Below are 288,358 nucleotides of genomic sequence, written 5' to 3' on the forward strand. Positions count from 1 at the left end.
GGGCTCCCCCATGGCCCCGCACCCCGCTGAGCTTCCCCCGGCGCCTCTTTACCCCGCCCCGCCCTCGGCGCCCCCTCGCCCCGGGCCTCCCCTCGGCGCCCCCGCAGCCGGCCGCGCCCGGCCCCTCCCCGCGGCGCCCCGCTGCCCCTGCCCCCCCCCGCGGCCAGGCCGGGGCCGGGGCCGGGGCCGGGAGGGGGAGGCGCGGCCGGGCGTTCCCGTCCCCACCCCCCGGGCGGGGCGGGCGGCGCACCGGGGCGGCCGCGGGGGGGGGGCGCGGCCCCTCCCTCCCCCCTCCCTCCGCCCGGCTGCCGGTGGGGGCGGGGACGCGCCGCATGCCAGCGACGCCACCGGCGCCCGCCGTGGCCGGAGCAGGGGCCGGTAGTTGGGGAGGGGGACACCGGTCCGGAGCCTTTGTCTGAGCGGCCGGCGGGGTGCCGCGGCGGCCCAAGGCGAGGCGCGGCCAGGCGGCGCCGGGAGCCTCCACCCCCGGCCCACCCTGCCCGGGCTCATCATGTGACGCGGGTAAGTCGGCGGCGAGCGAGCGCCGCGGCTCCCCGGGCTGCCCCCATTCATTTCCCGGGGACGGCCGCCGGCTGCCTCCGCCGGTGCGGGGTGCGAGTGCGCGGGGCACTGCCCGGGGAGCGCGGGGCGGGCGGACAGACAGACATAGAGCGGGGACCCTGTGTCAGGGAAGGAAACAGTTTCTTCTCCTGCTCTGCCGCTTCTGCTCAGGTCTGTGCCGATTCCCTTTCTTAGCAGGATAAACGGCTAATGTGTGTGGGTTTTGCTGCCGCTGTCCCAGCCAGCCTCTATTTAAAAAAACAAACAAACAAAATACCGCTCCTATACTGAAGTTAAATAATTTTGAAGAACGGGAGGGGGGGGCAGGGCGGCCCCCCCGCTTCCCCCGGCGCCGCCGGGGCGAGCCGGGGGTTAACGGCGGTGCCCTCCCTCCCCCGCTCCCTCCCCCGCTCCATCCATCCCCTCCTCCCGCCTGCCTCCATCCCTGCCGGTGCCCCGGCGGCAGCGATACCGGGGTAGGGTGCTAGGCGCCGGCCCGAACTTTTCCCTCAACTTTCCCGCTGAGGCTCTAGGAGGGGGAAAAAAGGGGTGGGGGTGGCGGTGGAAAAGGCGAGGGGGGGGAAATAAAAAGCGATAAGCGGGGAGTGATGAGCAGCGAGCTGGGAGCGCCCAGCCCTTTGTGCTGCCGTCCCCGGGGGGGTGTGGGTGGGGGCGGGCAGCCCCCGTGCGCATTCGGGGCTGGGCAATTAATATATAAAAACAAATATCAAAAAAGTATAAAGTGTAGCGCTCTGTGGAGGGAAAATCGGAGCGTAACGCTGAATGGGGAGAAAAATGGGACTATAACACGCTATGGGGTGAAAAAATAAAAAAGCAAGAGTGTCGTGCTGTACTACCTTCTACAGAAATAATTGTCTTCTGTGGAACAAATGCTCGCTCTTGCAGAAGTCGGGAGCCTGGGAAGCAAGCCGCTGGTATTTACGTTTAACGCTGAGCCCAGAGCCGCTGCGGGAGATGGGTTACCTACCCCATGGCATCAGCGTCACCCTGTGAAGCTCTCCGAAAGCTTTCCGCTGCTGGGATGAAATTTCCTCTGGGATGAGATGTGGCTCCTATCCGCCTCCCCCAAAATCCTGCACCACCGCTGGTGGTTGGATGCTGGGGGAGGCGGACAGGAGCTACCAGACGGGTTATTTTATATTCTCCTCCCCGCGGTTTGCAGGGATGCGATGCTCCGGTCCAGACAGCGGTTTTTTGGGCTTTTTTTTTTTTTCGGATCTTGGCGTGGCATTCAGTCCCGCAGACGGGCTTGCTTGAGAAATAAGATGTTTTGTGCGCTTAGGGAGGAGGTAGGAGCCGTTTCGGTAGGAAGCACTGAAGAGAAGTTCACTTGATCGGGGTCTGTGTAGAGCTTATAAAATCCTGCTAGCTCTTGGCAGCCCCCCTTCCCTTAAGTAAGACAGTAAACTAGTTTATTTTTTAAATTACCCATCGTGAAGTAAACGGTACTCTTCTTCCACCCTCCACCACCCTTTTTTGGTTTTTCTTTTTTTTTGCTTTTCACTTTTCATCTTGCCACGGCAGGTAGATTATTCGCGGCAACTTTGCGAGGCTGCTTTATATAGCGCTGGCATATGGGCTCCATTTTCTGCTCTCTGGTTGGTCTACAACTCTGAAATGCACAGGAACAGCAAAGTGGTCGCAGCGTGGGATTAGTAGCTGTGCTGAATAGGTCACAGATGGGGCGATAGGAGCATTTTATTAGTGACGTAAGGCTGCATAAACCGAGGCAGCTTTTTTTTTTTTTTTAATTTATTATTCGTGCTGGGAGAGGGGGAGTGTCTTGAATGTCTTTCTAATGGGACGTAATCAAGTTGAAACCGCTCTCCGCAAGCTGGCATGTCACCTATCGTCACAAACCAACCGCGCATAGCGAAGGGAAACATTGCGGATTTTTTTTTTTTCGCTGTCTTTTTATTTTTTTCCCCTGGCCGTGCTGCCGGAGGCTCTGGCAGCCGCTGCTAGGCTGCTGCTGCTGGCAGGTGCCCGGGCTGGAGGCTGGTGGATGACATCACCCCCTCGGTGGTGACACCCATGCGCGCCCCTCCCCGGGCCAGCACCCCCGCCCGTTCCCCCCACTGCCGCCAGAACAACACTGCTGGCATTTTCCTCTTCTTAATTCTTTTTCTTTCCCCTTTTAGTATTTTTTTCTTTTTTTTTTTCCTAACTGTGCGTGGAACTGGGAGGAGGGCGGCAGTCTGAGGAGCACCTTTTTTATGGGGGAGAAACATCTTTGTCAAAAAGCTGATGTCGTAGGTCATTTGATGAGTGAGTGCACCTATTCTGGATGGGCTGGGAAGGAGTTTAGGATATGGGAGATAGTGTTTGTTTTCTATTTCTGATAGTGAGGCAATATCAGACGTGTAAATAGAGGGGATGGGAACTCATGTATTTTTAATTCTCTCTTTTCCCCCCCAGCAGTAGTTCATGATAATATTTCCAGGCCTTTCTTTGCTTTCTTGTAGAAAAACCTTTTCTGGAAAGGCCCCTGACAGCCCAAGAAGACTCTGTGTAATAACTTTTAAAAATAAACTTTAAGATTCCAGGACAGGCTAATCGTGGAGTCCTCTGCCAGCTGTTTCTGTCAGGATCAGCCAGACCTGAACATGCATGAGCAGAATTTTAGTCCAGATGAGAGGAGGCAGAAATGTGGGGCTGAAATTGCTCTTCCCCTGGGAGATGTCAGAATGGGGTCAGCGAAGGGCTTGTGCTGCAGAACCCAGTGGCAGTGACTGTTTTCCTCTTTGCCTAGACCAAGGTGGTGTGTGGTGGTAACCACCACAGTTCAATAGAAATACAGACCCTGTATTTGAGGAAAGTGGGCAGTGCCTTTCCTGAGTGCTTGTTGAGGTCTCTGCTGCACAGGGGCTTGCAGAACATCTGTGTAATTTGGTGGAGTTTTCAGTGCTGCTAGGGTATGCCATTGTTTAGATTTTGGATGGTCTGTAAAATAAGGGAAAGCTGAGTGCGCTTTTATCATGGCTGGGTGCATGATGTCCACTTATGCAAGCATTCCCAGAGATGGAGTGCTGTAGCCTCCTTGCTTCAGGCTGCTGGATGACCTACGAGAACCTTGCTCGGCTGCTGGCACCACTTCTCTGCGTGGCCAGCCTCCTTGCTCTTTCCTTCAGTAAGTGTTGTTTGCTTTGTGGAACAGGTCTCATCAGCACAAAGTTGGTTTTGACCAAGTCTTAGTTTGAATCAAGTAAAATAGGAGAGTGTGAATGATGTGTTTGTTCATTAATAAAGATGGGAGATCTGAAAACACTTATTTTTACTGAAGTGCCTTGCTTGTGGCTTTTGAAATATTGTATCTTGGTTTCTTTTGTTAGAGAATGATTGTGGTTTGCCTTTCCTTGACTTAAGTACAAAATGAGTAAAAAAATGAATTTCCTGAAATGAAAATTTTGTTTTTAGAAAAGCTGAAATGGATGCAGCACACAGACTTTGACCTTCTCAGCTCCTGACTAGTGGTTGTTTACTACAGCTGCAGCTGTGTGTCTTTGAAAGAGGAGGAGCTGCAAACACAAGCATGCTCACTTTTCCTGCTAAGAAGAAAACATGTAATAGACGTGCTGTTTCAAAGTGGGTTGTTAAGTAAAGTATTGAGCAGCCAGGTTGAGGGTTTTCCTTTCCTTTGTGCCAGTTGCACTGTGCTGTGTCTGTAAGACAAGTTTTGAGTCTTGCAGGTGCAAAATGTGGAAGCATGAAATGACTATGTTTCCTATGCAGTAAAATTATTTTTTTAAATTAAATTCATGTTTACATGAGAAAGGAGAAATGCTTTTGCACTGAAGTACGGATGACACTGTCAACATTGTTTGTCATTGGAAAAAGTTCCATGTAACGTTACCCTGTGTTCAACCACTGAACTTTAGACAGACCTCTTGCTTCAACCGAATGATTTTTTTAAAGTTGCTGCTAAACACAAAACCCCCCAAACAACAGCAGAAATTATGTTTGATGATTCAGTGTCAAAATGATTGCATTAGTTTATAGCTAGACAGACATATGTTGACAAACCTTGAAGTGTTGATCAGACCTTGTTGCACTGTTGCAAAAGTGGGTAAAATTGGACCAATCTGAAGAAAGTTGTGAAGTCAGTTTTGGTTTTTTTATATATATATATATAAATTCCAGCCCTAATCATGCTGTGTTTGCATTTTGAATCTATCTTCTGTGCAGCAAGTTCGCTTAGATTTTGTGCCCTGAATATGTGAACTTTTTCATACTTCTGTAGAGTTTGGTGTGACTGATAGGGTTGAAGTTCATATGAAGTCTGTGCTCTTGTTTGCTCCCAAGCAGTGATTATAGGAGATGAGCTCAGTTGCTCAGAGCATGGTGCTAAAAATGCCAAGGCTGTGGGTTCTGTCCCTGTATGGGCCATTCATTTAAGAGTTGGACTCAATGATCTTGCCAGTCCCTTCCAAGTCAGAACATTCTGTGATTCTACAATGTGAAAAAGCTAGACTGTTCTTTAATTAGTTCTATTTACCTTTTGACTGCAGAATGCTCTTAAAGTAATGCTGAGAGATAGGAAGAAGAGGGAAAATGAGCATGACCTTGCCAGAAAGTGTATCTATGCTGTATGTAACACTGAGCTTTTGTGAACTTTCTTGACTTCAGTGTAATAGCTCTTCATATGAATTAGAAAGCCTTATCTAAACTTGGGACTAAACCAAAATTGAGTTATTACATACTTTTTTTTTTTGCATCTATGTCTGCTGAAGAATGATGTGTTTTGATCTGGAGAAGACAAATACAAATTATGGTGTGTCTTGGTTCTGTAGCTATTTCTGTAATCACTTGGATTTTTGGGATGGCATGGTAGCATGCTAGTGTTTCTCAAATACATGGTAAAACTTGGGAGTGAATATGTAAAGTCATGTGATATATATTCAGGGACTGTAGGCTTTATACTGTCTGTTTCTTCATGCACTCAGCATCTGTACACATCAAGTCTTGTGCCAGAAGAGTTCCTTCAGCCTCAGCTACAAGGGTAGGACTTACCTCAGTGTTGGCTTGCTGATTTTTATTTTTTTTTTAAAGTTCAGTAAAATCACAAGGATGCAAAAGCTTAAGGTTTATTGGAACTAAAACTGTTTGTCAGGATCAAGGGAGATGCTATGATTGAAGACTATTAAAAGTATATATTCAGTGATACTAAATAAAGTTGGCCAAGACTGTCACATGCTGACATTTCTGACCCTCTGAATGCAATCCTAGTAATGTCTGTGTTTTTTTTTTAAATCTGGTTTGTTTATTTTTACATAGAAATGTTTTAAATATTTTTTGTTTGTTTCTTGTAACAAACGCCCTCACGTGCAATGGTGTTTATCCTTTTGTGGGTGGCATTAACAGCGTTGGGCGTTGCAGCGCAGACCAGCACCACTTGAGTTAAGGAATGTCTGGTTAGCAGTAGCAAGCTTTTGTCCTCTCTGTGAACCAGCCTTCAGGACGGGAATGAGGCGTGCTCTTTGCTAATGGCTGGCACGGTATTTGCTACATAGCAGAGTAATGATGGGACTCAGAAATCCCGAGCTTTGTTCCTGGCCTGGCTGTAGGGCGAGTGTGTTCTCGTTGTTTAAACATGGAACAATCAAATGCATGACCTTGGACATCGGCGCTGCTAAGGGGATAATTAATCAGATGATGTATCATGTCGGGAGACCCGAGTTCTAGTCTCATTTTGTCATGTGTCACCTGGGACAGGCACTTTGTTACCCTCTCTGTAAGGTGGCAAGCGGTGACCCTAATTCCCTATTAATGCGGGGTGTTGTCCAGTGGTCAGAGCAGCACAGAGCACAAGGTTTTGCGTGCTAATGCTGATCCTCCTGCCGACTGCCTAAATAATTTCTTTTTCTCTGCCTTGTCCAAGAAGAGCTTTTCTGCTGGTGGTGTTGCATCTCTGTTCTGGAGCCTTACAGGTCCGTGGCAGCAGCATGGGCAGCACAGTGATGCTGGCAGGCTGCGTGGGTGCAGGGGGTGTGTGCAGAGCTCAGGCCAGCTGGAAATAAGGTCAGGTCCGTTTGCAGAGCTGGAGATGCTATCAGTGAGCTCTGGAAGCCTTCCTGAGCGTGAGTGATCGGTAATTGTCATATACTTGGTTCAAGTCTTGACAGGCTGCCATTGACAGGGGTAAAGGCAAGTATCTGTAACCCAGCAATTTCACTCTGTGGATACCTCAGGGAAAAATTTTCAAAAAGACTACTCTTTACAGAAAAAGTACTAATTGTTTTTTTTTGCATTTTTTTTACTACCAGAGTTGTCAGAAGTGGCTGGTTCAGATACTCAGTGTTCTCAGATACTTTCAAATCAGACTTTGAAGAACCAGAAACTGAGTATTTCTATTGAAATGATTGAAGTTTGCTAACTGGAATATGTAGTATTAGAAATTTGTTACATCAGTTTCAAAGAATACATGTGACTTGTTATTTACCATGGATATTATTCCTTTGTTTTTTTTCCCCATGGTATCAGCATTTCAAGATGGTCTGCAAAGAATTGAAGGGACCTTTTATACCAGGCATAATAATATGTTGTCATCTGAGGTAGCCACTGAGATATTTAAGATTAATGATATAAATTGCCAATTCCTCCTAGACAAAAGGGAAGATAATGACTATTAGTATTATGTAGTAACATTTGATGGGAATCTGAGCAGGACTTAACTTAAAATCAGATAATACAGAAATTTTTTTTGTTGTTTTGTATCTGTCTTTATTTTGAGTGTTTAATGCTGGCATGAAACACTTTTGAGTTAGTCTTCAAATACAAGTTGGCAGTGCTCTAGAAGAGCATGTAAAGAGCTGTGATTGATGACACTTTAAAATCTTTTAAAGTGTTGGACAGTAGTTGGAGCTCTTCCAGTTTCTTTTTCAGAGAATCTTTCAGTTGCAAGAAAATTCCAAGTGGGAAATGAAAAGATTTTTCTTAAGACAAAAAAAAAGTAGAGAAAAACATTCCTTTCCACTTTCTATAAATTGGTAGCAGTTACAAGGCGACTTAATTTTTCACTTGTTCCATCTAGCCAAGGAAATCTTTTGCATAGACAGTGCTCTACACAATTTTGAAAGGAAAAAATGAGGTTTTGAAAGTGAGAGCATGCAGAATTGGTCTAGTTAGGAGGCAGATTTGGAGGCTGCTATTTCTGATAGCATTGCCATTTTCACTTTTACTTTTGAGATATATATTCAGCTAAATCAACATTTGGATAAAATGTCTATCTTGAAAGAGTGTATCTTAATACTTGGAGACCTCCTATTTTGAGAAGATGATAGATTTGTAATTTTTTATTGTGGCTTTAGTGGGAGAAAGTTTTCAACATTCACATCAAACAATTAAACATCATAAACTTTAAAAAAAAAAAAGAGATTTAGTGCACTTTCTTTTCTTTGCATCCCAGCCAGTATCTGAGAAGATTTATTTTGTGCTCGCTGGAAATGTGCTGTCCTTTAGGTTTCACATGTTGCTGCACTTAGGAACACAGCATTTCTTCTGCATTGCAATGCTAAAGAAGTATGTGGGATAGGCAGGGATGGAAGACTGAACTCTATGGATAGCAATCACAGACACCTGCCTAAGTCAGTTCTGGTGGAGAGTTTGAATAAAATACTTTCCTTTTCCAAAAAAGAAGGGCTTAGCTCATCCTCGCCTCAGCAGTGTGTACTAAAATCACAACACCAGAATAATTCTTATGGTCAAAAGGCCTTCAGAAAACCTCTCTGTTCACTGACAATACAGGAAGTCTCAGATGTTTAGTTCACACGTAAATGAGTACATTGTACTTGTTAAAAAATAAGTGAGAGAGCACTTGCAGTGCTCAGATCCTGGCAGAAGCACTGGAGGCCCTGAAGGGTTTGGTGGTGGTGAAGAAGGAGTAGCAGTTTCTGTGGGCTCTTCTTGTGGCTTTAGTTATTTGGTGTTTAACTTAGCCCTTATATTGTGAGAGCCCGTAGACCCAGCCAGGCTGGGATTTTCTATAGTAGGGACAGCATCAGGTGCAGAGTGGTTTGATACCCAAGTTCTCTTGAGGTGATAGCCTGAAGTCCATCAACAGAAATAAAAGATAATTGTACTTTCAGATCCCGCATCTCCCCCCAGTACTACTGAAGTTCCACTTGTGTGGCTTTCATGGATACATCTTTGTTTCTTGTCTTAAACAAAAAAGGAAATAAAAAAGAGGAATTAAAGTAAAAGAAGGAAGTTTCTCCTTGTGATGGATTCTGAGTGCAGTTGAATGCTGCATGTTCCCATCCATCAGTTCTCATCCTTGTATGTTTAATTATTGTGCTGCTTTCTGCCTCTTGCCAGCAGCGCTGCTCAACCTCTCTTTGGATGAGGGATGCTACTCTCTTCCTCTTGCTGTAACCTTCTGTTGATGACTTTCTCATTAAAAAGCCGCTGAATTCTTATAAGCAGCCACATTTTCTAGATGCTGGGTTATTTGAAAGTGGCTTCCCTTCAACAAAAACCTTAGCCACTTTAACTACTCCCTGCCCCTGTTTTTTCTTAACGTTTCTACTTGTACAGTTGTGTTTTCAAGACATTTGACCAAAGAAACCTTTATAGATTACATTTATATTTTTATATATATATGTGTGTGTGTGTGTGTGTATTTGCTAAAATTGCTACTTGCTTTGCATAAGGATTATATTCTCAGTAGTTCAGTGCCTACGTGGCAAGCCCTTGGAGCAGGCCTGCCCTCCTGAAAGCATGGCTCTCCATGGCAGAGAGAGGGAAAGGTGGGGTGAAGGTGTTCCCTGCGTTTGATTGCGGGTGCCGTAGTGTCTTTTAGGAGATCAGAGCGGGCTAGGGTTACTCCCATACCCAATCTGACTCCTTGCATATTACTGTGATATCAAAAATAGAAACATGAGGTTAGTGTGAAAAGTCTTTTCGTATTGCTAATGTATTAGAAATACGAAAATAATCAGTGGAAATATTCTCCTTGTATTAGAAAATGCTAGAACTAGTTCAGAAAACCCAGAAATTCTAATCTCTCAAAGATTCTGTAACAGTAATTTTTGAAGGAAAGAACAGAAATGAGACACATGCTATGGCAATCACTTGGTATGATCTAAAACAGTAATTCCAGTCAGTATTTTACAGACATTATAGAGTTTTCAGTTTAAAATTTGAATGACTAGACTGCAGCTCTTTTGAAGCTTGAGGTTTGGCAGCAGTGTCAAGTACAGAAATTATGTCCTAAAAGTGTCTTGACAGTGCTGAAATGCCATAGAAGAAGTGAACCCACAAAGCCACATTTAACCAACATACAAGTTGCAAAGACGTTTAAGGATTTCTGCCTGGATGAACAAATTGGAATTTAGCCACATATGTTCAGAGTCTTAGTTGGTGGTGGACAGGTTGGCATTTAAGCAGATAGCACAGGAGGTGTAAAAGTCAAATTCAGTATACTCACTGGAGGCAGGACTTGGTGAAGTAAGAAGAAATATATATTATAGTATCTCTCATGGGATCAAATTGTAGTTTCATTGATTTGTGTATCAGAGGAGACTGCTGTGATCATCTAATTCAGTTTCAATAATGCCATCAGTAGAGTATCACCTTGTCCTGCACAAACTGTGCGTGGTCTCTTGGTGCTGGAGCATTCTGTGAGTAGATGTTTGTAATGTAAAAAACTTTACGCAGTGGGCAATCAACTGTCGTCTTTGGTGAGCTGTTCCAGTGGTTATAATTACTCTAATCTCTATGCATTATTTCTTCCCTGAATTTAGCCACATATTTGGCTTCCAGCCACTTAACCTTGTTGTGCTTCTGTCTCTTAAATGAGTGGTCAGCCAGTCTCCTGTCAATTCCTTCTCTGTCTTCATTTTCAGAATATGCATAATTGAACAGTGTTTTACTTTGTGGCTGTTAAAGACAGTGAGTTGATTTAAATAATTTTGACTTCAAAGTAGTGGACAGGAAAACTTGATTTAAACAATCAGTTTAAATCTTGTTTGGTTTCTGCAGTTCTTACTCATTTTCCATTCCTACTGCTGTCTTTTGGGTAAGTGATGCTTAGTGTGCTGATACACAGCAGACAAAATAGTCTTTACACAGAGTATACTCAAATTGCTGTTTGAGAGAATGCATTGTATGCATACCTGTACATTTTAAAAGTTCATGGAATTAATGTTGATTTGCTGTGTTTGAATTTTCAGATGTTTAATATTATGGTACAGCTGACATGTTTCTGATTTACTAGGTAGTTCAGTTTTATGATTGACTTTGTCAACTGTACTTAAAACTCATAAAACGTGGAAAACATAATTAAAATAACTTTTAATAATATCTTGATTTCTTTTTGATATGCCAGGTTTCTTTAAATATCTTAATAAAATGTATTAGTGTTATAAATAACTTCTATGGTGAATAAAGGAAAAATAGTATTTTGTTATTAAGAAAAATTCTAAATTTCTGTTAAAAATATCCTGGGAAGTTTTAGAACTAGTAACTATCACCTTCAGCATATTGTTTATATTTAAATACTGTAAGAGAAATGTCTTTACCCAGTTTAATTTGCTCATGATAGATTTTTTTCAACTTCTGAATGATCCAGTAATTTGTGGTGGTTGAATAAGCTGTGAGAAGTAAGATATTCTGTTCTGCACTTGCTTATTGATTAGTTTGTGTTTCAGTTTTGTTTAGTCTGTGTTTTTTATAGGGTAAGTAGTTTCTTTGAAACTTCAACAGCGAATGGATGCTGCTTGGGTATTGATGGAAGAAGGGATGTAAATTGGTTTCATAAATTCAAATGTAATTTTGGTGAAAAATTTAAATAAGAGTCAGAATTTTTTTATTGAAACATATAATAGTGTTACAGGAAAAAGCCATTTCTTTACCAGACAAGTTTTGGAGCAGCCTTGGTTAACCTGCTCCTTCTAAACATTGTCAAAAGGAAGGATTGGCCAGCTGCTCTTGCTTTGTGAAGCGGCATATGAAGATAATTTTTTCAAATACTTGATTTATTCTCAGCTGATAACACTGACACCCCAGTTCTCAGGTGCCTTTTTGGGCATTTATTTTCAGTGTATTATCTAAAGTATGAAATAGGATGCTCATTGGCCAAAGGTACCAGCTGAGCAGGAGCACCCAGGCTCCTCCAGTGTTTGGTGTGCTTACCTGGTGCTGCCTTTCTCAGACCTTTAAGTCTCTTACTCTGTTTTGGTTTGGGTTTTTTCTTTCTTCCTTTTAGAGATCGTTTCAAATTTAATGATGGGATAGTCCACTCCCTCTCCCCTGCAACTGCTCTTCATTAATCATACCGGTTTGAAAAGAGTTACTAAGAGGACTTGGTGATTTTGCTGAGCTCAACTTGGGGAAGTTTTGCTCTTTAACAGTAATCTTATCTGTGAAGCCCTGCTGGTGCTCAAACAAACCAGACCTTTTCACTTTAATTATATTGTCTTTTTTTTGGAGACATTTCTCAATGCTTAAGTATACACTGCTCTACTTCCTCAGTCTTCAAAGAGATACAGTTATCTAAATGAAACTTAATTTCTGCATATTCTGACTTTAAAACTGTGATCATAAGTAACCTTATTTTACAAGGAAACTAAAGGTGCACCTTTCTCCTTTTTTTTTCCCTGCCTTCTCCCGATCTTCTTGAAATAGCAACTGAAGACCAAAGCAAGATTGTTTTGCTTGCCAGTTTTTTCATTGTGTAGTTTCATTCAGTGTGATAACTTCCTTTCTACTTGTATTTGTCATGGAGCCAGGCAAAATGATGTAGGACACAGAGCTATCAAAGAGCAGTACAACTGGAAAGGTAATTTGCTTCTTCCTCAAAGAGGGAGAAGGAGGCTTGTTGGCTGTTTGCTTTCTTTTTGCAAATTGACGTAACTAGTGCAGATCCTGTGAAAAGGATCAGGGCTGGAAACAAGGACCATTGTGCAGTCTAGCCTTGTGCAGCAAGTTAGGAAGCTGGAAAGTGGTGGTCAGAGGAAAGGTTTTATTAATGCTTCAAGCTGCCTGAGAGCAAAATGAACCAGGTAAAGAGCACTGGAAATACATCTCAGCACGATGAAGACTCTCTGATGAAGGACTGTCTCTTTCTGCTCATGAGAGAAGTCCAAATGGGTGTTTACTTATCTGGGTTTTTAAAAAGGAAAACAAAATACATTACAAAGCTAATTTTACAGTCACCTCATGCACTACTACTGTGAAACAAATTGGCCTGTGAGGAAAGATACCACCTCTGTAAGATCCAGGTGACTTTTGGTGATTTGTTAGTCCCAGCATTTGCTCCAGTTCCTCCTCCTTGACAGACTGTTCTTCAGTGCAGCGTCTCTTGAGGTTTCCAGTGGGATGCTTTCAGTTTCCTCTGTTGAGCTTGCTACTGTTTATGATCTTTATGTTCTTTAGGAACCACCAGTTTATTAAGAAATAGCCCTGTGCTATCTGGCAGTGATGTACAAGGCTCCTGAATGAAGCTCATGAATGTCTCGACACAGAACTTTGGAACTTTGTCATCTGAGTACAGTGCTTTGCGTGGCAAAGAAGAAATGTGAGCCTAAAGCATTTGTGGTCATTAGCTTAAAATCTTTTCCCTGCAAAGGCTAATACTGATTCCATTTTTTTGTTCAAGTAGAATGTTTAGGTGTTTCTATTTCTTCACCAGTAATGTTGTTCTTGCTTTCTCCATGCAACGACTGTTAGCCCTTTTAAGGTTTTTTAATGCAAAATTAGTTTCTATTGCACAATTCTAAATGTAAAAACCTTAATTTACATTTTTGTGTTATAGATGACATAGCGTATTATAGGTCCCTGGAGCCCTGAATTTCTGCTGAGGGTTTATTGCAGCAGTTCCTGAAAACAGTGTAGTGAAGCAGTAACCCCTTGGTTTCTGGGTTGTTGCCATAGGCAGCTGGAGCTGCACGTGGTGGCTCCAGTGCTGGTGTCTTGTACCTTTGGAAAAGCTTGTAGTACCTCACAAGTTGCTACATGGAAAGCAACTCCATTTCTTTCATTTAGGTCAGGCTGTCAGATGCTTTACATGTCCTGCTCTTCTGTAACTGGGACAGCTGAGGTTTGAGGTGACCATGACTTTACTTGCAATCCAGCAGGAGGGTCCTGGGGGTCCTTTCCTCTCCTTGCAGTCTAGGTGTGGTCTGCCTTTTCTATGTGTCCTTGTGTTTGTTCTGCCTCCGGGATTTTGGGAAGATATTTCTGTTCTTTCCCATCTCTTTCCCGGTGGTGCTCTTGGACTCTGTGCATTGCCCCTCTCTGGGATGAAGGCAGGATGCAGGGGAGAGAAGCTACTAAATTTAGGGCTGTGGAGAGGACATAGATGGTCCCAGAAAAGTGAAGGTGTGTATTTCATGAGTAAATGGTGGCGAAAGAAAGCCCTTTGTTGCTCAGTGTTGACTTAGGTGTTTTGAAAACTACTTGCTGCTGAGTATACTTACCATGCTACATGGATTTCTCTTATTGCAGCACTGGTTATTGTCCCCTGAACATCTTGTCCATTACTATCATCTCAGTCCTGAGCTGTGAAATGATGTTTTTTATTCTGCAGACAACTTTGAGACTTGCTGCAAGGCAGACACTGGTTTTCATTGCTTACCAAAGAAGTTGATGCACCTAGTGTGATGTCTGGTGTGTTGTGTTAAGTGATTCTGGTGCAATGGATTCATTTTTGTTGTTAGAACAATCCTCTGTTGTAGTGTCATAAATGTTCTGGCTTCTCCTTCGAGGTTTTAGGTTTTATTTTGTGTGCTGTTCTTGAATATGTGTCTATCTAAGCTGCAGATTCGTGCTGGATGCAGTGAATTGCTACAGCCAAAGCCCATGAGTTTGATTCTGTGCATATTACTTCCAGAGGAGATTCTTGAAGACCTGCTGTTTCTTTGATTACCCTGACCCACCAGAAAGCATCCATGTCTTAACCAGGGTTGAGTTTCTCTGAGTAAGCAAAATGCAGCATATTGAGCTCTGGGTATGTTTTGTGTAGTAAAACAGTTGCTGAAGGTGTATTGTAGATAGATGTGAGCAGATGAGAGGGTGTGATATGTATTTTCCAGTCTGTATTCTTTTGGTGAAGCTTCAGAATCTTTGTTTTTCAACAGGAATGTTTGGACACAAAATGCTCTTTAAATATATCGTGTAAAAGCACATTACCTGGCTGTTTGGAAACAGAAGTCTTACAGAACTTCTAACAGACAGGAAAATGAATTTCTGTGTTGCTTTGATCTGCCTTCAGTGTGCAAGAGCACAAAAATACTGTTGCAGGCATTTTGTTTTAAAGCTTTAAGTCTTCACAGTTATCAAAGTGGAATTCATAAATTTGTTATTTCTATTTAAGACTTTACTTTTTCCTCCTTTCTTCTTCAGGTAACAATATTATGTTATTGCTGCTTAGCTCATGGTCTTGCATTTTCCAAAGATCCCATCAACAAAATTACTTTGACTAATTTTTGCTCCTCACCATTTATTATTTTATGTCTGCAGGCTGCAGTGAGCAGTCATGCTTTAAATTGTTGTAAATATCTGTCAAGTAAGAAAAATAGTAGAAAAAAGATCAAGTAAGCAGCATAGTTACAATATGCTGCTCTGTTCCTAGATTTGATTTCTATCTTCATTAATATTTGAACTTTACTATGAGATGCATAATAATGTTTTTAGAGAGGGTGGTGAGATACACACTGTAAGTGATACACTGACTGATGATTTGGAAGTCATTTAATAAGTGCCTCATTTTTACACGTGCAAAATGAATGTAATGCTATTTACTCAGGACACTTTTAGGTCTACCATTGGGAAAAATACATACAAAAGCTGAGTAATACAATGGTTATAAGATGTGTGCTTCTGATGGCAGGGTCCAGAGAGATTTGTGTAAATGCTTGCTGTGTACATTACTTCAGTTGCCTATGCATGATGATATGTTTTTTTGGAAGATATAAGGAAAAGCGTAACTTTTTTGTCAGACTCAGAATAACTTCTGTGAGCCTTGTAGCCATGAAAAGTGTATTGAAGGAGGCTGTTTGCAAGAGGTATTACCCACTTGGTTTCCTTGGAAACATGAAACATGATTTACAAATATTGACTTCAGAAAGCTGCAGCTTAGAGGAAATCCTAAACTGTTGGTTCAGGCTTTTAAATTAATATCTCTAAAGAGTTCTGGCCATGTTGAAAGTCACTGCATGTCCAAGGAATGACATTTATAATAATTCTGTATTTCTTGGTGTAATAGCCAATTCTGAATGCTGGAGAACTGGGAAAAAAAAATCTGAGTTTCAATGGAAAAGGGATTCTGAAAAGGGATACTGGGAGCCCTGGCTCCAGTTTCACCTTTGTTAAACAGGTCAACTCCAGACAAAATGAAAAAATGGTTTCTCTTAAAAGTCAGATAGTGCCTTACCACTGATGGAGTGCAATGTAGAGTACTTTCTTCATGGTGAAGTCTAGATGCTGTAAATTGTCATTCATGTCTTGTAAATGTTTTAAAACTGTGGAGGGAGTTGAATGCTCCTTGTTGTGTTCATGCAAGAGATTGTGTGATAAGCTTAAGTAAATTCCATTTAACTGGATATCTTTTATTGTATAGGAATTTTCATATACACTTGCTTTTAAAGACTTCTGGTCATAATTTGGTCTTGCTGGCCATGTTAATTTTTTTTTTAATGGAAGGCTGCTTTATCCCTGGAGCACAGTGTTAGGTTATCTTGAAATTGGTGTTAGATTTATGCTAGTGGGGTGGAAAGGGGCACCAATATGGGAGAAGAAGCATACGGCAGTGTTGCATACATGTTGTGAGTGCTGACTGCTGGGTGAAGATTGCCTCTGTGTACTCTTCAGTGAGGAGCAGGTCTTGGTTCAGTCAGTCTAATTGAGGTCCTGCTGGCCATGGTTTAATTTGTTCTTCTGATGTCAGCACTGGCTTATATGGTTCCAGTTACCACCCATCTCCTATGGTGCGTGTCCCTCTGTCACTCAGACAGCTTCTGCTGTCAGCAGGATTGGGTCAAGAAATTGCCCAAACTTCTTCTGTTTCACTGAGTTATTCTTAACATGTGTTACTTTCCTAGTTCATCTCCCAAAACAGCTATGGCTGTGCAGGAGCAATCAGGTGGTTGGAGGCATGAGAACACCTCTGACCATTCCCAAATTAAGAGTGGGAAAGCCTTGTATTCCATGTGCTCTTAATCTGGAGGAGAACATCTCCAGAGCAGAGATGAGGTGAGATCTTGGGTTTTCCTGCAGAAAAGCTACGTGTTTGTCTGCTGGTTGTAGTGCTAGTAGTTTCATGGCCATGAGGAGGTGGCAAGGCAGAGTTTTAAAGAAGGTGTGGTATATTAGGATGAAAAGATAAAGTAATTTGAAAGAATATGAACATGCAAGTCTGTGCCTCTCTTTTAGACTGGGGTAAGATTTTGTGTCTCAAGCTGTTGGATTCTTTTCCCCCAAGATGTCTTCCACGTTTTATACAAGACATCCTTACTCCTTATGAGCTGTGCTTTGCTTGGAGATTATAAAGGTGATTATGGTAGGTGGCCTTATGTAGCTATATTAATTAAGGCAGGATGAGCTTAGGTCTGCCTTCATCTGGGGTTGCAGGAGGATTTTATCCTGGAAGTGGGAGGTGGGATGCAGGCAGGTGTCTGCACAGGTGCTTGGAAGGATCCGGTCCTCAATATTCAGAGGCCTTGGTGGTGTGGGCAAGCAAGGACTGCTGAAACCTGTGGGTGAATGTGTCAGATAAGATGGCTGTGTCTGTGAGCTCTGTGTCTTGTGAGACCAGGGACTGAGAGCTGGTAGGGTACCACAGAAACCTTCCTTCATGGGCCAAGCTGTCTTTTCTCATCAGCCAGTTGAACTAAGCAGAAATGCTTTGCCCAGTGGTTCTGTAAATAGTGTCTAACATCCTGAAGGCTATCTGTTTGTCTGTCTGGATGCTAAGGAAGGATTAATCTGTATTGTTTTTCAGGCTGGTTCTAGCTGGTCAGGGCAGCTTGCTCTTGACTTACCCCATGTAATGGCTATGGATTACAGTGGAAGAGGCTGTGAGGAGGCAGAAAGATTAATGAACAGGAGGAGGGAATTAGGAACCTGTGGAAAAGAAAACGTGGAAAATGGCAATGTTGCAAAATCCCAGAAAACAATGGAGACTTGTTGGTAACTTGTGTGCTGAAGCTTTACGCTGAAAGGGAGGACAGTAAACTGCAAAAAAGTTTTCTTGGTGTTTGCAGAGGGAAGACTGAGAAATGGCAGCACTTAAGTTTTAGGGTGGGGTGTTTTTTTGTTTGGTTAAAGTCTGCAGATAATCGAAGCAGAAGGTAGGGTTGTGTATGGCTGAAGTCAGAACAGGTATACAGAATTGTTCATTGAGGATCATAACCATGCCTCAAAAATTGAATGTGAAGGCTTAGGATGGCAAACACAGGAAGATAATGATATCAAATTAACTCTAGTTCTTTGTGTAACCAAATAAACAACATGGATTGCTGCAAAGTCAGTCAAGGTGGGAACAAGGGTTTACAGCATAAGAATCCTGCTAAAATTAGGATTGTTTTCATGTGAAGCCATTGTGCCAATACAAAATGAGTTTCATATTGCAGGATTGATTGTAAGATAAATGCCTCCAGAGGAGTCTGGAGAGAAGACACTAACTTAAACTTAGAAGGACGAAGGAATAACTGCAGTGAAGATGTATAGAGAATTCTTAGAATACAAAAGTAGAAGATAAAAATGTATGAGATGGCAGTGTGATATTGCTTCCATTATTCTGGGTTTTTTCATTTCATAATATGGTGAATGTCTTCTGAGTATCACTCACTTTAAGTGATTAAATCATAGCCATAGAAGGTATGCAACCTCTGAGGGAGAAGCTGGGAAAAAAACCACCCTTAGACCTGTTGTTTTTTCCTGATTTTTCTAGGGTGTCCACCATTAAATTGGTAGTTGCAAAAACTCACTCCTGTAGAATCATCAAGGGAACTTCATATATTCACTGTTTTTGTGGCAGAATATTGATATTATTTTTAGTTTTTGAATCCTTGTTGTTTTTATCATGTCTAGGTAGATTTAGAAACAGTTATGTGATATTTATTTAGCTGTTGCGTGTATAATACTGGAGGTGCAGAGCACCTCTTGTCTTTGTGGTGGCTCTAAAGCAGCTCCAGCCGAGCATCAGTGTCAGTCCTCAGATACACCAGCTCTTACTCTAGGTTGTATTGACTTTTATGAATAAGGTGATGAAAGAAGTGAGAGATGACATTAGGCACAGATAAAGAGAAATATCAATTCAAGTGGAAAGTAAGTATCTCTCTCGGTTACCTTCAGCCTGTGACGTGTGTGAATCTCTGACTGTCCGCCAGTTGTCTTACCAGGCATGAGAGCTACACGGTGTTAAAGCTTTCTGGACAGAGCACTTGTGTTACCTGTCACCCAATTATGAAAGAAAGGAGAGCTATTTCTGCTAGAGGAAGATGAAGACTTCTGTTTTCAGCTCCATGATAAGATGTTTTTCATGATGAAGCTGAAATAGCCATTTGAAGTGTTCAAGGCCAGGTTGAATGGGGCTTTGAGCAACTTGGTTTAGTCAAGTGTCCCTGCCCATGGCAGGGGTGTTTGGAACCTGGGAAGTTGATCTTCAAAGACCCTTCCAATCTGAGCCATTCTGTGATTCTACATGGGAGGAGCTAGTGTGGAGGTAAGTTGGAGACGCCAAGTCCTTCAAATCAGAAAGGGCTGTTTCATGTCTTCAGTACTGTGTCTGTCACCAGGCTGTCATTGCTGAGTGTGAGGTTTGAGCCAGTGGCAGATGGCTTCCTCTGAGAAGAGGAAAGGATGAGGAAGAGAAGTTGTGGTAGAATTGGCAAAGCCCAAAGAGTCATTCTCACTGACTGTAAGGAACTAATTATTCTGGACTTGTGTTTCAGATGTACTTGATCTGGGCTCAGATCTGTATGACTTGAAAATACATTCACCAAACAGCAATATACTGGACTGGGCACAGGTAAATAATAAAGTTACTGGGAGAATGAAAATTACTAGGTTTAAGGGAGAATGATTCAATTGTCAAATGGCAAGTTAAAACAGCCCATTTTTCATTTACTCTTAAAAAAACCAACCCCAAATCTGAGATACTGCCAGACACCCTCTTTAGTTAGCAAACTGCAGAATTATGTCTCTGCAAAATGGGAAATGTTTTTACTTGGCTAGCTTTTTTGAAATGAAACATTATATGTATTGTGAAATACTGTAGAATGTACAAATGAGCATGTTGTTCAGAAAATCACATTGCAACACAGGGGACAGTTCATACACTGTAGTGTTCATGCCTTACTTAGTCATGGTGGTGGTCTCAGACTAATAAATGTTGAGATTTTGTGGACAGGACTTAAGAATGTACTCTTAATTGGAGCATTATGAGTATTTTTCTATGTGTGGGGGGTGAGATAGAGGTGGGAATGGAGAGGAGGGAGGAGGAGCATCTGCTTCTTACTGAGTTAAAGGTGTTTTGTTTTTCTGAAATTAATCAGTAATTGAATTAAAACAGGGGAGAGTTGGGGATCAAGGTGGGCAATTGAGAGGGGAGCTGCTGGAGGACTAAAGTGACTTTCGGTAAGGGGGCAGTGGGAGGTAGGTGGACCACATCATCTTGTATCTTCCTAGTGAATCTGAGAACTGGTTGGGTTCCCACTTGCCAACAGGCTGTTTAGGAGAATAAGAGATAACAGAGCAAGGGCAGCAAGACCCAGATTCACTCCCCAAATAGCAGGGAATGAGGGAATAAAGTTGTGCTGCTCAGAAGCGATAAACTACTGGAAGCACTGTCCTGAAAGTGCTAGGGTGCCACCTGCTTTGGTGAGCAGGGAATATTGAAAATATACATTGGTGGACTTTGTTATTCCCAGCTGAAGAGCCTGTGTTTCTGCAGGGGTACATCCAGGTTGTTTGGCTGTAAGAGCAGCTCTTTGCCCAGAGTTGTGCACCTGCATAGCATCTGGCTCTTTTCTGACTATGTCACTTCCCACTCATTAGCAGAAGCTTCATCCTTGCAGGGGACTGGAGAGCATGCCTCTCTGAACCAGAGGTTCATCTCAGCTGGAGCTGAGATGCTGTACAAATATACAGAAACTGTGGCATAGGGGAAAAAAAGTGTGTTAACATTGGATTTACTGAAAGTTTAAAGAGTGAAGTTTTCACTGTTTACACAGTAGATAGAAGAGTATCTATTCAGGGAAATAAACCACTTCATGTCAAAATCTAAAATGGCCCACTGAGGGATTTTTTTTAAACAACTGTGCTTTTCAAAAGTCAAGGGTTTTTTAATTTGCAAGCAGCAGGGACATTGCACAGTGGAGTTTCACTTTCAGTTCTGTCACTAGCAGCTTTTTGCTTGGGTTGTTACTTTGGTGTGTCCTGAATGTCACTATAGCTAAACTGAAGTATCTGTATAGTTTCATTGTAGTGTTTGGATTTCCGATAGTGAAAAATCTTGTCATTTGTAGATACTCTGGGGCCTTCTTTGCTTCTTTTCATAGATACTTAAGCTAATTTTCCTTCATGCAGATTTTTGTATTTTATGATTTTGTTTGGGCTTAAAAAAAAAAGGTTATTTTTTTTTCTTTTTAATACTTGACAATTTGAGCTTCTGTTTGCTTCCTTTTCATAATAAAAGCACAGCAGATAAATAGAGGCCTCCATTCACATGCAGGTGATAGCAAAGGAATTAAATACAGACTGCTGCATTGTCTACTTTCATTTCCCTGTCTAAGAAAATAGCTAACTTCATTAGGAAAATACAGGAACTCAGCATTGTTCATCTTGTTCAAGCATAATACATAGAAGAAACTATTAATTCAAGCTTGCACTTATATTCTTCATAGCACTTAAAAGTCCCTCCAGTCTTGTTGCCAGCTGTTCCCTCTTAATTAAGCTCTGTGTGTATGATTTCCTTTTCTTTTTTTTTTTTTTTTTGTAGTGTTGTTATGCTGTCCTTTATTTTTTGGGCTTTGAAATCTAACCAGGTAATTGGGCAACAGCCTTCTCCAAATTCACTTCTCAGTGACTAACTTCTCTAGCTGATGCAGTAGTGTACAGAGAAAGATAAAGACTGGGGAATGTGGTAATGTAGGCAAGGGCTTTCCCTTTCAATCCCTGGTACAGGTTGTCTGTGTGAATCTGGAGATGGTATCAGTGTTCATTTTTCTCTTGTTTAAATATTGATGATAATACTTGAGGGAGGTGAGTGTTGTTGTAAAGCTACTAAAACTGGGGATTGTATTAGACTGGATTGAGACAGACTAGAGGTGCAGAGTTTCAGCACATTTACTGAAGGAGTAAAATTAGCCTGAAAATTTACCCATTGGTACTGAAAAAAGTGCATCTGCTTTTGAAACAGAGCAGATTCTGGTGTTAGTCTTCATATTGAGGTTTTGAAAAATGGGAGGGTTGTATGTATTTATAAATAAGCATAGGATGTTAATGAGAAGCATTCTTGATAGAGGGCTCTCCTTAAAAGTTCTTGCCTGAGTAAGTAACTGGAGACAGTTATTACCCTTCCACATTTGGGAGGTATTGAGAGGCAACCAAAGAAATTATTACCTTTGCATCATTTGCCTTTGTATTCACAAGTGTAAAACTTGGTTTAATATCAACACAAAGGAGATATTAACTACCCTTTTCTCAAGAAGTGTTGCCATCATTTTCAGATCAGTACAGATTTTGAATGGTATGAGATGTTCTTCATTGTGTCGCTTTAAAGGTTTACGTATTTTACCAGGATAATGGTTTCAGACAGATGAAAATGTGATTCAGGTTTTAACTCATGCAAATTGTAGCATAGCAGTGACAAGGAGATGAAATCTTGGAGAGGCTGGATTTGGATAGTATGGGATTTCTGTCAGTGTTTCTACTAGAATGAAGGCAGGAAGAAAAATTGTGATCTTTCTCTTCAGGTACCAACCATATGAACACAAAACCCTGTCTGTGTTTAGTACATCAGAATTCTGTTAAACTGAAATCAGAAAAGTAAAGTTTTAAAACTAATTTTTCTGTCTTCATACTGAATTATATCAGAGTTACAGTGCATCCAAATGGATTATTCTTCAGTAAGTATTTCAGAAAGTGTATGAATACTATTATCAACCTGTTTGCCAAGATCTTTCGTACAAGATTTTTTGTAATTAAATCAGTACTCAAAGCACACTTCAGTTTTGCTAACAGTAGCGCCTGATCAGAAGGCCATGAAGAATAACAAAGAGTACATGGGTGGTCCCTTTGAAGAGAAGCTGATCTCCTCATTTGGGTCTGTCCACAGACTCAGCGACTGTAAATTGTGTAATTTGCTTTGGTAGCACAAAAGCTATTCAGTTAGTTAATCAGCAGTTCTGCATCGTCACAGAGTTGAACTGTGCTTTTCTTGTTCTGTTGGAGAATTTTATCCATAAATGTGTTTTAAATGTTCCATTTTCAAATATTTAATTTGTTTTATTTGTACAAGACAGGTAATAGGTTAAGATCCTCTTATTATAAGCTTTCCACAAAGGAATTTTTAAGAGTCTTTAGAGTAAGATACTGGGGAGTAGATGGATGCAAGCAGACACGCAGGAGAGCCATGAGGTGATACTTATCACAAAAAAAAAAAAAGCCACAAACAAGTCAAGACAAATGGAAAAACAACCCAGGCCTTAGCACATCAGCATTATGCTGAAAGTTTGAATGTGGGCAAACCCTTCTTATGACTACAAAATGCACTAAGTAGTGTTTGTAGATACATATATGTGTGTTCTATAGGTACTGCACTTATGTAGATAAAGATGGTCTTTTCTGTGTGTTTCAGCCATTCTTCATTTGATTGTTGCTGTGTTGTACATGAACTACTTTACTCAGTTTTCTAAGTGTCATTTCAGTACAACTGGCGCTTGCGCAGCAAAGGAGCTTGTTCGTGGCAGTGATGGTTCACTGCTCTCACTGGCTCTTTGCTCTTCTTGACCTCCTCTTGTTCTTCCTCTCTACTTAGAAGGCAGCTCCTTGCATCAAATCTATCTGAGATGCCACAAAATCACTTTTCCCTTAGCTTTTAAAACCATTTGCAACCCTTTATGGTTGGGGTTGGTTGGTTGGATGGTTAACCCCCCCCCAATCGCGTCTTGTCCTTGTTGTTGCCATTTCATTGTTGTTCCTCCTGTTTTCCTTATTGCTTGACATTCAGGCCATTTCAGAGCAAAGGATACATGTGTTCTCTTCTGTCATATTTGCTCAGAATTTTTATTTGTCAAGGAGACAACTTTGTCGCTTACTGTGTGTTGAATATCTTCTGGTCTGTGTCTTTACTGTGACTTTTAAAGATTTTAAGTCCTTCTGGATATAGACATAATCTGAAATTGGGCTTCAGGATGGGTGCTCAAAACTGCTCCCTCGCTCCAGCAACCTGTTAACCTACACCCATCTGTAAAAGTTGAAAGACAGACTTCAGACTGCCAGAGCCTGGTGAGGGCAGACAGGACACACAGAGTTAAGGGCTTTGCTGCCACTGAAAGTGGAGTGCACCTCTTCCTGTGGCAGCTGCTTTGCTCTTGGCACACCTTTCATTTTGGTGCTCTAACCTGCTGTGTGCATGGGAAGGGTGCTTGCAGGCAGGACTGGACCTGCTGGGTTTGCAGCCCTGTGCACAGAAAAAGAGGGTTTTGGGTGGAAAAGAGGGTTACCAGCACAGCACTGCTGTGTGAGCTGTGAGAGTAAGAAAGGTGAAACGTGATGCTGTGTGGTCAGCAACTTTGATGAAGAAAAGAAAGTGGAAGGCAAAAGACAATGCTAACAGTTTAATGGCAGCTGGGAGGTTTTTGCAGGAGTCTGGGAAGTTTATGACAGTTGTTGATAATATCATGGAAATCCTTATGCTTTACAGAGCTTTAGTCAGCTATCAAGTGACACTAGCTACTGACATGGTGCTTAACTCTTATGCCATAACATGTATAGCTGAACAAGAAATGTAAAAATGAGGTTGCTTCATGTCATTTCAGGCTGAAAATGCCATCAGAGGAGGAGTGCTTGTGTTTTTTGGGTTTTTTTGTTTGTTTGTTTGGTTTTGGGTTTTTTTTTTGTTGTTTTGTTTGGTTTTGTTTGGTTTTTTTTTTTTGATGCATTACTGCAGGTAGAGAGAGAGCTTCAGGGAAGAGTGACTTGCCCAGGACTGGTTCCTCAGCTGAGGCGTTTTCTGTGCTGTGCTGGAATGGTTTGGTCCCTGTAATTCTGTGGTGTTGGGTGTTGGTGCTTTGCATGCGGGAGCTTCCGGCATCCTGTGGGATGGCCTTTGCACAGCCAGGCTTCAAAGCTCACTTCTTTACCTCTGATTCACACAGCAGCTGGGGCACTGACATGGAATCCTGCTGTGCTGGAAGTGGAAAAGAAAGTTGGTTGTGGACTGTTTTTAGAGAAAACTTTACAAAATTTCCTTAAGGAGCCCAGAATAGGGCTTTCATGCATCTTTGTGGGAGGGAGTGGCTGGAGAGAGGAGGCAGCATGGGGCATACCAGGGCCAGCATGTATTTTTCAGGGATCACTTATATTTTCACCAATGGTAACTGTTTTTCAAATATATGACTTAAAAATGGAGCAAATAAATTCCTAATATTTCATGTATGGTTTCAGAAGTAAAAAAGATTTTAGAGTAGGTGAGGCTCTGCTGCATTTCTGATTCTCATCTCCATGTTTCTTTGCCATTCAGTTGTCTTAGACGTGTGTAACTTCAGTTGAAGTTAGAAACTCAGGTAAGTTGAAGATCAGACTTTTCCAGATCATGACCTCCACTGTCTGGAGCATGAGCAGGCCAGATAGATTCTTACTTGGCAATTATGTCTGCTCAGCAGTTACAAATGTAGCAAGGTACTAAAGAGCTTTTAATGCTCACTTTGAACAAGTTGATAAAACATGATGGAAATAAACCAGAGATGAATTGAGTGCAGTTTCTTAATAGTACTGCAGCAATTCATGGTAGTTTGAGTGTTGCCCATCAGCCTAGTTCCTCCCTTTACATGCCTCTTTATAGCTTCTGCCATCACCACGCTTCATTGTCCTTACTGTCCTTAAGTTTTTGGCAGCATTCTGCTTTGATCAGTCAGAGCCAAATTCCCCAGTTACTCCTCTGCAGACTGCAGGAAGGTGTGCTGCTGGTGGTGGGTCTCCCTCACTGTACTTTGTGCTATTAAACATTGGAAGAGATGTTAAGTGCTGTGCACCAGGAAAGTCTCTAACCTCTTAGGTGTTTACTTAATTTTGACTTGAAGAATGAACCTTAGATGTAAGTAATAAATATGCTTCCACTGGTGGTTCTTGAGCTGTGTGTTCATACTTCTATTTGTCCCCCAAGAAATTAAAGTTCTTTGTGTTTTGTATGTTTTCTCTAGGTTATTTTCTCCCAAGTGCCCCGTAATTCTGTCACCTTGCAGACTGAGAGGGTGAAAGTTGAGGAGGCTGATTCAGAAAATATTGAGTAACAAAACCCAAAGAGGGTGCAATAGTTTTGGTATTTGAGATATCCCCACAACAAGGCCTGAGTAAAAGGTAAAGTTTCTTGGAAACTTGATTTACATAATGTGCAGGGTATGGTTATCAGATCAGTCAGGCATTGAGGTGAACATGCATGTCTAAATTTTCTCATTAGTCACTCTTTCCTTTCCTTTTACTCTGAATTCCTGTCCTTCTGTTCCATGATTTAATGGAACTATTAAAAAATCAAAACAAATTACTTGCTTTTTTCTTCATTTTTCCTCTGAATTTCTTCCCCACTTCTGATCTACCTCTTTGCAAATCAGGTTTATTCCCTCACTCCCTTCACTCACCTGTAAGTATATTCAGTCTTGGCTGGGGAAGAGGCATGAAATTGTCATCTTCCTCTCTTCCCTCTGAAAAGTTTATTTGGCAAGTTAATGAATTTCCTTTATTCCCAAGAGCAGCTTATAAAGGGGAGACTTCTCCCAAGGGCAGTGAATGTGAGGTGATTGGCTGAACATTGTTCTTCTTAATAGCTTATTTTCTCTGTGGCTGGACCCTCCCCCCACCCCAGTTATTTTTAGACTACTGATTAAGTGATAATTTGTGTTGAGGCTTCCTTGAAGTACCCAGAAGGTTAATGCCGATTCGCATGTGAGTTTGGTATTCTGGACATAGTAGTATCAGCAAACTCATTCATTGAAGCTCAGATGAAAAATGTAACTCAAGTTTTCCCAGGAGAGTTCAGGGATCCTTCAGCCCATCTATTCCACTGTGCAATGTCACCTGTATTCAGCTGGGCTGTTTGAGGTGGCAGGGAGAAGATGGATCACCATGGTGCAGTGGCTGGATCAGTACTCACAGTTCACATATAAGCAGAAGTGTCCAACAGCAGAGCTTTGGGATGGTTGGAATGCGCAGCTGGAGAAGGAGGTGAGCCAACAGCCTCTCCCGAGGCTGAAGTTTCTGGACTTTGTCACACAGAGCACCATGGCCTGTGCTTGAGAAGGAGACCCCCTGAGATCCATCTTCACTTCCCCCCAGCTCCTTCAAGGCTGATGTACATGGTTTGTGTTCCTCAGAGCCCAGGGTGAGTTTGGTATGTGGGCTTGACCATTCTGGCCTGCCTGCCTTGCTGCCTCTCTGAGGAACTTCCTCCCCTCTCCTGCGCTCTCACTCCGTGCAGCTGGATTGTGTCCTGGCTGCTGCTCTGCCTCTCTTCCCTGCTGTGAAAGGCTTGTGAACCTTGCTGTTGACCTCTCTCCTTTGCTAGGAGGTTGATGCATTTCCAGCACAGTCTCTGTATCCTGGGAAGAAGTATTGCTTACTTTCCTGGCCCGTAGCTCAAGTAGTCACTGGCCCAGTTGCAGTGTTGTGCAGGGATTGAATAATTTGTGCCAGTGAGCCCTTTCAGAGGCCTATGGGCCTGACAGGTGTGAAATGACTCCTTAGTGGAACATTCCCCAGCAACTTTCCAGTGATTTTTTAGTAGTGTTTCCTAGGTTTTGTAAAAAGTTTTCACCTTGGGCTTGCAGTGGTTCTGTGCTATTGGGCTGAAGACAACTGAGCAGTTCTGTTGTGTTCTGGGCTCTGGTCATCCTGACTCTGAGGAACTCTCACCTGCAATAACCTGCCAAATAATTGCTGTTGAAAATTCCACTGATGCTCTTGGGCTGTCAGCTGGGATTAATTTCTTTTGAAGTACAAAACTCTCAGAAGTATTTACAGCAGTGATACAATCTATGAGAGTGTTCACAGAAGACAGCTAACAGTTGTGCAGAAGATTGCTCTCACAAGCTAGCCCTGAAGCATTAGGGTAAACAATGGTTGTTTTATTAAAAGTAGAAATGTCTCCTTAGGAGTGCCTTCTTGCAAAGGGTCCTTTTTCGTAGGGAGGAAGTGAAGGCCTGTGCAGCCAGGAGACAGGTGACCAGGGCACTCTGCCTTGCTGCCATCATGATGACTTTCTGGCGTGAATGTCGCAGCTGCTCTTAAAACTAGTGCCTTGTCCAGTTCCTTCCTATTTCATGGTTTCTCATAGCCAATTTTTCTATTCAAACCACTCATATTTTAGTTTATTTCTGGACATAAATCGTGAGTTAAAATTTCAAAAAGCTTCTCAGTGATCTTGACTATGAATGAGAATAAACTCCAAGACGTAGCCGCTTTAGCAATGTTTCTGAAGCATCTGAAGTGGAGAGATGAGTGGGAAAATGACCTGGGTGGTAGTGAAATAGTTAGCATAGATTTTTCATATCTACTCAGTTCAAACATTTTTGCCTTACAAAACCTCCTGTAAGATTGACACCCATGGCTGCTGCCAGTGCATCATGACTACCCACACCGGGGCTCGGGTTAATATCTTATGTGGATGACTTACATCTTTGGTAATCTGATCCTTAAAAGATGTGGAGTGGTTATAGGCCAAAAAAACCCAAATGCGTTGACCATGCCACCTCTCCTGTAAACACAATATGAGGTTGCTCCTCTGCATCTTGAGGTGCACAAGGGAGATGCTGAAGTCTGACACACAGCTCTGCAAGCTTAAGTGGTTGGGGTAGATGGAACTATGGCAGCGTTACTCTTCAGGCTCTGCCTGGAGGCAGGGCTGTGAAGCTGTGATGCATTACAGGCACTTGCACTCTGCATTAGTTTGTGCATTGAAATGTAAAGCATTGGTTGTAAAATATTGCCCACTCGCTTACAGTCTTGTTGGGGCAAAGCTTACCACAAATGCCCTTATGGTGAACTTGCTGATATGCGTTTAAGAAAGTGTATACTGGATTTAGATCATCTTCTGGATTATCTTGTACTGTTTAGCAGGCTGAACATCCATCTCCTACTGCTTCTGGTTCCATTGGAGGTATTTTGGGTACGTTCACTCTTGCATGCTTTTCTTAACTGTTCTGTTTTTGTGTCTCCCTGTAGCTTTTTACATGTCTTTCTAGTCAGTTTCTCCAGAGTACCCTAAAGTTAGGGCAGAATAGCAGAAGTGTGAAAGTTGGGCTTGCTTGTCAGTTTTGGGGTTGTCCCCAGGTTTTCTGGACAGGAACGCTTTTGCTCTAAAGTGGTGCACAGAATTAGTGGGAGCATTTCTGTAGCTCATTGCTTTGCTTTAAACTTCCTCGTGTTTGAGAGGTTATCTCTGCAGTCATGTCTTTTAGGTTGTCTTAGGTTTCAAACAGAAGATTAATTTTTGCAGAACCAGATTACACTGGTGAAGTTTTCTTACTCGCCAGGAGTAGGTGGATGTGTGAATTTTTCAGATTATGTGTTCAAAAGAGAAACATTTTTTTTTTCCCATGTAGTCAAAATGAAAGTGTACATTCAGACTTGGGGAACAGGAAATAATAAACTATCCTTTTCTACCCGGAGCAGGACTGCTGCCTCTGCCAACTGGTCTCTCTGAGAGAGCCAGTGAAGTTGTCAAGCCCATCTGTTTTCATCCACTGACACAGTGCACCCAGGCAGCTGGAGGTGCAGACACACAGCAAGCTAGAGAGGGAGGGTGGGGTTTGTTTTTCCTCCCTTTGCTCCCTGAGCAGCAGAAATTTTTTCTTGCTCACTGACAGCATCACTGTTTCAACCCTGTCAAGATTTTGGTAGATGGAGTGATCTGAAGGGGATGGAAACTTCTCAGCTAGAAGTGTTGAAGGGGCACCTCAGCATATGTCATCTAAAGAAGCTGGTCTCAGCCTCACATGCATTTGTTTCAGTGTCAAGCTGCTGTTACTGAGCGGCTTGCTGGGGGTGGCTGAAACAGTGACCGTTAGGGGCTGCAGGCAGAATCCTTAATTTAAACAGCAGAATGTTAATTTTTTTTTGATGAAGTAAAAGGTCAGAAATGCTAAGGTTTCTATTAACTGACTCAATCCTGGAAGAGATAAGAAAAGTGGTACTACTAGAAGTAGGACGCACGTAATTTATAATTTATCAGTGTATAGGAAAACACATTTAATGCCCTGCTGTGCGATAAATGTATCTGCTACAGGATCACCAAAGAGTGATAAGATGCTCTGCTTGTTCCTTTAATTCACCTTTTTTTCACCTAGTTAAAAAGAAGTTGCTTTTGTTCTTTATTGTCCACTTAATCTAAGAGCTTTATTTCCTGTGCTTGTATCTGCAGTGTTAGAAGAGTGAATGATGAATAGGAGCCTGCCTTGAGGATTACCTATTTGCCACTACGGAATATTTAAAGGTGTACCATGAAGTTCATATTGCAGGCAATTAGTGAGAACCGTTATTTCTGAAACATGAAAATGCGATTAACTGAAGGCAGCCTGAAGGAGTGTGCTGGCTGTCTCTCGACCGGCTTAGGGAAGGGGCAGGCTGTTCTGGAGGTAGGCACAGAAGTGCTCTCTCACTGCAGTGTAGTTAATGGAACTAGACAGAGTTGTGGCATGACTGCGTTCGGGGGTCACGGCGGTGAGGGATGCCATGATTCAACCTGATGTAGCAAGGGAGCCTTGGCAGGGAGCCGCTGTGTTTGTAAGGAGCCGAGTAACCACAACTGCCAGCGGCCTTGAAAGATTCCGCTGTGGCTTTCGCTATGAATAGCAGCCACGGCTGCTGAAAGCTCGGGGTAAAAAAAAAAGTAGATACCAGCAGGAGACACCGTGTGAAGGAGACATGAGTTCTGTCTCCCAATAACAATAAAAATTTGTGGTTCTGCACCTGGCATGGTTGTTGTAAGACAGAAAATGATTGAAGATCTAATAATTCCAAAACACGAATTACGCTGATGTGTGGGAGGAGTGGGGAAAAAGAAGAGCCACCATAGTTCTGGTTTGTTTCAGTAGATGTGGAAAAGATGAACTCCTTACAGTCTGCTGCTCACTATTGGTTTAAAAGACCTCTCCTGTCAGAGGTTTTGTTCTGTTGCAGAAATCAGATGGGTTTGTTTTTATTTTAAAATGCTTTCTGAGAATGATAGGCTGCGTTAGCCCAACTGTAGATACAATGTCTTAATCATTTGACTGCCACACAAATATATCTCACTTGCAGCCTGACTTGGAATTTAGATAGAAAAACTGTTAAACAATTTCTCAAGTTCTGCAGTAGTTATTATTTTGTACAAGGGATGTGCTCTTCTGTCTTAAGGGAAGGGGGAAATCCGTGGAAGTTACATACCTCAGTTAAGGCTGACTCTATCCCAATGTGTTTTGCAGTGTAGGTGGATTATATTTATGCATAAAGCATCAGATGTGAATTTCCTAGTCTGTGGCTGTGATAACAAATGAAGCACAAGAGCCAGGATTTTTGGCTGATGTGTTGTGAAACAAAGTGTCAGTCAGTTTTGCCTTCTCAACGTCATTTATGTGAAAATGGTTTAAATTGCCAAAGATAAATGGAGAATTTTTGGCCAAGCTTTTCCACTGCAAATCTGTTTCTCTACCATGAAGGAGGCATGGATTTTGCTTTTAACCTGCTATATTATTCCACATAAGAGGCGGTATAAATCAACTTTCAAAAGAAGTTTTGTTTTCTTTGTTGGCTTTTCATTCTGCAGCCTATTAATCTCTTTACTCTTTCAAGTCTTGGGTATCTTTCTCTGGTGTGTTACTGTGAATGCTTAAAAGAATGCTGAGTCTTTGTGGTACCAGGTTCAGTCCTGACTGTTGTTTCTTCTGCGTCAGTATCAACTTCTGTGAGATTTCTCGTATTTTGTAGCTTGATCCTTGTAGGACTGGGTACCTGGTTGCCAAAACTCAGTGCCTTGTGCTGCTTCTGCTGTGCCTGGGGCATCTCTGCTGGCTTTGCTTGCCCTCCCAGGGAGTCAGGACTAGGGCAGCCTGCCCCTGCCACCCTTAGCTAACCTGCCACAAGGTTATTTGTGATGAATTGCATAAGCACAGTGCATGAAATCAGTGCAGAAGGGAACAGGTGGGGGGTGTTCAGAGAAAGTTGCTGCATATTTATAGTTTTGTTCTTCATTGGTGCTTCTTGGTGTTCTGCATCAGAGAGGAATTTGACAAAATGTGATTAGTTTTGAACTTCAGTGGTGTTACCTGCTTCAGGAGTCAGGAAAAAGAAAACTTGAGCTTGGTTTGGTCACTGCTGGGTTTGAATTACTGTTGTGGCATGTGGGTTGGGCATATGAGGTGGGCCCTCCAGCTGGGAAGGGAGGAACAAAGAGGTGGAATCTGGCTGGTCTACACCTCATTTTGTAACTGAATAACTAGATCAAGACTCTTTTTACCGGGTACTTTGCTCTTGCCCTGCATTCACAAGTAACATGCAGTTATGGGTGGTCTAGATTCCTAATAACTTCGTTAAACGTAGTGGTAATGTCATAAAATGTCTTGAGCGTTGCAGAAGTGTTTATGCCAGTCCCCTGTCTTGTGATGTCTTTGTAGGGAATGTGAAATTTCCTTACACAGGTTGTTTATGTGGCTTTTTGTTTGACTTACTGTGTAGTAAATCTCTGGGGAGCAGCATATGTAAGAACCCCTTTCTCTTCCTCTCTGATACCTCTGCTCTTGTGATGAGAAGAATTACTCAAACCAGAGTCCTTACCACATTGAGACTGTTATTAACAAGATATTTTCCGTGTGGGAGCTTTGGACTTGATGAATTTTCCCAGATCACTGTTTACTGTAGAGCACAGTGCAAACCACACATGCCTGGATGTCCTCTGAAGAGCAAGGATCATTGTAATTTGTGTGCTAAGAAATGAATTTTGCAGCTGGCTTGGGTTTTGCCTTTGGATTTCAGTGAACAGTTCCTGGCTGCTTTCTTGTGTTTGTAAATTCACCAGACTCGGGAAGTGCCTAAAACTATGTAGAGGGGTTTTTGTTTGTTTGTTTGTTTGTTTTTTGCCTTTTGCTCCCCTGTGATACAGATCTGAAGCTGCTGGGTTGGAAAACTTCAATATTAAAGAGCAGTGTAAATACATAGGAGACTGTGATGCCATTAAATCTATTACAACAAATTAGTCTTGTAATGTCTGCATGGAGGAGCTAAAGTTCAGAGTGCTGCTTTGCATTGACTCCCAAACTTTCTGAAAGGCACAAGAGTCTTAGATTTTATTTTACAATTTGCTTCCAGCCTTAAAGACTAGCTTTGAAAGGAATAGCAAATATAAAATCTAACCACTTTAGGACATCTCCAGTTGGATACATAAGCTCTGAGAAGACCAGCCTCTTCTGAAGATTCTGGCTGACAATGCAGGTTTTGTTTCATTTTTTTAATGTTCTTGGGGTTTGGACTTTTGTCTTTGGACTCCAGAGTTGGCAAAGTTGAGACCATAGAGTTTGCAGCAGCCTGAAAGAGCCCTGTGAGGGAGTCAGGGATGCATGGGAGATTGGACACCCTTGCTCTTCCATTCCCGTGTCTGCCCCCAGCACCAGGGTTTTGGTGGAGCACTTCATCTGGTGAAAGAAGCCTGGGTTTACTTTCTTGTTGCTGTGGTGCAAGTCAAGGGATGTGTAACTGAATGCAAAGACCTGAGGGTGTTTGGATCAGGGCAGATGAGAAACCAGCAGCCCAGAGGACTCATCTGTCTGAGAGATGGGGGAGTGCAAGTGGGTGTGGGGAATGGTGGTGGGGAGCGACAGGCACAACGCATGCTGTGGGGGTCTTGCACCCTGTCGCATTTCTAGACATGGTCCTCCAGTGGGAAGGAAGGGATTTACAGTCCCTGTGTGCTGCTGGCCTGGCTGGAACACATGATTGCTGCCTGTGAGAGCATGAGCCCATAGTCTTTAGTAGCAGACACCCACAAGAGGGGGTTTTTTCCCTCCTAGGGGAAATTTGTCAGGTTCTATGATAAACTTCTGGTTTTGGCTGCTCCCACCTAACTGTCCAGTGCTTTCCATTTAGATATTTAGCTTCAAGAGACATTGAAGAAATATTTGGATTGGGCCTCAGAGATCTAAGATTTAAAAATGGGCTGGTAGGACAAGATTTGATTTTTGGAATTTCAGAGTGACTTCCCTTACTTTCCCTGAAGTCTAAGAGCAGAAATGGGCTATATCTTAAGAGCCTGTGCATGGATGAGAAAGGTACAATCCATTTGCCAAATCAAAGAGCAGGTGATCTGATGACAGTAAGGGAAACCCTGGGAAGTAAGCATAGTGCTTCAAGAGAGTTTCCCAGCACAGACGTTTAAGTGAAATCTGAGTTTCTTTTTTTAGGGAGGAGGAGAGGAAGAAGGGAAGATCTTTGAAGATGTTTTGGTGATGATGGTGCAAGTCATGATTGAGTAGAATTAATTCAGTTGTGGACATGGTTACATTTTTGCCTCTTCTGTGCTTCAGAATTGGGCAGAAAGCTGTAATCTTTGTCTTTTCCAAACCAAATTCTGCTTTCCAGGCACAATGTAAGTGTGGGAACTCTAATGCTGAATGGTAGGAGCTTCCTGCTGAAGTGGCTGCAAGAGAATTAAGGCGGCAAAGCTTGTGTGACTCCAGGGTTCTCCAGGGTTAGACTGTCCAATTTAACACCCTGTCATTAATCATATTACCCACTTTCCTTTTTGAGTATCTTCTCTTCTAAAGAGAGAGACATTAAACTTCATATTACTTGGTGACTGTAAATATCTCCTTGTGTTTGGGTGTGTGATGTGGTAACCAGTTAACAGTTGTGTTATTTTAAAATTACCTACAGTGCCTGAAAGATTAAATAAAGCCTGGGTGACCTTCTCAGGTGGTTGTTACCAAATAGTTTGCAGCTTTGTCTTCCTCTTTGGTGCTGTTTCCTGTTTGAATGTGGTGGGGTTACAGTAAGAGACTTCGGTACTTTTTTGTCCATTTATAGATCTCGAAGAGTGGGAACTTTGGGTTCTTTTGGGAACTGCAAGAGCACAGGAGGGAGGCAGAGCATTCCTTGTGCAGTATATGGAAAGCAGTTATGCAGCTTGGAGCTGCATTTCCAGATACTCAAGTTGTAATTGCCTTAAAGTATTAAGGAAAAAAAAGGAAAACTGCTTTTATGGTGAGAGGTGATTGAAATGAAACGAGCATGTTTGAGGTCTGTACCTTATGACAGAAAACCTTGAGAAATTTGATCTTCCCCAATATAATCATTTTTTGTAGTTATTTAGAAAATTGAAGATGCGCATAGTGTGTGTTAATTTTTACATGGCAAGACATGTTGGATAAAGTGAGTTGTAGCTTATGTTTTCTTCTTTTTGACTTTTCTCAATTTCTCGCTACAGACCATCTATTTCCTTAATGATGCTTAGACTCATCTAGATCTTGCTGCTCTGTCTTCCCTGAGGCCATTATCAAATCATCCATGTTCTCATGACTAAGGATAAACAAATGTGCAGATGCATGTGAGGCACAAAAAGAATGAAAAAACTCCAAATCCCTCAAACACTGCAGTGCATATGTGATTTTTCCCAGGAGAGATTTGATAGACTGAGCCTAAGATGACATCTATTAATTATGTTTCTTTGCATCCTTTTAGAAGATGCTCAGACACTGTAGAGCAAAGGACCTGAATTCATTCTATTTGTTTAAATATACTTGTACCTTTTACATTTTGCTTTCTTTATGGTCAGCGGACTTGAGATTGTTCTATAACTGCTTGATCTTCTTTTTTCCTGCCTGAGGCAAACATTTAAAATGTACTAACAATGCATGAAACCCTTTTGGAAATTCTCACATTTTTTTCTTATTTAGAACAAGTCATACACCAAAAAATACGAGTATGTTGTAAGAGAGGCTTTCCTTTTAGTACATTGATCTCTGCAGTTGTGAAACCCCTTACAGGATAATAATCTAAAATTTCTGTGACAAAGATTTGGCTTCTTAATGCCAAAGTATTTCCTGGATTTGGTTTTTACCTAGTATTTCTCAAGACAGTGGCATTTTTGATTTCAAAGCAGCTCAGTTTTCAGCTGGCAGAAGTCTGAAACTGTGTTTTTGATTCCAGACAAGAAGCTGGAAGGCTAGCAATGCATTCTTCCTTCTGTGACAGGCTTCCTATAGAAAGCTGCTGAACTGCTCAGCGCTTCTACACTTCACTGTGTGCTTTAGTAATTTGAAATGTTAATGCACTGGATATTATTACTTTCGTAATTTAACTAAATTTGGAGATCATTGCATGAAGGTGATCTCATGCAGGGTTGATATCTTTCTTATATAAATATATGATTTATATAAATTACATATATTTAATGCTTTATATTTAAAGATAATTATCTTAGCAAAAAATGACACTATATAGAAGGGTTTTCAGTCTTTAAAATTCAAAATTAGTCTTTTGAGAGCAGCTTACCTTTTGCTCTTGATATATTTTATGTTTTGGCTTTCAGAATTCAACATAGGTTAGTTGTGATTCTTTTTCTCAGCCATTTTTGGGGGATGTGATAAATATTTCAGAGCTGGGAGGTGATGAGTAAGAACTGGAAAATAAGGAAGGGTGATTCAAAGAAGCAGCAGGAGCCAAGCAGAGTAAGGGGAACCATCAAACATCCAACAAATACTGATCTAGTAATACTGAAGAACTATATGTCTTATGTCAGCAGCATGTCTTCTTTTTAAAAGGGATTTAAAGTGGTTGCAGGACCTTGAAATTACCAGATTTAGACTTGTTTTTCCTAACTATGTGCTGGAGGCCATGTCTACATGAGCAGGTAGAGCTCCTGAGCTGTGCAGCAGCAGATGTAAAAGAGGGGAGCAGTTGTTATTGCAGGCCCTTATTACCTTGTTGGGGTTTGGAGTACATTTTTTGTGCTGCTGAAGAGGGGCTTCTGCTTTAGCTTCTTCCAGAAGCAGCCTGGTTTACATGCACTGTGGTTCTCCTGGGAGCCAGGGTGAACTGATAGTCCAGGCCAACCTGCTGGTGCAGAGGTGGTCTCTGTTGGAAGCTATCTCCTGAGATGGACACATCTGCAGGGGAAGTTCAGCTCTTCTGTCTCTCTTGAATGTATTTGAAACTTAGGGTTGCTAAACTGATTAGGATGGTTTGGCATTTAGAGCTTACGTGCAGTGAAGCTCAACTGCTTAAAGATTGGTAAAAAGTTGTTTCTTTTGCTGTAGAGTCCTGTGATATGACTCTTGTTCTCACTTGTTTTGATGAAAGATTTCTTGCACACTAAATTTTCTGAAGTTTAGAGCAGACCCAAATTTACTTAAGAAAGCTTCTTGGAACCCTTCTCAGAAAGGTGAGAAGTCTCACTTCATTTATTTACGCTGAACTTGGTTTGTGGAGGGATTGTCTCTTTTCTGGCATCTTTATTTGGCCTGGATATTCCTCAGGGCACACGGATGAATCATTTATCTCTGCACAGGGTGAAACACTTCAGTTTTTTAATGAACAGTACTGTGGCAGAACTTGTGCTGTGTTTTTTTCCTTGGGAATTGCTGCTGCATAGAAGATCAACCAAATAGGATGTAGCTATACAAAAGCAATTCACCCCTTACCTTGCTGTGTACTGGAGGATGTCTCTGGGGGTCACAGTGCAATGTGCCATGTGCATGCTGTTAATTTAGGATGTAACCTTATAGAGGACCATTCCCCCATGTCCCCTCACTTGGGGTCTCTGTCCCTTTTGGCACCTGGAGTCAGTTAATTTCATTCTTTACTATTCCCCTATCTCCTGCAAGCAGGATGTGTTTTATAGTAAATAGATACTTGGAGCTTTAGATGTATTTTATAATTTGTGTATCTTGCTTAATGTGTCATAATCATTTGGACTTTCTTGCCCATCTGATAAATGAGCTGTAGAACTGTATAATTGTTGGCTTACACCATAATTTGTGTTCTGTTTGTGCCTTGGACCAAAGGGCAAGGCAAAAGCAGAAAGTGTCATGAATGGTTTAAAATAATTTGACTTAAGTCAACCCCCCCAAAAGTTAATGCTCAGAATATTGGAATAGGAGTGTGTTTGAGGATTTCAAATGCATAGGCTTGCAGCATCGCTAATTACCTTAAATTTCCTTTAAAATACCTTAAAATTCAGTTAACTATTACATGCAAATTACTGGGTTTTTTTGTGCTACGTGCAGGTTTTTGTAGCACGAAAGAGATTGATTGCCCAAGTGGATTAATGCCTCTCACATCTGCAAGTCTTAGTTCAGGTCAAAAGTGAAATAAGCCATACATGTTCAGAGCAGACATGTGCATACGTCACAAATGCTGCACGGACTGGCCTGGTCTGAGAGTTAAGAGCTCCTTTTTTCTGTAGGAAGGATTCATGCTAAAATCCAAGTGTTTCATAAGCAGTACAGATTTAGCCTCAATTGTTACAGTTTTTTAATTATTATTTGGATTAATCCCCAAATCACTTTTACTAGAAAATTTCAGTTAAACTTTCTTCCCTTTAGAAAAAGAAAAATAAAAATGTATGTTACAATTTTGAAGTCGTATAGCCACAGGATTTGAAGGACTTGCATTGTCTGGCATTTTTCCAGCTAGTCCAGCTGTCTGCAGAGGAACTGAGTAGGTTGGCAAACTGTGGTATGAGCTCCTTTGTTAAATGCATCGGAGAGAGAGAGAAACAGGCAGTAGCTGTGGTGCGGGCTTTATTGTATGAGTACTTTCTGTCTTTTCATCTGGATCTCCTAAAATTCTCTGTTCTTCCAAGGCTTCCCTTTTTTTGTGCCAGATTTCCTGAGGATGTTCAGACATGGCAAGTCTGGAGTTACTGCTCTGCTGTCTTTCTCAGGAGCTGCTGGGAGAGCAGCATGGGATTCTGTTGCATTTTTCTCTGGTGTCTGTGCTGCCTGAGATGTCCTGCAAAAATACGCGATACAGCTTTTTCCTGAGGGTCTCCAGCTACAGGAATGGCCTCTGAGCATCCTTCTGGAAGGCAGGAGCAGCTTTCTCATCTTTCAATCATAATGTGTGAGGGATAGGATTTCTGAGACTTGTTAAGACCACTGGTGAGTGTGGAACTGGGGCTCTCAGGTGCTTATTTGACATGGCTTACTTGGAAGTAGGGATGAACAAATACAAAGATTAAAGCAAGCAGTGAGCTGCAGGTGTGGACACTTCAGCAAACACAGCCTAGAAAAATCAATTTTTCACAAATGAAAGAGGAGGGAAAAAATCAATAGGGAAAGGACTGTTATTTTCAATTTAAAGCCAGAGGACTTAGGGTTTGATCTCGGTGTTTATGCATTCCTGTTCTCATTCACATGTTGCATGGCTCTTTTATAGGGAGAACTGTAGACTATGTTGTATAGAGATCATTAAATATAAATGGTTGAAAGAATGTGAAATGCTCCCCATCCTTATTTATTTATTTACTTGTCTGCCTGCAGACACATCTCCCAGTGTAGTTAACTCTTGTGGATGCTACGTCCCTCTATGGAGTATCGGAGTGCATTGAGATTTCTGTCCTGTGAAGTCCACCAGCCTTTTCCTCCTGCATGTTTTGACAATATTTAAAGCACACAAATCAGACTGTAGTTATTGATCTGTGTTTGTTTCTTTTCAACAGACTGTGGTTCCATCTGTCTACCTGATGGTGTGTGAGTGCCCCACAAAAACATGACCAATATTTTAAGTAGAAATACAGAACTCAACTTTGCAGTACAATCTGCATGAGGTCTGGTAAATACAGCGTGAGTGGACAGAACAGGGTGGAATGCAGAGGACCCTCTTGTCTCGTCTTGGTGCAGCCTGCTGTAATGGCAGGGCAGAGTGCCAGTTTTTGATGTTAAAAACAGAAGCAAACCAGTATTTTTGGCCGATTCCTAATTGCTAGATTCCACATTGCCAAAAGCATATCTGTGATTGGTAACTGTGTGAGAGCCATGCTACCTTGTAAATCCCCTTGTCTGGGAAGTAGTAGGCAAAAGCATGAAATCATTCTTCTGACTCCTTCTTTACTAAAGCTCTCCCTGCTTGGAAGCAGGTGCTTGTTAGGTTTTGGCTGCGCTGGCAGCTCAGGAAAGCAAGCAGAAGCAATCATTAGGAAGGTGCTGCCAAATTCATGAGTGATTGGCAAAGCTACAGATCTGTCACTCTCTTTAATCTATGGTAGCTACTTTTTCTAGAAAATATTTTTTAACCTAATTGGGATTATTCCTCTGCTTTGTGTCACCCTAGCTATGCCAGTGTAAAAGTCTTCTGGGAGAAGCGCCCTCACTCACTCTAAAGGCTTAGAGGTTCTGTAAAGGTGGGTGGAAGAAATGTCTGTCTTGGCTTGTATCAGCTAATTTCTTTGCTAAAGCAGTTTACTGCTTGAGTGCAAGATTATCAAGAACAGTTTTGCTGAGGAATGTGTAAGTGCATGTGTATGTATGTATTCGTATGTGCTCATTCATGAAGGTGTGTAGGTGGATATGAAATACATCAGTAAGGGAAGGTGACCTAGGCTTATTTCATTTAACACCTGGTGGGGGTACTGTGCTCAGGTAAATGTGTAGCCAGCACAGTGCTGTGGGCAAGGGAGATCTAAAAAGCCCTTCTAGATCTTGTGTGGTCTGTGACAACCTCCAGAGATGCCTGTTCCAGTGTAAATTGCCTGTAGTGAGAGTCTGGGACACCTTGGGTTCCCACCTGATTTGTGGATTAGATGCCTGACATTGGGGGTAAAGAGACTTAGACTATGATCACAAAAATAATGTAAAAGGTAGGAATTTTCAAATGGAATGAGGCAACTAAATGTGTCTCTAGCTTGCAGTGGGATGTGTCTGAATGGCTGGATGCTCTTGAAAATGCCCTTTAAGCTAATATGGAAGGACTTTCAAACTAAACTATAAGAAGCATACAAATGGCAAACTAACTGCCATGTGAGACTAAGTTCCCATATTCTAGGAGCTCCATGGAAACCTGATACCCCAGCCTCACCTGCTCAGAAGTTGCTACATACTCAAGTGTTTAGAGTATTTGAGTGTGTTAGTGTTCCTTAACAGGAAATACTGGGTCTGAAGAGAGAGTATCCTCTGGCTGGGGCAGATGTGCCCGAGCCCTCTGGCACGTTGTGTCACTGTGTGGAGAGTGGTGGGAAATGACAGCTCAGTCCTGTGTTACTCTCCCTCCTTCCTTGGCAGTTTCTTGAGGCTGTGCAGCTTTTTGTCCCTGCAACTTCTGATGTGAAGTGAACCTGGTGCATCTAATGAGGGAGAGTTGTTGAAGGAAGAATCCTTGCCAAGTGTTTAGGAAAGGTAGTGTTACCGTTCTGAATCTTTTTTTGGCTGGAACTGAATGAAGACATGAGAGACAAACAGGGATGAAAAAAAAAGAGAATAATTTATGTTGGAAAAGATCTTTAAGATCATTGTGTCCAACTGTTACTCCTCATGAATACTCAGACTAACATTTTTAGGGAATTCTTATGATTATTATATGTGTATGCATCTGGTGGGAAAACAGCCAAAGAAGCTGGAAGAAAACAAGATGCTTACTAACCGGAGAGCAGAAAATACAAAAGTGTGCTGGACCCAGAGTGCTGCTCCACTTCTAGGTGAGGGTAATGGCGGAGGGAGTAAAACCAGCTTAAGGCTTTAAAAGCAATCATCAGCTTTAATTTGCTACTGTCCAGTAGGGGTTGGAAAAAGCAGGAACTTCTCAAGGATAGTACAAATCTCTCTTGCTGTGGGGTTTTATCCCTTCCACTGAGGTTGCTGTAGTAACCAGCAATGGGAAGTACTTTAAAGAAACTGTTCTTCAAGTAAAGCAGCAACCTCTATGGAGAGAGGACTTCCATGCTCCTGCAGAGCTGGAGCATGAGTATAGTAGATGTTATTTTCTCTTTGTGTCTTGCTACTGGTTTGCTAAAACTCAGAATAGCCAGAAATACTGGTATAATGAAAGTATTCCTGCCATTCCCATCACCATTTTGTTATGCTTGTAAATACAGGACATTGTCAGATATGTGTATTGTAGAAGCACAAACATTACAGCTTGTGTAACTTGATATTCTGCATTTTTCTGAATTTTTTGTTTTCTAATTTCTTTGAATATATTTGTTATCTCTGTGTCTGGCTCATCGTCATACTAGTGTCTTATATTTGTCTGACAGTTCCTTTTTATGGTTCACTCGCTCACCTTTTTGTGTCTCATTTCATTCTAGTCTCTTGCTCATGAGTATGCATATGCAAGATGCTCTTGCTATTTAAAAACTTGTAAAATCAATAGATACCGCTTGTCTCAATGATTTAATTTTACTTCCTGATAGTGGCTAACTCACTCAATTTTCTGATCTAACAATTTCTATATAAGCAGAAGCAGGAAAAAAAACTGCGCTACACTTAATAAAACAACAGCAACTGAAAGGACTTTTTTTTCATGAGAGGAGTATTCTGAAGATTCTTAATGTGCTTTATAATTTTCTGTACTGAAAGAGTAATTGAAGTGTACACCATTTCTTTTATATTTTATCTCTCCATCTCGTAGCCTGTTTTTCTTTCTTTTGCCCATCATGTTTTACATTGTATATTCTGTTCTTGTCCTCATGTTTATCCATCTAGTGCTCTTTTCCCTTCCTTTGTCCATCATTTTTCTTTTTAGAGAGGAGGTTATACTGCGCTGCTGTTCTTCCTGTCCCTAAAGGTAACTGCTCCTGCTTGCCATCTCCCTTTCTTTGTTTTCCTCTGTTAGTGAAAGACTTGGAGGACACTCCTCTGCTCTTGTGCAGCTGCGTTCCTTGTTGCATGGCTGATGTGCTTGGTCTGTTCATCTTGTTCCTTCAGGGTAAAAGTTTGTGAGTGCCTAAATTCTATTAAAAATCAGCATGTGCTTATGTACTGATGAAACTACTGCACCAGTGGCTATTGTAGGAGCTTCAGAGAAGAATCTGTTCTAATTACAGAGCAAGGCAACTTGATGTCCAACAGGGAGGGTCATCCAAGGTATGCATGAGGCTGGACCTCAGTGGAGGATTTAGCAACTTTCTCCACCAAATATCCAAATGAATGAAACAGCATTGGGAAGGTGGTTCTCCTTTGCTGCACGACAGGTTGTGCTGTCCCATGCTTCTCAGTGACTTCTGGAAGAGTGAATCTCTTGTTCCTGGCTGGGAGAAGCTGGGTGTGGATTTTGACCCTCTGACCCAGGAGGAGCAGCTTAGCCTGCTCTGCAGCTTCTGATGGGTGTGTAGAGTGGTGCTGACCCCCTGTTAATGCTGCTCTGTCTTAGCCTAGAAGAATGGAACATTGTCAGCTCTTCTCAAGTAAATAATATTTGTTGTTTGGTTGTGGGAACCACGGAACTGGTACCTTGTGCAGAGGATTTGGGTTTAAGATCAGCCTCTTTTTGGTGCATTAGAAGTTTGCTAATTCTGGTCAGCTCTTAAAAGTGTGGGTGAAGACTTTGATCCTGCTGTGAAGTGCCTTTCTCTTCCCATGCACAAAATCCCCATCACGGGCTTTGGGTGCCAGAGCCTGAGGACTGGCTTCCTGTGAGCTTGGACCTGCAGTGGGGGATGTGTGGACACTGCTGTGTACTTGGTCTGATCTTCAGGTCTGTTTGTGGGTGCCAAATAATTGCACAAAATGAGGAAGTTCCTTTAGCCTTGCCTTCTAAGCATCATAGTTTATGGAATCTTTTTGTTTGTGGTTCTGATACTAGAAGGTAGTTGGGATTATGAATAGGTAGCTGGTGGTGAAAAATCATTGGAACAAAGTCAAAATGAAGCAGTTTGATCTGTAGTTTGAAGAATACTTCATTGGAAGAAATAATATAAAAGAAAGAAAAAAGCTTTTAAAGTGAAGGCTGAGATAAGCACTATCAGTGAAAGTACTTTAAAAATGTTGCAGCTTGCAGTCATAAAGATAGGACATATATGGAAGCAATTGTAGATAATGGTTTACCTTGAACTGTCCATTTCTTTTTATATTGTTACCATAAAAGTTTTTGATAATTTTAAGTAGCTGAAACCCCCTGTTTCTTTTACCATCTCAAGTTAAATATGTCTACTGGAATTCCTGTCTTCAGGGACTGATAAGTCTCAGCTGTACAAATGTGTTCTGAGCAGAAACTTAGCATAGGATAACTCAACAGAAATATTCATGTCAGGTATAAATTACTGTCTGCCTGTAGAAAACAAATTAGCAGGACTGGAGAAGATCCATTGTACTGTACTGCAAGGGAGTCCTCTATGTAATGGAAATGATGTATTGTCCAGAAAAGGAAACTAATGGCCTGGATGTAAGTGGAGTTAAGGTGTTGCTCAGTAATACTGGTAGCTTTTAATTACTTTGAAGAGATCAGCTTCCTTAAAGAAAAAGAAAATGTTGTCTGTAGAGACTATGCCGAGCTATTCCTAGATGTATGTAGGAGTATGTGCTCTCCATTGGCTTAGCAGAGGGGTCCAGAATACTGCTTCTCTTTTGCTGGCCCTGCAGGCAAATCTTGGAGGTTTAATTCTAATTTTATTTTGTTTTCCTCAGGAAATAAAAATGTAACTGAAACATAACTTCTGTGCTGCCTGCTGTCAGAGGCCATGCATGTACAGATTGGAATGTTCATTTGTATGGAAGCCAGGTCCTGAAAGTCATCACAGCATATTCTACCTGGTCTCTGATTGTCTGGTCTTTGTTAAAGTGCCTGTTGGCATTGTATCTGACAGATAAATAGCACTCGTGGGTTAATTCAGCTTGCTTCGAGTATATCTGTAAAGTAAAGGAGTGTTTTAAGAAATAAAAATCCTCCTGTGGCCCCTTCATATCCTTTTTTTTGAAGAGTTCTTTTTATGTTTCACTTACTGTTTTGGGAGTACAGCTACATTAAAGATTGAACCTAGTAAAGTTTAATGAGAAAATGTATAGATATCTCTGTCAACAGTAGACGAGTCCTGAGACAATTTCAGAATTACAGGAAAAATGAAATGGTTACAGAGCCAGAGAACATCATTCTGCCAGCTCTTGCTGATGAATTCTTGACGTCTCTATCTTGACACACCAATCTAAAGTGTTGTCTTACATAATTTTAAAAATTCATGCCACTAATGAAGAATGGGAAACGTTCTGGGAAGTTTTTCAGTTCTGGAGTGGCAGCAGCTTGCATGTTCTCCAATTTGTCCACCAGTTATGGTTTTGATGAGACTCTAAGCAAACCCTGCACCTTGCTGTGCTGGAAGCAGCGGTCTCCATCTGTGCTTCTCCTGCTATTCATCTTCCCTTCTGTGTGTTGGTTCCAGCAGTGATTTGGCCTCTGGGCAAGCAGAGTTCACTAATCTGGCTGAAAACCAATTATTTTTAAAAGTCAATTGTAGATTTGCCCGTTTGGTGACCTTAGTTCTCCAAAGCATTCAGTTCAACATCAGAGTCTTGTGAACCAAGAGTCATGTCAGCTGAGAGTGGGGGCGAAGGTGGGAAAGAAGGAGCTAGTGGCAGCATTGCTTTTAGATGTGTCCCTCTGTTTTGATGAATTGTGCCCTCACCAAGAACATGACTGTCTTCTGGTAGAGTTGCTGCTCTGTTTTACAACTGAGGAAGCTGTGGCTGGGCTGGACAAAGGTGTTACAGCATGAAAAATGTTGCTGGAGTTGGGGGCTACCTTGTGCTCTGTCTGGCACCTTACACAATCAAGGCAGTGCTTTTATGTGTGATGAAGAAAGCACTAGGCCTGTAGCATTACTGATACATTATCTTGAAGGATTAGTTACAAATTTCTGATACTAAAAATTAGAACTGACCAATGTGGGGTTTTTCCCCTGCCTTGATTTATGTTTATGCAGTTGTAATAATTGTCATAAATGGTTTTTTTCCTCTCATTTTCAGTGAGAACTAATATGTACAACTGTGTTTGCCATTACTTCCCTTAATACTTTTATTACTCAGCAATATAATAATTAACTTAAATCACCTGTGTTTTCCTCTTCAAAATCCATGAGGGTGAAACTGGCTTTATGTTTCATGAATAGTAGTATGACAGTAAATGTGTCAATAACAGATTTTTAAAATGTCTTGGGCAACATGTATTTATCCTCCTGCTTTTCATCCATCCCCTGGAGAATATGGGTTAAAAGTTAAGACAGCTTAGACTTGTGACTATATTTTGAGAAAGAGGATTCTTTGCTTTTGTGGTTGGGTTGTGTTTTTTTCTTTCTTGGTGGTATAGGGTTTTTGGGTTGTTTTTCCTCTTTTGTCTCCAGAGCTGTATATTTTTGTTAGTATATGATTTGATCATGTAAAAAGTGTGGCGTTTTTCTTTGAAATTACTGTTGCAATGCACAGATGGTTATGGGACAGAGAGTTGGATATTTAGTGTCAGCTCTGGGGTTTGTTGGTTTTTTTTCGTTTTTTTTTTGTGGTGGGGTTGTTTTTTTTTTATTTTTTTGCACTGAGTACTACTGCCACTTTCTTGGTTGCTGCTTGCTTATGCATAAATGCTGAATGCTGATTACCCCTGGTGTGATGCTGCACAGAGAGGAAGGTATGGTTGCTTACCCTTGGGCACCTGATGGTGTAGTCTGTGGAGAGCCGTGCTGGTGAGCATTCATTGCTGGGGGCGATGGCTGCTCTGGAGAGACGCCCAAAGGCGATGTGCCTGTAGTGAGCTGGACCAAGGCAGAGCTACTTTGCTCTCTTTGAGATATTTCCCAAGGATAGGTTTGTCCCATGACCCGAAACCAAGCATGACCTTCATGATTTACGGTTGAAATGCAAGCAGAATTTTCCACAGTCTGCTTTGTGTTCCTTCTTGCTATTTCTATATGGAATCAGTTATACCACTGAAAAAAAAATTAAAAATTACTGATGTTGCTGAAAATCACACTTTTAATGTGGAGTTTGGAATTGACATACAATCTGGACACAGTTATCTTTCTAGAAGGGAGAAAGAGTACCATCTGAGGCTGTACCACTTTTGAAGTGAAAAGGGAACTGAACTTGTCCTCTCAGTGCTGTGTGGAGTCTAACTTTAGCATCAAAGTATAATAATAGTTGTGGATTCCATATGTAATTCTGCTGATGCAATCTGTGGAGTCCTGGGTGATTAATATCATGTATGTGTCCTGGTGCTCTGTTCACAGATGATGGGAAACTACAGAAATCTGTTGTTCCTTCTGTTTTGTCCTGTGATCTGTATTCTTTGTACATAAAAATCTGAAACTTTAAATTTCCTTTTGGTATATATTTTATGTCTCAGATGGATTATACGTGCTTACATAAATGTATCCTGTGTGCATAGAAGAAAACAATCCAAACTGGTGGAATTATTATTACTTTGTTTTTTACATCTTGAAAGTTTACAAAGTCTTTGACAGAGCAGTTGATTTGAGCTACTGAAGTCCCTTAGATGTAGTCTAATAGTATGTACTGTGGTGGCATGTGATTTAGCAATGAAGTAATGCAGGTCTTTATTTTCAGCTGAAAATATTCTGTCACTTTTCTGCTGTCTGTATGAGCTGTGGCTGTAGCTCTTGTCACACTAGTCGGCATCACGAGTATAGGAAACCCGTGGCACAGGAACTGATTTAAAATACAGTTTGTATTATGAGAAAGCTGAAATGTCAGTGAGATAAATAAATAATAAACACTGAGAATTAACTATGTGATTTGTATTTCTGTGGTATAGTACTTAAATATGAAGCTGCTGTGTTCTCTTACCTCTTCAGAACCACGAGTATTTGGAGGCTTCAAGATATGTTAGCAAATACATATAAATGGACAATAAATATTTTTACATACACACTTATCTGCATATTTATGATTAGGTGTTCTGAAGAAAAATTGCATTTTTAGCAGTTTAGAAGGCAAACATGTAGGGGGATAGAATATAAGTAAATAAAGGAAGTATAGAATGTAATCTTATCCCCTTACAGAGTTGCAGCTGAGCTAATTATTAGAGATTAGGAGCAGGCCTGATGTTAACAGGCCACACCTGTAGCCAATCATAAGAGGGTTATAAAAGAGTGGATTGGTTGGCTGAGGGGAGCTGGAGTCAGTTGGCTGCTGTGAGGACAAGGAAGAGTCAGTGCCTGGAGGAGCTGCCTACGAGAAACGTCAGGGAGGTACGAAACTCTAGCAATATGGAACCCTTGCAATGTAATGACAATAGAACTCTTGCACTGTAATGACAACAAAAACAGAAATTGGAGGGTTTTTTTCATTCCAAATGTACGAATGCTAAAACTTGTGTGAAGCTGCCCTGAACTTTGGGTCTTAAAAATTTGTGTCACTGGGATGGAATTTTTTATACTCTCAAGAACTGTATTGTCAAAGTCTTAATGCTTAGAGAAACCTAATATACACAGGAGGAAAAAAAGCCCCTCTGAATTACAGACTGACATAGGTTGCAGGATGTGTCTGTAGACCATTCATTTGGTCCAGTCCCTGCACAAAGCAGGGCCAAGTTCATTGAGGTTGCTCCAATCCTTGGGTAGTCAAGTGTTGAGTATCTGCAAGGATGAAGACTCAGTGACCTTTTAGTCAATCTGTTGCAGTTTTTGATAACCTTTATAATAAAAAATTCATTTTCTAATTTCCTTAATTGAAATTCCACTTGCTGCAGTTGTGGCCTTTACCTTGGGTTGTGTTCCTGCCTGCTTCAGAGTTGGACTCCTCTGTTGCCTTTGCAGTGTATTAAGTAGTTGCAGAGACCGCTGAGTTCCCCACCAGTTCTTCTCCTTCCTGAGGCTCAACAGCTCCAAGTCTTACAGCTCTCTTGTTGGCCCATAAGTACCACCCTGTGTTTCAGGTTGGTCCCTGTCCTGGATGCTGTTGTGTTCATGTCTGTCTTCTACTGGGAAGCTCAGCACTGGACCCAGGACTCCAACTGTCTCACCAGAACAGAGAGGAAGGATCATCTCCCTCAATTTGCTTATGATGCTCTTCCTAATGTATTCCATAAGGCTGTTTGCCTTCTTTTCCAAGAAAGCCCATTTCTGGCTCATGGTGAAGTTTTTGTCCTCTGGGATCCCAGCTCCTTTTCTGCCAAGTTGCTTGTCAGCCCCCAGCCTGTATTGGTGCTTGGAGTTATTCTTCCCTAGGTGCGGGACCTGCCATTTATTTGCCTTTGCTGAATTTCACAATATTCCCAACAAAACATTCCTCTAACTTGCTGAGATCACTTTGAATGGCATTGCTGCCCTTGAGTGTGTTCTGACTCCCCAAATTTTGTCACCTACAAACCTGCTGAAACTTTGTCCTGTCATACGAGTTTTAATGAAGGTGTTGTACAGTGTTGGCACCTAGAAATTGGCTGCTAGTGGAACTTGGAGTAGCTGGTGAATACATCATGAGGCCAAGTGATCTAGCTGTGCTGGGTAGTCCAGTAATTGGAGGCGAAAGACAATTTATCTGGTGTACGTGATAAATCATAGTGGGTTTTTTGCTTTGCTCTAGATAGCAATTTTAACCCTTCCTCTTCTAGACTGCTTATCTATTATCTCATTTTTCTGGTTTTACATGAAAATTTCTGTCTTGGCCACGCTTCTCCCTTGCACCTCTCCCTGCACCCTGTTTGCAGCTTTGGAGGCAGGGTTTCCTGTTGACGTGTGAAACAAAACACTTAGGCTCAGGCTTGTTCACACAGGAAGGAATCGCTAAAAATGACAAAACTGGGGCACTGGAGTGTGAGCAAGAAAACAAAAAGTTACAGATACACCTGTTTTAAAGGCAGTAGGAGGGCAGTCACAAAAGAGCAGTCAGTTGCTGGACTCATCTGCTACTTCCCTGAAAAAAACTCATAAAAATACTAGACTTCCACAGAGAAATTAACAAAGCAAAATAAATTTAAATTGTATTTTTTTCCATTAGTTATATTTTGCATATCTCTTTAATATTTTTAAAGAAATTTTGTTTAGAACTCTAGTTTTACACTCCAGGGTTTGAAGGTTTCTTCTGTGGTGGCAGTACGCTTGGTGGTCTTCCCTATGATTAATATGCCTATGTTTCCATTTCTGAGGAGGGGAGAAAATGCAGAGGAAGTAGACTAAGTTCCAGCAAACGTATTTGTTTTCCTTCTCTACTTCTCATCTGCTTTTGAGTAATTTTTTCCCCCCCCTTCTTGCTATTTCCTTTCCATTCCTGTTAGTCTGGCCTTGTCTTTCACAAGTGTGTATTGATGCTTGTTACTGCTGTTAACAGCATTGTCGTCTCATGTGACTGTAACATATAAGAGAAGATAATTAAAAGTTACATAATTGGTCTGTACCAGTGTAAGCTTACAATAATGGATTTACTAATACCCTTTTCAGTCAGTGCATCCCTATGCTACAGTACAGTAGTAACTCATTCTGTCTGACCATTACTTACCTACATATCTGTATAGCCAAAACCATATTAACATTGTATGATCAAATTATAGTAATAGGAAATAAATTAGCTTGCCAGGTCTTGTTATGCAATATGAAAAAAATCCTGGTATTATTTATGGTGACTCTTGGGGTGTGGCTTATTAGATATAACCAAATCCCAAGAGATCAGAGGTATTTAGAAGTGTCTGTAGTATAACTTCTGCATGTGGTTACCTTGAGAGTGTCTAAATTTTCTTGTGTCTTTTTACAGTACTAAAAAGATGTTCATTGTAGTTGTGAAAACAGTATTTGAGCACATTTACTACTTTTCATTGCTAACATGCAGACTTGCGTGTAGATTTATGGTCACAAATTTATGTTTGTCTTTTTGTACCTTGAGATGCATTGAAATTAAAAACCAAAACATGGACCAAGTACTGACTCATATCTCACTAGGGATCACAACCAATTAGATCATCAGCTCCACAGACTTTGTAATGACCTAGATGTGCCAGTATTAGAGTTCAGTGGTATCTTGAAACTTCATCTGACTAGGGTTAGCAATAGCCTTGCCTCTCTGGGAAAATAAATTTAGCCAGGGGAACATGGACTTCTGCATGAAGGAACTGCCTTTTGTCACTCCTGTTGTTTTTGGGGGGACAAAGCTTGTGTATGAAGTCAGTTTTAAAGAAGCTGGAGGAGTGATTTTTATTGTGTATGCATTTTTTTTTTATTTTCAATTTAAAAGTGTACTCTATTGTCTCATACTGAGGAATGAAAACATATTGTTCTTACATTCCCTCTTGTTCAGGACGGCTAAAACTTTATCACAGAAGTTCATATTGCTTTCTGTTTTCAAATAATTTTGCAGACATAATCTATGATAGTTGATCTGGAAAACATCCTTAAAAGACATATAATTAGTCATATTTTGTGGGTGGGTTTAACCCTAATTTTATGTTGAAAAATGTTTACTTCACAGACGTCTTTAGGAGCAATTGAAGTAAATATCAGAGCTCTGGCAAGCTGTCAGCTCCATATCCTGAGTATTGTTCAATTTATGGTCCTAGTGGTATGCTAAAGCAGAAGTTCTGTCTTTAGAATGAATCAGGATGAAATCCTGGTGCTACAGGCAGTTTTTCTTCACAGGTCCAGTCATTCTTTTCCTGAAGCTTGTCTATAATAGATATAATAAAGATGGAATGATTTTTTGAGGTAATCACAGTGGTGTGAATTGCTAGGGAGAGACTAGATGATTTTTTGAGGTTTCCTCTATCCTAGTTTTTACAATTTGTGTGAATTTTCTATTGATGGCTCTTTAGGTGGCAATAGAGAGAATGAAATTGTGAAAGCAACAGAGGGCCAGGTGATGAGGATCCTGATCTGGCATACTGCTGGCAGGAATGGAGGAAAAAGTCAGATACTGTTCTAGCTATGCAACCTGTTCCTGCTCAGTTCTTTCAGTTTGGGAACAGCTTGGAAAATGCCATGGTCTTGTGGGGCCTTGCCTTCTGTGTGGTGACAGCTTCAGCTCAAGCTAATATAGACCAGCTGCTTGAAATTTAATGTTTGCTTAATATGGTGTAAATGCCCCTCACTTCTGTGGAAGGGGTGTTTTTGTCTTGGTCTAGCCTGGGAGATGGAAGGGGAGGAGATGACTTGGGCAGGAAGCTGAGTCCTGAAGCAGTAGAACTCGACGCAGCTACGTCTTGTCCTTGTTGCCCTCCTCAAGAGAAGGCATGTTACCACTATCTACTATCTGTCTTGAGAATTTATTCTCCTTCTCTTTACAGAGTCCAGAAACAGTGACAGTCTGAGCACACTGGGTGCAGGGTATGGAAAAGATCATAAGAGAGAGCAGGTGCTGCGGTTGCCCTTTCTGGAATGCTGGTCCTTAGGAAGCTTCTCAAGAAACTTCTGCATCCCTGATACAATGTAGAAAGTTGTACAGTTGTTTTGAGGGCATTTACAGGATAGTAGGAAGACATTTGTGGATGTCATCCCTGGGTATTAATATAAATGTGCATATTTAGATAATATGCTTCTCCTGAATTCATTCAATAGAGTGTTTCCTTGTGGGCTCTTTTCAAATGCAGATAAGAAAAACGGCAATAAAGAAAATATGGCATTATTTCTTTCAATACGTGTTTGAAAGAGCTTACTTGTATTTGCTGACATACTGCAGGTTAAGATGTTTCCAGTTAAGCTTGTGGCTTTTTGGTGAATTTGCTTATTAGGAAGCCAGACCTCTCTGCTTTTCATTTTGAAATGGTGCTGGCTTGTTCTAATCCTTCTCCGCTTGTCAAAGTCCTTTAAACTGCTGGCTCCAGTCCATGAGATTTTTTTCCATGAAAGAGGATGACTTAACCATATTTGATGCACTTGAGATTGGGGGCTTGTTGAGATTTGTTGACTGCTTGACACTTGTATTTTACCGTGCCTGCTGTGCACAGCAGGACATGGAAGCAGACGGGAAGATGGGTCACCGGATTGATCTCATGTTCTTGTCACTTGGTCAGTTGATAAAGGAAAGAGAGATGAGAAAAGTGGGCTTTCTCTGTGTATCAGGTTGGAAAAGCAAAATAATCTGACTAATGCATGAATGGGATTAAGACTAAAAGTGATGGAGCTGGTGAATATGTCCCTTAAATGTAAGAAGCCCTGTTAGCCCTCCCCAGCTGTAAGCCTTTGGTTTGGTACTGTAGCCTGATGGGCCAAGGAGGAATAGTAAATCTGTGTGTGCTGAATATGGTCCTGTTGGGAGCAGTTTGGGTTTTAACCCTTATGTGAATTCCCTGTGTGGGTTTGTAGAAATATCTGCATGCATTTTAAATTTTTTTTTCTTTTTTTTTTTTTTTTTAAGCTAAGCTGTGAAGGGTCTAGTAGAGCATAGAGCAGACATTGTTTTCACCTCCGTATTTTCTCCCATATCAACTTCAGGGCTATAACACTGATTTTTGTTCTGTTCTTTTTAAACTGTAAATGCACACTTAGGGGACTCTTATTTTCAGTGGTTTACTTTTTTATTATCTATAAAACTTGGTCTGTGTAACAAAAACATATAATTTTTATTTTTATTGACTTATATTACTTTTTCCCATATATATTGAAATTGGTTTGATTTCCTTTCCCCCCCCCAAGAGACTAATCATTATTTTGTTTTTCTAATCTTTAAATCATTGTCTTATGAAAATCATCAAAGTCATCAAGTAACAGCCTGCTTCATATTATAAGTTTGAATTACAGTTAATTAAAAATAGATATTTGTAATGGGTATTTTAACAGAATCTTAATTGTGATAACGCTACAGGATGCAACTCGGTAGGGGTTCTCATTAGGATGATGACACTTGCCACTTGTGGGAGCGTAAGTCGTTTGCAGTATTCCTTATGTTTATTACAAAGACTGTTGCAGCTACCTCTGCTTTTAATAAAACTGTTTTCAGAATGTCTTAATATCCCAACATGCAGCAAAATCTGCAGTTTGCTTCTGGACCACTGTCAGTATTTTGAATGTGTCTGGTGGTGTTATTAACTGAAGTTTGCTCCTGTGGTGATGCTCTCATAATTGCTTTGTGTTTGGTAACAGAACCTTTCCAGTAGGGGAGCATTGTGTGAGACAGGTTGTATTTCATGGTGTCTTGGAGTAGGTAGTACTGCCTTCTCTACTGCTAGCAGTGAATTCAGGATATTGAAAACTCAGAAGGTGGAGAACAGGGAATATTTGTACCTAATGGATAATCAGGAGCACAACTTAGTATAAAAGAAATAATTAGCTTTTGTATTAAAAAAGAAACCCAACCTTGAAATCGTTCATAGTAATGGATTAAAAAGCAGGATGGAGTCAGGATTTCACTTTCTAGTGGGAATAAAGCCACTTTCAGTGATACTGAGAGGGTTGTTGTTGGATTAGTACCACTGGATGAGTGGCCTACCCAAGACTGAAGCTCAGGGAAGAGGATGTAGGAAGAGCTATGGTAAGAGTAGTGATGAGGGTAGGTGGGACCAGTCACAGAGGAGTGTTTGGCTCACAAATTCTACGTCACCTTGTTTTAGACTATAATTTTAAACTCTTTTGAAGCCACTGAATGTCAGGCAGTGGAACATGAGACTGCTCACTCCATGGGATGAGAGCAGGGTGGTTTGATTAGCAGGCTTACATGGCTGAAGTGTGGGCTGTGAAGGTGCCAGTTATCACCCTGATGGTTGGGTGTGCACAGAGGCAGCTGTATTTGAGCTTCAGAAGCTGCCGACTCACCTACCAGAAGCCTATCCTGGAAGCAAGGGGGGAAGGTGGAAAGGGATGTCCACTAGTTGAGAGGGGAACATTTCCCTCCTGGGCAAGGACCCTGTGTCTCGAGGGTGGCTGAAAGGTTCTTGAACCTGAGAAAGGTGGGAGCATCGTTAAGGCTTGAGATGGACAACTGCGATGTTTCTGTGTTAGGGTAACATGGAAAGAAGAAACTGTGTCACCAAAGGGGGTAGTTGGTAGAAAAGGCATGGCGAACTCCACCATACTGACAGCAGATGATGGGCAACTGTTTGAAATTGGTAAAATAGCAGAAGTTGTGTTAGCTGTCTGTTACATAATCAAATTACAGAAATACTTTTCAATATTTAGGAGCTTCCTCATAATTGCAAAATATCAGATAGGTGTGTTCCTGGCAATAAGCTGAGCATGGGTTTTGCCCCAATGCATCTTCAGCTAACATGACTCCTATTGCCAGTTGAACTGCTTTAAGCATTTGAAGTCATGTATCGTGTCAGGTGTTACCTGCAAGTCAAAAAAGTAATCAAAGGGAACCGGTAGAAAAACAAAAGCTTTGATTGTCAAGGAGTTGTTGAATTTAATCCTTGGGGAGGTAGTGAGTCAATTTGTTCATGTAATCCATGGTGTTCTGAGTCGGAATAGTTTGTGGGGGTTATGGATCATGTAGGTTAGGAAAGGACAGTTTTTTGGGTGTCTCAGATAGAAGGCATGTTTAATTCTAAACAGCATCTGTATCATCACATTGTTTTTGTTACACCTGGAGTATTGAGGGGGAAGAAAAAATGTTTCTCCTCAGTGGCATTGCCTCTGGTTTTCATGTCTCTTGTGATTAATTATGTTTATTAATTTATTTGTGGCATTCTCTTTCCTGAAAGATAATTAAATACAGTGAGTCCACTTTCTACTATGGGAGTGAGAATATTTGGAGCATAAATTTGGAGGTGATTTGTTTCACTGACATGGAATACAGGATCAGCAGTCTGCCAAGTTTGTGAAAAACTTTGGTCTTTACAATTGTATGTTTCCCCATAAAATACAGGATTTTTTTTCATTGCAGTGTTTTTGTCTCTCATTTACTAAATCAGGCAATGTGACTTTCTTACCATTCTCATTTTCTAATTTTTGTAATAATTTTTTTATGGTGATGTCTGTACAACTGATGAGCTTTGGTATACAGGAAACTTAGCATGGCTGGTGTCACCAGTTCCTGCTTGACAGTAGTATTTAACCAGATTAAGTTACTTTTCTGTTTTTCCTTTTTTCCCTCTAAGCTCATGTAAAAATGGGATCCTTTTCCAAGTCCTCGTGGCTCCATTGAAATGGTCTCTTCTTAAGTATTAGAATTTAGAGTGTTTGATCAGGAAAACAAAGGAACCTAAGACTAGTTTAAAAAACCAAAGCTATTAAAACTTACAGTACCCTTCACTTTGCAGACAACATTTATTTACAATGATTTTTGGTCAAAAGCAGTTGCTGGACTGTATGCAGTGCCAGTGACTCAGGCCCTTACACCGCCCCTTTCTGTCCTTTAGCTGCAGAGCCATGAAGGGCAGCTAGCACAGGTGTAGGTGTCCGTCAGTAGGTGAGATGAACCTGCCACTTGCCAAGAACTTTATCTGCTAAAGTTGCTCTTTAGGTTATGGTTTCTGGGCTGTGAATGTGAACAATTGCCAAGCCCTGATTAAGGGGGTTGTTTGCCTGTGCTGGTCTGCAGAATGAAATGTCACTGGCTTGCTGCATGCAGATGGTGAGTCCTGCAGGCTGCTGCAGTCATCTCAGTAGGAGACTGGAAAGTACAAATTACCTTTGGAAATCAGGCTACTACTGGATTTTGGATTTAAGTATGTAGTCAGATTTTCAGATTAATGTCCCCTTGGAATACTGCATGAAATTATTTCCCAACCATCCCCTTCTCCAAAGGGGAGAAGCAAATATATTTCTGTCTAAGCAAGGACAGGAAAATAATCAGAGCATCTATGTGTGTCCTGTCAAAATGTGAGGGCTGTTGGAACAAGGAGGAAAATGATGAGGCCTAGGGAGGCTGATGGAGTATGACCAGCTATATATTGCATGTATCTCCAGACATGTGTACCATTTCCTAAGGTTAATGGTGGCTTTTGCTGAGCTTTACCATGTATTGGGAAGCTTGAAAAGCTGGGGAGAGTTTACAGTGGAAATTCTCTAGGAACAGTACAAAGATGAATTTTATTCTCCTCATTCCTTCTGAAGGCATCAAGAGCATGAGTATGCTTCAGTGATTTTCTCTGGATTTCAAATTGCTACTAAAAGATTTGTAGCTGCTGAATCTGGTGGTGAAGCTGTTTCAAGCTGGTCAGTGCCTGATGGGAATGTTGTATTGACAGATTTTAGGATTTCTCCCTTTCTGAACCTCTTGCCTCCAATAGGTTGAGAGATGCTTATCAGTAATAATACCAGTCTGCACTTTTAAGGAAGGCCAGGCTAGGAGAAAAGACATTAAAAATTATTAATTGAAACACTTGTGGTCAATTGATCAATTTTAGAGAGTGTACTTTCCTATTAAAATAGACACTCATCACCCACATTTGTAGGATGCCAGCCAAATAGGCTCCTTAAATTGATTAACAGCATCACTGGTGTCATGTAGTGCCCCTCGTTTAGAGCCTGATTATGTAACTACGCAGGCACATAGATAGATGCTGTAGATACCATGCTGTTTTCTTGAAAAAGCATGTTATTGATATATTTCTAATGGAAAGCAAAAGAAGGGGCTCAAGTTGTCAAAAATGTACTGTTGGAATTTGTTGTGCAAAGGCAGGAATAGGACGTGAATATTATTATCTACTATGTAGAGCAGGATGCATTCAGCTTATAACTTTATTTCTTAGAAGCATAACTGAACCTGGAAGTTGGGTTTCTTCAGTGTGTATCGCAACTTGGAATAGCATTTGCTTGGTTTTCTTTGCTCTTTTTTCCCAACTTTAGGGTAAGTTGTGGAATCCTGTCCTTAGATGCTGTGGCTGTAGTTAGAGAGGTCAAGGCCACCTCATACCTCTTGCCATCTCTGCTTTGGAGGATCAAAATATATTTGTTTAGGCAGTTTGGGTTTTTGCTAACTTATCTTTCATTTATTGACGCAGTGAGGTAGAAGTTGAATATGTGGGCACTTCTGGAGTGGTGACCATCTCCAGGCTGGATCTTGGTGGGACAAGGTATTGACTCTTGCTGCCTGTGCAGGCCTCAGCAATATCAACACTGATTTTACAACCACCTTCTGGGGATGTATAAACTTGAAGCTTGTTCACATTTTTTCTGTTGCTTGTGGGAACAATTTTGTTCCCTCATTTAAAGGAATTTTAATGGGCACAACTTCTCTGTTTTTGCTTATTCTTTAAGTGTCTTTGCTGTGAAAATTGGCTCAGAGTACTTGACACTGTGGTGGAGAGCTGCACAGTATTTTGTCTGCAGTGGGATGGTGGTTACTGCCATTTTCTAACTTCTTTTACAACATCTTGCACAGTGTAAAAGGGAAGACATGCCAGGGTTTATATAAGCTACTACATAGTGTTGCATTTTTTATTCCTGCTCTGATGTTTCAATTGTCCTGGTGTTCCCTCTGAAGTCAATTGTGAGGATACACTTTAAAAAATTTTGAGTTGTGTAAGGGTAGTATTTGCCATCTGAGGCAGTATTGATCTGTTTCAGACTTTCTTTCAGGCTAAACCACTGGTAGCTCCGCTCACTACAGCTGGCTCGACCAAAGAGCAGATTTTGACACAGGTGTGCAGTGAAGTTATCCTCATTCCTTTGGACTTGTAGCATGAGACCTTAAGGGTTCATCCACCCTCTCTCACATCAGGTAATCAGGAGGTTGCCATCACACTGAGAAACATCAGAGACACAGAAATTGTATTCCTAAGTAAACTGGTTCCTAAGATCTGCTCATTTCATTTTTAAGTGCATACAAGTGTGAGGCTTATTTATTCCTCTCGTGGTGTCTGGGATTCAGCAGCACCCTAACAGAAGGTAAAGAAAATCCTTGTTTTGTTTTTGGAATGAGTTAGAATATAGAAGATTATATTGCAACTTTGAAAAGAGAGATTAAGTACTGCTGCCTGTACCTCAGGTAAAGCTGGCTTGATTCTGGACTGTGCGTAAACCTAGTTTGAGTAAAAGCATTAAACCAGAAGTGGGACAATGGGTGATAGTATCTGGTAATGCTAGTCTGTGTTATCAGGGCAAAATAAGAGTAAGGAACATATAAAGTTAGGATCTTTCCTGTGCAGCATCTGTTGTGTCAATCTAGTCTTGATGGAACTCTCCTGCTGGAGAGGTTGATCTTTATCCCTTCCCCCATTGTGGAGATAGGGAAAAATCACTAGCAGGTCTCTTCCCTCTTACCCTGCTTGTGGCACAAGCAGTTTTCCTGTGGTTTACCTTCCTTTTCATTTAAAGTTTGACTTTATTTTTAGTACACCTAATCACATTTGTTTCATCTGAAGTCCAAACAAAATGTACAAACAGAACATACATAATCCCAATCTGAATTAGGAATAACCACTTTTAAATATTTAAATATTATTTTAAACACCTCTTTCAGATGCTCATAAGCCCTTATGAGTTCAAATCTCGAATAATCCTTATATGGATAGTAACATATACTGTTTGCTGAAGAAAGGGGAAAGACAAAGTCTGAAGGGGAAAAGATGACTCGTTTTTTATTAATTGCAGTTCTTTGTGAATTCAGAAATGGAGTTAGGCTTTTCATCCAAGCTTTAAAATATGTGTTGTTTTGACTGATATATTAGAAAGTATTCTTTCTGCACATTCCTTCAGAAAATTACTAAAAAAAATCAAATTTGTGACCGAACATGTACATATTTTCATATTAATATATACATACAAGCGTGTGTGTATGTATATATTAAAAAAAAAGCTGTAATTTTTGTAACAAGAAAAGGCTCATCAAGTCCTTTGACATAGTGCACAGGCTGCTAAATAAAATTTTCACTCTAAGAGAGTTTGAACTGTGTGTTGAGGATAAGGTGACAGACCTTGTCCTACACAGTAACATGAGCATTTCCGTATGTCAGAGAAGCTACCCAAAGTGATAGGTGATTGTGTTTATCACTATTTGTTTCATTTGGATCTGATGAAAAACAATGTCATTCTGTTTAAGCTAGAATTGTGAAGGGAGTATCAAGGTTTCAGAGCTATCCTTTCAAACGACTGGGTGTCAAAGTTCACTACTTTTAGAATAAGAAGTCAAGGAGTAGTATTTGGCTGTATTTTTCTCTGCTCCCTGCAATTTATTGCACTCTTCTAGATTGGCTGCTGATTGTTACCTAAATCCAGTTATTTGAGGACTCCACTACTTCTCCAGAGTTTAACCAAGTCCCATTTTACACTTAAGATGTTATCAGTGTGCACATACACTTTGTAATTTCATTTATGTACATTGATCCAGTAGCAAGGCTTTTTGAGTATTACTGAAAGACATAGTCTTTCTCTGAAACTTTAATAGTTGTCAAACCAGACATTTAAGTTCTAGGGAGAACAAATTGTTTTTGGAATTAATCTTGAAGACCCAAAAGGTCTGGGATTGACCCTTGAGGCTATTCAGTTCAGAATAATTCATTAATGTCAAATAAAAGACCCTGTAAAGAATAATGTTTATTCCTCTAAGTCTCTGCTGAAGGACTGTGTAAGCACTTGTTGAACGATTAGTATAAACCTTTTAAAGTGAGGAGCAGGAGGAACACGGCACGAAGGTTGTGTGTTCAGTTGATTTATTGTTCATCCACGTTTGGCCAACTGCATGCCTTTTTTTAAATGGAAGCCTGTTGTCAGAGTATAGTGCTTTGGGGAAAAGTACCCCAAGCATCAGGAAAAGAACACTGCTTTATGGTCAGGTAGCCAAGGATGTATTTACTTGCACTGCATTGATTGCAATGGCATTGAGACCCTTCTGATTTGGCATGAATGTGTTGGAGGCATCGCTCCTTAAAGGCTCAGCAAAACTGGGGTAGATATTTAAGAGGAGCTGTACCATCCCCATCCCAGACTCCAGTCTTCTTGGGTGCCCTAGGGACCAAGCAGGTGGCAGGGTTGCTGCTTCTTGCTTTGAATCCTGATGTGCTTTAGTACATGCGTGCGTCTCTTCTCTCTGCTAGATGTCGTTTTTTGTGGGAGTCTGGATAAATATTTCAGTCTTTAGGAGTTCAAGAGAGCTAGGTATCACCTAGCAACAAGCATCCCACTCTCTACCTCCTGTTTCTCTTTACTTTTATTAAAGTACCTGAAAACCAGAAGTTGAAACATTAAGGTAATTTTCAGAAATATTTTGAGCAACTTTAGATATTTTTGTTATGACGTTACAGAGGAGCAACAAAGATGTTGGTGTGGGGGCTGGCATATTAAAGTCCTAAAGCAGTTGCAATCAAAAATTAGCAAAAACTGCAGCTGGAGACAGAATAACCCTTTATTATCACAGTTGTTAGGATGTATAGCAAGTGATCCTTTGGTCTTGTGAGGTCTGCAGTTACACTTAACCTGAACTGGATGACCTTTAGGCTGTACTACATGGTTTGCCTTGCAGCTTGTAGTGACTGCTGGTGGGACAGTGCCTTATATTGGAATTTCAATTTTTTTTTTTTTTTTTTTGCTGACAGCTTTGTAGCAAAGTGTATTGGCTAGTTTCAGTTACAGTGGTACAGCACTCAGTTTACAAATACCCTGGGGACCAGACCCAGGTGAGAAAAGAGAGACTCTTGAAATGCAGGAGGAAGACTGGGATTTGCTCAGGACAGTGCTGGACTGTATGCCAGCATCTCCTATCCTGTATCAGTTTTAAGTGTCTAAAACTGTTGTGGATCTGTAGCTTGTGGTTAATATATATTTTATCTGTAGCTTGTGCAAAATGTCACTTTATGGAGTTTATGAATGTCCCTGCAAGAGTCAGAAACGTAGGGAAAAAGGACAAGTGTGTGACTACTGTTACTGCAAGGGTAGCTATCCTTAACACTAGGTTGAGGATAACCTGTGTTCCTCTCTGAATAGTGCTGAAACTGAGCTTTCAGTGATCCTGCCTTACCTGATGGTCAGGGTGGTCTTGATGAGTTTGGGAGAAGTCATGCTGGTTTTGGGGAGGTTTAGTGTGACTCAGGGCCTTTGAAAGGGGTTGCAGAAGTCAAAATACAGGTCTGAGGGCTTTCAAGAAGAAAAATGCATACTTTAAAAATAAAATAGATAATGTAAAGAGGTAACTAGCCCCCTTATGTCCACATAAGGAGTTTGTTTTGTAGAGGGAAAAGTTAGTAAATCCTGATTCAGCAAATGACTTAACTTTGCAAATGAGTTGGTATTTACCAAATGTATGTTCTCATACCTATCTGAATTATAAAAGAGTAAAAATAGCACAAGGAGTAATTTGTTAATGTATTAATGTGAGTTTCCTTTAAAATTATCAGTATGTAAAAGATAAGTAAAAGTGATACCAGTGTGGACTTGTGAACTAGTGAGCTAATGGGGGTCTATATGTTCAAAAGTGTTCTATTTGTAGAGGTATGGCTACCTCTGCATCCGTAGGGACTTCTGTTTTTCCTGAAATGTGCTCGGCAGATTGTCCTGAAACTCTTCTCATGCTCCTTAATGTGGTCCAGGAGTCTTGCTCAGCTCTACCAGGGGGTGGCTCTGCTGGTTGGGGTGGCACTACCGGGGCATCTAATCTGATCAAGACAGGTTTTCAAAATGGACTAGGTGTAACCAAATTTAACCAAACCAAATTTATTTGGTTTCTTCTTGCTGTAGAGAAAGGAATCTAATGTTTCGTGGCATTCATAAACTCCTGGGGTCCTAAAACACTGTTTTAAGGTGCAAGTTAGGCTTGGGTAGAAGAGGACGTAATTCTGTGTTTGCGACTTAAATTTTATTCTTTTGGTTGAAAATGAGTTGTACTTTGCTCTATGATTACTTAAAGAGCCTTTTTAACTTAAAGGTTTCAAATCAGAAATATTGTGCAGCTGTCTCATTGGGTAGATTTTCTTCCTGCTTGATGCAAATGGAAGGTGTTTCTACTTGGACTTCAATGTCTGATTTCATATTCCTGATAGTAGAAAGTAACATTTCACTGCAAGGGACTGAAAACCAAAGTCCAAAGCGGGTTTCATGGTGGTGACACGTGGCAGAATGGATGGGCCATTTTATCATAGGCATTTCAAAGTCCTTTCATATGAAGTCAAAGCAAACATTTGCAAAGTTACTAGTTAAATGCCATTTTCAGAGGAAAAGAGTTTGCTCTTCTCAAAAGCAGCCTACAATAGAAGCCCTTCCATAAAGGAGAACACCCAGTGGTGCAAGGATGTGGGCAATTTAGCATTTGTTAATTGTGCAGACCTGAAGAGCATTAATAAGGAAACCCAGTTACTTGTCATTGCTAAAGAAGTAGCTTTTCCATGAGGAGGACCCTTGGACATGATTTAATAATGCAGAACCACAGCTGCAGCTCTGGCTGGTTGGGTAGTGGTTTGTTAGTTCTGAAACACAGACCCGTGTTTGCTGTGTCACCATAGCCACCGTAACATAATAGGACTCCAGTGTTGGTGTGTAACTTGAAGCTAAGTTGTGCTGTAGGAGCATGAGTGTCTGTGTGCATGTAGAGAGGAGTAATGATGAGAAAACCTGGAGAACTGGAAACAATTACAAGTCAGACTCTCTCTTCTCTCATAGAGACTCTATGAAGCTTTTGGATACATTGCATTTAATTTAAAAAAGGGAAATGACTGAGTAATTTCCTGTACAGGTTAGGTGACCACATCATGTAAGTCCAGGATATGGAAAATGTGGTCCAGTTGTCCTGTTTTTGGACAAGAGCACAAAGGAAAGAGCAGCTATAAACTCAAAGGTGGTTCTTCAAGTGTACAATTTTAAAAGAAAAAAAAAAGGAATCAAAAAAGGAAATTTTGAAGTAATCCAAATTTTGAAGTAATCCAAATGCCAAGGGAGATTAAATAACAAAAGGAAAGGAGAGTCTACAAGATGCACAAGAGAAGACAAATGGTCTACAACAGTTAGCATGCTTACAGTCTATGGTATTCAGTTAGGTCAGTGTTTGTGCTAACTTTGCAGCTTTTTATAATTCATACAAATATTTGAAACTTACTTTCTTCTACTAAACTTAATATTTTCTTAGAGATAAAATACAAAGGCATGATGTTTAGTCAGTGTGATAATAACGCACTGTATGAATGGACTATTTTTATTTTCTTAAGGGGCCTTCTTGTCTTTTCTCTCTAAAAGTTTGTGTAGTATTTGGAAACCTGTCATGTTGTTGTATATACAGCAGTAATGAAATACTGGAATGTGGTTTAAAATCAGGCAGGTGATGCTCTACTGGTATTTGAAGGATGACCTTATTTTGAATGACAGAAAAATAACAGCAGATTGTTTATAGTAAATCTGACAGCAGATTTAGATTCTTGACTTCACACCATTTCCATTATTAAGAGAGACATATGTAAGTAGCATTTGCTTCCAGATACATGCACATATTCTGTCAAGGGGTTTAAGACATCCTGTCTATTATTTAAATTTTGAACATCTGAAGATTTTTTTCTCCCCCAAGGCTTTTTAAAAAAGTTGGACTACTGGGTTTGTTTATTTTCTTAAACCTGAAGGAGCCTCACAAAACATAATATAATATTTGAATCTCTATATGTTTTTTTCTTTTATAGATTAACATAGAATCATAGGATGTCTTGAGTTGGAGGAGACTTAATGTTCATCTAGTTCCAACCTCCCTGCCATGGACAGAGCTGCCACCCCCTAGGTCAGGTTGCTCAAAACCTCGTCCAACCTGACCTTGAACCATCCACTTTTAGGGATAGAGCATCTACAACTTCTCTGGGAAACCTGTGCCAATGCCTTCCCACCTTCACACTAAAGAATTTATTTCTAACATCTAATCTACATCTCTCATTTCGTTTGGAACATCATCTTATGCTATGTGCCCATGTAAAAAGTCCGTCTCCAGCTCTCTTGTAGTCCCTTTAGGTACTGGAAAGTGCTGTAAGGTCTCCCCAGAGTCTTCTCTTCTCCCGGCTGAGCAACCCCAACTCTTTCAGCCCCTCTTGACAGGCGGGATGCTACAGCCCTCTGTTCTTTGTGGCCCTCATAACTGAACTGATCATGTGTCTATAGGAAACTCTGGAAGAAATACATATTCAGATTTTGTGGTGGTCTTGGACACTTTTTTAATGTGTCACTGTTGGGATCATGCATAGTATTTCCGGGAAATACAGTTTGAAATATTGGTAAAGAATGCTTGCCCTCTGTAGCTGCTGGAAAGTTTACCTGTACAAACGCAGGGTACTGGCACATAGTGGGCTCAGAAGACTTATTAAAGCAGCTGGGATTTGGTGAGCTGAAATAGCAGCTCAGAAGTTAAAAACACAGAGCTTTGACTAAAATCCTTAGTTAACAGGAAACATAAGGCTTTCTCCAATATACTTTTTTGTTGTATTTATCGATTTTTGTTTCAAGTGCTTATAAAATTACTGTTGTTCTGAGCTGTGTTTTACTATGGAATAGATGTCTGTGGTTAGATTTTTTTGTATTTACATACACAACATACTTGAGAAATTATTGAACTTCTCAGAAAATACATGGATTAAATGATTTAATATTTTCTTTTTCAGGATTGAAGTGGATCTAGGGACAAATGGATGACTGAATATTCATATGAAGAGGAAAGCCATAAAAGTTGGTTGACATTTTTACAGCCATATGCATTACATGTATTAATGCTAGTATCAAAAATTTACACTGTGTTATAAAACAGAATAGCCTAAATAACTGGCCTGAGCTTTGTATGCTGTATTGTCTTTGAGGCAGGGGAATACTGTAGCTGAACAGCCGTGGCTGAATGCCATGTTTGCTGACAATACCTGAATGTACAGCAGAAAAACCAGTAGTATGTTAAGGAAATAGGCAATTCCTTTGAAGCCAGGTGTTTGAGTGGGCTCACACATAGAGGTGTTCATCATTCTTCCATGCGAGGATGAAGGGAGAATTAGAGGGGTGTTGTTTTCCATTATAGCTACTCATAGTGATGCTTAATATGTTGTGGAGTGGCACTCAGATGCCATATTGACAGGTGCTGTTTAAGGAGTCAAACAGGAGATGATCTCTTTGGAAGTTATCTTGGTACTTTGTTTTCTTGTGATAGAGAGAAGGTTGTTTTGCAGTGTGAGTTTTCTGTGATGATTAAAAAGGAAGAAGCTATTGGTGGAGCTCCATGACTGGCTACTGTTTTAATACACCAACCTTTGATCTCTGCCAATCTGAGTTATTGGTGACTATGAGGGATAATCTTTTTCTGGGATGCTATGATAACCAATTCCCACCAAGGCTGTTTAAGCACAGCTGATGCTGCCTGTGGATTTACACCAGAGCAAATGAATTGTGTTGACAAATGCAGGATGTGGTACAGTTGGGATGCAGGGCACAGTCCAGGGGGACACTGTGCAGCAGCTTGGCTAAATAAAGCATTCTGAAAACTCTAATAGTCAAGTAGGGGTGTTATTGTGGGAAGCCTGTTTCCTTGAGAGCTTCTGTCAACCTCTGAATCCCAGTCAGGGATGGAAACAATCAAAAAACCAGCAAACCCCCAGGTTTTGTTTTTCAAAAGCACAGTATTAGTTCAGTACAAGAAATGTAAGTCTGCAGTTGTGTTAACCTCTTGAAGGTAGTTCAAGAGGACAGGGTCTTATTTTTCTCACTGATAATTCAGTTTTATCAAGCTCTTAGTGGTTCAGAAGTTTTACAGTATATGAACTACTGACCTGGATACAGAAGAGTGTAATTCCTTTTTAGGTTAACTTCTTGAGTGTTCGCAACAGAGAGTGGACATGCTGATTCCAGCTACCTCCAAATTCACAAGCAGCATGAGATTTCAGGGAATCATTTGTGTCTTTGAATTTTGTTTCCTGAAATAACAGCCAGCAAAACAATCTTCAGAAGCATCCATAGAACATCTGCTTTGTATGCTGCAGGTCCCAGAAAACACCTCCAGCCTCCCAGAGCCAAATTTAAATCCTGAGAGAGACAAAGTGGTATTAGTAGCTGTGCAGAAATGTACACAATTTTTTCCATGGGGTCAGGGGCCCATGTGCCCACATGAGGCAGCAGTTGTTGCCTGCTAAAACCAGAGCACAGAATGCTGAGGAATTTCCCTTTGGTTTGATTGCTGACAGGTCAGCGGCTGCTGCCCATACCGATGTCTGATAGCTTGGGATGGGCCAGCGTTGTGGCAGAGCAAACACTTCCCTGCTCAGGTCTCTTGGCTATGAATAGCAGAGTGAAAAACTGATACTTTCCAAACCTTACTTGCATCATTCAGAAGTGCAGTGATAAAATCCTGTATTTACTAGCTCAGGGAGGCATTTCACTGACAGAAAGTGTGAGAGGGTAAAAAACCAAACTAATTATCTGTAAGCCGTCTTTGGATATAATTTTTTTACAGTGGACTACTCTTGCTGTCCAGGAGACAGCACAGACCAGTACTACCATAGTGTGGTAATGTTCTGTGTTGGATTGAGAAGTAACTAGGACAGGCTATGTCTTAGGCATTTGGTTTGGGAAGTGACACCAAGGCAGAAAAAGTTAAGGATTTATTTCTTGAGAGGCGCTGTTATACCCAGAGTCTGTGCAGAGGAGGGATGGCTTCCAGATCAAGCAAAAGACTCTTGGAAGAATTTGACCTTTTTGCAGGTTTCTGTAATTGCATGAGAGCTGTATCTCTGTTAGCTCTGTATTGCTGTTCCTCTCTCTGCTTTTGCTTTTCTGATTTAACACAGAGTGATGGAATGAGGAAGGAAGAACTGGAGAACAGGGTGACCTCTTTCTTGTCAAGCCATAGTTCCACTCTCTCATGCCCTTCTGATAACATCCCACAGTGATTGTGGGGAAACTGCTCTAAATATGTGCAGATTAGGAAGGGGGTTCTGAGTTATTTCTTTACATGTATTCTGTTTGGCAGCCTTTGCAAATGTAGGACTCTGAATCCTAATGATAGTCTTTTATATAAGGAAAGTACCATGATTAAATCATATCACTGAATAAGAAAAGAAATGTGGTTACATGGAGGAATTCAAAGTTCGAGGCTAAAAATTCCTTTTCTGGGAAGAAATGATTCCAGAAAGCTTAAGCAATAGAGGTGGAGAAGGCTTCTCTGTGGTCACTGTGAAGATCAGTTGATAAAGTTCTGGCTCCAATAGGGAAGAGATTGGATTTCAGCCAGCACCCTGCCTTAGCTTTTTGTTTTATTGCTCCTCTACTAATCTAGTTTTGAAAGATTTTCGCTGCTGACATGAAAATGTTGGTGTATTGTTGGGAGCGTAAACAGTCTGTATTGCATTGACTGTATGTTATATTGGTATATTTAAGGTCTTCCTTAGTCTGCCTCAAAATATATGTAAATGTGGTGTTGTATAAATAAGTGATATCTAAGCATATATGCAACTGATGAAGGAAAAATGAGCATAATTCTTTGTCTCATAAAATGAGGTTAGATGAATATCTAGCAGAAAAAAGAAATATGCAAAAGTAAACCTGACAGCAAATGTGTATATTGAATGCATGCAGCTTATGATGCTTCTGCATTTTCCATAATACTGACAGCTACATCCAGAGGTTCATTTGTCTGTTGGATCAGATATTTGAAGTTTGTTTTTCAGTGTACAGTGGCTGAATGGGGGTGTAGGGGGCTGAGACTTGGGTAGGAGCTGGCAAGGAAATGGGTAACTGATGGAAAAGCTATAGCTCAAAGGTTCTGGGCAAAATAAAGATCAAGACTTCAAAGCCAGGTAAACAGGACTGAAAGAAGGTCAGAGAGCAAAACTAAAGGGGAAAAAGAGGTTGTTCAGATTGGAAAAGCACAGATCTGGGTTGTACTGAATGAGTGGCCATGGGTGCAATCACACCACTCGCACTGGTTTCATGAAAGCTTCTAGAAATAACACTGGGCAGTTCAGTTGATCAGTTTTAATGATGTTCTAAGTTATTTAATGGTGGAAAAGTGATGAACAACACTGAGTTTAATGGTGTAAAGATGACTCCTAATTTTCTGTGTGTCATGTCTTCAAAAATAAAAAACTAAAACCAAACCAACCAACAGCAAACTTTAGCTCAGCTGTTTAGAGGAAGGGACTCAAGGAGATGTTTCTTGAACTGTTGAAAGCCCACCCCATTTCAGCAATCTCCCAACCTCTTATGTGCCCTTGCCTCACCTCCTCTGGCTCCTGCATGTAGCAGGGCATGGGAGGGTGCAGAACCTGATAGCTGCGGGTTGCAGGCCTTGGGCTCTACCCCATGCTCCACTGCAGGCTGGGCAAGCCCCTGGGTCATCTCATCTGATTCAGGGTCTGCCCTGCTTTTGTGTGGAGTTTGGGTTCATTGGACTTCATCTTTTTGCTTTTTCATGCTTTTTGAAGTCTAGTCGTGATAATAAAATGGCTTTGTAAAATGTATTTGAGAATGTTTCAAGGAAGTTTTATGGTTTTATTTGCATAGTCAGTATAGTGGTAACAGTGTGGTGGTATGTTTGGTTTTGCTTGTCAGCTGTCCCCTCTGTATTGCAAACAAATGCAGTTTTTCTGGAAAGAAAGCGGCAGTTCTCAAGGAGTCTTTCTCATCTAGCATAATTCAGTGGATTCTTGGAATATAATTATGACTAGAAAAATCAACTTGGTAAAATATATTAATCTCGAGGGAATTACTTTGCACTGACCATCAATCTATCTTTTTGTCATGTGCTTTTCAGTTTAGATTACTCTCAGGCAAAGACGCTGTAGTTTGATGTTTTGTCTTAATTCATTGTGATTATAAATTAGTTGGATAAAACAATGTAACAAATGACTACTTAAAAATGACTGATGGCCCCATTCAGCAAGGCAGGGGGATGTGAAGTTCTGTTGGTTTCAGCTGTTGTCTAGCATTTATCAAGATGGGTCCCTTAACAGTTGATTTTTAATGAATATTTCACAATGTAAATAGATAGCAGGCAGTTGTCTGGAGCTCAGTCATATTCATAGGACAGATCTGCTTTTACTTGCTGTCACTGAGAAATGTAAAAGTTAATGCTGAAACTGTAGAGTGGGAGGAAAGCTTTTCCCCAAATCTTATGTTGCGGAAAGGGAGGAGCAGCAGTGATTTTCTTTTTTTTCCTGTTCTTTACATCAGCAGCCACATACTGGGCTGTCTCTTGCTCCTGTCTTTTCCCACTGGGTGCTGGAGGGCTGTGCATGGTGTGTGCTGTAGCTCCAGGTTTGCTCACTGTAGGCTCAGGCCTACTGCAGGTGGGGTGAGGTGAATTTGGAGCTAATGACCATGACTGAAAAATTGCTGGGGTCATTTACAACACTGAAATTTTCCAGGGAGAAAAAGGCATTTAAGCTGGCTTGCAACAAACCACTTCAGCTTTGTGAGTTTGCCTATGAACTCTTTCCTGTTTCCCTTGCATTTACAAAGTTACCAGATGACTTCTGGAAAAACCCTGATGTTCTTATTAGGCTTTCCTTATGATCAGCCGTATAAAATTTTTTCTACATAGCTCATTTTCTTCATTTCTGCCAGACAGATGCTTTCATAATCTGTTTCTTGTTTATGGATCCTGGATCTTGGCTACATTCCTTTCATTTCCTAACTCTTTTGGTGACACACATACATGTAGATTATGGACAAATCATATTTAGCAGTTGCATTGTGATCTGACCTTGTTTAAATAAAATTGGGCTATGATTTTGAGGGTTTTGTTTTTATATTTAGTTTCTGCCAGTGTGGATTGGGGGTAAAACATCCATGGGGTATCCTAACTATTGTTTTAAAGTTTTATATATAAAAAATGCAGTATATTTGGGAAGTGTTATTTTACTGATTGAAGATAGCTTTGGTCTTTTTACACTCTGACTCTTCAGAAAGGCTTAGAAAGTACTCATGGGGCACGTTACATTTGCCCTCTCAAAGCCTGGTCTTCTGCAACATCTCAGGCTTTGCTCTAAAATCAATACCGATATCTTCACATGTTATAAATAAGGTTCTATTCTCAAATAGTCAGAGCAAAGTTGTCCCAAAGGCTTTGTTCATAACTGGGAGAAAGGTCTTTGGCTCAGTCATGGTGTGGAGGGTTTCCATCCAGTGTCTGCACAGACTTCTGCTCTGCTTGGAACTGCTGTGGAATATTTCAGGTGTATTGGTTTTTTAATTAAAATTTTTTTATTAAACTTTTTTTGAGATAGGAAGAATGGAGAATTGCATAAAAGAGGATGGCAGCAATTTTCATGTGAGGTGGTGTGTGGGGGAGTAAGGCAGCTCATATTATACTGCACTTTACAGGAAAGTAGTTTGTCTAGAATTGAAAAAATGTGATAAGAATGTGGAATATTTAAAATGTTCTTCTCACAGTTCAAGTCATGAAAATTACTAAATGTCATTTTCAAGCAAAGGTAGATTTTGCTGGTGTTGCCTGGATCACTTCTCCATAAAGAGACAGGCGGTGAGGATGGTCTGTGCGTAGTAAATTGTGGATGTAGGTAAAAGCTGTTTAAGAGCTTGCTTCAGCACCTGCTGACATAACTCAGTTCTGTAGAGTGCTGTTTAAACTACTTCTGAAAGTTGATAGATAACCCTTTATGATCTTGCTTAGTAAATGTGTTAGCATCTGTATTACTTACTGCAGTTGATGATAAGGCTTGGGGTATGGTAACCCTAAGGGTATGATAACTTCATCTGATTATTTAAGGTCATAGGGAGCTTTTAAATGCATCCTGTGATCACAATCCTTCTGTAAATGTTGCTTTGTTTGTTGAAGTTCAACGAGTTTTTTGTCAGGTTGAGGGTTTTCTTTGGTTTTTAATTCATTTTGGGAGTGAAAAACCAAAAAACTTCATCTTGGAAAGATCATTACATGAAAAGATCAGAAAGAGCTGAGAACAGAGTTAACAAAAACTAGCCTGTGAGCATAAAATAACAAATAACTTTGTAGTGTGGGCAAAGATACCCTTGGCTCCTGTTTCTGGTATTGAAAATGTGTGGTGTGTGGTGTGTTGGTGTTCCCCTGCTGGGAGGGAGAGATGTGTTAAAAACAGAGTTCCTGCATCTCAGGTGGAGCAGAAACCGATACTGTGGCCTCTTGTCTCGAAAATTCATCTCGTAAGCTATATATGAAGTAAAACGGTGGAAACAGCCTAAAGATCTAGGTGAGAAGTTTTCAGGTGGGCATTTCTTCAGTTCAGGCTGTAGTGGGAAGCGAGCCAAGGGTGTTACTGATTTAGCTTAGATCAGGAAATGCTTCCATGCGTGTCCTGGCCCAGCAGGCTGTTTCACCTCATGGCATGGCCCAGGGCTGCACAAATGAGGTGACTTGGAAGAAACCTGGTTTGGTGTTTCCAAACCACTCTGTTTCAAACCACTTTTTTTCAGTTCCTTTTTCAGCCTTGACATCTCTTCTGGGGACTGGTTCTAAATGATGGGACATAATCTGCAGAGAACTAGATTGTGGATGCCTGGATTCTTTCTTTTCAATTTCAGTCATTTTGCTGAAGGCTCCTGTCTTCTACTAGTTAGCAGAGAGCAATAAGCATCTCCAGAGGGCAGTTCTTCCCATGGGATTTCTCTGTCCTCCCTGGAAGGACAACTGTTCTGCCTGTGAGATGTGATGGTACAGACACTATGAGTACATGAGGCTCCACTCTGCTGGGCTCATTCTCCAGCCCTTGAGTTTCCAAAACACCCCTGAGCATCCTTTGCAGCCCGACTTCTTTGTTGCCACGCGGTCTCTTGGGAACGAAAGAGCAGTCACCATGATCATTTCACCTTTTAATCCTAGTGCACTTAGTGAACAATTACACTAATTCTAGTAATGACTAAATTTATACTGCTCCAGAGAGGGAAGCATCAGGCATTTAATTTCAAAGCTGTTTGACAAGACCATTTTAATGTGTGTATTTTCCGAAGTATGACACCCATTTCCAAAGTGCCTAATGGGGACAAAAATGTTTAAATTCATACTCTCAGGCTTACAGTTTCCAAGAAAGAGAATAATCATCATTTCTGTTGAGCATGGTCCATCAAATAAAACAATTTAAAAACAGATATGCAGGACTTGCTACTTCAGCTTATTTAATAATGACCTCTTTCTGGTCATTAGTTATAAGCATGTAAGTTTGCATGGAAAAAAAAAAAAGATACTTCTCTTGTGTGGAGATATTAATTCTCGGTGTTATGAAGCATCACAACTAATTGCATTTAGGCGTTAATCTTTTCTTTGTGATGAAGAGGAGAAGAATCTTCTCCATCTGATCAGTAGTGCTAACTAAAATACATCAGACCAGATACTGAAATACTGTGTATTCTTGTTTTCCTTTTCCTACATATCTGACAATAAGAATTTAGTGGTAGAAATAAATGCATTTGGATTTTAGTATTTTTGACATCCTGTGGAGAGCATGATGTCGAACAATGGCGATTTGTCACTTCTCATATGATGGTGTAGAAGAATGTGTTAGAATTCAGTAGCTATCACATAAGGAGAGGACAGTTTAAAACTGATATCCACTGCTAACAGACCTGAATAATGATTCCACTGGATATGGTATTTCCTATACCCAAGGGCATGTGTCTAAAAGAGAAAACAAGCTCCCAGTATTAATTTAAATCTCACTGTTGTGCTTCCCACGTGGTGATTCATTAAGTCTTTCTTATGCAGAGGTCTGGTGATGAGTCAGGAAAGGGCGAGTTCTCTGCTTTGAGGCTGTCACCTTCTTTTGAACTTTGCTATTTACTGAAGATTTTGGTGTTCAGTTTGATAGCAGTCAGCTGCAGCTGTGATTGCAGTCAGCTGCGATGGACATGTGGGTATAGCTCCAGTGAAAACAAAAACCTAGGCTTTCAAACATTATAGGTAAATGTGCTGAGTTTCCACCTTAATTTTTAAGTAATATAGAAGTATTTCAGTATTTGTATTATGGAAAAAAATATCAAAAAACCCCCAACCACTAATGGCTAAACATATGAAAAAGGTGTCTTAGAAATAGCAAGATACAAAACATTATTTTTTCCTTGGCTTTGTTTTTCCTTTTTTTTTAAAGAGTACAGTCTTGAATTTCATTCAAAATATATGGACTTGGGATTAGGTGTTTCTGAAGTGAGATGACAGTGACAATCTCCCTTGCAAATTAAGGAGTTGGTCCTAAGGCCTGTTGGTCTTAGGAAGACGAAAATTAACTTGGACGTGTAGGTTGTCTTAAGTGCAGTGGAACTGAGATTGTTTGCTGAACTACTCTTTGGAGATTTACATAATGGATGAGGTACAGGAGCTCCAGGCAGCATGACAGTGGAGTGTATTTTATCATAGGATGTAAAACAAGTGAATCGCCTTAATAATCTCTGCAGAAAGCAAGGGTAATCTTTCCTTTTTTTTTTTTTATATAAAGAGAGCCAGAGAGTTCACAATATCCTGGCTCTTCATATACAAGGAACCAAACCTTTCTTTAGAATGACCTGAATCCATTCAGCCATCATGCTTTCTTATTGAGGACTTTGAAAGTTCTTCAGGGAAGACAAGCAACACACATCTCTGAAAATATGTCTTGTATGTAGTGAAATGAGATGGTAATTCATGGCTTGATATAAGATGCTCGTAACAGGTTGGGTAATTATTCTAACTGTTATATATTTAAACATATGGAAAGCATTTATAAACCAAGCATACCTGCTGTTAGTTCTGTAGTGGTAATGATAATTTCAAAAGTTTTAGAGCCTTTTTCATTTCAAAGTGGGTGCATTTTGGAAAGATGCTTTAATGTTAAAAGGTTGCAGGATTTAATTTTTATCAAACCAATTTAGCCACTTTGGTTGGTGTGGAAGTTTCTGGTTTTCTACTTCAGCTGATAATATCTCTTCAGCATGGAAAATGGACAAGGAAACACTGGAAAAGTAAAATATTGAGTGTAGGTGGTGATAAGAACACCCAACTCCTGTTGTATCCTTTTCAGCTGTGTATTTGGCTTCAAGCAAGAGTCGGACTCTTATGATAGTCTGAATATAAATGTGCCATTGCTCTTTGATCTTTAGCAAAACTTCCTAATGATCAAGGCTACTTTAGCAGTTTTGCTTGAAGGATAAGATTTACTTCTGGACATACCAAGTTTCCAGAAGAGTTAATGATGTCCTTAGGTTCTGGTTTTTGTGAGCTGTATGCAGTTTAAGAATTCTTTTGTATTAATCTTATGTCAATTGCTAGTTCTTCTAGAAGAGCCCAGGCAAGTATATAATTATAAAATGTTGCACAGAAAAAAGGCATTTATTTACCTAATGTGAAACCAGGTTATCAGAAAAAAAGTCAGCATTTATTGAATGTAGTATTATGTGGGTTTCTGCTTTTGTTAATGAAAAAACATATTTCCAGTGATTTCAGCAGTGATGGACAATAGCTAGTCAATCTACTAGGTATGCTGTGCTCCACTCTTAATTCCCAGATGCAGGCTGGGATTAGTTCGGCCAGATTTCCTCTGGATACTGGATAGCATTTATTGTTTATCAGTTGATGTACAAAGTTAGATTTTTCTTTTTGCCGGTTGGGTTTTTTTTCCCTGTGTTTCTAGTAAATGTGTTATTTCTGTCAAGTCACAAGTGTGTATCAGTAACAGTTACTGCAGTGTGGAAGGAAGGGCACCAACGTGATAACCCATCTGCTTATATTTGCTGGTGTCTCTCCACAGTGCCAGCCGGATGGGATCAGAGACCGAGGAATCTTTTATAAGAACAGAATTGTTTTCATCAGAAAGTGTTTTAAAACACTGAAATTCTTCCACCCCGTTGGCTCTGAAATCTCCCACGTGGGGATCTTTAGAGTAAATAAATAAAAGATCACACCAGGCAAATGTGATTTAAAGTGTTTGTAACTGTTCCCTAAACAGCAGTAAAATCCTAAATATGATATGAGCAAGGCAAACAAGGGGAAAAGTTCACTTCAGCCTCCAGACTTGGTATTTGCACTGTGTAGCTATGCAGCGCCAGACCCTATGTACACAGGAGAGGATTCTGAAGAGTCCTGGTGTCTGAAGAACATCCCCCTTGGGTTAGGACAGCTTCCTCATGCCCTTCTTAGGGCTGTGTGTTTGTACATTTGTATCAGAGAAGGCTCTTACTTGTAATCCAAGCCTGAGTGAACTACCAGTGTTTGCCTGCGCAGAGACAGAAATACTGAATCATTTGAGCTGGACATGACCTTAAGGATGCATCCCCACTGCTGTGTGCATGGACACCTTTCACTAGACCAGGTTCCTCAGAGCACCATTCCAACAGGCCGTGAACATTTCAGGGATGGGGCATCCTCAGCTTCTCTGGGAAACCTTTTTCATTGCCTCACCAGCCTCACCACCACCAAGTAAAGAATTTTTTTCCTAGTATCTAATCTAACCCTCCCCTCTTTGTTTGAAACCATTCCCCCTTGTCCTATCACTGCATACACACAAAAAGTATCTCTCCATCTTTCTTGTAGGCTCACTACAGATACTGGAAGGCTGCTGTAAGTTCTTCCAGAAACCTTCTCTTGTCCAGGCTGAACAATCTCAATTCTCCTAGCCTTTCTTCACACAAGAGCTGTTCCATCCCTCTAAACATCCTGGTGTCCCTGCTCTGGACATGCTCCAGTAGGTCCATGTCCTCCCTGTGCTGGGACCCCAGAGCTGATGCAGCGCTGCAGGTGGGGTCAGAGCAGAGGGGCAGAGTCCCCTCCCTGTCCCTGCTGGCCACGCTGCTTTGGATGCAGCCCAGGACACGTTTGGCTCTCTGGGCTGTGAGTGCCCATGGCTGGGTCATGTCCAGCCTCTCACCCACCAGCACCCCCAAACCCTTCCCAGCAGGGCTGGACTTGATCTGCTCTAGCATGATTGTGGTGGTTTTCTTAAATTGTTGTTCATTTAGTTAAATATCCTGAAGGTTTCAGTTGCAAAAGTTTGCAAGTTGTACAGATCTTAAAAAGTAAGCATTTACTGCTTGTTGTGTTGTTGTACCTTGAAGTGTCTGCTGCCTTCAGCTCTTTCTGAGATAGCAACTCAGAAATGCTTATCACGTTTTGATGAACCTATATTCCTTGCTAATGAGGAATGAAACTGGGCATTTCCTATGTTGGCCTATACTGCTTTGAACTCTGGGGAACATTCCATATAGTCAGCCAGGATTCTGCCCTGCATGGGTGCATGTTACTACTAATCTCTTAGTTGGCATTTCAGAGTGATGAGTATGTGAAGTACTTACTGGTATCCACTTGCAAAATTTCAACAAAAACTATCCAATCCAAGTATAAACCTTTATATCTGACCCTGAAGCAGTTGTATGGCACAATGGGAAGGATTTTTTTCTATTTCTAAAAGGCTTGCTTTGCCCTTTTGTGTAGGGTTCTGTGGGACTTGATAATCAGATATAGTCATAACAGTATTAACAGTGATGTCTTTGATTAATCTAGTAGTTCCTCACAGTTGAATGGTTGATATGACTTCTTTTTTTTTTTTCCCTTCACAGTTGTGGTATGTTCTGGTTAGTACTTAAATTTGTGCTTTGAATTAAGAGATGAATCCATGGATTTTCCAAGTATTCTTTCATGTTGCAAATAAATTTAGAGTTCTGTTTTTCTTCAGGCATGTGACCAACTGTGAGTTATCATTACTTAAAAAAACCCAACCAAAACAATAACAAGAACAAAACCACCATAAACTCCCAAACAAGTGTCAAAATACAAACAGAAACCACCACCCCTGAATGTTTCGGACACCTTTTTAAACTTCAAAATAAATAATGGTAGAATTTCACATTTTTCACTTAAGAGTGGATAATTTATTCTCCCTGGCACCAAACAGGTAATAAAATTACCAAGACTTTTTTCTAAAATTCCTGAAATGATGAATTCATTAATATCTTCAGACAGTACGGAGTATACCTCAAAATACTAAAAGCATGGACATGCTCACAGACACTGGATGGAAGTCTTGATGGTACTGAGCCAGGAGATGAACCTTTTAGGAAACAGCCCTAACAGTGATGTAACTTTGGTGCTTTTCATCACAAAGTCCAGATTCTTTTAGCTGAAGTCCCATGAGGAGTGATTTTTAAGAAGAGGTATGTTTTCATTAAAAAAGTTCTTCAAATTATTTTTACTTTACATGTGAAGTGGTGACTTGGCATGAGCTTTCAGCACAGAAAGCATTCTTGTGAATCAGCTACATTGATTGAGGGAATCACTCACCAGATTTGTGTCCAGCATCATTCAGTGTCTGATAAACACTGTTCTTGAAACAACTGTGGCTGTGATTTTAGTGCTGAGAATATTTTAGTAATGTTTATTGAATTTCAGCAACCAGAATAATGATGGAGGTAATTTGTCATGTTACTAATGTTTGAGGTCTGGATATCTTCAGAAAGATGCAGTACACATAACACTCTATCTCTGTACAGAGATCATTGTTTAAAAATATGAGCAACTTAACCCATCCAGTTCTTGTGGTGCAAAGTAAATCTAATAAAAGCATTTTAGTGAGACATAGCTAATGTGGACAGGAAATCGTTTTCATCATTTTACACAGTGTAACTAAGCCACGTGTTGGGAATAAATATGTGATTTATACAGGCACAATTTCTTTTATGTCCTAATGAGAAATGTTAAATATATTAGTATGACTTGGGGCTTGACACCTGCTCTGAAGGCTATGTATGATGCCAAGCAACCAATTATCTCAGTGCATTATTTCTTGAAAGCCTTGACATGGGTAAGGTCACTATACATTTTTAAAGAGAGCGTGATGCTAGGTTGATGCAGGATGAAAGGATGATACAAATAACAACAATTTGTTAGATCTTCCTGCTGTGCAATGTATAATCAGGTGCTCTGACTTCAAGAACACTAATGAGGATTTAAAGACCCAGCGGTGCACATTGAGCAGTCACACCTGATTCTGTCAAAAGCTTTTGCAAAGGGCACCTCTGATGCAAGGTACAGTTGAAAAGCAGATAGGAATGAATAGTTTTGTCGTATAGCTTGGTGTAAATCTTCTCAGGGTTTCAGTGAGCACAGCAATAGGTTGCTTTACCAGGTGCTGTTGTTTGGCTGTGATTTTTACCAGTTGTGAAGTTGGCCAGCAGCAGCAGTATGCATGGGCAGGCTGTATTGCTGCATGTTCAGCAATCGAATAGTCACTGAGAGGAACAAAGGGAAAAGGCTCTGCAGTTGTTGTTTGAAGTCCATACTAAGCTGTATATGCCGTGTGCTGGCCATCTCATTTACCTCTGCAGTAAATGTCAGGTAGAGAAATCCTGCAGAAGAACAGACAGTGGCCTAGCTAGCTTTTGGTACCTTTTGGCAGTGATCCGTACCAGGTACTCGGCAGAAGAATGTCAATTCATTCTGGAGTGCAGCTCTTGAGACCAGAATGCCATGGTTTAGAGCTGATTTAACTTTGATGTTTTTGGTGTGTATTATACATAAAGGAAAGACATAAAAATAGAAATGTGCTTTCTGTTAGAATGACCATCTACCTTACCTGCTTCTGCTTTCAATAGTCAATAATGGATGCTTGGGGAAAAGCTGTAGCAAGGCTGTTGTGTGAGTGATGGTATTGCTCCAGTGACTGTTCCAAGTTTGCATAGCCAGAGATTGTATCTGTATTTTTGTGCTTGATGATAGCTCCTGGTAAAAAAATCTGTAGAAAAGTCCACTTATTTTTCAGCCAATATCCAGCCCATCAGACAGGCAGACTTGTCACGAGACCAGCTTCTCTCTGTGTGTAAGTTACAGCTTCCAGTGCAAATCCCATGGTTTCCAGTTAGCACCTGCTTTGGGTAGGAGGTTGGACTGGAGATCTCCTGAAATGCTTTCCTGGTATAAATTATCCTGCAATCCTAACAAAAAACCAGCTTGGCTATAGCATTCATTGTTCCCCTGGTTTGTCCATGACATTTCATGCTGTAAAATGACTTGGTATAAATGAATTATGCATTAGCTTGTCTTTTGCCTAGGCACACACTCATATATTTTGTTTATAACCTCTAATTTAATATAACTGCCAAGTTTGATTGGCTTTATATAGCAAATTTGGTATCTCTGCCTTTTAAAGAAGTTTTAATGAAAGTTCAGAGTGTCTGTTAATGTACTACTATGTGTGCTACTTGTATATCTCTTTCTGATGTTTTCCAGATTTTTATGGCTCTGTCTAGAGTTGCTTAAACTATTCTTTAATCTTGAAGTTTGCCATTATTTTGATAATTTGCAGTAATTTTGTGCAGAGCGCTTGTTTTTTAAACGTGTTTGAGGAATCACGGTTTTTTGAGAATCTGTGGAAAATGCGTGTTGGCAACATTTGAAACTTGTTAATTAGAAATTCTTAGCACTTAACTAGAATTGCCTTTAAAATTGGCCCTAATTCTACTATAGTTTATTGCTTGTGGAATCTAATTTGGCAGTTTTGTACATAAGCATTTTGATCATTCTGTCTTGAGTAAGAAGAAAACTTGTGAGTAGTTAGGTATTGGCTTGATCTAGCAGTTGATGCAGCCAGTCAGATCAAAATATTATTTTATACAATTTTTAAAAATATTTGGTGGATTCTTAAAAATTCTTATTAATTAATTGAGTTGCTTTGTATTTTATTCACTAAATGAACAGAAGTCAAGAGTTTCCCCTTTTTTTGAACTGTGTTTTCCCCTTTTTTGAGCTTTGTACTACTCACCAACTTTAATATTATTATTTTCTCAGGAGTTTCCACTGAAGTGTGTGGGGAGCAGGAAACCTCAAAATGTTGTTAAATAAAACAGAGATTGGGTTGGGACAGGGTGTTAAACATTTGCAGTTTGGGAGTTTCATCACAGCATACACCCTTTCTTTAAACATGTCAGAATAAGCAGTGAGTTTGCTCCGTGTTGAGAAGCAGATACAGCAGTTGCTGCTCCTCCACATGTGTGTAAGGTGTGGGGAAAGGTCATGGAGTAATTCTTAGTTTCTGGCATGTAGTCTGACTTTTTCATCTGAGTCTGCAATCATTCAGTTTTGTTTAATTAATCCTGTGTTATTTTGGCCTGTCCTTGAATAAATGAGCTTTATATGCTTTTGCTAACTGACTATGCTTCTGAGGCTGAGGCTGTGGTCACAGCTCTAACTGGCAGCTGGAACAGGGCCATTGAAAGAGCACTTGGTTTCACCACTTACTGCCTGTGGTATCTGTGACTTTGTACATGAACTGTGACAGATGGTTTCTGAGGCTCTGTGTGAGCCTTCCTACGATACCTGGTGTTGGAAGGTGCAACGCACACAAGGTGTCCTCCTCCTCCTCAAGGCTGCTGTTCCTGTCATGGGCAGCATGACAGGCTGAGCTGGAAATGAGCCATTGACTGCTGGGAACAAGTTGTTCTCTTATGGGTGTCATATACTGCTCTATTTTTAATAGTAAGAAACCCCAAAAGTTTTTAAAAATTGCATGTGAACAAAGTAAATCTGAAATAAAAAATAAGTCGTAGCTGAAATTCCTGAATTTTGGTTGTTAAAAAGGCTGGCTTTTCCTTGTTTCCCTTTTCGTTCTGCCTCTGTGTTGGAGCTCCCAGATCAGTGAGAAACAAGGAATTACCCTTACTTACCTGCTGCACAGAAGCAGTGCCAGTTGCCTCAGCTGCTAGAAGGCACTAGGCAGATTTAACGTCGGCATAAGCTTATATTGCTCTCGTTCAGAGGATACAGTTTGTAAAGTCTGTGGTTTATAAGAAGCCACATTTTGGCCCTGACCGTCAATTTATTGCCATGTTTTATTTTAGGGGAGTGAACATGGCAGCTGGAGGAGGACAAAAACCTCAGTTTTGTTGCTGAGCTGAAGGGTTGGGTATGATCCCATGCAGCAGTGGGACAGACAGCATTATTGGTAGTGTGTTTACTTTGAAACACAAATGACCAGGGCTGGCTTATTTTCTGAAGCAAGTGACGATGCCCAGGCCTATGTAAAGGGCTTACTTGGATTGTTTCACTGCTTCCTCTGGAGCTTTGCAGTTGTAGAGCTGCAGGTGCTGTTGCTTTGAGGCGATGGTCCCTTTGGACTGCATGGAGTGATGGTACCGAGCAGATCCTGTAGAAAGCATCTTCTCGGCAAAAAGCAACAATGTCTGGCCTGCCACATAACATCTCATGCACAAATTTTGGACTACATGGTTGACTACTGCTGCATGCTAAATGTTCCTTCTGTTCTCCAGCACACAGAATCCATGTTGTATCTGTCTTTACGGAAGCAGACTTTGCACAGTGGAAGGTGGGGGAGCTGTGCCAGCCAGCTCCCTGTGCTTTCAGCAGCTAATTTTCTGACCAGAGCAGGTCCAGTCAGAATTCAGAGTAAAATTGTAGTCACTGTGTATCTGCTGGCAAGCTTCTGGGCAATGCCATTTAATATTCATTTGCTCGGCAAGTACAAAATAGTCACAATTTAGACAACAGTGAAGCTAACCTTTAAGTAATATGTGCAAATTTGGTCAATGTAATCCTAGAAAAATTACTCTGTTTCCTGTTCCAATTTTTTTTTTTGCCAGGTGGTGGTGAGGTTTGTTTTTAATTTTAAGTCTTATTCATCTTCAAACTCTTCTTTAAGCTTCTCCAGTCTTGAGGGCAGTTGACATACAATATTAGAGCACTGCTTTGGAAATTGAGCAAGTATTTTTTAAAAACACTTGTCTTATAATAGTGGTCAAGGAGAAGTGGCAATTTAAATCAATTACTAGGGGCTTTTTTGTTGTTGTATTTGTTGGGTTTTTGGGAAAAAGTAATGAGTTTTGGCTTGATAGTAGTCTTTACTACTTGTCTGTACTTCAAAAAACCCAAAGGAGAAACTATACATATCAAGTGTTCTGAAAAGATGTCTTTTAAAATAATTCTAGGGTAAAGATAAATGTAGTACACGCTTTCTGTGCATGTACCCTTTCTTAAATATGTGCCACTCCTAAATGATGGCTCTTTTCCTGCTCTCTTTTTGATGGAGAGGTTGGGCTTTTTTAATTTTGTGAGACTTTTTCATTATGTGGGACTTTGATTATGTGGGACTTTTACGTGTAAGGTTAAGAAAATCCACAGATACTTAATGAATCCATTGATATTCACAAAAATCAAATATTCTGTGCATGTTGTATTAGAAGGAAAACAATGAAGCCAATAATGTTGATAAAGGTTAAATGTGAGACTTCGGTGTAAGTGCTATTGGTTGTCGCCTATTGTGTCTGAATTCCACAGGAAGAATCCATGATTCTTTTAAGAAGCACTAAAACTGGCAGGACAGCAGAGCTGATGTGAAGGGATTTTAAGCCATCAAAGCTGAAGGGTTGCATGCTGAGTTTGAGAAATAGCAGATTGGCCTCTAGTTGCCAATGCACTTGATGGTCCTCTGTCACCTGGAAGCTGCTCATGTCTCTTCAGTTCTATTTATATTCCCTAAAACTAACCTAAACCCAAGCTAATAAAAAAGATTTTAGCGGCAAAATTTGAGATCTCTGTTATCTTCACTGAATATTGTCTCGACATGAAGCCTTTTCCTGGAGACAGATCTGTAAAAATATGTTGCAAATTACAACATAGCTACATCCTTAGGGATTTGAGTACTTCATAGTTTTGGAAGTCTGCTGTTTTCAAAATTAGTATTTTCTTCAAGAGATCTAGGCAATGCACTAGGAATTTGAGAAGCTTGTTTTGCACGTGCACATCTTTGTACTGGTATGAGTGGGATACAGCTGCACAGGTCTGGTATTTCTAGCAAGGATCTGTGCTTGGGAGCATGTGCTGGAGGCCAACCCTTGCATGTGCCTCAGGCACTGACAGTATCAAGTGACAGCCACTGTTGAGGTCTGGGCTCTACCTGGCAGGTACAATTGTAATAGGAGACCACACTCAGAAGCCTTCCTAAAAAGCTTACAGCTGTGATGCCTCCCTATTCACTGGATGCCTTGCAGTCTGTGTCCCTTCTCACCAAAGAAAATTAATTTTGAATTGAAATGAACTAGAACCAACCCCACCCAGTTTCATATGAAAACAGTAAGAAGTCTAAGGCTTTGCTTCACTTTTTTTGCACAAATTGTTTTGGCTTTCCTTGAAGCAATAGTAAAGGCAAACTGTAGTTTTCTGGTGAATTTGACTGAAAATTCAAGTTTGGGGTAAAATACAGAACTAGCAGAATCTCTACTTTCATTATGAACATTTCACACACCTATGGATATAATTACATATGATGAAGATCTTATGGCAAGACATGGGCTGTTACCCCCAGTTCCCTGGCAGAACTCCCAGTTAAGTGATTCTCTTCTAGCCGCATGAATATACTTTCTTAAACTGCTATGTTTCATCTTAGAGAGGACTGCATTAAAGTGAGTAACAGATCTCATTGTATGGTGTATAAAGGTCTTCAGAAAACTAAGGTCTTCCTTGGCTTCCTCTCCCTATGAAGATTGTTGTATTTGATAAGAGATGCTAATCCTTCATTTTTCTATTATCCCTTGAAACTAAGAGAAACTAATAATTTCACATTTTGAAAAACTTATCTGGTCATACCATTAAAAGGTTCTACTTTACCTCAAGTGGATCACTTCACATTTTTTGTCTTTATGTGTTATGCTGACTCTTGCTTTGATGAATAACTTTAGTGTAGTGATGTAAGCCAAGAGAATAATATAAATTTGGGTATATTTGTTGGGAAAAATTAACAAGGTAATCTTATTCATAGGGCATATAACTGACATAGGTTACTTCATGGTTAGTTCAGTGATATTTCTAAGATGTCTGTATAAAAAAGCAAGACTTAAAGCCCTGTGTTTATCAACTGTCAAGAACCTTGTTATAACAAAAATTGCACCAAGAATATAATGATGAATTAGGAAGTTATTGCAGGTACAGAAAACTTGCGTAAAAAAACCTGAAGGTGAGGCAGGGGAAGTTTTGTGTCATAGCTTTGGGTCAGAAGGACTGCCTGAAAACTGTTCACAGCTCTTAGCTGTTCAAATGTACTCCCCTTAAACTTGAAACTTTGTACTGTAGCTTGAATAATGAATTTGAGACTGCTCTTCCCTCAACTGATATTTCATTTCTCAAAATCAAAGACTGTAATGTTAAAAGTTAAGCTTGTACAGAAAAGTAAAGGAATATTTGGAATGAAGCTGGGCCTGGGCAGAAGGAAGCTGGGGGTGGAGGTGCTTAGTTTTAATCTTTGTTTCTCTTTCTTTTCATCCAACTCTATTTACAATAAATTAATTTTCCCCAAATGAAGTCCATTTTGCCTGTGTCAGTACCCCATAAGTGATTTTCTTGTCATTATCTCATCTCCTGAGCTTTTCTATATTCTGTTCTTCCCTTGTGCTGTTGAGGGAGAGGAGGAATGCAGCAGTGGCTTGGATGGGTATAGCCATGTGGTAGATGGCTAAGGTCAAGCCCACAAGAGTTTTGAAAACTGAATTGTCAGCTGAACCTTTCAGGTCACCATGGAAAAAAGCAGAACCATCAGTGTCTCTGTCTTAACCAGTGTGCAACTCTGTTCACACTTCAGTAAGAACTAAGTTCTCTTCAGTGAGAAGAGTGAGACTAGTGGCAGCAGTATCAAGCGTCATCTGCCTTGCCTCTGTATTGCTTGTGTGTTCAGGAGTGGAACAAGACAAGGAGATTCTCTTTCATAGGAATGTAAATGTTTGTCAGTCCATGTGATTGGATTGGCAGGAAATGTGAGGTCTGAGTTCTGGGTGCTCTGAAGCCTGAGTTCAGTGCTTGCTTTCTGGGTTGCCAGGAGTAGGACTTTAGTACTGAGTAGCTAGATGTGAAAATCTTGGAGAGTGGGAGAAGAAACTATGATGTGGGGTGAGGATATCTGGTTTCTGTCATCTTATGCTTAGAAGAAATTATAAAGGGGGTTTAGGGGTGTCTTTGGTGGTGTCTTAGAACAGGAGATCAGTTGTGGCATCAGATCCTCTCTGGTTGTTAAAAGTTTGCAGTGTGTCCCAAAATGTATGGCTTGGCCAAATGAAAAACTTGCCTACAAAACCTTAGCACTTCTTGTGAACGGCAAATGTCATGGTAGTGTAATTTATCATTAAAGAAATGGTACAGGGTGCTGAGGGAGTTTGTATCAGGATGAAATAACAAGATTTGGTACTGAAAGTAGTAAAGTACTAGAAGTCCTGAAGTACTTTTCTAAAGTACTGAAAGATAATTTGATTAAAAGTTGCAATGGAAAGCTGTCCTCATGAAGAAAATGCCAGCGATGGCTGTAGAGGTGCTGTGCTGAAAATGTAGGCTTTTTAGGGGTGGGAGAGTCTGGTTATTAACTGACTGCCACAGCTTCTCAGAAGAGCTTGTAAGCTTGAAAGCTTATCTGTCTTGTGTAACAACTGCTCTAGTAGCAGTTGCCCATACAGACCTGGGCATAATTTGTGTTTTTAATTAATATTTCAAGGGAATAAATGTCCAAAAGTGATTAGTGGCAGGTTCCAGCGGATGGCACTGAGAAAGAGAGCATTATCTCTTTTAGGATGAGTTACTCATCTGAGAGAACAGATGTTTTGGTAAGGTTATGCAGTGTTTGGCTTGATTGTCTGCCTGGTTGAGGACCTACATCTGCTGTGCATTTTACAAATGTAGTAAAGGAGTCCACCAGGAGGGTTGAGGTGGGAGACTAGAAAAGGAAGGACTGTCACACAAATTAAGGTACCCTTCACCTGAGCAATTTTGGGGGTTGGAAGTTAGCTACCACAGTTAATGAAGAAAATGGGGTTGCCTGAATAATGCATTGGCTCAATACATCACATCACTTGTCTCTGCCAGTGGGTCTCATGAGTGTCATCAGTTAATGTGGGCACTGGAGCAGCCTGGCCTCACTCTGGTGTGGATGCTCCATCTGCTTGCCTGACCTTGAAGGCTTCTGGAAGAGCTCAATTCATATCTCCAGCCCCAGTGGGAGTAACTCAAGCCCCTTTGCCTTAGGTGACAGCCCACTCTGTGCAAACCTCAGCAAATATACCTGGTTTGCTGCATGGCTTTGAACATACTGTGATGCAAGCACTGGTCATGGCAGGAGAGCGCTGTTCGGAGGGATCAGCTCTCTGGGTGACTTTGGGCTGAATGTGTCGTCCCTGTGATCACACACAGGCTGGATGTACTCGGCGGTGGCCTCTCAGAATGTGTCGCACAACGTACTTCAATTTATAAGTGCAGAAGAGATCAGATAGTTTGGAAATAATTTACTCCTGTGATTATTGCTCCTGTGAATTATAAATTACCCGAAAGGCAGAGCAGTTCGCAGCCAGAGTATTTGCTCTTCAGACCAGCACTCAAAAAACTGCTTTTAAGAAACAAGATTTTTGGAGAACAAAAGGAGAAGAGAACACGATGAAAATTTAGTTAAATGTAAATGTGTTAAATGGTACATGAACTAGTCAGGTTTTCATGATTTATCAGTTTTAAACTTCAAAGGCTCTGTTTAGCTTGCATTTTTGAAACTAATGAGTTTATCACAGCCAGTGGGGAAAAAATGGTTCAAGTATATCAGCTGTAAATTGGTACAAAGCACTAAAAGGGACATTAGCCTCTAATCAGATTCTAACAGTTCATTAAACCTGCCTTTCCTCCGTGGCACTTTGTCTTCCCCCCCTCCTTCTGCCTGTGCCTCCTGTGTAAGCCAGCCTTGTCCCTTTGCTCAGGTGGGTAAAACTTCCTCAGGGACACGGTGCAGCATCAGCTCATCCTTCTTTGTCTATGAGCTAAACAGCCCTAAGGGATGTTTGATGATGGTGTATTCCTGATCTTGCTGTAAAATTCAGCTGTGCTGCCTATAAATCAAGAAAGCAGAGGGACCTCTCAACTTGCAAAATAGACACTGGGGGAGCCAGGAATGCCACACTGGTGTCTGCTCTTCATCCACCTCAAACCACATCCAAACTGATGGGGCTCAGTGGCACCTGAGATCTGCTACTAATAAGTAAACAATGCAGGGCCCTTGCTGGGGAGAAAGATGTAAAGCCAGGGAAAATTTCATCCAACTTCTTTGTGGCATCAGAGACCCTTCCTGTGTTTTTTCCACCTTGTGCTTCAAACACTGAATAAAGATGAAGGTGCACAAAATAATTTGCTCAGCAAACATAGGAAGAACTTGTTTTTCTTCTCCTCCTTGTTGCGTCAACCTTTAAAAGTACAGTAGATGCACAGCAGTAGCATAGCATGGAGTGAGACATCTCAATGGCTTGACTGGTTTCCATTCTCACCTGTTTGAATGCAGAGGTGTCTGTTGAAAATTAGTTGTTTAATCTGAAATTTTATAACTCTAAGCATTTAGAGCTTTTGTGAATGATCTTAATCTACTTTTAAAGGAAAGAAATAGAGATTGCACTTGCTTACCTGCTTCACCATCAAACTTCTTCCAGTCCTGTAGTAAGAAACCACAGCTCTGGGTGCCAAAATACACAAGATTTAAAGTGAAGGTGACAGGGATTTTAAGCAGGTAATTTCCTCTGCTTTTAGCAGCATGTTGGGCATATCAGTTTCCTTTTTCAACGTGTTCTTTAAATTACAATAAAGGAGTATGCAAAAAATAAATACTTTCTGCAGTATATCCAGGAAAGTGGAGGCCCTGGGATGAGATGTATCATTGGAAAAAAGAAACTGTTTAAAGTAGTTTAAGGTTTTAAAATGTACTTTGGGAAGCTCCACTCTGATAGACCATTTTCCTTAAACTTCCAGTGAAGCAAGCATGCTAAGAAACAGGGCTATGAACACATTCCTTATGAATAATGGCACCACACAGTGCTCAATGGATCTGCTGCCAGTGAAACACAGGGAAAATGTTTGTTTTTTTTTTCTATTCTCATGCAGTTAGAGGACTATGAGGTACCAGAGCAGAGGTGAGTTTCCAGTCTAGAGTCTTCCAGACAGGGCTGCAGATTAATAACTGACTGTAAATGAGTCACTTGTAGGTGAAGTGTGCTCCAGTTACATTATTTGAAAAATGGGTGTGATGTCTCCACATTTCTGTAGCACTGACCAAGGTGTCTGGATTTGTAAACTCACATTCTAGCTTGAAGTATAAAATGTTTTTTATTCTCTCCGTGTTATCCAGACTAAATGATAGCTGAAGACACTTTCAAACACCAGCCTTGAGCCTTGTCTGGAGTAGAAAATTGATTCAGGTTGAGGTCCTGTTTGAATTGAAGGCACAAGAGGATTGTTTTGTACGTCCTCATAAACTGCTCCAGTAACAGCAGGAATGTTGATTGAGGGAACCACAGTTCTGCAAATCCTTTTTCAGCTTGAAGCTCTCAGCATACAGTGCCCGTAACTACATGGACAGTGCATGTTTTTAACTTGCTTTTTTTATCTCTCTCAGAGATAATTTCTTTTGTGTCAGAGGTGTGTGGAGATTTTCATTAGCAAATGCTGATAACGTTATAAGACAATGGCAGGAAATTTGAGCAATTGTGCATTAATTTGTAATGTGTGTGCGTACAGGCCTTCACTGTAACTTTTCTCCATGAAAGTTTTCTCTACCAGAAGTACAAGTGTTTTGACTGAAATCAACTATACTTAAGCATACTGCCAAAACCTTCAAACTGTTTGACACCACTGCTTTCCTTTTCAGTTCTAAAGCAAGGAATTAATATACGTGTACCTGTGTAATTAATTTCAAATTACGAAATAGTAATTGGAGATGATTTTTCCTTGTTGCTTACAAAGATTAAGTTCTCTTTTAAGGATAACTGAAAGAGTGATTTACTGTTTTAGCAGAAGTAGTATCTTGGCAGCTACTCCTTGAAATTACTATTACATCCTCCTTGTTCACTTCTGCTGAAAGAAACATACTTCTACAGTACTGTAGAACTTAAACCAGTGAATTGAAACAAGTGGTTTTTCCATAATTTTTTGATTAACCTTGTCCTTTTTTTGCCTTAGGACATCAGCGCCTTTGAGAACAGAATGTTAATGCTTGATGGGATGCCGGCAGTCAGAGTCAAAACAGAGCTGCTGGAATCTGAGCAAGGGGTAAGCAGAGGTTTGTGTGACCTCACTCTGGTAACCCTTCCCCAGCTTCTCTGTGGTTAGCTGTCCCTCCCATTTTCTTTTCTATGTTTTTCTTTATTTCTGCTGTTCTGGAACATATTTTCTTGGGACTTGTACTGGTGAGCATCTAGTCTGATCTGCTGGGAGCACAGAACAAAACTCTGCAGAAGGTTTACTGAAATCATCTGCGATAGCTGGGATGCTGTTGGTGTAATTTTACACCTATTAAAAAGGCTCAGTTTAATTTAAAAAAAAGGAAAAAAGAATAGATTTCAGTAAAGGAAACCATATGTCTGGGAAGTCCGTGTATGTATGTATGTATCTTTGCTGTTCTGCCTTCTTGGGATATTTGCCTTACTGCAATCGTTTCATCCTTTATATGCTCGTCCTGCTCCATTTTCTGTTTGTGGAAACCTGCTCTCTCTCTGGTGAAATGCACTTGTTTATCATTAAGATAAGAGAACTGAAGCTGGTATCACATCAGCTGCTGGATGTGGTACAGATCATGAACTGGATTTTGATTTTTTATGCAGAACTTGGTGTTGGAGTGATAACTTTTAGGAACATGGGAGGGTATTTTCTTGGAAATGTGGTATCAGTGATTGTAGATTACAGCAAGGGTATCTGTTCTAGTGGATTTTTTTTTAATCATGAAACTTTGTTTCCTTGTGTACATGGTATGTTATTCCAAAGAGTCCAAGCCACTTTACTAATCTGAAGACAGATGCCTTCAACAAGCAGCCTAATATAAGCAGCAACACTATTGCCTTGTAGGGATGGGCTTTTGCCTAATTCTGTTACTTGGCTTTTTCCCTTTCTGCTATTTTTTCAGTTATTTAATTGAGAATTTGAATGATATAGAAACGAGTGAATTAACTTTCAGGATTACTTAATTTGAAGTACTTGCAAGGAAATACCAGTTTTTCAGGGTATTTTTGAGGCTTTAAGTTTGGGAGGAAGAAAAAGGTTGGCATTTAATCAAGTTCTTGCTCACCTCTGTCTTCTTGAGAGCAAGTACCCTCAGAAATTACTCCAATACAATGTAGGTTGTGGAAATGTAAAAATTGAACTATTGTGTGAGCTGCGATGATGAAAAGACAGATCCATTCATTTTTAATACCTTCTGGATGCTTTGCATTATGTCTTTTTATGTAACAGAGACGTTTCTGTATAACGTTCAGAAGACAAAGGTTCTATTGCCATTTGCCTCTGTTCAGTATAAAATAGATTCTGTGCATGATACATAGTGCTGGGTCCTTTATGGAAGAGTACTTCCTTTAGCAAACCGTGAGTTGTTTCTGGAAGACCTGTTTGGTGTCTTAGGAACTGGAAGGAAATGAATAATCTATATAATTTTTTAATTTCCTTAGCGTTTTTTAATAAAATTTTATGGACTTCTGTATAAGCAGAAAATGATGTCACTTTTTCCCCCAGTGACTGAACATTGGACAAAGAGCTTGTTTGATTTTGAATTTTATGCACTTTAGTACTAATTAAGTAGTGTCTGGTCAAGAGTCTCTGGCACCTTTATGATTCTTCATTAGGGAACAATCAATAAATACAAAATTAATTCTCCAGTTCACTAGCAGAGGAGCTGGCCATTAGGATGGCAATTTTCCAGCAAACAGCTTAAACTCTAAAGAGAGCTGGTTGAAACAGATGTTTGGCATGTACTTCGGAGACCGCTTTGAATGTAGATGTTGGTATACATAACAGGGACAAGTGTTTGAAGGATGCGATTACCAAAATCAGCACGTGGAGCTATTTGGGAAGATGAATATCATAACTGGGAAGCATGGAGTGGGAACTAAAGTGTGATCCAAGTAGTAGGAGTTTGAAATTGTGGTGTATGTGTTGTTATAGCGCCCAAAATCCCTAGAGTTGCACCTCCAGCACAGCATATGTGTGTACAGGGAGATGCAACTTCTTCTTGAAACTTTGGGAACTAGGATGGCATTTTGAGTCTTCTGAGCATAATGGCCAAAGCTTCATCACTTAAGAGCTGAACACCAGACAAACTCTTTCAAAACTCAGAGGAAGACATTTGGGTTTTTTGCTGTTCTGACTTGCTATCAGCTGCTGGCTCTAGGTTTGCAAGGGCAAAAGTGCGACATGGGTTAAGGGTTATGTAAAAAAGGTTTCATCTGTGATTGGAGAATCATGAAGGCAATATCAGTTGTGGAGGAGGGAAACCAACAGGGTCTGGAGCACCAGTGGCCCTTGAGCAGGATGGTGAGCATTGCTCTATCAGACCAGAGAACACCAAGTTGTCATGCTTTGCCCATGAGGCTTTAAGGTACTATTGTCTTAGAAGTGCTACAGGACCGCTTTGAGGTGTCTCCTGTTTAAGTCTGATCCCATATTTCAAATAAACATCTTCTTAATTTTAAAGAATTTTTTAAGGATATGTGCCTGTTCCTTGTAGGAATGTTGAATGCTTTTCTGCAGGACGCATGAATGAGTATGTCATCCAGAAAAGATATTTTCTCTATAGTTGTGCCTTGGATAACTCCACCTTGTGATTCATGGCCTCCAAGGTGGGCTTCACACGCAGGACCTTGCTGGGGGAGTTTGGGTGTTATCTGGCCATTTATGAATGCAGGACTGTGTCGCACACCCAGCTGCTCCTCCCTTGACCTATTTACTAAAGAAATAGAAAATACCCAGCTTAGAATTCTTGGTAAAGTGAAAAAGGATCATTCCAATAACTGGACAACATGGAAGTAAAAAAAAAACCTCGGAATATTCCCACCTGCAGCACCAAAACAAAAGTTTTTATAGAAACAATACCAGCTTTTAACCTTGAGATACTTTTTCATTTACTTTTTGTGACATACAGTTGTGAAAAATGGGGCATGTGGCCATGCACATTTCATTCATAAGAAATTCATCTTCCCTGTACTGCTCTGGGCAATTTGGTCTTCACCAGGTTGTCTCTTGACTGTGTATGCTGGTAGTAGAAGTCATGCATGATGCAGATGAGAATCAGGACAGAGCAGATACTAGCACTTCTTGCTGTGTTTGGATACCAAGCTAGGCAATCAATCAATTATATTCCCTTGTTTTCTGTTTTAATTTGGAGACTTCAGTCTTTTTGCAAAAGAGGTTAAGTATAATGTAAGATTCTTCTCTGCCATTTGTGCATGAGCTCCAAAATCTTTCAACTTTTGTGTTACGTGTTTTGTTTCATGATTGCTCTTTCGCTGTATTTGGGTGCTTCGTCCAAACTTGGTCTGATACCACTGAAAAGTTTTTTCAGTAATTTTCTTAAAAAGTAGTCTCAGCCATTACACTGCGCAAGAGTTACTTATCTAGAGCAAGTGAAGGTGAATTTAAAATGCAATACTGCAAGAGGAATGCACAAAAAAAGTGTAATCCAGCTGAGATTTTTGGGTAGCCCTGGGAGAATGAAATTGTGTGAAGTACTCCTAGCTGCAAAGCAGCCCAACCTCTAGCTGAGTCTGAAGGGAAATTGGAGCTGACATTTCAGCTATGCCCCATGCACTGGGTCCTTTGGAGCCTGTGACTGGAGAAGAGCAGAGCAGGACTCTTGAACTGCAGCCTGTGTTGTTGTGAAGTGAAGACAAACCTTTACCAACCCAGATTTAAGACACTGAGTTGAAGTTAGATCATTGTGGGAGACTAGGGTTTAGGCAGTCTATAAGGAAGACATGCCTTATGAGATAGAGGTTGCTAGTCAGATTTGGAGCAAAGAGGTATTTACAAGGGAAATGGATTTTCTCTTTGCTTTGGAAAAACTTAAACCAGTTCTGCATTTTTTATTGTCGCCAATTTAGCGTAGTTTAATGCTTTTTGGAAGGCCATCAGCATTAGCAAGAACACATGCTTATTTTTCCAGTGAGCTACTGTCCTTAATTTTGCACAGGAGATTTAATGCAGTCTATTGTTTGAGGCTTCAAGAAGACACAGTTCTGCTTTCATGACTTTATCACAAATGAAAAAAAGACATTACATAAAAGATATTGCATCGCCCTTTAACAAGGCTTCGTTATTATCTCCCCTACTGTGGAACAGGAGCTAGCATTGCTAATAAATTGGGAGAATTACTTTAGAAATATGAATTTGCTTATCATTTAATATCCTCCAGTGACCTACAACTTTAGATCTTTTGGGCTGCAGTAAAATCTTTCTCAGTTACCAGTTTCAAAAAAGGACATGAAGAAGGTAGTCCCTCCCCATGAGGCTGAAGGTGGGGTACTTCAGGAAAAAAAAAGTCTTCATTCTTTGTGCCAAAAACTATTCTGGGAGTAATACTTCTTATTGCAAAAATGTGTGGAAGCTGGATTAATGTATTGGTAATGAAGACTGGGTGGAGAATTTATTAGGTGGTAGCTACTATTAAGAAGTTAAGATGAATAGTGTTGACTGGCTTTAGTGTGAAGTCTGCTAGTCATTGCAGAATGTGGCCCAGTTTCTAAAAATTGGTAAATGTGTGCAGCTTATTGTTCAGTTGCACTTTTTCAAGTATTTGCTGAGTTGGCCTGTAAGCCGTTGTTAAAAGGAGATATAAATGTGAGGCTTAGATGAGGCTTAGATCCCACAATCAATCTTCAAATACAGAGAATGATGAACTGCTAATTTTCATCAGTCTTTTTGTTTCCAGATCTGCAGTCTCATCTGTTCCTTTGCCTACATTTTGTTCTCTCAAATCATCACTGGAGGATTATATATCTTACTCTGAAGTCTCCTCCTAATTCTTCTTGATCTGTCTACATTCAAATCATTTATCATGACTGAATTATGAAAAGAAATTATTAAAATGACAAAACCCTTTAATAAGCCAATATTGTTTTGTGTCTGTCATAGCCAGGCAAATTATCTTCTTGTCTCATATCTGAAAAACGCCATCCATCCTTACGTTGTTATGTGCATAAACATGTTTTACCTCAGCCTGGGTAATACTGACATAAATCTCCTATTTTTAAAGATTTCCAAAAATACCAATACCTATTCACATTCAGTTGAGAATAATCTTAGTAAGAAAGCTTACTCCATGGCTATATGGGGAGCTGTTTTGCAGTGATTCATTCAGCTTGGGTACATTCTTTGTATTGGTAGAAGAAAGAGCACTTCTGATATTTGCTACTGTCATTTGTGAGACTTCTGCTTCATTCAATTACTTGTTTTCTGAATTACTTAATGTTTAGCATGACTGATTTGGGGAAACAAGTTGCATGTGGACAGTGCACGCATATCGATCTCTTCTGCAAAGGAAGCCCCTCTTGATTTCTGTTGGTTTTCTTCATCTTGCAGTTGGCATGACTCAAGGAGTTAAGGGGTGTTAGAACCACAGCTGGTACAATTCATTGGTTGCTTTGCAGTGCCATAAATGTAGAACAGTCTTCAGAAAGATGTCAAGATCTGACTCCAGATCTAGTAAGGACCTAACCGACAGGGCAGGATGCAAAGCCCTGTGAGAAGTTCCTAAGGAGATATACTGTATTTCCCGAGCACAGCTGAAGGTTGTGCTCGCAACTCAGAAGGATGCAAGTCACATCCCAGAAGGGTTATGTCAGTTGGATTTATTAGGTCAAATCAAGCATCACAAGCTCATGAGTGCTGCAGGTGCTATTTCATGTTGAGTGGAAGCTTGCACGAAGTAAAAAGGTAGCCAACTCCTACATCTTTGCTGTCATCCTGGCATTCTTGCTCAGTCCATTGCCAGTGACTCAATGACATTGGGGAGTGTAGGGTCAACTGCTCACTGGTCCCAGAAAAACCTACCCAAAGGGAGAAAGGGAATGGTGTTGTATGTCCTGCAAGTCATACTTGCATGTGAAGTCATGGATATCCTCTATTATATGGAGATGGGGAGAGTGGGAAAAAGATCCTGGGTGGTGCTTTTGATTACAACTGGTGACCTGTATCTGGAACTGCATCCTGAGACATTTTTACTACTTCTGGGACCCCAGATGCCCACTTCTGGCATGTTTCTGCAGTGCTGCATTATCAAACACTGAATCTTTTCAGTGTTTCATGTTTCTTATTCCTTTTGAAGTCAGCTCATGTGTAGGGAGCCAAGGGGTTTTGTCTTGGATGTATGTGTGGTTTCCTTATTTGTTTTTTAATTTGTTTTTTCTCTCCAGTGATCAGACCCAAAAATGCAATAGAAAGATAATAGATTTAAGACTAACAGGAAATGATAGCTTAACCAGCTCAGCACACTTGCCAGGCAGTCTTTTTGCCAAGTTAACCAAGACTGCAGACTGAAAATGCAGGTGGGGTTGTAAGATGTATGGTGCTGTCTGAAATTCACACTAAGTGAAGTATCCCAGATCCTCTGAGACTTAATTTACTGACCACTGTCTGCCATTGCTTTCCTTTCCTAGGCAGCTAAGTTGGCTGTTACAGAGCACAGCAGGGAATGTGCTTCTTATTCTGTCTGGTATTGTTTGTTGTGTGTATGGTAGGAACAGGGGGATTTTCACTTGTGGGTGAAGGCTTAATTGTGTGAGGCATTGTACTGATAAAGGGTGGTCCCAGGGTATCTAGGTTTAATTAATCAGAAGTTTAGACAGTCTTTTAATGGTGTTCTTCAGATATTAGTGGCTGTGCTTATTAGGAATTCATCAGCAAGTGTAAAGGAGTGAAGCAGAGGAAGATCTCTGCTCCAAACAATGTGTGTTTAGCCAACAGTGCCATGCCCAAGAGATTTCCTATGTCTATAGTAATAGAAGGGCAGCAATAAGATGGTTTCAATGCAAGATTTAGATTTTTATGAAGAACCATTTGGTAGAGGAGAAGGACAGTACTTTGTCTGCCAAGACTGGAGAAAGTTTCATAGAGAATGTGGGATGTTACCCAGAAACTAACATAGCTTAATATTGTTGCAGTTCCATAGCAAAAACACAGTTACAGAATATATCATGCTAGATACATAAATTGATGTTTTATGTGCTTATATGGATTAGAAAAGTAAGGTTGCCTTTGAGAGAAGAAAAGTTGACCCTTTGATTGGAGTGTAGTGCTGAAGTGCATTGCAGTATTATAGTTTGGTTGCCTTCTATCCCCACTCAACTATTTTGTGAGCTCACCTTCAAGCCAGTCTGCTTTTTTTTGATGTATGACCTCTCAGCTTGCACTGCTCCTGGAGCTTATGATGGGAATCTCCTGAAAGATTCATTCAGCTGAGAAACTGGGCATAAAGAAAAACAAGCATTATATATACAAGCTGTGTATCTGTGGTTACTGTGAATTCCTAAATCTACATGTTGGGTTGAAAATAGATTCTTTTTTCAAGGTGTGAAAGGTCAACATTTCCATTACTATGCTAAAGAAGTCATTGAAAATGGTTTAAAAAAATCACAAGAAAGACTTTAACCATTAAAATATCTACAATTAATGTAACTCCCCCGATATACCCCAAGTTCCCATGACACTTGTGTGTGCTCCACTTCTTTCTCTTTGGGGAATCCAATATTGACAGTTTAGGTGTAATTGTGATTGAGCTTGCAATCCTAATTGAGGAACCTGTGAGGTACAGATTTTTTTCTTCTATGCATTGTGCCAGAAGGGTATTAACACTGTAGTCCTGGGTGCTCAGAGCATGCCATATATCAGCTGGCATGCAGCACTGTATTCTAAAATCCTGTTGCACCTCTGCCTTGAAACTCATCACAGGTCTCTGTTGTTTCATGTCATAGTGCTGTGGAATTCTAAGATACAGCAATGAGTATTTTAGACTTCATGTGTGAAACTATTACTGGCATATGAAAAGCAGTTACTCTTCTTGTCTGGTAACTTGCCTGGTTGGGCATCTGAAGTTTAATTCAGTCTGCAATGGCAGTGAAGTTCAATAGGTTATAAGTGTACGTAACCCCTCTGCTCATGTTAAGAAACTGAGGAAGGTGAGTTAGGTAATCCCACTTTTCTCAAAAGAAAGCTACCTTGAATTACCTCTTGTTTGCCTCTGTCTATGATGATATATATGCATGGGCAGTGCAGGCCTGCTGATGCATGTTAATTTTTGTGGTCCAGAGCTCTTGATTAAAAATGTTTTCCATTGAAATATCTCTGTGAAATAATTGTTACTCATAAAATCTTTAAGTTGTTTAGCAAGGAGAAAAGTTAGTCATTAGGTTTCATTTTGTTCTACTCACAGATTGAGTGAGTAATGGAATTTTTTTGTTTGTTTTAATGCTTATTAGAGTAGCCAGTTCATTATGACAGTCTATATTTTGCTCACCACGGCGCGTTGGTTTGTTCAAAGTAGAAATGAGATGGAAGTGAGTGGGCTCTTGTCCTTTCCCTTTGACTTCAGTAAAGTGAAATCGTCTCTTCATGGCTCTCAGTTTGGTAATTGCTATACTCTATTTCTTCAAGGACTCTTGAAGCGAGAAGTATTGTGTAAACGTGCATTGTTACTGTATTATGTAGTGGCTAGCCTGAGAAAAATAATCATAAGCCAATATTACTCAATAATTTACTATATCACGAACACTTCAGCATCATGAGACAAATGCCATTATGTTATGAAAGTACCAGAATTATTTTAATCCTTACTGTTCATTATGAGAAAGGATTACTTCTACTTTTCTCTTGTTCATTGATGTTCTGATAGCTTTTCTTTTCTGTTGGAGGTTGTACTCTTTTTGATGTATATTTTACTCTTGTTCTGTATCCTGCTGGGGAAGTACTGAAAGAGCTGTATATATTTTTAGCATCATTGGCTTTTTTCCTTATTTCTCCCTGTGGAGATGAGTCCTTACATAAATTACTGTAAGGTTTCTGTTTTCTTTAATTTTTTGTTGGTTTGCTTGGGTTTTTTTTTTTTGGTTTTTTTTTTGGTTTTGTTTAGTTTTGTTTTTAAATTCCTTTCACAATCTCCTCACTCTTTCCTCTCACCATCCCCACCCTGTTTCATATTGTGAGGATGAGTATTTAATAAACTGTTATTTAGGAGGGCATCTGCTTTCAGACATCCTTTTACAGATGTTGCTATTGCTTGGTTTCATCACTTAAACATACCAGGAAACCATAGGAATTGCAGACAGAAAAATCGAGCAGCAACCAAAGGTGGTGTTTGTCCTCCCCTGCCAGCACAAGCCACTGCTCATGCTTCCCACTGCCCAAGGGTGGAGTCCAAGCAGACAAGTGTGATAACACCTGGCTCATTGGGGCGGGCAGGGAGCAAGGAAGAGGAGGAGAGGTGCTGAGGATGAAGTGAAGGGAGGACAGGTGATCTTCCCAGGCAAGGCTTGTTCATGGAAAGGATTGTGTTAGATTAGCTCACTCAGCCCTGTCTCTTCCAAATTGCTTCCATTCCCCTGGTGCCTGGGGGGAACACCAATCACACAGATTTCACGTGCACTCTGCCTCCTTTGCCTCTGTTGATGTTTGTAGCTTGTTTCCTACTTTCATGATACACACTAGAGATTGATACTGATGCTGAGACACTGACTTTGATCTTCCTCTGTGATGCTCTGTGTGGAGCTTATGTTGTTGCAGTGAGGGAGTTACTGGAAATTCTGTAGCAGTCATATCAGTTTGTCCTTGGAGGACAGCAGTATCACCCTCTCCTGTCTGGGTTACGCATATGTTTGATTATGTTTTCAGTATCATAGGTACCCTTCCATGACATTTTCCACTTTCTTTGATAGCTTTTTGCCAATTTCTAGCACCTTTCACATGTGGTAGAGGAAGGTGCTGCAAGGATATCAGCGAGCTGTCCGCTGTTTCAGCCACGAACCCATATTTTCCTGTATTGCTGATGTAGTGATAGAAGTTCTTGTTGCCTTTGATATTCCCTGCAAGTCTGAACTCCAGCTGGGCTGTGGCTTTTACAACATTACCCATGTGTTACTGTGTGATATTTGTATGTTCATCCTTTTTTTGCTCCTCCTGCTATACTGCCTTCTTGTACTGGAGCTCCTTCATGTGTTTCATGTCTCCCAAACTGGTGTCCTAATGCTTCTTGCTTTTCTGAGTGGTTACATATACTAGGGTTCTACTTTGATCTCCTTAAAGACCTTCCAGTACTCCTGTGCTGTTTAATCCTTTTAGAGGTATCTCCCACGAGATCCCACTTAATTCCCTGAGAACTTCTATTCTCCTCTAGTTGAGAGTCTAGATTGACCTGGACTGGGTGTTTGTTAGTACCATTCTTTCTTCACTCTCATCTAAAACTCCATTGCTTAGAGCTCATCACACCCACTGATTACCACAGCTTCACTTGTTCTTTTTTCCACAGTGGTCATTTTGGTTTTGTCCATATGGGATGTTACGAGGCTGGAGGAGTGATCACAGTGAACCTGATGAGAGGTTTTTTTTACACATACAATGGCAGCTTTTATATCATGTACCTCCAGAAAACCCAGGCAAAAAGCAAGCATACAGCAACAGTGCCCTGGTACACCCTCCTGTACCTGTCAGTGTGCAGCTGGGGACCACATGAGCAGAAGGTGATGTTTAGTATTGCAAGTTTTCACTGCTGTTTGAGCTCCATGGAGATTCTCCTGCTAACCAGAGGCTGTGCTGTAGGTTTTGACCTGTAAACCTTGTCTTGCACTTGCCTACTGGCATCCTTAGACTGCAGTAGGAACTTAAGATGTAGTGGTATAAACAGTGGTGGCAGTAAGAGCATTTCCTGTGACACTCTTGATTTATTTTCCCATTACTTATAGTAGAACAGAATTGTGGATTTCTGGGAAGTCCATATGATGAGGTGTCTGGGGAGGGCAGAAGCTATGCTTTTGAGAACAACAGACTTTAGTTTTTCTTCCTTCAGCTGCTGGATATTGTGGAACAATGCTCTGTGATAACTTCATGGTACTATAAACCTTATGTTTAATAGAATACTTAGGGTTTTATACTAATATATTGTTCTGTTGTTGAGTAACAAGCCGTAAAAAGTAGTAATGTGTTTGACAGCTGTCAACAAAAAGAAAAGGTCCCCTGTGGAAGTAGAAGTGGTCTGGTCCATGATTTATATGGCAGAACAGCAGTTTGGAAGCTCCTGTCCACTGTCCCTCTCTAAATTCGGGTTATTTTACAAATCCAAGTTAAGGTGTAGATATAGACTGATTAAGTGTTAGATTTGCAACATCCACAGTTCTGTGTGATCTGCAGGTTAAAACATGCTGTGCAAATGTGGTGCAGAAAACATTATTGATTTTCATTATAGAAAACTTGTGAAATAGAAGAGAGAAATAGAATAGAAGCCAAAACAGTCTCATTGTCTTCTGAATAATATTAATTTTACAGAACAAGCTAAAAATATAGAGTGAAAAGGTAAAATAATATTTATGTCTGGTCTTGGAACACAGTTTATAGTTTGGTTTATTGAAGCTTGAGTTTCTTTCCTTTGTTGCTGTACTTGTTAATTTTCATGAATGGATTTAGACTGAATTACTTGAAATATGTTTTTTGCTGAATAACCATTCTTGGTATTGATAAGATAAAGAGTCAGTTTAAGACAACATAAAGTAAGTATGTAAGTTAGTATTGAATACTCAAATATTAATTGATTCTTATGTTAAAATTCCATAAATGCTTCTAGTCTACAAAGAGGTTGCCTTGAGTTTCATAACAGTTCTGCTGTGTAGATTGTGACCTTACTGTTTTCAGAAAGAAGAACAAGTATTTCTTAAAGGCTAAACAATAAAATTACTGCTTGCTCTAGAAATTTGGTAGCTTTAAATGGATTGTGGAGAGACACTTGGAGCTTCTGTTGAATTGGTATTTGCAAGTTTGTCTGCAAACCCCAAGCTGAAAAGAAACAAAATGGTGTTCAAAGTATCATAGAGTCATTAAGGTTGGAAAAGATCTCCATGGTAAAATCCAGTCTTTGACCTAATACCACCAAGTGCACTAAACCATTTCTCAAGGTCCCATGTTTACTTGTTTTTTGAACAGTTCCAGGGATGGTGACTCCACCACTTCCCTGGGGATCCTGTCCCAATGCTTAACCAGTTTCAGTGAATAATTTTGTCCTAATATTCAACCTGATAAAGGAAATCCAGATCACACATGCAGAATATGAAACATCTGGTCTGTATGCTGTGGGCTTGTTTTTGAAAGATACTGAATATTAAGCATTCAGCAGAGAATATAAGTATCTGCTTGGCTTTTAAGAACTGGAGGAGATCTGTTACGTACTCGTGGCACTGACTCACAGCCAGGGTGTACCATGCAGGAACCTTGAATCTATTAAAACTGCTACCATAATCTCTAGAAGTCTTTAACAGTCTTTAAAATAATTGGAAGAAATCAATTGGATTAAATGTCCTTGCATTTCAGGCAGGGTAATACATTAGATGTTAGGTAATACATTACTAACTTGATGCTTGTTCTTAGATCTGTTTAAACCCTGTTGTTAAGCTAACACACAGTACATCTACAACAAGGAAAGTTTTTGTGAAGTAGTGAACTTTAAATATTCTTCATGGACTAATTTTATTCATATCAAATGCTCGGATGAAGTGTATATGGGAGGGTTTATTGTTGATTATGTACCCTGATTTTTTAATATGTTTGTTGCCTTCACTCAAATGATTTCTAAAACCATATAATCTCTAAAAAGATAAATGATAAATGTTTTTATTGTTATCCATCAGTTAGTGGTGAGTACAAATTACATCAGCAAATGTAGTTGGAGTGCATCCTCTGTTAAGCTAGCTTTGTGTTTAAAAATTCCATAATAACATTAGATGAATTTGCCTTACTCATTTTAAAGTAAGGGAAAATATCTTTACCATCTAAAAGATGAATGACGTAGGTCAGTAACTTAGCCTTTACCATGTCTCTGGTGTGTTTAGGAGTTGCTGTTTACATTGAGTGTGTTCCTGAACTGCAGCTCCTCAGCATAATGTCATTGCCAGAGAACACAATGGCTGTGCGCACCCATGGGTGCCAGATGCAATTTAAATAAAAGCCCACATGAAGGAGTGTGGTATGGGCAATAATGGCATGAAAGGGTGAAGAGGGATCAGTGAAGCTCTCAGTCCTTGGGAACTGGAAGTAGGCAGAGGGATAGAAATTTGTGGTGGGAATATGTTGCCATGCCAACCGAGTAATTTCTCTAACAGGAGGAAACTGGTAATGAATAACTGCTGAGTGGGAACTTTAAGAGAAAAACATGCTCTGTGGAAAACCAAAAGGTTACATTTTTGATAATCGACCTTCACCATTCCCCCTATGAAATTCTACACTGGCAATCTGTCTGTCGGAGCTTCCTGCTGTCCTGTACCAGACCCTGCTGTGCCCATCTGCTAATCTGGGAAGTCTCTGCCTGCGGTGTGGTGATGGGTACCAGTCCTGAGCCCGTGCTGCAGGCTGACCTGAGCCCTTTGTGAATCGTTTTTCAAGCAGCTGTGAAAGCCAGATGTGGGTTTCACCAGTCTGTCTCCCTTAGCAGCTGTTTTGGGTGTTCCCTTAAATCATTGACTAGCATATTTACTTTTCGTCTTCCCTATTTCTTCTAACACAATGTGAAAACTCTGCAGAGAACTGGCATCTTTAAAAAATACTTCTTTCTAAACCCTGATAAGCTGTGTGTTCTGGAACTTGGACGTGTAACACATGTTCATGTTTTGTCTGTAGCTTTTTATAGCCTTCTGATTTTATAAAAGGAGGAACAAAAAAAGACATTGAAACTTTATCTAAAATGTTGGTTTTTCCTTTTGTTTGTCTTGAGTTGTTGCAGGAGGATTTAGTAGTGCAAGGCACTTGCATTGCTTTACCTCCAGTGCCCTTAAAGCAGAGTTCAGCTTGTGCTGTGATCTGTGTTTAGATGAGTACTCCCACTGTGACGGTTTGTGCACTTAGGGTGGTGTGAGCCACTTCTGGGATCAGGAGAAGCAAGATGTGTTAGTAGGGACTGTCTGGATAAATTTGTTCTGCTGAGATCTGAGCTGCTGCAGCTAGGCTGCTGCTGGTCCCTGGCATGGCCAGGTATCATGGAATCATAACATGGTTTGGGTTGGAAGGGACCTTAAAGACCCTGAAAAAGCCTCAAAGGTTCAAAAGCCTCCAGGGCTTGTGCATCATGGCCTGGAACAGATAGCTGTGCTGTCCACCTTGTGTGGGTGGCTTGTGCTTCTCTGCTGCCTTCTCTCAATTCTCTTCTCCTTCTGTTCATACGCACAAATCTCAACTTTCTGTGCTTTTTTATTTTAAATTATGACCTCTGCTTTTTTGGGCAGAATGCAAGGACTGCTTACCAGCCTTAACAAGATTTAATACTCCTTGTAGTGTAGTAGTAAAGGCTAGGTCAGGCATTTGTAGAAGTTGTCCCATTCCTTTGTTCTTCCCACCTCTTTCCTTCCCCAACTCCTCAGATGCCATCCTTGAACTGATGCTGGTAACTGTGGGATTGCTTAGTGAGCCAGCTTAGCCTGACAATCTGACATAAAAGTAGCTTGGAAAGAGGGGGTGAAAAACCCAACAAAATTTTGGCTTTCTTAGGAGTCAGGTAAATGCTAAAGTAGTCTCAAAGCAGAAGGAATGTGCAGGGAAGGGGAAGAGTGACAACATGTGCTTGGATATGTGCTACCCTAACTCGTAGCTCGTGCTCTTAGTCATGCCATGTGGATGAAATGCTGTTGGGGGTTTGCTTTTGCACTTTGCAGGTGCTAAGTGGCTGAACAAGGAAGGCATTTTGACTCCAGCAAAAGACAGCTAAATGACACTGCATGAAAGAATGGAGCTGCCTGACAGCACAGCCTGTGCTTATTAGGGTGATAGGGAGATTTCCTTACAACTCTGTTTTTTCTCATGGAATCTTCTGCTGTTTTTTTTTTTGTTTTGTTTTTGAATCTGTTTTTCTGAGCATGAGAGATTGCACGTGTAAAAGAGCAGCAGTTCTCAGACACCATGGAGAGCTGTGTCTGAGGCTCATCCTTCATAGCACTCTGTGTAACCTGTGCTATTGCTGGTAGTGGAGTATATCAACATTTGCAGCCACACAAGGATCAAGGCCTTTATGAGGGTGATGTATCTGTATGCTACAAGTCTTGGGAGCATGTCATTAAAAAAAAAATTAAAATGCAGTGCCAGAGATCTCTTAAGATTTATTGCATCATTATCTCCCATGAAACAGTAAGACTGTCCTGGTATGACTGAACAAAAACAATAATGTGAGAGTATCATTATTTATTTTGTCGACCTGCTGATTATCCCTCGACATTTCCAGAAGCAGAGGCATCCTCAGCAGTGAGGTCTTTTGTTTCACATAGTTTCAAATACAGTCATTTCAAGGAGGGAAGCTGGATCTACATCACGTTTTCTTCTTCAGTGTGTTCCATAGATGGGATGTGTTCATCTCTGAGTTACTGAGACTCTGTAAGTGGGTATGGTTTCTCCTCCTGGCTTCTGTTTGCTTCTATAAAACCTGGCAGATAAGCCCTTGAGCAGTTGACTTGGAAGTTTACACTGAAGAAATATAAAGACTGGTCCCTTTCCTTATTGACCTGGAGGAGGAATGAGCTCCATACAAAATATACCCTCTCTTCTCAGTGTAATGAATCAGCAATTAGAGCTGTCCATAGAACCTGGAGACTGCCCAGCTCAAGATCCAGCCCATGACATAATGCTGTTCCATCTACAGTCATAGGTTTATTTTTTGGGGGTCATTACTAAGGAGTAATAATAAAGTGCTAATGTAATTCAAGAACTGTCTGGACACTGCTTGAGTAGGGAGATTGGACCAGATGACCCACTATGGTCCTTCCAACCTGACCCATCATGTGATTTTGTAATCTTAATATGTATCCCAGGAAATAAACTTGAAATTAATAAATTGCCCATTTTTGTGAGATGAGCTTCGTAACCTGTAAGTGGTGCACCAAACATGAAATTTCAATGTTTTGGCATGGGTAGAGCCTATTGCTAGTGGAATGTCTTAAGATGAAGGTCACTGGCAAATAGTAGAAGGTGCTTGTTCAGAACGACATTCAACATTCAGTGATCAGCACGGATAATACTGTTGCTGCTTGGACATCATTACTGTAACAGCATTAAGGTTTTGAAGCCGTTGCAACACCAGAGTTTTCAGTATGTGCCCAAGACTGTTCTCATTATGGATTTCCTGTTCTCAGTATTTTGTTTATCTATAGCACTTTGTGTATTTCTAGAGATGTTTCTTAAAATTCACTTATCAGTTTGCTCTAGGCAAAAAGTGGCTAAATTGAAGCTTTCAAAATAGCCCTCTTCGTATGAGATACAGATAAATGTATTCATTTTGGTCGAGCTTCAGTTAAAGGCTTGGTCTAATTTTAAATTCAGAGTGCATCTCCTCCCAAGTAAATCATCTACTTTACAGCTACCCACCACTTCAAGTCTGACCTTGAGGAAGTCAAAGAACTTCTCGTCATTCTCATAAAGCTTGGGGAGGGGAAGAAAAAAGAAGGTTGGACTCTGCTAGGCCAAGGGAAGTGCTCTTGTCACAAATGCCCAGAACATATTAATCTGGTCAGATGTTAGGTGGAGAACCTTATCTGAGTTCAGTTGTCAGGGAAGAATGTATGGAGGAGAGTTTATCTGGGCTAACCAGCCTCTGAGTCAGAAAGGAATTAATAGATGAAAAACAACTGCTTCCATTGCTCCCTGATAAGAACAGTAAGTCTGTACCTTTTACAAAACCCAGGTATTGGTTTTGTTGTTGTTTGGGAAGTGAGGTGAATGCTGCTCTAGATGATGTCCAAATGGACTTCGTGTCCCTAATAGGAAAAAACAGCTTTTCATCCAATATGTCTGATTTCCTCTTTACTATGTTACACTAACCCCTGTGTCATGTTTCCTCAGTCTAAAAATCCTGGCTAAAATATGGTCATCAGCCTGTGCATTTCACTACTCTTCTTAAATCTAAGTGCAGCTCTTTTTTAAAATACTTGGCAACCTGTTCCTTATACTGGTATCCAAATGGCATCTGACTGAGTACACGGCATGACATCATGTGGTAATATCCACAGAGGAGTTAGCTGACACTTAACCTTTGTTACGTGGGCATGTGGTGAAACATACTGAGCATTAAGGCAGTTTATGGTTGCAGTCTGGTTGTGTGGAGTGAGGTGGTAGCAGTCGCAGGCTGATTTATTTAGAATCCTCATAAGCACCACGATGAGTCAAGCCAAAGGTCCATTTGACCACACTGCAGCAGGATCCCCAACAGGTGAGGAAAACAGGCAAGATGGAAAAGATCCATGTTGTGTGATTCTTCCTTGGACATTTACTTTGATCAGCATTTTTTAGGTGATTTTAAGCCCATTGCTATATTTGAGTCATTGTGTTTAATAGCAGCTGATGAACTCTTCCCAGTAAAACTGTTTAATCCATTTTTTAACTTGTTATCCTTCTGAGTTCTGGGATACTGGTGGCAATGTGGTGGCAAATGTAGGCTACTTCTTTTCAGTTATTTTGAGCTATTGTCTGCCAGTTGCATTAGGTTTTATGTTGTGAAGAACAGTTTCCATATCAATCGTTATTTGGATGTTTATCATAGGACTTCAGTCATCATTTTCCAAAACCTAAGTGTATTACCTGCTTTATATATCCTTGAAAGTTCATGTCTCACATCAGCCTTGTAAATGTATGCTGACATACATTTTTAAATATCAGGTTCAGGGTTCTTCTTCAGTAAGTTAAGTATTTAAATGTTAAATAGCAGTGTCTGAGCTAATCATCCTTAATCTCTAGAACTGGCAAGACAAAAATCCTCTGGCCCCTTGATTTTTCTCCGCTGATAGAATGGGTACAGTAACCAGGGCAGGTTAAGGTGTCAAACACATCAATGACATCAATAGCTCCAGCATGGATATGCCACTGGCCCTAGCTGGGGCCAGTTGGAAATGATGGTAATGCCTCTGTTGAGATTTAAGAAGGGAAAAAAAAAATCATTGCACAGATATATTAGTTGCCAGAGAAGAATAGGGTGAGATTATTTGAGAGGAACAGCCCTGCAGACACCAAGGTCAGTGGAGAAGGAGCAGGGAGGAGGTGCTCCAGGTGCCAGAGCTGGCATTTCCCTGCAGCCCATGGTGCAGACCATGGTGAAGCAGCTGTGCCCCTGCAGCCTGTGGAGGTCCATGGGGATGTAGAGATCTGCCTGCAGCCCATGGAGGAGACCAACACCAGAGCAGGTGGATGCCTTGAAGGCAGCTATGACCGTATGGGAGGCTCATGCTGGAGCGGGATCCTAGCAGGGACCTGTGGATCTGTAGAGAGAGGAGCCCATGCTGGAGCAGGTTTCCTGGTAAGACTTGTGACCCTCTGGGGGACCTGTGTTGGAGCAGACTGTGCCTGAAGGACGGCAGCTTGTGGAAGAGTGACTCATATTGGAACAATTTGTGGAGAACTGTTGCCTGTAGGATGGACCCAGTGAAGAAGTTTGTGGAGGACTGTGTCCTTTGGAAGGGACCCACACTGAGGCAGGGGAAGGACTCTTGTCCCTGAGCAGCAGCAGGAAAAATGCGTGATGAACTGATTGTAACCCACATCCTCAGTCTCCCTGTGCCACTGCAGGGGAGGAAATAGAGCTGAGGAACGGGTGGAGGAAAGGTGTGTTTTAGATTTATTTTACGTCTTGTTATCCTACTCTGATTTTTTTTAGTAAGAAATTCAGTTAATATCCACAGTTTGAGTCTGTTTTGCCCATGATGGTATTTGGTGAGTGTCCTTATCTCAGCGTGAACCCTTCCTTGTATTTATTTTCTCTGTCCTGTCCAGTTGTAGAGGGGTGTGATAGAGTGACTTTGGTAGGTGCCTGGCATCCAGCCAGGCTCAACCCACTACAGATTTCCAGTGAGTGTTCATGCTTTAGGTTTTGGTTGGCCTAAAACAAAAATGTTACCAAAAATACCCCTGTCAAAACCAGGAAAGTCCTAAATGGAGTTCATTCTTGAAAGATATGCGTTTATTAACATTTTGCCCAGGTCTGTCTTCCATGCAGTATTTAAAAGAATTGGTTACACTTTGTATACTATAACATGGCGTTGTTTTGATGGAAATATTTTGTTTCCCAAGAGAGTTGCTGTAGTATAACCTATTGCCACCAAGACAGTTAGATTTACATGTCTAGTTTATGGATCATCCGTGTAGAGGCACAGTAAGGGTTAGTTCTCCTCATGCATTTTGTGTCACTACCTTGTCACTCAGTTTTGCAAGTTCATTCTGCAAGTCTTTGTAGATGGATATTGCATATGAATATAAGAAAAGTCTCTGAAAAGTGACTTGAAAGCCAGAAATGCCATATATTAAGTGTTCTTTAAAGGGCCAGGAATTCTGCATATTAAGTAATATGACCTTTAGTGCCAATCTCTTGATGTAATTAGCATTGGTCTTCTCACTTAAGCAACTTCTGTATGTCAAGTGGCAAGTTCTTTCCTGGCACGGTGCTGCTGAGTGTGAAGCCCTCTTCCTAGGCAGTGTAACTGCATGTTGTGCTTTGGCCATTACTTGCTTCACTTTTTCATACGTTCTAGGCTTGATTGAATGGAAAGTATATTTTTTTAAAAAATCCTTTCTGTGTTTACTTTGAAATGTAAAAAATATCCCTCAGAAGTCACAGGATTATGTGTCTTATATCTGGAAAGTGCTAATGGGTTTATTGGTTATTTCTTTAAGTAGATGCACCGTTCTTTGCAAATACATTGTTTGCAAGTCAGTGACATGACCAAAGACCATTTTCTGTGCAGCTAAATGCTGCTTGATTGTTTGTCACTATCTTGTTGTTCTTAATTGGAAATATATTGAACTTAGGTTCTGCAGAGATCTTAGTCTGTCTTTTAAATTTAAAAATTATACTACCTTTTTTGATCTGCTTACCTGTGCCTGCTGTTCATAAGGGATCATTTGGATGTAGTACAGCTTAAATTAAACCTAGTGAGTTTCCACTCATTCACCTGTTTGTCTTTAACTTCTTCAGCTTCTGAAGTGTAATCCTCCTTTTCTTCCAGATAAAGTTTGTCCTTGGCTTTACTGCCCCATCTTTGGGTCCATTTAGTTCGGTGGGTGTGTTTGTCTCGTCCATGGAGCCTCATCCCTGTGGCACTTCCATGTGAAGGAGGATTCATAGAGAGGTAGGGTGACAGGACAAGCAACACATTTCCTGCACCCTGCTGAGAACAGAAATGGAGCTTCTGGAGGCAGTGATTCCTATACACTCCAGGGTCTTGGCTTCCCGTGGTGTTGAGGCCCAGCTGGTAGGTGTATATGGCGGGGGGAATTCAGTAAACCTTGAACTTGGATTGGTTATTTCCTCTTTGACATGAACAAGAAAGCTTCAGTATTACTTGAAATGTTTGAGTGCATCTTCCAGAGGAAATGCAGCATTGAGCAGTCAGCAGTAGAATAACGAGTACAGTCTGTGGTCTTGTTCATTGAGGGTTGTTTGTCATGAGCACTGAATGAATGGAGAGCTTTACACAAGCGATAGTGTGCATGATGTAAATGAAACACAGGGAAAACGTTTTAGGAACAGTGGGACAATGAAGTCATCCGTGTGTGGTCCCGTTAATCCCAGCGGGATTACTGAGAGAAGGCGCCAGTGAGTGTGAATTGGTGATACAGGAATCTGGCTGCTCAGGCACATGTCAGTGACCCATCTGTGTTGCCCTCAGACCTCCACTTCATTTCATTGTCACCATCCCGTGTATATGCCTGTACTGCTGCCAGCACACAGCAGTACACTCCTACCTTGTTGTCTTGGCTGCACATGGTTGACCTCAAACTCCTTCCTTATTCCTAGTGCATCAGATTGAGGAATGGATATACAATAAAAATGATTGATTGATTTTGAGGGAGAAGGAGGTGATTTTCAGTCCACCAATTCCCTAGTGCTGGTATGCAAGTTCCTATGGCAGCATGAGGGAGGAGGCAAGTTGGGGGCAGGAGGGCAGTGGGGTTACTGCCTCTTGTATTGTCAGCTTTTAATATAATTTTGTACTGATGTGGTGCACATGCTGCTCTTGGTTAAAAAGACCAAGATGATGAGTTAAGCCCTTACCTGGTGGTAGCTAGGCCACTTGTTATTATATGAAGATTTTCAGTCTGAAGGCCTGTTCTCCAGCATTTATAATTTTAAAGTTTGTATTAAAAGCATATCCCTTTGCTTACTAACAGTGGTTTTTTTTTTCCGCTGGAGGGAATAAGATCAAGAAACAAAAGAAAGATGTTAAAAAAAAAAAAAAAAAGAAAGGGTTGCCTTTTGTTCTGAAAATAGATAGTTTTAATTGTTGACTGAACTCAGTGTCGCTTCTGGGCAACAATCACAGATTTTCTAGGGTCTGTGAAGAGATTTCCACATATTTATTTGAGTCAGCAGTTCAGAAATAGAACCTAAATTACTGTTCACACTCTGGACAGCCTGATAAAATGACTTTATTTTTTATTTTGATGTTACAAGGTATTAGAAAAATACAGAAAATATTTTTGTTATGATTTTCTTTATCTGAGAAACTCTCTTAGAGCCTTTCTCTAACAGATAAAGCTCATACTAGGTAAGAACCAGCAGCAATAGCTTTGTATTTCCTGGAATTCTTTTAAAGTCTATTTTTCTATGAGTTTGAAGTTTAGTTCATGCTAAAGAGGTTGCCTGTGCTTCTTTGGACAGCGCTCTTAATGATTCTCTTCAAAAGTCTATCATCAGATACTTGGTGGCAAAAATTAATGTCGCAATGGAAGCCATTAGGGAGAACTTCTGATTGATCTTCTGTTCAGAAGTTACTGGCAGTATGACATATTGTCAGAGTAAGGAACATTTTCAGTTATGTCCTGTGTAATTTTGGTGAAGCAGTGAAAATGCTGTTGTTAATTGTGAATGATCGTGCTTGGATCCCTCGCTCTTCTGGAGTCCAATGGTTCATACCTTAGCAGAGGTTAATTTCTTCTTCATTTATATAAAATAAATAAATAAATTGAATACTGTGCACTTGGCTGTGTAGGTGGGTTTTGGATGAGATCTTAAAAACTGAGATCCTGTTTATTCTGTGTGGGTGTTAAAGATGCCCCTGTTATGCTATAAGTTACTTAGTACCATCTACCCTTTGAGATGACTGCATTTCAGCAGTGTTAAGTGTACATAGTTGCAAAATATTTAGGGATCCTTCAAAGCAGTATTCCACGTGAAACTGTCTGTTGCACACATTTATTGTGCTTGTTGCTGTAGTGTTCCACACCATTTGTCATTATTGTTTATTGCATTCATGATGGTTACTGCGTTAATCACATAGTTTCAGAAAGTAATCATCTGTTTAATATTTTGAGCTGGCATGGTTTAAGTTTCATCCAGACTTTTATAATGATGTGAAAAAATGTAGCTGTGAATTGCTCCCTGGCCTTCAGAAAGTGCATTAATGCTTGCTGGGAGCCTTGACCTGTCCCTGTTACTGAAGCAAGCTGCAGATATGCAAGACTCCATGGAATAAAAGCCATGCAACATCGGGCCAATATTCAGTTTTCTGAAAGTCCAGGATTTTACCCTTTTATGTAGCATTTGTGACTCCTCCTTTGGAATCCCTCAAAGTCAGACAAAATTATCATTTATAATAATCCTATTGGAGTGAGTTAGTCTGTAATTTGTATTAATACTCAAAGAAAAGCATAATAATAGGTTAATACAGAGGTAATGTGTGGAGCTAAAGACAGCTTGGCCTGCAGATATTTCCATGGCAACAGAAAGGTCCCTACAGATGTCTTCTTTCTAAACCTGATGCTGTTTATTAAAGGCTGTCTGTAGTACAATCTGTAATTATCATTAGCTAAAGAAAGGTTGTGAACGTGGGTGTACTGCTTCTCTGACTGATTTGTTTAGCACAGCTTTGAAATACAGTTACAAAAGAATATGAAAAACCTGAGATCATTTAGCAGTTTCTCTCTGCAGGTAAGCTGAGACTTCATTTGAGACTGTTGGCTAATCTGAGTGAAGTATCCAAACAGCAGTACAAGGATGATAGTTTGAAATGCTGACAAATTCTTTTGGCACTATGATTATTAAAGATAAAAGAACATGAGAAGTATGCTGGACAAATTAAAAAATGCAGAGCTGCAGATAGTAAGGGATGTAGTGCACAACAAAATATTGTTTTGTAAATTGCAAAAACCTTCTGTAAGTAAAGGGAGACAAAAGAAATTATAAGACTTATCTGGAGGAGAAAGTGACAAAATAATTGAAGACAAAAGAAGTTGGAATAGTAATCTACCTGTCTTCTGTCTTTACAAAGAAGATAAGCTAACTTAGCATGCTTGAAGCTAACAGCAAGTTGGAAGGAACAGAGGCCAGAAAAAGGAAAGAACAGGCTGAAGAATGCTTTCAAGTTACAAGCATTCAGGTTCATAAGCTTAAGGTGGATTTTATTCTTTTCTACCGAAACAACTAACTGAAGCAGTTTTTGAGTCCAAGAACAATTACCTTGTAAGAACCATAAAGGACAGATGGTATCCCAAATGAGGGCACATAGAGAGTATGTTCTTAAAAGAGACAAAGAAAGAAGATGTGTTTGCAGACCATTCAAACAAATTTGGCAACCTGAAAGATGTTCAGACACATAACTCTTCAAAAGCATGTGGTCATGAGTAACTGTAAGCTGATGTTTTATGACAGTTTTGTAATAAAGTACATAGACTTCAGGTCTTCTAGTTGGTTACAGTACCAAGGACAAAAATGTAATGATGGAATGGAGTGAGCTTGTGAAATGAGCTTTATGAAATTTCTGCCTGAGATAGAATGACTTGGTGGCACTGTACCTCAGCTGGAGTGGAAGAGCAGTCCAAGAGTTTCTTCTCAACTTCAGTAAGGCTCTGATTGGAGTCATATGAGACATCTCAGAAACAATCTGGAAGATATACAGTGTATATGAAATTATTACTATGTGGATGACTGCAAAGATACAGAAGCATATGATGGGGATGACTGCAAGCAGATTAAATAGTGGTAGTAGTTTGTCTAACTGAGGGATATGTATCTGGTGGGGTTATCAAATTACGGATGGTAGGGTGCAGTTGAACATGATCACAGGATAGGTGGGACAGGAAGGCACTTCAGGAGAAGGACCATCCAGAACAGGTTGCTCAAGGCTGTATTCAGTCCCTGTGTGCATATCCAAGGCCTCCATCCTTGGAGCCTCTAAGGCTGGTGGCTCCACAATCTTTCCTGGCAACTTGTTTGATCATCCTGATAGTACAAGAGGTTTTTTCTTATATTTAAATGGAATTTTCTGTGCTTCAGTTTGTGCCGTTGCTTCTTGTCCTACTTGGCACCTCTGGGAAAGGTCTGGTTCCATCTTCTCTACTCCCTCTGATAGGTATGTGTTATAAACATTAAAATCCTTCTAAATGCTCTCTCCAGCCCAGAACCAGTTACCCAGCTGTTCCCTCTGGCTTGGAACTGACGTTATCCAGCCATTCCCTCCAGCTGGGGACTGCCACCACACTGACTTGACTGGAGGGAACGCCTTCTTCTTAGAAGAAACTCCGTTCTTCTCCCCTTGTCCCTGGCAATGACATGAGGTGGTATAGAATAAACTTCCAGGTCCTGGCTGTGCACTTTCCCTGCTACTGCAGAAATTAACCCTGTCTTGGCCAGAACCAAGATAACGAAGCCTGTGAACTTGCAGCTGGACTTGCAAGCATTATAGAAGACCAGATTAAAATTGGTAAGCTGGCGGTGAGATCCACAATCATTTAAGAGGAAGATCAGTACAGAAAAATAACAAATAATTTTAGACTGGGAAATGAAATCAGTAAATGCATAGCATAAACTAATTGAATAGAAGTCTGGTGGATAAACATTCATTTAGTCTAGAAAGGAGAAAAAAGGGCAGCATCCAAAGTTTTTAAAGGCTGTTTAGAGGCAGCAAAATAAATGTTTAATATTCTCTGAGAGTATTACAAGAAAGTTTAGTTTTCCCAGGAAAAAACATGTAACTTTGATGATAGCTAAGCGCTCTTAAACGGTTCTGAGGTTGTAAAAGCTTAGTTCTTGAAGTTTTAACATTAAGTTGAACAAACCTTTCTAAACCTATCTGATTCAACTTCTAGGACAACAAAAGTCACATCATGTGCAATCTTCCATTTCTACAATGCTGTGATCTACAAAGGGATTTTTCACTGTTGTGAGGGGTGGGGTATCCTTTGAATGTGCTATAGGATGTGGTCTGTCTCTGTTATGTTAGAATTTGGTTTTTTTTAATGTTTTGCCTGGTTTTAAGTTTGGAACTGAAGCAAATGTGAAAACCTGAGTCAGTGGTCAGAATTAGGGTGATCCTGTAACTTCTGGTGGTGTGTGCATGTCTGATTAGGGGCCAACTCTGTCATTACTAGAGGAAAACATTTAACAGCAGTCCATTTTACAGTGTTAATAAATTATGCCCTCAAGAGTTTTGCTCACTTGTTTGCCTAGAACTGACATTTAGAATTGTAGCTCAGTCAGAAGATGTTAGTTGATATTCATGGTAAGGTTCATATCTGCATTTGAAAGTTAGTGATTTTGGCAGCTAGGTAAACAGTGAGTAGTAAGAGGGGTGGAGAAATGCGGCAAATAGATTTTTGAAATTATTTTTTTATAATAAAATCTTGCATGAATAATATGGTACTGTGTTCTTCTGTTCATATTGATGGAGGGGTATTTTGCACATTACTGTGTGGTAGAAGATCTCAACTGATATGGGAGCAAGAATGCACCACCCCAATAACAGAAAATCTGCTAAAGACTAACTAAATCTGCTAAAGGGGGTGTCTCTGTGTACCTGAAGATGAACATACCAACCTTTGATTTATTGCTAACCTGTCTTAGCAGAGCTTTGCTAGTGCCTAATCGATGTCTGAAACTTTCCAAAAATGAAAGAGAAATTCTGCCTGCTTCTACAGCATTTAAAACAAAAAGAAAGTAACTCAAGCATAGAAGACAGAAGCTACCTACCGTTGAGCAAGTACTTTCGCCTTACTCTTCTTTTTATTTTTGGTCATCATTTCAGCGTCTCCTGAATATGACTTTATTTTATCGATTATTAAGTTAATCACAAATTATTTCTGGGTTAGTGTCCGTGGGGAGAAGAGAAAAGCAGTGGTCTTGCAAACATGGGGCTGTTCCTTGAGCCTTGTGAACCAGAGCATTTTGATTCACTTATTTTCTCAGAGCCTTACAACTATTTTGTGCCTAATTGCTGCTTGCCTTAATTGCAGGAAGATTCCTGGGGGGTTGTCTATTTTATTTGAATTAGACAGTGATGGTTGCACAGTTCTAAAGTGTGAAAGCAGAGATCCTGATGTACTTGCTTGAGGCTAGTCAGTCTCTGAGTTGAATGATAAGCTGATGTATTTACTTCTTAATCGTGTCTCATGCTGAGTACACTTTCTTAATGTTGTAAGGGCTTAATCATCTACTAGTTTTTAATAAAAATGAAAACAAAAACCCCAAGACTTTATTTGTAAAGCTTTTCTTTGTAAATTAAATAAAGGAGGCACTTGCCTCAGCCTCCATGCTTTATGCAAGTGTAGAGAAAGTGACTGGTGCAGCTATAATCTCTGGTATCTGTAGATGAGGTGAGTAACATAATGCAAATAATACAGTCCTTCCTTCCCTAGTGGTGTTTGCAGTGGCAGTTTGGATTTTGTATTGCCTTGGGATGTAGAAAATTCTGTCACAGGACAGGAGCTGCTTCTTCTAGGAGCTTGTCCTGTTTGTGGCTCCCTAAGCCTGAAAGAAGTCCTGTCCTTTATTCTGTAGACTGCTCAGTGCAAAAGCACATCTGTATTTGAACACATAGCTATTTCAGTTTATTTTCCAAGTGTTCTTCAGCACAAGAGTGGCTAAATCCTTATTGATTGAAACTCCCCATAGCTTCCATCAAGTACAGAAGGGAGGGGGCAGGAGGGCTTTTCTGAAGAATTTTGGTGTTTCAAAGTTGTACATGACCAAATCCAAGGCATTTGGCTGTGACACTATGTGTTACATTGCTTGCTTGCTTGTACCTCACAGGTGTCAGAGAAATACATGGTTTTTATGCTCTGTTTGTATGTCCCAGTCATAATTATAATCAAACAAGGGCAGTGGTATATTTGGTGTGCCTGTTAACGTCAGTGTGAAGTTTGAATTTTCTGCTCTGTGAGAATTACAAACATCTAGCAGTGCTACAGGGAGAGCAGTGCTGGAGTGAACTGGGGGGTCTGGGACACTGTGGGTTTGTGACACTTTCAAGTCTTTTCTTAAATAGTCTTTGAAAACAAAAATACCATGACAGGCATCGTGTTTCACCCAGTTCTGATCTGCTATAATGTTTTAAATACTTAAAGCAATGTGGTCACTGCTTGCAACTCAAAACACAAACTAAAGAAATCGCAACACTTTTCTTTCAAGTGCTGCGTGCTGCTGTTTTGGACACCCTGTGCATGTCCAAATCAGAGAGCTGCTGCTTGGCATTTCACTCTTCCCTGGGTCATTTAAGGTAACTGCTTAGCTTCAAGTGTTGCAAAGAAAATGAGCTTCATACACTTGCATTTAAAAGCTTAGATAATTTCAAAGTTGGTTGGAGACAAGCTTGATTTTAAGATACCTTCCTGTAGCAGTCATTGTAATAGGTTTCTGAGTGGTGTCAAACTGCAAGGCAGCTGTTACCTGAAAGAACTGTGTTTATTGCTGCTAGAAAGTGGTAGTGAAAAGGACTTGGAAAGAAAATTGATAGTTAGCCAGCAAGGGATCAGAGTTGAAAGTGCCTGAACAATGAGGGTGCTCTGGAAAATACGCAAGTTTTAGAGGAGCAGGGAGATAACACGTCAGTGGGCTTTGCTGTGCTGTGTGAGCCTAAGTTCACAGTCTAGTTTTTGCAAGCATGTCAGCTTTACAATGGGTGGGGCTCAAATGTCAAAACTCAAGATACATCTGTCTGCAGGTTTCTAGCTATACTACAATGAAAATTTAGCTTAAAAGTAGTAAAAATAACCCCAAATGCTGCCTAATGGTATGTATTAGAAAAATACTAAACTAGTATATTTCACTTACAAAGACTTCATATAAGCTTACTATTCTATGGCAGAGGGAGCAAGGGGGGAAAGAGGAGGAAAGCCCTAAAGAAGGAGTCTGAGTTGGAGTATCTGTCACGATACTGCTTTCTTTTTAAAAGAAACTCTACTTGCTACTGAGTAGAAAAAAGATGTCTGTGGGTTTGGTTTTTTCTTTGTTTGCTTACTTGTATTTTGTCAAACTTTCAAGATTGAATGGAGTAGCAGAGGACTACTTGCTCCTCATTTTCTAATATCACTTTTGACATAGAAAAGTTGAGAGACACTAAACAAGTGTAGTCCATGGAAGTGTTTTGGGTTTAGATTGCCTTTACAGACAAGTTTCTGCATTCTTGGGCTTCTGGATTGTTGGTGTATATGTTTGGTTGAATCCACTCACCAGGGCACGGGGAATATCTGAAGCTGCCTGCTGTTGAATTTTCAGTATTTACATTGTATATTTCCTGACTTCAGATATTGAAGTTCATAATCTTTGGCCCATGTCTGTGGCTGTGGTTAGAACATTTATTTATGCATGCAAAAAAAATCCATCAAGAATGTCATCTAATTTTTGTGAGGTTTTCAGTTTCAGACTAACAGCTCTTTTATTGAGATCAGACTAAAACCCTGTTGCCCACAGAGTGTTGGTAGTGATTGAAAACAGCTCCTCATTTAAAAATTGGCTTCTCCATGATGCAGAACTTCTGGTATCAAATTTAATCTCTCTCCTGCTGTTCCAGTGGTTGGACTAGCATGTCTGGGAAGAAAGTCCAAGTAAATTTTGGAAGACCTTGCACAACAGCATGAATCAGTAATTCTGGACAAGAAGGTAGCTTCAGGGGCAGCAGTGGGGAGCTAGTGAGAAGACCATGCTTTTATTATGGTTTAAGTATGGAGTGCCGGGTAGAGCAAGGAGAGGCTGTGCCGTGTGATCTCTGTGGGTGGCAAGAGATAGTGTTTAATGTGTGGGAATGGCCTTTATGGACATAGTCTTTATAATGGTATCTGATTTAAAACTAAAAATATGACTTGCTGCAGCCCTCTAAGATACCTTGTAATTCTGTGCCCTCATGTCTGCTCCAAGAGCCACATGATGATGTTTGATAGAAATGGATTTAGCTGCTGTTGTAACTGGCAATGCCGTATCTGTTATTTCCCTCAGGTTTTCTTTCTTCTTTGGCCTTTGTATCCCCAGAAGTCTTTCTGTGGCATCTTCTGTAAATGCAATTCTTGTCCCTCTGTAACTGCAAGAAGGAGCTGGCTGTAGTTACCACTGCTTCTCTCCAGTTCTGGTGAGAAGATAGGAGTAATGTTCTTTTCAGAAACTTTGTTCCAGTCCTCAGAACACATTAAATATTTCAGTTACTTCGGAAATTTCTTCACTTGTCTTTTAATACCTAGTTGAGTAGCGTAGAAGAAATACAAAGCCAGTAAAAATAGGATCTGTTAGGAAAGGAGATACTCAGATAGTATCAAGATGATCAGAAACGTGTGAAGAAAGAAAAATGTAGACCATGCTTCGCTCAGAAGGACTTGTGGATGACTACATGAAAGCAGTGATGGTTCCCTAGAGAGCTGCTGATGCTCCCAGTGCAGCTCAGGCCTTTGCCGAGGGACGTATCCTGTTGGACAAAACCACATATGTGGGCCGACTCCTAGGAAATAAACTTATGAACTTGCATTAATTACTGACGCATTCTCTTTGAAGCCTACTGGAATACCCAAAGGAACAAACTGATGTAAAATTCATGTCAGAGTTTTCTTTAAATGGATCCTTTCCTAATACCACTGTAAATTCAGTGAATTATGAATGCTGTGTATGGGGGAGGCGCATGGATGTAGCACAGAGGGAACATAGCTGAGGTGAGGGGATGTCCACATTTCTTACAAGCCCCTTTGGCCAGTAACATTAAAGAAGCAGCACATGAGTATTTAACTCATGTTTGAGATTGCCCTACAACCTTTATCTTTGCGAGTTTGGTAATTTTTAGGCGTTTAGATTTGTTGCTTTATGCTTGCACCTTGTAAAAAGAATGATTAATGCAATTTGCAAGTATAAAAAGCTTTTGGAATTGAGGATGGTTTATTTCTGAGTGCTTTTTACCTCTTTAGTTGTGATGATTTCAATAACTGTCTGAAGATTTAACTTCTTTACTTTCTCTGGTGGATAAATCAATGACAGGATCAAAACACTGAAAAGGAGGATCAGGAACTGTTTGACCTTTCTTGAAGACTGAGACAGAGCAAAGCTTCTTAGATTTCTTCTGCTTGCATACATTTTCCCTGTTACTTTTTGTGCACCTTTTAATTGATTTGTTTCTCTGTTAGTAGAAATTCTTGTGCCTTGAGTACCAACTAGCTTTACAACTTGAAAACTCAGATTTGTCCTACAAACCCTACAAATTTTCTTTGGAAATGCAATCATTTGGTAATCTTGAGAAGATTTCTCAAAAATGGAACACATTTCAATACAGAAGCTTTGCAAAGCTGTGTTGTGTTTTGTTTCCAGATCTTTTAAATCTTCGAAGAGTTTTGACAGTGCTGTACTTCTGAGTCTCAGCTGTGCCTGAGCTGAGATCATATTTGGGGATATCTGAAGATATAGAAATAGAGTTGGTTTGAAGGACAGACTGTTTCAGTTGACTGCAACTTTCCTCAATTTTAACAAGCACTGAGTTTTCCCTGGGACATACCCATATGTTCTGGTGAAGGCCATTTTACTCAGGTTAGTTCATTCACCTCCAGTGTAAAAATGATGCAGAGGGTTTCTTGGGAAGTTTGTGCCTCTGACTCTTTCCCCTTCCAGTAATCTGTGCTGCAGCAGTTGGGAGGCTGGAACAGAATAACCTTCCGTGGTTAACTGACAGAGAAGAAAGGAATGGAAGGAACCATTATTTTCCTGTCAAGATTTCCTTGAAACAAAGAGGTGTGGAATTATGCATGCTGAGGGGTGTCTTTGGTCCTTTGATTAACAGCAGAGGCCCAATTTTGCCATCAAAAGCATTCTTAATTATAAGCCCTGTTGAAAAGGCTGCCTTGAACATTGAAGAAATGACATTACAGAGCACGTCTGTCTCTACTTAGGTGATCTGCAAGCATTTTGTGGGAGTGTTTTATTAAGAACATTGGAAGTACACTGAAAGTAAAAGAGGAAACCAGAAATATGTTATTTGTTTCACTTTAATCACAGCAGAAAGCGTTGCATCACTGAGAAACTCAAATAGCTTTTCTGGCTAGAGTGTGAGAAAGCTTGATGCTTTGCTGCCCTAGCAAAGCCTGATATTCTCCCCCTGCAGCTGGTGACAGAATGTGTATCACAAGGTCTTCTCAAGTAAAATACATCCATCTTGGTTATTTTATGAGTCTGCTGATTAAAGAGATTTTATTGTAATTACTATGACTAAAAGGCTACAGCAGAAGATGGAAATGTTAATTTGCAATCTGCTTGCTGACCAAGTGTCATGTGATAATGGATTGGGACAGACTGTGGTTTGCAAATGGACCTGAATATTTGGAGGCACTAATTTGAAGTGGCAGATACGGTGCTATCATGCAGGTTTCCAAAGGGACACGTTTGATTAACTGGCTGTGGTGCAGCACTGGTTGTGCGACAGGTTGGTTGAGAAATTGTCACCTTTGGTTTTACACTGGTGGCAGCCATGTGCATGGTAGAGGAGGAGAGGGAAGAAGCAGAAAGACAGATGATCAGGGCTTGAAGGTAAATCTCTGCCCTATAGTGAGCTGTGCTCCAGACCCACCACAGCACTTACGTTTCCAATTTCCATTAAACAATGGGGATTTACATACCTATCTAGATAGGTAGATCAGCTCTTTAATTCTGTCCCTTAAATATGTATATATAGTCACAGATGTATTTTTCCAGCTGTAGCATTGGCCCTGCTCTTTTTTCAGAGTCCTTATAACTCAGGATGCATGATATCAGGCACCCACGCTCTGATACTGTGCCAAAAAATTTGGACGTTTCATAGATGTGGGTTCAGGTGTTTCAGACAGTAATAGTGGTGGTAGTCTTATAGCAGTTTAAATGGGTTTTACTGTTTCTATGGAAATTTTGAAATAGAATATTCCATAGCAGAGGGATAATCCTTCCTGAAATCACCCTTCTTGGTCTACGTGTCCTTTTAAAAGATTATCCTAATGCGCAAACTTACAAAACAATTTCTACATATTTTAGTTCTTTATGTATGTTACTGAAACTTCATGTACATGTTAATTTATTTGTGGTACTGTTGAGTCTTGTTACAGGCTATTAGTGCATGACTGTACTGAAACTTTAATTGTAACTGCCTTGAACTAACAATAAACTATAAGAATATTGATTATTGAAGTTCTTATTTTGAAAAGTGATGCTATATTATGTAAAGAATAGCTTGCAGTGCAGAACACCTCGCTGTGTTTGTATGGTGCTTTTGAAGTAAAATTTTTCAATTGATCACTGTAAAAAGTAGTGATGTATCCAATAGCATCATGAGGAATTTTGTGAGGTTTTTTTTTTTATAAATTACTGCTGTTGTGTAGGATAATTTAAGGATAGAACTTAGATCCAGGACAGCTGATAAAGGGGCGTTTAGGTAGACATCATTGCTTTATACAGTGATGTATGACATGTTTCTGCATTATCCTTTCAATTATTTATGAATTGTAAAGGATCAATTACAATTGTGCTCCAGTGGTGACAGTGGAAAAGAGAAGCAGCAATAGCCTTGTGGTATTAGGTCTGTTCAACACAATGGAGGATTGCGAGCCTGAAGCCACAAGTGTGATTTGTATGTTAGGGATTTGTTTCTGGGAAATAGTCATCACAATATATTGTATATTCAGTACAAAAATACTCCTTGCTGAATCTTGTGAGTGGTGACTGAATTTCTGAAGAAGATAGAAAAAATAGGAAGCCAGAGCTGAAAAAGGCGTTTTAGTGATTGGCCCCTAAGGAGCAGATTCATGAGCACAGCTTGAAATCTAATGGGATTAGAGCTGATGTTATTAGAATTCACTCTTTTCTCTTTTGATCTCTGACAATGTTAGGACAATATTAGGCTTTTGGTGGTGTCATAATCAGAAATGAGTTGGAAATTCTCAAACTAAAATATTTATTGTAATATTGACAGGAATAGTAATAAAAACAACTGGCTAGCAAGGAAGAAGTGGTGTTCATTAGTCTTTTTTTGGTTGGTTTTTTTTCTAAAGGGTTTGCAAAGGTGAAAAAAACCAGAGAAAAAATAGATACTCAAGAGAAGTCTATGTTTGATAGAGATTTTTCAGTTGTTCTCCAGGTCATTGAGTAGAAACTGAGCCAAAGAATAGACCTGGGCTCAAAAAATTTCTCTTTATAATACATGTATTTATATTTACATATTTATATATAGAGATTAAAAAATTATATGATATCATTATAAACACACATATCTATCTGTATACAATGATATTTAAATATTTTCATATATATTTTATACTTTTTATATGTGTATCTCTATCTGAATAATAGCTGTTGTTCCGCTCTTCTTGGTGGATCCCAAAATGAGCGGATTTGGGTTGGACATTACTATAAACAGATACATTCTCAGGCTTGAGCTTATATCAAAGTGTTGTCACTTGTTGATATCAGTTTAAAGTCAGAATGAAAAGGATGGAGTAATTTGGTAGATGGTGGCAAGGCAGATGTTTAAATTAAGAGGTGCCTATTTTGGGGTGGCAAAAGTAGTCTGTTGCATTTGTTAGGGATTCTGGATTCCGCCATAGTAAACACTAAAGCAAAAGCACTGATCTCGCCCATTCACTACCCTGAAGCACATATGATGTGTTTATTGACTTTGTCACATCTCTTAATGCTGAGGCAAAAGTTTCAGTGGATCTGTTATAATTTTATTAGGATGTCATTTGTGATACAGCTGATACGCCACAGAAAATAATTGCTGACCTATGTGTAATTATCCTGTGACTGAGAGCGCTGCTGTGGTGGAAATTTGTGTTCAAGAGACCATGGAGGATATACCAAAAGCCTGGATCAGTCCTTGAACTAATGCCAGATTCTGAGTTGAGAGGCAAGGAGGGAGGAGGGCAGTAAATCTTGACAGTGCACAGCAGTGCTGAAGAGCATGTGCACTGTAGTGCCAATAAAGGTGCTGCCCCTGAGTGCCATTGCTGTGGCTTTGGAAGGTGGCTGCAGTGCTGTTTCTGGTGCATGATGACATCGGGCAGGTCTCCTGGCCCTGTGGCCAGGCAGCCTGTGGTGAGGCTGCCAAGGGCTTTGTGGGGAGCGTGGTTTCGGAGATACGCTTCAGCTGAATATATGAAAATGTTGTTCAGTCATTTTTTCCAATTTTGCAATTTTTGCACATTTATTCAAGGTTTTGACAGAACTTCGAAGTATTGTTTTGTGATGTGACTTGACTTCAATTTCAAGTGGCTCAAAAGGGAGGGGACCCAACTTTCTCCCTTGATACCATTGTTGACACCTTGCATGCCTTCATGGCATCCTCAGTCTTGTTTTCAGTAGGAAGGAAAACGTGATCCTTATTGACTATAGAGATCTCCTGGCAAGTAGTCCCACATTCCCAGAGCTTGGTGTGTGGCTGACAAATGACAGTGAGCAGTACTGCACACAGCAGCCTTTGGCCGTAAGATGTTCTGAACTCTCCAAAGCAATCTCTTGTCATGACTCTGCCAGGAGAGGTGTTCATTGTCCTGCCATCAGCCCCTTGCATAAAAGAGGTTTTCTGTGCAGTGAATGTACCAGCACTGTGTGGCTGGGATAAAAGCGGTGATTCATCACCCAAAAATAAGTGCTGTGCTGATTATAGCTGCCAAATACTCAGTCATCAGTTTCCTCCCCGTTAAGCATTTGCCACCTCTCTGACTGTGGTGTAAGCAGATGGAGGGTGGCGAGAGTTAACCATTGATGAAGTCAGGCATTTCTGGAGCGAGTGGGGGTCGTGTAGCTGCCCCAAGGCTTTTGGGACTTGTGGGGCGGGTCTGCACTCCTCCTCCTTTTTTGGTAGTAATCTTGGTAGTTTAAGCAAGCAAAAACCTACAGCTTATTGCCCTTGGAGGAGAGTTAAATCTAGTTGCTGTTAATGGCAATTAAATTTGGTTTTCATGTTTGCAGTCTTCTTCATCAGAAATTGTTATTCCATAAGGTGGATCAATTCATCAATATCAGTGCCAAACTGAACTTGGTCTCAGGCACCTGTACTGTTTAGTAACCACACAAGTGTTCGATTATCTTTCCATTTGTTTTATATCTGTAGTAATAGTATGTAAATCACAAATTGTATCAGGTTATATTGTGGCTTCAGTAATGTAAACTCAGACAAAAATTTAATTTTCAGTAGTTTTGTGATACACTGTAGAACAGAAAAGATATAATTCACATGTGCCCTGCTCATTCTTTCCAATCACCCATGTATTTTTAATTTTCCTTTTCAAAGATGTCTCTGTCATGAATGCAAATAATGAACTCTGCTCCATTTTATCAAAGTAATTCATTACTATAGAGATATTTTTATTGTTCTGGTCACTTCAGTTTTCTGTTCAGAATAAATTGAAACACTTGGCTGGCTTCAGGTATTAAATATGCTTAATAATGGTAGTTCTCTTGATTGCCCTCAAGGTATTAATACCCTTCCTGGGAAAGCCAAGCTGAAGTTAAAATTCAGGATTCTGAACATCCTTGACCTAATGCCTTCTAAAAGCCTATAAATGGTGCCTCATTTAAAGAAGAAAATAAGTCTTTCTGAAGCATCCTGTTGTCAGCTCTGTTTTAGTTTGGATGAGTAACATTGAGCTATTTGTACTCCCTACTGTGCTTTTATTATTTTTACTGCAGCTTCATTCTGACCCATGTGTACCTTTGGCCAAAAGTTAATCTGGACAAAATGAAAGGGATATTGGCAGATGGAGGAAATCAGATTTTCCCAATGAGATTGTCCTTCTATAGAGATATTTTGCGTCCCTTCTTCATTACCTACCCACCCTGCAGCTTGAGGTCTACAGTTAAAGAGTTAGAAAGGGGCTGATTATGCAGCTCCCAATGTGAAACCTTGCTTATCCTTTTGAATGTTTTAATTAGGGTGAGAGATCACTTTTTTCACCATACAGGTGGAATATTAGAAAAATCACCAAGGGATGTATTTTCTTACCTTAGTTTTAGCCCATTGCAATGCATGTATGTAAGCTGGTAGCTGGACCTGGTTAATGAGGGGAAGCTCTTTTAGATGGAAGCCCAGATCTCCTGCTTTGGGGAGACAGCAACCCTGCTCAAGCCAGGAGCCCTCTGGCCTCTCCGGGCTCTACTGATTATAGGCAAAGATTACTTTCCCATAGCTCACCTGTGAACAATTACATTGTAGACACTGAAATGCAGGATCAGGGAATATTAGTCTACCTGAAACCTGACTGTGACTTGTGGTACACCATTATCATGGCAGGTCCTAGTGGATTTTTTTAAAATATTCAAAGTATACTCTCCCCTGATATTCATATTTAAGTCTAACACATGTTATTGTAATAATAAAATCCATTTGACACACTCCTTTCGCCATTAGTAAATTTTCTAGATTTTATCTTGTGTAATGTAGGTTATTTTTTTTATTGACTTAAGCTGTAGTGTTTTTTGAGTTTATTTGGTTAACTTAAAGTGGACTAAAACCCAGCTCTTAAAACTCTCAGCAAGGTTCCAAGAGGCATGTTGACCCATGAATACCATAAGTAGAGTAATATTTGATAACTAAGTGCCTCTCAAATTTTCGTAAGCTACTTACCTGTTAAGGAAGGAAGTTTGTCTGGATTAATTCAATAGCAGTAACATACCAGAAATACCATATTATGATAATTTAAACACATAGTTTATTCTGGGGTGTAAGCCATTTTATTCCTGGGGTTTGGTTTTGTTTTTTTTTTTTTTATTTGCCTATATCCTTCTGATTGAGGAATGGAGTTCAGTGCTAGTTGTGATTTCGAGATCACCTTGCCCAGAGATCACTTTTCCTGTGGGGACATTGAACACTCCTCTATAGGGCAAATACAAGACCAGGAATTTTAAAAGGAGGGCTTGCTTTTCCTAATTGTCTTTCTTATATCCTCCAGTTATGAGCTAGATGAACTAAAAGTTAATCTATTCAAATTTCTCTCTGTTTCATGTAATTTTTAATTATTTTATTCTCCCTTAGTTTTTACAGTGTTCTGTGTCATTACCAAAATGTATATGGAAGGAAAATGAGTGGCATACTTCCCACTATTTATATACCATGGATCTGACCTTTCTGACAGATCTGAAATATTGAAAGTGAGACCCAGAAACATCTGTTCCCCAGGAGGATTTGACTGCTCATTTGAGTATAACCTGACGAGTTCTTTTACTGGACAAAGCTAATCTGGAAGGGAAATACTGGGGAAAATGCCTCACATCATTCTCAACCTCTCATGCAGGAGAGGCCTATTGAACTCAACATGAACTTAATGATAGCTTTCCAAGCACCACCAGTTACTGTATTTGTTGCCTTTGTTGTACACAATTGCTACTGCAAGTGCTGCATTATCATCCTAAGACTTATTTTGGTATCTTGAAAGAGTTATAAAGTAAACTAATTTTCCAGAGGTAACTGGTTTAGCCTCAGGTGATGAACATATCCCTGCATGATAGTATCTGTTACTTTAGGATGTAAGGAAGAGGTGATTTGAAATATCATAATTGTGGTGTGTAATCAATATTTCTAAGATCAGATGTGTTAATATTGTTCTGTATGTAGAAGTCTTTGGAGACAGGTAGGACGAAGGCAAAGCATGAATTACCTTTTACTTGACTAACTTCTCCTTTTCTTAGGTTTACTTCTTATGTAATACTATAAGAAGATTGGTTGCTTTGTCTTACTGCTGTTCCTAAATCTTTCACATTTAGGCACATCATCACCAGCATTTTGAAAGAGCATTGATGCCTGAAGCAGGGTAGAATCTGCAAATTCTGGCCTAAACAAATGTTCTATCTTTTGGCATCCTCAGTATGAATAAATAACCTGAGATTTCCCTTAATAGTTTCACACATTAGTTTTTTTGAGAATTTTTTGGCAGGCGGCCAAAACTATCAGCCCTGTTGGGATGTAATTTTAATAATCAGAGTGGATCAGTTGGTAAGCTGCCTTTCTTGGCCATTTGAAAATGCTTCCCTCAGAACAGTAGTCATTAGCTGGTTCTGCAGCAGCCCTGGCCCCTCTAAGCAATGCCTGCATCCGACAGGACTGGTAACTGAGCTGATTCACCATCTAATGTTATGCTGAACACATTATACTTCATAAAATGAAATTAATCTAGAAGTTTATCAGCTTTGTTGTATTCCTTCATGCAGCATAGTCACTGTAGTAAAGTCTTTGGGCTTGTACACCTGGCTTTGTAAAGGCCAAATGAGGACCTTTCAGTATGATAATGAGCTCTCTTTGAATTTAATAAAATGCAGTATCTATGACAGATAGTAAAATGAAACTGTTATTTTCATTCCCTGTGAGAAAACTCATATTTGAAAAGGGAGAGAAAGGGCAAAAAATGGTGATCAATCTTGTAATTAGATTCCAGGATCATAAAGCTATTGATTATGTTCTATGCAGGCACTGGATTAGTTAGTAGTTAAATATAAAGGGCTGTCTAAGCTGTAAAGTCACAGGGTTTGAAGTTGACCAGTGTTCGGAAATGCTTAGTGCACTTGAGGAGTAGTCCCTTGTATATAAAAAGTTCTTGTTACCATGAAATGTGATAATGTACTTCATCTGTCTGTGAAGACCACCTCAGTTTATATGAACTGCAAGCCCTTTTATCAAAGTCTTGTAATGGGATTATAAAACCTTTTCACAGTACTGTTTTTGTGTTAAATGATGCCCATGTCAGCTAGCCACTTGGACACTTTGTCATAGGCAAGTATTAATCTTTTATTCTAATTGTGTACACAGTAAAATAAATGGGTGTTTAGCCTGATCTGTTCCTGAAGTGGACCATCAATAGGGGTTTCAATGACAGAATTAAAAAATGAAATCCTTAAATCTTCATTATGACTACAAAAATTCAGAGGAATGTCATTGTTTTTAGCTATAATATATTGCATTTATTAAGGCCTAAAATAGTTTTTATGTGTTTGTGGACCCCTTAAAGGTAGAGCAGCTCAGTGCTGCGTGCCTCTAATCAGGACTAGGAACAGAAGTGATGTGTATCTCTCCCATTGAGGGTACCTGGCCTGGTGGTTGAAATGTTAAAATTTCCACTGCTGTGACTTAGACTCTGCTTTAGATGCCCTGAAACCCCATATTTTAAAGTAGAGAAACAGCAGGTAATGTTCCTGCTCTCTTTTTTACTTAGGAGCATGGTTCACTTAACCACTAATGATGTGGAAGACCTGGGTTCATTTTGCACCAGTGCCTGAAGGGATTCAAGTTTGTCTCCCACACATGCAAGGAGAGCTCTGTTTATGAGGCTTTTTGTGATTTATGAGGTGCAGTTATGAGGCTGTTGTTCTGAGATGGGATCTTCTGGTGCATCCTCTTCAAACTGGTCTGCTTTACAGGTTCTGAGATTTACAGGAGAGCAGTGAGAGAAAGAGGATGTTTTGATCAGAGTTTACTTGCTAGGCAAATTTTCAAGAATTGTTCGCAGCAGGATTTTTCTCTTAACTGCCTGTGTATTACCAGAGAGGTAATTCACGATATCTTGATTCTGTGAAAGACAGATGATTTTAGCATCTAATTCCTGCTGTGTGCTACTGGCAGTCTACCCACATGCCACAATTTAGCACGTAAGCCAGAGCCTGCTGACAGCTGTGCGAGAGGAAGACAGGCTTACACCACCTCACACATTGCTTAGAAAATACACTTCACTTATTTAATCCAGTGATTATCTAAATCATGTAGAATCAGAACACCAGACTGCCTCCGCGGTGTCATTATTTTCCTATAAAATGCAAAGTGAAGGTTGGTGTGAATCTCAGTTTTCCCAACTGAACCTTCCTTTTTCCACAGGAACTTCACTGCTGGAGTCTAGTGGCAGGTGGTGAGGGTGCTGGGTGGCTTAGCCCAGCACCAGCTGGACAGACAGTGTAATGCTCTGCTGCCCTGAGAAACCACTTTCCTACTAGCTAAGGTTTTTATTCAGTGTGATGAGATTTTTTCTGTCTGGGATATTTTTTTTTCCTTCTCAAAAGTTAATCTGAAGCATGTAACTCTCTCTAGCACGTAATTACTGAGGGTGTAGGAAACCTTCCTTGCCATCAGAACTTTCCATACCTGCTTCAGTCTTTCTTGGGAAAATTGGCTGGTTCACAGTTAGTAGACCTGCAGTTCTTCACTGGTGCAGCAGTTACTGTGAAGTTCCTTGCTTGGGGAGTACACAGAAGATGAGCTTTTTGCCACGGCCAAAATATCTGTAAAGATGGGCAGTAGCTGCCAACCTTTACGTAGTGGAGTATTGCAAGTCATGGAGTAGACAAGCTGTTGAAACAGCAAGAGTACTGCAAAAGGGTATTACACATACTATCAGAGCGTGATTTTAATTTATTTATATCACTGTGCCTGTAGAAAACCAATTTGGTAGGTGGGGGAGTGGTTGGATCTGTATCAACTATTTCTGTCTTGAGGAATAACATTTAGACCTGGTCCAGAGGAGGGCTACAAAAATGAGCAGTAGAATAGAACAACTCTCCTATGAAGAAAGGCTGAGACAAGAGTTGTTCACTCTGGAGAAGAAAAGTACCAGGGGAAGCTCCAGGGAGACCATATTGCAGCCTTTCAGTATTTAAACAGGGCTTATAAGAAAGATGAATAATGGTCTATGGCAACAGCACAAAGGACAATGATTTTAAACTGAAGGTGCATGGATTTAGAGTGGACATAAGGAAGAGAAGTTTTATGATGATGTTGGTGAGACTCAAGAATCAGTTGCTCAGAAAAGCTGTGTATTCCCTGTCTTTGGAAATGTTAAAGGCCAGGTTGGTTGGGGCTTTGAATAACCTGGTATGATGAAACATGTCCACCTGCAGCAGGTGGGTTGACTGGATGGTCTTTCAAGGTCCATTTTCCAACCCAAGTTTTCCTGCAATTCCGTATATTTGTGTTGTGAGCATGTGCAGTAGTAGAGGTGAAACAGAGCAAAGTGGTGAGTGTACAGGCATTCTGAAGGAGGTACCTGAGCTAGTCAGTGGGCACAGTTGCACTGTGGCCTGCCACAAGCAGCTCCACAGAGGAGCCGTGGCCCCGTCTATGCAGGTGTTGTTCTGTGCCAGAATCTGTCTTCTGTGTTGCTTGACACCAGAAGTCTTGAATTTCTGAAGTGAAGTGGTGAGATGCCAAGCCATTTATGAAACAGCTGCACTTTACAGCCTACAGTTTTCTCCTGTTAGATTTTCATGCCTGTAACATGCAATTACATACATATTGAAGCTACAGATACTCTTTTAAATTCAGTGATAGAAGAGTCCTGAAACCCAAGTGTGAATTCCCCTATTTAATTTGTAATATATTAGGAGCTGTCAGTACTAATTAGCACTGTAAAATAGCTTGAGCATAAGACCCACATGTCAACAAAAGTAATAGTGACTGTGTCTCAGAAGAAGCAGAATTTTGAGTACGCCTATTCAGAGATGTATTTGGTATGCTCTTCTCCATTTGGCCAAGCATGGTATTTTTGGTTCCTGGAAAAAGAGAGTGATTGAATCTATAATTCTTTTAGGTTACCTGATGGACCTCTCCCAAAGTAAATAAGCACACCAAGTTTGCAAGTTTTCCTTCTGAAGCAGAGCAGCAAGGCAGCGCACATGTAGGGATCAGCTCTTGCCCTTTAAACTATTGAACGCCTCAAACAGTCAGGAGGAGTATTTGGGAATGCTTGGTACCCTTGGATCCTTCCTATGAGCCTTGGCTGTTGAGCAGGGTATATCTGTGTGTGTGTATGCATTTAATAATACAGCAGTAAGTTCTCAGAATCGATGGACACATGCCGTTAAGCACTTTCCTTCTTTGACTGTAACCATAATTTCTACTCAAATATAGGTTGTGGTACCAGTGTGGCAAAACATCAGTTCCATAACCAGTACCAGGTGTTGTGTTCTGTTTGGTCTAACATGGGAAGTGTGGCAGTGCTTATCCTGATGTCACTGTTGTGATGGTACACATTACTTTGCAGGCAGTCCATTTATGTCTGTACTTAAAATGAAAGTAAGAATTGCAGAAACTTTTCTTTTACCAGCACAAGGCAAAATATTTTTTTTTCCTTCTGTCCCTCTGTGTGCTTGCAAGAGGTGTTTGTGTGCATCTTTTGCTGGGTTGACATAGGTAGGTACTTGCACAGCTTGGGTCCTCAGGGGTACCCTGGTGCACCCCAACCACTGCCAGTTCCTCCCCATGAGGGTGCCAGAGCCTGTCCCTGTGCTCAGGGCCATCCTCCACACTCCGGGAGGTCTCAGGTAGCACCATGTGCCTCCGCCGGGACATCTGAGTTTAGCGCTCTTAGTGAAAGAGCCAAGAGAAAACTTTGTACATAATGTTGTTTTGTTAACAAAGGAAACGGGTGAGGAAGAGGCAAGGAAAGAGGATTTAGGTCAACAAAAAAACTTGAGGAATTGCTTTCAAATGCACTAGCTGGTTGTAATCAGTAAAGAAATAACAAAAAAGATCAGAAGATACCTGGTATGTTCTTTACCTAAAGTTTAAATGGGTCAATGTGTATCATTAACAATGGTTCATTCTAATATTCACTTCTCCCTCTCTTCCTTTATTTTTACATAGAAACTTCTACTTTGAAGTAAAACTAATTATTCTGTTGAAAAATAATTTGTGGACCAAAATAAAAGCTTCCTTTTTTCCTTTTACATTTCTTCCATGTTTTCTTTTCACAAGCAAGCGAAATAGCTTGTGTCTGGTTGCCCCTGTCACCATGGGTAGCATATAAGGAGTTTTCTTTAAGTTGAAGTGTATATCTCTGAGGGGCGGTTCCAGAGTATTGTTTTGTCTGAAGTTTAGTTTTAAGTGTCTAATATGGCATTTTTATATACATTACTTGTTGTCAAAACCCAATTGTTTTGTCTCTAACAGAATTTAATTTTAGGTGTCGTAATATATCCGAAGTTGATCTAAGCTTAGGAAATGAAGAGTTATTAAGTAGCTATTACAAACACCTTCTTTGAAAGTTAATGTTTTTTTCTCTTTAAAAGCAATTAGTTCTTCAGAGCAAACTTGAATTGATGTCATCCATAAGTAATAACATGGTGATCATAGTTTTGTATTAGCTCTGCTCTGAGAAAAACAAGTAAATACCCAGTTTCTTCTGATGTGTAATAATATCACTGTAATATTGTTTGCTATTAAAAAATAATTCGTTTGAGTTCATTTTAGTTCAGTTGCTAAGATGTTTATTGTTTTAAGATTAAAAGTATAATGAAATATTGAGTGTGTACAGTTGTCTCAGATTTCAGTGGTGAGCCTTTCAAATAATGGAAGTTGTTACAGATACACATTGCAGGCTTTACTTTAGAGCAGGAGAAGTACTCTGAATAATGATACTTTGTTTTATGCTATTTTTATTCAGCCCTTAAAAGTCAGAGAGAATAAAATTATATAAAGAGGGTTTCATGGTTAGAATGCATTTAATTTTTATTTTGAGTATTACAATGTTTTAGCTCTACTGTTACAGCTCTAAATTTGATATAGTAGTGTGGGAAAATCTCTAGAGATTCTTCCCTACATTTCTCCTTCTGTAAAGCGGAAGTGTAGTCTATATTATCTACATGTAAACGAGATTTCTGAAGACTAAAAATTTTGCAGTAATCAGTAAGTGATTATTATGGTCACAGGATAAGAACTGAACCAAGGAAATCTTTGTAGTCAGCTCCAGAGTATTGCATTAAATGGTCTGTACTGGAGTGTTTGTCTGCTGGTCCACGTGTGCTGTCAGTGGGTTGTCCATCTCATAATCCTTATATTGTTCTTCTTAGTCTTTAACTGTAAACTTTATATAAAGACTCAAAGTAGATGTGCAGAGAGGGCTTGGTTTTTATTCTCCTTTTTTTCTTCTGTAACAATACGTACTGTGATGTACCAGGACAGTGAATTGAGTCAAAATCCAGTCCAGAGGCATTAGGAATTAATTTTCCAAATGTACATATTCATAGTTTATATGGCTGTTTGCTTTAAGAGTAAAAAGTCAGAAATAGCCATCCCAATTCTACTTTTCCAAAATCCATGTTAAAAGAACATTGGTGAGCCTAGGCTGAAGCAGTCTGCCTTTGGGCAGTGTTGGTCTGCCTTTGGGAGGAAGGCTGTCTGTCCTAGTTTTGCTCAGACCCTTAGTGGGCCATTACTGCAATATGCATTTCTTGTCTTTATTTTCTGTGGACGAGTGTCACAGAGGGTCGGGATGTTTCACCAGCAGGTTTCTGGGATGTCTGCTGGCAGCAGAGGAATGGTGAACCTCAGCAGTTTCAGGTCCCAGGCACTGGTGGGGCATTTTGCTTTACTGGGCACAAGCCTTTTTGTGTGGTCACTCCAAGTTTGACTTGCCTGCCTCCTCTTCTCCAGGCTGGCACATGCCCTGGCATCTGGCCAACCCTTGCAGCCTTTCCAGCCAGCCCCTCACCCAGAGGGATGAGCACCATCTCCTTCTCACCCTCATCCTCATCTTGTAGGCCTCCCTGTTGTATCTGAGGTGACATCAGGTGACTTAATGCTTTCTGTAGGATGTAAAGTGCCTGATTTCTTTAATTTAAGGACTCACTTGACATGACCCCTTGGAGCCTGGGTCCCGTTACTGGTAGTATCCCAGCCTTCCCGGCCAAGACTTACTATATAACTTTCCCCTTTCAGACAGTTCCCAACCCAATCTCTGCATTTTGTCTGCCTCTGTAGGTCTTTTTTTCTAGCCAGCGTTATTATTTTCATAAATTTGGATGTTTTTCCTTCCTTGAGGTCAGCTCAAGTCCACCTCAGTGCTGCCCGCTCCCAGAGGAAGGGCAGCAGTGGGAAGCAGGCAAGAATTTCAAGGGGCTTAATGAGGCAGACTGCTTTCACCCAGGTTAAAGAGCTTGGAGTAGAGCTACCCAGGCTTGGAGGTTGAGAGGTTTTGGATATACAAACTCAGACCATGTTCCCTCAGTACCGGTGAACAGTACCAGCTATGTTTGTTTTACTAGGACCAGCAATAAGTTTGAGGAACAGACCACAGAAAGTGTTAGTTTTAGTAAAACTTGAAATGTTTTCTCTCTGGAGTGAACACTTGTTTTTTTAAGCCACTGAAAGGGTTAATTTCAGTCAGACCTAACTGTACCTATCTCTGTGCCATCTATTTATTTCACTGGAGAAATGTCGACACTGAGTGCAGCCTCAACTGGGAGGTCAGAAGAACAAAATAAATTTAAACTTCAGCTTGAAGGATAGTAAGCAGAAGGAGGTTCATTTGGGAAGATGAATTCTTCTGGTGGAAATTAAGATGAACAATGACAAGCAAGGAAAGACATGGAGGAGATCAGTTGTAGAGTGTGGATGACACACTGGATGTGAGTTTCAGGCGTGGCACCTCCGTCACCACCACATACGTGTCCAGTAGGTGCACAGGTACTGAAACAGTTAACAGAGACCTTTGTGCCTCAGAGCAAGCCTGAGTAATGAGCACTGATTGAAAAGAAGCACTGCTCAGTCTTATGTGACTTTTCCACATCAGCTCTATTTACCCGGTGCACAGAGCCCAGCTCAAAGGCTGGTTTGGTCATGGCTGAGTTTTGCCTGAACTCAGTGACAGCTTGAGGTGATTAAAGGGTATAAATAACAGTTTCATGCATTATTTGTCATAGTCCTTTTTGCTAATATACTTATGAATATTTCTGAGTAAAGTGCAGGGTAAGAAAATGTATATCAAAACTTTGCATCAAAATCTTAACTTAAAAAACTGTTGACTGCAAATTTTTCTTCAGGCTTTCAATGTTTTCATTGTAAGTTGGGGGAAGGGTTAGAAGGGGAGCTGCAAGGTGATTGTATGAATTCTTGTTGTCTAGAATTTTACAAACTAATTTTTTTTAAATCCCCTAAATGGAATTGGGGTAATATAATATTTTTCCTGGTATTTTACCTTCCCTTTTCCAACTATTTTTGGATCTACCATTTATTCAAAAATTATTTTCACATCTAAAATGGATCAGTACAAGGAATACAAATATATTACCAATATTCTTTTTATGCTTAAGCAAGTAATAATCCAAGCATTGCACTTTTATTAGATTTGTTTCTCTTCAAGACTTGTGTCATAGCAATGAACATTAATTTGTTTCTTTCAATGACTTCTTCCTTTGACAGAGCATTCTAGTAACACTTCTCAAATATAAGTAAAACATCTAAGCTGAACATCTAGTGTTCTGAATGTGTTCATGATTTAGGGAACAAGGTTTTGTTAGGAATTTGTTGCTTATCAAAAATATCACAGCGGGCCCATGTAGAATTTGAGGTACTGAGAATTTGTCCAGATTTTCAAGATATGGATCTTTTTTACATTTAACATACTAGATAGTGCAGGACCTGATTAGTTTGTTTGGTAGAAATCTATAATCACTCATTTTTCCTTCTGTCCTGTTACAGAAATCCTTGGATAAACCTGTCAGTTTTGGGAGAGGAGAGTTGGATGCAAAGTAATGTTAACGCTTACATTTTTGCAAACATATTATTTTAAAAAAAGTTATTTCATATTAGGTGTATTTGCACTTACTGTTAAACGTGTTTAAAAATTAATGCTGTTTACATAGGGATCTCCTTTCATTTTGAAGCATGTTTCCCCAGTCCTAATTTGAAGTGTTACTATAGGTTGCAGCATGTGGTACTTTTTTTAATGTAGAAGTAGTTGTGGAATAACATCATAATGTCACTGATCAGAAAAAGTTAGAAGATAGTGTTGACAGGCTTGGAGCTTGAATTCTGCTTGTGTGTTTATGAATGGTTGATTTGCATTTGGTCTCCTCGTTTCTTAGGTAATTCTCTTTTTATTTTGGAGCATCCTCTGTAGATTCCACACATTTAACGATCAGCTAACAAGGCCACCTGTGCCTCATAGGATATGCTATGGGAGTTTCTTTAGCCTCTTCAGACTCACAAAGAGAATAGAAATACTATTTTTAGGCCTTGAGGGTTGGAAATCTCCACTTTTAAATCAAACTTCCAAGTGTTATGCAGAGATAATGATACATTAAGTGAATCATGAGTATTTTAAAGTGGGTATCTCTCAGTCTCTACTGTTAAAAGAATTCCAGTTTGGTTAAATGCATTTTCATGGAGCCTTTTTTTATTTTAATAATTCTTGGACTTTACCCTCTGCCTTGCTCAGCACCGGTTGCTGCTTTTATAAAAGCTTCCATATGAGTCATTGTGACAGAGTCTGAGTCAACCTTACTTGGGAGTGCCATCTTTGGGGTTCTCTTTTCTTCCCTGGAACAAAATTTAACCTTGACCCTGAGCAACTATTTGTTGAAAACTGACAGTAGGACACATTTTAATTCATGCTTCCAGAAATGAAGCAGAGTGATCTCGTTGTATTGCATTTTGCCCTCTTCTTCAGCGTGACCTCCTGTGTTTCTCCGGTGTGTCCAAGCTGAGCAGTTCTGTGAGCCTGGAAAAGCCTACAGAAGCAGCCTTGAGCAAAAAGGCAGAAATGCCTGTTCTCTTGGTGCTTTAGCATGTGGAAACAAAATTTTATGTATTTTGCTCTGTTTTAGTTTTCAGCTGTGTATGTGTTTGTCCTTCTGCCTTTATACAGCTGTCTGTCGCTGCTGTACTGGTGCATCCTTCATGTATAGATTAATAATAATAGCCTCATCTCAAATTGAGCATAGTTGAGTCTTGGATGTGTCATCTTTCAGAGGGATAGCAGAGTGTTTCAAGTAGAGCTTGTTTAGTTCATATTTTTGCAGATTGTATTACTTCTTTTTTCTGAGAGTATTTTGTTGCTTTGGTTCAAGTGAGGATTTTCAGGCAGAAGCGAATATTGTGAAAGTAATTTCTCATGCTGGGAAGGGGTTTTGAAAAACATCTCTTCCTGTAACTTCAAAGAGAATTCACTCCTGGATTAGTAAAATAAGCCCTAAAAAGACTCCAAGTAAAGCTCTGGGTACTTCAGCCACAACCTACACGGCTTTTTGAAGTGCCCAGGCTGCTACTTACGCTAGCTAGCTGCAGCCTCTGTGCTTGTCAATTGCCCACAGGGTGGGGTAGGACAAAACCTGACATAGGCAGATATATTTCATGGCCAGCACCTACACAACTGCAGTTTCAGGAGCATGAACTTTCTACCGTATCACGAGAAAGATAAGAAAAATATTCCATTTTAATTTTAAAAGCAAACTGTATGGAGCACACCATGTTCTAAACCCAATCCACCTGCTCATCTCATGGCGTCAGAGTCGTAAGCACATCTGTGTGCTATGCAAAAGCAAAATGACTCCTTACACAAGTGGGTTTTGTAATTTAAAATGTGTTGATTTTCATTGATTGTGAAGTGTTAGAAAATCTTTGACCTGCACAGTATTTCTGATTATTAAGGTTTCACCCTCCAGGCATCATGACCAGAGCTGAAAGCTGCTCTACCTGGGCACACATTCTGCGCTGCCTGCCCAGGAGAGGCTGCATGCCTGCACTGCCGAGCCTTGGCATTCTGGTGCTGCAGTGGCAATGATGGGGTTAAAATTGTGGCGAGCTTTTCAGATAGAGTATGATTTTTCTTATCTCAATCTTCTTTAGCACTGACAAAACAAAATCATCTTGTCTAAAATTGCTCCTGCTGGAGCAGAATGAGCTGGGAGAGCATAATGAAAACCAAGAAGGGGTTTTGTGTGATTTGACTGAAGAGTTAAACTGTTAGCAATTTATTTTTTAACTTCCTGTCCTCAAAGCTAGCTTATTTTATAAACGCTAAATTTAGTCTGTTCTGTTTCCGTCATCAAGGACAGCTTTTTTGGTATGCTTTCTTACAAAATGTTTGACCTTGGGAGATTGCTGCCAGAAAGGAAGGCACTTCAAAAGCTGACAGCTGATGGTTGAAGGTTTGTAAACTGTTGTGTGGCTCAGTTGTGTGGGCTCAGTAGAAGTCCACAAAGACTTAAAGACTGTGGCTTAGTACCCTGTGAAGCTGCTGAACTGCAAGGTGTCAGGATGAGCTGCTGACAGCAAAATGATTTTTGCTTTTTCTCTGGTTTTAACCTCAGCTGTGTGGAAACTGTGAGCTCTTCATGGCTTCTTTATGGTGGGAGACAGTGCTGATATACAAAGGAGTTGCCCATGAGTAGAGTAAGAGTAGATTTAAAAGGGGCTATTGCAGAGTTTCCTCACAAATAAAGGGGAGGTGGAATTCAGGGGGCTGGAAGGAAGATGAAGAACTGTGCAGGAAGGATGGCTGCCCAACAGATAGGATGTTACCAGTCACAGCATTACCGTGTTTCGCTCCAGGTATTGTGGCTGCTTGCGAGGTAGACTCCTTGTTTTTCCTTAACGGTCTGGGAAGAAGGAGTAAGGAATGCTTTTTTATTCAGCCAAAAAAGTCTTTGTGAATAGGGAAATCACGTGCTATGTTCCTGATGGTATTTATTAATGACAAGCTAATGAAACAGAGCACTGCAGAGAATACTGGTGTACAGCTTTAAAAGGGCAGGCACAAAAAACATGAGCCAAGAGCATTGATTAATAGAGGCTGCAGCTTTATTAAAAAGCCTTTTCTAGCAGGGGGCCATCCTTACCTGCTTTCCAGTTCTGGCTCAGCCTGGATTGGAGTGGATGGTGAACAGCATAAGGATACAACAGCAATGCTGCAGAGACATGCATTGCTGAGATTTGCTTCCAAGTCCCAGCTGGTGGCAGGGCTGAAGCTGTCCCCCTCCACTGTACCAGTGGGCTGAGCAGTGAGATGAAGGAGGCCACGTGGAGATGTAACCCCTCTGGTTGTGTTTCCATGGTCTGGGCTGGTGTCCAGGGCAGCCCACTGAATTACAGGGACCTTAGGATGAACCCTTTCTAAGCCACCAAATGTTCTGAAAGCTGCCAGACTCTCAGCAACAGAGTTTAGACTGCTAAAACCAAAATGAAGTTTGCAAAACCAACACAGATGCTTTTGGGAGCCAGACAGGAAAAGCCTGCTTCAGATGCCCAAAGTAGCAATCCTCTGAGCCCACACCACCACCACAAGAAGCTGAGTTCACTAGATGAGAATGGAAAGACAGAATTAGAGAGACAGAAGAAATCTATTTGTTTCCCTTCCAGTTGAGCTGACAAAATGGCTGAAGGTACGCTGAATATCACAGCCACAGCTTTATTATCTTCTCAGTTAGAAAATATGTAGTTCCATTAGATAAAACTAACAACACTCAGTGTCTAGGAAAATGGACAGGTATTTCTCAGTTAATAACATTAGTGGGAGATGCTAAGAAATAGTGTTCTGAGAATTCAGCCATTCCTTTTGGCTTCCTTGCTGCTCTTTTTCCCGTAGTTCCTCATTCTGGAATAGCTGTCACCATTGGGAGAAGTGTACTTATACCATCCATTTTCAGAAAATAATGATAAATTTAATGTTCCAAGTTTTGGTTCACATAGTGAATAGAGTTTTGGCAGCTTAGATAAAATCTGAGGTCATGGAGGAGCATGTACCACTTGTAGCTCACTGTAAGGGAGTGTGAGTTGTTGGGGTAGATCTCTGTTTACCACCAGCAGAAGAAAATATAGCACTTGCTTACAATTTTTGTCTTAAATATGAGACCGACAAACCTGTTTTGATAAGGATCTTGCTGTTTTTTGTAATGTCAGCTGACATCAGGTACATCCTGAATTTACCAAAGAAAGGGCATCCTTAGTCTTAGAGTTTCGTCCGGGAAAGGCAGCTATGGAAGGGCATGCCAGTTGGCATCCTGTTTGGAGAAATTAATGAAGGGATTGTAAAGGTTGCGAGATTGTTTCACTACTGAAGACTGAAATAGTACTACCAACTGCATTGCCATAGTACGCAGAGACTGTGTGACCCCTCCAGCAGCTCTGGACAAGAAGAGAGTACCTAGGGAATGATATATGGAATGGTAGGAATGTACAAACAAAAGTAAATGTAGAAGAGTTGTTAAAAGAGTGATTTGTATGATAGTCTGAAGTTACATCTTACTTTTTTTCTGAATTCCCAAAGGAGTAGGTGTAATTACTGTAGTGAAACAAAGGTCTGTTCTTAGCACAACTTAGAAAAATCTGTAAGTCATGACCTGTGCTTTGTCTCAAAGACCATTAACTCTATCCAGGGAACAAATACTTTGTGTGGTGTCAGCTACAGGAGGGTTTGGGCTTCTTTGCTCCTGTTGTGAGGGACCTAGTGCTGCTTGCTGCAAAGCCAGGTAGGACTTTGGGGCAGATGCACCCTGTTTGGCAATAGCTTTTGTGTTCAGTCCCTTGTGGCAGTGGGTCAACCTGATCTCTGCCTCTGGCACCCAGGCAAAATCTGGAATAAAGTAATGTAGGAGTTCTTGCGTGGTGGATTTATCTACAATGTGGATAGAGCTGGCAATTCATGCTGCTTCTAGATGACACTTGTGTGGCCATGTGTCACTATAGGACACGAAAGAACACAAGCACACCACAGTTCTCAAGGTGAAGGAAAAAAGGGAAGTTTATTTTCTGACTTCAGCATTTATAGTTTTCCAAAGGTGACAGCGGATTGGAGGGTGACAGTGACACCTCTCCAATGACACTAGTCAAACCAACAGTCCATCAACTTTCTCCTCCTCCATAAAGGAATGCAAAACAATGAGTTATTTACAGAAAGTCTGTGATAAAGTTCACTACAAGAATGTCAACATCAGAAGGCTTAGAAAATCTTAAAAAACCAGGGTGACAGCCATGTGCATGAGGGAATCCCTCATCTCTCTTGCACAAGCTGATGCTGTTTATCCCTCTCCTCTCAAACATTTAAGATAGGAGATGCTGCCTTTGGTCTTACGAGGGTTCAGGTGCAGGTGTCCCTCTCCACTTTGCCTTTGCTCTGGTGCCTGCCTGTTCAGTTCAGCAGGACCAGTCTGCCTGCCCAAGTGCATGTAGATGTGACTTGTCAAGATTTGACAAATAACTTCCTGTGCCATATATGTTTATGGTTTTGTCTTTACGATGGCATGGTGGGGGGTCACATTATGGACATCAGCCAGGATAAGGTGTTTCAGAGAAAGTTACCAGGAATCATCACCTGGCAATTACAGGCAGGTTTTGCCTTCTTGAGGAGGAGCTTTACATAGCCTTGTCACTCATGGCTGGTTATGTGCTTTTGAAAAGCAACCCGTTCATCACTTTGTGTTCTTTTTAGCAGAATTTCCCATTGTCTTTATGAAAAGGGATGTTTTGCTTTTGTTATGTGTATTACAACAGAATAGCAGGATCCAGGGTTCAGGTGAATCCATTATTTAGATGGTGGTCCCTTTATTTTAAATGGATTTGTGTATGAATAGAGGAAGAGAGCATTCCAGAGATGTTCTTGCTTTCAAATAGGGGGAAATGTCAGATCCGAGAACCAATCTAAATCAGCTGAATAGATGAGATCTACGAGAACATCTCATCTTTCAGCATGCCAGGAATAATATCCAGTTAGGTCCTTATTACTGCAGTTTTCAAATAAGTGTTTGTATTTTTCTTTTTCAGTAGAATTTCTTTCTCTGTTGAAGCTTGACTCTGACTCAAAACAAGGAAGTCTTTCCTTGGAAATATTTATTGTAATTGATTATAAAAACCCCAAAGGGAATTCATAGCTTGATTGATTGTTAGTTTATTGACAGTAGATACAATAAAATATTTCCAGCTTAAATATTTCTGACTTAATATTTTTAGATACTTTGTAAGTACTGTAATCTAGATATCAAGTTAATGTGTTTAGACCTGCTTAGGTCTGTACAGGGAATAATTGTTTTGGGTCAAGTGAGGTTTGAAGGAGCAGTGTTTTGTGTTGAGGTTGGGGTTTGGTACTACACTGTGTGACTGCCTGCCTGTAGAGAAGCTCTGCTGCAGTGCAGTGCCGTGGAGTTCCTTAGCTAAGGAGCTGAGAGCTGTGCTTTGTCTTAGACCAGATTATCAATGGGCATTTCCAGCCTTGCTCAGCCTGGTGAAAATTACTTGAAAAAACATCATTAAAGACTGGTTATTAATGATGTACTGTCAAAATGGAAAGATATATCAAATGAACTTCTCTGGGGAACTGTCTTTGGTCTAGTATTATTCAAAAATTCTATTAACCTCTTTGATGACAGAAATAAGGGAAAACTATAAAAATAGCAGACGGCACCACTCTAGAATAAATTTAGTCCGACCAGCTTTGAAAGAATTAATCTAAAGCATAAAATTATTTTGTGAAGTCAGGAAAATTGTTCTCAATTAGTATGGGAATAATAATAATAACAACAATGGGGAAGGCTATCTAATGGGCTAGTTCAGAATAATGAATTGCTGTAACCATTGCTCTCTCTGACAGGGCAGTTGTACTGACCTGTAAGTTCATTACCAATGAGCATTCAGAGTGCAGAAGTCAAACATAGAACTGAAGGACTGAGGGTAGCATAAGGCACCTTCTGAAAACTGTTGTGGACACAACTTCAAAGATCACTGTAAAAAGCCAATGGGTACTAAGGCTTGTCCTTTTGAAGCAGACATGACAGAAAGAAGCTACCAGGTCTGCCTAGTCTAGAAGAAGATAGACAAGTAGGGGGAAATTACAGTATTGGAGCATACAGAAAGTTGTTTGAGAAGTGGTGATAACCATTTTTTCTTCATGTCTGAGTGATGATGACACAAGAGAGTAATGCTGTGGTTTAAAATTAGATGTTGGGGAAAAAATGTTCTGTCAATAGAAATAGTTTTTACTGCTGAAGATGCTAAAATTTTTGTCATTGGTGACTTTGCATAGTGCAAAGAAGCAGGATGATTTTGTACTGTTAATCCTGACACTTTCTAAGAAATGGGAGCAGAATGTTTTTTCTTTTTAATATTCTGTTCAAACAGAACGTGTCTGTGCTTTCTAACATGATTTGTACTTTAAAATTATGAGCTGACCCAAGAAAAGGGACTAAGTTCTGTGGCTTTCACGGTGAAGTTGTATGGTGTGCATTAGCAATTGGGTGTGCAAGTCATCTTTATGCACACGTATAACTGTGTCCCTTTGTTCTTCCTCAACAGTCTCCAAACGTCCACAACTACCCAGATATGGATGCTGTACCCTTGTTACTAAACAACATGAAGGCTGACCCCACGGAGGATTCATTATCTACAGACCATTTCCAAACACAGACTGAACCAGTGGACTTGTCAATAAACAAAGCCAGGTCGTCCCCTACAGCAGCTTCATCTTCACCAGTTTCCATGACAGCATCAGCCTCCTCCCCTTCCTCTACTTCTACTTCTTCTTCTTCCAGTCGGCCAGCTTCATCCCCCACAGTAATAACATCAGTCTCCTCAGCAGCATCTGTACCATCAGTATTAACTCCAGGTCCTCTTGTGGCCTCTGCATCTGGTGTTGGAGGCCAGCAGTTTTTGCACATTATCCATCCAGTACCACCTTCAAGTCCCATGAACTTGCAGTCCAACAAAATGAGTCACGTGCACCGTATCCCCGTGGTGGTACAGTCGGTACCTGTTGTCTATACAGCTGTGAGATCACCTGGGAATATGAACAACACTATAGTAGTACCACTGTTGGAGGATGGGAGAAGCCATGTCAAAGGTAAGGTGGAGCCAGTTTTGTGCATCTGTGGCATCTCTGAAACTGGTCTTGTATGAGAAAAACATAATGATAATTATAAAGTTGTTAGTTTCCATACTTACTGTGTTGTTGCTGAAAAGATGTACAACTTAACACGATTGGGAGGAGCCTTTAAAATCTTATCCCAGATGATCTTTAAAGTAAATAAGTTTTTAAATTAAGATTGGGTTTAGCAGTGGTGTTAGATGCTCAGACAACTTGTGGTGGGTTCTGTCCTAGGAGAAATAAGTCCTCCCCAGAAGCTGAAGAAGTAGGAGAACGGAAAAAATGTCAGTGTATGATATTTATGACAATATATAAAACATCATAGATGAACACGGAAAACTCACCAGGTGTTTCAGATTTAGCAAGGGGAGGAATGTCAGAGGGATTGTTCCCCAGCAAGTAGAAAGCAATCATCGGGCTCTAGGAATGCATGAAGGAAAGGCTTGTGGACCAAAGAGCATTAGCAGATGCAGAGAAGTGGGTTTTACTAAGCTTAAGGAGTGGCAGTGCAAGACTTTGAATTAGGTTTCTTCTTCCAGATTAAACAGCAGAAGGGAAGGAAGCCACCCAGAGTGTTTATGTTGGGAATGAGTTTTGCAGACACAGGACCCAAGAGGCACAGGGAGGTATGAAGGGAGGAAGAGGCACATGTCAGAAGGACAGATACACTCTTGAGGTGTCCAAAGAACACAGAAAGGGGAGCTAGAAAGCAAGAAAGAGTGAGAACCCAACAGTTACTGAGGGAGCAAAAACTTGTTACAGATAGTGAGATGATGGGTGGAGTAAGAAAAGAAAAAACAGATGTGCCCAGAAACTTTGAAAGCACAGCTTTATAAAGGGGGCATTAGTGACAGAGATGGGAATATGAGGAAAGGAATGAGATACTCATTTCAAGGCTCATTGCACGTGAGTGAGTAAAATACGGTAATTTTCCCCTGAAATGAGATATTGCTTGAGGCAGAAAGGGAGGGTATTGATGGATAACCTTACTTTGGGGCTTATGAAGCTGCAGGACATTTAGTCTTATCTCTTGTGTTCCTAATTGCATAGTGAACAGGTCTCAACAACTTATTTCTTACCTCTCATGTCTGTTTTTCATGAACTGGCAACTGTGCATTTATTGTACAGGCCTACAGTGATGGGTCATTCAGATGTTTAGGGGCATCCTGTTGGGTATTAGTCTGTGGCTCTCCTACTGTTCCCTCACTACCCAAAGGGGGACTCTGCCCTCTCAGTAGGCTTGGACATGGGAAATGAACTCATTGTTGATCTGAGTCTAGTTTTAAGCCTCAAAATTATGGTATAAGTTTTATTGCACTTCATACAGTGATGTAATTTTAGCCCTTTGTGCCTTTCTGTCAAGAAATTATGAATAAAACCATGACTTCGTACCATGTAGTCTAGGAAAAAAAAACCCAAACAAAGAGAAAAAGGAGAGTTTTAGCCTGTATTTTGATTTTGGTTCTTCAAGGTGCACCTAACCATGAGCTCACTGAGAAATTTTCCTGTTTGTTTTCTTTTCAAAGGTGCTAGTTGGCTGTGGTAGTAGTCTCCTCTGTAGGAAGCACCTCCTGATCTTGTAAAACTGGAAATTCACTACCCCAGTTTCATCAACAAAATTCCAGAATTTAATGTGCTGTAGGGATTTCAGCCCATGAACTCCTTGCCTTCAGACCTGCCCTGACAATATAGCCTTTGTGCTCTAATTGGTAGAGGTCATTAGCCATTAGCCCCTGCATCATCTATTATTGCGCAGTTAAAGTAAAAGAAGGTATTACAGTTCTTCAGTTTATTAATTTTTTTCTCATGAGTTGTACTCATTTTGTTGTCCTTAATTCTTTTGATTAAGAAGTTCAGGTTAATTTAAATAAATACAATAGAAGTAAATTGGGCAGCAATCCACTCTAGGTAGTAATCTTTTATCAGCTTTTGCTGGAGTGTTTTTCATTCTTTAGTGCAAAACAATACAAATAATTCAATGCAGTTATATTGCACAAATTAACCAATTAAATTATTTTAATATGTGTGCAGACTAAATTCCCTTCAATAATCAGCTCTTGTGCTGATAACAAAAAATAAATGTACACAGATCCTAACAGGACATTGTTGCCAAATTGAATTAGTTCATAATCCTCTACTAGCTGATGGACAAATGCAGGTTTGGAGTCATCTAGACTCGCAGCTTTCAACTTCTACATGAATGCTGCTAATTTTCAGAAACACAAAAATATGCACACTGAAACAGTTGATCCACAGAGAGCATCAGCAGCATAATCCCTGTGTTATTCCTGCATTGGTGCTAATTCAGAGACGATGTTGATGATCCAGGGGTGCCAGTTGGGAAGCACTTAAAGTTATGTTTTGCATGACCCTTTATCTAAGCCCTTTTCACACAATTGAGACTCAGACACTTTCCTGAAAAGAGAGATTTTTAATATGAAAATTACATCAGACCTGAGCTCAGGCATCTCCAGTTTTTCTAGGTTTCAGGTGCTGAGGGGAGCAAATACAAGAAACAGGGCATAGAGAAAAGCTTTTTCATTGTTATTCCCAATTTTATTTTTCTCACGCTGAATTGTCCTCTTCCTTCCAGATTTGACTAGAACCATTTAATTTTTAGGTTTTTTTGCAAAACCTTCTCAGGCAGTCACCATCCCTCTAATACTGTCTCCAGGTGTTTTGCACAGGTGGCTTTCTGCTTTCCCTGATGCCTCCCAGACCTCCTTTCCCTCTCTCTCTCTCACTCTCAGACAAAACTCTCCTGGTGGCTGCTTTTTTAGGCAGTTCAAGCAAATAGTTCTTTCTTCATGTTCTGTTTGAATATTCTCTTCCCTCTGGCACAAGAAGTGGCTACTTTGTCTTCTGTTTCCCTATCTTTTTCTATTTCTCTATTTTTCTAGTCCTTCCCATCTTGCTGACTGCTCTTTGAGTGCCACTTTCAGCAGCTCTGCTTCATCTCCCCCTCCTTTTCTGTTAATATTTCTAACCTATACTGTCATCTCCTCTTCCTCCTCCTGCGCATCCTTCTCCACAGTGCCATTCATCATGGCGTTCTTTGTCTCACCAGCCTTCAGAAGAGTCTCAGATCTCCTTTTCTGCCTCCCAGTTTGCTGTTTATTTCTTCTGTCCTGCCTCCTCTCTCCCTTTTTTTTTCTTTTTTTGTTTTGAAGACACGTAGCCCTTGTATATACAAGGTGCTAGCAGCATGCCGTCAGGTCCTGTGCCATGTGCTACAACCCAAGGTGGGCAGTGGGAGACAGGGCTGTCATGCTGCAAAATCACCCTTATGTCAGAGTGATGTGCTTTTGCAGGATTAAAAACCTAATCTAAATCAAAACCAGGACTGGTGCATTTTTAGGAAGTTATTAACAATGCTTAATTAGAAGGTAATTAGAGAACACTGTTTTCAGTGTCGGTAATGCATCACTTACTATTTACAAATCTTAGTAAATTCCTACAAGTTGCTAACACCACAACACTCAGCTATGAACACACACGCAGAGTTATGTACAGATACCCCTGCTGACCAGGCACCTTCCTCCCCTGATACACCCAATGGGGAGGACACACTCAAGGGTGATCCCCAGAGCAGTGGGGTCTCTTGCAGCCCCCACAACACAGCCCATCTGTGCAAGTTGCCCTCTACAACCTTCTCCTCTCATTATTTCATGCACATAAACCAGAGAAATGCATTAGGGCTGTTGGGCACACAGGGGAAGGGAGTCAGGCACAAGTCCTTGTGGACACCACAGGGCTAGACTGTGCCCTGTGCCATCCCCACACCATGGCAGGCTCAAAGTTCACTTCCTTCGGTGGTCACTGCTCTTGTCACAACCTTAAAAGGTGCTTGGAGGTTTTTCTCCTGTAAGGATTAGGTGGTGGTGACTAGACATTATTGTACATTGAAATATTCCATGAAACAGTATTATAGTCCCAGAAAAGATTTTCCTTGGTTTTTTTTTTGCTCCTTCTTTAGCAATGGTAAGCATTGCTAAAAGTTTAATTAGAAGCCCAGCAGGTAGCAGCACCTATATAGATAAGGCTGCCTGATGGTTTCCCTTAAAACCCAATCTTCAGTTGCTCCAAGTCTGTCTGTTATGTAAACCATTGAGACTAACATTTTCCATACTGCATGTCTGCCTCAAGCTATTTCTGTATTTTTTCTTTTTTTTTCTTCCTATAAGAGGAAATTTTTAAGAAAAACTATTCCCCTCTTTCCAAGACTGAGCATAGAGAAAAAATATGGCATTTCCTGTGCTGAAAAATTTATTCCAGCCTTTTTTTTTTGTGTGTGAAAAACTGTAGAACCTCAGGGTTTTTAATGACATGAACCTCATGCTTGGTTTGGACCATTGTTCTTTGCTTTCAGCAGATAACCATGAATACTACTGGCAAATCATGTCCCTCTAGCAGCAGGTTTTGCCAAATACAATATCCTTGAAAATTGTTTTCTGTAGTTCAGAGGAGTTAATGCTTTCATTGAAGAGCCTTTTAGAAGCTCCTTCCTGATAATGGTGGATGAAGGGCTGGTGCAGCTTTGATATTTCTGGAGTTTTGGAATCAAATTTATGGATTCTCATTCTTACAGGTTTTCATGTTTTCAGAGGGCACAATCACTTGCAAAATTCACCAGTCAGAACATTATAAATTTAAACTTGCCAGCTGAACTTTGTCTGCTTCTCTTGTACATAAACAGGTGTTATGACATGGTCTTGGACCTTTTTTATGTCGTATCTGTCTGTAGACCTGGCAAAAATGCCCAGGTTTTTTCTTTTCACAGTTTGCACTGTTTGGCATATTCCTCACTGTGGATATATTAATAAGTAGTAAACGCAGTATCTTTTGCTGCAGATTTTTTGTGACTTCAAACAGGTAGTACCATTAAGATTACATTATCCACTGCCCTTAACTGTTTTTTTTAAAGTACAGCCTGTTATTTCTGCCTACTGTAAAGTTTATTTTGCAAAAATAAATGCAATTTGCAGTTAAAAGATAGAAACTAAGATGTTCCATATGTTTAGAGGTCAGATTATATGGTCTGTTTATATAAATTATGCTGTGGAAGAGACATTTAATTAAAACCAGCAGTATTGCCTTTTTTGTTTCATGTGGAGTGATTATCCTTTCTGCATTTTAGTAGACAGTTATTTTGGATTTGAGTTGCATTGAGGCTGAGAGTTTCTACTTTAGCTGCCATCATTTTGTTGTTATGCACAAAAATCTTCTGTGGCAGTCTGTATTCAGCCTGTCCACCTCCCCCCTGCTGCCCCCCAGGATGTTGGCTCTGTCTCCTCCTGTTTGGTTGGTTCAGCTGGAAGAAACACTCGTGGTTCTGGGAAAGCAGGAACAGGTTGGCAGTGGCTTGGCAGGAAGAGAGGCAGGCAGAGGAGAGGCTTGTGTTCACGGTGGGACCTGTGCTCCTGAAGATGGTGCACGTTATTTAAGAGCTAGAGTAAACAGTAGTTTTTGCCAGAGTGGAGAATTAAAACACAGACTATAAGTTACCACACAGACACTGTGGTGTTTGAAACCAAGGAGGTTGATTTAAGACAAAATGGATTAATTGAACTATAGGGACTTCCCTAGACAGTCTTCTGCTTAAATTTCCAGAAAAGTGCTGCTTCTAGTGATTCACTAGTGACATACTTGGTTTTTTTCACTGTAGAGGCAAATGCTCTTTTAAGATTCATCAGTATGATTTGTTCATGTTGATGTTCATTGTTCGTTTTCAGCTAGGAGGGATTTGAGGAAGGGAATGAGGTACAGGCATACTCCAACTTGATTTGCGAACCCAGCATAAGTGGGATGAGTAAATCTCTTTTGACATATCCTGAGTCCCTGCACCTTTTGGAAGCTGTTAGTTCCTTCTCTTCCATGCCAAGAATGCCTCTGGCCCTTCAGTTCTGTATTCTCACCAGGACTGAGCTTTGATCTGCTTGCTTTTATCCCATGAATTTGGATCCAGCAGAAACACATGCCTAAACCTTCTCATTTATTTCTCTCTGCCTTGGGTTTTATTGTGCCTTGGACCAACCTGCTGGAAGCTTCCTGATTTCTAAAATATCTCTGGCCTGTTGCAGTGTGTAAGCTGCAGTCTGCTACCATTGTGTAGTAGTTTCACAGTATTTTATCTAATATTAAATACATTCTGTCCTTATTATTTTCCTTGTTTACTTTTGATGATAGAGTATTTGTATATTGGATGCTCAGCGAGACATAAATCTCAATAGTCTTAGTAGTTTCGTTTTTTGTGTAGATGAGGTCTTCTGGCATTGAAATAGCTTAGAAAGAGAAAAGTCCTTTGTTTAAAAAATGGGTTTGTATTTTTATGTATACAACCCAATGACAGAGATGCTTAAGTATGTGCATATATTACATCCATGCAATCCCTCTTACCTCTGTATTTCTCCATATAGCTATTATTTTACAGGTTTATGGCAAATTACTTGACTGTTGAAATGATTTTAAATATTGCCTTTGATTGGATCATAGCAATTAATATTCTCTGCTAGATTAGTTACACTGTGCATTTCAGTGCCAGTTCCCATTCTCTGTGAACCATAACCACGCTAGGTGCAGTTAACTGCTAAAGCCATATAGTCCCATAAAATCTTAATAAAATCTGGAAACTGTGGAGTATGGGTAATCTTGCTATAAATTGTAATAAAAATTACCCCTGTAGACTCTATATTCTGACCATTACGTTCATGGATACTGCTGCTTTGTACATAAAGTTTTATGAAATAAATTGACCAATTCTGCTGCCCCTACCAGGCACCAAACTGTTTTGATCAAAAATCTGATTGGTGCACTCAGAGCATTTTTCCAGTGCATAAAGCATTTATAATGAACTTTAAATAGGAAGAAAAATGTCGTATATGTGCTTTATATAGTATGAAGCAGCTTAGGAGAAGAAAATCATGAATAGCGTCATTCACGTGCATTTGGTAGGTCTGTAAAGACACAATTTTGCTTCCTAGGATGCATTAAATAAACCTGAGTACAACACAGTCTCTGAGGTCATAATTTTAAGTAGCTCCTGTACATCTGCATGTGGAAGTGTTGCTTCCAGCATTAGAAATACATAGTGATGTCTGTTGCAATCTTTTTTGATGCTCTCCTGCTAAGTCCATGCTGGTGTCCTTTTCTCTAAAAAAATTTCGAAGAAGGGGGATGTTCATTTGTTTCAAACATCAAATTGTGATGTGAGGCTTGACTTCCACAGTTGTAAAGCCCATTTTCCAAGAGTAACCGAGAAGGATGGAGATGATTTTCTTCTGCTTGGTGTTCGATCCACCCCGATGCATTTGTTATCAGAGACATTTGAGACAGTTTCAGTTTAAGAAAGAGCAGAAGACTTGCTCTTGGTCAGGAGCTTTCTTGCAATATTTCAGATATTGAACTATGCTGTATGCCAAAATTAAGAGTCCAAAGTTATGGTTTCATAACTGCAGTGTTTCTGATGCTGGCAGATTAATTGTGTAATGAGCTAAAACATGAGCGCCATACAGTTTTTTTAGCCACATTTTCCATTTCCATCCTTCTAGGAGTTTGGCAGCAAATGTCTGTTTTTACTTCAATCCTTCATGCTCTGCAGACACAGGGACACACATGTGTAACAGCAGTAGTAATGAGATTCTTGTTAATGTTAATTTTGACATGTGGGGTAATATTTTGTTTTCCATTCCTAATGGAAGTAAGTGCAGAGCATTACTTGCCGCTGGAGACAGTCTTTAATCTATTGCATGCCAACATGGACTGAAATCAACCAGAGAGGAGTTTACTGGAAACAGCAAAGGTGTCCCTTTCTGGCTTATTGAGACATCCCATGTTTCTGCTTCATTTAAACTTCCATCACAATAAAAATCTGTGGCTGCGTTTGCAAGACCAAACCCATCACCAGGCGTGGATCTGGCAAGGCTGGAGGGGCCTCCCCGCCGTCCAGGCCGATGTCTCAGCTAGCACAGGTCTTGGTGTCACTGCCCACTGCAGAGCTGTGTAACCTGCTTCTGATAGGCAAGTCCTAGTGGGTGAATGGCAGGGCCAGTTGGAAATCCCATCGTGATCATTTTGATTAGCAGGTTGTTAAGGCATCCTTCAGAGAAAGCAGGGTGAGGAGTTTAAAATGTGAAACAAAAGTAAGCAAACTCTGAATTTGGAAATCCTTTCAAAGAGCAGAAACAGATTTTTAATTATTTTAAGAGAGTAACAGTGATTCTTATTGTGGTGTGGTGTGTTGGCAAACCTGCATGTGGGTAAGTTTACAAAGTTATTGGCTGAGAAGTTAAGTGCAGAAAGCTGTTTTTAAGCTGAAATGAGACAGAGGTATTTCAGGATGCTGAAATTTTCTCTCTGCGTTCATACCAGCAAGCGTCATCTCAGAGTCATTTCAACATCAGTTAATTACTGTGTGGCTTAGCTATAAATTGAGGCAAAACTCCTAATGGTTACTTAGTTTTCTCCTGCTCTTAAATATTTCATTCCTCTTTAGCCCAAGGATCTCATATTTGACCTTAAATCAAAGATAGGATGTAGACATAAAATTATTTTTAGTGGGTGTTCATGAGCCTAATGATGGGATGAGTTTTCATCCCTTTCACTCACAGGAATTTTCACTAGGGAAAGTAAATCAGGTTGCAGTAACTGAGAACTGCCAGTGGTGACAGCAGTGTTGTGGTGTATGGCCCTTTTCATGCCACCTGCAGGCATCCAGATGCAGGGCCTCTGACAGTGCTTGGCTTTGTCTGACCACATCAGAGCACTTGAGGTGTGTATCCCTGATTAATCACTGAAATAAAGCAAAGATGTTAGGGTTAGGGCATACCTGGCTGAAACCCAAGTGTGACAGACGGGGAGAAAATTTACCTACCATGCTAGTATCAGCAGCACATGTGTGAGAAGGGGGAGGAGGGATGCTGGGCGCTTGTCAGCCTGCAGCTATTTAAATCCACAATCCCTTCCTTCCCAGGAGTTTCCAGAATGTGGGCAGGAGCACCAGTTTAGGGAACAAAGAGGGGGAAAAGTCCCCTGATGGTGTGGCTGTGGGCTCAGGTTATTCCCCTGGGGAGGTGGAGGCTTGATCCTGTTCCAGGGGGTTCATCTGCCCTTAGCAACCAACAAGCTGGATCCTTCCCAGAGATTGTGCTTCCGTGACATGGCTAATCCTGTACCATGTCAAAACCAATGCAGCCATGTGCCAGAAAGCACAAATGTATGCAGTGCTCATTAAAAAGCTCCTATGCAAGTTTAAATATCTTCCAGCATTGTAGAACAGGCAATTTTGTCCTCAGGAGCAGGATCAGGTATTATCTGACCCCACAGCCAGAATAAATTTTAAAGCCCCAAACTGTTCAGTTTGACAGAAATAGAAGCAAGCTTATATCTGATCCAGATCAGGCTTTTTCCTACTGGCAACTGGCAGCTGGCAGATACAATATTAATGATGATAGACTTAAGTTGTGTAGTATTTACTAGCTGGTATGTGCTTTATGTGTGATCCATTTGTACATCTTTGCTTAAAACAAGTGCAGGAAGTGAATTTGCTTGTAGTGACCAGAGGGAAGCTCCTTTTTGGTTCAGTTTGGCAAAGGGGCGTTAAGAAGTGATTGCATGTATTTGTGTGCATCATGAGCAATTCTCTCCACTTTTCTTAGCAAAAAAGGATCATTGTTTCTTGAGGCTAACAAGGATGGGAAGCAACGTGGCTGCTTGCAGCCTTCAGCACTTGCAGACATTCTTAACTCCCCTGGCTCACCAGTCTATTCAGCATGGAGAGCTAACAGCTTGCTTCTGTACCTCCTGTGCATTCATTCAATGGCACCTTTGTCCCATGAAAGCAGCAGTCTCTGGCTGCTCTGGTTTCTTTTTCCTTGCCTCGCCTTAACCTCATTCACACTTCACAAAACCACCAGATAGCTCTGTTGGACAAATCTTGCCTTTCAAGAGGCGTAGCAAGGGCAAGAAAACCAGTTAAGGTTTATTAATTAATGTATCTGCCTGTGTTTGGGAGGACTTGATTCAATGACCCAGACAAGTCCCTTCTGGACCCATGGTCCTGAGTTCAAGGAAGAGCTTGGTTGTTAGAGCAAGGTAAAGCATGAAGGGAGGTTAAAATGCGTTGGCATGTTTTATGGGCTTTCCTCCACCTTGCTTGCCAGTTGCATTTTGTTACTCACTTGTCCCCCACCTTTTTTATCTCATTTGCTAAACTATCTCTTGCCTGCATCTCTTCATCCTCTCCTGTTTGATGTTCATTAGGCTAGTAATTACTTCTAATTCAGTGCTTATGAACTGAGGCTGGTATTCATAAACCTTGGTGCCAGGAGTTCGACAGTTGTTTTTAGATGTCCAAGAGACAGTCAGAGCTGTTGACATAAGTAGGAGTCATGAACTCCTGATGTGTAACAGTCCTGTGCTGCAGTTTGCACACTGCAGAGAGTGGTGAGGAGGAGATATCTGTTAGGCTTTTGGCCAGTTGGTTATTCACATGGCTCATTTCAGAGAGGAGAGTAGCTTGAAAGGCTGTTTTCCCCTAGCAGCTGCAGCCATGCTGATGAGAAAACAGGCCAGTTTGCACCAGCTGGCAGCAGCAAAGCTCAGCCTCCTGGTCAGTCACCTCGGCTCCCCAGTGCCTCGGCCACCCACGGCTGCGAGATGGAAGGAAGTGACAAATGAGGAGAGGGACAAAAAGGGATGGGCCGACATAAAAAGTAAGGGAATTATCCCTAGAGCAGTGTTTTATTTATTTACAATCTTTAGTTAGGTTTTCTGCAAATATATAGCAGTGCTTGAAATGCCTGCCTTTGAATTTACCCACTGATACATTTCCATTCCTCACCTTTTGTCCTCTCCATACTTACGTGTGGCAGCACCTCATTATATGCTCAAACACTGGTGTCTGATGGGGCACACTGTACCCAGTGAGTACAGTAAATTGTCCCTGGGTGAAGCGCTGTTTGCAGCTTTGTGTCTGTGCTAGAAGTGTACAGAGTAGGACTTACCAAGCAGAAGCAAGGAGAAGGTAATTGAGAGCTTTGGTCCTGGCACATTCCTGTAGTAATCTAAAATCAATACCAGATGTCATAGGAGTCTCATTAATATCTTAAGAGCCAGCAATCTGCAGTAATAATGAAACAACATGTCTTACAAAGAACGAAAGTATGTGAGATTGTTCATACACATTTATACCATCTCTTTTTATGTAGGTGTATTCACGCTTAAGTGATCAGAATTCACATATAAGAACTGTATTACAGGCTTGGTTATGTAACAACTTCCATCATTTCAAGTTAGGTTTAGTTTCTGAGCTACCTACTTAAAATTTTTGCTGTAGTGCAAGTCAGATTAAACCTCAGTTAACATACATAGCTTTTTTGTTACAGTTTTTAGTTCTGTGGACAAATAGCTAGCTCTCACAAGTGCATCACTTGTAGCACATTTAAATATTGGGCAGATACAAGCATAACTTTTTGTAATGAAATTCACTTTAAGGGGGAAATAAAAGCTTTTCTCAGAAGGTAGTAAGGCAGTGGAACAGGTTGCCCAGAGAAGTTGTGGATGCCCCATCCCTGGAAGTGTTCAAGGCCAGGTTGGATGAGGCTCTGAGCAACTGGGTCTAATGGATGGCATCCCTGCCCGTGGCAGGGGGACTGGAACTAGATCAACTTTAAGGTCCCTACAAACCTACACCTTTCTGTGATTCTATGAAAAGAATATAATCTTTTCTAGATCTAGAATTAATGAAATACGTAGTAATAAAAACTCATTCTTTTAAGAAGAAGCATTAGGGAGCAAGGCAGGAATGACACTTCTTTCGAAATAGTTTTCTGGGGCTAAATCAGCTGACTGGGTAGTTCAGTTGCTTTTAAATAAAGTACTAGATTGTCCCTAGTGCTCAGGTTGAGGTTACACATTGAATATCATCATGGGTAAGTTGTGATTTTAAGAACCACAGTCAGAATGGTGCTCATTCTGCCTAAATTGAATGTTTCAAACAATTTCTAAGTTGTGATTGTCTGATATAGGTTCACTGTCAACAGCCTTTGCTTTGATAAGCAAAAGGTGTTTGCCATCCATGAAGAAATAGTAAGCAGTCCAAACATAGCCAGCGTTACTGAGGCACCTAGCCTGTGCCTGTAGAAGGGTAATAGAAGAAGTACTGTGCAACTGTAAATGCACTTTAAATGTGGGTCCAGAAGGGTTTGTTCCATCAGCTTACTGAATGTATTTAACAGTATGTTCCTCATGAAATTCTGTAACATAAAATCAACAGCTGAAAGTTAGTTTATAATCAGTGTTCTTTTACTCACAGGTGGTTTGCAGCTAAGACATAAATTAAAATTTAAGACTAGCTTTCCTTGGATTCATCACTCATTTGTGGAGTGCTTTCTTTTCAAGAGCCTAGCTATTCATCAATCCTACTGTTATGGCTGCACAGCTCCTGAAGTATCTGCAGCCCTCCCATTTTTCATTGTAATTCAGTTCCTTTTGTAGAGTCAGTAAACACTGTAACCTAAGAAAGATGGCATAATGGCAGATTTAACTATGACTTTTGGAGCTGCTCCCTAGATGTGGGCCCGCCTGTGATACCTATTGTGTAGGTCTGTGGTTAGCCAGAGTTGAGTAGGAATGAATCTCTTCTCAGAAATCGTGTTGCAAGACCCAGAAGAAAGTGTCCTGTCTCCTCTGCAATACAGGAGAGCATAAGCTAACAAACTGCAACAGTTAGCTCTTTAAATAAATAGCCATGAATTCCCTATTTCACCAGAGCAGACAAAATAAACACATTTTTACACAAATCTCTGCCTGTCTTTCCCCTTCCTATGCCTCCCTTGCAGAGTCAGACATCTCTCCAGTTTTACTCTCTTCTCCAGCTGCTTTGGGTGTCTCTCAGCACCTACTAATCCTATGTGGTATTTCACGAGCAAGGAGAAATGTCTCTTTCTCCACATCACCTCTGAAGTTTGTCTATGGCACAAACAACTCCCAGTTCCTCTTGGCACTATCACAAATCACAGTTGTGCCCCATATTTCCCCTCTATACCCATCTCTTGGTTCCCTCCCCCTATCCTGGTGAATTGTGCTTTCTTCCTCTTTGAAGGACAGCAACCAGCATAAGAGGGAAGGCAGGTCACCTGCCTTTCTGTTGTCCTCTCCTTGCCTGTATATTTTTGGCAGAAAAGCTAACTCTAGTGGCCATCTGCCTGGTGCACACCCAGCTGTTCTCACTCCTCCTCCACAGAACAGGGGGGAAGATAAAGTGCAAGAGCTCAAGGCTCAAGATAAAGGCAGGGAGATCAGTTACCAATTACCTTTATGGGCAAATAGGACTCAGCACAGGGAAAAGTAATTTATTGCTAATTAAAAGTAGATTTGGATGGTGAGAACCACCATCCCCAACCCTCTTTTCCAGGACTCCCCTCCTTGATTCCCAGCTCTTCTCCCTCCCCCATCCAAGGGGGATGGGGACTGAGGGCTGTGGTTAGTTCATAATTGTTCCTCTCTGCTGTTCTTTCTCCTCACACTGTTCCCTTGCTCCATTGTTGGTTCCCTGTAGATAGTTCTTCCCATCCGGACAGTCTCCTCCAGGGACTGCCCCATTATGAAGAACTTTCTCCCCTCCATCTCCTTGCACATTGGTATCTGCAGAGCTGTTTCACACGATCCCAGAACTGTTAGTATTGGAAGTGACTTCTGGAGATCAACCAGTCCAACAGCCCTGACAAGCCAGGGTCATCAGGAGCAGGTGACACAGGAACACATCCAGGTGGGTTTTGAATGTCTCCAGGGAGGGAGGCTCCGATATCTCCTTGTGCAGCCTGTTCTTGTGCTCTGCCACCCTCAGTGTAAAGTGTTTCTCACACTTTTTTCTGTCCCTCCTTTCTTGGCCAGTTGTTTAACCTTTTCTTGAACCTGTTTTCCCTGAGACACCCCCACTGTCTGCAGGGCTCAGCTGTGCCCAGCACTGTGTCTGCCACAGGGCAGCCCTGGCTGCTCCTCATACAAGTCCCTGCAGCTGTTGCTGCCAGCACCTGGGCACTTACTCCATTGCCATGCAGTAGGGATACTGTAAGCTGTGGACAGGTAAAACAATCCTGCAATTCCCGATCTTCAAATATTTATAAGACCTGAAACTGGGTGACTTTTCAAAAAAATGTGTTAGCCCCACTGATACTGGTCACCTGAATGTTGGTTGCCTGTGTGAGGTTGCACGTAGTGTGGAGTGAAGGATCCTTCAGAGGCTGAAAATGGTGTCGAATTATGTCAGAAATCAGGAGCACTGGGATTTTAGATGCCTAAATTTTAATGGAGTGGAGTGACATGGATTCCATCCTGATGCCTCACAATGAATGCTCAGAATCAGAGATTGCTCCTGAAATTTTGCTGTCAAATGTACTCTTGAGTGTTCTGTATTGTACAAAGCAGATGTAACCCTTTCCCTTGTTCCCTTTCCCTTCACTTTCTGAAGTCAGGCAGCGTAAGTTACTTGAGGGTAAACTAGGATTTTGTTGGATGAGGTCTGAGCAGTGGTGTTTTGGTACTGCTGAGTGCATTGGTGCAGCCTCTGTGAATTCACAGACCGGCATGCCTCTGGAAGTGCTCACATCCAGCTGTAGCACTACTGGGTGGCTTTGCCCACCTATCAGCTGATTTGGGAAGCTCGGTGCTCTCCAACCGGAGCAGGCAGATATGTTGTGCGCCCTGATGTTGTTTTGGGACAAGATTAATTTCAGCACACTCGTATTAATCCATTATATGTCTCTTTCCAGCACAAATGGACCCCCGAGGCCTATCTCCCAGACAAATTAAAAGTGACAGTGATGATGACGACCTGCCAAATGTGACCTTAGATAGCGTTAATGAAACTGGATCTACAGCGCTCTCCATAGCCAGAGCAGTACAAGAGTAAGTATCGCGTTCCCAGACAAGATGAGTGTTGCTGAGGTGTTCCCAGGCCCACGGAGGCACCGCTGCTGCAGGGCTGTCCTCCTGCCTGCAGGCAGCATACCTGCCAGCACCTTTCCCTGGAGATTTATTCCCTTTTTTTGGAAGAGATGACTGTTATCTTTTGTCTCTCTCATGATCTTTTCCTTTCTTTCTCTCTGCCCTCATTATTGAGTTTCATATTGAAGTTGTTTCTTCCCCTTGATGTACTTGGAAAGCTTGCAGTGGTTTTATATCCTCTCCAAAGAGAGACCAGGTTAGATTACCACTCAAAAACCATGTATTTTTTCCTTGACTGAAAGCAGCATCAAGAAGTTGATTCTAATTGCTGTCAGATAGGAACTAGCAGCATTTCTCTGAAGGACAGTGTCATTGGAAGGAAATTACTGAGGGGCTTCGAACATTTTTTCCACTGCGGTTATTTTTTTGTGTACTTTTGCTAACTGGGTGGACAAATATTTTCTTAATTTAGTACCTGTGCTGCTTGTTTGAAAAGAAGGAAGCAGTTTATCGTGAACATTTGCAATTCTGTAGATGCATGAGGTCGGTCAGTCACTGTAGCAGCTGGAAGGGAACCAACTGTGAGGTAAATAAGTATTAATATCCCAATTTTATAGGTGAGGAAAATGAGGTTATGCGTAAAGGTCACTCTGCTGGTCTGAAGCAGAGCTGGAAATAGAACTAGAGCCTCCAGGCACTGAAGCCTGTGCTAGACCCACAAAACGTGTTACTTTATCTGTATATGGGCATTTTGGACATTATGAAATAAAAATGGGTGTAATGAAGGCCATTAGACATTGCTATTGTATAGGTTATTATAGATGCATTTTAAATGTCTTAATATGGTATCTAAAAATGTTTTGCTTTGTTTTCCTGGACATCAGCAGCTAAAAGAGCTAAGCCATGTTTGGGGAGGTACTGTCTTTGGGTTTTTTGGGGTTTTTTTTGCCAGACATGTACTACCTCTTCTGTCAGCTAAGCACCATAACTGTGAATCTCAAACTGATATCTCCTTAGGCAGAGAGAGAGGTGTTTGTGAGCAAGGCAAGACAAGGTGTTGGTTCTGTGATTAGCAGGCTCCCTTTCTAACAGTGATAAAGGAGGGGAGGGTTTCTTTGCCAGTGAGGCTATTGCTTGATAGACAGGTCCCATATGTATTTTCAATTTTCTAGTCACAACAGCAGGCCCTGAAGTGCTAAGTATTTTTTCTCAATTTATAGCACACATAGTTAGCCAGAAAAATAAAACAATGCGTCATGATTTTGCAGTAGATGATTTTGCACTGTCTAATTACTGAACAAAGGAAGTATGGAGCACTAGCAGATAATTTTAATAGTTGACTGGCAGGCAGATACTGTTCTCCATAATGGATATTGCTTGAACACTTAGAGAATTGGTCAAACCATGGGAAGCTTTTTTAGCTTTTGTACAATGCATTCCACAGTTTGGGAAGGTAAATATGTTGAGTATTACTTGACTGGCTCTGGAGCTTAAGAATCAAATTAAGAAATTTAATAATGCAACATCAACTCATTCTTGTTACAGGTTTTATTTAAACAGTAATCTGTTAGTTTATTTCAAAAGCCCCATTAGGAAAATCTAATTTGACTGTGATCTGCAATTTGTCATCTTTACTTCATTCTCAGTCACAGACACCACACATACAGCCGCTGAGTTGAAAAGGAATGTGGGCACTTCATGCTAACTGCACTCAGTCTATTTCTTAGTTGGTCTGCAATATTGTGCTCTACAGGGCAGGTTCTATTTTGATTTTAGGCATTTAATATGTACCTTAATATTAGATGTTTAGCAAAGGAGTCCACTGAAAAAGAACATTCTGCATAGCCTTGTTGCAGAGAGGAAAATGCCTCTGAAGCCTTCCAGAGGGAGATCCTGTGTGCTCAATTTCAGCATCTAAACTTAGCAGACAGGAGTTTCCTCTGAGGACCTGGAAAGGCACCTACTGTTCTGCTGAATAACCTGGCAGCGTAGGGACATGCATGGAAAGACTTCTTCAGCAGTCAGTGAAGTGTAGGTCAAAGCTTAGTGCCCAAGGGAGGCAGGCTGGCCCTCGAGTCTGGATGACTGTCCCACAGAGTGTGTTGTTTTCTAAGTGAGATTGTAAGCTCTTTCTTGTGAATAGTTGCCCAAAAAATAACTTCTTGCAGAGAGTGGCTGGGAACTACACCTCAGTACTTCCATAGTGATGGGAGCATCCTTTTCTTCAGTACCAATTGGTGTTGTACTGTCTTGTCTTTGTTAAACACAATGCCAGTTTGTAGGTGCTTGCTTGCTTGCTAGCAGGAGTGAGACAACAGCTGATATTTTCCTGCTTGTTTTTCAGACATGTTTTAAATTATTCTGCATAAGATTATGAATATAAATATATGTATATATATTTGCCTACTGCCACCTGTTCTCTTAAGAGCAGTAAGGGGGTTCAGACTCTGGGGCTTTCAGAATCTGGTGGTGGATATTTGCTTTGTGTTGATCCTGTAGAGCCCCCTCACAAGCATGTGGGGCTGTGAAGGTTTGCCTCAGTGCCTTGCCTTTCCTTGCCTCCTGCCTTTCCCTCTGTGCTGTCATTGGGGCTCAGGATTGATCCTGCCTGCGTGGCTATCTGCACCCCAGCCAGTTACCTCACTCCCTGCATAGGGCTGGGGAGTGCTTGGCACGCACAGGCAGCAATCCCTCTGCTCTGTTGGAGCTGTCTAATTCAGGGGCAGAGAGAGACTCCAGGCTGTGAGCTCCTGTTGCTCTCTGTCACCCACGAGTGGTGCAGCAGCTGCCTGGGACGCACGTCAGCACTGCGCATCCCTGGTGCCAGGGGAGGCCATGGCAATCCCTGACTGGGGAGCTGCTGGGCCAGAAACTGGGAGTGGCAGCGCTGTCCTGAATGCTCCTGCATCTTCCCTTGCATCTCAGTCTGCCACCTTTTAACCAAAGGGAAATCAGCTTGTCAGTTTTTGGGGACTAACTGTTGTTTTAATACAGCCATTTTTAAGCTTGTTGTTTTGGAAATGACACTTGATTGGGCAGTTTCAAATGCCTATTTGAAAGCTTTGCTTTTCATGTCCTCTTAAACTGGGTGGCATCCACCTATGTTGCTGCTTTGTTTCGGGTCCACTGTAGTCTGATAGGAACAAAATTCTTAGGAATAAAAATTGTGACAATGAAACACTGAGAGCCACATGTTTGGCATTAGTTCTTATTTACACAAACAGAATGTAATTTGCTTGCATATTTGTAAAGTGACCAAGTATGACTATTTTTTCTCAGGAAAATTGCCTTCTTGCTGCAAGCTTTATGTTGGCTGAGCTTCCAGACTTCTTTCTCAGTAGTTATTTGGAATGAGTTCATAGTTCTCCTTCAGTTCAACAAACCCAATCAATAATGTAAAATTATAGATAAATAAAGTCATTGTTTCAAGCAGGGTACTTCAGTGAAATTTCTTCATGTGACAGTGCTGGTTTATGGAAGTTGCTATGTCTTACAAAATATGGACTAAGAATTGTTTATTAATCTCAGATAATATGCTCTGGCTGATAATAAATATTGCAACATTATGTAGATTTCAGTGGGCTTTGCATTGTAACCAGCATTTCTTCCTTTCTGTGGTGTGTTTTACAAACTCATTTTGACATGTAACATCTAACAAAGAGCAGATTTGCCTCTATATGCCTGACACCACTGATGCTTATTACACAGCAAGAATAGCATCATATATTCAGAACCAAATCTCAGATACACTCCAGAAATATTTATGAAGCCAAGGGAGGAGAAGGCATTAGTCAACCCCTTGAAGACCAGTAAAACTTTTTTAGGGTCCCTCATAGAGGCAACATGCTGTTCCCTCAGCCTGGCAGCCTTTCCATCCCTAGGCAGAACTGATGCAGGATGGCCTCAGGAGTCATCTCCATGGCACATAGTAATGCAAACCCTGAACAGAGCATTCATCTCCTTATTTCCTGCACGCTTGTGTGGTAAAATATATTATTTTACAGCATGAAGCTCTCCCTCCCTGAATATGCTTAATTTAAATCTCCTACTTGCAGAAACTGAGGACAGAAGCAGAAGAGGTGGAGGGTGATCTTTAGCATAAACTTTTGACCAGTATGTTGATAAAAATCCAGAGGTGCAGAAATTCCTCTTTCTCTCTAGACTTCTTTTCTCCTTAGGTGTTGTAAATGGAGGAAACTCCTTTGATGAACCCATTTTTTCTTTCAAATATCGAGGAAAAGAGGAACTGTGCATGTAAACTGATGATGCTTCAGATAGTGTATTGTTTTTCTGGAGTAAGGGAGAGACAGACGTTTCAGAGAGGAAATCCTGTCTACTTGTAGTTATAGCTGCAGTTAATTCACAGAGATGGGATTTGTTATTTGTATGTGGCTGCTCTGACCTTTAACATGAATTCCTCTTTAGGCTGAGCTGGGTGCCTCAGAGTGCTTTGTATGAAAATGAGATTAGGGACCCTACCCCTGTTCTCTTTGGCTACTTTATGTGATTGATACATTGGTGCTAATGTGATCCTCTTCCTTTATTTTTAAATTCTCTGGCATCTATTTCTGCAGTACAGTAAGAGTTAGTTTTGGATACTGCAGTAACAAAAAGGAGACTCCACAACAGACAGCATAGCCACCATACCAGTGTACTCTCTTAAATTACTCTCCTAAATTAATAAATTATTTTCAAATGTGATTTTTTTCCCTAGATCTCTTTTTTTCTCCCTCCTCTTCTTCAGTGTAAATCAGCTCCTGTGGTTTATTTTTATTTCTTTAGAAGTTTGTATCTTTGTTTTCATAAGCCATTCATTTTCTACGCTGGTATAGTTTGTTTCCCTGCTTCGGTTGCAATCATTACTACTGTTGTGCTATTCATTATAGGGAACTTTCATCTCATTTTTTTCTTCCACTTGCAGACAAAATACTTTGTCCAGAGTCTCCAAAAACATAAGGGAGGGTGTTTCAGCAGTGTTTGTGTGAACTTTGCTTCCCTTTTCTCTGGTACATCTGCCTGTGCTCATTTTAAAACTGGCACACAACTGAGTGGTGATTTTACATATGGAGAATTGCCTAGTGCTCATCCAGGATTCCTCAATAAAGGATTTTTTTTTTCAGTGGAGAACACTAATTGGTTTGAAGTGAAGTTGTGGGAATATATCAATTTCAATTTTACTTCTCTCATGAAGAGTACGCAAATCTGGCATGCAATTTTCCATTGCAGCAAGACTTTAGAGCAGAAGGTTACATAGTTGCTGCAATTGTAGGGAAATTGGACCACACACTCAGAAAGAACTGTCTATGGGCCTCTGACCTCCCCACAGGCTGTAACATTGTGAGGCTTCTCCTTGGCCTCCTCCAGAGTTGTTCTACAAACTGAACTGACTTGCTAAAAGTATTGAGAGGCATTTGTGCAGATACGTAAGCAAAAGACAGTAGCGACATAGAGCCCTGCAAGGCATCTGTGTTATGGTTGGTGCCCCCACTGGGTCATTATTTCAGGGATGTTTCTGTTCTAGTTTTGTTTTATTTTTTGTCAGCAGTCTTAAGTAAGTATCCTGTGGCAGAAAAGAAGAAGTTTCTGCAGTGAAAACTGTTGCTGGGTTGGACGCTGGCTACTGAGCCAAGGGCACTGCTGAGCTGGCAATGTGCTGTGTCTCAGCTACCTTAGGCACCCTCTGGGTAGTGCTGGACTGTCCAATTTGGACGTTACCTTGCAGCAAGGTTCATCTCTCACGATGCAAAATATCTAAAAGTTAGGCTCGAATATTTTGGATTTCTTCAGTGGAGAGATATTTCTAGATCTAATCATGTTATCAGTTATGCTCATCTACCTTTCAGAAGGTATCTTTCTTCCCTAGCAGCTGTGAAGAAACCTGGGCAAGTGGTTTAAAGAGTGGTAAAACTTTACGTTGCTGAAGTTGTTTGAGGCAACCCCCTCTATTTTATTTTCTGAGGCTGTGCTGGAAGTCTGTGGCTTGAGAAGCAGCTGAACCTAATACATCTAAATTTGACCTGCCCCAACTACTACAGGTGTGATTTCTCCTACCTATGTGCGCTCCCTACATGCAGTTCAGACAGCTTGTGGAAGAAGTACTGACTTCTACAGTGGGTTTATATGACATTTTATAAAGCTATACCTAGCAAAATCTGAATACTCAGAAACATCTGTTTATAGAACTGAATTGGCCTGAAGCCCTTATTAAGGACGGCAGGAGCTTGAAAGACCTCTATACCTTTGGGAATTGCTCTTTAGGCACTAAGTATGAACCTGGGGTTTCAATAATCCAATAAACCCATATTATTCTAAAAAGGTTCCTTTTTTTAAAATATGTGGTATTTGACGAAAGGAGACCTGGGCAGTAAAATCAAAGGATGCCATCCTGTGTATGCACTGGGGTTTTTTGGTATGAAAATTTTCTGTTATATGTCCCAAGGCCTTTTGCCAGAATAACAAGGTTCCCCATCAGCCAAAGATCATTAGAAACAAGGGCTGGGTGAATGGCAACTGTCAATCAAAACCAGCTTCTACAGAGAAATTAACATCACTTCCTGCTTTGAAAGGGCTGTGTTGTTTAAATGGAAATGTATCAGGAGATAGGAGTATTGTCAAATTGCTCCCTGAAGAAAGCTAATTTGAAAATAAGAGGACTTTTGCCTTGATCCACATAAAATCATATCTTCCTGGCTCCTCGGTAAGAATAAGTTTCCATGACTGTTGAATAGGTCATTCTAGAGCTTTTACCATACCATTGCTAGAAGTAATTTTTCCTTTTGAGAGAAATAGTTAAATTAATTGCATAATAAACTTGAAGCACTAAGGAATCCTGGTTCTGTTAAAGTCTGAAATCGTGTTTCTGTTTGCCATGAACTTTATTTGGTCTAATGATTAGTCCTGAAACTAACAGAAGTCTGGATGCTAAAGAAAAGTAACTCAACACTTAAGCTATTTGGGGCACCATTATCTTGCAGTGAAAGAGTTACACGTATTGGTTCATTGATACCTTCTGTATGTCTTGTTCACTTCCTTTATCTATCACAAAGAAACTTTCAAAGATCTTGTTTCCCAGCTTCAGTTTAGTGTCTGTATTGAATTCACATATAAATGTCTTCTTAACAGAAGTTAAATTTGTTAATTAATTTAAATTTTAGTCTAAGAAGTGCCGATCATTTTAAGGTAGTTGTCAAACTTTGCCATTACTGGAATTTTACATGTCTAAACATGTTTACACAAACATGCTTTGGAATAAAATGCCATCAAACAATAGCATGTGATTATCATTCATAAAGCATTTTTTGTCTTTGGAGTGCTTTGCAAACATTTACTAATTAAATTGTACAGGTCTCCTGTGTTTTCACATATTATAATTATCCACAGGTTAGTGACTTGCTCAAGGCCATGCAGCAAAAGAGAGAATGAGTTGGGATCAGGTACATCTGCCTCTTGCTCCCGTGCTTGATCCACTAAAATGTGTTGCTCCAGAGTGAAGCTCGAGTCATTAGTTGTTAGATATGTGAAATGCATTTTATGGATAGTGAGGCAAGCATTCTGTAATTGCTTGAAGATCATGACTCCAAAGAATGAATTATAAATAACATTATGAATTACTACTACCCAGTTAGCAGTTTCTAGACCTGTTTGGTATCTCTTTCCCCAGTGATTCGTTATTCAACTTTTTATGTTTTGTCTTTCTAAATCAGCACAGAAAGCAGGGACAGAGCTGTGTGCCTGAAGAAATTTAGACCTATAACAAATACTCATAGGTGTGTATTGGATAGCAGAACACTGCCAGGAAAAGCCACAATAAAACTTCCTCAGTGAACTGCTGCTTTGACTTACTGATAAGAAAAAGAAAGAGCATTGTCCTCTGCTGTCACTTGAACCAAAATTACTTCTTGTTTCATTATCTAGATTAGATAAGTTTTTATCTTTCCTTTTCCATAAGGCAGTTCCTGTGATTTTGACAGACGTACATGCAGCACAATTAAATCTTAATAGCAGTGCTTACACTGATTTATGGAAATATTGTCCTGAGTGTTCAGGTCAATGCATGCAAAACCACAGAAGTTGTGTAGGTCACGGGTATGTAAACTGCACGTAAAGGAGGGAACTATTAAGAGGGGAACACTGTTGGCAAGGCATAATTGAATGAGCATGTAAATACAGAAATAAAAAAAATTAACCTACTTTTTTTTCCTGCCATTTTCCTTTCTCTTGCATAATGGGAGAAGATTGTGGTAGGTTTCCCCATCTATTAGTTAAATCCTCTCTGACTAGTAGTGATTTCACCACAATCTCATTTCTCACAGCAAGTTCTTTTATGCTGCAGATAAAAGAGGAGGGAATGGAAGCTCTTGGATGATGGATATGAAGAGAGGTTTTTTGGTGTTGAGCCTGTGTGCCAAGGAGGTGCCACTGTCCGTGTGTATGTAACTTAGAACATGGGCATTACTGTTCTGAATACATCACAGAAAGGATACTTGGACTTCACAGCCACCACGCATATGAAATTACTCTAGTCAAGATAAAGGAATTGAAGGCTAAAACAAGGAGTAAAGCAGCACAATGGCTGATATTATAGTATCTAATCCTGGAGTAATCACAGGTTTCAGAGTCAAACTCTGCACCTCCATCATTAGAGCAGTGACCAAAGATGTGTCAGGCATGAGGTTCTGGGTTATATTTTTCTTTATTTATCCTTGTGAGATACTGAGTTGCCAGAGGATAAAGCAGTGCAAGGAAATATGAAAGCTGAGGCAGGCAGAAAATAAGGAAGAGACCAGGGTGGATCAGAGGAGGCAGCAACTGCCAGAGCTCTCTTGTCTAGCCTGTGTTGGTAGCTCAGGGGGGCATGGAGCAGGCTGGCAGGCACTGGGGCCAGAGGCTGCCCTAGAAAGTGCTCACCTTAAGGGCTGCATCCAGGATCTGCTGCTGGCTGAAACGGCCAGCATTGCAAACAGAGCCTGAAAAATAAATTAACCTGGAAATCACCAGAAGCTGACATCAGGCTGTAAAAGAAATACTTGGTTTATGTACTCATTAAAAGTCAGCAGTCCCGGTCTTGTCAAAATATGTACCTCAATTATTTGCATGAAAAGTACAATATTTAGCATAGTGCTGGGATAATGCATGATAAATCAGGGACGCACAGTGCTGTCAGATAGACATATAAGTCACCATGGTATTTCTCTTAAGAACTGATGAGCACTTCTGTTTCTATAATCAGTTGCTTGTCAGGGCCAAAGAGTCAAACCATTGATAAATAAGTTCACAGGAAGAACTATAATAATGACCAAAATCTCAGTCATAAAAGTTTCAAAAGCACAATAACAGAGTAATGCTGTGTAGTAAATTGTTTACTGAAAATTATTTACTAAGCTGAACAGGTTGATTCCTTTTGCACTCCATTTTTCCACTTCAGAACTGCTCGGCTGTCTGTATCACCACATAATTTCTGAGATCTTTTGCCATTCCTATAGTCAGAATAACAGAAGGTGGTTCTCCTTTTGCTTGAGAGGAACTACAAGTACGTGCAATTCTGTAACAGGTACATCCTTGCCAATATATTGCATTACATAGAGGTTGCACTATCCCCAAATGCTTGCAACACACATGAAGTACTGCAGGTACCCAGGACCAAGATAAGCCACAGCAGCACAGGTACTTGAGACATGATGCAGATTTTCTGCTTTGGAGAAGGTCCGATGGAGGTGTTGTGAGCTTCTGAAATAGGTGATTGGCTCCATTGCTGTGGCAGAGCACCTGCGCAAGGCATTAACACTCCCACAGTATAGTCAACAAAGAGTTAAAGGCTTTGAAGCTCAACTGGCAGAGCAATCAGCTTCCTAGAGATGTCTCCACTTACATCGTGGATGGGTACTTGGCTGTGAGTTGGCTCTGCTCTCTTTGGAGCTTGGGCTTCTGAACTGTAATAGTTCATTAAAGTAGTTTGGAAAAAAAAAAAGAGCAGCTCATGTTCCCAACTTTCCATTGTGGAAATGAAGAGATCAAATTCTGAGCTTACCTATTTCTGCCTGCTGTAACACCCAGAGTGTGCTGTTGTCTTCCCATTGGCCATCTCTCTGTGTGAAAATGTGACAGGCAGCAGTGGTGCAGCCACCCATCTATGGCATAAAAGCCTGGCGTTAGAGCACTAACTCAGGAAGCCAGATATCTACATTTGTGTGCAAAAGATACTCAGGAGTGGTCCTTTTCCTCTTCTTTATTCTACACTTGCATTTTGGATTGAGAAGTGATTGTTACAGATCCTTTTTATCCTGATTACATGGTCTGAGATGTGTTTTAGCCATTTTCATAGCGCAGATAAGCTTCAAGTTCCAGAGGCAAGGGTTAGGTATTTCTCTTCATGGTTTCTGGATTAGAGAAGAGGCAGGGTGAGAGGCCACAGCCCTTTGGCTTTCACACCAAACAGAAAGGAGCATAATAACTTTAAGGTGTCAGTGAGGTTGGTTGGATGATGCCTGAGTATCTTTTGCTTCAGTGCCTGGATACTGTAGGTTCTAATCAGAGTTTTAGTTGCCTGCTAAATTTCTTGCTGTCAAAAATTCAGCATGCAAATACTTAACCTCAGCAACTGTATTTTGGTCTGCCCTGTTGCTTAGTTGTTAAAAAGGGAACTTTATGAAAAGGAGTGTCCAAAATTTAGAGTTATGACTTCCAGGCAATGTATTGATGTTTATATCACCAGTGCAAATAAATGATTTTCCAATGAGACACAGAGATGATTGCAAATTAATTGACATGGAAGAGAACCATTAGTGTTAATTGTTGCCAGTAACCATTTTTGCAGTGCATATTGTTTTCAGTTGAGGGCTGATGGGGCAGGGGAGATTTTGTCACAGTGCTCTTTGATTAGGTACTGACACAGTTGTAAAATAAAATTTGTACCTATTTGAGACAGTGAGACAAGTACCTGATACATATTTCTGAGAAGGAAAAGACTCTATATGGAGCATGGAAAAAACCAAAACAGTGTTAGGCAGTGATTGAGCTAACAACTTACACTTCAAAAACTCTGTACATCATTTTGTCATCTGCATACCATATTTGTGTCATTATCAGAAATTTAGCATCTAACAAATGGCAAAAACAGTAAAGAAAGCCATTATTTACTATAGACTTGAAGCAGGGAAGTGTGACAGGTTCAAAGCATTCAGTGCAAAATTTTGAGAGAAAATGGATTGTTAGTAAGTTTCCAAGGGCCAGTGGAAAATGCAATTATATAAATGAAGCAAAGTTGTTCTGAAAATTTCCTTTTCACTTTCAACAGTTCCTATGCCAACCTGGATATTTTAATTGAGCATTATAAAAAATTCAAAACATTTTCAGTGCAAATACATTCAACTGCTAGTGTGCTAGAGCTTTTTTATTATTCATATTGTTATTCTAATATTTTTGCTATTTTTTTGGGCATTGGCCTCAGACTACTTTCACAGTACATTTGAGGTCTGAACCACAAACAGAAGGACCAAAGGAGCTTGTTCATGTTCTTGGCTTTCTGCAGGTTTTTCTTTTTTTTTTCCCCTAACTTGGTGGAACTTTTTCCAAAAACCATCTGTATGGAGCTTCTTATTTGAGCACATGCAGTAGATTAGAATTTGTCAGTGAAAAGGAACATTTCACCTAGTCCAAATCTCAACCAGCATAGGAGTTTGTACAGCTATGGCACTGTATACTGGTGTTGTTCCTTATTCAAAATGGTATTTTAGAAGATTGTATATTTTCCCTGGAGTCCCAGTTCTAAGTAAAAATGTTAAAGCCTAAGTTTTTTTGTTTTGTGTGGGAATAATATTACTGATGCAGCAGAATTCTGGGAGCAGACCTTCACTGCAGCCACTTCATGCAATGTCTGCCTGCTGTAGATTCTCATTAGAGTTTACCTCTTTGTTGCTGATGATTTTTTTAATAAGAAAATAGGATCTATCATGATCCAGAATTACCACTGAGTGACCTGTGGGCCCTTAAGCTTTGACTTTGCTGCCATGAAAATTAATCACAGAGCTCCTAATGACTTACTTATCATTAGATGGGGCATCTGCAGAGCAAAATCAGTTTGAGGAGAGTTTTGAGTGAATGGGAAAATCCTAAAGGGTCTTCCACACTGAGGCTATGTGCCTTACTTACTTTGCAGTAAGTGTTCCTCAAGCTTGTCTAAGTCCCCTTCGATTATTTGGGGTAACTTAAAATTCCTAATTGTCTGTGTTCAATTTCCAGAGAGAGCATGTGGGGCTGTGCCAGGTCAGCTGTTAACCCTTTTCGTTTTTTCAACTCCAGGTATGAAGCATTTTATTGTGTATTATGTAATATTCTGTTTTATTGATGAAGTCTAGTAGCAGTGCTTTTCAGGCTTCTTTCCCTCTTTATGTCATGACTGGGGGGTGTGTGGGGCTAGGCAAGATCTGAAGTTGAGTTTTGCAATTGCTGTTTTATCTTAGGGCTCAGAGGGTGGTGGGAAAGCTGAATTTTTTTTTTTTTTTTTTAATAAATCACAGTGCTTAAAATATGAGAATAGAAAATACCTTTTCTGATGTTTAATAATATAGTTTAAAGTGTTCAAAGTAGTCTACTGAAATTGAGTAATGAAGTTAATGTGCATCAATGTAGCTCATGTTATAATGGATCATTGCCAGTTACCGTGAAGCAAAGCTGCAAAATGTAGGAAGAGCTCTTTGCAAATATATCCTTGCTTTTATTTCAAGGAGGGCACAATTTTAAAACCTTCCTGTGTAATGTCCCTAGTAGATGGCACAGGGTTTACATGCCAGTCCAGTGGCAGGGGGTGATTGGGAGGCTTCAACAAGTGCTGTGATACCATAAGGGCCCTCGGGCTCACCCCCCTTGCCCAGGTAGAAATGATGTCAAATGACAGGAGGATGTACCAAAGCTGGTAGGGTTCCTGTTTTTGTGGGATTCACGGCTGTTGCTTTAGTGGGTTTTAAAATAGTATGCAGTGAAATGTCCACTCTCAGTGTGCATGCTTGCTTGCCTGCCTGTTCTCCTCCCTTCTTTTGTTTGTTTTGTGCGCCCCTCTGAAGGTTCCTTTGGAGTTATGTTTATTATGGGGCAAGTGTAAACCCATCAGCTCACTGCTCTATCTGCTCTTAGTGACCTGTGTTCCGTCTGTCTGTGGAGTGCAGAAGAAAAAACTTCACACATTCAATATAAGCAAGTATGTTCCAGAATAAATCAAATTCTTCACATTTATAAGTACAGCTAAGCTTTATAATAAAATTAGGAAGAAGGCATGTTTAAGAGCAATTACACTTTCAAATTGCTAATGAGTAGTCAAATACAGAAGTCATTCCTCAAGACTATTCCTATCTCCAATTTGCAGTTAATTACACTACAACTGGTATATTTATATTAAAAATTTGCAGGATCTTATTACTCGAACATTTTCAAAGTAGCAGCAGGAGCAATTTGTCTGTTAGAGCTAATACAAATCTTTTTAAGGTTTCCTTTACTATGAAATTGAAACAATACATTTATTTTTAAAAATCCCTAGAATGTTCTTTGATCTGATTGTATTATCAGTGCAATGTCAGGAATTATTCTGACGAGCCTACTAGTCTCTCAAAATGTTGTGTTTCTAAAACATGCGCATATTTCAGATACAGATTTTAATGCAGGCTTTTTTAACTGGCATTAAACTATATAACATTTTGCACTTTGGCTTCTACTCTGCAGGAAGCATTTTCAAGAAGGACACTTATGTTGTTAATTTTTTGCTCTTTGTTGATGTTGTCAGTATTTTGCTTTAAAAATCCCTCATGAATTTACTTGGTATTTACATACCATAGTAATGAATATGAGATCCTACTCATGAAGCCCCTTGAAAAACATGCATGGTTAGATGTAGATGAAGATGGCTAAGTTATCTCCTGCAGCAGTTCTAAACTGCTGAAAGTTGGTGTGCTCTGACTGGAGCGAGATGAGACTGAAAGGTAACATTTGGCAAGACAAATAGGTTCTAATAAAAACAGAAATTTGGAAAAGAGCTGTAGGTGGTTTTTTAATTGTGTTTTTAAAATAAAGAACCAAATTGATCAAGAAGACACATCTGTCAAACCTCATTTGGGCCATGTGGGCCTTCCTGTAGATTGAAAGGGGGAAGTAAGATCAATTAGATCAACATTAAAGTCAGTGCATTATTTGAAAATATGAATTCTTACAGTGCACTTGAAACTGCTGACAGTGCTAAGAGTCTTACCCACAGCTGGTCCCTCTTCTTGGGGTATGGCGCTGCTGGAGTTTGGGAACAGTAAATGCTTGTAAGAAGTGAATTCTGCTGCAGTTAAATGCAGCTATGTGAGTGGATATATTTCATTTGAATTAAATTTCATGCCTACCCAGGTTTGGGTGTTTTTTAACTTGGTATTACTAAACTTATCTTTTTCCTCTAAATTGCAAGAAAGTTATCCTTCCATAAAAGTACACTGAGAAGTATGGTATTCCAGTTAGGAAAGTACAGAATTTGATACTTCAGTTTCTTTGTGATGACAGAGAAACAGAGGGGATCACAAAAGTCTTGAAGAAACATTTTTTGTAGGTTTTTTTTTCCCTATTTTTTCTTATTGGGTTCGTCAAATCTACTAAAAGTTGTAAGTTTTACTCCTAACCAATTCCACACAAATCTGCATCTGCTGACCTCTGTAGATGCCCAGAGGCTGGGATGGTTGCCTCAGTTTACATCTAACTGTTCATTTCCTCTAAAACCTGGAGCGTTTTGTCCAGACTGCCTCCTCTGATCCACTGGGAGCAAAGTGATAATGTGTGTGAGTTTCACATGTTGGGGGCACAATGTGCCTCTTCATCTTTGCTGTCTTGCAAAGAGTACTGCTTTTGCTGTTGTATAATCTTCCCTGATCTTCTTTTTAACACCTCGTCCACAGGCTCAGCCAGATGGGAGATGTTTGGCAGCTGGAGGACCCAGATGCCAAATTCTGGAATACAGCTTTCCTGCATTGGCACATGGGCTTATGGCTGGCTTCTTGGCTTGCACCTCTGCTAACTTCTTGGCTACTGTCTAGCTGGCAGCTGTGGCACTGCCTCTGGGGCTGTTTTCAGGTCAAGCTGCTTTGGAGTTGGATGGCTTTCCTGATCTGAATTGCTCTGCTGGACACCATTATCACCTCAGTTCACTTTGACTCTCCGCTGTTCAAAGACGAACATTTGCAGTGTTCTGTTGTATTGCTGACATTTGTAAGACTAATTCGAAGCAGTCCTTCTCATTTGTCATGAGTTCAAAGAGAAAATAAGCATTGCAGTGCAGAGTACGCTGCTTTACTTGTTAGCATTCCCATTAGTTAGTAAGTTTGTTTAGGCCCAAGTCTCTACTTGCAATTCATCTCCAGGACCAAATTGTTAACTGAAGAGCACAGGCTTTAAAGGATATATTTCTTGTGTCTAAACTTTGATTGCTTTCAGCCAAAAGTGAATCTAGCATCTGTCAAACAGAAAAAAACCCCACACATTTGCAGAGGTAGTCTGGATCATTTTTAAAGAACAGGATAAAGAATAATTATGATAATAATAAATAGGAAGTTACTGGTAATAATTAAGTGCACTGCCAGCAGAAAATGCTTGATCTTCTCTTTGCCGGATTTGGAATGTCCTCATTTCACATTTTAGTTTTACTTCAGGTTTTTTATTGGGCTTTTTTTCTTAGTTTGTTGTTGTTTTGGTTTTTTGGGGTTTTTTTTTCATAAATGAGGAAATGAAAAATTAATGCATCTAGGATAGGCAAAGCATTTGAAGCAATTCCCTAATCTACATATTTTCCTTCATGCAGCTCAGTGCATAAACATTACTTGCAATGGGGAAAACTGCAAAATCAAGAGGTCACTTACACTCTGTATACTTACAGTAAAATTCAGATTAGTCATACCTATTATGAAATTTTCATTCCCTCTCTCAACTAGAGTGGGACTATGTTGTGCTACGCTAGAGGCACTGATACCTCTGTTACACTCTCAGAAAACTTTTTTAATGCTTGAGTGAGTAGCACTTGTGCTTCACTGTGAAATGAAACTTCTACCTGTATATTAAGGTTAAGCTTTGCAGGTTGAGCCGACCTCTGAGGAAGAGCACTTGAATTCCTCATTATAGTCACTGGAGGGAATTCAATGTTCCAGGAACAACCAAAAAGGAGCCCTTACCTATATAGTTTAGGTGTATATTTTGGTGGCCTAGGGAGTGTAAGTGCTTCTCTGGAACCACAGCCCAGTTACATCAGATCAATTATTATGGACTGTACAGAGAACCACTAGGAAATAAAAGCATCGTTTTCCCTCAGACGTAGTCTCTGTAGCCCTTTCTGGATTATAATGGAGCAGAGATGAGTCTTTTGTCAAGCAAGCTGGCAGCAGCAACAGAAATTTTGCCACTTTTCCAGATGAGCTTCATTAATTAGCTCATCAACAGACAGGGAGACCTGAGGTGTAGGTTCTGAGCACAAGCTGGCCTCATTGGGATCCTTGGTGCAGGCCTAATCAGATAAGAAACGAGGGGAGCAGTGGAGTGTCATTTCCCTTCTTGCTGAATATGGGCAGCTGTATAAATAGGAACACAGAAGTTACAGGATGGGGAAGGAGAGTGGGTAAGAAGAACCTGTATCCTTGCCTGAGCATGGACAGGACTGGGACTGTAGGCTCCATTCCCTGAAGCAACGTCGGGCCAGAAACAGCTGTGGATACTGAAACAGACCTTTCACTCTTCCTCTCTAGATGCTTATTGTCCAGATTTCCAGTATGGAGCCAGGATCCCCCTTTTCTGCCCAACCTTTTAGCCTTGTGGGTCTTGCATTCCTGATTACAGAGTAGCCTCACTTCCCTGGACACTTAGGCAGAAGGTCCTGCATCTGTATAGCCAGTTTATTCCTGGAATGGTGCTTCTCTGGGTGAATTACCTGACTGCAGGGCTACAGTACAGCACCTTGCCAGTGCCACCACCATCAGCACTCTGCCTGCCTTTTGGGGCTTCTTCACACGACACAGACAAAGTTCAGGACAGGACTCTGCCTGTACATGGAAAATGGGCAGCTGCCAGAGTGAGTCTGTGTGGACATGTGCCTAGTGGTTGGTTCCCAGGGAAGCTCCATCCTAATAGTGAAGGACCTCATGGGTTTGGGGGAGGCTGTGCAGGACTCTTCATGGGACAGTGGTTGGGGATGGGGTCATGGACCTAGGCAGGCTTTTGGGTGTCTGCCTCCCAAATCAGGGTTTCAGCATGCCCATTCTCACACTTCACCACTTCCCAAACTGTATTTTCTTCTTTAAAATAAGCAAGCTTTCAGTGCTTTCTAATGCAGTAGAATGAAAGGTATTATTCCATTATGTAGACTATTCCTTTTGCCTGTTTACCTGTTTCTGCCCTTTTTTCAGCTCAGCCACAGCTTTTGCCCCATCAAAGTGATTCTTGTCACTTTCTGTGTCATACAGGCTTTGGAAATCATAATCATATACAACGTTGAGCTTATTTTCTTTTTCCTTTTTCTAAGTGCCTAGGATTGTTATCCCTTTTGCATTCTAGTCAAGCAGAGAAACAATGTATGCTGTTAAAAAGGGAAAGCGAGCAACCACAAAGATGTTTTTCCATTCTCTTGCACCTCCAGTACATTCTGTAACCCAGTTACTGTAATTGTTTTTAAACTTTTTTTAAACATGCATGCTGTCAAGAGATTGCAGTAAAACAAGTGTTTCTCATAAGGCGAGTGAGACTGTAAGGGATGAAAAAAGATGACAGAGCAAACGGAAAATCCCATGTTTTGTTTATCAATTTTTTTCTTTTTTGCCTAATGGCAGATTCTTGGAGAAAGGATCTGTTTGCTTCAGTGGAAGAGTAGCTTAGGGCTTGCTGATTCCCAAGGCAAAAAGAAGGCATAGTTTCCAATTTGCAAGCTATTCAGTGTGTGTGATGAACTGAAGTCATTTGTGGATTTGTATGTTGCGTTTTGACGTGATTAAATGTTTTAAGTCTATTGATTTCATGCTGGGGATTAATGATGCTGAATGAAAGAGCATCAAAGAATAAAACGTGTTTACATGCTCGATTAAAATACCTTAAAAAAGCGCCAGAGTACCTATTGTTGGATCGGAATGTGATAAGAGAAGCAGAGGACCAATCACACAGCCTGCATCGACAGAAAAATGCATTAACTTCCTTAGGCATAGAAAGAAGAAAAGCAAAGATTTGATAAGGATTGACTGTACCTTTCTGAATGCTTACTGCTCATGTTTGACTTGGTTCTTTTGGAAGAGGAGATTAAAGAGGTTTCATTATCAGTTACCACAGATCTGTTTTACTGAATCAATCAAAGCATGATGCTTAGCTGCTCGGGATTAATGAGATGAGCTTTTAACTGGAGAACTTGTTGGGAACAGCAATGTTAATAAAGGACAAGACCTAATGATACTCAGTACAGCTGTGGACATGAGATACAGTAAAGATGGTGTTTGCTGCTTTGAATTTGTGTAATACTTTTAGATCTGTTTGCCTTAGCATATTAGCTGAAAAACATATCATTATGTTCATAGTGCTAATTGGTTTGTATCTGCTCTCTGCAAGTGTTCCTAATGGCTCTCTAGATTCATGGGTTGTATCTGGAATTGCAGTTAGGTGTCACATTCTGTTTATCAAGACAATAGTAGATAGAGATGAAAAAGACCTGTTTGCTTGTTAAATCCACCCTGTTGCAAGCACTATATAGGCTTTTCCAATGGTATTAAACTGTTAGCAGCCCTTATGTCAGCCAGAATGCCAGGCAGAGAATGTATTTGTGGTGTATCTGGGGAGAAGGATGCCTTAATGATCAGGTTAGCATGTGAAATACTTGATGCACGTGAAATACTCCCTACTGAGCTAGGGAGAAGTTTAAATGTGCAATTTAATGCAGCTGAGTAAATGTCTGACAAGACCAACTCAAGCACCCATTCGCTCTTTCTCTCGTGATGCTCTGATCTGGATTAGCATATGTAAGATAAATTCAGCATCAGTCCATACACCCTACAATTCATTTGTCTCACAACAGGGTTGAATTATTATCCTGGGTTTGAGGCAGGAGTGCGGGGGGGGGGGTTGACAACATGCAGTTGTTTTTTTTTTCCTCTCATTCCCATTGCTTAGTACAAGACCTGAAGCCCTTGGTTACAGAACAAAGTGTCTGAGCAGTAACCAAGCTTGTGCAAGCCCAAGAGAAGAGTAATGACTGTTCCTCGCAAGCTTCCTGCCTCAGTGCAGGTGCAGGAATCAGGAGGGCCTGAATAATTCATAAGGTGCAAATTAGCCCCAGCTTGCTCCCACTGCTCGAATTTTGCTTCTGCTTACCTACCTAGTTGCTGGAAAGAAAAGAATAAAGAATGCTTGGGAAACCAGGGAGAGAAAGGCAAAGAGTGTTACAGTTTAAAGGCCAGAGTCACAGAGACTGCTGAATGCTGGGTGTGTTTGAGGGCTCGGTGCTTGTTGAGGAATTGGACTCTACATTGATTATTCATAGAGTGTTTTCTCAGGAAGAAGGAAGCTCTGGGGACCCATTCCATTGCTCTTGGAGAGGAAATAAACTTCCTTTTAAGAATTAGGGTTTTCCTGCTTTTATTGTTATGGTTTCTAAAAATCATTGGGTTTAAAAAATGTTAGAAGTTCATTTTTAAAGCCTGTTAAGGTATTGGAGAGAGTAAATATATATGGTGTCACTCAACTCAAGGGTTCAGAGACAATTGATGAGAGATCTAGGATGTTAGGATGGTTACTGCTTTGAGTAAATATGGATTTCAAGGGCTCATATGAAACTAGTTAGGTATGGAAATGCAGTGTGCAATTAGCTTGTGTTTTTATCATTTTAAAGGCAGCATTGCTCTGTTTAAAATAGTTAGTGATGGTTACCTTTTCTGTTGGATTACTTATCTGCTTTTTCTGCCCGGAAGACCAAAATGAGAGGCGAGTAATGTTTAATCTTTCTGCTACACAACATTGCATCTCACCCAAACATCAAGTAAAAGGTTTTGCTGAGCACTGTTGTGGAAGAAGGGAATTCCTTACACAGCTCTTGGAACAGCTTGTGTGTCACCGTGCAGTACAGAGAGGAGCTGGCCTGAAAAAGGCAGGTTGTTTCTGCTGTGTACCTCAATATCCCTTTGGCATCTCTCATTTGGGAGATGGAAACATCTGACAACTCCAGCAGGAGCAGGAACAAGGTAGCTAGTTTTCCCTGTTGGCAGGTGTTCAGATGGAGAAAAACTCTCCTAATGTTTTTGCTGTGCTGAATATGAAAAGAGAGCTACAGCACAAAGAAAGCTTCCTTTTAGTGGTTTTAGAGGTTTCCTGGTTTTTTATTTGTTTTGGGGTTTTTGTGCAACATTTACCCTTTCTTCATCTATCCCTCTACCCCACCCCCTCTTGTCTCTCACGTGAAGCAGCTAGATCACGTTGCCATCATCTGTTTTTGTATTTCCCTCATTTGGGTTGATGGAATAGGAGCTGGCTTTCATTTCTAGCTGATTCTGTCATTTCCGCTAGGCCCCAGCTTGGGAAGGTGCCAAGACCAACAGGTGATCCTTGTAGCTGCAAAGCAGCAGGAAGAAGGCTGTGCACGGAGGAGACAGTGCACCAGAGGGGCTGCCTGGCTCTGCTCCATCTTGCTGTATAATTAATGCCCCCCTCCCCAGCCCCTCATACTGAGCAGAAAATCTGTGCAGAACAGATCAGCTGTAGGGAAAATGGTAATAAAGAGTCCTGGAAGAATATAGGCTGTGTAAGTGCAGAGATGTGCTCCCTCTTGGGGAGAAACTGTGGCTGGTCCTTTGTAAGGAACAGGGACAAAATTGTATTAGCTTCTGTAAAGTAATATGCACTCCATCGACCAGTGCAAGAAAGTAAGCATTTCAGTAAATTTCAGTGATAGCTCACAGGAATTCTTATATGTATAAGAAATAATTTAGAATGAGGTGATCATTTAGTTAAGCTTTTCATTACAAGGAGTAGCTTGCAAAGTCACATGGAAATTATTTGGGCAGAGAGTTAAGCTGTAGGGCTGGGGACACCTGGAGCAGGAGCCATACAAGCTCTGCATTCTCTGGACAGCAGTGGTGGGGAGACATGACTGTGTAGGGCTTCACAAGGATGATCTTTAGAGCATGTGAAAAAATTCCAGGAACCCTCAGGATTGCCTCAAAGAGCTATTTTTTTCAGAAGAAACTCCTAAAGAACTTTTTTTCCCTATGGAACCAAAGTTATATTTAGTAGGTGACAGTGGCTTAGCAGAACTAGTGTTAAATCATACCTCCAAGGCTTAGGTTAACCCCTTGGCATATACCATGATGTGAGATAATGTATCCCTGAAAATTGTAACTGCATGTTTGTATTTGTGAGGCAGGCTGATGTTTTGAGATAGACACATGTTAGCTTTAATCCTTTGAAAAACAGATGGTATCTCAAATTCTTTCTGCTCAGTATATATGGAAGCCAAATTGTTTTTTTTTCACCTGGACTCACTGCTAGTAGTTTGAAAGCTGAAGGTTTTGTGTAGACAAGGTTTAAGTTTTCTGTGTGCACTTCTGTAGGGAGCTGGGCTCTCTGAGTGCACCACAGCACATTCCCAGAGCAAGGGGAAGCTGTGGGGAGCAGGGAACTGGGAAGCCTGGATCAGTTCCATCAGTGAAACCGAAGTGCTACAGCAGATCTGCACAGCAAATGCATTACCTTGACTGACTGTTCTGCTGTACACAAACCTGAAACACAAACAGCAGTGAGATCAAACTGTTATGAAACATCAACATATTTAGTAATGCTTCTAGCAGCTATCTGTCTGCAATCCTTTTGACTAAACCAGCAGTGGTTTTTCTTTGTGTTGTTCTGCAGTTTGTCAGCCATCTGATGGGGGGGGAGTGGGGGATACGTTGCATCTCAGGGATGTGTTGTGTGTGTGCAAGCCTAAGGGTGCTGCAGGAACTGAACTGGCAGCAGATTGTTCATGAATACACACTTCCCTTGGACATGTCTCCCCATGCTAAAGGGTGCACCATTGCATCCTTATATCATCTCAATATTTTTCCCCCTTGTGTCCCTTCCTTTGTCCATGCTGGTTTGCTGCTTTTGTCCCATACCAAAACCTCTGGTATAAGAGGCTGTTAGCAGGGAGTGAGGTGTTTCTGTCAGCATTTTGTGAACTTTTCTCTTCTCTCCTCTGTGTCATAATACCTGCATTTGCAGTGGGTCCTGGGCAAACCTGAATAGTCCCTCTGGCAGCCTCCATTGTTACTTGCTTCCCCTTGGGTTGCAGGATTAGGGGGAGTAATTTCTTTCTAAGATACTCACACATGCCTCTAGTGACCTCTAAGAAGCCCCATGTGCATGGTAGGATGTCATGGAACCAGAAGCTTTCATCTGTAGGGTGGTGAGGCACCCTGGTGACTGTTCCATCAGGAAGCAGCACTACCAATTGGAGAGGCTGGAGATTGAGCAGGGATTCTTCCCACCTGCATTTGGCTACAGTACAGCCTGGTCTGGGCAAAAGCCCTCTAAGGAGTACTGCAGGCAGGAGAAAAGCATCTTTGGGCAGCCTCTGAAAAGTCAAGTTTTCCAGTGCCTTTGGCAGGCAGCCTGAAGCAGATCCATTCCTTATGCCAGCCCCGTGGAGCGCTACCCCTTGTGGTTCTCCCTCCCGCTGCAGTACATACCTTACTATTATTAATATTCTGGAGGCGCCAGCAGCATGCTTTGTTCTGGATGGAATGTGGTTGCCCAGAGTGCAGGGAACTGTGTGGCCATTGTTTTAGTATGGGTAGATGGATTTGATAATGAGCACTGTAGTTTTTCCTGGTCATTTTTTTTCAGTTCACCTTCCTCTATTTTGCCTGCTCTCTGCGCTGTCCCCAGTGCACTCAGCACATGAAGGATGCTGTGATCCCTCTGGCAGGAGAGAGGGAAGAGCTCTTGGGACACCAAGGTGCATAGTGGGGGCAGGCTCACTCAGCACCATAGCACTTCAGTGGGAATAGACCACACATTTGGCTACACTTAGTGTGGTGTACAGGGTCCCTAAGTGTGCAGAGCCCCTCAGTGTGGGTTGTTGGTGCACTGTACAGTGTGTGGGGCAAAGGGCTGCTCCTGTGCATCTTTGTGCCTACTACAACTTGGCCCAAAGTCATGGGCTCTATTGTGCCATCACTGTAAAACCAGTGAAAGTTTCAAAATCCGTGGCTGCTGCTGCTGCTGAATCCTTAATAGGCATATTTACTTTGGAATTGCAAAACTTCTAAATGTATCTGCTTTCAGCCTGCAACACCTTCAAAGACAAAAAGATTAAGATTAGCATGCGAGCAAACAACTCTTCCAGAAAAAATCAGTGGATTTGGAAAGCACGCTGACAAAATGTCCTGTCACAGGGATTCCTGTGAACTCAGTGTGGAATAAGAAGAGGCAGCATGCACTGAACCTCATGTCCCCCAGATTAGTAACTGTTTAATGTTATTCCTGTAACCTGTATACTTCCTCCTGTTAAACCACCTCCTCCTGTTTTTCCGCCCTGTGTGGTTCTACTGTTTCACTGAGTATTAGCCCTTTGTAGCACATAGTTTGTCTTTTTAACTACTTCATGAAGTACCTAATGCTCTTTTGGGTGCCACATAAGTGATAATAATAATAATAATAATAATAATAATGATTTTCCAGGTATACTATACCAAGTTGTGTTGTTTGTTGCACAGACACAAAGTAGGGGGGACTGTTGAATGCTGATAACTCAGCTGTAAGATAAGCCTCTAACACAGGAAGGGATATGCCCTGGTTTATTTATGAGTACACTCAGAAGCAGTGTCTGCCTTCCAGTATACCCCTGCTTTTTAGGATAGCACATTTTACTTGGATGCAGTATTGCCAGAGGTCAGTAATTATCAGGGCTAAACTGCTTACGATGCAAAGGTAGTGAAACATTCTCATTACACTCCAGTCCTCATTTTCATTGTTAATTCAATGTTGTTCAACTTTTCACTGGTTTCTCCCTTACAAATGTGGCAGTGAGACAGCCAGGCTGAGCCATCTGCTGCTGGTGCTTGGGAGGTGCAAAGAGACACCACAAAGAAAATTGATTGACTGCAGCTGACTGTATTAGGGAGAGACCTTATTTGAACCGGCAGTAACTGGAGGGAAGTGTGAACTGGCTTTAATTCTCGAGCAGACCTCTGAATATTAAGGATGTACACAGCAGTTGGAAGGATACATTCAGAGTCCAGTCATGTTCAAGATCACATCCCCTTGGCTTTCTCATTGTTGCTGTGGTTGTTCACAGCTGAGGGGAATTCTCCAGCTTTTGGATTTAATGTTAAATATGTAATTGGGTGGAAAATTAATGTAAACTTAAAATAATTTGGTTTCTCAGTCATTATACTCCTTAGTGGTAAATTATTAAGCTTTGTGTCTCTGGTATCTCCCAAAAGCCCTGCCATTACCGATCGTCTGACTGTCTTTATTAGCTTATATTTTTTCTCTAAAAGCAAGGCCTCATGTACAGTGTAATTATCCAGCAGTGCTGATTAATGGCATAATTCTCTTTTTCTGTAAAACTGCTGTGTAAATTATTTTCATTTCATAAAAATTACTTGTCAGGCAATTTTGTGGAGGGTTTTGTGATTTCTTTTTTTTTTTTTTTTTCAGTTTTTATCCACCCTCTCTATCACTGTGTCATGGTAATATCATTAAACACTGTTGTGTCTGAGCCTGGTATGAGCACTAAACACTGCAATGATTTCAATGGAGAAAATTAAAGTAGTTTTCATGCTATTGTTACTTCTACCACCAGACCTGATGAACAAAAGTAGCTAAGATACCCTGTTCTGAGAAGAGGAGTGGTTTTGGAGGTACTTGTCCCAACAGTGAGATCAAGGAAGGTGACTTGCTCTTCTGAGACAGCTGTTGAAATCTCTGCCACTTCTCAACCTTTCAGATTTCCTGTTGCCACTTAAAGTATGTTTTCAGGAACCTCAGCAGCCTACATGTTTTTTTTGGGTTTTTTTTGCTGCTGTCCCTTCCCCTTTGCCTTGGCAGGGGCTCTTTACCCTTCCTCTCGCCTCTCTCAGTGAGGCTGAGAAGCCCACTCGCCACTTCCCCATGCCCTTAGATATTTCTTCATGCTCTCTACACCTGTTTCCTGGGATAGATGTTACTGAGAAGATTCCTGGCATGTCCTTCTTGGCTTGTGAAATGTGCTTGAATAGGAAGTGGTACTATGCTCATCAGCTTGTCATCTGGGTTGGACATGAACAAAACAATGGACAGTGTACAGTGAACAGCCCTGCCTTGCTGGACAGCCTGGTATTGTAAGTTGAACCTTTTCCTTTCTGATGAGCATTTTTCCTTTGGTCTGCTGTTTTTAAAGCTGTCATTTTAAAGCTGCCATGTATTTTGAAAGCACTCCAGGTAGTGTCTTCCTAGGAGGGCACTAAAAGGAGGACCTTTTACTGAAGGTCCTCCTAGTCCTGTTGGCATAAGAGCTAGCTAACCTACTCCTCTGACATGGGAGTCCTTCACTAAAGCTGGCATGCAAAAGCTGATTTCAAAAGGGCAAGTTTCACTAGTGTGTGTGTAAAAACAGCTGACCAAAGTCTAAAATCCTTCCCACTGATGTCCAAGTGAACCCAGTGGCTAGTGTTTACCCAAAGAGCAGAGAAACAAGGTTGTGATAGAGCGATTCTTCCTCTGGAATACCGTCTTCCCCTCTCTCTATCCATCTTCCACCTTATAGCATTCAAAAAAAATTCGTAGTTTCTGCCCCTCAGCTTCTGAGATTATTACTTGACCTTAATGTTTAATATCCTTATATGGCCCTGCCCTTTGTGAACTTGTCTTATCCTCATTTGAGCTCATCTTTATTCTTGGCCCCTGCTGTATGCAGTAGCAGTGAGCTTTAAGTGTGTGCTATGTGAAAGAAATAAACTTCTTCCCTCTGTTCAAGTCCCCAGTTCTTTGAAAAAATAGTGAATAATCACTTCCTATCATTACATTCTTGGCTGTGCAGAGCTCTACTATCTCTCCTCAGTTATCTCACAAATTTGGCATTCACAGGGTAACATGGTTGTGGGCCAGCTGTCAAAGAGGTGACTGAAATCATTTTCCCGGGGAGCCTTTTCCACTCTGCACTCTCTTCGTGAGACCAAATTAATCCTAGATCTGCCATCGTCTGAATCTATTACTAAGACTAGGATAAATTAAAGAAACACTCTTACCATGGGCTGCTCTGTCACTCATAACACTGGAAACATCACTTCTTCTGGCACAACTAGTTACAAAACATAACACTGCTGAAATACCAGTCGTTTAGCTGCTCTCACCATTTGCTTCTAAAGGGATGGTGGTTTGTTCAGTTATCGTTTTTAGGTATAGCAAAATTATGCTCATTGCTTGTTCAGCTGTGTAACCTGTTGGCATATCCCTGTAGAGCTCCTCATTTCTGCAGTGCCAGGAAGAACTAGGATTACTGTGCCTATTCGTGTAATTATTTCCGAATATCTCTTTAGCTTGTATTTCTGGAACTAATTTGTTGTCTTTTTGCATTATTTTATGTCTTTTGGTTTTTGTTTTTTAATCTCATGCACCTGTGCTTTTATACATACTTTCACTGATGCTATTTGCTGCTGTGAACTGCAGCAGTGAGCAGATGGAGTCGGATGAATCGTTTACTATTTAAAAAAAGTTCATTTAGTGTGTTTAAAAATGAAAATGTGTATTTTGCATTACATATTTCCCTGAGTTATAGACTTGCACCACTTGTGTTAAAAATGATCCTGATTTATTTTTCCCTGGCTCTTCCAGTCTCAGTGACCTTAACAACCAGTATTCTTGTTGACACATGGCTTGGCAAATAAAGGCTGAAATAGTAAATGGACTGTCCTCTCTGATGTGTTTCATAACTGTTTTCCATCAGGCATTTGCAATACTGATTTGAAATGTTTAATTATACTCAAAGTCATTAGAAACTTACTACATAAGTGTGACTTGGAAGTAAGAGAAGTAACCTCTTCAATAAACTTCTCCCCCTTCCCCCAGTTCCACAATAACATTGTGACTGATAATATTTTCTCATTATTAATTTTTTATAGGGATCATTGTCTTTAAATCTCCCTAGGCCTTCAGCTTAAGGTGGCTGTTGAGGGTAGATGTTTGCAGGACATTAGGGAACATTGTTCAGAGCAGCACAAACCTGCTGTGTTTCAGTACACCTCCATACTGCAGAAGGGATTTGCATCAGGATGTGTACTAAACAGTAGCTCTGCTTTAGCAGTCCTTTCCTTATAACAGGGGGAGAAAAAAAAGGCAGAAATCTGTTGCTTTGCAGTAAGGCTCTGCTTAATTGTAACAGAGGTAGGACTGTAAACCATGCTAAGTCATAAAGGTCACAGCTTCTGTGAGAAGTTTCTCTATTAATAGTCTATAAGTATTTTGTTTCTGCCAAGCTAGTGCTTAGAACCAAATTAGTCCCTCATTACAAGTCTGATACATTAAAGTCAAGAGTGTATCAGCATGCCCTGTGTTGCCTCCAGACACCTTCCACTGTGCCTCATTCAGACTGCATTTTCATAAATGCACACATATGTAAATATAAGTAGGCAAATGACTTAGCAATTTGTTGAGCAATCAAACAGCTTCTAAACCAAATAAGTCTCCTTTTTTTTCCATTCAGTTTTCTCTGTTCTTAACAATATTTTGCAAATCCCCACCTTTTTTTTATCAGCTGTGTGAGAATAGTTACCATGATTTCCCTGTGTCACCTGTTGCCTTCAGCATAGCAGCTAAAGATACTGCCATGGACAGATAAATAAATGTTAGGTCTTCTCTTGGTATGACTGCTTTGATGAGAAGAGTTCATTCTGCATTTACTGGAGAGAGGTGGACTTTTCCATCCCATTTGAAAACATTTATGTCTAAGACAAATGTGGTGAATTATCCCAAGGATTGTCAGTTTCTCCCTGGGTCTGTTTTTCCTTTGGCCATCAAAGGAGTTCTAAGCAAACTACTAAACTAATTTAGAACAGAAAAAAGGATGAGTTTTAAAGAGAACATAACAAATGGAGATGTAAAGATATCATCCTGGAGAAAAAAAAAAATCCCTCTTTGAAAATTATTATGTGAGTTCTAATCCCAAACTGAGCACCCAGTGAAGGCTAGAAAAACGAAGTTGAAGGATGAGTTATCTTGAATCAAACACACCTTTACATTCAGGAAGTATATGGGACTGTGGCTAAGGATTTCTTATCTGCCAAATGCCACCCTGGTTATCATAGATTTCTCATTTTTAAGGATGCCCCAATCACCCATATTTTTCATTCCATTCTATATTTCTATTCTATTTCTATTGTAAAAATGAATACAAAAAAAAAGAAAGAAGAAGAAGAGAGAAGAAAAAATTGGACAGTTAATTATTCTGTGTGTCATTCCTTTCTCTGAAAAATGGTAGTAACATTGTCCATCAGCCTCACTTGGGTATTGAGAAAATAAATTCATAAATCTGAACTCTGTTCAACAGATTTTACGTTGATTCTCATAGTAAAACCAATGAATTATAGATAAACCTGATAATAATTGAGAGTAAAGGGAAGATGCAGGTTTACTGCTTTGTTTGCTCTCTTTTTCCTGTTTCTGGTAGCACAAAAATGACTTGTTTATTACTGTAGTCCTAAGGGTGAGACCACTGGTGATTTCTGCTGCTCTCATAAATTGTGTTGGGCCCTTGAGATGCAGTTTTGAAAGTGGCCATGGTTCAGTTGCCATTTCTGAATTGTAATTGTGTTAGACCCAAAAGCAAAGATTTGATCCTGGTGGTGCAAGTACAGGCATGCAAGCAAGCCTTGCACCTTCAGGGAATGCCTTTAATTTTAGTGGGGTCCCACGTTGACACAAGTTTGACCATTTGGATCCAATTGCAGGATTTGAGGTTTAAATCCACCAGTTTCAGGGGTTTTTTGCCCACACACAACACAGAGCTATTTCTGACAGTGTTGGGTAGTAGGGGCTTGCTCCTTAAAAAACATTGGGATAGTGTGAGCGTGGTCCTTTAGAAGACACTCTGTGTCTGAGGTGCTTCAGCTGTGATGTGACACGGAAGTCAAGTTTTGGAATATATGTGAGTGGAGGTCTCATTTGTTGATTGAACATTTGAGCCCTTTAACAGTAACATAACTTGTTGATGTTAGTTCCTTTCCCAAAAGCAGCAGGGATAACCTGGTTGCACAGATGAATGGACAAATCTAACAGGCAGAGTCCGGTCCCTGTCCCTAGTTGTGGGTATTTGCCAGTTGTCTTGTGTGGGTACCCAAGTTCAGCTGAGTTCTGGTGAACCATGCCAGGGAGGGTGCTGGCACATGTTAGCTCCCTGACCTGCTTCTCCATACCATTAGAGAGGTGTCTGTGGCTTGGGGTGGAGAGGGTTAGGGTCAGAGTTTTGAAAATAGCCCAGACATAATATGTTGATGCTCTAGAGCACCACAGTAAGTGCCTTCCATCTGTAACTATTCCAAAAGGCTGTTCCCTGAGTGCTTTCTGATGTCCCTGTGTGTCCCAATCGTGGCCATACATGTATGTGGGAATCCTCAAAATTCTGATGACTGTGAACTTAATTCTGAAATTCTGTGAACATAAAGTCTAGTAACTTGGTTTTTACAACATATTTATGGGAAACTGCACAGAGGGGTCTGATCCAGCTGAACTGGGATTGTTTGCCCAAATAAAGTGTCTTGTGTGCTTGAGGGCTCACAGAATCAGCTCTAATTGCAGCAGTTTAGAAATATTAGGGAATTATGCATACATGAACCTCTGGAAATCTCTGTTTAAGGTATTCCTGTGTTTCAGTTTCATTCATGTGAATGTTGGAGTTGTTATTGTATCAAAGGGCGTGTGAGAAATACTGACGGGCTGGAGGAGGTACAGTATCCAACCTAAACCCATTGTGGGGAAGACACTAGCAACAGGATGGGGCAAGGACTTACTGGCCAATACTAGTGGCTGAGTGCCAAACTGAAGGTAAATATTAGGAGAAAAGGAGAGGCATTCAGACAAGGTGTTTTTCCTTGAGCAGTAGCTTTCTTTGTGTGTTAAGTTTTAATGATACATAAAGTAGCCTTGGTTCATCTAATAAACTCCACCAGCATAGTGTCAGTATACCGTGTCCAAAGAGAGAGATTTGTACAATCGTTCAGTGCTTTAAAGCCATATTGTTTAGGTAGACTTTTTTCCCAGTTCAGATTCATTATGAAATGGCACCTTTTTGTTCCATTTCTTTGGTGTCTTTCCCTTTTTTTCGGTCTTTTGCCCCTTCCTTTCCAAGGGATTGTTGTTAGCTGAAAAAACAGTATTTTCCACTATTTCTCCAGGTGCCTGATAGGAAAAGGGGGCGGGGAAAAAAATCTTCCTTTTCTCCCATTTCAGGCCTCAATTATCCTGTATGCTTTGAAGAACCTTGTAGCTTAACTGAAGGAATGGCCTAATTTCTTTTACTGAAAATGCCTTCCAGTCACCTTCCCCAATCTGTGCAGCTTGGAGCACTGAAGTCTTTATTTTGGGGGAAGACAAGGAAGTATAGGATTGTTTGGAGCTTTAAGGAACAAAGACCAGGACACTAAGAAAGTAGAAAACCAAAATCCAAAGGAGGCTGCTGCCATCTAGAGTCAAGACCTGACATTGTTTGCCTCTTCAGGAGTGGCATTCAAGTAATATGTATGTGAAAACAATAGTAGAGGAAAATCCCTCAGAGCAATGGAGCTGCTTTCTTTGCTTTTCATTTCGGTAGTAATAATAGGAACTTCTAAAGGTATTTTTTATTTTTAGTAAGTGGGTTTTTTTGTTTACATGTAATCTAAGGTATTAATTTAAATTAAAGTGTTCTCATCACATGAAAATTGATACTTAACATAGTTCTAAAAGGAGGACAGTACACCTACAATGGAAATACAATTATTAAATGATTAGAGGAGTTGACGGAAAATCTTGGCTAAGCTGTGAACAGATAGCTAGGATTGAAAACATTCCCTTCAACATTGTATTCAGTATGATGTAATTTTCATTCCTATATATGATACCACTACGATATGCTGAAATGCCTAAATTTTACTTTTCTCATCTTTTAAAATGTTTAATTTTATAATACAACATTGAATTTCAAACTTCACCTAATGGCCAAGTTGAGTTGTAGAGGTGTTCTGAGTTTTCTTTAAATTTTCATGTGAAGCACAAACTGTGTAACATAACAATAGATCTCAAAGTATATGTGCGTAGCAGGTAACCAAGATGGTTAGATGATGAGCTTCTAAGGTGGCATGGCCTCTTTCTGGCCAACCTAATGTTTGACCTGAATTTTAAACCCTTCTGTGACTGTATTTCTGTACGTAGTTGCATTGAAAGCAAAGTAGATTTAGAAGAGTACACGTAAAGATGCTGTGAGAGTTGTGGTCTGTGTTAGGACTGGTTAACCCAACAAGTGTCTTTTTGCTTGTTCTTGCTTGATTTAAAAAATCTGCTCAGTACTTTCCAAGCTGATGGCGTTCTTCACAAGGGCTTGCAGAGTATCCTGGGAGTATGGATGGAAAGGCAGCCTGTGTGTAAAAGGGTGTATACTCAGGGGCTGTCCCCAATGAGGTGTTGCAGGGCTTTTCTTATCTCCTTTGTGGCCTCCCCCTCAGATTTTTCTTCAGCTCCAGCCTCTCAGTCCTTTGTGTAACACCATATTGAGAAGTTAGCATGCACGACAGTGGGCAGCTTAATGGGGGAGATGGAGCAGTGCAGGTGCACAAAAAAGGTCCAGTGTGGAGCTGATTGGAGTAAGGCTGTGACTTTGGACTCAAAGATCAAAGTGAAGAACTGCTCATTTAGTTGTCTTACACTTTTCCCTCTCATAATTGCACTTAGAATTAATGACCTTAGTCTGCACAACCTGAAGACTTGCACCTCAAATTGGAACAATGGCAGACACATTTTGTCCCGTGTTGCATTTGTCTCCTTTGCTGCTCCCTCTGCTTCTCATCATCTGGTTTCACAGCCCCAAGGGAAGATTCATGATGGGTCCTTCTGGGGAGAGAACCTCTCTTGCACAAGGCCAGTCTCTCCCATCGAGGCAGCACCCTACCAAAGTCTGAGTTTGCAGGAACGAGCAAACACTGTTGATGAGTCCAGGTACCTGTGCTCTCCTGCTGTGGGGCAAGCAGAAGCTCATGTTTTCATGAGGACTGGGAAACAAGCTGCCTCATAGCACACAGCCATTGCATAAAGCAGCGCATCCCATCCAGTTCCTGAAGTGATGGATCCCATTGCATGCGTGTAGAAGTATGGCATTTCAAGCAGACTGTGCTGACTTGAATATATGAGAATGGCCCATCCCTGATGTATGGCTTGCAGGGTGGTGGAACGACCTCATTCTCCTTGATGGATTGTAGCTAGGTGTGGGATTCACATTCTCTGAAGCTGAGAGAAGCAGTGAGAGAAGCAGAGAAGAGAATGATCAAAACAATTCTTACCTCATTTGCTGCTCCTGTTGTTTTGTGAACATGTGGAATGTATTGGAAGATTATTTACCTGAAGGAATTTGGTAATTGGATTCTAGTGTGAGTGTTTTGTTTTCTTGACCAATCTCTGCAAGCTGTGTCCTGACAGGAGACAGTCACAAGATTTTGTTGAGTTCGTGTTCAGTTTCAGTTTAGATGTAGTGTAATATAGCATAGAATAATATAGTATAATAAAGTAATTAATTAGCCTTCTGATATCATGGAGTCCTGCTCATCATTCCTCCCACCAATTGGGTGAAATTTTACTGATAGAGGGGGCCAGGGGAAAGAGGGCAGACATCAGGTAGAGCAGAGCAGAACTGGGCTCAGCACAGCACGTACCAGCTTGAAATACTGTATCCTAACATTAGGTTCTGTGTGTGCTTTCAGAAAAGATACCTATTACAGGATCATTATGTCTAATCATCTCTGATGCATCCTACTTCCAGAGCCTTGATATAACTGTTAATTACAAAAAGCATTTTGAGTAAGTTCGCATATTTCCATTCTCTATATATTTCACTTAGCCCTCCTTTTTACTTGTGTCATTGAATACTCTTTTAATTTTCAGCTATTCAGACTTTGACCTCTTGGTTTTAGTCAATTAAATGTGTAAACACGCTCTGTGCTCAGGGGACCCCATTTTAGCTAGATATATAGAGGCACTTGTGTCTATACACGGAACACTCCCTAATTTAAAATCAGAAAGTGCTCTTTGTCCTTTCCTTTGGTGCTGGCAGTGTTTCTTTGACCTACGAACAGAAAGGAATATGATTCTATTTTCATGAAAGTTCAGCTTAGGATCAGGCATTTCACATACTTTGATAAATCTGCTCAGGCACTTTCTAAAAAGAGGGCTGTCAAAAATCACTTTATAGTGTTACTCTTCCTTTTTGTTCTCAATTCTTTGAATTATCCTATTTGAGTCTTGAAAATGACTTCACATTCGTTAGTAGTTTTGTCTTTTTCCATTTTCCCCCAGTATGCTCTTGTCTTGTTATGGCAACGTAGACACAACTATTAAGAAGAAGTTAAATTCACAAAGTACATAAAGTCTTTTTTCTTTCATGTCCTTTGAACTACTTGATCTCTGTATTTAATTCTGAAGCCTAAAATGAAACTCTGGCGCTGTATCTTTCTCTACCTTGCTCAATTCTCCACAGCTCTGAAAGGAGAATTAGACATATGACACATTACTCATACTATTTTTCTTTGTAGTTGCTGCAATTAAAAAGATTCACCAGAAACTTTTTGAGGGTTATGGGGGGATTAAAATTCTCTGCTTGCTGGCCTAACATGATTACTGCCTTCTCATCTCTTTTTCCTGCTTCTGGTTTAATAAACTTCTATCCTAACACAAGATTTCTGTTTACTTTCTTCCTTGGGCATAGACATCTCAGAATGTATGAGCAGGACCTTAGTTAAAAAAAGTAGGTAAATTAGTTTGTATTCTCTGACAGATTGAACATTTATTCATTAATAAATTCATTGCATTCTTTGAAGTAAGAGCTTACAAAGAAAAACATGGAGGGGAAGAATACATCACAGCAGGTATTTACTGGGATTTTAGGTTTCTGCATGCTTGTTTCACTCTTTATGCTGGCCACCCATCTGCATTTACAATGGCTTTTCCTACATGGCATCCACGCAACACAATATCATTGGATTACATATACAGCATGTGGATCCTGTCTGCATTTGGTGGGAACGTGGCGTTATTTCAGGGAAGGGTGCTGCATTCAGTACATGTACAAATCTGAATAAAATCTGAGAGAAGCAGCAAACTGCTTAGATTGCTGGAGGGTGTAGCTGAGAGGGTAGAGTAAAATTAAATACATTTGGCTTTACTGAACAGCAGTTCAGGGCAGTGCAACCTCATGTCTTGGAAATTGGGAGAAGATGGAACAAGAAATAATCAATTAAGACTGTACAGCATGCATTAGGTGAAAACAGTGACAGCAGATTAATTTAGTCTGTTTAGCCCTCAATTTAAAAACTGTCAGCACCTTACTTTTGCATCACAACATATGTTGGGGAAAAAAAAACCTTTAGGTTATTTAAGAGAAGGAAAAGAATCTAAGGACCTTTTGTGAGTGATCTTGATAAGTTGGAAAGAAGTATGACAGTGAGCTCTCAATTTGTTGGGTGTTAAATTTGAGGGAATCTCCTAGTCCTGTTGTAAAGAGTAGCATATGTGGCTGCTGCTCCTTGAATGGTTTATATTACATCCCCCTTTCTTCTGTCAAGATGTCCTGTAGGACCTTTGTTATTACAGGTGATGTCCCTATGCAGCTGCCTTCAGGAGAGAGGATGACGTGTCAGGTGAAGCATATGTGATTCAAAATTCTGCTGCCTTGCAATGTCTTGTCTGTGCTAGGAAAAAGAGCATGACCCATGCTGTGTGCATGGCTCCCTGTACTCCCATCATGTTAATCCATGTTTCTGTATCAGCTGTCATGCTGATAGTTCTGGCAGTTTTAGTTGTAGACCTAAACTCAGGCAGAGCTGCAAAGGGAGTGGACAGGGATGGCTGAAATGATGGCTCCATGACAGTCAGTAGGAGGTTGTTAACCAGCGTGACCAGAATTTTCCCCCAAGATAATGAGGTGTTAGTAGAGTTATCTTCTTGTAAGTTGACTCTTCTGTGTTTCATAATTTGAGTCATTAGAGATTTTAATGTTTTAATTCTTTCTTTTCTTCTGATATTTTATGAACAGCTCTTCATCAAAATGCCCTGTTAGATTTTGGTTAGCTCAAATAAAAAAATATTTTTATTACTGTGTTTCCATTTAAATAGGCACTACTGTCCTTGAAATGTCAAATAAAATATGACGTGTCAATTACTATATGTCAAGCACATGATGTATTTTCAGCCACTGTTGATTTAGATGGGTTTTGATGTGTGCTTGATGTATTCTAATGGTGCTTCTTCAGTTCAGTGAATGTCTTGAAAACAACATTGAATGGCACATAAATCACAGCACCACCTTTTTCAGGGACTTCTGCCAGAGCATGAGGTAGCAGCTTTGAGTTCCTGTGAATATTTGGTCTATAATGGCTCTTTTGTCCCAGAGTTGGGAGCCTGTAGTTTCTGGCAGGTTTGCCAGCAGAGCAGAAGCAGTCTGGCCACACAACTGTTTTATTCAATTATTTTTTACTCAACTACTTTATAAAAAGGAAACCTAACATTTTCCTGAGAGATTTTTTAGAAATCTCATGCCAGTATTTGGCTTGTATTTTGTCTGGTGATGTGTATGTGGCAGAAAAGCATGAAGTAGCACCATAGGCATCATCACCATAGTGTCAGTAAGGATTTCTCCTAATGATAATCGCCTAAAATGTGCACCTACTTGGAGGATGAAACACTCACTTCAATCATTGCAAACAGTAAAGTAGCATTTCTGACTTCCAGCCCAGTCAGAAATGAGGACAGGTTACTTTCTGATGTTTTCTGCTACCTACTTCCAGCATTTGCTGGTTGTGTTTAGTGTTAATATTTACTCTTCTGCCTGGAAAACGTGTGCATTCACACAGCCATGTGATTCAGTCCAGTCCCAAAAAGATGATGCCACTCTGATACTATGGTGGCAGGAGGAAGAGGGAGAGGAGGTAGGGGAAATATGCCCACAATTTGCCCTACAAAAATCATACAGAGCAGGATTAAGAATACCCAGGAAAAATCTTGTGCAGTGCTTTGGGGCTCCAAGCCATGTTTTCCTCCTCTCCCTGTCTTCACTCTATTAAAATGTAACACATTGCTTTAATGAAAAGCTGTGCATTTAATTTGTCTATACTTTCAAAGGGTGTTGTTGAGTAAGGTGGGCATTGAAATAATGTGAGACTTCGTAACAGAGTTGTCTTTCAAAATGGCTTTTAAATGTAGTGCTTTCAGATGGGCAGGGCTAGACTTCAGCCCTTCAGAAATACAAGCTCACCCATGGGACATCTGTGGAAACTACATCTCTGCTCTTTGAACTCGAGAGGCTGAAATAAAAGCAGCCTGTCACAAAACCAGATGAGTACTGGACAATTTTTTGTTATTGCTCAATTTTTTGTCACAGAAAGGAGACAGTAGGATTTACCACCCTGGTGTGAAGCAGAGAGCAGTGCACTATGCACCACTCATTTGGCTGATATTCTGTGATTTTACATACCCTCTCCCTGCCTGCTTTTTCCAGAAGACATTTGTCAGGCTTCTAGTATGAAAAGATGCAAAAGGTCCACCTGCCAGGCCATCAGCCACTGAAAAGCTTAAAGATATTATGAAAATTACTATAATTTACTGAACATAAAATATGCTGAAATTCAGACAGCTTGTTTTTGTAGAAAATAACCTAATAAGAGCAAGAAATAACTGGCCAGGGAACAAAGCTGTTCAACGCTACCTGGAGCAAATACATTGGCAGAAGCGCTACACCTTCATTCTGTGCCTGCTGTGGAGTGAGTGCATGGCAGGAGAGGGACTTTATCGTGCCACAAGATGCTTCTGGGTCACACTTAATTAACATTATTACCATTAAAAATCAGTTCTATCAGTATTAAACACTACCTATGTATGTGGAACTCATATGGTTGCATTTGAGTGGCCAAGTGTGAGATATAAATGACAAATATTTTGTGGTTACTGTTACAGCTGATATGAAACTCATTACAGACTTCCACTTTCTTACCCAGGCAAAGGGGGAGAAGATGGCCTTGGAAATGGGAGCTTCCAAAGAGGATTTAGGGATGTAATTGAAGTGAATGGCTTCCCAAAAACAATGTTCCTGAGAAGAATGTTTAGCACATCAAGTTGTGTGTCCAGATTGTGGTCCTGTGTCAAACTCTACTTCAGACGGTGACAAGAGCCCTCCTTGCTCCATCCCTTCTGTGTAGGGTAAAAGTATGGAACGGGCAAAGAAATGAGAACTGGGGTGGAAAGGAAGAGCCTTGCTCTTTCTGCCCCTTGAAATGTGTTTCTTCACCTCTGTGAAAGAGGAGTCGCAAGGTGCCTTGAGCAGTCACCCTCACGTCCGAGGCAGTGTCAGCAGGGGCACCTGCCCAGAGTGGAGGTGGCTCCATGGGGCTCATGGGCTATGGGGACCCCATTGCCAGGGTGACGTGTCTGGCTCATCTGACTGAGGTGGTTGCTTGTGATGGCCATTGTTGTCTCATCTGATCCTGTGCTGAATGCCACTCTGATGCCCCCCTCCATCTGTCTAACACTTGCTCTTATTTACTGCAGTTACAGCAATGCCGTTCTGTTATGCTGGGAGTTTTGGATTTGGATTTGGTTGTTTTTTTCCTGTGCCTCTTCCAAATGAACAATTGTGACAGCAAAATGCTTTGATAATTATCCCTTTTTACTGCATGTGAAGGCTCCAAATGTTTTAGGAAATTATGGGTATTTTTTGATCTTTAAAGTTCTGGTATGTTCCATCCCATTTAACAAAACAAAGCAAAACAACATATGTGCAGAGTTGAGTTTTGCTAGATTTTAACAGACTCCGATTTCTCCCATAAAAGCTTGAGTGTAAGCACACTAGTTGTTCTTAATTACTATATTGGCAGTACTAGCTGATGCTTTAATGGTGACTGATACTGTTTGGCAAATCTCATATAGTAAACAGGCAGAGATTTTAACAGATTGGGAAGGGGAAAATATCTAGAAGTGGTGTGGCTATTTTCTTGGGTTTTTTCCTTCAGAATGGAAATTTAAAAAGTAGAGCTAAATGAGTCCTGATGTGGATTTAAGTTATTAAGCCAAATGTCCTGTTGGTGAAGATTTGGGAGAGTAAATGTTTTCAGGGAAGCAGTAGGAATTCCAGAGATGAATGAATTGCATCCTGGGTCAGCACAACTGGCTTTGGGCTAATATATGCAGGAAGACTGTGGCAAACAAGGGACCACTGGGTCCTAGACCAGTTCTGCTGACTGCACAGTTAAGATACTTGAAATTCAGAGCCCTGTCTTCCATCCACTCAGATGTGTCGACCTCTGCTAATGAGCAACATGCATAAATTAGCAAGGTGAATGGAGTGTCCCATTGTTACCATCCCTTGACTCTCAGCATTGTAGGAGATGCAGTTGGGAGGGATATGACAGCTTCCAAGAGAGCAGATACCCTTTGCTTCTTTGCAATGTTTCCTTTGTAATGTGAATGTGCTTCCAAGTGTGAAAATAAATTATAATGATGGTTGTGTAAATAATAAATACATCAAGTATTGGTAACGAGGCCATGGAAGTATTAGTATTACGTAGGACTAAGTAGGACAAGGTGGGTGAAGGATGTCTGATCTCCATTACTAAGGTGTCTGCAAGTAATTCTGCTGGTGACAGGATGATTTTTCTGCATAGATGGAAATTTGGTTCCTTCCCTTGTCCCTGAGACAATTTCAAATCAAAGGAAAAAGTTTGCTAACCTGAAAAAGGGTGGCCATTTAACCTCCTGTTAAAAAATATTCATTTAACTACCATACTATATGACTATGAATTATCTTTCTTTTGTTGGGCAGCATTGTTACCAAGTGATTAACCTAACTAATTCTTGTGGGATGGAGTGAAATAAAATTGATTTCATAAAGCCTGCAAACGGAATTTTTTCCCTGTTGCTGGTGTGTAGGGAAGGGCCAGGTAAAAAAAAATCTGATAGTTGTAAAACTTGTTCAACTTTGTATGTTTTTATCCTTTCCTGAACAGAACATAAAATGTCTGTTGGAAATAGCAGAATCATTTCTCTCAAATAATTGAATACTTGACATACCAAGGGGAGACATATACCCTTTTACCAGTGGGGAAATGTTGCTTGCCAGCAGAAAGCATTATGTTACATTTCAAAAAACCTGAAGTGGCAACTTCATTTAAATCTTACCCAGTTTAAATCCCTGCATAAATTCACATACAAAGTAATAGTGAATATAAACATCAAAGTCCTCAGTCCAGTTTTTGCTTTAGCAGAGGTGGAGCATGCACAGAGTGAAAACTTGAGCTTTATTTTGATGGCAAAAAGCCATCAGGATTTTGTTCTTGCCTTTCTAAAGAAGGTTATTGTCATCCTAAAGATGTTGGTCGTTTTCCCTGACCAGGGAATAGCCAATAGTGAGGGCCACCTAGTTTTTCAAGTGGATGACCATGAGAGCAAGTCCATGAAGTTACCTTGACCCAGTGAAGCCCAGAGGAGTGGGGTTTCTTGGCTACCAGCCTAATCAAGGCTCTTGGAAAAGTGTTATGGTGTATTTATCAGGAAAAATAGTCCTTGTACTCTGAGTACAACTGGAACAATTTCTGTGACAAGCAGATGTGTTAAAGATGTGTTTCCTAGCACAAAATATAAACTATGGTCATATGCCTGCTTACAGAAGACATTTTTGTCTTAATCAAACCTTGCCTTGCTCATGAGACTTGAGAGTCTGAATGCAATTCTGCCTTGCTGAGGAAGCGTTAAGAGGACCAGTTCATGAAAACAATACTGTGGTTTCTTCCTTCTGTTGGGAAATCCTATGTTTGACTCCACTGAAGAGAATGGGAACTTTGCCAGACTTGGAGGCCTGTGTACAAGCTGGCTATCATTGTGGCTGCTGAGCTGGTGTAATGATAAACAAGGAATTGTTGAAATTTGGCTTTTTGATATAGAAAAGTGTGAAAAGTACATTAGTGCTCTGCGACATAATTAATTACAAGTGGAAAAGCTCTTCATACCACAGACTGACTATTTGCTGGGTGGAAATTGGGTTGATTTTAAGAATAGAGAGAAGAAAAGGAATGTTGCCCACATGATGCAAGTTTGTCTTTCACTGGTCTGTGCAAAGCTAGTAAAAAGATGCAGTAACTTTTCCAGCTCATAGATGGTAGTCATGAGTTCCCCTTTCTCAGAAGTTGTATGTCTGAGTGGTTTCTGCAGCTTTCAGGAACACTTTCCATCCAGAGTACAGATGGAGCCACCAGAAATCTTCCAAATACTAGCAAATACAGAAACTACAACTGTGTAAATTTCTACCTCTGTAAACTATGACGCTCAGTGACAAAACCTGGCCCTTTGATTCTCTAGAGAGACAGTTTCCATCTGGGGAATTGGTAAGTCTGGGGAAAGAGGGGAGAAATTAAGGAAGAGTAAAGAAGTGGCAGTCCTTGGGGAAGTCCTATGAGAGGCTGGCCTTCACCTTTTCTGGTGAAGCCCAGAGCATTGGTTCAGGTGAGACTATTGCTATAAATAAGTGTGGAAAACCACAGATGCAAGGAGAGGTAGTGGGTTTTCTTCATATTGCAGTAGTGTATTAGTACTCTGTTCATGTACTGGAACCTCACTCTACTTTGTTTTGCAAACACAAAACAGCCATGAAGGTGTGGCAAGGATCTCATAATCCAAATGAAGGAATACATCACTGATATGCATGGCTGTAAAGCCAGGTACAAGGTAGCATACTGAACAGAAAAGCTCACTTCTTGTGTAAAATAAATACATCAGGATTCCTTGTTAATGAAAATGCTTAGTAACGCAATCTGTAGAGCCCTTGAGTGATACAGTTTAGATTTACAGAGTGTTTTTCTGTTGTTCTTTTATTAAAAATTTCTTTCAGTACAAGAGGGTGCTCTGGAAGAACAAAACAAGCAAAACTATAAATCTCAGAATTTACTGATTAGAAAGTATCTTAGGAAGAGAAACCCAAATCCCTGAAGTATGATCTTGCACTCAGTAACTTTTTTGTCCCCCAAATCAATGAAATTGTTTAGTACCTTTTTTCCTAGACAGATCAAATAGGTATGGTAGTTACATTATCTCAGTTATAGATGAATACTTGGCAACATATACTCTCACACAGGAGCTTGTAAAGGGCTGTGGGGCATAAAAAATCTTGTCTTCTGAGATGGCTTTCTGTTGGGGGTGGCAGGCTGTCGTTACATAGTTATATATATAAACACCAAAATGTACACTTCAGTGTGGTCAACCATTTAGTAGTTAACAAAATCTGCTTGATGACACAGAGTATGACAGATGACCACCCATAATTGCATTTCACATAGGTATATAGGGTAATCAAATATTTAACTTATCAGTAATAACCCTTCTGAACAGGAGGAAAGTAAAGGTCATTCACGTGATCTTCAGTTCCAATGGAAACAATGTCCTCATTTAATATCACTGACTTGGCAAGATGTTAGTGGCAATTTTGTCAGCTAAGGATAGAGAACAGAGAATTTTTAATCACCACTACATTTGTTACTCTGACCAACAAGAGGAGGTGGATGCACAGGCAAGAGTTGTCATTGTACAGTCATTGGGACTGACAACTGTGGTGTACAGTGTGAAGAATCAGAATTAGAGATAGTAGAAGAAAGTGAAATCTGGAGAGCAAGGTAGAATATTCAGAGTCCTGCACTAGAAAGTGGAGGATCTGTGCTCTTTGAACAAATAACCAGAACAAAGGTGAAAGACATGCATATATGTACACACTCATCTTATTTCCATGATGAACATTTCAGCTCATCCTATGTCTGCAACAGAGTCGTTTTTATTTCCCTTTTTAAATAATTTTCTGCTGAGATTACCAGTATTGACAAAGCTTGTTTGTAATATGTGTTGCCAGAAAAGTGTGAAGAAAAAGTATGAATCAGCAACAGGAGAGAAAAAAGCAGCACCCTCTGATCTCAGAGCTGAGCTATAGGTGCTCAGTTACCCAATTTTCTGCTCTGTTTAGAAGGAAACAAGAAAGAAAGAACAGACTTGGCATTGATGCAGCCTCTGTCTGGAGGGAGAGTTAGTGTGGCTGGAGATCAGTGAATGATCACTGCTGTTCTGTCAGCTCTGAAAGGAGGGGGCAAAATAAGATGCTTTTTCTCTTCTAGACCAGGTTCAGCTCCCAGGCCTGAGTTAGCATGCATCAAACATGTGTGGCACACAGGATTTCAGGAATTATTCCTGCATTCAGGCAGATATACAATGCTTTGTCTTCAGATCCAAAACCAGACCCTTGCCCATGCACTTTAGTCCACTTGCAAGTTCATTGTGAAGATATGTTTCCCCACTGCTTGAGATTTCCTTTTTTTCATGAATTTTCACTCCTGTTGAGAAAAAAACATCAGCCTAAAACAAAGTAAGCTAATTTTGGAGGTTTTTCTAAGAGAAGTGAAGTAGCTCATGGTCACTTAGTAGTCTTCCATTATAATTTGTGGATACATGTGTTTATGAATATAAACACCTTGTAGGAACTATTTAGAAAAAACAAGCATTCATTAGAAACTCACTTTAGAATATGAGCATGGCAGAGCACTGGAACTCACTGCCCAGAAAACTGTTCTGCTGTTTTTTTTGTTTGGTTTTTTTTTTCTGTCTTCAAACATTTTAATCCTTAAACAGGACAAGACTGTGAACAGCTAGGTCTACCTCTGAAGAATCTGGCTCAGCAGAAAATTTATAGTTCCCTCCACAGATGAGTTTTTCTGTTAGTCTTTATTCCATGATAATACACCATGTTAAAAAAAGAGGTGTTAACATGGGCTTAGACATCCAGAGCAGTCTTTGCACTCTGTTCAACCATCCTGATGAGCTGGAAGGGTCAATATTGCAGATGTGCATCCTCTGTAACATGCACATGTTAGAAAAATACTTTTAAACGTATGTAAACCGCTGTCATGTGTCACCTCAGAATCTCTGAGAAAATCTAAGGACAAGTGTCTCATTTAATATGAGTCCATCTGTCCAAACCAAGGAAAGGGCAGAGCAGTGAAACAGAATTATGTTTAATATTACTGAAAATGTTAATGCTGTGTGTAAAACATAACAGCCTTCCTGTCAAGTGTTTCTAAAACCTTTGCAGGTGGAAACAAACTCTGTATGTTCTAGCCTGTTAGGAGAAACATGAAATTCATCCTTGTTAAGGAGCATCTCAGTAATTCACTAGGGCTGATGTGGGAGTCGCTGTTGCCCAGGTTTGGCTGCTGCTGGATGTAGGAGTGCAAGCTATCATACAGCCATAAATTGTCCCAAAACCAGGAATAAACATTTTAGTAATGCAGGCAGTGCCTAGGTGCAAGGTAGTTAGCATGTCATTCCTTTGCTTTTTTACACAGTAGCTCTCTAGGGTAAAACTTTGTGGGTTAATAAGTGTAAAATAGATGGAAAAGTGTTGGTGGGTTTTTTTCCTTTCAGAGTTCATCATAGATTTGATTTGTGGATTTTCTCTGTCAGAAGTGCTTTACAGTCCTCCAGTCACCAGATCTGGGGGGTGTGCTGCAGCATGTCAGAGATGCTTTCTGGCCCAGAATCCTTTCCTTAGAAAGCCAGAAGAGAGAAGCAGCATGAAAGAGGAGAATAGGGTGTGTATTTGGGTCTCAGCCCACTGTGGAGCTGGAATGCACCTCAGAACACCAAATCCTAAGAGCTGGAAAGTGCTCCTGGATCCCACAGCACGAATATAGATCAGAAAGATCAAACAAATGTCTCATGTCTCAGCTTAACGCAGCTGGTAGCAGAAGTGATGAGTAGTTTTGGTAAGGTATGCTGTGGTTTACATTAGTGCTTTTCTTAGTAGGCCCCAAAGTTCTTTCCTTTTGCCAGAAGTTTGTTCCGTGTATAGTTCCACTCCAGCCAGAGCAATGTTGTGGCACGCTCAGGTTTTGCAAGGCAGTTCAAGTACCTGGTCTCAACAGTAAATGCTGCAGATAAGGTCAAAGATGTGCAGGGTGTTTTACTTGCTGACTGCCCAGGTCAGGAATATAACAGCATGGATGGGAATGGCCATATGGAGCTGGAGCAGAGGATGCTCTTTGCCAGGGTATTGCCTCTGGCAGCAGCCAGTGGTGGACATCTAGTTCACAGCATAAAAGGAGAAACCTCTGTGCTCCTTCTCCCATCCACCCATCTGCTCCTTGTGCAGCTTCACTCCAGCTCCAGCTCAAGCACTTTCTGAACCAAATGTATTCAAATCTTCTTTTATCTCTGTCTTGTTTATCCATGTAATTTTCCCATTTCATATGTGTGCTGTTTGTGTATGCTGCCAAATTCCTCCTTTCTTTCTTGACAAAAAGGTTATAATTTCAAGTATAACATCACCTTAAAGTACAGTGATTGAAGTAACTGCTGCTAATAAAAGAGTAGCACATATTTTCCTTTTATGATTGCCTTAAGTACTGCTTGATATGTTTTAATGTCTAACATTCCTAACACAGCTGTTTGCCTTTCATGAAACATTAAATAGGATCTAAGAATCAAAGAGGAGAAAAAATACATGTGTATATATACATGTGCATCTGTTTATGAACAGGGGACCGAAGCAACTTTGTAATTTTTTTAAAATAAATATTTGAGTGAAGATTTTTATCAGGAGATGGCACTGATATTTAAGCATTTTATAGCAAAAAAAACCTACTTTGTTTTTGTATAGTAGGGTTTTGGCATCTGGATACTAGAAGGAGTTTTATAAATTGTAATGAGAAGTAAAATCCATGTCATATTTTTTCATGGTGTAGTGTGTAGTGTTACCACTATCCTGAGTGGGATGGTAATATATTACATGGCCTACCAGAAAATGGAATTACATTATGTGAAAAAGTGCTACAAAATAAAGTAATTGAGAGTTGGAATCTGGGAAATGTTATTCAAAGCCACTTTTCAAAAAGGCACAGAGTACTCACATGTCTGTTAGCGTGTGAAACTTAGGGTCTTAATAGAAGATACTTTGTCTTAAGTGACATCACCTCCACAAATGACTGGTGGGCTACTCTGGGTGTGTTCTTTCAGAAAAGTGCCAGAGGAGCCAAGCAAAGGTGTTGGGACTGTGGTCATCCCTGCTTCTGAGGGTTCTTGGTGGGCAGCTGCCCTGAGGGCCAAAGGAGGACTGACAGCTGCTGTGGAGGTGTGTAAGCCTGCTGTTCAGTGTGCCCAGGGAGTGCCATCCCACACTGAATCCAAAGGCTGGGATTTAAAAACATTATGTCTATAGCTAGTCACTTAACAGCTCTAGCTTCTATAAATGTTAAGCAGCCAAAACCCATGATGCTTCTTTTTGCAGCCCTGGTTCCCTTTGAGCACTGAACAAATGCTAGAGATCCAAGGATTTTCTTCAACTGCTTATTACCATCTGAATGCAGGCATGTAGTACTCTAGTTTTCTGCTTTTATTTAATTTGCCTGCACTTTTAATTACTATAACTTACAGGCTGACCCAGAAGCTTTGCATGTCTCATAAAGATTCACATTGCTAAATTTATACATTATTTGAATATTTGAGTATTGTATAGTGACATGTTTTTCCCTTAAAAACATAAAACCTGTAAATATCTGAATGTCCAAAATTGAACTGAGGGTGGGATATGAGTGCTTCTATCATGTATTGCCAAAGCACATCATCAGCTCATAGTTATTCAATGTGGTCATATCTCCCAGTTTTTGTTTTCAGTTTATCTGTTTATGTGGTTATTTTTCTATGTGTTTTATTATACTCAAATATTACAGGAAGCAACTTTCCTTTGGAACAAAAGCTGGATTTTCCAGTTGTTCCTGATGTTGATTGCTTATGTCCACATCCTTGATGTCTTCACACGTATTCTAAATTTACATGGAAGCTGTGGTAATCACAGCTGGTTGCCACTAAAAGGAGTGGTGACACTCCCTAACCCACGGCCATAGCTTCCCATCCTCTGCCATATGTCAGTGCAGGTACCTGGCACACTCTTCTGCTTGGGGAGTCAAGCTACCAAAAGCTTCTTGGATTTTTTTTGGCAGAATTTTCTCCTCGTTACTGTGGGTCCTGCACTGGCTTGCTGCAGAATCAGGCATGTGCCAGTGCCAACACAACAGAAAGCAGCTGGAGTGGGACTGTCCTGATGTGCCATCTCAGCCAAATCCTGTGCTCAGAGCCCAGGGGCTGAGAAGCACAAGAGGACCGCAACTGGTGTTACATGGGCTGAACCCCTCATCCAGGCTGAGCAGATGCTGCTCATGCCTGAGCCCCAACTGGTTCTTCTTCCCATAGTAGCCAGAGCCGGGGGACGTGGCTCATACATCCTGGGTCCCACCCCAAAGGGAAGAGAGCATCTCCTTTTAGCAGCCACAGACTGTTATTAGGGTGCAATCACAAGTGTCTCAATTAACTACAGGACCAGCTAGAGAAGGTAGTGCTGCCTGATTGCTGTACAGGAGGGACTTAGGTGAGATGACAGGGATGTTGGGTACAAACTGGTTTGACCTGTTAACCCTGGATCAATGTGTTTTCCATGAGGACTTTGGAGGCAGGCGGGATGTGTTGCCAAAGAGTCTGAGCGCATAGTGGAGGGGCCAAGGAGGAGTAAAAATGGTAATCACAAGGATGAGGACACAACACTGGGACACTGTTTGGGTTTGTAGAGCAAAGAGCGAAGCGTGGCTTGCTGCACGTCCCTCGCTCCTCACTGGCCGTGTCACCCAGCCCTTAGCTGTCTCACTGGGATGCCAGCACTCAGGAGCTCGTGCTTGGGTGGCCAAAGGTAACCCTGGGTGTTTGCCACAGGGTGAGTGCACTTGAGCACACTGTGAGTGGGGAGCAGCCAGTGTGCAGGGACTTGTGGTGTGTCACGAGACTGAGCACAGTTCAAGGCTTTAATAAACAAACTGTGTTCCCCAGGCAGCTCTGCTTGGTGTATTGCTCAGAAAACACAAGATCAGTATAAAGACACCCATTGCATGTGTTTTTTAGCAGTTTTACTGCCTGTGCCAAGGGCTCTTCACTGTCCACACAGAACAGTGGCAAAACATCTAGGAAGTCATGGGTAGCATTCATAGAAAGGAAAAATAATCCTGCAACCAGGTTTGTTATGATCCACATCTCATGCAGTGCAGATTACGTTCAGCAGAACTTGATGGCCATCTAGTGGTGAAGCTCCAGTCGGTGTTAGGTTTTGCAGACTTCTTTGTATCAGAGAGACAAGAACTTGGCCATGTGTGTGTTGCAAAGATGCATGTTTTCACTTCTGACTGGAAGTAATGCGGCTGAATTTTTGTAAATCATCCTAAATGCTCGCATTGGTTTTATTTATTTCATCCTATGAACTGTACTGACTGCAGGTGTTGCAGTGGCTCATGGAGGCAGCCTGCAGTCTCCCAGGATTCCCATTAGGTGTAACAATTTCTACACTAACATAGAAATTACACTGATTTTAGAAATAACGAGCTGCAAATAAATAAACATCAAGCTGACTGGTCAGAACCCAGTTTTCTTCTTTGTTAATTTATCTTTCAAACTTCATGTTTCAGCAGTAATTTAATACATCCTGCTGAGCTGTTAAGTGTGGCATCAGGCGTACTGCAAAAGCCCACCTTGAGCCTTAAAGGCTGCCAGAGATTGTGGTCATTAACGGAAGAATTGGCAGCTCCTCCTCCGGGTACCCTGGTAGCTCTTGGCTGATGACAGGTTTCTAAGTTTTCCGTCTGTGCAGTCACTGGGGGGGGGACACTTAAATTTGAAATAGGCTGCTACAATATGGTTTGTTTGGGTTTTGGTTGGGGGGAAGAGGGGCATTGTAGTCTTTTTATGGTGTTTTTTCTTTTTTTTTTTTAATAGACTTTTAAACCAAAAGGAAAAGTAAGTTAGTGGAAAAAATTGTGAATTCCCTGATACATCCATTCCAAAGTCTTCGTCTACCATGGTGCCATCAAAAAGTAGGTTTGGGAACCCTGTCCTGACCAGAGACACCTGGCACAGCCCCTGTGGCCTTCAAAAGGCACAAAATGTGGTTTTGAGGACTTCTGTCTGTCTGACCAGTGAGGGTATTTTATGGAAATTGCTGGAGAAAGAAGAACGTGTCCCTTTGCTGTTTGCATGTCAAAGGGAAAGAACATCAGCAAATCATCTGGAAGTTTCTGTGAGAGGGACTAACCTGAGGAAGCTCAAAAAAGCACTTTGTGCTTTTTTAAGGGTCTTTCATGATATCCCCATTTAAAATCATAGAGCTTTTGCAAGGCTAAAACCAAGCTGGTGGTGTCAGGTAGATTCTGGCTCTTTTTCCACCATTGAACATGTCTGCACTGGAGGTCCCCCTATGCCACAGGAGTTCAAGCAGCAGAGGAAAACCACCTTGGACATATGCTCTCACTTGCCATGTGGGTCTCCTCTGCTGGTTAGTTTCTCATTTAAGCTGCAGGCCTGCGAGGGGAAGGCGTGAGGTGACATTTGCTGGTTCTAGCTGACAAGAGCTTTTCTCCTTGCTGTGCTGAGCAAGCGATGACTGTGAGGCTCTCAGGGGATGGTGACAATATTCATCACCTTCTGTGGCTTACTCAGTTATTTTCCCTCCTGTGGGATAAGTAGGGTGCTACACTTCTTTGAAAGAGGGAGCAATCCAGTTAAAAAGCAGCAGCATTGATCGTGTGCCACCTTCATGGCACTGCTCTGTGCCCTCCTCTTCTGTATAAATATCCGGAAAAGCACAGAGTGGTTCCCAGCAGTGAGATCACTTTCTCATATGTGACAAAAAGCTTTTTATGAGGCACTGACTCTTCTCAAGGTTCAGTTTGTCTCGGGGCTGGAAATTGCAGCAGCATTTTAAACTTGATCCTCCTCCTATTTAAATGAGCTGTACTATCCAGGATCTGAACACTCTGTTACAAAATAGGGTTTTAAGACAGCTCATAAGTTGCTTGCAGAAAAAAGATTCACAAATACTTACTTTTAAAGATCAGGATTTCCTAGTTTTGAGCACTGGATTTTGTATGTTCGGTATTGAGCTTTAACATTTGATTTACAAGTTTGCTTTTATTTCAGCTGGTGGGATGTTTAAAAAAAAAAAGAAAACCCTATTGGAGTAGTGAAGCCATTCTCAGTGAATTGTCTAACCCAAGACTTTTATTTGTTCTGAGATTCAGAACAATTGCTTAAATGCAATTCATAAGTCATTTCTGTGAGAGCTAGACATATCTGTATTCCAGTCATATAGTTAAAGTGCTAATGTTTCTTACTCTCTCGGGGACAACTTTTGCCAGCTAATGTTGTTACTACAGCTCTCTGTCCACTTCTGTCTCCATTCCAGGAATTCTCTGCACATCTGCTTACATGCATCATATTATAGGCAAAAATAATTAATCTGGAGAATCTCTTGCCTGCAGGTAAAATATGAATATGTGTTAAAAGAGTACTGTTCATAAAGAAAGTACTTTTTTTCCCCACTAGTGCTTCAAATTAGGATTCTACTGTGAAAATATTTAAACAAAAATAAAACTGCGTAATTTGGACTACCACTAATTCAAGGCTTAGAGATTTGTATGCAGAGAATTAGAACATCAGTGAAATCATGTGCTAATGGTGTGAGATGCTTTACACAAACTTTTAATCCCATATGAGTAGTCCTCAGCAAGTTCTGGAAAGCTCCAGGAGTTCAGTGTGTGCCATAACAGCTACAGCTGTGCAGGAGCTCCTCTGACAGGAGCTTGCAGGTCAGTGTTAACAGAGGTGCTTCCCAGCAGATGCATCAACATCAGTGCTCCTTTCAAATGCCTGCCTTAGTATCACAGATCCCCAAAGGTTCATCCTTTGCGTTCAGTTTGATCTTAAGAGTCTAAAAGAGCAGGCTAATGAGTCTGTAGCCCATTTACCCTGAATGTCAATAAACCTGGGAAGCCCCAGAAACCTGATGAAGGGCAGGGTTGTTCCAGTACTTAACTAAACAGGCTGCTGTAGCTGTGGGTGATGGTGGTTGCTGTGCAATATAATCATAGTGAGGTTGATAGGATGATCAGTTAATAATGATTTATGGATGGGTGGTATGATTACTGGCAGTCAATGAGGGTTTGAATCACGGCCTTCCAACTTGATAATCATTTATCTAACCAAGCCAAATGCATTGCGGTAGCAAAGCTTTTTTCAAGTAATAGGTCCAGCACACACTGTACTTAGACACTAACACAACATTACTTCAATGCTGTATTTTAATTGCTTAAAATTAGGGTAACTGATAGGCCGTAGGACATTGCTGTAAATGGAGTAACTTTGATAAGCATTTATGTGTTTCTGTGGGGATTGTTCTCCGGCCTTGTTCTTCAACTTCATTTATCAGTGGTCTGAAAGAAAATAAATTTTATTGGCTTGCACGTGATAGATTGAGAACTGCTAAATGAGAAAATGGAAAAATCGCTGCTGCAGGCTGGTCTGGATCTGTTAGCAGTCTGTATTCAAGCAAACAACAGGTGTTGGGCCTAATGTGAGGATCCATAGTTCAGATCTGGGTACTGGAAACACTTTTTCATAAAAGGTTTCAGGCTTTTTATCTATTTAAACTTGTCAAAGAGAAGTTATGGAGGCTATATATAAACTTGTTTAGAAAACAGTTCAGTGAGCTTGTACCTGGACACATGTCAAATAGACATAGACCTCAGATAAAGTCAGACTGCTTCATTATTGGAGCAGTATTTCAAGTATCATGGTGGGTTTTTTTGGGCAATAAGCACTTCTAAATCAAAACTTCAGTTATTTCATATTGCAGAATATGCTCTAGTTCAAGCACTAATTGTGTCAAAATGTTGAAAGGGAAATAGATAATTCATTTTTTACATCCCTTCTAGCACAGTCACTTCTTTTACAGCTGATTTTTTAGGGCCCAGGCTGTACACTATGGCCTTGCTTCACTTTTTGCTTCTGTTCTGTTTTTCAGTTCAATTTCACCGTTCAGTATTGAGAGCACAAGGCGTCAGAGGAGGTCTGAGTCTCCAGACTCCCGGAAGCGGCGCATCCATCGGTGTGACTTTGAGGGATGCAACAAAGTATACACAAAAAGCTCCCACCTGAAGGCTCACCGGAGAACGCACACAGGTGAGATTTGCTGGCACTGTGGTTAAGACAAGCAGGTGCCTTTCTGTCCAGTTTAGGGCATAATGAACTTGTCATCCTACACTTAGAGCCAAAGGCCTGTACCTGAATAACAGAGATGTCTGTGAGTGCACTGGCATTCTGATGCAGATCAGGAGTGTTCTTTTGAATGGAGCTTCCCTGTCATCCCCTCTTGGCAGCACAAGAACTGGTGGCAGCACCAACCAGACTCTTCTCAGATGAAACTCAACAGAAAAGTGGCCTCTGGGGACATACTTGCTTCAACAAACAAAGTGTGATCATTGCTTGGGACCAACCAGAGCTAGTCAAGAGAAAGCACTCAAGAGCATATAGTGTGGTCATGAATCTTCAGCAACATTTTTTCACTCTACAGACCTGTTTCTTTTGAAACTACTTGCTTTTACAGATGTAGCCTTTGGATGCCAGGAGCTCCTGAAATCCTTCAGTTCAATTCAAGGGTAAACTCATGTCCTCAATATGTCTTTCTGGAGGCTTTCAGAGGCACCTATCCCATACTGGAGAGGGAAGTCATCACTGTATGAGAATCAGTCACACTAGATCCCTACAGCAGAGATGCAAGAGAGATGCTTAGAGGAGCTGGGCCCCATTCAGGGGTGACCATACTTAACACTCAGTCCATACCTGGTGTCCTTATTAACTTTATGGGCTGTTACTAATCTGTATGACAGGCATGTAAGGGTAGTGGAAGCAGTGATGTGTAATAGTTGTAATTTTATTGTGGATAAACTCAGGAGCAGCAATTTGAAGCTACCAAGAGCAAGTCTAAAAGGGGATTGATTGGATGGCTGGAAAGGCAGTGAAAAGAACACTCTGAGCCTCAGTGCTATTCCTTACTCTGATGCTGGTTTGCTTAAATTAAATTTATTGATCTCTCTGCTCTTAATGGACTTCAGCATTCCTGTAACTCCTCGGAGGAAAGATGGTGTTTATCCAGTGTATAGGACAATGTTCTTTTGCTGAGAGTCTGCTGGTGCTTTCTGTGATCTGATGTACTCTAAAGAGTATGACATACTGTTTTAGAAAATAAAGTGGAGGCTTCTCCATTTCAATTGAGGCCGCATCTCCATCACTTTTTCCAGTATGTCTTTGGCCAGTAGGACTTTTGTTGAGAGGAGGATGGAACAAGGCTCTATCCTCATATCCCCCATACTAAAGCAATTTCTATAAGGTACGAGTCCCTTCCTTAAATAACAGAAATATTCTGGAGATCTGGAAATTTCATTACATTTCCTTCCAGCCCAGTTTTCCTGGTTTCTTCATATCTTCCCATTAAGACAAGCCTTCTGCTCTCTCATTATTTGTCATGTCCTGTCTTAATTCTTTTTTCGTCATCCCTCTTCTTTCCCATCTTAAATGTGGTCTTTCATCCCTACTCTTGGAATATCTTTTATATATCCTTACCCTGTCACCATTTTCTGTCATTCTTGTTTTATCTCTTTTATCCCAGTCTAACCCTACTCTGTCATTTTCCTTCTCCCTGCTGTATTTACATGTTGTTTCATTTCTTGCCTGTATCACCCTTTGAGCATTACACAGCTGTAACAGATTCAAAGACAGAGAGCCCAGCAGAGAAGAGCCATAGAGGGTTTGGTTTGAAACAAAAATACAATTTATCTGCTTACACCACAGGGAAGTCACTCTTCTCTATCCTGCCAGACTGGCGACCAGCCCAGGAGTATAAGCAATCATCATGTGAGTTACGAAACTAGCTGTGGACAACCTCAGAAATGTCACACCCAAGGCAGCCCAGAAACAGAAGAGGCTCTTCTCTGCTGTGACATTTTAAAACACTGAGAATTACATTTGTTGGACATCTGTGATTTGTCAGTGATCTCGTGGGGCAGACAGGTGCTTGCAGGTAATGCACCCCGATCACTGTTAGGTAGTCAACACCATTGCATCTCAGGCTGTGCACGTAGGCTGCTCAGAAGTAGGCACTGAAAGCTTGAGAGGATGTGGGTAAATCCCAGTTTAAGCATATGTAGCTCTCCACTAGCACAAAAGGAGTTTGTCTACCTGCTGTAATCATAGGATCCATGTCCCCAGCCGTGGTTCCTTGGCAGCTGGTGTCAAGGCTTTGCTATCTGTCTGGGATCTCTGGGTAGTCAGAGAAGAGGGATTGGCACCTCTGGGGCATGTTATTCCCTCCTCAGGTATACCCAGAGATTGGCTTGCAGAGGTGCTTCTCCTTCACTGCTGAGCACAGAGGAAGCCCGGATACCTGCCAGACTGTGAGTTGACTGAAACAAATTCCCACGCCAACATACGGCTGCCTGAACTGTTCTGTAGTCATACTGGTAGCTGGTTATTACTTCAGGAAAAAAGAAAAATAACATCGAATCCAAAACCTTCATTAAATAGTCAGCTGATAACTAACTGCTTTATAGTGATATTGCAGCAGGCTTGATGAAAGAAGCGTAGTCTAGAAAAAATGGTCAGTGCTGAATTTAGCCAGTGGATCCAGTGAGAAAACCTGCGTCATGCTGTTAAAATTAAATGTGTTTTACAGGACACTTCAGAGGTCTTGGTGAGAAGTTGGTATATTCAGACTTACATGTAGCCTTGGCCATGAGCATACTCATCTTGTACTTGGCCATGTACTAATCTCATCTCGCATTTTTTATCTTGGCCTTTACTTTTGCTTCAGGCAAAACAAGTTAATTATTCACGTATGACCCACAGTAATTAGTGCAGTTTTGGATAAGTATAAATGAAGTATGACAGCTATGCACGCAAGAGTGAGCAAGTTTCAGTAGGAAACTTTCTGAGAAAAGATCACAGAAACTCAGCATTGCATAATCTGTACCTTTTTTTTTTTAGGCAGGCTGATCTTGCTGACAGTTGTTTACCTAAGCAGTATGTGCTTGAGAACTTTTTATTTTTCATTTACTTGATGATCTTAAAGATCTTTACCAAACTACATTTTTTTGTATGCATAGCCCCTGAAACATTCATGGTAGTTTAGACTCAGGAGGAAAAACAATGTGGTGTTATGATAGGATGAACAGATTTGTTGGTTGGAAGGTATACTTCCTTTCATCCTAATGGAGACCAGAAACAGAATATTATAGATGGTAACAGTTGAATTTAATTCTCTTGGAGTAACTCCTAGGTTTTTTAAGTATGCTGTCATCTAGTTCCTCAATACTTGCCACCAGTGTCCTTCAAACGTGGTGTACTGGTGTGGGCAGGGAGTCCACTGGGGGGCGGACTTGAATTACGTATTGTCTCTCCGACTGGGAAAGCTGCAAGTGAAACCTCTGATAGATAAAGCATTGCATAAAGCACAAGCACCGGTATTAAATTTCTCTTTCTAGTATCAGCTTCTTGTTTTTGTTTTGCCAGATCATCAAATAAAGCTATCGGGAGGTATCAGGTGTGATGGAGCACCTTCAGGGCTCATAGGCAATCTCGCAGCTCAGGTTTATCAACGCTTTCTGCAAGGAGAAACTGTGAGAAATTGGCTCACTGGACTTCCATTGAGCTAGTTTCTGCTTCAATGAACTTAAAGAAAATTACTAATGTGTGACTCCACAAAGGAATAATCTTTAAAAATGGGAAAACCAGCAGCTGTGGGTTGCGTTCCTAGTTTGTGTTCACCTGTGTTGCACAGGTACTGGTGCTGGCCCCAGGAATGGGGAGAGTGTAAATACTGTTTCCAAGGGGTGTGCACCTGTGCAGCCCTGGTGGGACTCACCATCTTCACTTTGCCGGTTTTACTTTGAAGTTGGAGAAGAAAACAAGTCAGAATGCTATTTTATGGTCTGTAGTGGCTATTTCAGTCCTTTTAAGCAGTACTAAAGTTGCCATTGACGCTTCCAATAGGACATCTGAGTCCTACAGACTGAGTAATACTGGTTATTTCCACTGTATGAACACCTAAACATCTGAAGTTGCTCATGGTTAAATTCAGTTCTTGTTCATCATGGCTACCCCCTTAGCACATGGAGAAGCCTAAGGAGTGTAAAACATTGTATGAATTATCCTGGAGAAGTCAGCAAAAAAAGAAGATGCCTGCTTTGAGGTAATGTGGGACATAATTTTAGCATCTGAAACACTAGAGATTTGTTCCCTCTCTCACCTCCACAGGATTTTCATTTACTGTAGTAGTAATCAGCATTCTGTATTTCTGTGCAACCTTATTTCAGTTGTTAGTTAAAAATTTCTGGAAGAACATGACAGTGCGGCTTTGTGGGGTCAGCAGCTGCAAAAGCCTGGGACTTTCCAGGCAGCATGAAGTGGGAATGGATTTAATCCATGGGTATAGGCACCATATATCCACAGGCATGGAGGAGTGGAGGAGGCCAAGATCTGTAACCAGAACACTTTCATGGGACTCAGATACTGGGCTGCAACTGCTGCTCTTTGTCCTGCCCCAGCCAGCGCTGGGTCTCAGTCACCCTTCTCAGTGCTGCTGCTGCAGTAGAGGGGCTGCTCTGTCAGGCTCTTGCAGAGCCAGGCTGAATATAGCCCCCAGGCCAAGTGAATTGTTTTAGGGTTTGGTACTTTGTCCTTGATCAACGCCTATATCATTCCTGAGAGATGAGAGCAAATACCTGTACCACAGACGTAATGAAGCCTATTTGTCAGTGTCAAGGGGTCTTCAGCAGTTTTACGTGGAGACAGTAAACATCTCAGAAGTACAGATTTGTACCTGAGAAAATGACAGCATTCCCTCCCCAAGATGTTCCTTTGTAGCTGTGTTGAGACACCACCCTAGAAGAGAGAGAACTAGTGAGTACATGGGTGTTTTATTTAGTCTGTGCTTTTTCAAACATTGCATTCCTCTCACTCACTGTTGCTCCATATATTATTTTAATATGAAAGGGCCCCTGTCATTAGTCTTTGTTCACATTTTCCTTTGAGCGCTTTCAGAGTGGACTTAAAAACTCAGAGGCACCAAAAAAGCTATTTTTGTTCTGTAGGTTTTAAAACTCCATTCATTACCTGTTTTTTTAAGGTCTGTTTAATGCCTTTTGCTGACTATAAGTTCCAGAGAGATATTTACAGATTTGTAATCCCTTCTTTATACAAATATTGTGAAGAAGCAACATTTTTTAAATAATCTGTCTGGATTTTACTTGAACTGTGTAGATTTTTGGTCTCTAACACCTCTTTGTCACCTACCTGCCAGACTCACTCTTCAAAACCCCAGCTTTTCTTTCTCATGTCCTGTGTTCTCCTTGTCCCTGAGCTCTTCCTGTACCATGAAAATCTGTCAAGTGAAAAAAGCTCCAAAAGCAGATTCATATGCTGCTTCAGAAACTGGGAATTTAAATAAACAAAGCAAATTTAAAAATTAATTTGCTTTAAGTAAAATAGGAGGGTCTATTTGTGTTGGGTGATGCTTTTATTTTGTAAGAAATACTTTCTTTTAGTGTTTAAAATTTACTGCCAGTTTCAATAAACAGTAGAGCTTTCCAATGTGAAAACTAGTATATTTCACAGAAGTTTTCCTTTCTGTCCTTTCTTCTCTTTCTTCATGCAGTTTCTCTTTAGAAGATAAACTGATTATTTAATAAATGAAACCTCAGCCTGCTCCCATTGATGTGGTGGGCTTCACATTTCAGGACAGAAGTATATTTAAGAGCAGCTGTCTCCTCGTGCAGGGTGTCTCCTGGTGTACCAGGGGTGTGAGGGCAGGCTCACCAAAGCCACCACATCCTAGAAAGGTGATGCAGAAGTGGGAACCTCCGGATGTAGCGAGATTGTTGTATGAGCCCAGCTAGTTACAGGCAGGTGTCCATACCAGAAGGAGCTTGTACATCCAGTTCCCTTCCAATAGCTGCTCTGTGGAAAGTTAAATGTTTTCGTTTCTGGCACGTTTTGCAAGCTCTGAATTCACCTTACACACAGGGAGTCATTCCTCCGCATTGTAGGTCTGATGCTGTGCCGATATGGAAGAGTGCCCATGTGGTTATTCCAAGGCACTTTGATGGGAAAGCGAGTCTAATTGCCTCTGTGATTACTTGCAGTCTCAAGGTTATGAAAAATATTTTCAACAGTGCCCCTTGACTTTGTAAATATGGGGTGCATATGTGTTTTGTCTGTGTGTGGCACGAGGGAATAATGATAATTTCATTATGCAGAATAAGATTTTTCTCTAAGCCAACCTTTTAGCACTTAATGCTCTACCTCCAAAGAACTGCAGTTCATCTGAGGTCTCTGGCGTGATTGTGGTCTACCATGTGTAGCCCTGAAGTGCCATGAAGGCAAGAAAGATGTCTTTACTCCCACTGCTTCCAAAACATTTTCCCAGATGTTGCACCCAGACCTGGAGGAATAAATACACAGTACAGGGTTTCCAACTCTTGCAGCCCACTCAGTCCCCAGCAGAGGGAACAATAATGTGCTGCTGGTGATAACCCATGTTTTTTGGGAAGTGTGTCTGAAGTTGCTCGTGCCCATCCTGTCCTTGTCAGAGCAACCTTGGATCAGAAACACAGTCTTTGAGAGTGCAGCAGGCTGAAAACTGCAAGTATGCATCATAAAAGCTTTTTTTTTAATGTTTTGTTCTGTTTTTCTTCTTTCCTGCTTTCTTTTTTTTCCGTGCATAAAAGCAAACAAGAGGTAGATCCTGAAAATTAGTGTTTTCACTTTTCACTTTTTTGCAGATAAGCGGTGAGAAACATGGGTAAATTCTACAAAAAACTTCTTGTTTCATGGGAACATAAAAAGATCTGGTGAGACCTGTGTAGGATGAGGAGTTATTTTCTACACTTCAGTGTTTTCTCCACATAGGATATGAAATAGTGGTATTTCAGTCACATTAATGAGCTTTCCCCTTGTGCCTCTCATGCATTTTTTTTGCAGCTGATATTTTTCTAAAGTGTTATCTATATTTAATCTGATTTGTATTGTGATAAAAATTAGTATATCTTCTTTTGGGAAGTTTAATTCCATTTCCAACTCACTTAAATGGGAGGTGAGTTTTTTCAATGCTCTGTTTCTATACACAGCTCAGCACAGCAGTGCCCATCCTCTGCTTGAGCCTGATTTCTAGCACAGTGCAAACACCAGATAATCAGTTGTGGAAAACTGTAAGACCAAGCTCATCCCTTGGAGCCTTTTAGTTATTTTTTGTTTGGGGTTTTCTTTATTATTTCTTTGACACGTTTCATTGTTGGTTTGGGGTTTTTTTTTTTTTTCAAGAAACAAAAGGAAGGTCTAAGTTTCATACTGAGAAAGATGATTGTTTCTCTTGATGAACATGGTGGAACAGTGCTGAGAGGAGTGACAGACAGTACCAGCATTGAAGGTGGATGGGTAGGGAAGTGTGACTGGTTTGGTGTCTGCCTTGCAGTTGTAGACCACAGTGAAGGAAAGTTGTTTTATTTGTGGAAGGCCAGACTAAAGCCCAAGCCTGCAGCACCCTAGTTAAGGAGAGTAAATGTGCAGATCTGCTGGCTCCATACACTTGGCTGCTGATGGAAGTATGGATCTGTTGCATCACCTTTCCCAAGTACTTTAGGGAGTGAAGCCTGCTATAAGAGGCAAAACCTCAGTTTTTTTCCCGCAGCACTGGAAATTCAGTAGTGTCATGTATTTGCTATGGCTGTTGTGAAGAAGAAAACTCCATGTCATCTTTCACTACAAATATATCCATAATAGATACCTGTTATCTGTTAAGTGTATATGTATATGCACTTAAGATATACTTAAAAACTTACATATACACACCACATCATACAGGAAACAAATTTCAGGAAGGTTAATAAAATTACATTTTTCATGAACTGTTGGGATTTGGTCTGGCTCCTGTATTCAGGTGTACAGGAAGAGGCCTTTTACATTTCCAAACATTTTACTTTTTTCTATTTTTACAGGAGTCAAAATTTATCATACTGCATCAGCAGCGCCCTTGGCAATGTATGTAACTAATCCTTGTCCTCAAGCATTAATTCATTCACATCTCACACAGTGCTTAGTAGGGCCTATTCTAGGGCAGAGTCTCTGCAGAAGCCCCAAAAAGAGAAAATACGGAATTTGCTTGGATTCCCCCTCTTTCTCATTTTTCTGTGCACGTGGTTACAGAACAGGCCATAGACTGATACAATGGGTTTGCCTTCTTAAATTACAGCAAATTGAATTTTGTGATTTTGAGTCCCAAAGGCCTTTTTGCTAGGATTTGTATTTAAGTAGTCAGACTGGGGCAGCTGTATACCTAGAGTGGCATGTGAGACAGCAGTAGTGGAAGGAAAGAAGCCGGGTTGCCAAACTAGGGATTGGTCTTGCAGAGGGAGTGAGAAGAAGGGCCAGGATGGCAAACAGAACCAAAGCTCATCAGTGCAGTGAAATGAAAATGTGTTTGTGTGTTTTGATGTGAGAAAAGGACTCCCACCTGAATTATCACACATGGATAATTGTAAATTAAGTGGAGTTTGTAAATAGTGAGTTCAAGGGCTGCCAAAGTGTAATGAAGTTCTGTCTCTTCTTCTTGAGTGGAGGTTGTCACTGTATATTTGAACTGAAGAAATTGTTTTGTTCCTGGTTTCCACGTGAAGAAACCATGTCCCTGTCCTTTGCCTAAGTCAGACTGAGAACAAGAAATAAAAACCTGAACTTCAAGACGTGTCCCAGGCAGCACAGTATGTTCCTGTTCTGCTTGTAGAAATTGTTTTGCCAGACTTGCTCAACTGATACGAAACTAATCTCTTCCTGGAAAGATATTTTATTTGCATATTTTGACAATACTGAAACATAAAAGTCAAATTACCTTTGTTCACCAAAGAGGGAGAATGAATTAGGGACTGCATTAAGTAAATAATTGAATTAGATTTTTGCATCAAAATGATTGAAAATATTTCAAAGTTTTAAAGGGTTTAAACTAAGTTCTAGCACTTCCATTGCAGAAAGTGAGGTGTTTCCTAATGTGTAAGTCATAGCCTTGCTGTTCACTCTTAGCAGTTTTGGGAAGGCTGATGCTCGCTGGTTTGGCTTTCCTACCTGCAGAATGGAGTTGATATTTGTTACACAGTACTACTGTGAAAAGAGACTTTTATGAGTGATTACATTTTAGAAAAATCTTTATAAGGCACTTGAAAGTTGTAAAGTGCTTGATAAGTGCTCTATTTTTTCATTTAAAAAATTATACTAATAAAAATATCACATAAAATGTAAGAATTGTCATTTTTCCCTTTCCCCATGTCTGAAAGCTAAGCTCCTCTCTTCCTCTGGGAGTGCCTGAGGATGTTCATTATCAGATAGTGTTTTGCTGTTAAAAGATTCTTTTCTGCTTAAAATTTCTTATTTTTAGTAGAAATGCAAAATCTAATTAGCCATCATTTGTGGTTTTCAGTGTATGATTTCTTCTCCTAGCGTCCTGTCAGTGTGGGTGCACTGAGGACTGTCCTGTATGCTTCAGAACAATTCTGGTGTTTACATGGGAGCTGAAAACAGCTGACATAAATACTACACATTACATATATTGCATAACATCCTGTAGCAGAAGCCAAACCAGGAATCACCAGGAGATGTCCTCAACCCTGCAAAACTGCAGAGCTTTTCACTTTGACTAGAAAATGTAGCATATCAGCCATAGGCAGAGGGATGCTTGCTGGCTTATTTATTTTCTTCCAATTTGTTTCAGACTAAATCCTTATGACCTCACTCTGTTTTTATGTGGGGAATACTTCTCCAAAATAATGGCAGTAGAAACTTGGGGCATAAATATTTATATAGCAGAACTGGGCATGTTCCACCTATTTAACTGTGCAAATTCCACTAAAAACCATTGGATTTTGTGAATGGGGTAAGCAGTCAATTTCTCCATGCCCCTATCCTCGCTTTCTGGAATTACTACACAAACCTATACATCAGGTTTTGTTTCCATGTGCTTTCTAACTTTGTCCTTCACAGGGTGATGTAAGCTTAACATAGAAAAAAATCTGACTAGATTGCTAAACCTTTGCCCCTGAACAGTCCCCTGTGTTTATTTCCTTGCTGTCTCTTATTTGGAATAAACGTGTTAGCAACATTTCAAAATGCTGCGTGCCACTGCAGGAAGGAGCTGCAGAGAAGTGACATAATAACTCAAGAGTCATGGTGACAATTCCATGTGCAGAAAAAATGGATAGATAGGGATATCTGAAGAGGACATAAATAAGAAGGGACATGGCACTTATCTGTAATACCAGAAAGAGAGGGGAGTTGATGCCAGAGGAAGAGAACTGTTTACAGCTTGAGCACTGGGATATTTTCTGTCATGGTAGTAGGCAGTGTTACCTCATGGTTGCCAAGAGCCTGCTAAACCGTTGGATAAATGAAACTTAAATAATACACAAATGAGAGGAACTGCAAATGGGCAGAGGGAGTACATGGTGCATCTGCAGTTGCAGTAAATAAGGTTCCTTGCCTAAGGAATGAATATAAGCCCAGCTCTGTTTCCTGGAGTTCCAGAACAGTTTCCCTGCTGGCAGAATAACCCATAACTATTTACATGGTGGTTTTGTGGTGTCTGTCTTTGAAACATCTGGTCTGGCATCAAATACTGTTGATACCAGCTAGTTGATGGGCAGAAGATAACTGCTGAGGAACATCCCATGTGGGAAATTCTGCATGGCACAAAACAGACCCTCGTTCTGTTGTCTGTCACATGGCATGTCTTGGGCTGGTACCTACACAGAGTTTTTTTAATAAGGAATATGTGAATGTCATCAGGTTATAAAGTAAAAGTTCATGAGATTTATTTCCCTGAGTGGTCTTCCAGATGTCAGGGTACATGAATAAAGATACGGGAAGACAGATGTTGGGCTGTGTGAAGGGTGGAAAATTTTGAAGTGGCTGAACAGTGGTCATTATTCAGCATTATTAATTCAACACTTGAAGAGTTTTGGAGGATTTAATGAGCAGCAGTTGTAACCATGTTCCTAAGTGCCTAAGTGAGAGGAGTCATGGTAGGTTAGGAACAATAATATGGTAAAAGTAATTAAACTAATTTGGTTTGTCGCATCTGGACTACAAAAGGCATGGTTTTGGAGGGCTCTTAGAAATAGATGTCGTGTTAATAGAAGATTGAGAAATGACTATTCCCATTTGGAGCATTGACTCATCCCTTCACAACTTGGTAATTAACTCCCCCAAATAATAGAAAATACTCATTTTCTATAGAGAACTGTCTGGAAATACTTTTTCATGCTCCAGGGTCCTGCTTGATCTATGTAAATGGCTGTTGTGGTGTACTGTTCACTATCCATGTATTGCAGGACAAAGCTGCAAAATAGTATCAGCATTTCTCTGGTTGGGATATTTTTTGTCAGGTTTCAGGACAAAACAATAGAGCTCACAAAGGCACATGCAAAACTAAAGGGTTAGCAAATGTTCACAGCTTCAGGCATCTGTTTTTAAATTGATAGGTTCTTTAAAGCTTCACAGATTCAGAATGTTGAACTAACAGGATTCTATCTTCTTACCATTTTCCTTTTCTCTTCTTCCTAATTGCAACATGTTTTTAGTCTCTTTCTGCAGCTCTTCTTGCTTCCAATTTCCCAAAACTGTCTACTGTTTTGACTTCTTCATTCCTGTGTTTCCACCACCCCAGGCAAACCTCACACAGCCTGCATTTGCTCCTTAAAGCTGAATGAGAATTTGAGTGTCTGGGTGCACGAGGAGTCAAAATGTGCCCATACTTTAGGCCAAGAGTTTCTTAAACACTTAAACTCAAGTGCTCGCACGGAGACAGAAGTGTCCGAGTCAGAATGGTTGAGTGTTTGATTTCAGCTCCACTGCAATCCAGTCTTGAAGTGCAGATAGATAGATAGATAGATAGATAGATAGATAGATAGATAGATAGATAGATAGATAGATAGAGATATATATATGCACTGCAATTAAGTTCTTCCAGTTTTGTCCACCTCCTCGCACACTGCTCTTTGGGTTGCCCTGCTGAGGCCCACCTCTTCTCTGTTGGTTGCACTGAGGGTTTAGCCATGAGTGCTCAAGCTCTCATCAGGCAAAGCTGGTGTGGGATAGCTGACACCAGCTTCTCAGCTTGTAGCAATTCTGCTCCTGCTGGTCCTTTCTCTGTCATTTGAAATCTTGGGTCTTCTGGTTTTGACAAACTCAGTGGTTAGTCTTCATGTCTGGGATGACACCAAAAAACAGGTTAAGAATTAGTATATGAAGGAATTTTTTTCCTAGCATTTGAGCATGCACAGATAATGTGGCTGTTTTAAGAGAAAAGCAGTAGTACTGTTCTTTCCCTAAAAATTAGACTTGTGTAAAATGTTGATTAACCTTAATGAACAATTATCTTTCACAGTTGTCTTTACAGCAGCCTTTTTAAGGTGTGTGTGAGTGAATGTCTTCACATTAACACTACTTTGGCTGTTTTTTTCTTTCTTACACTAAATGTATATATTTGATTGAAAACAACAAGAGGTTCTCTTAGGTTGAGCTTGTAAGAGTGATTCTCCTTCAGAGGAGTAAATACCTTGCAAGGAATGTCGTCAGTCCTGTCTCTTTCACATAACTTCATGAGGGCTGGGTAGGCAGGACTCACTTAGGAGGGATGCTGCAAGCAACATGTGGGAACTCCAGCTGAGTGATCTGCACCCATATCCTTCTGTCACCTGACTTTCATTTCTTACCTGAAATGGTACTGTTTTAATGGATGAACTAAAAAAACTCTTTCCAGTATTTCTCGTGCAAACCATCCCTTTCTGCATTGGGTTCTCTGTTTTTTGCTGGGGTGAGGAAGATCTAGAATTCTGTATAACAAGGGGAAGGATTTCATAGATATCTTTAATATCATTATTAGTGATCTGGACAAAGGGATCAAGTGCACCCTTAGTAAGTTTGCAGATGACACCAGGTTGGGAAGTGTTGATCTGCTGGAGGGTGGGAAAGCTCTGCAGAGGAATCTGGACAGGCTGGATCAATGGGCTGAGGCCAGTTGTGTGAGAGTCAACAAGACCAAGTGCTGGATCCTGCACTTGGGTCACAACATCCCCAGGCAGCACTGCAGGCTGGGGGAAGAGAGGCTGGAAAGCTGTCCATCAGAAAAGGATCTGGGGATGCTGATCAACATGAGCTGCTGAACATGAGCCGAGCAGAGTGCCCCGTGGCTGAGAAGGCCAATGGCATCCTGGCCTGTATCAGCAAGAGAGTGGCCAGTAGGGCCAGGGCAGTGATTGTGCCCCCACACTTGATACTCACAAGATGAGGCCACACCTTGAATCCTGTGTTAAATTTTGTCCTTCTCACTAGAAGAAGGACATTGAGCTGCTGGAGTGTGTCCAGAGAAGGACAGTGGAGCTGGTGGGGGGTGTGGGTGCAAGTCTTAGGAGGAATGACTTAGAGAAGTGGGGCTTCTTAGCCTGGTGAAAGAGAGGGTCAGGGGTATCTTTTTGCTTTCTACAAATACCTGAAAGGAAGTTGTCGCAAGGTGTGGGTCAGTCTCTTCTCCCAGATAACAAGTGATAGGGCAAAAGGAAGTGGCCTCCAGTTACACCAAGGTTGCACCAAGGTAGGTTTAGATTCAATATCAGGAAAAAATTCCTCACCCTGGTTGTCCAATGAAGTAGTTGAGTCTCCATCCCTGAAGATGTTTAGAATTTCAGATGTTTGTAAGTAAGAATCCAGAGCCCAAGAAATATTTGTTGTCTGAAAGTGTCTGTGGCCAAAGAAGCCAACTGAGGTGGTATCTGGTGAACAAGAGAGTTTATGTGTGTTGAGGGATGGGCAGGACAAGCACTGCACTTGGAGAACGTTGATGCAGTATGATGGGAGCCTTGGAATCAACCTGCCAAGTTGGATGAGGGTGCTGCTATATTTGTACAGCACTCTGCACCAACTGTTTGTGGCAAGAATATCTATGTAAGACAGTTTGGTGGCAAATTGGAGTGCATTTTGTAGGACTGTGTCATTGGCAGGAGTGTGCATCCCACCATCTGCCATGTAGCTTGTGCCTCCCTGTCCAGCTCACAGCAGCTGCTGGATTTGAGGTGCCCAACACTGTGGCCACCTGGTGGCAATGAGCACTATTTGGTGCTCTGTGCTTGGCTGGAGAGAACAAAATTATCTAGGCTGAGCTGCTGCTGGTGCAACTACAGCTTGTGGCCACAGCCCTGATTGCTGGGTTCTCCTCACAGCGACTGTTTCCCACCCCCATCTGACATCAAAACTGCAACACAGCCCAGATGGTGCGCAGAAGGTACCAACCCAAGGAGCTCAAATGTTGCTGACAACCTCACTGACATGACATGCTGGTGTCTGTACAGCACTCAGTTTCCTTACAGAGGCCATTTCAGCTGGATTTTTCAGGGCTGTTTGAACTTTGTGATGATACTCTTACTTGGGAATTTTCTTTTGAAACCAAGGGCTCTCTGCAAAGCATTTATTGACTTTTGAAGAGACGCAAGGAGGGAGGTTCTGCCTACGAAAAGGCGAGTGTTGCGTCACTGGTTCATATAATTGAAATAGTTCCCTGCAAGCTGCTCATGATTCATATGAGATAATAAATAACTGAAGAATGATTATGCCTAACAAAGGAAACAGTTGTTGCAGAGATGCCCGTTTGTTGTCCAGGTTGTGATTAGCTGGTTTCAGAAGGGGAAGTAAAATTTTAGACACACAAAAGGAAGATAAATACAGACCTCATACGGTTTCCTTTCCTCAGTTTTGGTTTATGCTGAACTATGGGATCGAGGTAACTGGCGAGAGCATTTCTATAGACACTGAAGGTGAGTGATAGAAGTCACAAAGAAGTATAGCCTAAAAACATGGCCAGAATGGAATTTTAAACAGTTTGTGCCTTATGCAAGCACAAAATCCAGTTTGGCTGTATTAATCTTCTTCTCTGACATGATACAACATCATTCTTACCCTTAAATATAAAGCAAGATGGTGGGATTTTCCAAAAATCTACATTAGCCCAAATCTGAGCTCACTAAAGTAAATGGATATTTATGAACAGGGTTGTGCAAGTCCAGTGGGTAAGTACATTTAAAAATTGTACACATCTTATGCAAAATTATTTTTACCGGAAGTAAGTGCAGTAAATAAAGATGAGGTTTTGCAGACCGAATTTTTATGTTTCATTTGGAAATTGTAGTTGATTTTTACCATTAAGAAATGTCTCAGAATGCTGTTTACACAAATAATCAAAAACCTTCATAAACATCGTAGAATAATGGGAAGTCTGTGTCAGCCCATGGTAAATTGCAGAAATATCAGGTAATCTGGTCATTTGGGGAGAAAGTGCAGCCTGAGAGGATGAGGTTTGCAAACTTGTATGGTAAATATGAGAATAATTGCACAGCCTTCTGTCCTGATGTTAATACTCACATCACCCCTGCAAGGTAGAATCTATATTATTGCCTTAATCCTGTTGATTTTCTTAGTCATGTGAATGCCACGGGAATGATAAATGTCAAGGCTCTTTTCCTTGTATTCAGCAGATCCAGTACCTCATAATTGTGTAATTTGGCCTAAAGCAACCCCTAGGCAGTGCGTGTTCACGGGAAACGTGCAGAGGGGATTGTGGGGATTAATGGCAACAAGGGGAAAGTCACAACCTGTTTTTCCCCCTTCCCCTCTTTCTTTTGTTTCTCCCAGGAGAAAAACCCTACAAATGTACCTGGGAAGGCTGCACCTGGAAGTTTGCTCGATCCGATGAACTGACGAGGCATTACCGCAAGCACACGGGAGTGAAGCCATTCAAGTGTGCAGACTGTGACCGCAGCTTCTCCCGCTCGGATCACTTGGCGCTCCACCGCCGCAGGCACATGCTGGTTTGAGAAATGCTACCTGTTCCAGCCGAGTTTAAGAGCTGGGTCTCTTAACTACCCACAGTGAATTCAGCAGGGCTGAATCCCCCTCTACAGTGTTAACAGGCAGGGCTTTCCCTGATGTCTGTAACGAAAAATAATAACAGAATTTCAAAAAGCAGGAAAAGAAGTGCCACTCTTCTCCTCGCCATCTGAAGTTAACTCTGTCTGCCCCTCAGCATGGCTACCCCCTGAAAGTGTCATCACAATCACCTGGGAAATAGCAGCCGAGATGCTACAGGAATGGGCATTATTTTACATGCTGCATCCTTTGACAAAAAAATGTTTATAGCTTGTATGTTTTCTCAGCTGCCAGACATTTTGTTCCTGAAAAATCACTGCTGGTTGGAGTATAGATACCATGAACTGATGATGATGATCATGATGAGAGAAGACCGCTAGATCTGTATGATGCCATCTTTTCCCGTTGTTTTCACTACCATCTGGCCGGTGTCAGCACTGCACCGGAGCTGTGCTACAGACAAGCTGCGTGTGAGTAGGCAAGAAGATTCTGCTGGAGAGGTCCCGCTGCCAGAGCTGGAGGTTTGCTTGATCAGACTTTTGCAATAATGATGGTGGCATTTTAATATCATGCCACAACTTGTCATTATGCCCCAGAGGACACCAGCCATTTAACTTTTTTCTTTTATTTTTTTTTTCCTTCTTTTCTTTCGTCGTCGTCGTTGTTGAAGTCTGTAAAATAAGCAAAGGGCAGCAGCATCTGTGCTGAAATACCATATTAAGTATCTGTATTTTACCATGGAATTATTTAGATCCATTTTCTGATTTGTATAGAAAGAGCCCACCTAAAAACAACTACCCTATTCTCAGTGTGCTGTTTTCTTTCATGCAGGTATCCTCTTCCCCACAACCATTATTTGAACCCAAGGAAATAGTCAGATCTTGTACTTGCTGGTACCAAGGTTAGTGGTATAGCCATTCCTGAGATGGAATTGAATGTATCATCAAAACAAAACAGAGAAGAAATGGCTGCATCTCTTGCAGAGAAAAAGCAATAATGAATAAAATGGCTCTTGTGACAATAATTTACTCCACGCCAACAGAAGTGGGGGGTATGCAGAAACAGCATGTAAGATTTAAGCATTTAAATTAATCTTTTTGCTGGTTCACACTGACCTGCTAGGCGCCACAATTAAGTACTTTTATTTCCTTTAACATAATACTTGTGTCTGGAAAGCAGGAAAGATAAAGGAAAGAGTTGATTGTTGAGGAGGTAGTGGATGAACTGTAAGTAGGACAGAGAAATATGCAGTTGTGCTCTGCAAGACATTAGAGTTCTCCCTGGGAGTTAGGGAATAGCAAGATTTTGCCAGCTGTCTAGTATGATCTAAATGGACCTCTGTATGGGTACCAGTGGCTGCCTCTGCTTGGATTTTCAATCCAAGCCTTTTCAGATTAAATAAAAGGAATTTCTTGATCATTCCCATACAACCCTGTAATTGCAAACCAATTTGTATTAATTGAATTATGTAGGAAAGAGAAAAATTCTTAGTCATCAGTAAATCATGCAAACAGAATAGTGTTTTTCTGTTTTCTTTCCTCAGAAGGATCTGCCTATTCAGCTAAATTTGACAAAGGGGAGGCTTGGTAATATTTTCTAAGTGTTGAGATTTTCATAGCTTAGAGATGAAAGATGTAAACATAAATGTCTTTTGCAATGCATTTAATTATGAATATTTTGTTCCAGGAATTCCAGATTAAATTTGTGATGCCACTTTTTTGTTTTTAAATGTTTGACCATCTCAGCTAATATCAGATTCCTGAAGTAAATGTAGTAATGTTGGGATTCTGGAATCAAGGTAATCTTTAAGAAAAAACAACCCAGAGTACCCATACAGATACAAAAGCAATTACAGTTAATTGAGGATTAATATGACTGGGATTATACTTTATAACAGCATTCACAAGATCCAGAGTTTGATTGTCTTTAAATATCCTTAATATTCCCCAGTATGGATAGTTTATCAGCTCTCTGAAAGAACTTAGAAAAAGCTCAGGCTTCCCACTGCCCAGTCATCAGCAGAGAAACTCAACACAAATTACTCACAGCTGTTGTGGGAAAAATGCTTCTGTCAATTCCCATTGACCATGTTGGTGATCCACTTCCACCAAATCTGGCAACATTCTAAACTCCAAATCAGGCACAGAGCAGGGCTTCTGGATAGACCATGAGGCACTGCAGGGCAGCAGAACTGTGTCTTCATGAGCAGCATTGCTACTGTTGATTTTAAAAACTGGTTGTCAGAGTATTGTATGTGAGGTGCTTCATGGATTATGTCTGAGGTCTGGTTTTTTTGTACTTCAATATCATACCCTTAAATGCATCTGTCATTGTTGGCATTTAGGGAAAGAAGTCAGGTCAGGTAGAACTCCAATGATAAAATTCTTTTCTTGCCCAAGAATATTTTATCAACTAATTATTTGAATAGCAGTAATTCATTTAAAGAACCAATGGCATACAGAATTCCTTTCAAGATCTGTGGGTGTTTTTTTTTTTCTCTCATGGAAAATTAAGTTTGCTCTGTTAGCATTCAGGAGGATGTGATGTTACTCTCAGACATCAGTTGCAGGGTGCAACTGGGAGAGATCAGTGCTCCTCTTTAGGCTTCCCCTGTTGTCAGTGAAGACAGAGAAACTACAGGAGAGATGGAGAGGCCTTTAATTTTAGTGTTCAGCTTTGAAATGTCCGAGCATGTGTATAACAGATCCTGGAGAGGCTCGTCTCCCAAGGCCGAGGTTGGTCTGTATGAATCCCTGGCTTTTCAGCTGGTTGCCTGTTACGAAATGAATTGGAAATACTGGCACAGAAAGAGGGTCTGGTTTTATTCAAAGAACCCCAAAATGTTAGAGGGCTAAAGCAGCAGTAATGCTGAGGGACACAGGCACAGAGTGTGGCAATGGTAGGAGAATGAAGCCAAAAGGTAAAGGAGGGTGTGCTACATTTTGTTATTTCACAGGCAGGAAATACATCCTCAGCCTTCCAGCACATACGCAAAGGCTTCTCGTGCTGCTGTTACCTGTAGATGCATTGCACAACCAGCAGTAGTCCACCACTGGGTTTCAGATACGAAGTATGGTTCTTGATGAGGTTCTCATTCATACCAGCACCTGCAGGCTTTGATTCCAGTTCCTCTATGGGGTTGTTTTCTGGGTTTTGTCCCCTTCAGAAGTATTTTAAGAGAAGTTACTCTGGAGGATGGGGGTGTTTGAATGTGGAGCTGATGTCCTCCAGATCCTCAGTGTGTCTTTGCCTTTATTGGCTGTGGTTCAGACCTGCCAAGTTTCTGTGCTGATGCAAAGACCATGGGAAATTGCTCTGGGTTAGTTTCCTCAAAAATCCTGGTACCCCACCACAGGTCGGTGACATTTCATGGCTGTGGCAAAGGCTTACATCATGTGTAGCATGCAGAAATACCAAAACTCATCCTGACACAATTCACTAGGACCATCTTAATTGAGCAGTTGGGATACACAAACATAGAGTGTCCCATTCCTTCAGAAAGACAAGAGATTTCAATCCACCATGCCATGACATGGCATGTTACAGCTTGCAAGGGAAATTATGCCATGAAGTGTCAGATTTCATGTATTTTCAAAAGTTCTAAATGGATTTGTCAGGAAACCTCAGGAGCCAGCGTTATAGGAAAATGTAACGAGCAAACAGCTTTGATACTAAACTTTTAAAATTTTTAATTGTGTCATTATTTTTTAAGCACCCTTTATATTCAGCACTGTAAAATTGGCTCATTGCAACAGCAGTTTTTACTTGGGGATGAAAATGCAGTATTCCTTGTTCTCTCTCATGCTTGCATAATTAATTAAATAGATTTAGACTGACTTGATTATTTGCTGGATTAATGTGTAAAATTAACAGTGTTGAAAATTACATCAGTGATGTTGATGTTTGGGTAAACTTGCAGTGCACAGCATGGACAAATAGCTGGACAGCCTTTCTCCCCTTTAATAAAGAGAATAGCAGTGATCATAAGCCTATTTTTCCATTAGCCACATTGAAAATGTATTCTAGTTGCCATTTATAAATTTAAATTCTGGTAATAAATGCTGTTTGATATAAAAAAATCTCTTCTTCCTTTATTGAAGGTGGATACTTCAAAGTCAGAGTAGTTGTGACTAACAATATACCACTTACTTTTTAGTTTGAATTTGAGTTTGGAAAGGTCATTGTGTGAAACTGTGTCTTCCACAGCAGTCAAGTCTTAAGATCGTTCAGTAAATCCATGCTACTCCCACATGCTTATCCTTACACTCTTGCATATGATCCCCAAAACTTCCAAGTGTCTCTACCCATGTGCAGGTAATAAACAAGTTTATTTAAAATCAAAATTTAGGGAAAAAAAAAACAAAAACAAAACAAAAAAGAACAGAAAAGGAAGAATTTTAGGCAAACACCATTACAGAAAATACTACCTTAAGAAACCAGCTTATTGTGTTATGCCTTTCCCTGTGATACGTGACTGGAGAATTGCACAAAGAAATTGTTGTATTTTCACAGTTTTGCTATAGCATAGCAGTTGCTATGTAATGTATGCTTATGAAGTAATGCCCACTGGAACATTGAAAAGGCTTAAATTCTCCACAATAAATCAGGTTTTGGCATAAAAATGTAGCTGTAAGAATACTGCATCTTTAGAAATCAAAGTAACTTGAAAGTATTTTACTATACTTGTAACAGTTAAAGTATTCTGTAATACATGTGATAATGGAAAAGTATTTTCAAACTCAGAGTTTTACATGGGGTGTTAAATAGCTGAAATGAAATACATTTTTAAACAATCCTTACCTTCAGTTTTCATTGGAAGACTGTTAGGATAATGCTTTGCAAAGCTAAAACACAAAACACAAGAAGTAAATTGTTCTGTTTTATCAGAGTGTGTTTTCTCTGCAAAATGGAGTGGCCACTTCTTTGCTGTTTTGCAGATGGTGTGTGATATAGCAAAGTTATACTGAGTCCTTCCGTGTCAATAAGTCAATGCTCAATGTCTTTGACTGAATAAAGGAAAAAAACACTTAAACAAAATGAAAACCATGTGAAAGGTTTGTCGGTTTGTGATTTCTTTTTTCCTTCTGGCATTTTACAATGAACTGCAGATACAGGAATGGCAAACACTCACATGATTTTATTTCTTCTTGTATTTCCCCAACTGCAGTGCATCCTGATTAAAGGTTGCAGAACTGAAATAGGCAGCTGCTTTTTGCTGATTCCAGGGGAGTTTAGTCTTCTAGGTGCAGTAACATGTCAAGAATATCCATTGTAGCAGGACAGTTCTGACATTTAAAATACACATACACTTCAGTGAGATAGCCTGAAATCTATTTTAGAGGTGAAACAGAAACTGAAAGTGCCTGTAATTAGAACTGATGGGATGTTCCTATACTTTTACACAGCAATAACTTAATGGGATTCTGTTAGCAGTAAGGTGAAAATGAAATTTTACTTGGAGAACAATAATGCAGCACAGAAACAAACACAAAGTGCCATTTGTATGTTCACATGTTGAAATACTGTGTTAGAGGTTTTAGTTATTTTCTCAGATAACATCTGTCATATATTTGTAAGAAGAAAATAAATTTTAGTTTACAAATTACTCGTAGCTGTACCGATTCTCAGTAGGTGTGATTGGAAGTTGTTGTCAGAGCAGTGTTTTAGGGGATTTCTTCCCAATTTATGTTGGATATGCCCGTGTATCCAGGGTATTCTCTAGTGAAGTAATCCAAAACCAGCAATAAGCCCAATGGAGCTTTTTTTTTCTAGGGAATATGAAAGAACAGGGATTCTCTTGAAAAATCTTCTGCATTGAACTCTGGAAACACAAGAGTTCACCTTATGTCTCCTTTCTCTTCATCATGTAATGCTCATAGTATTTAATATCATCTTGGTTGACTTCATAAGTGGACAAAATATATCACTTTGCTTTCTTTTGGGGACAAATGAGTGAAAAAATTGGGGACTGTCTGTCTAGAGACTATTTGAATAGCAAACAAGAAGTCAATATTCCTAAAATGAAGTATGGAGATTTTTATATTGAGTGGCCTAAACATTTGCATCAGTAGAGTAATTGATCTTACCAGAAAATGGCCAGCTGTGACTCTTGCACTCTTATTTTTTCTCCGTTTTTTTTGTAAATATTAACTACTGCTAATGGATTCTAAAAATAGCAGTGTAAGGCCAGCCCTCATTCTTCTTCTATTTTTAAAAATTAATTTATTGGAAATCAAAATGTAACTGGTTGTCCTGATGCCTTTGCCAAGGAAGATTCCTTTCCATCCTCTGAATTTCTACCTGTCATTTATCCAGGCATAATTTTGTATTTAAGAAATCCTGCATTTTGTTTAGACTTCTGCTGCCATCAGTGGGTTGCTGCTGGAGTCTCACTGAGGCTCATACACAGATGAAAGTGCAGGTCCAAAACCAATCCCCCCTTCCAAAAAAAAAGGTGCACATGGAGACACATGTAACTATTAGGTATTCATGCACGAGTTAATTACGTGACAAGGTTGCTCATTCAGTAACAAATTTAAATGTTAACCACTGGCAGAAATAATCCCATCAGAACATGCCTATTCTGTTGTCCTGAGCTTATCTCCAGATATTAAGCCCATAAAAGAATACAACTCATGCTGGGGATTTCGGAGAACACCAGTGAATGTGTCGTCAGAAGGACAAAGGAATTTAGTTTCTTACCCAGTACCTGAGCCCTTCTTGGAGAGGAGTGCTCTGTTCTTCGTTCTGGAGCAACAGCACTGCGAGGGGGCACCCTTAGAAAGATGCCGTGTTGGAAGGCTTGGCTGATTCCACTCTGCATGTGTTAGTTCTTTGGTAGGAAAGGGCACCTTGTCTTCACCATCTCAAAATGAGACTGGTTTTTTCCCTTCATTCTAAAAAGCAAACTCTGAGTAAGGATTCTTCTTTTTTTGGTTTGTTTTTTTAGTCTGTTTTGTTTTGATTTTACTTTTTTGGGGCTTTTTTGTTTTATTTGGGTTTGGGGGTTTTTTGGGGTTTTTTTGGTTTTTTGGGGTTTTTTTTATGTGCTTTGCAAGCATTATTCTATAGCAGCTCTTGTTCACTGACTTTGAATTATGAAATAATTACCCTTGTGGTAACTTTTACATTATTCAATACAGAGTTTTTCAGTCCTCCAGAGAAACAAAACTAGGCATGTGAATTTTAGCTATTACAAAAACAAGAATACAAAAAATTACTTGAGATCCTATTGTCCATATGAATGAGCTGCAACATCTTTCCCAATTCAGAGTCAGAAGTTTCAATGAGCCAAGGTGCTCTCAGGAGCAAAAGAAGAGGTGGTTCACACATTGACTTGCTAAACCCTGCTCTGTGCTGTGACCTCAGCATATGAAAACATGAATTCAGTGTCTGATACGGGACCACAGGCGATGGCTTTGATGGATTGTCATAAGCATCAACCATGAAATACACAAATAGGTTCAGATACCACTTTTCTCCCTCTCCCTGCCTTTCTAGGTATAAAAGAGCTTTGGAAAGACAGCTTCAGCCACCTCTTCATGGCTGAACTAACGTTTTTCATGATTCGGAGCTGTTGTTGTCATTTCTGGTTTCAGACTTTTTCACTGCCACATTTCCATGTTAAAAAAACCCGCATGGTTTATTTCTCTCCTGATTGTCTTATACATGGCTTCCTTGGTAATGTAAGTTCTTCACTGAACACCTACACAATATGCTCTCTTGACCTTCTGTCTGTCCTTACCAAGTTGTATTTCTCATTTGCGCATTTGTAGAATATACACTGAGATAGTAATGAATTACTTAAGTTTCATGTACCATCAGCTTTAAGACCTTCAACCCACACACAGGCACATGCATTTCATACACATCAAGGGAAAGAGAGATTTGGACACTGCTATCAACATGTGGGGTCAAAAATACCATTAAATCAGAAAGTTCTTTCAGCTGTGTTCAGGAAAAAACAACAATACTGAAAAATATCATTCTTGGCCAAGTTGCTTATGGATGAAGCAAATTCCCCCATGATGTTATTTGAATGAAAACCTAAGGATGGGATTGTATTTGGCCCCAAATTGTTCCTTCTAATCAGGTCATTACTGTTGTATGCACCAATGAGTGTTTATTTGATCCTCCTGTGTAAAAATACAAAAACATCCCGTAGTTTACCAAGCGATTCATTTGGGACTGAAGCTTCACAGCAATGGAATTAGTGTGTACAGCACCTGTCTTTTTCCTAGATCAGATGGAAAAGGGAGGGCCATTATCAGTAACCCCATAGAGATAGTAGTGTCAATAGAGCTCCTACATTTAAAAGGAATAAAAATACCAGTGCTAGCAGGCAAACATATTAGTTTTTTAGACTTTCTTTTGCCTTCTTTTCAAAAGCTTTTAAATACAAAGATTACTTTTCTTCAAAACTTAAAGTAAACTTCTGAAGATCTAATTTCCCAATAGTTTCCTCTGCATTTATATACTATGTAGTGTTTAGGCAATGCCTATGTTATAAGTTTATTAATATTATGTAAGTGTTGTTCTTGTATTTATGTATAGTGTATGTATTGTAAATATACTCAGAGCTTTTTTTCCTCTTACTGTAAAAAGGTGATTTTTGCCCTATGATAATGTAAAGGGAGTCCCCTAATGAAATTCTGTCAGAGGATGATTATTCCACTCTATTCTCAAAGATTTAAATGAACAAGTGTTATCGTTTTAAATGGTGTCTCAGACATATTTTGTTGGTGCATTGCTTTTCTGTATTCAACTTTCCTATGACTTGAGCTGTGAATTGAAATAGAGTTTAAACCTTTAAATGTATGCATTTGTACAATTATCTGAATGGAGGCATGAAGGTTAAATAAAGCATTTTGTATGGAACAAACCCCTAATTATTACTGTGGATGACTCAAAGCTTCTGGAATACCTAGATACTAACTTTTTAAAATTAAATCTTTGTTTTCTATAAACATATAGTGATTTTTTAGTGGAATGTTTGCTTAAGAAATGGATTTTACTTGCGTTTCTGATTTTTTAAAAGCCACCATAGAGACTAGACATTCTTTCTCCTTTCACAGAATTTGTGCATCTGTGGCAAAGCTGGAACAAATAAAATAGCACTCAGCAGTATAAACAAAAATGTCCCGGGATGATATAAAAATATTTTGCATTACTATACAATCTGAATTCCCCAAGTACTTTAAAAGGGGAGCTCTTTACTTCTACCCCTCTCCTTTCCCTGTGTGTGGGGAGGCTGGTGCAGCCAGGAGAGGGTTTGTTCCCTGTGTGCCCCTGAAGTGAAGGAACAGCTGCTGGAGGAGGGCAGTGCCACACTGGAAATTGCAAGTTCATACCTGGTTGAAGAGAGCTGGTATTTGCAATTGCTCCTAGGGACACTCTGAGGCCTGTTGGCTTGTCCCTTGTGTCTGGCCCTTCCATAAAAAAGCTTCCTTTATGTTTGAGCCAGTCTAGGACAACTGGATGTAAAGTCAGAGGCTTGGAGCCACACAGCACCCTTATTGGTGAAATTTCTCCTTAAAATAGTTTTCCCCTTCCCCTGAATTCCCATCGGCTTACTTTTAACTAATATGATAATTTATCTACTAAAAGCCACAGTATTACTTGGTTACAGGCAGAGAAATGAGTAAACAAAGTGATTTGGAGACCTTTGAGCCTAATGAAGAGATGTTTCTCAACCAAATCTGTGCTATAACAGATCTTCCATCTCTCAAACCAATGATGAATTTAAAAATCAGATAGTTACATTGGCCCTTCCAAAGCACTTCTTCTTTCCACACAATAAGTTGTTTGTTCTTCCTCAGTGTCCTGTGTGTGTTTAATTTCATTTTTCTCCCAAGAGTGACATAAGTATAAAATGCATCACTGCCTGTTTAGTCTGACCTCCTCAGTGAACGCCCACACCGTCCTCTGCCCTGACCCATGCTCTGTTCCTGAAAAGTTATTTCTTCCACTTGCACAAACAACTGCTCAATTGTCCTGTAATCCCTCCCCCTTTTTGTTATTGAACAGTCCACTTGGAATGAAAAGTTGGCACGTTTTGTTAAGCACATCGCACGGGGCACGTCTGGCTCTCCGTGAGCATGACAAGGAGTGGCCGCTGGTAACCACCTTCAACTTTGCACACTGAGTTACTAGATCAGATAAGCACAGTTCCCTCTCTACGTGCAGGAAAAAGTCACATCGGCATCATCCTTGAACCCAGGGAGATTGCCTGCCTCCCAGACTGAGTTCTGGCAGTGCAGACTTTCACCCATGGATTCAGAGTGCAAGTCCCCGTGTCCAGCCTCTAACAGGGAAGTTCATCCATGTGAGAGGTCTGTCTGCTGCATCTGCTCACTGCACTGTGGCCTGGTGGCTTGAGATTTTGGTTGGGAGTGGAAAGGGCAATGCTAGGAGAGAAAAGCATGTTGGTGGTCACCAAGTATTTGTCCTTTCCAAAGTGAAGCCAGCACTGTGGTCCAGGCTGCCACTTAAGTAATTGGTCTCTTCAGCAGTGCCTGCTGTGCACGCTGTGGAAACCTGTCCCTGAACAACCCTCACATCCTAGCAAACCAGACAGAGTTAAACTCTTTAAATAGACAAAGAGCCAAAGACATTTGACTGAAGCTGGAGTGACTCAGTAGTTAAGCAAAAAATGCCACAAATCACAGAATGTTTGGGGTTGGCAGTGACCTCTGGAGGTTGTGTGGTCCAAGCCCGCTGCTCAAACAGGAACACCTAGGGCCAGTTGCCTGGATGGTGTCCAGATGGCTTTTGAGAATCTGCAAGGATGAAGACTCCACAGCCTTGCTAGGCAACTTGTGCCAGGGGTCAGCCACCCTTACACTGAGAAAATGTTTCCTGATATTCATGATACCGCCTGACATTTGGAGTCCCTCCCTCTCACTTGGGCCATCAGGCAGAACAGGCTTTCTGGTTTAAGGTTTTGACCCAGTCTGTAACTGAGTATGGTTTTTATACCCCTGGATATTTTCTGTGAGAGGCCCCAAATAGCAGCAGTAGCCATACCCCTCCTGTTGAAGCGTACCCACAGAGGCATTTACTGCCTCACATACTTGTCCTACCAAAAATATATAGCCCATAATAACTGGGCCTGCCCCTTATAAAGGAATGAATAACCAGATTTAGCCAGTAAGCTGAAACATGTCAATACATTTTGTCCTTTATGTTTTCATTTGTATCTTTGCACAACCTTGCTCACAGGTGCACTGTGCCCTTTCCTGGTTATCTTTCTCATTTGCTGGGGATATTGATCTGTAAAACTTCCTTGTAAAATATTTCAAATAAATTCTTTGTTTTTCTGGGGTGACTTCTCTACACCTGTATTTTTGGGCCTGTGCAGAATATTAACAGACAGAAACTAACAATAAAGTCCAGAAACTACTGCAAAAGCAAACAGTGAAACCAAGACTCTTGCAAAGTGCTATAAATCTCTGCTGAGCTCGGGTTGCTGTTTAATCTTTATATACAGGTACGTCTCAAGGTTATCTGCTCCTGAGGGGTTCTCTGGAGGCTTTTGTGATTTGTCATCCGCTCAGCTTCTTATCAGTCACAGGTATTTCCCCTTGTAACATTTATTATGGGCTCCCCTCTGTGTTTCTTTAAAATGCAATGCCCTGAAGAGGCTCTGGTATGCAGTTTTTGAGGAGTTATTAAATCTCCCTCTCCCATGATCAACTGGATTGTAAATGTGGCACAGGCAACATAGCAGGTGAGCAGCACTGGGGGCTGAGCACCCTCACTGGGACTGGATACAAACCTTAAGCTCTGGAAAGGAGTTTTCTGTCTCCATCTTGCAGTCTCTGGCTAGAAAAGTACAATTAAATACATTAATTGAATACGTTACATATGTAGAAGAGAATCTACTGCAAATAGCATTAATAAAATAACCATTGTGGCAGCTTAGCTTAGAGACTGTGTCTAATTTTGAGGTGGAAGAAATCTCAATATTTTCCACCAGGATGATCATGGCCATCCTGCTGTGCCATTCCATTTCAGCAGAGGCAAATCAAGCCCTGGCTGCTGCAAAAATGTGTCACCATTTCCGAGGAGCTGGCAGACTAGGGAGAGTGACAGTGAAATTCCTTCATCAGCAAGATGACAGGGAACCTCTCTGCTCATGGCCAAGGTTTGGACAGCAGAGGATTTGCTGTGAAATTTCTTCCTCTCCTGTGTCCACAGCCTCATGGAAGTGTGCTGCCCAAAGAGAGGGCTGGCTGATATGGGAGGCAGGATGCAACTGTTCCCCAGCAGATAAAGCTGCTTTAATTCCTCATTTATCCTTAAATACGCTGCTTTGTCTACACTGACATCTGAGTTCTGACTGCTAGCACGTATAGGCATGCAAGAACATGCTTATATCTGCTTAGTACATGTGTATGTGTATTTGTACACGCACACATGCATGCACTGCATGCACCTATGTAGGTGTGCACTGACTAGCTCTTCCTAAAGGTAGTGGGGGCACCAGGAGCACCATGGGGAATATACTTAGGTGCCAGGTGTTCATGTAGGTATGAAACAGATGAGCAGCCATTTTAAAGCTCTTCACTTTGAGGTGCTAGAGCCAAAATGGGTGCCACATCCCTAGAAATGTCACAGGCCATGTTGGATGGGGCTTTGCCCGAGTGGAAAGTGCCCCTTCCCGTGACAAGGCAATTGGAACAAGATGGTCTTTAAGGTGCTTTACAACCCAAACCATTTTATGATTCTATAAAAGGTCAGGGGAGGAGATGAATTCTCAGACTCCTTCTATGCCTATCCCCCTCACCTGAGCTGGTGCTTTAAGAAGTGCTCTAAAGCCCCATGTGCCTCTAGACCTGACCTGTTCTCATCACCCCCTCTACCAGCAGGTGTTCACCCCAAGCCTGGACTGTAAAGAGCATCCCATAGGAGACAGTGTGCCCTCCCCCATGACAGAGTGGTCCAAGGACAGCCTGGGGTCCTGCACACCACACCATCACCTCAGCACCCAGGCATGGACAGAGGCAGGGACAGGAAGGCAGAGGTTTAGCCTCAGTTGTGCTGGGGGGTTTGTCTCACATCCAGGCTGGTGGATGGGTCTGCAGGCAAGGGATGGGAGCAGGAAATGGGAGCTGCTCCTTTGGTGCCCGTCTCTCATGGAGCAAACAGAGGTCTGGTACTTCGCCGCTTGCAGCGGGAAGGAGCTGCATGGAAATTGAAAACCCTGAATTAGCTGAGACTAAATTGATCTCCATCTGTGCAAATTGGTAACATGGCTGTTTCAGTCTGCTGGTGAAGTATGCAATCTGTTTCTGAGGCGTTTTGTGGAAAATTAGAAAAGGCTGGTAGAGGTTTCTGCAGAGCTTTTTTGGTTCTGATTATTCATTTATTTACAAACGATCATTTAGACCATCTGTGGGTTTTCAGTGTAACTGAGAGAAAACTCTGAGCTTCCCAGGACTTTACAAGTGTGCCAAGAAGGCAAGACTGCAAAGGCTTTTGGAGCTAATAAAACAAAGACAGAAAAGCTGCTTGTTGTGATGAGGTGGGGGGAGGAGAACACAGAGCTGGGGCCTTTTTCCTTCCTCAGCCTTGCTTTGTTTCCCATTTTGTTTGACATTTGTAATCAAAGCCTCAGCACCTTTGCTTTAGTTATAATAACTTTACTGTAGCTATTACATGAGCCTCCACAGACGTACACACAGCCCAAGTTTTTAGCCTCCAGCACTGACCACTCCCCAGACAAGATGCTTGTTCCTGTACCACAGTACGTGTGATTCTGCAAGTTTCATTTATCACAAGGCAGCTGTACAGACACAAGAAAAGTACAGCAGGAGCCAGGGGCTCAAGATGAGGTTTGGCACACAGTACATCAACATCAGAAGACTTGTTCCTTCGGCTTTCATCACTAACAACATCTGGGAAGATGAATGTAACTCAGTCACGGTTGCTGCAAATTAAAATGAATTAATAACCTGCCAAGTGTGGGACAGAAGTGCTACATTCATGTGTTTTTGTGGGAAAACTAATGTGGCCCTTTGGGATTGTCAGCTTTACTTTGATTCACATGGATGGCCGTGTACCCATAAACTTCAAGGAGCTTTCAGGGCTTAAAATATTTTCCTTGATTATCCTAGCAGGAAGGGTTTTGGTAGGAAGTAAGGATGGCGTTGATAGCAATTTCATGCTTGAGCTCAACTCAGAGAAATAGTGAGCAAATGTTAGTTCACTGGCTGTAACTTGCAGGAGTGGTGGTGATATCCAGTAGATCAATAGCCACTTATCAAAGGCAAAGTGGATTCCTTGCTACAGGAGTCAGGAATGGCCTGATAAATGTATGAGGGAATATATCTCCTGGATAGCTGGAGAAGAGAAGGCTCCAGGGAGATCCTAGAGCAGTCTTCCAGTATCTTTAGGGCTTACCAGAAAGCTGGGGAGGGACTTTGTAAAAAGTTATATGACAAAGGGTAGTGGCTTTGAACTGAAACAGAGTAGATTAAGTTTAGATATTAGGAAGAAGTTCTTTCCCGTGAGGCTGGTGAGCTACTGGAACAGGTTTCCCAGAGAAGCTGTGATTGCCCCATCCCTGTAAGTGTTCCAAGGACAGGTTGGCTGGGGCTTTGAGCAGCCTGGTCTAGTGAAAGGCGTCCCTGCCCACGGCAGGGGGCTTGGAATTAGGCAATCTTTAAGGTCCCTTCCAACCCAAACTACTCTATGCATCTGTGAAACAAAAACTTTTTACTCTGCAGTAGCTGGAATCTGAGATGGTGCTTTCACGTGTGGAAGGAGCACAGGACACAGAACTTAGGCTTTCACAATATCCTTCTGCAAACATTACTGCTTTTCTCCCAGCCACAGAAAGCACCACCAGGTAACACCAGCCCCTGGCTCCCGCCTGGGTGGCCAAGTCTTACAGCACACTTCTTACCCCAAACAGATTGGTTTTCTGCAGGTCTTGCTGCAGGCCAGGCACAGAGATTCAGCTGGGTCTATCTGAGGTTGTGATCTTTAATTCCTGCCTAGCAGAGAGTGGTGGGGACGCGGTAGAAGGCAAGTAACTACAGTATGAAGAGGTGGGCAGACACCTGTAGTATGAATCAAGGACTAAGGCTGAAGTGAGATGTGAAGTCAGGAAAAGGAATGAGAGGACAAGAGAAAGTATCAATGACCCTGGGGCTGAGATGAAGGTGAGGTATGGTTATACTGGGGTCCTAGGGGCTCATGGTTTGGGGGAAAGAGCATGGCAGCAGCGCTATGACACAAAACACTGCATCAGACAGTGCCAAACATAGCCATTTATACTTTCATTACACTTTTGTCTGTACATCCCACAAAAAGGTGTTTAGAAGTGTCTTGGCAAGCTTTGTAAGAATTACTGAGGCTGGGTGTATTTCTCCTCTTTTACAATATGGTTCCTTATGCCCAAGAGCCAAACTAAACAAATACAGAAACACACACTTAAAAAAAACTTGTACAAAAGCACTCAAAAATCTTAATTGTATCACATTTACTTCCATTTTCATTGGAGAAATAATAAGCATTTTGTATCCCCTGTGAAAATATAGGCCTTCCCATTCTTTTTGCAGTATAAAACCAGTATGTCTAATCACAGTGGGCAAGACCATGAGCCATGATCTTAAAAGTTCAAATCAGCTTTAAGTGAAGCAAATACAGCAAGAGTGGCATTTACTTCTTTAGGACAGGTGTTTTAAGTTTACTGAGGGATTGGAAATTGGGCTGATTCTTGAAAAGCATATATAAAATTACTTTAGGTCTGCCAGAAATGTTTTCGTATTTGAAATCATATTGTAGTCCAGTGTGAGCTCAAACCAAAAATTTTAGGCATTTCTAGTGAACTTTCAGGAAACTTCTTTGCATCTGCCTGGAAATACTGAGCTTTTTCTCTTTTTTTTTTTTCACTGCTAAGTGAAAGTTGACAAGAGTGTGCATTTACTAAGAAACTAAGAAATTTACTGGATTCATAGGGTCCAAATAATTGACACTCATTAGATATTTGAAAACCTGCATGGACTCATTAAGCAGGCATTTAAATGCCTTGGCTGGATCAGTGGAGCTCAGTGAACCACCACATTCTCAAAAGAAACTCTCTTGTGGTGAAAAATTGTTGGCCAGTGCTCATCTCAATGTGAGCAAGTAGACTGTGCAGGCCAAGACTGGCAAACAAACAGGAATCAAGGGCTGATTCCCATGCTTCTCCTGGGCATACTGTCTGCATAAGTGGCAAAGATGCCACAGACTGAACCTACAAAACTGAGGAGTGTGCGTATCATTTTTTTATTCTGGATTTCCATGTAGAGGTACATTGTCATATTTTAAACATGCAGCATCAATAAACTTAAAAAAAAAAAAAAAAAAAATAAAAAGTGGTGGCCCCAGTGCTTGACTGTAGCACAAGCTTGAAGTCTGATGGGTTTATTGTGTATGCTTAACTGCAATGCCAGTGACATATCAGCAGTTTATGGACTGGAAAACAAAGCCATTAAGTTCTTTTGGCACTGTGTTTCTGACAAAAAAGAAGGTCTGAAGAAAGGGAGTTACAAAAATGTGTTTTACACTGGAGGCCCATTAGCTCTATTGATCACAGAAACTGCTCTGCAGCCTCCACCTGCAGTATTGTGTGTGAGGGATTTATTTTATGCTCTGTTCATCACAACAAACAGACCTCCCGAGTAGCAATGTGTGTTCTTATATAAAAGATAATCTGGGGGCTCTGAAGACTTGAAACTCAGATTTGGTCATAATTATTGTAAGGTCACCTAGGAATTCTGGAGAAGTTTGTTTATCGTGATTCCAGCCTGCTAGGTCCAAGAAAATATACTTAATTCAATCCAGGTGACTTTCCATTAAATATAATCTTGTCTTAATTGGTGCCACCTTGACCTCTACTTGTGAAGTCTGTTTTGTGGTCTACAAGTCTAGCTTTAAATGCTCAAACACACATTTCTCCATCTGATTCCCTGTGATTTCATTATGACAACAACACACTTCATACCAGGCTCTCGGTGTGTGTGAAACGCAGGGAAGGTTTAGCAACAAGAACACGTCCAAGCAGGACAGATGTCTTCCTCAGGCTGCAGGCCATGGTGTTCTCTGTTACCTGAGCCCAGCTCAGTTATCACAAACTTTAGGATGTCCAAGGTTAAGGCATCAGTTAGTGGTTCAAGGCCCTGCTCCCTGGGGCAGCTCATCCCACTCACTCTCCCCAACAGAGAGGCCACCACATCCAATTTATGGGAATCATAAATTGGTGGTAGGATTCTTGGGCCCCCAGAGCTCCAGTTTGCATCTCCACCAGTGTGCTTTCCTCCTTGCAATAACCCTCTTTGCCTGGCAGCCCTATATCAGGCTTGAATTCACCCCAGTGGGGTATTCCCAGCAGACCTCAGCCTCTCCTAATGATTTGACACTTTAGCACTGCTCCAGTGAGAGGGGGAACAGGAAGGTTGAGATGCCTCCTACAAAGTGCTGGGCTGAGGAGCATTAAGGACTGCAGCTCAAAGCAAATGCCTTCCCCTTGGCATGAGGATTTTAATCTCATCTGGCATTTCAAGCTGATGAAAATATTGCTCTGAATTTCCATTTCTGACAGTGGCAGAGAAACAGAAGCTCCTTTATTTCACCAGAAGCCGCAGTTTCCATTCTGGGAAGAAATACAGGAGTTAAGTAGCCCATATCACAGGCATTAGCCAAGTGGGAGCTTGTCATGTTTGATCAATTGCTGGTGGTAGAAGATTTTCTGTGAAATGTGGTAAAAAAAAAATGTACTCAACCACTGACATGAATTAATACACTAACAATATTAAACTTTGGCTCCAATAGTGGCTGCTGCTTCAGAGGGCTTGAAAAACTGAAGTTCTAAATTATGTACCAAACCCAGGCCACCGACTCATCTGGCAACATTTACAAATGTCATATTAATGCTTTGCCAGAAAAGAACAAAGGCAAAACGCTGTCAGGACCCAGCAATCTTGGAAGAGATAGAATTTGGGTGGAAATTCACATGGAGTGCTTCAAACAGGCGTGATCTGGATTGACCTGTAGGTTAGTGTTTCAGGAACCATACAGAAGCAGGAAGTTTGAAAAATTTGAGGTAAATTAGATTAAAATCAATACTGTTAATAAAACTGTACTTCCCACGTACCATAGGGAAGCCAAACACTGCTTGATACAATGCACAAACATATTCATTGCCAAGATGATATACAGTACATTTTATACTCAGAAGATAAATATTTTGGCTTCTGTTCAAAGCTGCAGCTTCTGAAGTCATGTGGCATCATGAGATGCAGCTCCCATTAGAACTTGGGGCAGGAAAAGATGATTCATAGGGTGGCAGAAAAAAATCTAAAAATTGGAGTTGTTCAAGAACAGAGAAGGCAAAGAGAAGGAACAGATTTCTAGGCCATTACTGTTTTTAAGTAAAGTTCAAAGTTTGAACCCTAACATGAACATTTTCATAATGGTATTGATAATGCCACTTGGCACCTTGGACTAACAGGATTAATATCCTAGTGTGCTTTTTTACAGAAAAAATTTTCATATTGATGCCCAAAAGCAACATACAGTTCTGGAAGAAGAATCCAGAATCTTCAGCTTCCCAATGGTGTTGTGGGATTCAGCATTTGCTACCTTAAGGCACCTCGTGGGATCTTATTAGAGGAAAGGGAGGCCTGAGTGGCAGAGGTGGGTGGGAAGAAATGTGAGACCTGTGTAAATCTACCTAAAAAAGACACTAAGAGATTTCAAGGCCCTGGAACAAGGATCTCTTGAGCAACGGTGGTGCTGATTTTTAGGGTATGTTTAAGGGAACCAGTTCAAAGGACGAAGAGTATTTTATAAATGTGTGCTGTGAATTAAGTTTCCTTTTGGAGAGCTTAGGCAGAATGAAGCAGTGATGGGTGGGGTGAAGGGATGGATTGGTGATGCTGCACATCATGTTGACAAGACAAGGTCAAGCCTCCTCTGTGGCCTGCAGATTGTGCCAGTCTGCTATTCTGGTGTATGACACAAATAGAGACCCAAAAACTCATCTGTGCCAATGGACCTCACTACAAGCCAGGCATCAGTCCCACCATGACTGTCTCTGTTCTCTCAGGAGAAATAGGTCACCATTTCACCTGAGAGTGCTCCCAAAGTTTGCCCCAAAAGCCCATGTGGATATGTTGACCTCATTGGATTGTAGCTATGAAATGTGGTACCAGTGCTCAGTCAAAATCTGGAGCCAGAGGAGCAAGACGTGACTCCCCATCAGGGAAAGGATAGGAAAAGATTTCATACAGGGAACCACTTCAGGTTTTGTGCTGGATCCAATCCAGCTCCATTCTGATTCTGTGGTGAACTCCAAGCTACTCCAGAACTGCTTTATCTAAGCTGAAATAATTAACAAACTACTGCTAGAACCCTCAAATACATATCTTGTTTTCTTTTTCCTTTTTTCATGTTTAGCTGACCATGGTTTTCAAAGCCCACCATGCACATAGAGGAGTTCCATTTGTTATGCAGGTGAATTGTTCCCCATTTAACAGAAGTATTTCCAAAGGAGTTGAATTCACCTGGCTGGTGTTTTCTTTCACAGTAGCTTTGACTTCCTTGGTACTATGCCAAGAAAGACATCATTGTTTGTGCCCTTAACTCTAAGTGGTGTCAGCAAATTACTGGCAACAGCACATATTAGTGTCTTCATCAGAGTGAGAATTTATGATGTCACTGCTAAATCCATCAGGCACATTACATCCTTATAATTCATAGCTGACTCTTGAACACATGAAAGGAATGGCAGTGTGCCAGCTAACAAAGAATAATTGCCCTACTTACTTTAGCCACGATAATTTGCTTAAATAATAAAAATATGCTGGTGCAACAAGAAGAAATTAATGTGCTGATAAACACAAAGGAGAAAAACATGTGAGTACTGAGCCATATATTAAATACCCATCTTTCTGGCAGCATCATTCTCCATTTCTGATATTTTAAGCTGATGGAAGCTTTGATCAGCATTTACACTCATTCAGTCAAGAGGAATATGGCAGCATTATTTAAATTTCATTTTATGGCCCAAAGGATGGTAGTAATTCATGGCTGGAAAAAAGGTGCACGCAACAAGTTGCAGTAATTGTATATTTTTAATGCAAAATTAAATTGACTATGCCTGAGAAAGGATATTAAGGGAGAATTCAAGGAGCCTAATTAATTTGGAAAGGAAACTGAGATCACTGATGAAAGAAATTGCTAAAAACAGGCCCTCCAGTATAGTTATCTAGATTTTTCACTGCTCAAATCAGGCTCACCTTTTCCTTAAGCTTTTTCTCTATGAGAAAAATACAGTTGGTTCACAGCGAAGATTGATTTCTGTGGGACACAAAACAGTCATCTTGGGATTTACATATCCAGGTTTTTTTATTTGGAAAGTATCCATTACTGAATAAAAATACCTTATTTTTTAGCAACAACAACAGCAAAAAACCTTGTCCCTTCCTTCTCTACGCTTCACCCTGAAAACTCTCTTTAAATAATGTTTTCATAAAAATTCAGCTTTGATGGAACACTTTCAGCCAATACAAATGAGCGTGTTTTTGGTAAAGCAGACTTTGGTAAAGCAAGATGAAGAGAAGCTGAACACATTTGCCCTATTAACCCATACCTAACATATTAAAGACTGGAAAGGACTTTGTAGTCAAAAAGATTTGCTTTTCAAAACATCACACTTAAACTCGGAGGGACAGGGGAGAGAGGGAAAAAAGAAGGGGAAGCTTGGTGCAAGAAATCATCTATACAAGCTACAAAGGCTGCCAGACAAAATATTGGTCTTCTGCTAAATTATATAGCATGATATGAAAACACTTGCATTTCTGAAAGGCAACAAAAGAGAAAAATACTGATGAGGAAACCAAACCCTCAAAGCCAAAACTAGGGATGTTATTCTATGCTCCATGGTAATCCTCAGCTTACACCAGCTCTCTGTTTGGTCCCCAGTGCCAAGGGACAGTAAGCTCCACTGATTTCACCACCACTATCCTGCAGCCTGTGAATCAGAGGCGTTGTACTGCCGCCAGGAAAAAGGAACCTGTTGAAAGAGATGTGCTCTGTAACCATGGCAGTCATAGAGAGGGTTATGGATTTTAACCACATTAGTGAGTAAAGTAAAGCAAAGCAAACTGTCAGCACAAACCTGTGAAGGGGAAAAATCCAGAGGGAGGCAAACTACTGCAGTGATGATATTTCCGTGATTATATGAGTCTGGAGAACAGTGCACACCTTGTTATATGACTTATGAAAGGAGTTACAATTTGTGCTCCTTACGTTTGGGAAGATGTGTACCAGCATAGTTAGGAAAAGTTATCTATACTGAACTGCAGTAAGACAAACATGCAGCCAGACCAGACACTTCTAGTTTCTTATCCAAAACTCATGAAGCACAGTTTTTCCTGCTAGTTTTATTAGCCAGCCAGAAATATTAAAATGATTGTTCTACAGTATGCCATGGGTTACCTGGAATACCTGAGTCACTTTGCATTCTACATACCTTTAGTTCTTTTAGTGTTCAGTCTGAATGTTATCATGTTGAGGTGGGATTTATTGCTATAAATGTTTTCCTTATGACTCTTTCCTAGTGCTTGTTTGACAGTGATAAAAAGTTAACTGACATATGTTCATTGTGTGGTAATGCACTTAATCCATGCCTTGTCTCTGGAGTCTTATTATCTGTAGGCTGCATTGTGTAAAGGAATGGCTTTTACAGTACTTCAGTCTTTATAAAGCAACCATTTGTGGATTAAGGGTGTCTTTCCCTAGTGATACACGTTGGCACACCTACTTCTAATTTCCATTGTATAAGCTGAGAGAGAATTCTGCTTGGTAAGAACGTGTAGGTACACTGATGCAGGTGTACTCAAGGGTTACCTGAGGCCATCCGAAAGCCAAATCTGCTCTTGAGTGTCTGGAAGGCCACAAGGTGGATGCAGGGGAAGACTTTCCTTAGGAATATTTTAGTGCTTTATGTGCTCAGGCACTGCCAGCAAGTTTATTACCCATCATTATGCCATGACAGGGTGAGGGTGCATATGAGGAGGTCAGGCCAAGCAGACCTGGACAGAGTTTTTGCAGGTTGCCTAAGAGGACTCAGGTGGAGAGGAGCTGTGATAGTGTATTCACAGCTACAGATGCAGCTGTGGCATGTCTTGTCCAAAGAACACTGAGCACATGTACATGTGGCTAACTCAGGGAGGAAGATCTATGGCGCCTTTATTTAAATAAAATGACCAGTGGAACTGGGACTGAATAACATCTTGTTCCACAAACATGAACCTACAGACACAGCACATTTGCTCAAGTAGCTGAAGAAAATACTTTACCAAGGAATCATTTCCATTGCAGGTGAGTGCTTTGGAATGCTGAGGTATGAAATATTAGTCATTTGACCTGCTGTGTCAAAATGTATGTGTTTATGAATAACCCACCTCAAAAATGTGGCTTGTGTCAATCCATCTGTCCTTAATATGGCATCAGATTCAAAACGTGATCCTGGTTCTTGCATTTGATTCAGATGTGACCAGAACCACAAGTGAATGATTTCTATATTTGGAAGTACAATTTCCAGAGGTCCATGCATCAACACTGCTGCATCCAGTTGAGCTCCCACTATTTGTGTGCCCATTTTGAACCCTGAAACAAACACAACCTACACCCTCACGTGTGTCTTGAAGGTAACACGTTCATACCTAAGTACTCTTTTTTGTGAGCCTTGCAAGAAGCCAAATAATTTATGTATGGCATAAAATGCACTTATGGTCTTTCACACGTCAGCTTAAGCAACAAAAAAGGCTGCAACTTCCTCATAACCCACTGTGAGTAAAGAGGGTGGCGCCGGTTTAGGAGGTGGAGGTGCTCTTGAGAGCCTTTCAGAGGCCTATTCAGGAATCATCGGAAGGCAAGATCAAACCTGTTGATTTACAGGCCAAACAGTTCATAGCTGTGACACATGCTGCAAGTGGGAGATGATTGCAGCACAGCAGCTGTGGCCTCATGATTGCTGACTAGATCCCAGTGCTATCACCCTCATCCCGTACGGGCTAGATAGGCTGCACACGCTGTGTGCGGCAATGAGTCAAGGAACCTGCAAGGCTTCTGAATAAAACAGGGTAATGATAGAATAGCACACTTCATCTCTAGATGAAGTATCGTGTGGTGATCACCGTGTGAGCCAGAGACCAGCTGATGAGGACTGTCTTTTCTGTGCCCCCAGTGCTCTTTCAGCAAGCTGCAGTGACAAGGGCAGAAGGAAGGCTGGGTGTGGTGTTGCAGAGGACAGATAATTGCTACCTTAAACCTGAGCTTCCTCATGTTCAACAAGGGGATGAAGATCTATCTCTTTGCTCGGGCTTTCAGCCAGCTTCCCTCTCTGATAAAAATAACTTGACAGTGAATGGTAGTTTCGAGCAAACTGGCAAAAGTTTCTACTTGTTTTCCTTTCAAAGCTGAAATGCTTCAGGAGTTCACAAGATGCTTGTTTATCAAATCAGGGAAATTTTCCTTTTAATCGAAGGTTTAGGAGTAGCTCAGATACTTGGAGTAAATAAAATAAAACAAAACAAAGAAGTGAGAGAAATGCACTGATCCCCAGGACTGCTTTCAGCATGGTGATGTATGTCTGCCTGTTGCTATACCCCTCTCAGCATTGCCAGCTGTACCCTGAACCTGCAGCAAGTCTGTGCTGCTCAGAGGGCTTCCCAGAGAACCTGAAGAGACTGCATCCATGTGTTACAGGCCTTTGTTCTCAAATGCAGATGAATTAGTTGTGCTATTTTCCTACAAGAACTCGACCATCAGTCAAAATGGTGACATCAGCACCTGTCCAGGTGCTTCCTTGTTAAAAATTGTTATGTGGAGGGGCAGGAGGAAAGGGAGGAACACCTCTTTGAGTTTTCTTCATTTTAATGAAACAACAAACTCTGGAAAGGGTTTATATACACGTTCCCACACCTTCACACATGTTCAGTTTATATAGACAACATGTTGCAATCAGCATCTCTTCTCCTCCTCCCCCATCCTTTCTCTGCAGTGACCAGAGGAGTACCTGCATATCTAATTCTTCAGTATCCGGTTTCATTCACAAAAGCACTGCTTCTTTCACGCAGGAAGGCTGATTTGAAGGTACTTATGGAGCCTGTTTGCACTGGGCCGGATGTTCAACACACTGTTAGTTCCAAGTTTGGCAACAAAATCCTACTTTAGAGTAGGAATTGCAGCTCACAATGACCAAAAGTGCAGTCGCACCTTGCTAATAAAAGGGCCCTTCTTTCTAGGTGACATGCCACAGAACTGAAAATTAGGTATATCTTTCTTTATGAGGGGGACTCTGTATTGTATAAAAGTACTCTCCTTGAGATATTTTCCAATATCTGCTTGATTATAATGTTCTATTTAAACAAACTTGCAAGCCTGTCAGAAATGGTACTTACTGCAGGGCAAGAGGCTTTTGACCTTCTGTGTAATTATTCCCAGCTCACCCTTGGAAGTCTGCATTACTCTAAACTGAATTTGTGGCATTGCGTGGAGCAAAAAGGAATTGAATTGTATCCGTTAGTAAATTTGAACTGGAACACACAGTAAATGTCAAGACTCTTAATTGAGCTTTCTATAATGGCTTCCAAGCTTACTAAGGAACAATCAAAAGCTATTAGTTATGACTAGGTAAACATTTTAAGGATATTTATTTCCAGAAGACTCTTTACTTCTATTTGATGAGCCTTTGTACATGACTTAACGTAAAGCTATGAAAGAATAGATGTGTTTGTGATAAAATTAGTCTGAAGACCTTTATGGGAACATTCAGGGCTAAACATTCATGGTTTCAAAGTGTTAACTGTAAATCTTTCTGCATTAGTCTATATTATAGCAAAGCATTTTTTTATGCTAAAGTACCTGAGATGCATTCTTACCTGAGTTTAGACTGTACCAGACTTTTCTCCTGTTAGATATTATCTCTCTCCTGCTCAGCAGTACTAAGTTGACCATGGAAGCAATCTTCCTTTTTATGTGAAATCGGTGATAGACAATCTGCTGTTTTCTTTTCTACAGCAAGATTTTCAAAGCTGTAGAACAGTCTTATGAAAGACCTGGTCAAGAAGAGCATAAAGAAAATTTCTCTCTGTGTAAATCTCTTACCCAACATCTGACTGAAAGCTAGGCAGAGGGCAGAGACTGTGGCTGCTTGCAACAGCTCCTCAAAAGGCAGCGTTATCTGACCGACAGCAACACATCCTTATCCAAGACCAAGAATCTGTTCAAAGCCAAAGATAAAGCAGTTGGCTGCTGCAGCAAGACTAGTAAAGATAAATGCTTCTGCAGGCAACAGCACAAAAGAGAACAATGTGTTTAGCGTTAGATGTAGGTCAGATCTCAGCTCACATAACACGTACACATTTAAGGTGCACAGAGGGGAAGCAGCTCGCAGGAGAAGAATGAGGTGAATTAAGTGCAGAGCAAGACTTGAAATCTTATCAGTGAAACCCTAGTTCTGCCACCAGTACCCACAATCTCATTTAGATATTCAGAAAAAGTGTATATGAAGCTATGTTCCATGGCACTTCGGGTAACCTCTGAACTCTGATACATAGCAATAAACAGCAGCAGCAAAACAACAACAAAAACAAACAAACCAAACGAACAACAAAAAAACCCCACAAAAAACCAAAAAACCCCAAGACATACAAAACCCCAATCAACCAACCAGGCCACTTGCTGAGAGGTAACTTGAGACGTGTTGGTGCTTATACATCTGGACATCAAAGTACAGACTCAGACATTGAAAACTTAATTTACAGCCTCCTGTGCTTTGTGTGCCCTGTGTCCTTGTAGGCACAGGGATGACCAAAGGGAGACACGAGGTGTAGGGAAGTAAATGTAATTTAGACTGCCTGAATCTAGGCTCAAGTGCTTTAAAGGACACCATGCTAAAAATTTCTTTATTCACTGTTAACAACAGCTGCCTCTTAGCTATCATGAAATAAATTTATGCTGATTAACCATTAGAAAATTATGCAGATTTTAGTAGAAGATTAAGTATGAAATCATTAAGAGATAGTTGCTTGCAACTGGTTCCTTTTTCCCCCTAAATGGAAGCATCTATTAAAGCTGTACAGTTCATCTGAACAGGGATTGCAAAATTAGGGATGTTGTCTTAGTGACTATGTGTGAGAACAAGGATGCTTCTAAGAATGCAGTGAAAGAGACATTAGAAGCTTTCTGAGAAGAAATCCAGAAAGTAAGTTCTTCACAAGCAGTTTTTGGAAGGATTACTCAAGAAAAAATGTCAAAAGTACCTGACAGTTGATTTTTATATGTTCTCAAATAATAGTGTCATAGGAAACTGAAATATATACTCAAGAGGAAGTCATTATAAGAAATATTGGTAAAAAAGATGCTTCCACTGCTCATTGTCCTACAGTTTGTTCAGAAAATTAATTCAGGTTGTGGGTTTATTGATATGAAGAGGTAAACTCCAAGTAGAGAGGAGGAAGGATGAAAGATAACCACAGTAAAAGAGAAGAGATAACTGCCCCTATGCCACTAGAAAAGTGAGAAGATAGAGATAAACAAAAACAGTATGAGATGATGCCAGTGACAACCTATTTCTTTTTCCAAAGAGAAATATTGCCCCACTGATTCTTCTGCCAGTGCCCTATCTACATGATATCTGCCCCAGACAGCTTATTTATCTTTTTGAGGAGGTGCTGCATTTGAGTGGAATTTGCCCGCCCCATCTCAGGTAGCTGGGCTGATTCAGTTACCCAAATGTTTGTCCTTGGTTTGTCTCATCCCTGTTCTACCACTGCTCTCCTGGCTTCAAGTCCAGTGAGGGACTAACCCTGAATACCCTGACTGTGGTGGCAAATAGCCACATCTATAACCAACCAATTGATCCTGACAGGGACAACTCACCCACACGATGCTGTATTTATGAAAAACTCACAGGATTTATTAAGATTTTAAAATGGTATGAAATATGACAGAACGATGAAGTGAACATGTACTAAAAAACCCTTTTTTCATCAAAAGACCCAGCCACCTCCCAGTCAGAAACCTGATCATCAGGATTATGTCAAGCATTGCAGCTGTTTATCTCTCTTGCCTGGGTGGGCAGTGATTCCATGGGGGCTGCTGGCTATTACCTGCTCCACCTCAGCAGTGCCCCAGGCTGCTCTGTAAGCTGCACAAAGACATGCTGCTATAGAAAAATGTGGGCTGCTGGGTGGCCTTCCTCTTCTGTGCCTGGTCTGTAGGAACTCCCTCCATTAGGCCTGAGGTTTTCAGGAATCCAGGGAATCACATGCCCTACAGTGATCATGAGATGTGAATATGGCTTGCAGGAGAAAAAAAAAAAAAAAAAAAGGGAGGTTGCAAATCCATGGAAATCAACCAAGCCTGTGAGGAATTTGTGGTTTATTTACTAAATTCATCCTCCCTTCCCTTCCAAGGAAAGAGTCAGCCTGGTGAGCCCAAGCACTGAGCTGTCTGCTCTGGCTGCAGTCACACCTCTAAGTCAAGCAGAGCAGTGGTGGGAAGCACTGATGAGCGCTGCCACCACCTTTGCTTTTGTACCATTGGGGTGGCCTCTGGCCTGCACTAGCAATCTTCCAAGAAGCACCTGGGAATACCTGAGAGCTTAGCATGGCCCACAGACCCTTCCCAACAGGCAGCTGGATGCTGCTGTCCTGTTTTGGAGACCAGGAGAGTTGGACAAGGAGTGTCTCGTGCCAGCTGGCATCAATGCTAGAAGGTGGTTTCAGGGTAGATTTTTAATGTATTACCGTGCCATTAGGTAGGAGGGAAACTTCTTGGCTCTTGCAGCTTGGTGGCCCATGATTTCAGCACCAAGTTCATCCACATGTGTTTTTAGAAGCTGAGGCAGTTTCTATTTATCCCTCTTTATTGAAAGCTGGGGGCTTGCTAAGGGCTGGGGGTCAGAAATTTAGTATATCATAGAATCATACAATATGCTGAGGTGGAAGGGATGCACTAGGATCATCAAAGTCCAACACCTGGCCCTGCACAGGATGCTCCAAAAATCACACCATGTGCCTGAGACCATTATCCAAATGTTTCTTGAACTCTGACAGGCTTGGTTCCCACTTTCCTGGGAAGTCTGTTCCAGTGCTCAATCACCCTCTGAGTGAAAAACTATATATGAAGCATATGTTTATATGGTTTATATATTTTACATATAATTTTACATATATTAATTTGTAATAAATGTACAGAAATTTTACATATATTTTTTTACATATATGAAAGGACTTGCACAGCTGTGAAGGGAGACAGCAAAGGTGAGAGGTTTTGTTTTCTTCCCCTGTGAAATTTTGAATTAAACTCCTTAGCTACTTGTGATGGGCAGAGATCTGTGCACAGTGATCCACAGGCTGGGTGATGTGCAACTTGTCAGCAGGTGGTTGTGGGCAGGAGAAGTGATGTGTAAATGTTTATCTGAATGTGCATATGCAGTGTAACCAGAGATGTCCTGGGGTATCACACCTGGCCTCTGCTGCCTCCCCATGAAGGCAAGGGTCACCCACAGGCCAGGTTTCACAGCTGCTGATCCCACGTGGATTGTCTACCTGCCTGTGCTCAAAGCACTGAATGAATCTTAAAGCAATCTTTGCCTGGGGTAGCTGGAATATCTGCTGTCCTAGCTGAGGGAGCCACTGAGGATGAAGACCTTGATGTCTCAGTGGTTGATAGTGGGTGTAGGGAAGAATTAACTGGCTCCTGCAGGCACCTTGCTTTGCAGCTAAGTGCCAACACTTAATTGGGAGAGGTGTCTACTTGTGTTTTGGATGCATAGCTTAGGGCAGACAAATTGCAGTGAACAGTCTAATAAATTGCTTTGTCACAAGCATAACCAAAGCAAATGGGTTCTGATTCAGTGGAGCAGGCAAAGTTCTGTGGAAAACAGCCAGTATGATTTAGCACTGGCTTTAGAAGCTCCTTGATGTTGTTTGCTAATGGTGCAATTGTACTTTTGGAAGGACTACACGGAAGAGCAATTACACTGCCTTGCAAAGGAGCTGAAAGTCAAAGACATAAGTGAGCCAGTGAAGAACTGAAAAATGGCCACACTACACAGCACCTGTGGCCATCTCATCTCCTCTCCAGCAGAAGTGAGGGAGGATAGGTCAGGCAGACAGTGATGCTTCCTTTGGAGTTTAAAAGCCTGGGCTGAGGCTTCCTCCTGTTTTCCCTATAGTGGTATCTAAAATTCATTTAGGGGACTCTCAAGAGTCCCTCTCTAACTTTGAGTGCACAGAGCCTTCAGCACAGCAGCGTGTTGGTGGCAAGAAACCACAGCACTCCTTGAGGCAAGCAAGGATTTCCTGGCACAAAGTGCTTCAGCACCCAGTCCCTGAGAGGCCATGGATGAATTGCTGCAGTTCCTAACTTCTTACTAGCTACCACAGAGGCAGGGAATCTTCAGGAGGGGAAAACCTTCCTGCTGTAAAAACGGACACTGATGATTAAGGTGACACCTCCTCAAGTCCTCAGGAGAGCTCAAAATGCTTTCATTAGGGCTAAACCAAATCCAAGTAACTGTGTAGTATTATATAGCAAACACAGTCATCTTCAATATGTCAGTTTTTTCCCTTGTAAACAGTTGTAAGAGAAAATTACTGGCAATTAGTTGAGCACTGTGATGTAGATTTTGAATTTATTCTATTACCTGAGTGAGCTTATAAGTAGCAGAAGCTGTAAAAAAAAGTCCTATTCATGTACACAGGGCAATCCTGGAAGATACTGCTGAATGAAACAAAGGTAAATAATTTTAAAACTGGATTTTAGATATTTGGGTATAGCAGGATAAACAAGGTGGAGAATGTATTGTGCAGATCCTCAAAATTGCAGCAGAGGAACAATAATTAGCCTTTTAATTATTTTTCTCCCTAGCCAGCTTAGATAAACAGCAACTTTTCTGTTTGTTTTATTTGAATCTTTTTTGTTCTTCTGGGTTTTTTTGAAGGAGGACATTGCATGACTGTGCAGGTACTGGAACAAAGAAAAGATCTAAAGGGTTTGGCAGGTGAAAGCTGCTCTAAGTTTCATGTATGTGCCTCCCCTTCAGTGTTTCTGAAATAAAGAGGAGATTTGTCATGTATGTGTTTCTGACAGGACAACAAAAAATCAAACCTGAGTAAATGAATCTGTGACTTGTTTGCACCTGCAAAGACTGCCTCCCCAGACTGAGCACTCTGGAAGTGACTCACAATTACAATTAAGGAAAAATAAGGTTCTTGCAAGAATTGTCTAATCACCAGGGATCTGGACTTGACAACCCAGGCCTGCATGCCTAAAATAGGTTATTTATGTCAAGAGGGTGAAACCAGGAAAAATAGAATCACCTAGAAGATATTTTAGTGAGTCCTTCTCTTCCTCTCATTGGCTAGTTCCATTTTCCAGCCTGGCGGAAGAAGGCAATAGACCAGATGTTTCTGCTGTATGCCTCATTTTCCTAGGGATTGAGGACACCTAAGTGAAAGATTAGGTTCTTCTCAGAGGGCCATGCATCCTATTAATATGACTTTGATTAAACTCCATAAACTAAAAACAAAAGAATAGAGAAGTCTAAGGAGGAAAAGGTTTTAGGTGCATCTGATCCAAAAGCAAACAGAAGCCTCACACTTGCTCAGCCCTGATTGAGCTCACCAGACTTGCTGAACTGATTTGTTTGACCTGAAAGTTGCCTTAGTGTTCACTTGCCCCAGCATGTCCCAAAACTCTGGTCTGAGTAGTTTCAGGGCTTAGCTCCAGTCTAAAACATGCTGAGATGGAGAGTCTGGCAGAGCAGAATGTCCTGATCCAGAGGTTTCAGAAATGCTGCCATGCACAAGTCTACTCCGTGTGCTGCAGACAGCAGGCACTCATTTTCTCATCACCTGGATGAGCTTTCATGACTCCTAGACCCTGGTGCCTGCAACTGGAACATTCAAGAGCAACACTTGGAAGCATCATCTAGAACTTCTACCAGATCTGCTCCACTGTGCCACTTATAAAATTATGGTTTTATTTACAATGTATGCATATAGAAAATGTAAATTTTCAGCAGCTGGGACATAGTAGCAATTTATTCAGGCAGCTGCAAGCAAATGAAAAAATGTCCAGACTTACTTTCTGCTCTATAAAAATATGTTAACTGTATGGAGGTGTCCCATTTTGCAACGCTGTTTGCAAAGTGCTCTTTCTTATATATGGCTTCTGGCTGAAGAACAAGTGCAACAGGAAAAACAGCAGTGTAAACAATTCCATTTAACTACATTTATCTGGGCAAATACACAGAAAAGTCTGGACAAGCTTTGGCTTTCAGAGAGATTCTCAAACTGAGGGCCAGAGTGCCAAGATTTCATTACTGTTATGCTGAAAGAGTTGTTGCTGTGCCCAAAAAAGTTGGAAACCCGCATCCAAATAATGAGAATGAATTTTTACTTAGCACTACATTCCTCCACTGGCAAGGAGAGAATGAACTGGGTGATGTAATAACTGTTTTCCATCTCAAAGTTCTACTAGACGGTAGATTTTCTTTGATATTTATTGTGATTTCTTTTAATGACTTGAAGAGGGCCTCAGGCTTTGGCAGAGAAGTGCATTGTGTTAATAGCAGCATTATTAATTATAATAATTGCATATTTCAATAAATGTTTTCTACTATGGCATATTTGAGTGAAATTTGCAGCAATTCCTATTTTAAACTTGGTGAGGAATGGCTCAAGACTATGCATTTACCCAACATTTTGTGGACACAAAAAATGGAAGTAAAATTTTATTTAAAAACTTGACATAATATCAGAACACAAGATGTCTGCTACTTGGGAACTTCATTTTTTGAAATTCCATGCAATCTGGAAATTCCAGAAGAACAATTAAACAAATGGTTAATAACTAATTAGCTAATTTAAAAACTCACAAGAATTTTGGGGTTTTAATTATTATACTTTTTCTTCCTCAAGGGATCAAGTATGGACAAATGCAGAAAGGTCGTCAGAGTCTCCTCAAACAGGTCAGATACAGCTTTAGTGACTGTGTCTTGTTACACTGAGTTACAGGATGAAAGAATACCAGACTGAAAACTGTCTAATTACCTAAAGCATCTGCAATGACAATTAGGTGAGAGCAGGAAGGATTGTCATAAATATTGCAGGAGATAGGAGACACCTCATGCAAGCATCCAAATCTTAGTGGCAGCGCAACTTGCTTTGTACATCTCTGGTAGTTTCATTTTGAGCTTTTGATTGTGCATTGATATTTGCCAAACACACAGTTTCAATTTAATAACTCCCTTCTGCTGTTTTATCAAGGGAAGTAGAAGGAAGCAGAAACTGTGCCATGATCCTGCACTTGCCTTGTGAGTAATCATAGGAAAAAACACCAACAGAGCAGTTATTATTGTGTTTCACTGCTGAATTGTAGTACAGGATTTAATGAAACTTATGCTTTATGAGCCTCTTATGGGGAGATTTATAACACAGAAAAAACATAGAAAAGATTCCAAGGGTAAAGTATTCCAATCTGAGAAAAGAGGTGCCAAGACAAGAATGTCAATGTTTGTGAGAAGAAGAACCCCTGTAACAGACATGATAGCTGTTTGCAGATAACGAAGCTGTGTCTCATGAAGGAAGCAGGTTGGATGTGCTCAACAGCTGGTTTTCCTCTGTACCTGAAAAGAGGCTTTAGGCTGTGCCCATGACATTCCATGTGGTGGATGGAACAGAGAAGTTATCATCAAAAGAGGGATGGAAGCATCTCCTGGAGGATTTGCACCTAGAAGTCATAAGGAAATCAGCCAAGATCTTTGAAGGCCCACCGTAAATTTTAGCAAAGCTTGGAAAACTGAGGGAATTCCTGAGGATTTAAAACCAGGGTTCTTGGTACTCGTTCCATTTTTGAAAATGATGAAAAGAATGACACCAGTGGCTATCAGATAATTATCCTGACAGTGTTGATTAGAAAACATAGGGCCGTGGGTTTTGGATTTCAGAAAAAAGGGTTAGAAGCTGTAAGTATTTTGCTTGGAAGGAAGGCTTTGTTTGTTGTCTTTCTAAGTTGGCAGACAATGGTATATACTATAGTGATGTCACATACTTGGATTTCTCTGAGGCATTTGACTTTCTATCAATTACATTTTGACTAAGAAACATGAATTATATAGAATTAGCACAGCATAACACATAACAAGCCTGTCATTAAGTGACTCCTGGAGAGATCTCAGGCTGTTGCAGTGGAAGAGCAGATCTCCTTTCAGCACTGACTTCTAAGCTGGCAACGTTCAGTGTTTTCATGAACAACACTGATGACCATACACAGTGTTTTCAAGTGGGGTTCTTAGGCAACACAAAGTTTGTTGGGTTAAAAAAATATGGAAGATAACACAATAAGGGCAGAATCAACACAACTGTCTGCTTAAACAGTCACAGTTCCATAAAAAAGTTTCAGTACAGACACGCACGAGACCTCTAGAAACAATTCTTTACAAAGGATGGTGGGTTCATTAATTTTTTTAATAATTATTTTACAAATGCATTATTATTTAGTATTTTAGTCTTTTATGACCAACTTAGAGGCAATTAGGTGGCCATAGTTGACAAGTATAAATTTAAATGAGATGTGTGCAGTTCTGGGCCCCACAATTTAAGAAAGATGGGAAGGTGCTCAAGTGCATCCATAGGAGCACACAAAAGTGGTGAAAGGGCTGGAAGGAGTTTGGGGAAGTGGCTGAGGACACTTGTCTAGTTTGGAGAAAAGGAATCTGAGAGGTGACCTCGTTGCTCATTCTACAGTTTCCTAAGCAGGGGAAATGGAGATGGAGGTGATGATCTCTTCTCCCAGAGAACCAGTGACAGAACATGTGGGAATGCTTCAAAGATTCACCAGGGGAGGACTGGACATTAGGAAGCATCTCGCCACTGAGAGGGTGATCAAATCCTGGAACAGTCTTCCTAGCAAGGTAGTCAATGTCCCAGGCTTGTCAATGACTAAAATGCCTTTGGACAATGACCTTAATAACATTTTTGGTTGGCCCTGAATTGGTCAGGCAATTGGACTATATGATTGTTGTATGACCCTTCCAGCTGAAATTATTCTATCCTATTCTACTGTATTCTCTTCCACACTGAGCTAAGTGTTTAGTTTCCTTTTTTCCACCATGCTTCATAAAGGAAAGAAAGAAAAAACACAGTCCATAGACCTGATGCTTCTAGCCTCAGGAAGTCAACAGACTAACCCTCACACTTGAATCCAGTTTCTGGATTGGACCAAATCCTTAGCAATATTTCTGACCCTATTCAAGAGAATCTAAATCCACTCTTATCCTAGTTAAGTTTTTCTAGTTTTTAACTTTTATGAAAATTAATCTACTGTCAAGGCCAGTTTGCCTAAATTGAACTTCAAGTCATTATTTCTTGGCAAGCCTTTGGCAACAAGATTGGAAAGCATGCCCTTATCAGGACTCACACTGGCATATGGGATAAACAACCTCTCCTTTTCAGTGAATTTAGAAAGCTGTACGTCTTAACTGTTAGGAAAGGTTTGTCTCTCAACACTTAGATCTCATTTATAACCACACTGGTATTTCCACATTCTTCTTGAAATGGGAATTTGAGACAGGCTTGGTATCTGTATCACAGAAGCAGCCTTGTCAAGGCTCTGTGGACATCCTTGGCATTTCCCAGATTTGATGGGATATTCTCCTTTTTATTGCTCTGGGTCATCGGCACTGTTTTGTCACAGGAATACTCAGAGATTCAGTTTTTCCAAAATATTAAATATTTTCCATAGCCACATTTTCTATGGAGAATGGTCAAGACAATAGAGTAAAACAGAATCAAATCTAATTGACTCAAATAGAATAGAATAAATTCCAGTTGGAAGGAATCTACATCAATCATCTTGTTCAACTGCCTGACCATTCAGGGCTGATCAAAAGTTAAAAGCCTGTTACTAAGTGCATTGTTCAGGATTTGAACTTGTTAAACTTAAATTAATCACAGCTCAATGCTTCAATCTACCTAGATCCCTCTGCAAGGCCTCTTGTTCCTCCAGAGAATTCCCACCACCTCCCATGTCATGGGGAGCTGCATGTGGTAACTTGCACCTTGTGACAGAGACCTGGAGCGTATCTCGTATGCTGCTTTGCCAGTAGTTTGCAGAGGATGACTTCCCACTCCTCCTTTTTAGTCCATATCCAGATATATTTTTATGCTTATGTACTTCTTCCTCCCTCTGAATCAGTGCAGCTTCATCCCAGCTGGAGGAAGGGCTGCCCATCAGTGTTCTCAAGGGGAGCAGATGCCAGCTTGATCTCTCCTGCTCACATACTCAGGACACAACTAACCACCAGGTTTGAGTCAGTGCAGGCATCACTAGGGCTTTCCTGCTCTGTACCTGTGGGATCTGTAATCCTGCTTGACTCAACCCTAGCACATTCAAAACAAAATTTATTTATTTGTTTTGTCCCTCATTTTGGGACAGGACACGAAGACTAGGGTCTTTAATAAAAACAGCCAGGACAAAATTGATACCATCATTCTGTAATCATCTGCCATGCTGTCTGCCAGCTACTTCCAATTAAGAATATTTCAAAGTCGCAAATCATGATGAAGTACAGTGCGCAGCTGTGGTCTGACTCTAATACAGGCCTGTTCTACTATGCTGTTTCAGCTATGCAAAGCTGCATAAAGAACAGAGACCCACTGGTAGTGGTGGAAGTAAGTGAATTATTTCCTCTCGTGATTTAGAGGGCAAAATCTTCAATGTACAAGTGCTGGACTACTCTGAATGTCACTTTAGTAAACATATACTGTCAGTATGAGTGATTTTTGGCTCTTGTGTTTCATGAGGTAATGGTCTACTTAATGGTTACATATGAGCAATCATGATAAAGGAAAACACTTAATACATCATCTTGCATTGCTCACAATCTAAGGCTGAACATTAAATCGCCTCATCCAATCTGATGCATCTGGGACGCTGAATGAGCTTGAGTATTTTAGAAGAACCAAAAGATTTGCTCTCTGAGCTTCTTGCAGTACTCTGAATTCTCTCCTCCTACACACATGGCATTGCCCAAACTTCATCCAATTTAACTATTATTGAAAAGTGAAACAGATTTTAAATGATGAACAACATTGGCACAAAGTGAAGATCAAGAGGTTTATCACATGTCTTTCCCAGCTATCACAAAATATTTATTTACTTTGATTTCAATAATACTGGTCAAGGGAAAAGACCAGCAAGCCCAGCTCCACTTAACAGAATTTCTGAAGTAATGCATTTATTTCTCTATTTATTTATTTATTATTGTAATTTATATTAAATCTGGACTTTGGATGTGCAAGTCCCTGAGCCTGAGCCCCTTCAGGCTGCATCAGCAGAAGAGGTGGTAGAAGCACAACACGGACAATCCTTCTGAGAATAGCAAGTTCCTGTGCTGCAAGGTGCTCTGAGTGTGACAGTAAAGCTGGGACGGGCTTTGTGTTAAAGCTGGAGTGTTCCATACAAGTGTAAAATATTTTCTGTGATGGTGGCTTGTTAAGTTATATCTTCCACAAACTTTATCAGCTCAGTTCAATTGCATGGGTTTCCCCTTTTATTATTTATTAAAGCCATGTCCACCTGCTGGATTATTTTGCCTGGTATTGAAATCAGGATGACACATCCATAATTATCAAGTCGCTCTAATTACCCTTTTGAAGTGTTGGCAGAATGCTTGGTTGAGTGGGGGAGAGTGTCATTAATTCTGATGCTATTAAATTGTGACAGATTTTTCTGATTTCTCCTCATCTTTTCATTTTACTACTCTGTTGTTCAAGAAATGTATGTCTGTATATTATGAAATGCCATTTGTTGGGTTTCTTAATTACTGGTATGGTAGAAAGCGCTTCCTCTTCAGAGGATGATATGGCGATACAAAGGAAGAAGATTTAATGACTTATTCTATATAAAATTGATTCCACATGTAACTGCCATCAGAAGCAGAAGTTGAGTATGTTCAAAAATCTACATATTTGTGCATTTGTGTATTTTTTTGGCACTTGGAATTTGTGTATTTTTGTGTATTATGAATAAGTTACATTTAAGATTTTCAGATGTTTCTGTAAGGTATAGTTGCTCCAAACCTACTGGAAAGACAGAGATCTTAAAAGTTTACTCCTCCTCTATTTTTATTCTGCATTCTCAGTGGTTCTCCAAGTTGTGGGGTTATCAGTAGCCCAAAAGATAGCATGTCAGCATTAGATGTTGAGTGAGGATGTACAAGGAATATACTTGAGTGATGATAGATCATCTCAGGGCAATTTTAGAAAGTGTTAAAATTAATTCATATTTCACCTTCAGTCTTTTAAAATGTCTGGGTTATAGCTACAATGCTTAACATCTCTTCCCTATCATTACCAGTGATTAGCAAGTATCACCTGCCACGTTTTCCAGTTCCTGCATTACAACATGCATTTCTGCTTCTCGATGACTGTGAATTGCCCCTGTTCCATCCCGAACTGTTAAGACAGCTGGTGGGAACATCCAAGATGTCAATTATCTCATATGTTTGGCAGATGGACAAGACCTTTTCCAGAAGACCTTTCTGACAGACTCTTACTGAAGCTGTCATATCCCCCACCTGACCCTCATCTTACTACATTTGCTTCTGTCAGAGGACTTTGCTATGTGTTTTCCACAACTTATCATATAACTCATATTCTTAGCGATGAACTGTGAAATGTAACAGATGGGATTGCAAACCCCCAAAATACCAGGAAGCAGACATTTTCCATGGTTGCTATATAATCATGCAGGGATGTTAGTGACATGTGAAATTGCTTGAGACTTCCAAATCTTTCAAGAACACATGCAAAAGGGGTGCTGATTTTTGTTTATAAAGTAACATGAATCTCTATTACTGTTACCCATATTGGGCTGTAAATTCAACAATCTGATTTTTAAAAATGACCTTAGGGAGAACTGTCCACCAGAAAACTTCTGAGGCATGTAAGGCACAAAATTGAAACAAAAAAGGTCTACAATAAAAGTCATGAATGGTTCTGCACTGGTTTTTACACCCAGTGAGAAGAAATAATCGAGTCCTACCACTCTAGAGTGCCAGCTTTGTACTCTTCTGCTAGGCATGTCCCAGTAATAATGAGCATGACTAATTGCACAGAAATTTCACCTTTTCAAAAAGCTCTCCTTTGCACCAAGTATTTTTGATGTGCATGTCACTTATGCTTCACTTTAACTCTATGTGAAATATTCCAGGCATGTAGAGAAGGTACATACATTTGAGGCTGGTTTTAAAAACCATTGGAACAATACCCAATTCCTATTTTTAAGAAGAATGTTTACCTGAGGCTCCTGGCCAAATCCCAAGCCCACTAATTATGTTTTACTGAAATATGTTATCACTTGAAGTTTTACTTGGATGGAGCATAGTTTTTTTGGTTATTGCTCCTTTTACAAGATAGTTTACTTTTGGGTAAATAGTTCTGCTCTGAGGAGTTAGCTCTTGCTATATTTCATTGATAGGTTTAAATCAGGAATTTTTTTAAAAATTTTTTTTAGAGAATACAGACCAGGATGCTTCAGGCCTTTATCACATCTGGACGGGATATTCAGGCTGTTAAGCAGAGGAGGAAGTAGAAAAGCTCCCCTGAGGACTGATTCTGGCCACATTGACTGATGTGTTCGGCAGGTTAAAGCCCCAGTCCAAAATCATGTTTGGCTTTGCAGATTTTTGAACATACTCAACTTCTGCTTAGAGCCTGCTCCTGATGGCAGTGATGTGTGGAATAATTTTATATACATGCTTCCTCCTGTTAACTAAACGGAATTAATCACATGCCTGGGATTGAAATATGGGCTTCTATGTTTCTAAAGTGACTTGGAATGCATTTTTTGTACTTCTGGTTTTAAGTATAAGTAGTATAAAAATCATACTTCTTCAGGAATATTTTAATGCCTCTTAGAAATCTCTTCTGATTTTTTTCCATTGCAGAAAACAGCTTTTATTATGCTTTCTGAAGACCAGAGCTAAATATATATTTAATTTCACTTACAAATTCACATCCCAAACACTATAAAACTGTAGAAAATTCAGTAAGAAAATATTTATATCCACATTCTGGCTTTATAACACAAATATTTTGTCATCATTAACATTCCATGGCAGGTTAAAAATCAAATTGCATACAATATATTTATTTCCAAAGTGCTGCATAGATTCCTTTTCAAAATATTTTCAAATACATTATAATTATTAGGATGAATCACAGAATTTCTTTGCTTTTTGAGCTAGCCATAAGTACTATATTTATTCTCTCTTGCTTCCACTGGTAATCAAATTTTTGGCTGTTCTCCAGAAATGTTCATTCGCCTGAAGAGAGCAGTGAACAGACAGCAGAAAATTGGCATCTTGGAGCATTCCTGCTGGAAGGATTGTTAAACAAAATCCCTCAGACTATGGCCAGGTATGACTGTGAGCCAGTCCAGAATTTCTGTGGCCCTCCCAGCAGCTGTGGGCAGCATCTGATGGTCCATCCATGCTCCCTGTGACCCAGTTGAGCTAATACAGCTCCGGTAACACTTGAATTCTGAGGCTGTTCCGCACAAGCTTAGGGCACAGTACAGCTGTTCTCTCTGCACCCACCTGGAGGGAAGCCCCTCCAGGCCTCCTGTAGCGAAAAGAGAGCTTGTCACATTTATCCCAAAGTGTCTCCATTGCCATAACTTTGAAATGCAATGACAGTATGTGAAATAAAGCACTTGTAAGATATAGTTTGGAATATTCCAGACTAGATGTCGGAGCATGTGGGTTCTGCTGCAACCCTCCTGGTGGTTCTGGGCAAGAGATGCCTCATTTTTTGCCTTGGTGTCTTTGATTTTGTACTGAGGCTAATTACATTTCATGTTTGCTCTCATTTCTGAGATCTGCACTCTTTGGCCAGCAAGTCAAATAGTGCAGTGTTAAGTGTGAGGAAGACCTTGGAAAGCCAGGTGTGGGACACTCTCCTTTCCCACAGTTGTGCCTGTGATGAAGCTCCTCTCCACAGCCAAGCTCTATCTTTGCCTCCTCCAATGAGCTGTATGGGATTGATTGTTACCTGTAACAGATCCAAACCATTTGCTGAGAACTGGTTATTTTCCATAATCTGCCACCCATTAGTAAGAATCTAGCTGCAGTTTGGAGTAGGACAAAGGCATCCTAAACTCTTTAGCTTAGGTCATTATTGCTCAAACACCAATCTGATCCAAGATAAAAGTTCAACTTGCTCTCTTTTCAAAACTGCTAATATTGAATGTTCTTAAGTTTTCTAGATCCTTCCCTATTTACCTGAAAGGTTCTAAAGCATTTAGGTTTAGTCACCTACATGTGGTCAGGATCATCTGTTCCTGGTAAATTACTTTCACCTTTAGGTAAACACACATCTTAAAGCTGTTGGCATTCCCTGAAAAAAGCCCAGAGGCTCACTTGTGGTAAAAACTTCAGTCAGTGTCATTAGGAAGGGTCATCCTTGGTGATTTGTATGTATGCTAGGGAGTTTCACCTTTTTGTAAGATTTCTTCCTCCCCTTTACAAGGAGGGAGAGTTTTCAGTTTTAAGCATACAAGACGAATTAGACTTCTTATGTCAGTTCCTGAGGCTCATGGACAATGAGATATTCTTTCTGAGCCCAGTATCTGGTTTTCTACTTTAGCACTGAAGCCAAGTCACTACAAAATCAGGCATCCAAGAATTTTGGAGCTGTGAAGGCAGTTATGTCAGAGCCTGCTTCTAGTCTAGAGACTCAATTGCTCAGCTGAAGAAATTTGTTCTTAAAGTTTCTTAGGAGTTACTGTTCCTTTCCAAGCAAGACTGTTCTTTACCCAGTATCTTTTGTGACGAGCAGATACGTCTGAGGGACTTGGAGAGGAGCTCTGGCTCTGCAGCACATATGCTGCTTGTAAACACAGAGAGAGCTTTTCTTAAGAAAAGTGTCTGCACAAGCGCTCTGAGCAGGGCTATCTGGGTTCACCACAATTGATGCTGTCATTGTGCTGCTGCTGCTCTTTCTCCCCAGAGTTCTAGGAAAAAAAATCAGAGCAGCAAGAAACTGTCATAATCAATAAAGACAGCAGAGAGCCCTGGGGGATACAAGCACAAGAGTAATAAATTTCAGGCGACTATCAGTTATCTGCGCATGCTGTATCCAGATTAAGGATTATGGGTCAAGACCACAGGGTCATATAAGCTGATTCAAGGTCAAGTCTTCTTTAGTAGCTCAGTCTTGGCAGTCCCTGAACACGAATATGCTGCATCTTAGGGATGGCTCATGTACGGAAGCATCATAGCTGCTTCAGTGTGCCCTATAACCCTACTTCATATTCCTGGAATCCAAAAATGGTGACACATGCTATACAACCAGCTCACACCTAGTAGGGTTTATTAGCCTTGCCTGACCTGAGTTACCTTTGTATAGTCACTCTGTAGTCAGTTAAAGAATCTCTCCTGGTCCTCAGGGTGCTGGAAAACATGGATACAGAGGCACCAGAGAAGATTCTCTGGCTGTCTTTTGGGTAGTGTTAGTGCTTTGGCTCACACCTCTGTATTCTGACTAAGACAAGCCAGTTGCATTCGGCTGGACATTAATAACAAGTATATCACTGTGCTATCCAAGTTCTTCTTTCATCCTCAGTAGCTCAGATAATGAGGAGCTGCTGGTACATTTCTTTAAAAATCACGTTTGAGATAATCTACAGGTTGGTGTTCCTATGGCTGTTATACATCATGTTAAAAATACAAACAGTAACTTAAAGAGAAATTGCTCCCAGGGCAGGCTGAGACTTGATGCTTCTCACCAGAGGGAGCCAGTTGTGGAGGGTCTTTGTCTGGAGTGCCCCAGCTCTGGATTTCTGACAGCAAGAAAAATTACCAGGTCTTCAGAGCCATTTAAAAGCAGACTGGAAAAAAAAATTTTAGTTTGCACAGTCTCACAGTTGGAAAGCCCTCAGCTGACTTCTTGAGGGCAATTTTCTCTCTTTCTTTTTTTCTTTTCATGTACATTTCTTTGAAGTGTTTTGCTGAAAGTGTTTTTGTATATTTTGGGAAGTATTATTGTCCCTGTATATTTTCTTCCAATGTAACTATAAATTTCTATCCAAATATGCTCAGAAGCTGTTTGCTGTCAGAACATGAAATCAACTAGTAGATAAGGATACATAAAGGTGGTTATTTCCATAGACAAATCAAAGGCACAAAACAAATGAACAACATTCTTTGAGTCTTACACACAAGCCGAGCTATATGGGTGGCAGCATAGGTGGTTTTGCCTTTTAAAGTGTGTTTCCTTAAGTTTGAGTTTTGATGTCCTAAAAATTAATTTGCATCTGAATATTGATGTTCTTATCTTTTTTCATAAGAGTTTACTCATGAAACTCCATGTCATATCTCAAACTGTGACAGATCATTAATTTTACCTGCCTAAAATTTAGAAATGTAGTATAAACTACGTAATTTAGCTGATTTGATAGCTCATGGAGGAACAGAAGCAGCTCCCAAAGGTCCTCATTTCATACCTTAAATATACTATGTCTCATATTCCATATCAGTCTTAAAATTCAAGGAATTGAAAGCCCTGACCTGGTGAATAAGGCAAGACTGCAGACCAACTAGCTTGGATTAAGAACATGACTTTCAGATGGCTAAAATTAATTACATTAAATCCTCTCCAAAAAAACATAGATGTCTAACTGAGGCTAGGGTTATCCTAATAAATAATTCACCACAGCAGGACAGATCAGTGCTTAACAGCAAAGGCCTTGCAGCCATGGTTACTTCAGGCAGTGCTCTGGACTGAATACCCCTGCCAGTCTCATGTTCAAAGCTGTGTGAAGGGCCAGTCATTGGGTTCAGCCTTTACACCCTGCCTTGGGGGCAGAGAACATTGGGGTGCAGCTGGAGCAGAGTCTCTGCTTTAGTTTCCTTTGGAAGGAACCATTTTTGTCTCCCCCTAAAACTGCCTTGCAATGGTGCCAGTACACTGGGCTACCACTACAAATTGAGGTGCTTGAGTACAACCTCAGTTTTTTGCTAATGTCTGCTAACAGAGAATGCTGTTGGCCATTAAATCTCAGTGAAATCAGTGAGACTCACCGGGGACTGAAATGTTTCTATGGGCAGATCATTATCCCAGCTGCAAACCACTATAAACATATAGATAAAGGTTTTCTGTTATAACCATATTGATAAATGTTTTATACCAAAATGAGTCCTTAGGCAAGATTGTGATCTAAATGAGAACTTACAAGCAAATCACAGGACAATATATTAACCAATTTAAGCCAACAAAGTAAGGACAGGCCAAAATCTTCTTCTATTTATTTTCAGTACTAATTTTCTACATACTTGTTTATACTTAAAAATAGATTCCCCCAATCATTTGTAAAATGCAGGTGTTGGTAAGCTGCCACTACTATAGTTTCTCTATGCAGCAATTCACAGACTCACAGAATGGTAAGGTTGGAAGAGATTAGTGGGTCATCTGCTCCAACCTCTCTTCTTACACCTTATCCCTCCTGCTTCATGATTTTTGAAAGACGGTGGGTTTCTCAAACTGCATCAGCAAAGACTAGAAGAAATAGTTTACCTCATTTCAAAAAGAAAGGAGAGACTTTTGGGGCTGATTCATCTGCCTGAGCTCTGGAGTTCCTTTTGGACATGACACAGTTCAATTCAGTATCAGGATTTTAATGTCTGGCAGTAGTAGTTACCATCTGTTATCAGATTTTCTTCTGCACACTTGTTCCATGTGGTGAATCAGTTGCTTTATAGTCAACGTCCATGTTACATGAACAGAGTCCTGCTGTTACTTTGACTTGGTATTCCACCAGTTAACATACTGAATAAAAAAGGGTAAACACTACATGAACCAAATACTGAGAAGACAGAAGAGAAATATTTGGCTCCTGCCAGCAGCAAAAGAATCCATCTGGGAGGAGCTCAGAGTGGTATGGTAGAGGCACGACCTGTATATAGAGGAAAGCCAATAGAGAATTTTATTATGACAAATTTACCAGTGGTTTGGAACTGACTACACTGGTAGAATAATTGGGGAATGCACACTGAATAAGATTCAATGAGCTTTTAGGTCACGTTGTGTTTTTCAAGCTATCTTTTGCAAGGCATTAGGAAAATAAAACATACATGATTTAATCAACAGTACTTCATGCAGGGTTGAGAAGATAATGGGGAGATGTGGGGAAACAATGATACACTCTAACTCTAGGCTAAGTGTGTGAGACCTCTGAAAGTTTCCAAACAAGGTATATGTACCTCATCACATAGCAAATGTGTAAAAGATTATTGACTAATTTCCTTTACCAATACAAGAACAGACTTCCAGCTTCTGCTAATGTAGCCATAAAATATTTCTACATTTCATTCTAGCTTTCAAAGTGCATTTTTGACTAACATTCCAAAAGTATACAGTTTCAGTGACTTTCCTGCACTGAAATCACTTACTGTTCCTTTGTCAGAGGCAAGTGGAACACTTTTAAAATTTACATTTTGTTTTGCATGCTGCTAGGCTGTTTTGCAAAATATCCTAGGGGCTAATTGCTTAATTATTAAATTAATAGAAGAACATTACATAAAGTCAGGCAGAACATGTCAGTACATAGTTAAGCTGTGGTCAGTATTTTGGATCATGTTCTCAACTGCTCTAAGGTACAGGGAGTATGCAAATGTATCTCTGTTTTTTTCACAGAGCTTGGACCTTTATATTCTTCAGCAATTCTGAGTCACCAGGCACAAAATCCTGTTCTCTCTGCAGAACTGCTCTCCAGACTATCTCCAGATATGTCCTGGGCACTGAAATACATGAAATAAGTGAAAGTTCTGCTGAATAATTGAGCCGATAAGAGCAAGGAATGTTTCAAGAAGAAAATAATGCTCATAGCTGGAATTGCAATCATTGCAGTAACTGTGAGCTGGTCTTAAAGCAGATAGATTGAACTTTAATCAATCAGTATGTTTTTTCCAGATGGCCATAAGTATGTGTTTTATAATCTGCATTTTAAGGAGTGTTTGTTTCTTAACTCCTGAGGTAAGAGTAAATTAAGACATAAAACTGAAATCAGTTTAAAGAATCCCACAAACACTATAGCCTATTTTATTTCCAATATATAAATAAGATATGGCTGAGAGATTGTGACAGCCTGCTTTTCTCTGTCTCTCACAAGGACACGTACTGAATACTGTGCTGCCAACACCTTCATTACTTATTCATACACAGAAAAGCCACGAGTCTCTCTGGTCTGAAGTTAATCAGCATTGCTCCAGACTTTTGCCTTTGTGTCTTGGATGCCAGATAAGAAAACCAAAAATTATAAGACCCTGACAAAGCCCTTGGACTTCAGGGATCTCTGATTGTCCTCAGTCTACCACTAACCCAACTTTCAGTAAATCCTGGCTGTGCCACAGGTGGATTTCTCTGATCTGTATTTCCAGACTTGGTCAGTCCAGAAAGTCCCTTGAGATCTCATAAAACCTCTTTCCTTGGAAACAAGCTCATCTAGAGGCCAGCTGGGCACCCAGCTTCACTTTCTACCAGGGCGGCGTTCTTCAACTTAGTCATTCCATCTCTAAAACTTTGGTGATGTTCCACTGGCCTCAGAGCACTGCTGGAGCCCAGTCTGCCTTTCTTGTCTCCCCACACAGCAGATTGCTCCAGAGGGTGGATCTCAGCTGCAAACTTCAGGATCAGGCCCCAGCTGAAGCAGGCAGTTGGCAGCCCAGACCTGGCAAACTGCACGTCCCTCTCAGCAACTTCCATTATCCGCCCTCAGGATGGAGCAGATCTGGAGGGAGCCTCAGTTGTATAACACCAGTATTAGCAGCAGGATCAGGAATGCCCTAATTCCTGGAGTAATTTGGGGTTGTGTAATGCAGCGAATGAGCTTTGCTTTAGCAAATGCTCTGGAGCGGGAAGGAGGCACTTGGGGAAACAGGATGAAATACACTGTGACTTGAATGGATGCCGTGGATTAAATGGGATTTTAAAACAACACAAGCATTAGTTGTAGTAGCAGCAGAGCCTACCAGAAAGCGCTGCTTCTCCTTTCCTGTGGAAAAAAGAAATTGAGCAAAAATACACCACAAAGTTGCAGGACAGGGGGAATCTTCAGAGCACTGAGAACATGGCATTCGAGATTTACAGTCTGCAAACTCCTTTTAACAAGGCTGAGCCTTTCAACAGCTACCACTAAGTGCCTTATCCCCAACGACTTCCCCTCTAAATTAGAGTAATGCTTAACATTTTATTATTTATTATCTCAATAAGTGAAGTTATTTTCTTTATGCCCCACTTTCTAGGGGAAACAATTGACTCAAAAAGCAGTGAAGCAAAGAAAGTGGTACAAAGGAAAGCTTAAAAAAAAAACCCTTTTCCAATATGAATTTAGAACATCTACCAGAGTGCCCTTGAAACACAAAGAAAAAATGAAACTAGCTTATCCTCAATAGGACAGGAGCTCTTCTAGGGATAGTTAAATTCAGACCACCAGAGTCTTCTAGAAATTCCTCCCTCTCCACTGGCTGTGCAAAGAGGGTAAGATAGGTCTGCTCCTCACACAGGCTTTTGTGTAGGGACCTAGAGCAAGGTGGGATGAATCTGCGGCTGGATGATTATGTGTTCGCCTGAGTGAACCCTATGCAATTTGCCTCTGAGGAGTACAAAACAAAAAGCAGTGCAGCAGGTCAAGACGTTGCTGCAACTGCAGCTACAACTCTCCAGAGAGCTCTTTTGGTTTTTCTTATTTGGCAATAAATGTGTGGGAACAATTTGCTTTCTTTCTCCCTCTACAGTTCCACCTTTTGATTTTGTTTTCTTCAAAGCACCCTCAAAAGATGTTCCTTCAGGACAGATCTGCACCACAGGCACCACTATGGGTGGAAAAATAATAAGATCTACATGAAATTAAAAATCTGATTTGAAAACAGCCTACCAGACATGTATTTCAAACTCAGCTTGCTGGATCTTTGCAAAATATGTTGGGCATGTCAATGTATGCTGAAAAGCTCAATATTATTTTTTGTTTGGTTTGGGTTTTTTTAAAGACCTCTAAGAAATGTGTAAAACATTAATTTATATACTGGGCTGCCAGTACACAAACCCCACATATACAGCACTTAGGAGGGAAACATCCCTGTAATATTCACGCAATAGACTGATATTGTTTCCTTCCTCTAAGTTACTGGGGGAAATCTTCATGAGTAGAGCAAATTCTTCCTCAGACCACCACATTCTGAAACCCAGTATTAGAGAAATGCAAAGGCTGTGAATGGAAACAAGACTTGTTTGCTGTATTTAATGTCCTGCATCATGTGGCTACTCACATGCATTTGTGAAAGAGTATTTGTGTGCACAGAAATAGCACCACAAGGAATCTTGGCAGTGTTCTTGAAGGTTTTTTAAGCATATATATATATATATTTATATATATATACACACACACATGTATACATATTTTTTTTCTTGCTTCTTTAAATTGCCGCCAAGTTGAACTAGGAATGACTTTTGACCACTTTCCTTCTTCTCAACTCTTTCTGGGTATATTATTACCTCATCTGGTTTATTATTGTACCTTGTGTTCTTTTTCTTCTTCATTACAGTCTGTAAAAAGCTTTTGGGCTTATTGTTAATTTTCTCTCTCTCTCTTTTATTTTTTTTCCCCAGTCTTGATTGTATATCTCTGAAAATGTGTTTCTGAGGTTTTAGCTTTGGCTGCAAGCACAGTAGTTATATTTATGGGTCTACCATCAGTTTGCTACAGTTCAAGTAATTTTCTGCTTTTTGCTTGTTATGTTGTTGCCTGGACTTGATATACTTTATGAGTTTTTCTGCGATATTGGCTTGTATATCTGGCATAGATAATATTTTGCCTTGCTCCTAATATCCTATCAGAGACCCAAAGAGTAATAATTTTTTCTTCCTGTGTAATGTTGGGAGATTATTTTTTTAAATGAGCTGGAAAGCTTTATTAGTTTACCAGAAATGAAAGCTTGTAATGAATCCACATGGAATTCTTTAATCATATCTTTGCTATTTTTTAACTGTACCTTCAAGTGGAATGTGTTTATATTTGCAGAGGAAAAAAAAAGTTCTCGTTTAGCATTTCGGCATTATGCAGGAATTTTCGGTGCATGAGGTTGCTCATCATTTTTCCCTAAGTACAGAGAGTACTCAGAAGGGAGAGAGGAGAGAGGTGAGAGGTGTTTTTCCAGCCTGAGAAAGGTGAAAGAGCTGCTCCTCTTTGCCATCAGAGATTAAACTTCTGGCAGGCCAATTTGTGCGCTGTCATGTAGAGCTTGGTTGTGATGTTACAGATGACACAAACAGCTTAATATTGTACTGAGGGTTTTGGAGAGTAGTTCTGCTTTATTAAACTTTCTCTCTGTGATAAAATTCCAAGGGAACTTTTGGGCTAGAAGATTTTTACCTTCAAAAATTAGTAAATATCCACACATGTATAGAGTGTTTTGACATGCACATAATTTCAAACAAATGAACATAATAGAAAAACACACTTATCCATATTTGTTTGTACCTGAGAGATCTGTTATCAAGGTTGTATGAAGTCAAAGGTGAACTGAGCCCAGCCATGCTCAGAGCTGAGACTCAGACTGAGCTGACTGTAGCCCAGGACGGTCTGGGTGGTGAGTACCAGGCTGTGGGGTGTGCTGGGTGAATCTGCTCTCTACAGATGGGCTGTAGGTGCTCTCAGGGATGGATGCTCATCACCTACTGATGTGCTGCTTCTTCTCTATGAAAGCTTGCTGACTGCACATCCTTTACTAGACGTAGGTGTTTTTGAAGACTATGAAGATACTCAATGCAGTGTGAAGGAAGAAATATCTTCAAGATTGTGTAGAAAAGCAGCTTAAAGTGGCACAACATAATGGTAAGGGTAAAGATTCTCTGAGGGGCTGGGGAAATTTCAGTTCTTAATGTTTGACATCATTATTTAAATACTGGATCCTAACAGATGGCAAATCTGGTTTCAGGAAGATGGGCAATAGGCCTGGAGTTTTTCAGCTGATAGCTGCCTTTCATAACAAAGCATGAATGACTTAGCAAAAGATCTGGGGGCTGTCTGGTTAAAAAAATCCAGGCTAAACAATCTGAATCCTGCCATTTTCTGATGTGCAGAGGAGATTTCCCTTCTCTTACACTGCTTTCAGCTGCCTTGCAATTGTTTAACAGAGGGAATAGCATTAGAGCATCATATTGTTATGAATTTTCATGCTTACTATAACAAATAAGTTATATTTATTTTTGAAAGCCACCTAAGGCTTTCTTTTAAGAGTCCTACTGATTTCCAGGTTGCCCAGATTGCTTTTCCTAGATTATGGAGAGATTGCTGTGTCTCTTTCATATGTCAGCTGTTTCTTCCACAATTGTTATATGGTACTCTCATCATTGCCTTTCATTTGTTCTGAATTATTTTCTTCCTTCCTAATGCAATCACACCTACATTGCTTCTTTTTGCAATTTTCTTTTTACAATTTAAATGGGATGATTTTGCTGTCGTTCTCTTTTTTTCTGAAAAATATTTCTACAAAAAATCGTAAGTAAAAAAGAAAAGAAAAGAATATGGTTAAGACTGAAGTGGGATCAAACCAGAGAGAGAAAAGCACCATCAGCTCACTGAAAACTTTTATGTATTCCTCTGTTTACCCACACTTCAGACATCTTCTCAGCAAGGCTGGGTGTAGAAAGCATGCAACTGGTAGTAAAGAGAAAGGAGGGAGGGGAGGAGGGAGGGTGGTGTGGACCTGAAATAGCGGATATGCCGTGGAGAGCAAGCCAAGTGCCAAGGGCAGCCCTGCACCTGAACAGGAGCCAGAAGACAATGCCAGCAGTTCACAGAGGTTCTGAAGGTCTGTGGTTTGCTGCTGGGGCACTGCTCTGGTGTCTTTTTTTGTGTGGGAGGAAACAATAAAAAACACCATCAGAAAGCACCTGCAGGTGAGCAAGGGCATCTCATGATGGAGGTAAGTCGTGAGGCTCCACTCCAAGCAGAAACAAGGCTTTAATCTTACAGCCCAGCCAAGTGCTGCAAGCTTCTGCACTCAGTCTTGCTCCTTAAGCTCCTCAATATTCCCATTTTCCTGCAAGCCACACAGGTACAGCATGAGGCAATTGCCATGAGATCTGGCTTCTTATAAGGATGTGGTTGATCCGTATTTAAGCTTTTGTCTCTCTGAAAAAGGTACAGAAAGCCTTTAACTTCTGCTATTCACTTCTGTCACATTCCCACATCAGCAGAGCAAGGTAAGTCCCTCTTGTATCCATCTGGAGCTTGAGTAATGGTGCTGAAATCAGGGTTTGTCATGGAGAAAACTTCTCTACCAGCTCAACTGAGCTCCTGATTTGGTCTAATACATACCCTGGGGTCTCTTCAACATGGATTAAATACATATGTAAATGTCTTTTCATTTTTCTGACTTCTATGTCACATTGCACAAGCTGTCTCAAAAAAAACCCGAGAAGTGCAAGTGTTTAGTAGGAGCTGCTGACATGCTTCAGAATTCCAAATAAAGTGTTTCTTCAGAGAAGTGTGAGAAGCATGACTTCTGCCCTCCTTGGTGTCTCAGCGCTCGGTCAAAGACAGTTTTATAGGACCTTGATTTTCAGGAAGTGCTTTTAGCACCAAGATCTTTTGTGCTAACTACTTGAGCAACCTGAAACAGTTAAAAATCCCTATATATATTTGAAAATTTAAATCAGGAGTTGATTTTTTGATGCCTCTTTTTTAGTCAAAATGCGTTATTTCATCTCTTTACAGGAGATGGAGTGCATTCACACTATGTCTAAATCTTACATGGATTTTTAGATTGACCTCCCTGTGGATGTGTTTTTTCACTTATATTGAAAGATTTCGTTTATCATGTCATTTGCAGTACCAAGCTTTTTTCACCATGCTACTTGGGGAAAATTCAGTGTCTTAGTAAAAATGACACACTATGTCTGAGATTTTATCATGTCAAAAGACAAAAGAGTCAGGTGACATTGGAATAAAATGAGGCTTAACTTTTTAATTGAATTGTTAAAAATACTATAACTTCTAAAGGGTGTAAATGCTAGTGCTGTTATTACATATTTGAAAGGAAAAAAGAGACAGGTCAAGTCATAACACTGTGTGACAAAGAGACGGAATTTTCTGTCCACTTTTGGAATTTTACTTAGGCCACACTAAGAACTTTTTATTCCCCAGGGTCTCTGCCATTTCCCTATGCATTTTAATACTTGATTAAAAATGAAGAAATGAACATATGCTGGAGGGATACAAACACTAGGCTATGAAAATGAGAGAAAGCCAAGATGAGATTAACAGATGGCCAGGCACGAGGTCTCGTTTTAAGATACATACCATCACATTAAGTTACTATCCTTCTGAAAATGTAAATGCAGTTAGAGAAAGAATAATTCTCCCTTGTTAATTTTTCTTCACTATGTATATGGAAAGCATTTTTATTTCCATTTCTACTTCAGCTTTATTTTTGTTGTAAAATAAGTATTGGAGATAGCTGAGTAACTGTCCTGTGGAGATGCCTCTGGAGATCTATTTTTGGTGTTTCTGTCTACTCATGCAACATAGAAAATTGTCTATGTTGCATGAGTAGACAGAACTCACTTCTCTATCTATCAACACAACAGAGAGAAAGAGAAAGGATTTAAGGGTGGTGGCATGAATTTGCTATCAAAGATAGGTGACACATGGTTTTACATCTAATTTTTCTTTTTCCTCAGAATTTCTGACTTCTTCATTTCCTTCTCTGTTGTCCTGTCTGTGTGGTCCTAAACTTTTCCTCAGAGTTTCTCTCAGCTTTTTATTTTCACCTTCCTCTGCCTACCACCCCATCTCGCTTCTGTATTGTGCGCTCTGAACTCCAGCTTCTCACTGCTTCCCAATCTTCCTCTTCTCCAGAATCAGCACTTTTCCTACTTTTTTCCAAGAAAGGAAACTGGGGCTATCCTGATGAGAGGAGTTGCTCTTTGATGTTAATGTAGGACCCCACCTTGCTCCCTCCACTTGGGCAAGTTTTGCGCTCTGCTCAAAGATAAGGTGAAGTAACCCAGCCCTAGGAAGAACAGGAAGTTCTTCCATACACCACCAGTCCTTCAGAGGCCTTCTTCTCATCCACTGAACTGGCTTAATTCCTACCTGCCTTAATTCCCACCCTCCCTCAGGACAGGAGGAAGCAAGGCTATACCTGGGGAGCTGTGGCCTCAAACTGATCTCCTGTGTTCTCTACTCACTGTCCCTCTCCCTTGCTATCAGAGAAGGAAAACAGATGGAGGTTGTTACCTCTTAAAGACCCTTTTGAAAGCCAGAAAGGAATGTTCTTCCTTTGCCTGTATCCTTGCCTTAGATGCCACGCACAACAAAGAGGCAGTGTCCAGAGATTTTTCTTGGTCCCCTTAGGGAGGCTGGGACGGAAAGAAGCAAGGGTTCCAAAATCTGTCCATGAAATCCCATCATCATAATGGAAAAGGTATTTGGAGGGCTGCTTCAGGCTTAGCAGTTCATGTTTCAAAAACCCCAGCAATCTGACTAGAAAGATGTCTTTGCTGTGAGGTGAAGTCTGATTTCTGTACATGAACTGGCTATTATAAGCAGGCAGACAGTAAGGTCCACTGTACATGCGTAGTTTCCCAGCACTGCTACAATCCCACTGCACTTTTCCTTTACAAAAAGTGACTAGCCTGTGGGTATATATGCCTGCAAAATGCTGCATTTTCCCTACTCCTTCCGTGAGGCTCAGCACACCTTGGGAATGGGATACAAAGATACATAGTGCTGGGGCTGTGCCTATGCCACAAAAGTCTCCAGACCAAACCCTGAGACAAAGCTTGGTTCCTCTGTGTGTTGCATAGTGCTGGATCCCACGTGAATTTCTGTGGGAGGAGCTAGCTGGAGTGCCATGGACCAAACCCAGGGAATAAGCTACACCCTGTGTGGAGCTGGAACATCAGGAGACTCATGCTAGAGCTCAGTCCCTGGTCTCCTTGTTTTTAGCAGTGTCAACATGCCATAAAAACTCAGTCTTGCACATAATTATTTGTGTAAGAGCCATTTAGCCCAGGGAAGATCAGAGACAGCGTATTCCAGACAGCCCAATATGCAACAGTCCCAAAACCGTTTCCCCAGGGATGGGCACTCTGCAAAATCAAAACCCCCACTACTTTGCAATTCTGCAGTCATTTTAAGTCTGGTAATCAACTTTTTTTTTCACAGATTTCCCTTCAAGTGCACCTCTAATGGTTCTGCACATATTTGTTTCTTCATAATTGTCGGTTTCTATAAAACTTAATGTCTCCTCTCTAATTTTTCAGCTAGAAATATGTGGAGAAGATCTGACATGGGTAGGGATAGTAGTTTTATAAACTCAGCCTTTAATTTTCACACAGGAATCTGTGAGGTAAGCAGTGTCTATTAAAAAAAAAAAGAAAAAACCCATGAGCCTCTAATGTTCTTTCAGGAATTGTTCTGTACATTTGTAGCTAGAATATCACCATCATAAAGTCCTCTTTTCACAGTAATTTAAACATACTTTGATGTGTTTCAAATGACCAAAGAAGGTGATTTATCATTAATAAATATAGTGGTAAAAGAGTCCATAAATATTCAAATGGAATTTAATCATGGAGTTAAATGTAGAGTTGATCCAAAGTTTACCTTAGGTTGGATGATTCACGAATTGGTTTGCTTTTTTCCTTTATCTATGAACTGGTCAAATTACTACTAATAATAGCTCAGTACAATCAGCCAAAAGTGTGTTTCTTGGACCGTAGATCTTTCTGTAATGGAAGAAAGTAAATTTCCAATATGTAAAGGAATCCTTTTCCTTCTTTAGGTTTTTCATTTTTTAAAATTGAAGTAGCCTTATATTAGATGCCCTAAGACATACACATCCTAGTCGTAATTACAAAAACTGATTTTCTGTTGTTCTTATTAAAAGTGAATTTTAATATAATATCTCTTTGATGTGTAAAAATATCAATATACCCTAAAATGGTACTGAGTGATTTAAAATTCGATAGACAATCTAAATATTGTCAAAGTGGAAACTGTATTTAAGAACCTGAATTAAGAGAAACAGTATAGTACATACACCTCCATGCATTTAGGAAGACAAGGAAAGTCAAGTCCCAGGGACAGTACCTGAAATAGAATACGATAACTTTTCATACAACAGAAAGTACAGAAAAACAACTACAAATTCTAGAGAAAACTGCAGGGTTTACAAGGTGGCTGTTTGTAATTCTGAAACATTTGGTGAACAGTAAAATGAAGGCAGAAGCAATGGAGAAGCTGTAACACCCACAGACTGTCTGCAGTAATACAAAAAACGCAATACTGTGAAGATCTGATCACCTCTGATAGACCCCTGAACACCAAACTGATGATATCTGAAGGGGCATTGCTTTGGCATTAGCAATGGCAAGACCTGGAGCAAGCCAAAAGTATAGTCTGTACTGAAAAAACAGGACCTGAAGTGACACTATTTCTGCAGAAAATAAGGGACCTGGGAAAATGTGACTGTGGTGGGAATGATTGCTGTCATCTGCTCCTGCTTAATGGAGATGGTGAGAAAGGAGGGAGGAACTTACACTTTAACAATGCTTTTACCCAAACCCACAGGGCATGCCCAACACAGAATATCATGAAACTTTAATATCACAGGACACCTATCCAGCAGGTGGAACGTGGGAATTGTAAGTACTGTGCTTCTTCCCATCAAAAGAGTGTAGGTATTTTTAAAGCTGTAATAAGACATCAGTATTTGCTATAACCTGGTAAATTGTAGAATATTCTACAGATTCATAGAGATTTCTCAAGCTTACAGCACACACAGAAAATGGCAGCTCAGTACTTGTACTGGTGTTTCAGATGCAGATCCAGACCCACACAAAAGAGTATAGTTGGACCTTGTTTACAGGGTCTGATACAGAATACAGTTTTCCACTTCCTTTACTGTCTCTCTGCTGAAGAGGGACATCTCATACTGCCAGCCCATTTTAATTTTAAGCCCCTGACCACACATTTCAGTAAACATTATATGGACTTAATAAAAATAAGCCTTTCTAACTGAATTCTATTTTCTACACAGGAAATAGGAAATATTCCCCTGAAATCAAGGTGTGTGGATCCATTCTATTTCGCAAACTAGAGTAAATTTTAGGCAATCATCTCCTTTTCTTGTTTCTATAAGCCCTGTATTGAGTAATTCTTAGCTCTCTATTGGATCACATCAGCAGACATGACATGATGTACTGTACATGTCAAATGCATTTAATTTTTTCATGTATTCTGTGGGTGGCTGAGAAACACGCACATTCCAGGACCTTGAAAATCCTTCTTGTTCTGCAGAATGGGAGGGCATTTTTTGTATTTTTTTTTCAAAAAATTTTTACAGCTACCATATAATATTCACACTGAGGGACAAAATGATCTCAAAGGGACAAGAGAGTAAATCAGCCAAATGCAAAGAAGGAAAGAAAACATATCAGCTCCAGCCACTGTTTGAGTGATATGCTCATCTCCTGAGGTACACAGAACAGGTTAAAAACAGGAAAGCACTTGTGCTGGCACAGTGAAGAGGCACATGCATGTTCTAGTCATTACAGTTTTGCCAGCAAAATACCACATAATTCTATAGCTGATGCTTCACATTCAGCTTAATCTGCAATACCTTTTTTTAGCTACAAAATCAGCTGCCTTGGTCACACAAGGTTAGGACTATAAGTAGCTCCAATGAACTCTGGAATGTATTTTCCAGTAACAACATCTGGCTATTGAAAACTCCACTGACAGCTGCATTGGTGGCTGTGAGAGGCTATCTTCAGGTCAAACTGCTGTAGGGCTGGCTGAGCCCTCCTTTTCACCAACGAGATTTACTCTGTCCATCCTTTTTCCTTTGAATCTGGATAATATCAGGCTTTCAACCTTCCCTTGGACTCAAGGAAAACACACTCATCATATTAATCTATGAACTAATGTAAGGACATAGTTGAGCAATAACTCAGTTAGGCTTGAAGAGTTGAATTTAGTTGAGCTCATGAAAAATAATTTTGCAAACTTTCCCTTGCAAAAATTAGTCCAACATGTGCACTATCTTATGAATCAGGTGAAGCAGCTTGTCCTGCTATCCCACCCATAGCTTCTGTAATAATGTTGTCTTATATGAGAATTCCTCGCTTCTCCCTCTTCCAGGAGGAAGAAAGTTATCTCAGTGCCTTGAGAAGTGAGGTTTAGTCTCAGTATGTATGTTTCCAGAACACAAGAAGGGGCTAACCCATATATTTTCTGACCTTCCTATCTTACCTTCCTCTACCCCACTACTTGTAGCAAGGTACCTTATGTGTGTTACCCTTATGTGCTTCTCCCCACACTGTAGTCACACCAGCAGAGAACTCAAGAGTGCAAGAGTCAAGCCAGCCTCACTCCAAGCCACAGCTGCAGACTGGACATGACAATGAATTCTCTGAAGTCATCTGAAAGAAAATGACCGCTTAGTAGTTGGGTTGGTTGGTTGGTTGGTTGGTTGGTTGGTTGGTTGGTTGGCTGGTGGAGGTTTTGTCTGCAAGCCCAGTTGACTTTTACTGATTTCAGGCATCCCTTACTTCAAGAACTTTAGTCCACTTCTCTAACGTGGCAGGAATTGCTCCATTTTGCTAAGCCAAAGCCACAGACAATAAAGCTCATGTACAAGGTGAGAAGGGTATGCAGGTAGAACCCACACACTCTAGACAGTTTTTCAAAAGTGAAGGTGCTACTGGGACACCAGTTGGCATGTATGGAGAGTCCAGATATATCTGAGATAGTATTTTTTCTGACATGTTTAAAATAAGAATGTTGATCAATGCCTAGAAAGATGTAATTTCTTTTCCAAGAATTTTATTTGCTTTGACTTTGGCAAAGACAACGCGGAAAAATGTTTCACATCTTTCTGTTTATTTAGTTGTCTTTATTTCTAAACTTCTAATTGCTCTGAGGTAATCACCTCATTAGAGAATGCAAACTGAACTGCTAGGTAGCACAGTAAGAGCTCTTTCCAACAGGAATTAGGAAAGATCATTGGAAATGTTAGTGGTTGTGTTTATAGGGCTTAGAGAACTTTTTTTCCAGTTGGCTTTATGGTATGATTAAATTGTTTTGCATAGCCAAGAACTGCAGGAAGACTGCTGCTTGTGAATACTTTACTAGGAAATTGTTTCAGCTAGAACATTATTTTTGAAAATGTTCATTTGCTACTATTCTGGAAATGTTCACGCCCAGCCCTCAGTGGATTTTAGTGTTTGCAAAGGGCTGAATCAAACTTCTACTGAAATTAATGGGAAAATATGAGTAGTGGAAAAGTCTCTAAACATAATCAAGTGTATCCTTGTCTACTTACTCAGAAGACTCAACTGCCATGATTCATAAATGAACCACAGAGAAGGAGTGCAACAGATAAAATCCTGTCCTATCTGAACAAAACTGCTAAAAGGCAAAGATGACATCGCCAATGCAGCCTTTATTTGCTTCTCCTTTATTCTCCTCTACTTCTGTCATCCTTCCCAAAACTAATATGCATTGCAAATTAGATTTTAACTCTGAATAATAACTCAGAATTATCAAGGCCTAATTATAATCTCTCTTTATATTTACTATTGATTTTGTGTAATCTTGATATACTGAGAGATAAGCATTAGATCATTTCTCCCTGCTTAGATAGTGTACTGTTGAAATCAGTGGGAGCAGCAGTCCAAAGCCTGTTGAAGCAAACTAGGATCTTTTCATTAATTTGGACAGTTTTCATTTCAGATTCTTGTGGAGGGCCAGAGGGAAACTGTTGCTGAGGTACAAAAACTTTCTTCCCCCTTTCCAGATTAACATTAAAACTCAGTTTATGAAAAGATTTACTTTTTTCTTGCCCTTTAAACTCAACAAGGTCTTTTAAAATAGAGTGAAATTTAAGATTTCCATTGATAATCCCTTTCATACAAATAAAAAGAGTCATGTTGTATAAATAACCTTGGGTTATTAAGGAAAGATGACTGCAAATGAAAAAAAATTGCATTTGCAATACTGAATGTAGGCAGCACTTGTATCTGGCAAAAACATTTTGTATGCTACTATATTGTCTTTGAACTTATTTCCCATGGGAGTAGCTGTTGCTCAAGAAAACAGGTGTTTCAGTATAATACCTGGAGGGCATCATTTAAGTAAGTTAAAACATTATTTGTTTAAGGAACCCACTCAAGGTTTCTTGCACTCTGTTTTGACACAGTTCAGCAGAAGATATTTATTAGGATTTAAATAGTCTATGGTTCCTAAATGCAAATGCCCATGACTGCTACATAAATCTGTTTAGACCTGCTAACAATTTAAAACTGAACCAGGACATCTCATTTTCCATGGTCTAGCTTTGTTTTGAAACTCTGAAAAAAAAGATCATTAAGCCTTTGGTTTATCCTGTCTGTAATATCAGACTGAGACCACTGCAGTCATGTTGGCCAATGTCCTGCTGCTGACTCCTGTGGGCTGCACCCACTCTGTGGGAAGGTGCTCACATTTTCACCCTTGGGGAATCAGATTTCTCTCACCTAATGCCAGCATCTCCAAGTTAGACGGAAGTCCAAGGTAATCACTGTAGTTTCCCTAGATAAAAAAAAAAAGGAGGACACTTTCAAAGGCACGCTCATCACCCCCTCATCCGAGGGATTTCCAGTTGAGCTGCCCAACTCTTGGTTGATGACAGAGAGAGGGCCTGCACCTAGCAGGCTTTCTGCAGCCAGATTTCCATGTGGATGGTGTTAAGGGAATTAATCCCAGAGATGTGACTAATGATTTATGGAGCATGCCTGCACAGGTGGTTATAGACAGTCCCAAGTTCATCCCATCCACACTCCTGCTCAGTCAGCTAGCTCTGAGGAAAGGTAAAATGAGCTCAGGTCTGCCAGCACCTGCCTGGGTAAATCATGCCCTTGCAAGATGAGGCGAAAGTAGCCAGTTACTGCTTTCAGCTGCACCCAAAAATATATGCTGGTCATTCCTGAGGAAAAGAAAATAATTTTAAAAATCAATAAGAAAAGATAACTGAATGATGTCTAAAAATGCCCTCTTTCTGACCCTGAGTGTGAAAAGAAATGGAGAAGAGAGGAGCTGTGTCTCACGAGATAGAATTAATGAATATATGAGAATAGGATTTCTTTTTAAAGTCCATTAAGCTCTAATTGCTCTAAAAGGAACCAAGTTCCCTTATTCTCTATAATTCTCTTTAACAGCAGCTTCTGCACAGTGGCAAGTGTACAGGCCACTGTTCTCTAAGCATAGAGCAGATTCAGAGGTGTCTAGGGCATGAGTTAAAATACTTATTTTTGAAGCTCTCTTCATCTTCTCTAAGTGCTGGGAGTTCTATTTTTATGGTGCAAGTAAGCACAGTAACACGAGTGCTACTTTTTAAATGGCACACTTGATGCACTTTAACAAGTTAAGCATATTGAATGTGTCTGGTGGTGAAATTTGCGAAGAAAAATACAGAAAATATTCATTTTCTTCATGCCTAAATATGTGATTTTAAATCTGGCATGTGTGCTATTTTAAAATGTCAAGCTTTGCTTTTGAGTAGAGAACTTCTGATTTTTTTCCATTGGAGATTAGATGAAGATGAATCAATTCTGGAAACAGATCTCTTGTTATTATGCTGTCTATCATTAGAGTTTTGGTTCTTCTAACAGAGAAAATAATTCTCTAGGTTAAGTAAGCCTTGATAACACTATATCTCCTTATTTCCATCTACTTCTTTCAATATTGTCACTAAATTGAATAATGAGGTCACAGATGCAAGAAAAATCTGTTGGGTCATCTGTTTCAAAACTATTTAGGAATACAGAACTCAATTCTAAACTCTCTGTAGATAAATATGACTTTTTAGTTTTAGTCCGAATATGTAGTCTGAAAGCAAAACATTGCTGATGTCCATTAAGTACTTTGACTAAAAATAGTTTTATTTTGAACTTTTCATCTTGTTCTTTACCTATATATTTTTGCAGTGTCTGGAATTTGGTATTTCATCTACTTTTCTCTCTTTTCTTTGCATATCTATAGTTTTATGTGCCTGTGTCTAGGTCAGAACTTACTGCAGTATATAGTCAGAAATCAATCTTTGCTGAGTTCTCTTCAGTTCTCTTTTATTCTACTATGTCAATCTTCTTGTGTCACCATCAGATAGAGATGTCAGTGAAAAATTAGTCCTCTTTGTCTAGCTTACACATCTAACAAGCTACTAAGTTTAGTTTCTTAGGGAATTTATTCTCTGTAACTAGGTGCTTATAAAGTCAACAGAAAAATGTAGGTGCTTTCAACATCATCCAAAAAGAATTACTGCACATTTAGTTATAGATATCTAAGTCAGGCACCTACTTTTCTCTTTTACTATGCAGACAACTTCAGTGCTTGCTGTAATGATTCCCTAGATCCCTGAAAATTAGTCGCCTAAGCTAGACAGGACAATCCCTTGTATAGGAATTCATAGGACCCGTGCTGAAGTATCTGCATTTGAAGTAGTTATATTCTTATACATCTGACCTTTACCAGAAATCTTCCTCAAGTATTGCATAATAGGATATTTTCACTGATTATAAAGGATTATTATCTCAGAAGGAGGTACAAATAGAGTGTAGGTATTGAAATTTGGAAAGATTAACACCACTGTTTGTAACAGTTGCCTCTGTAGGAAAGGCTTCTGGAAAGGGCAGGCTGCTCATTAAATTAGGAATCATCCCCTCTCAAGTTTTCTGAGAGTCATTGTGTAAAAAAAAAAAAGTACAGCTTAAGACATACTTAAATATTTGAAGTGCACATGCCAAATCCAGTAAATAGTTTGAATCAAAAACTTCTGTGGGGTCCATCATGATTTCCACCTGTATTCATACCCTTGCTAGTTACAGCTGTCTTGTTAGATTATTATTCACAGTATATTTATCTCATGTTGCCTGAAAGAATCAGGTTTTACAGAATAAGGAAAAAGCTGAAGAATATTCTTCAGTTTTACTGGAAGATAAAGGTACTCCAAGCACATTCAGGATCTTACCAGGTAAGTCCACAATGAGAAAGAGGCTCTTTGTATCCTAATCATAAATCACAAGAAATACTTTGAAACAAGATAGGAGATCCTCAGCTTCATGTGACTTCAAATTCTGTTACTAATTAACATTGCTAAGAATAAAGGCCATATGAAGAGCATATCCCAACATCATATGCAGTTCCTCGTTATCATGAGCAAACAGACTATAGAATGCTTGTCATAAACTGATCAAAGACTTTTCTAAATGGTTAGGTTTCTTCTTTCCATAACTTTTCTTGTAAGACTCACAACTTTTTCATGGAATCATAGAGTCATGGAAAGGTTTAGGTTAGAAGGGACTTTAAAGGTGATATCATTCCAACCCCTCTGTGGATGGGGGCACCTTCCACTAGACCAGATTGCTCAAAGTCCTATCCAGATAGCCTTGAACATTTCAAGGGAAGGGGCATTTGTATCTTAGAATCCTTCTTTTATTTTCTACTCTGAACTTTCTTTGTTACTAACTTTTAACTATCTGTTCTGTTCCAACATGATAATTTAGCTTAAAAGGGTTCTTTTGCATTCTTATGTTTGTCCCCTGAGTTTAAGGAGAGACCATCCATTTATCCTCTAAGCTTTCAGTCTGCCCAGTTAAGGAGCCAAAGATTTGTTTCCACACTGGGGGCCTTAGCATGCTAAGGCCACACAAATTTCTGATCTTTGAATGCAAGATTGGAAATCCCATGTGATGCATTTCAATTCATTGACCAAGGCTTTGGTACAGCCCGGTGCTTATGAATGACATTCACTCACAAGACTCAACACGCCAACGCCTAACTAACCCCAAAAGTCACGGCAGAGCAAGGAGTGTGTCTGAGATTCTCACCATGGCCTGTACCATGATATTCATATCTCTGGTTTTACTTTCACTTGAAATACCTTGTCTGGTACACCCTAAGAATAACTGTCTTCAGAGATCTGGGTTCCTAGTTCAATAACGAGTCCAGCCAGGATA

General features: G+C 40.5%; 1 protein-coding gene across 3 annotated transcripts; it reads left to right on the forward strand.

The window, feature by feature from the left end:
• Positions 1-390: 390 nt before the first annotated feature.
• KLF12 (Kruppel like factor 12) lies at positions 391-235,144 on the forward strand. 3 transcript variants are annotated; one of them, XM_030965666.1, is made up of 8 exons: positions 391-522; positions 65,056-65,119; positions 89,346-89,435; positions 143,594-144,137; positions 158,930-159,065; positions 171,342-171,401; positions 210,238-210,395; positions 225,990-235,144. In XM_030965666.1, the coding sequence occupies exons 2-8, from the start codon at positions 65,099-65,101 to the stop codon at positions 226,169-226,171; spliced, it is 1,191 nt and encodes a 396-aa protein (XP_030821526.1). In that variant the 5' UTR covers positions 391-522; positions 65,056-65,098; the 3' UTR covers positions 226,172-235,144. The 3 variants fall into 3 exon arrangements, with proteins under 3 accessions (XP_030821526.1, XP_030821688.1, XP_030821613.1); XM_030965753.1 differs by lacking the exon at positions 391-522 and adding an exon at positions 609-732; XM_030965828.1 differs by lacking the exon at positions 171,342-171,401.
• The last annotated feature ends 53,214 nt before the right edge of the window (positions 235,145-288,358 follow it).

This window comes from Camarhynchus parvulus, chromosome 1 (assembly GCF_901933205.1).
Source record: "Camarhynchus parvulus chromosome 1, STF_HiC, whole genome shotgun sequence".
NCBI lineage: Eukaryota > Metazoa > Chordata > Aves > Passeriformes > Thraupidae > Camarhynchus > Camarhynchus parvulus.

Excerpts from the sequence above, each read along its gene's own strand:
- KLF12 (XM_030965666.1), top strand. The coding sequence starts at position 65,099 with ATGAAGAGGAAAGCCATAAAA. Across the intron at positions 65,120-89,345 it reads TGAAGAGGAAAGCCATAAAA|GACATCAGCGCCTTTGAGAA; the intron begins GTTGGTTGACAT and ends TTTTTGCCTTAG. Across the intron at positions 89,436-143,593 it reads TGCTGGAATCTGAGCAAGGG|TCTCCAAACGTCCACAACTA; the intron begins GTAAGCAGAGGT and ends CTTCCTCAACAG.